This window comes from Camelus ferus, chromosome 2 (assembly GCF_009834535.1).
Source record: "Camelus ferus isolate YT-003-E chromosome 2, BCGSAC_Cfer_1.0, whole genome shotgun sequence".
NCBI lineage: Eukaryota > Metazoa > Chordata > Mammalia > Artiodactyla > Camelidae > Camelus > Camelus ferus.
This window is the reverse complement of record NC_045697.1, coordinates 6,406,199-6,694,556: the sequence shown is the minus strand read 5'-3', so window position 1 is coordinate 6,694,556 and position 288,358 is coordinate 6,406,199. Positions and strand designations below refer to the sequence as shown.

Genomic DNA, 288,358 nt, shown 5'->3' with positions numbered 1-288,358 from the left:
AGTTGTACCAGTGAGGTAAACGTTTCTCCGTGTGTGGGATTTTAAGTAATATCTGCTCTTCTCTGAAGAGTCAGGCTCATCTTGCTTTGGTGGCGATTTTGGTACGGCTGTGGCTTGTTGGTGGATTTTTGCATCACGATGTGCACTAATTTGCAGTGAGTTCTGTGCGTCCCACAAGGGCATCCACAGGTCAGAGGCTGTCTTGAAAGTGAAGCAGTATTTTCTCTGAAGTTGTTTTGTACAGACGCAGTGTCCCAGCTGGGTTGCTCTTGAGTGCAGTGTTGGCCTGGAAGCTCACATTTAGCCTGAGAAGGACTTTGAAATAGAAGCGAGCCTTTGAGAAGACAGCAGTGTGCAGAGAGAGTTGCTAAAATGAACACCTGAGAAAGCGCTGAAGTTATTATGGGCTAAATTCACAGTTGTTTAACCTGATCCCACATCTTTATTAGGACAATCAGAAAGACCTCAGGCTAGTTCTAGCCTTTTTTTTTTTTTTTTTAATGATATTATCTACTAGCAAATATTTTAATCTGGAAGCTATTTAATGGTTATTATGTCATATTTTATAATTTCAAGAGGAAAATGGTTCTTTCTCTGAATTCAAAGTGACCTGATTATCTAATTATCCTTCTGCTAATAAAACACCGCAGCTTCCCACTCCTCCTGAGCCGATACAGACTCAGAAATGTGACTGTTGTTCTTCTTCTAATTCTAGGTATTTAAACCCCATGGAAGAAACAAAACGCTTAGATGATACTTAGAATTATTTCCAATTAATTTTGGATATTTTATGTGCCTTTTTTGACTGGAGGTCACAATATACAGGATAATTCTATTGATGTGCCTAGTGAGTGAGAAAAAATGTGTTTTCTAGGTGATGGATTTATGTTCACTAGTTTATTTTTCATTGATACAGCAAATGAGTTAATAATATCAACATACTTTGAATAGCAAGACCAAAAAAATTGTGTTTGTCTCCTATTCACCGTCATTTAAAGACCTTTATGCTAGCATTTTCCCCTTTTGTCTTTCATTATGGACTTATGATTTTTCAAATTTATTGCATATAAATCAACCTGCATTAATGTTGTTTTGAGGCCCAATTGTCTCTACTCAGCAGAAACCCCCTCAACGTGGGCATTGTGTAACCCTTTGATATGACCCTGCTGTTTGTGCAAACTACCTTGCTTTCCAGCAGAACAGATTCTGCAGGCTTACTTTGTACCTTTCAATCCAAAAGTAGAATCAACCACTTCTACAATGAACCCCGGTGTCTCATAGTGGAAACGTAGCACTAGAAACAAGAACCTAAGGGCTACCGTAAATGGAGAGCGAGGAGAGCATGGAAGGGAGGAAGTTCTCCTTGGCCTGTTTCTTTGCGCAGAGCTGAAAAGGATGTATTCTGAATTTCCTTTGTAAATCTGAATTTTGATTTCGGCATTTCCAATCCAATTTAAATAATACAATTTTCTTACTTAATTTATTTTATTCCAAAATTACACTTCCTTTTACTGTATACTGAACATCTTGATTCCAAATGAAATAAACATTATTGCCTTTTTACTTTACTGAGAATATAAGAAACCATTTTGAAATAGCAGTTCAATATTAATTCAAAGTGTAATTACTAAGTTTAATTGTTTGGTAGTTCTTTTTGTTCATATTGCATTTTGTTATGGATATGCAATAACATTATTTTGTTCTAGAACAACGGTTCTCACACTTTATTATGTATCAGAATTACCTGGGAGATTTGTTGAAAACAAGAGCAATAACAACTTTTAAAAAAAAAAGAGAGAGAAAGATCTGGGTCTGGGCCTTACCCCCTGAATTTCTGATTCCATAAATTTTGGGTGTGCTGAAAATTTGCAGTTTTAATACATTTTCTGATGATGCTGCTACCACTGGTACAGGAACCACACTTTGAAAAATCACCATTATAAAATCAGTTACAATTTCCCACTCTCTAAGGTTGCAAGCAGTCATCTGATTGATGGTGTTAGTTCAGGAACTGCTCTTGGTTCTCCATCTGATTCCACTGGTTGTCACCGGCAAACTCATAGAGTAGAGGCTTCTTAGATTGTCAAAAGCACTAGGAAAGAAGCATCTGGTCTACCTTGAGATGGTTAAAAACACGCAAAACTCCACCAACTCTGTAGTCAAAATTCTGCACAGTATTTTCATTCCATCCTTTGATCCACCTATAATAACTTGATACATACTTATAAGTACAAGATACAGATGTTTGCTTCCTGGTTGAATAAATCAGTCCTGTCTCCTATGATTTAATTTCTGGTAATACTGGAATAGACTTCTTTTCACATGTAACTTTCCCTTGTCATGTATTGCTCAATGAGATTATCCTAATGAGCAGTGTCTTGACACAGTACCAGCCAAAGCTTGACATTTTCCATGGGGGAATCAAGAAGATTCCTAGTCACTTAGGATTCCATGTCACTAGCAAAGAGAAATAAAATAAATAAAAGCTCTTGATGTTTGTCTTGAAATTCTTGTAGATATTTCTTATATCCTCATTTTAGTTGTAGACAAACCTACTCTAGGACACAAGAGTCTCAGATGCTGACTCTTAATGCTGAACAAATTCTAACTTCACAAAGCTAATCAAATGTATTACAAAAAAATGCAGCATATATACCAATAAATTACAATTTAACTTTAAAATATCAGCAATTAGAAACAAGTCACATCTTATAACCTTAAACTCTGATTATAAAGTTCAAATAGATATGTTTCTACAGATTCATATAATTTCTAGGCTTTCTGAGTCCTGGTTTCCTAGAGTCAATTTGTAAGGCAATAATATTTATAATTATAGCATATTTTAACTGAAAAAAATTCATTTCAACTGAAGTCCCATATTTTAGGTCATTTGCCTAAAGTTTTAGCTATTCAGTTTTAGTGCAGAAATCCAAATTCTTCAATAAAATCAAATACATCATGTACTAAAAGCTCTCATTTTTATTTCTGTGTTAACTGCACTTGATAACACAGAATTACACAAAATATAACTTTTTAGGACCAAGGAAAATCGATAAACCTTCTCATTTCATTATTACATTTACTTTTATCATCTTTTCACATTTAAAAAGTACTTAGTACAAAATCCCCAAGTTTGGAATCAGTGTTTTGAAAAATACAGCATTCAGAAGAGACTTTTGTAAAGAAAAAGGAGGTATAATTCTTGCTATTACACAAGATGCTAAGACTCTTGGCTGCAGGACCAAGTGTTTTGTCAGATCCTTGGCCTGTGGCTTGTTTTATCAGCTCCAAATTAAAATTCTACTAGAAAAAAAAGTTTGTTAGTTTATAAAAAGGCTTAATGCTTATAATTTTTAGTTTCAGACATTTACTGTTATCCCACAGCTTTTGCTAAAAATCGTTAGCCACATAATGAAAATATTCAGATACAAATTTATCATATTTCATATGTTTCGCCATCTGCATCTTAATAGTTTTTTGAGGGGAGTATCACTCAAGATTAAGCTATTTCTGGACTTCATTTTTATTGCAACATATTTGGAATATATATTTAAAACTCCAAGCATTTTTTTAAGGTGACGAATTCTCTGATACAAAAAATAATATGGTGGTTTTAAAATATGGTCACAAACATTTTGACACTCTTCCCATCAAACAGTGAGGTAAATGTCCTCTTTCCTTGAATTCAGGCTCTGTATCTTCTCGACCAATAGATGGAAGTGATGCTCTGCAGGTTCTGGGCTCAGACCTTGCAAAACCCACAGCCTCCTTTTCCTGTCTCTATTCCTGCTCTTAAAATCCTGCCACCATTCTGTGAGGACACCCAAGCCACTCCACGGAGGAGCCCACAAGGAAAAAGCTGACGGGCAACAACTTGCCAAGACTTGTGACTCAGTTATCTTAGAAGTGAGACCTCTGGCCCCACTTGGGCCCCCTCAGCTGATGCTCTCTGGAGCCGAGACGTGCTGTCCTCACCACCCAAATTACAAATTTGTGGGCAAAATAAATTGTGGCTGTCATTTCAACTAAATTTTGGGGTAATTTTTTATGCAGCAAAAAATAGCCAGAACCCTGCTGCTTACAATTTTATGATATATAACTGGAAGAGAGTTCTTAGAGTTATACACTTTTACTTACATTCCAGTATCTCCTAAATGCTTCCTGACACAATAAGACATTTTTAAAATTTAATGACTCTTCCTCTCATTAGACCTTTATAATAAATGACTGTAAGCAAGGAAAGTTACTCTACTTTGATCTATTTCCACTTGGAGTTTTCAAAAGTTTAAATCAACAATGAATGAGTTTTTGTGGTGTTGGAACAGATTGTGGTAACATTTACATCAATCTACACTTGTGATAAAATTTCATAAAACTATACACCAAAAACAAAAATTAGAGGAAAAAAAAGTGCGTATGAAAATTTGTAAAAACTGACTAAGGTCTGCACTTGAGTTAATATTATTTTACCAGTGCCAATCTCCTGGTTTTGACAAAGTACTGATTTTTTCAGTATATTAACGTTTGGGACAAACCAGATGAGAGGTGCACAGAAACCCTGTGTTACTTTTGCAATTTCTTGTGAGATTTAAACTGGAAGTAAAAAGTTGTAATAGAAAGTTAAGGTTTGGACAATAGAAAAATTCATTTCAGTAAAACAACTCACCCTGAAAGCATTTGATCCATTTGTTGCGGGGAGAACCACCACCACCAGACCTGGCTTCTAGGATGAGCCCTCTTCAGAGCTCAGAGACGTCAGTGATGATACTGCAAAGAGACAGTTTTACACAGGAGATTCTGTCATCCTCAGAAGAGGAAAACCCAGAGGTGTAGGCACTCGGTACAAGAGTGATTGAAACATACAAGCAAAATGTGAGGGTGGCTGAGATTTATTTGGATGCTCATCTTTCCAATCTCTTGGATTCTTTAGTAGTTACAGTTTTCCCAACCTGTCCTGGTGGATGGATAAAGATCTCAAGTATGGGAGGATTTGTTCTTTATCTCGTGGACTTTTTGCAACTATTCATTAGAGTCTTCTCCAGTTCTCCCACCTCATCCCAGGTTCTTACTGATGCTTAGAAACCTCTCCTGGGCATGTTGTGAGGGAGGCAATGCAGGATTGCATCATTCTTTTCTAAGCCTCATCTTCCTGCAGATACCTTGTCCCCATTTGACAAGAGAATGATTTTTCCAGGTTTTCTCTTTCATGGTTCTGGATCCAACAAGGGAAAGCTATCATTCAGGGCCATCTATGGAGAACTGGTTTCCTCTTTTAGCACATTTTGTGGGTAGAGAAACATTATAGTTCAAAAAAAATTGAGGTGTAAGGGTCCTGAATAACTCAAAAGTTTACAATAATCATTTTGTGAAGGGACCAAAATGGAGCACACACAGAGAGCAATGTTCTTTTTGCACAGGGGAGATAAGGTCAGATAGCAGAAATGAAGTCAGATAGCCAGGCTTAGTCTATGGGTCCTGCATATAAGAGCGAAAATCTTCCTGAGCATTAAGTAGCTCGAGAAGAGAGCTTCACTACTGCATCAATCTAGGTGGCAGCAGAGAGGTAAGAAGATAAAAATCTGAGACGTCAAGGGATCTTAACATTTGCGCCCTTGATTTGCACTTCGCAGCCCTTTTCTGTTATTCTCCAGCCCATGAATCTCCAAATCCTGCTGGGACTACCCCTACTTGGGAACATAAGATGACAACACAGGAATGTCTAAATGTGACATTATCATTGACTAAAACATTCACATGTGAACAGAAGAGCAAGGAGGACACACAAGCCAGAAGGAAGGTGGTAAATTTGTCTCCGTTCTTAGCACTCCAGTTGTCCTCAGATTCGTTTTATTCATGAGTACCCCCTAAGATTCCACATGCCCCGTGCCACCTCCCCAAAACAAATATATTCTAGTAATCAGCAAGAAAAAGACACCCCCAATTTTAAAATGGGCAGCAGTTACAAGTATGCCCTTCCCAAGTGAGACTATCCAAACATACAATAATCTCATGACAAGACGTTCCACATCTTTTTTTTTTTTTTAAGAAATGCATGGTTAAACCGCAATGAGAAACCAGTCAACCAAAATGGCTAAAATCTAAGAAGGCTGGCCATACCAAGTATGATGAGGATGTAAACCGAAATTCTTATAAACTTCTAGTAGGCATTTTAATGGTATAACCAATTTGGAGAATGGTTTCCAGCCATGTCTACTAAAACTAAATCTTGTCTTCACTATGACCCAGCCATTCCTCTCCACAGAAATGGGAGCATATGGTCCATAACATTCACAGCAGCCTTCTTCGATAATATTTCTTAGGCAGAGACAACTCATATATCTGAGAAGAGTAAACTGTGTAAATAATGGTGGTATATTTAAACAGTCCTGAAACACAAGGAAACACACACGCTGTCACTCTTTGCAATGACTTGGCTGGGTCTGAGGAGAAACATCTGTGGAATTCCATTACACAAAGTTCAGCAACAAGCCACCCTGATCTATGGTGTCAACAGTCAGGGTCATGGCTTCTTCTGGGCAGGAGGGGGCTTCTGGAATTCAGGTGTGGTGGACAGTGTGAGGGCTCCCCCCACCGCCCAGATCCTACTTACCATTTCTGTGCAACCATCTCCCCCTCTGTTTCTGCAGGGCTTTCTACGGACAGTAACTGTGGGGCTTCTTGGACAAGTTGTCCTTTTGGAGGCTTTGACCAAAGGCATAGAGAGACAGAGGGGCCTGGGAGTGCATTTTCTGCTCCCATAGGACCATTACCACTGACTGTCACTGGGGGTGAGAAAGTCTGGGCCCCATGACACAGGTGGGACAACGCTGAGGTGCCTCACGCCTGAGTTCCTCTCCCAGGTCAGACTGAAGCTACCTGTGGGGGCCTTTCACTGATGACACCTTCCTCTTCTTCCCTGCCCAGCTCCTCCCACTCCCTGACCTGCCTTTCCTGGGAGCGTGCCCTTAATAATTCACTTGCACACAAATTCTCATCTTGGCTTCTGCTTCAGCGAACCTAACCTGAGTCACCTGGCCATAGCTTTTGTCGAAAAATCTGATTGGAATGCTGGTCACACTGATGTGTTCACTTTAAGATAGTTTACCAAGATGTACAATTATAATTTTTAGTTTTCTCTATGTGTTTTATTCTTCAAAAAGAAAAGTTTAAAAAATATTTCAAACCTTGTGACTAGAAAATACAGAAATGTGTCTTAGAAAATTTTCATATAGTTCTATAGTAATTTAAGCTGAAGAGAATTCATTCCAATATTAGTATAATAAATAAAAACATTGTGAATATTCAAAATTTATTGTAAGTTATAGTATATTAAAATCCACATGATTAAATACCACCATTCATTATAAACCACTTAAAAAATTTTGATGATGTAAAAATACCCAATATATATTTTTTAAAAAATAATCAAATTATACAGCAGTACATAAAGTATAATTCCCATTTGGAAAAATAAAATGTACTTTTAATGCACATCAAGCTATTAGTAGTAGTTATCTCTAAGTGGTAATATTATGTCTATTTTTTTATTCTTCTGAAGTCTTCCCTATATTTGCTCAACTTTCTATAATAAATGTGTAGTCATTTTAACCAGAAATGTTTTTAAAAAATTGTTTCTGCTAAGCAGTGTCCACATCATGGAAAATAAAGTAACCCTTAAAAATGGGTGGATATTCCCCACACCAATCAAGGTGACTACTACCAAAAAAAAAAAAAAAAAAAAAGAAAGAAAAAAGAAAAATAACAAGAGTTGAAGTGTTGGTGATGATGCAGAGAAATTGAAACCCTTGAGTAATGTTGATGGGAATGTAAAATGGTGCAGTCACTGTGGCAAACAACATGGCAATTTATCAAAAAATTAAAAATAGAACTACCGTATGAACCAGCAATCCCTCTTCTGGGTGCACATTCAAAATAGTTGAAAACAAGGTCTCAGAGTGATATTGATATAGCCTGTACGTAAAGGCCCTCTTCCCAACAGCCAAAAGGTAGAAGCAACGCACGTGTCCACTAATGGACAAAAGGATAAATTTGGGAGTTTGAGATTTGCAAAGGTTAACCACCACATACAAAAATAGACTTTCAAAAATTTCTTCCACATAGCACAGGGAACTATATTCAATATCTTGTAATAATCTTTAATGAAAAAGAATATGAAAATTAATATATGTGTATATATATATATATATATATATATACACGACAGGGATGTTATGCTGTACACCAGAAATTGATACATTATAACTGACTATACTTCAACAAAAAAGTGATATACCTATATACAATGTAATATTATTTAGCCTTAAAAAGGAAGGAACTTCCGACACATGCTACAACATGGGTGGACCTCAAGGACATCATGCTAAGTGAAACAAGCCAGTCACAAAAGGACAAATGCTGTACGATTCCACTCATAGAAAGTATCTCGAGTAGTCAAATGCATAAAAACAGAAAGTAGAACGGTGGCTGCCAGACACTGGTTGGGGAGGGGCATGAGGTATTGTTTAATGGGTATAGAGTTTCAGTTTTGCAAGAAAAGTTCTAGAGATTGCTTATGTAACATTGTGAATATACTTTAAAATACTGAGCTGTACACTTAAACTGATTAAGGTGATAAATTCTGTGTTATGTGTACTATGCCACAATTCTTTTTAAAAAAAAAATGGGTGGACATTGCTATTGTCATTTAAAAGATCAGGGAGGTGAAACAGTTCTGGGACTTTCACTTTTAATCCTAGCATCACCTTACAGATGCTCACTTCGCTAATTAGCTCTGCATCATAGGGATGGCCTCCTTTATTCTCACCACTTTATGTGCCAGACAAGTGCTATCAGTAGACAGTTATTCAGTGATGAAACTGGTATACATCTGAGCCATCCAAAGCAGTAGTCACCAGCCACGTGTGGCTATTGAGCACTTGAAATGTGGCTAATGTAACAGAGGATCTGCATTTTTTATTTTACCTAATTATGATTCATTTAAATGTAACTAGTCATGTGCAACCACAAAGCGGCTTCTATATTAACGCTGGTCTAGATTTTTATTTTTTTGTATCCATCTTCCTCCACCACTGCATGAACTTTGCTTGTAATGATTTTGAGAAAACAGAAGAAAAGCTCTCCACTCCCAACAGTTCTTTTTTTCTCTTTTGCCGGATTACAGTTATCCCAGTTGTTAGAACCACATCCCCTAAACAGTAGGCTTTCTCTGCCTTCCCTGCAGAAAGAGCCTCCTCCGTGATCTTCCTTTTCATCTGCTCTGCTGGCAAACATTTGTCATTGTGAAATAGCTGATAAGCACTTTGCTGAGTTTCTGATTGTTACCAGATTACAGTCCTGCAGGGGATCCTCGGTGAAGCACAAGCCCAGACAGTGTGAGTAATTCGGGGGTAACTGCGGCTGCTCAGGTGTAATTAGCTGCTGCTGGGTGCTGTTTCTTTACCTGGGGAAGTCACATTCAGAGAGACGGTGATCCTGATTGTGGAATAAATTCCACACAGAAGGCAGCCGAGCAGCATTTTGAGGAAGTCCTGGAATCAGATGGCTCTGGGCTTACTTCCATTCATGACAAATACTATCTATCACCTTGAACAGGTACAAAGCTGCTCTGGTCCAACTGTATTTTGGGCTTACAGAATGAGGGCAATAATACATTTTAGGTGATTAACCCTGGTGTACAATAATCAATCAGCAGGTGGCAGCTGTTTAAAATGTCTAACTCTGTGTCTCCTGCTTTTCTCTTTGATGCCACATCCTTATCTCTTCATCCCCTTGGCTATAAGAAATAAGATGTTTATAACCCCACCTGCCTCTTAAAGAAAGTGTCCTTGTGAACTTGGTTCTTCATTTTGCTTGGAAAAATAACATGTTGCACAGATAAATCACCAAGTGATTTTATTTAGGTGGAAGGGAGTCACAGTTCTCATTTGCTGTTTTGTTTTGTAGTTTTGGCCTGGAGGTGGGTAGGGGGTGGGAGAGAATGCAAGAGGTGAAAGATAAGCCAGAAAAGCTGGACCCGCATGGAGCAATAATGAGATGGGGGTCGGGGTGCGCCACCCTGGTACAGCCAAGCAATGATTTTGAAGACTAGAAATACCCTTGTGGATTCTGAAGCCATTGGCTGCCAAGTTCCCTGCTTTGATGCCTCTATAAATTCTTTAATAGAATTTGCTTTGCTTATTAGAGACTTTTGCATGAATGGATGCTTGTTAGGAAACTCAATGAGAAGCTCAAGTCTGCATCTATATGATTGTGGGACTGAAACAGAGAGAAGACAGCATACATCTGGGTTGCCCATTCATCTGTTCATTCAACTGGACTTTTAATCAACCAGAATTTATTGAAATGACTTTCTTGAGCATCATTTTATGTGAAATATCACCATACCAAAAGAAAGAATTATAGTGTTTGTCCTAAAGGATCTCATGGTATAAGAAAAAGGACAAGTATCATAACAAGAGACCTGGACGAGATGCTGGAGAACTTCCAATACATCTGCTTCATTTTGCTGTTAAAGAAAGAGGTCTCAAGGCTCAGAGGCTCAGAAAGGCCACATGATTGCCACTGAGTGTCAGAGCCTCAGCTGGGAGCTGTAATTTTGTGATAGTGACCTTCCTGCCACACTGAGAAACCCAAATGTGGTGTCAGAGGAAGGAGAAATGGATCCTGTTATGATCATCTCAACCAAGTGCAATGGCAGGGTGTTACTTGAGCAGACACATCATTGATTCCCAGTATCTCTTTGTCCTCAGCATCAAAAACAACCAAAGGCACTTGTTCTAAGCTAAGCCTCCATTCTCCAGCTTCCTTTGTGCTTAACTGTGTGAGTTTTGTCTGGAGAGAGTGTTGCCCTGTGCAATTGCAGGAGGTCCCACTAAAGGGATGCACTGGAGCCCTCAGCCTCTCTCTGATTCCATCAGAACCCACTCTATAACCAACTAGATCAGCTCACAGATCTCCCTAATGGTCATGTGTTTATTTCCTTGTTTTAATTTTCTATGTCATGTACTTTCTTTTCAGCTTTGGAATCCTGTTCATCCTTGGCATCATAGCACAAGCCTACCTCCTTCAAAAATCTTCCACTGGCATTACCAACCTTCAGTAAGAGGTTTTTTCCTATAAACACATTCCTATAAATACACCTGCTCCTTGTAGCACCTGTCGAGGTAAAGGCCTGGAGCCCATTCACTTGGATGTTTTAGAGCCCACAGCTGCCCCTGGGCCCCTGCATGGAACTCCAGACCTCTGCAGAGCTCAGTCTGTGTGTGTGTGAGTGTGCATATATTGGTGAGATGGAGGAATGTGGGCAGGGAAAATATACATTAGTGCGGATAATAGAAAGTGACCAGGGAAATGCTGTGAAGCACCCCAAATCACCCATTTATAGGAAAACATGTGCCTGGTGTTGGAGGGTGCAAAAGCATATAAGTATATGTGCTGTGAAGCACTAGCTACTTTGTGAAGACAAAAGAAGAAAGAAGATAGGAATATGGGCCCACCTATTTTGTATAAAAAGCCTAAACTAAATTTCTGTGGGGAACTAGAATTATTGACTACACAGGTGTAAGATGAACATGTGTCCAAAACTTTATTTAATTCATTAGTTGATGAAGGAACTGGAAAAAATGTGACAACCTGTTTAGATGATGAGAAGTCCAAGAACCACACATTTACAAGTTGTAACAACGTTGACATGAGCTTGCAAAAACTGGTCTCTCCGCAGGGCAGAATCAACTGCGTTGCACTGGGTACAATTAATTTGCTTTTATCTAGGCTAAATTATTTGCCTGGCTGTCAGTTTTCTGCAAGTTACTTTCTGTCTGTAAAGTTGTGAAGCAGCATAATCAAAGGCGAAAGCTCACAACCTGATGGAATCAGATCATCCCCAGAGGCCCCAAAATGTCATGGAAAGGATATACCTGAATCTCTTTAGTTCATTCCAACATCTTAAATTTCTCACTTCACCACTTATCTGCCCAACAGACCTCAACCTCCTCTCAATCATCTCTAGCCATGGTTTGTCCGTAACATCTCCTCAGACCAGTGGCTCTTGTCTCCCAGGCCTTACACATGCTCTTCCCCCTGCCTTTGAGTCTCTATCCTCTCTCCTGGCCCATCTGCACCTTCCTAACTCTCCTACTCACCTCTTCCCCTTCCCAGCCTCATTTCCACTGTCTCTTTATCAGGTAAGCCTCCTTCCCCTCCTGATTTAGAGAGACTTTCCCCACATTCCTAACTCTACCTGGTGCTGGATGCATGCTCCTTTTATGCCTGTAAGCTCAACAGAGACAGGAGCAGGGTCCCTATTTATTGCCCGGCTGAGTGAAAAAAAAAAAAAAAAGATTGGATTTACTTATTTGTCTTTATTAAAGTATAGTTGATTTACAATGTTGTGTTAGTTTCTGGTGTATAGTATAGTGGTTCAGATACATATATTTATATTCCTTTTCATTATAGGTTATTACAACCTATTGGATATAGTTCCCTGTGCTATATAGTAGGACCTTGTTGTTTATTTACTTTGTATGTAGTAGTTTGTATCTGCTAATCCCAAACTCCCAATTTATCCCTTCCCGTGAATGAATGAATTTAATTCGGCTTCCACAATCTTATGTAAAACAAGGGAAAGGGTCCCTGCCCTGCCCGCTCCAAAGATTGGATGAGTGTCAAAAGAAACTTATTGACAGTGACAAATGAGCTTGACAAATAAAAGAGTTTTATTTTGCTTTTTTATTTAAAGAAAGTTCTTTGGCAATTTCCACCTTTCACAGCCTCCTCTGCTCGTAAAATAAGGTCTCAAACAGTCAATGATAAGAATCATTGTAGAACAAATATTTAGAAGGTGATCTGAAATAAAATTAGTCCACAGGAAAAAGCAGACATTTTCGGCAGCATTCGAAAAGCAAAAGTTAAAATAACAAATACAAACATGAGGTTGGCATATATTTGTGAGCAAGTCTGTCAGTTAATTCAGTAAATATTTGTTTCCTTCTGACACATGCACTGTGTTCTTTTGGAGTACTTAGGGAGGAGCTCAGTAATGAGCTGTTTACTTTATTATAATCTGAAAACAAACCAAGGTACATGCAAAATGCAGCCACATAATTAAGGAAGAGTAAGTTACAGCCCATCACCAGAGCCTCCCATCTACCTGAACTCCAGTCCAGCATCAGGCCTTGCCCAAGACCCTTGAAAGTTATCAATTTACTGCACAGAAGACAGATTTACTGACTCGTTAAAGTGCATTAATTATTCCACAATTTTGAAAGTGAGAACATATGGGAGCTGTTTTCCTTGTGTTTCTGCTTCAAAAACAAAGTACATGAAACTGAAAAGGATTTTCTATCATCTCTGTTGTTTGCAAATGCTATTCAAAGTTCACCAAATTCACCAAAATTAAAAATACTTAATTTCCCCCTGGTCAAAGGCTGTCTGATATTCAGTTCCTCTTCTCATGCCTTTTTATGTCTAGTGTTCTTCCCCTGAGCTGTGACTACTTCTACCAAGATGCACAAGGCTAAATTAAAAGTGAACTATTCTGACCGTTTAATTAGTTGTTGGGTCAGCACAATGTGAGCAGCTGGCAAGATGCTTTAATTTGTCTTCCCAAATCCAGCAGATGCATTGATGCTGTAAGGACAGGCCTCTGAGGACACAGAGCCAGTCTTCAGTGGACACAGAGGGAGAGTCCCAGGCAGGGAGGGGGGGCCTTGAGGGATGAGGAGGGACTGTCTCAGGCTGGAGGACCCGTTCATTTCTGCAGCAGAAACCAATCTCTGGTTTGGGGATGAAAAAAGCTTAAGAGCTGGGGCCCAAAGGCAGCTATTGAATGAGCCTGTCCTCTGTAGATGCACCCAAATCCAAAATAACACTGAGTTACTTGAAAACTGAACCATCCATATGATTCAGCCATCTCATGCCTGATTATATATCTGGGGAAAAATTAAACTCTAATTTGAAATGATGAATGGACCCCAGTGTTCATAGCAGCACTATTTGCAATGGCCAAGACATGGAAACAACCCAAGTGTCCATCCACAGACAACTGGCTTAAAAAGATATGATATATATGTGATATATATATATATATATATATATATATATATATATATATATGATATATATATATGTATATTTCATTGTATGTATATAGATATACACACATATACATACAATGAAATATTAGCCATAAGAAACAATGAAATACTGCCATTTGCAGCTACATGGATGAACCTAGAAATTATCATACTTAGTGAAGTCAGTCAGACAGAGAAGGGCAAATACTATATGATATCATTTATATGTGTAATCTAAAAAAAAATACAAAGGAATCTATATACAGATTTGCAGACACAGAAACCAAACTTACTGTTAACAAAAGGAAGAAGGAAGGAGGGACAAATTAAGAGTATGGGATTAACGGATACAAATTACTGTGCATAAAATAAACAACAAGGATTTATTGTACAGCACAGGGAATTATATTCCATATCTTGTAATAACCAGTAATGGAATATAATCTAAAAAATAACTGAAACATTTGCTGTGCACCTGAAACTAACCTAATATTGTAAATCAATTATATATACTTCAATTTAAAAAAAAAGAAAAGAAAACCAGGTTTCGGGAGCATGGAGATGAGATTATTCAGTAATAGTTTAGTAACAGCTAGATGTCTACCCATTGGTTACCTAATGGTTTTAACCATTACATACTTAAGGGGATTTTTATTCTTTTGCCTTTCTGTATACATGAACTTTGTCCTTACCAGCTTGCACGTGCCTGGAGGCAAAAATGAGAACTGTCCCAGACAGAATGCAGAGAAGGATCAAAGTAACAGGTGGCTTTTGACCTGCAGAAATAGGACGAGGCACGAAGGCAAAGGGCCTGCAAGCCAGGCCATGGTCTTGAGAGAAAGTTTTCCAAATTCTTACTTCTCCTCCTTTGGCCCATGAACTAGCATGTCTAAAGGATCCACTGTGTTCTCCAACAACAGAAGGGAGATCCTCTCTCCTACAGAAGCAGGGGCCGGAAGCCAGCCATTTCATGAAAGGATATGATGGGAGGACTGTTCACAGCTGAATTGTGCCTCCCACCAAAAGATACGCTGAAGTCCTCACCTCCAAGAATGGTCAGCAAACATGACTTTGTGTTGAAATGGTCTCTGCAGATTGAATTAAGTTAAGATGAGGTTATTAGGATGAGCCCTAATCCAGCATGACTGGGGCCCTTCTGAGAAGGCAGCCATGTGAAAACACAGACACAGAAGAAAGCCGTGTGAAGACACCCAGACTCAAGACAGACACACAGACAGGGGGACACTGCGTGGCAACAAAGGCAGAGACTGGAGCGATTCATCTGCAGGCAAGGAATGCCAAGGGCCGCTGACCAACACCAGAAGCTGAAAGAGGCAAGGAAGCACTCTCCCGGCAGGTTTCAGCGGGAGCAGAGCCCCTACTGACACCTTGATTTTGGACTTTGGGTGTCCAGGACTATGAGACGATGCAGTCATGTTGTTTTAATTAACCCATCTTATGGCACCGTTTCAGGGAAGTCCTAGGAAGCTAACACAAGTACAATAGGGAAGGCAAAAGGGAAAACCGGAGGAGAACAAGACCTGGCCATTATCGCCCACTCTGGGCTTCTGACTGAAGGACGTGGGACCATCAGTAAGCCCATGTGACAATAAAGACTGGGGTAAATGTGGGGGGGTCTTCTCAGACGACTTTGGGGGAGGCTACCTCAAGAAAAACCTGCTGGTACAACGTGTCTGGTAGGGGAAACCAAGAGGCTTATCATTCCCAAAGCTTCCCTTGGTGACTTTGTGTCGTTTCCAAGGACGAAGAAATGCTGGAACCAACAGAACTTTATGTTAGAATTTCACATTTGTCTTGAAGTTCCAATTACTGCTCTTATCTCCTTTTCTCGATCTTATAGATTTGTTTTGAATGAGGTGGGAATTCAACTCCTAGTTTTCCAGTGAGGAAACCATTGTACAAGTTAGTGAAACAAAGATTACTTTTCCTGACATCCCAATTTCTGTTAATGGCATGACCATTCATTGAGCCACCCGGCCTTGATACCACACATGCAGCTTAAGTGCTTGCCTCTCTCAATTGCAATGCCGTCACGATCATTCCTCACTGTGTTAAACACCCTATCAGGCCTCCTAAGGCCAACCTCCTGCCTGCTCCATTCATTCAAGAAACAAATAAAAACAATGCTTAGTAAGCAAGAGGTATTTGAGATTTTATAATGTGTGCAGTGACAGTGACATCTGCCTTCACAGAGCTTTACCATCTATTAACAAGTGTAGATAGAAAGTAAGTGCCCAGGTAAACTTCTAACTGAAATTGTCATAAACGCTGTGAAAATAAAGTGCAGGGTTCTGTGAGAGACTGTTAATAAGGGAACTGATTTTGTCTGGGGAATAATAAAATCCTCTGGGGAATAATAAAGAAAGACTTCCCTGAGGACGCGACATTCGCTGCAAGATGCTATGAGTGAGCAGGAGCTACCTGGGTGGAGGTGAGTGGTGGTGAACTAAGAGTTCATGGCAAAAACCTTACATAAAGCCTGAAGGAAGAATGAGCATGGAAGGAACCTGAGAAAGGAAGCAGGATGGCAGTGGAGAGCCTGTGGGGAAGGCTGCAAGAGCAACAGAAAACTATTGTAGAACTTCCGCTGGGCGGTTACGTCCGGTGGGGCCACAGCCTTCAATCACCAGGCTTCGCTGTGACGAGATGGGAAGGGTCTGCACTGGTCCCCGCTACAAGGGGAAGATCCGATCTCCATTCAGTGGTCTCAGCTTGGCTGTGTGTGGGGCCCACCTGAGGACCTGGCCAATATTCTGGAGTTGACTCCTGCCCCCAGAGTCACATGCAATTCATTTGGGCACACTCTGGACATTTCCATTTGTAACACTTCTTCAAGTGGTCCTAACACGTATCAAGACGGAGAACCACTGTGATACCTGGGTGGCCAGCTCCATAAAGGCAAGCCATGAAGGCTTTCATTTTTCCTGTCTCTCTTAATATCCTTTACCCCGATCCCATATATAGAGCAGTGTCTGATGTAATGCTTAATAAGGACAGAGGAGGGAATGAAGGAAGGAAGGAAGGAAGGAAGGAAGGAAGGAAGGAAGGAAGGAAGGAAGGAAGGGAGGAAGGAAGGAAGGAAGGGAGGAGGTAGGGAGGGAGGGAGATGAATGAACATCTTTATAAAGCCTACCACATTGCTGTTATAGTTCTCTCTCTCCCTCTCTTTCTCTCTCTCTCATTTAACCTACCATCCCCTAGGTTTTGGATGTGTTCATGGCTACCCAGCTGAACATTACCTCTCACTGCTTTCTTGGCAGGTTGTGGTGAAAATGTTGACCAATAGAATGTAATAGGAAGTTACATGTGCAAGTCTCAAGTTAAGTCCTCAGAGACAACATGGTTGCATTTCACCTTCCCTTTTCCCCTCCTAGGGCTGGAACACAGACAAAGAGTTTGTGAGCCAGTTTCAACACTGCAGGTGAAAGGAACACACCTTGGGGGGTGAAGCAACAAGATAATGCTACCAAGTGTTTGGCCATACAGAAAAACATTCACATAACAACTAGCTTTCCACTAGACAGAGAAAATAAATGTTACCGTGACTATCATTCAGGAAATAAATATATGAATGTATATCTTATTTTAATAACCAGCTACAAAAAGTAATGTTAGGAAAATAGCAGTGTCAGATATTAATTTAATAGGCATTTCTCTCTAATAGTTTGACATCAATTCTTTGGGAAGCTTATGTATTTGAGGCCAAGTTAACATACAGAATATTATGTTGTTATTATGGGAATCTCATATTCCTTCATGATTGTATATCAAATTGTATTTGATGTCAATTGAGCAAAAGTTGCAAATGGAGTTGCACACTCCACCGATGTTCACTCTACACCTTAAAAGGAGTAAGCTATGGCAAAGCATTTGTTACAACTGTGAGATCCTTGTTTTTCATATGCATTTATACCAGCAACCTAATGCTTTATTTCTCCAAATGTCCATGAACTGCAGGTGACAGATGGATACTGAAAATGCTTTAGCTACTCTAAACAGGAGTTCTGGAGTTATTCTCAGGACACACTTTTTTGTCTTTAAATCAAAAGTATTTAAACTCTTTAAGAACAAAAAAATAATAGAAAAAAATCAGGGTGTGTGAGAAAGAGTGGGTGAACGTTCACACCAGCTGGCTCACTCAAGTCTTCAGTTGTTAAATAAGCTTATGGGAATCCTTTTCATCTCTAAAATGAAAACTGTTCCTGCTGGGTAGAATTAAATGTGTTAATGCACCAAAGCCCGTCGGACCCTTCATGTGTCTGTACCTGCAAACTTCTGATACCTCTGGGTCAACACAGTGGGGGAAAATGCCACACAGCTTCAGTTTCACGAAAGTTGTTTTCAATAGCTCACTTTACATTTCCCCTGGAACACAAATGTGGTTGACAGAATAATGCCATCTTCCTTCAAAGACGTCCATCTTCAAGTCCCCAGAACCTGTGAATATGTTACATTACATGGCGGAAAGGGACCTTACAGGTGTGGTTAGACTAAGGAGCTTCGGTTGAAGAGAGTACACTGGGTTACCCAGGACAAGGACCAGTATAATCACAGGCGTTCTTATAAGAGGAAGGCAGGAGGGTCAGAGTCAGAGAAGGAGATATGACAGTGGAAGCAGACGTTAGAGTGATGCAGGGCTACAAGCCAAGGGATGCTGGAATCTCTAAAAACTGCAAAAAGAAAGTAAGCAGATTCTCCCCTAGAACCTTCAGCAGGAAGGCAGCCCTACTGACACCTGGATTTTAGGCCAGTAAAACCCATTTCCGACTTCCTAACTCTAGAATCCTAAAACAATAAATCTGTGTTGTTTGAAACCATTATAAGTTGATTTGTTAAATTACCAATAGGAAATTATCTTTTTAATGGAAAACCGTTAACCAAGACCCCTAGAGTATACATATCATATGCAAAAATGAACTCACAGTGGATAATAGAGCAAAGTTAGAAGTATAAAATCCCTTCAAAAGTGCAGAACATCTTTGAAGTAGACAAATATTTCATAGACAGGACATGAAAAAGTGAATTGACTGCATCAAAAATGAAAACTTCTGCTCACAAAAAGACATCTCTAGGAAAATTCAGAGAAGGACCCATAAGGACAGAAAATACATCTGATGCATGTAATTGACAAGGGACTTGCATTTATAATACATGAAGAACTCATACAGCTCAATAAAAAGATGAACAACCCAAAGCTTAAAATATGCACAAAAGAACTGAACAAACACTTTGCAAAAGAAAATATACAAATGGCCAACAAGCACATGAAAATATGTTCAACATCATTAGCCCTAAGAGGAATATAAATAAAACAAAGACTCTCAAATGCAAATCAAAGCTACAATGAGGTATAACTCACACCAGTCAGAATGGTCATTATTAAAAAGTCCACAAATGATTAATGCTGGAGAGGTATGAAGAAACAGGAACTCCAACACTGTTGGTGGGAATGTAGTTTGATGCGGCCACTATGGAAAATGTATGGAGATGCCTTTAAAAACTAAAAATAGACTTACCATGTGATCCAATACCACTCTGGAGAGAACTCTAATTCAAAAAGATACATGCACCCCTATGTTCATAGCAGCACAATATTTACAGTAGCCAAGACATGGAAACAACCTAAATGTCCATTGACAGATAACTGGATAAAGAAGTTGTGGTATATTTATAAAATGGAATTCTACTCAGCCATTTGCAGCAACATGGATGGACTTGAAGATAGTCATTCTAAGAGAAGTGAGCCAGAAAGAAAAATACCATATGATATCACTTATATGTGGAATCTAAAAAAAAGACACAAACAAACTTATTTACAAAACAGAAACAGACTCACAGACATAGAAAACAAATGTATGGTTACCAGGGAAAAGGAGTGGGTGGTGGGATAAATTGGAAGTTCGAGATTTGCAGATACTAACTAATATATATATAAGGTAGATAAACAACAAGTTCATACTGTATAGCACAGTGGTCTTTTCAATGTGGTCTTTTTGGTAATAGACATTCTAACAGGTATAAGGTAGATAGATAATTGTAGTTTTGATTTGTATTTCCCTGATGGTTAGTGTTGTTGAGCATCTTTTCACTTGTCTGTTGACCATCTGTATGTCTTCTTTGGAAAAATGTCTACTCAGGTCCTCTGCCCAGTTTTTAATTGAGTTGTTTGTTTTTTTGAAGTTGGGTTATATGCACTCTTTGTATATTTTGGATATTCACCCTTATCAGATATATTATTCCCAAGTATCTTCTTCCACTTAGTAGGTTGCTTTTTCATTTTGTTTATAGTTTCCTTCACTGTGCAAAAGCTTTTTAGTTTACTGTTGTCCCATTTGTTTATTTTTGCTTTTGTTGCCCTTGCCTGAGGAGATATATCTAAAAAAATATTGCTAAGACCAATGTCAAAGAATATACTTCCTATGTTTCCTTCTAGGAGTTTTATGGTTTCAGGTCTCTTACATTTAAGTCTTTAATCTATTTTGAGTTTATTTTTGTATATGGTGTCAGAGAGTAGTCCAGCTTGATTCTTTTGCAAGTAGCTGTCCAGTTTACATGACACCATCTATTGAAGAAGTTGTCTTTTCTCTATTGCACGTCCTTGTCTCCTTTGTTGTAGATTAACTAACCATATAGGAGTGGGTTTTATTCAGAATTTTAATTATTTAAAGTTGATTTAAGTTTTTTTAAGTGACAAAAATTTAAAGCATGAAGGAGGGTGGTGATAAAGTTAAAAGCTTTCTGCCCATGCCTGAGGCAAGAAATTAAGATGTCAGAAAGCCAGAGAACCCTTCAGGACAACAATTGAAGTTCTTCTCAAAAGGCACTGGAATAGGCATGAAGGAGCTCCCATTGGCCAAAGAAAGGGTAATATGAACATCAAAAATAATAATAAATACAATTGATTGAAACTTATTTAATATTTTAAAACTATTCATAGCAAAGAAATTCATAACAAAAGAGAAGGAAGAAAGAGAGGAAATTGAGAGACAGACAGAGAGGGAGAACCTCACTAGACATCGCTGAAGTAACCCACCAACTTCTGTCCTTGAAAACTGATTTAAAAAAGCAAGGAACAGAATTTAGCATCCATCTTGCATTTCCTGTATAAATTGTATGTCACCGACCAAATGGCCCTAGGTGATAAGGACAATTTATTATTTGCAGAAGAATTCCAGATAATAAATATGGAAGGAATCAGAACTTTAAAATCCCTGTTTTAAACCCCATTTGAAGTCACTGGCTTAAGCAGTGACAATCGATGCCTGAACAATTAGTGAAGTATTATTATGGATTATAATTTAATTTATTTGTAAAGACAGTTATAATGGTAAACTGAGCTGTTCTACCAGAACCCACTGATCCGTGTTTGTATCAGTTATAATCAGATAGCAAGACATTGTGCATTTCCTGGGGGGATTCATTACAAAGCACACAGTGAAACCTTCTTGCTCCAAACTTTGAACTTGTGTCTAATCAAGCCCATACCATGAACTTCCATGGTAAACCATGAATGCATCAAATAGAAAAGCAGAAGAGAGACAGAGAGAGTGAAAAGAGGCCCAAAGGTTACTTTAATGAAGGTTCTGCTTCATAGACTTGGGGGTGGGATGTCAGTGTTCCCTACTCACACAGAGTTGGAGATGCTCACCATCAGCTCCAGGGAGGAGCTTCCTTGTCACGTAGCTCAGTGTTCTCAGCAGAGCTCTGTTAATATGTTCAGTAGGACAAGCCTCTATGCTGGGCTTCCTTGTGTGTTGCAAGAGGTTTACTTCCCCTGGATCTCACCCACCGTCAGATGCATCTTCTAATCATTGTGACGACCAGAAACACCCTCTCACGTTTCCATGTGCCCCCAAAGGGGGTGACACTGGCACTGACTGAGAACCAATGAAGCTTGATCCCATTATTTCTTCAGATGATGAGAGTGAGAGCTAGAGAGAGAGAGGGATTCCCAGAAGGTCTTATCGCCCCTTCGTGTCAGAGCTGTACCACATGTAGGATTCTTAGAAAGCTGTTCTTTGCAAACATAAATTACACATGGTATTCTCTTAGAGAGTTATTTACTGTTTAGTCACTGTGCAAAGATTCTGGGTCCCCGTGTCTCACCCCCTCACTTTCTTCCAGTGTTTGCTCAGATGTCCCCTTCTCAGAGAAATCTTTATGACCCTTCTGTTTAAAGTTACAAACACCCTCTTTTATTACCAGTACTCAGTACTCATCTTCCTTCTCTGACTTATTTTTACATAGTGCTTATTACCTTTTAACGCACTACAGAATTTATTGATCGGGGGGGGTGCTATTTAACCTACAGTAGCCAATGGACTCGAGAATAAAGAACTTCAGTCTGTCGTGTTCACTAACGTGTCCTGGTTCCTGGGTCATTGCCTGACACCAGGTGGGCACTCGATACTTGTTGAATAAATAAATGACTGAAGCTATTACTGTAAGTATTCCACACAAGTAATTCTTTTCTTTCCTGTTTGGAGAGAAAAAACAAACCTTAGAATGTAGTTAAGTCACATTATATTTATTAATAAGTATTTCAGAGGAATAACTACAAAACATACAGTGAAACAATTTATGAAAATAAGGCACATTCAGTAAGGAGTTTATGTGTTACATTTTGTAAGAATAAGGTATGTAAGAAATTTGTTTTATTTTCTCAATCAGAAATAATATTTTACTTTCATAGAGGATCAAGTTATGAATTAAGTATTTTTATATGAATTAAGTATTGACAAGCTCAGAGAACAATGCTATGCATTCATATGCTTCTTAATTTTGCAGTAGATTATTAGTCTACATTTTCCTCCTCCCAGCTCACTCAATAGATTAACAAGGTCAACAGCTGTTTGTTTGGTTTTTTTTTTATTAAAGTGGAATTTTGAATTTCAAATAATTTAACTGTTTGTAAAAAAAATACACTAAGTACTTGAGAGAATGTTAATATAGTTTTCCTTTTGGACATACAAAGATAAATTCAATTTGGTACTTGACATTGAACATACTCTTTTCAATTTGTAATGAGAAGACATATGCTTAGGAAACATTGTTAACCACTGAATGTATATGGATTGTTTATACCAGGAGAATGAATATGTGCTTTGCAATCTTAATCATAAGCATTTGATGAAGTAGTTAAATTGATTTCATTATTGTTTTCATCTTTAACTGGATTATTTCTTTTTTTTTTTCCTGTAGTAAACATCCTCACCTAAAAATAGAAAGAGTATAAAGTTTTTGCAACATATTTTCTCTTCACTGGGCTTCAAGATTGTTTCAAACAGTAAATATGATTCTGGTAACTTGCCGTGAAATTCACTGCCATCAATGTTCATTTTCTTATCTATCTTTTTTCCTGTAAATGCAATTATTTTTTTCCTGAAAAGAAGAACGGGTATTGATGCATAAGTTTGCTGCCCTCCTGAATATTTTAATCAGAAGATTCAGTGTTAAAATGAATAAAATTGCACTAAAATTTAATCCATGACTTATAACGGAGTGATGTGAACGTTATCAGTAACATTTTGTTCTTACAATAAGCCTACTTTTTAAAAATACGTTAAATAGATTTTCTATTACATAGGGTGGCTGGCAACTAGCCAAACATTTACTTGAATTGTTATAATGATGTTTTCATACAAAAGATCACCTAATCAACCCAGGAGCACTTGCTGTATTTACCTGAAAGGAAGATGATGTTTTTTTCCCCAAGTAATTTAACTCAAGGACCTAAACGGTTGATATTTTCTGGAAGAAAGGGGCTTCTTTCATACACTAGCATCATATCACAGTGAAGAAAAGTAAGACAGGTTAAATTCTTTTGAGTTTGGGAACCACGGAGTATGTCTCAAGGTCCCAGTTACTGAAATGGCAATGAAGGTATTCTTTGTGCCTGAGGGAATGTGACTGATGAACTTACAGAATTAGGGATGTACAGAAGAGCACAATGGATTTAGAACTGATACATTTAAAAGAGGAACCAGTCATGACAACAAGAGAGCAAGACCAGGACTGGGCTAGATACTGGTCTCAAGGTTGAACCCTCTTTGTATTGGAGTATCCAGCTCTGGTCTCCTGTTTTTTGCAAACCCAGGACTCATTGATTTCGTATCTCTCACTATGGGAACCCCCTAAGAGACTACCTAGAGGAGAATATTAGTGAAATAAATATCTGGGCCAGAAAGCAGTGGGGAAGTAAAAGCAAAGAAGGCACACAGACCCAACAAACACTGCTGGAGAAGGAAACTGACCTTCTAAAGGAGCACAGTCAGAGGTTAGGAGACCCAGTTAAGTCCTCCTGAAGGAATATCAAACAGAAAGGGAAACTGAGAAGATAGAAATGCTATTTTAAGTGTGGAGCAAGTAAAAGCCAGAGAAAGCATTTCTCGAGGAGCACAGGGCAGAGGTATTGGTGCTCTGGGGATCCCCAGGAGCACCGGCTTCAGAAACATCAATAGCTTCATTCAGGGATCTGCGGAGGCTGTTTTGAGTCCCAGCTGGAACAAATGTAGGTCTAAGCAAGCACCTTCCCCAGGAAGCAGGTTTCACAGCCCTGACTGAAAATACGGCAAGTCACAGCCACCAACTTACTGTCAGGACTAGGAATGCCTGCTTAGGAGAGAATAGCAGCCTTGTCACTTAAGAAGCTCAACCTCAGTGTGGGATTTCAGAAACCAGACGCTCAAAGGGAAAACGGGAAATTAGAAGCTTTGAGTAAGTCGAAAGGAAATGAAAGGCATTTCAATCAAACCTGGTGATAGGAGTTGGCACCATGTAAGTTTCTAAACTTTGAAGAATAATTTCCAACATTTATCGGGTGCTTGCTGTGGGCTGATCACTGTTCTGTTTTACATAGATCAGCTCATTTAATTCTCATGACACTCTGATAAAATGAGACCCATTTTTAATTCTTTTTTTTTTTCTTACAGATACAGACATTCAGACCCTGAGAGTAAGCAACTTGCCCAAAGTCACACAGATAGTAAGAGGAGGAGCTGGGATACAGGCCGGTGAGGTCTGGCTCCAGAGAAAACCCTCTTAATCACTGTAGCATCACACAAGGAAGGCATGAGTCTGCAAGGGAGGAGAGAGCTTCCCTGCCCTGCTGTGTCGCATGCATGGTACCAAATTGAGCTCTATCAAGAGAACTCGTCCCCTAAGGCAAATTGCATATTCCAGGAAACCCATGGGCTGACACCTTGGAAGACTGAAAGTGAGATGTTCCCTTCTTGGTGGGGCAGACACTGTGGCTGACCAAGCCTGTGTCCAGTTCCATCATCTCCTTGCCCTCTTTCCATCCACAGGTGGTCATGGGTCGGTCATCATTCCATCCATTGAGATTCAAGTAGAAAAATTCTAGTTGCAAATTCCAAGAGAGTATTCACTTGCCTGACCGAAAGGAAAACTTATTCTGGTGTGCCTTGTCATGCATTGCCCTGTTTTCTTTTTCATTCCTGGAATTCAAGTGTGATGCCCAGAGGGACAGCAGCTATTCAGGGACAATGAGGAGAGACTCTAGCGGAGGATGGCATCATAAGAATAGAGGATCATGAGCCCTGGAGAGGATCACCCAGCATCCTCCCCAGCCCTGGGCTGACTGCCTGGATCTCTCACTCAGGAGACAAATAGACCATAATCACCTAAAAACATAAAATTTAAAAATTTAGATAATTCTTTTGAGCACTTTATGCAGATCTTTCTCTGTTTTATCTCTCAAATCTATCCGAATTTTTAATAACCACAATGTCCAAGGGGGTGAGTCCTTAATTCTGAGTTGCTTCTCAATGGTCTCTGGAATCCTAGCTCCTCCCACTGACACTGAGCAAGTCATTCCCTGAAGCCCACTGAAGGTCTTTCTTCTCTTCCTCTGACAGAGAGTGGTGACTCCAAACACCCCATCCAATCTAGTAACTACTGAAGCACCCTGCCCTTTCCTAATGTGTATGTCACCTTCTGCCTTTCTTACCACTCTAGCTTTAATTTTATCAAGAAAGCATGAGATCTGAGAGAGAAAAAAATTTATGTTTTATGAAGAGTTTGAGAACGTTACATGTTAAACTTTTTATATGAACAGGTTATTTAATTTGTTTTCCCTTGTGCTTTTTGTTTAAATTTTTAAGCTGAAGATAGAAAGGTCACTAAAATTAAGGAAGACATTGAAGGTTATAAAAATATTGCAAATCAGTGATTCTCAAAGTAGGTCCCCAGGATCAGCGCCATCAGCATCCCTTGGGAATGGCTAGAAATGCAAATCCCAACCCCAGATCTGCTGAGTCAGAAACTCTGGGGGTGGGACCAGCAAGCTGTGTTTTGCAAGCCCTCCAGAGGGTTCTGACGCATGTTCAAGTTTGGGAACCACTACTCTGGATTCTAAGCTGTCCAACTAACCCCCTTCCATCCAAGAAACACATTCATATACTGAAATGCAAGCTCTGTGAGAGCAAGGCCCCAGTCATATTTACCTCTTGAGTCCTCAATACTTCATAATGCACCACATACAAAAAGATCCATTGATGAACTGTGCAAGCCAATAAATGAATCAGAGAACAGTGGTGATAGCTTATTTTTAAAGCAAACCCAAGTAAAAGCACCTAATTCATAAGTTTGAATTTGAAATACTATATATGAAATATCAGACATTGTTCTTCATCATAATAGTTCTGTCCTTTTAGTATTTTTGTTTCTACTCTAAGTTATATTTTATATGCAGAAAAGTGTGTAAAATACACAATATAGTATAGCAGAATATAATCTAACATTTTTAAATGAAGTAAACATATAAGTAACTAGCATCCAGATTAAGAAATATAATATTTCCTTGCTTACATAGAAGCTACTATGTCTCACCCGCTCTGCCTCCGCCCTTGAGAAGATCTGTAATAATCACCCCCTCCCTTGTTTTCCCGTCCATGCATGGATCCTTCAAGAAATGCCATTAGGTTGTGCCTGTTTTTGAATTACAGTGAATAGGTCTTTGGGACTCCGTTCTTCCTCTTTGGATGAAATCCATCCATACTGATGCATGTAGCTGCAGTTCATTTTCTCTGCTGTAGTTATATTGTGTCAATGTTCCTTTTTTTTTTGATCCATTCTATTTGGGGCATTTGTATTGTTTGCACATTCCCCAGCTACAGCAGTCATTGTCTCATGACCACACTTGAGCCAAATAGACCCACTTTCCCCTCCCCTGGCCCCACTTAATTATTTTGAAGCAATTCAAGGTCTCATATAATTCCATCCGCAATCTGTAAAGTTCTTTTGAAGAATAGACATTCTTAATTCTAATTGGCCACATTAAGCAATCTTATTTAGGCAGGACTGGCCTTTTAGACTAGTTTAAAAACTTTTTCCTACTACAAGTTTATTAAGCAATGTTTTTATTTTATTTCTATTTTTTAATTTTTTTTACCTTTCATGTATAGATCTTAATCCACCTGAAACTGGTTTCTGTGTAGGAGAGTTAATTACATTTCTTGTTGTATACGGTTACCAAGTTGTCTATAGGACACTGAGGGAAATTCCATCAGTTCACCACTGGCCTGCACTACCATGTCCACCATGTTTAAAGCTTCTGGATCTGCACGGGTCTGGTGTCTGAGCTTTCTGCTGTGGTCAGCTTGTTCATACTACGCAGCCCTTTCACCAATAACTTGTGTCCTCATAAGTCCTTAAGATTTATAATCTGGTAGAGCAGGTATTCCCTTCCTTCTCTTCCTGGAGAACACCTTTGAAATTTCCATGTAATTTTCTAGAATTAGCTCACTATGTTGCAAAGACATTGTGATTTTGGTTAATGTGGCTAGGTTATCTGTACAGTATTGGCTGTGTGAATCCATGTGCATAATACATATCTATTTTTAGGTCTTCTTTGGTATATTTTAATAGAGTTCTGGGTCTCTCTGAAAGACCTGTATAACTTTTTTTGTATTTATTGTTAGGTAATTATATCTTTATGCTATTATAAACTTATAAATTTGACTTCTGTTTGTTGTTAGCATATAGAAAACAATTGATTTTTATATTGATTTTGTATCTAGCAGCTGTGCTGAATTCTTATTAATTCTAATATTGCATTATAATTTCTTTTAATATTTGTAGCCATCTATTGTTGCATAATAAATTGTCCCAAAATCTAGTGGTTGAAAGCAGTAATAATAATTTATTATTGTTCATGCTTTCTATGGATCAGGAATTCATATAGGGTACCATGGAGAGTAATGTCTCCACTCTGCAATGTCCTCAGCTGGACGGCTGGGGACTGGCATCATCTGAAGTCTTGTTCTCTTCCCTGCAATTGCTGCTGACTCGGCTGAGAATTCATCCGAGGCTGTTGGCTGAAACACTCACATGTAGCCTCTCCTCCCAATATGGTGGCTGGATTCCAAAAGCAAGTGTCCTGAGAGGCGGAGAACCATAGCACTATTTCTGCTGGACTCCATTAGTCTGGGCAGTCACAAATCCCCTCCCAGTTTCAAAGAGAGGGAACTCAGAGACCCCCCACTCCCTGGGGGAGTGTCAGTTACATTCTAAACAGTATCATATAAGATACCATTGCTGGGCCGTGTCAGAACTTACAACTTCCCACAACATTGTATGCACAGAGAAATTATCTACAGATAACGACAGTTCTGTTCCCTCTTTTACAATCTTTGTTTAGTTTTTGCCTTGCCGTACTACACCAGCAGGTCACTTTAATACCACGCCAAATAAAGGGATGAGAGGGAGATCCTTGTATTTGTTTCCCTTCATCTCAGAGGGACTCCTTTTAAACACCCCACCATCAAGAATGACTTTTGTTGTAGGTTTTGTTTGGCTGTACATAGCATTGTAACACCCATGTGCCCCAGCAAGGAAGGATTTGCTGCCCAGCTGTAGAGATGTGGTCAGCAGACAGGTTCCAGCTGTCAGCCCTTCAGAGTCTGCTGAGTTGCAGACAACTGTCTCAGCTTGAGGTCATGCCCTACCCGGAGCAGCCTGCCTTGGGAGACCAAGACAATTGCAGGTATGAAGGTCTGGCCATTTTGGCCCAACATGGGCTCCTCTGATGCATGGTACTAGATCCAGAGATCTCCACTGTGTTTTCTGAGGTTCCTTCCTGCTTCAAACCACTTCCCTTCACAGGTGTTGATCCCTAAAACATATCTTGCAGCCCAAACTCCATCTAAGTGCCTGCTTCCAGAAAACCCACCCTGCAGCCCCTGGCACAGGAAGTGGTAGAATAAAGTGGGTAATGAGAGGAGACTTGGAGATGAATGGTCAACCTCTTGGCTGGAATAGGACCCCATCCCTGGTAGTAGGCGGAACACAAGGAGCTTTGGAAGAAGATGGTGACCCAGTTGTTACAACGTTTACCAGAGGTGAATTCTGAAACTATCTTGATGGAAGACAGTGCATTACAGGGAGAGGAGTATCAGGTATTTGAGATGACTGGAGAAAATAGTAGCCATAAATTTAAGGGGACTAGATGATATATCATTTTGCTAGGGCTGACATAACAGAATACCCCAGACTGGGGAGTTTAAACAATAGAGATTTACTTTCTCACAGTTCCAGTAGCTGAGCCCAAGATGAAGGTATCGTCAGGGCTGGCTTCTGTGAGACCACTCTCCTTATCTTGGCTTGGTCTGGGGAGACCTCTTTCCTTGGCCACCTTCTCATTGGCCTTTACATGGCCTTTCCCCTGCGTGTGCATCCCTGGTGCACTTCTTATAAGGACAGCAGTCCTATTGGATCAGGGCCCCACCCTCATGATCTCATTCAACTTTTATTATCCTTCAAATACTGTCACATTGGGAGTTAAGGTACAGCATATGAATTTAGGGGGAATACAATTCAGTCCACAAGAAATAACTATTGCTAAAGCAGCACTGATGCTCTACAAAATGATAATGAATGGCAGCATATAAATCAGTGAAGCTAGAACACTCCCTCACACCATACACAAAAATAAACTCAAAATGGCTTAAAGACTAAAACATAAGACAAGACACAATAAACCTCCTAGAAGAAAACATAGGCAAAATATTACCTCACATACATCTCAGCAATGTTCTCCTAGGGCAGTCTACACAAGCAGTAGAAATAAAAGCAAAAATAAACAAATGGGACCTAATTAAACTTACAAGCTTTTGCACAGCAAAGGAAACTACAAGCAAAACAAAACAACAACCTACAGAATGGGAGAAAATATTTGCAAAAGATGAAATGGACAAGGGCTTGATCTCCAGAATATATAAACAGCTCATGCAACTTAATAAGAAAAAACAAACAATCCAATCCAAAAATGGGCAGAAGTTCTAAACAATCAATTCTCCAATGAAGACATATGAATGACACATGAAATAGGCACATGAAAAAATGCTCAATATCACTAACTATCAGAGAAATGCAAATCAAAACTACAGTGAGGTATCACCTCACACCAATCAGAATGGCTATCATTCAAAAGTCCACAAATGATAAATGCAGGAGAGGGTGTGGAGAAAAACGAACCCTCCTACACTGCTGGTGGGAATGTAGTTTGGTGCAGCTATTGTGGAAAACAGTATAGAGATTCCTCAAAAGACTAAAAATAGACTTACCATATAACCCAGAAATCCCATTCCTGGGCATATATCCAGAGGGAACCCTAATTCAAAAAGACAAGTGCACCCCAGTGTTCATAGCAGCACTATTTACAATAGCTGAGATATGGAAACAACCTAAATGTCCAATGACAGATGACTGGATAAAGAAGAAGTAGTATATTTATACAATGGAATATTACTCAGCCATAAAAACTGATAAAATATTGCCATTTGCAGCAACATGGATGTCCATGGAGAATGTCACTCAAAGTGAAATAAGCCAGAAAAAGAAAGAAACATACCATATGATATCACTCACATGTGAAATCTAAAAAAAAATTAAAAGCCAAATGAACTTACATATAAAACAGACTCACAGACATAGAATATAGACTTGTGATTCCCAGGAAGGAGGAGGGTGGGAAAGGATAAACTGGGAGTTAAAGATTTGCAGATACTGACTGGTATGTGAAATAGATAAACAAGATTATACTGTACAGCACAGAGAAATATATTCAAGATCTTGTAGTAGCTCATGGTGAAAAAGAATATGAAAAAGAATATATGTATGTTCATGTATGACTGAAGAATATGCTGTACACCAGAAATTGACACAACATTGTAAACTGCCTATACCTCAATTAAAAAAAGACAAAGACATTAAAATAAATGTTTGAAATATAAAAAATATATACATATATATATATATATGTTGAATCAGAAAAACACCAGCACTGATGGGAACTTTGAATATTGTCCATCTCTCCTATTAGGAAAAAAAAATTTGACCTCTGTCAGAGAGAAATAAAGTTGGACACTACTTAAACTGGCAAGAATAGATTTTAATCAGTAATACACTATTGCAACAGGAAAAAGAGCCCAGTCTAGTCAAGAAGATTGCTCAGCAGTCTGACTAGAGTCTGGTCAGGAGAGAATCTTTGCTACATCTAAAGATCAAACAAATGATTATAAATCAATAAAAAATGTTTTAAAAAATAAGAATCAAACAACTGGCCCAAAGTCACCCAAGAAAATACGGAGAGTGATTGGACCAGGACCCTAATTTACGGACTGCCACTGGCTGGTAACAATTTACGAGCAGAAAGTATATACTTCCAAAGATCATTTCCCACCCATAGAAAGAGCCCCAAATCTAGAAAGCCAGCTACTTGAGCCGTTCCGGCTAAAATAAAATAATAACATGAATCCTCTGTTCACTCTCTCTGATGAAAGTGACATATGGAGAAGCTTCTTTCTCAGCACACAATCCATAATTCAAACAGAAGCGCTGCCTACTTCCTCATTAGCTAAATTGTATTCATTGCAGAAAGCAGCTTTTGGTAGCAATATCGATCAGCAGGAAGTAAGATGGAAAAAATTAGCACAATTTGAAAACTCCAGTCTCTGGGGTGGAACTTGCCATCTGGGAGAGACTTATTAGGAAAGAAAGAAGGAAGAACTATCCCTGCATTACTTTCCCACTTTTGTGTGTGCAGTCAGTCCTGGTTAATCTGAGCCCACCAACACGGAGTTTGTGTTAACTCAGATGACATTTGTCATCCAGATGTTCCACCCAAGACATTTAACTTGCAACCCTAAAGTTTCTAATGCAAGTTAGGTATGTCGTCCTTCACTTCTTGAATTGCTTTTATATGTGGCCATGTGTGTAATACCTACAATGTACACAGTGAGCAAAATGAGGGCATTTCATTTCTATTTTAATTCTCGCATTTCAGTTGCTTTGATAATTTTATCCTCCTTTCCTCATTTTAAATTAATACCATTTTATATGACAAGAACAATTTCCTTTTTATGGTGTGCTATTTTACTTCAAAAAGCTTCTTTCCACCTAAGTAACAGAGATATATTTTTAAGTAAATTGTTAAGGTAAAAATGCAATAAAATAAGGGTCTGAGGCATGGTACTCTCCTCTGAGAAATTCACAGAAAAATCTTATACAAAACATTTATTATTGAGGAACCATATTATCTTCCCTTTTGTATGTTTCAATAACTGAATAATTAGCACTCTGCAAGTAAACTGAAATGAAATTACACTCTCCTAAATCCATTATCTAAGTTATTTTTAATAATTTCCTGTTTACTTGCAGTTTCAAAATTGTTTATATTTCACTCCACTTTTTTTTTAATCAGTTCACTCCTTCAGATGCAATGTAAATGGATTGACTAAAGATGTAAACTGTTTCAAAGAACAGGAATTGACCCACATAATTGAGTGAGAATTTGAAGGTAATGGGAGAGGGGTTCTGTCATGAGGCAGAGACAATAGTAGGAGGTAAATAGCCTGTAATGATTCATTTCTTCCACTTACACTTCTGTGTTTGCTATAAATTTCCAATTTGTTTGAAGTGGTTTCAAATTAAAGCTAATTATCAACTATCTCTCCATGCTTTTATTGCAGTAAATATATGATAGATATCTCCACGTCGACACACTGTGTTGGGGGGAAACCCAAAGAGAAATAAGAGCTAGGCTCCTGCCATCTGAAGGACTTGTGTGCTACTTGGAGAGGAAAATAGAAAATGGGTACAGAAATAATACATGGTGATCTATTAGTTTCCTGCAGCTGCTATGACAAATGTCCACAAACTGGGTGGCTTAAAATGATAGAAATGCATTCTCTCATGGCTCTGGAGGACAGAAGTCCAAATCAAGCTGTCAGCAGGGCTGTAGTCCCTCCAGGGGCCTTAGGGGAGAATCTCTCCTTGCTTCTTCCAGCTTCTGCTGGTTCCTTGACATCCTTGGTGATCAGTGATTTGTAACTGCTTCAGTCCAGTCTCTGCCTCCATCCTCACAGGGTGCACTTCTGTGTCCTAGTATGTCCTACTCTCTGGTTATAAGGGTACCAATCATTGGATTTAGGGCCCACCCTAATCTAGTGCAAAGGCCCTATTTCCAAATAAGGCCACATTCTGAGGTTCGCAGTAGAGATGAAACCTGGGAGGGGGAACACTAGTTAACCTACTACAGGTGGTAAAAAGCAATGCTGAGAAAGAGAGGTATGATCTGAGTTTGACTGAAAACCCCCAGAAACAGAAAGCAGGGTACCAGGCATCATGGAAAACAGGACTATGCGTTCTTTATCACTGTTCACCCCAAGCTTCTCACTTCTCCTGGGACAAGTGGTAGTCTTTTGAAACTCTGTAAAATGGTAAATGGATGTTTGCCTCTGTAATTTTTATTGAGACCCAAAAGCTGGGACCATCAAGGTGAATTGCTCATATGTTCTATCAGGAGGAGCTAAGTCCGTCTCTGCCAGACTGCAGGAGAGATGGACAAAACAAGTCCTGAGACCCAAAGCTCACCCCCAGCCTAACTGTCCATCTGTACAGCCCAGAGTCATTAAGTAGATTTTTTATTTTTTGGAAAGTTGTTAGTCTAGAAGGATGGACTGAGAATTTTCCTCCTCTGGGGAGGTTGGAACAGGTATGAGAGGAGGCCTTGAGTTCCAGTCCTGACACTGGGCTTCATAAAATGTGGTGAGAACTTTCTGATGAATTGATTCATGCCTCAAATAGAAGGGCACAGGGATGGTGTTGGATACTTACCTCCGTGGGAAAGGCTGGCTGGATCTGCCCCAGCAGCAGACAGGGGACAGAGAAGTGCAGTGGGAACAGCACTTCTCCAACAATGCAGCAAGGTCAGGCTTCCTTTGTGTCTAGGGGATAATGCATAGAGCAGATAGATTAGCGTGGTCTCAAAAGGACCCTCTTCAATAGGTCTGCCTGCAGGAGACAGCAAGAAGCCAGCAGAAAATGACTGGAAGAATCTCATCAGAAGTAGGAATAGAAGCAGAGTCAAGAGCCATCAGAAGAATCAAGAATTACCCTTCTCAGGAAGTAGTGCAGAATGAGGAATCCAGCCGTTGTACTGTAAGATACTCCTCAAACACCCCAGGAGGGAAGGTCAACCTTAAGATATTTGTCATGTCAGAGAGCATTTAACACTTAAGGGAGACCTAAACCTGCACCAGCTACATAAAACTGTACCAAATTTTTCCTCATCCCTCCTCATGTTAGTGGAGGAGTCAGAAACAGCGAATGCAGCCCAGAGGGAAAGTGGAAGCTTTAGCAGTAAAGATAAGCTAAGTTATGCTGTGATCACACACGCATGCACACACATATGCACCTCCTTAACTTAAAACAAAGACTTCTTTCTCACTCATGTTTCGTGTCCATCCCAGAAGCTCTGCTAATTACATCATCCAGAGACACAAGCTGAATACTGCTGGTGTATCCAGGAAGGGAAAATGAAGCATTAACTGATTTTTATAGTTCCATCAAAATGGTACACAGCTCATTGGCTAAAGAAAGTCACATGACCACAGCTAACTTTAAATGGAGGGCCAAGTGTGGTCTTACCATTCTGAGAAGGAAAAAGAGCTGGAATGTCTGTGGGAAGCTCTAAGGAATACCAAAACAAGCAAGGATAACACAACAGGCTGCATCCTCCCTTTCTCGCTGCTGGTTTCAGAGCCTTTTTACTGGACACAGAATAAGGCAGTGGAGCAGACCAAGAGCCCGTATTCAAAGCCAGCTGACCTGTCGTCACAGAACTTCCCAGTCAAGACTAATCTAGTCCAGCTGAACCACAGTCACCCTGCAGAGAGGGCGGCTGAGAATTTTTGCTCACTGCTGAAAGCCATTAAGTTTGGAATGGTTTGTTACAGAGCATTGTTACAAAAATAGCTGACTGATACATACATGAAAGTGGTTTAAAAACTCTTTCCAGACATCACCCAAATTTTGGAAAGGGAGAGATGACACTCCCTCTTGACATGCTTGATGACAGAGGAGGGGAACATTTTTAAAGCGTTGTAGTTACACTGTATCACATTCAGCTCATTCAACAGATCAGTTGTGACTCTTCTCCTTTACCCATTCTGTCATTTTCCCTGCAGGTTTTCTCCATGTAAAACTCCCTGCTAACCTTTGACGACCCAAGTAACATGTTACCTCCTCAGCAAAGAATATTGTGACTTGGCCAGGCCTTGCAGCGATGCCTTCCCACAGCACTTCATTCAAGCCTCCACTTAAGGACTGAAGATTTTATCTACTAGGGTGGATTTGGTGACGTCCTATCTGCTGAGAACTATAGAAGATTTTTTTTCATATATCTACCTCCTCTCCTAGACCACATCCTCCTAATTCACTCATTCCATCATTTACTTAACGTGTATTTATTGACTATTGACTGATGGTACAAGCAGGAACAAGACAAGACAGTGTACTCATTTTCAGACATTTTATGTGCATCACCACATATCTGTTAGGTTGTGTGGCTAAGCACTCTAGGGAAGAAATTCATTGGTGGAGTTTGATTATAAACTCAGCATTGGGCTTTATGTGCGTTTAAGGACAACCCAATGGAAAAAGCCAATGGAGATTAAAATCATAGAGGTTTTTCAGGAAGATCTTAGCTACCATTACACCAGGGATTCATCTGTATGGCAACTATGGATTTGGATAACATAATATATCGAGTATACCTGAGGGAAAAGTTTCCTCAGACATCACAGAAAATACATAAAACACAAAATTTGAATATAAGTACCTGGAGATCAGAAATATTTTTCTGACCACTGTTCTATTCTCAGTCCCTAAAATAGTGCATTATAAGAAAGTACTCAGTAAGTGTTTGTGAAAGTTCAAAGAAATTAATGAGTTTGAGGCCCAGACAGAGAAAGAGAAACATGAAATCAGACCCCTGAGAAGTGTCTGAATCAAGATTTGACCTAACGTCTCTGATTTCAAAGCTTTCACTCTCTCTAATGCATGCCTCTGCCATGTTAAAGGTAAAATGATGACTTAGAGAGAGGCCAAAGGCAAAAATGCAGTGCAGATGCATGTAGCTAATCCAGGTGATGTAAAATCCAGTCCAATCCATGTCTCTTTTGCCAATTTCTCTTGATTGCCCTAAGAGAATCTTTTCTTCTTATGAATCAGACCCTAAAAGAGAAAAGCATACTATTATCACTTGACGAAGAATTAGACCTGTAGTGGAAAAACTGAGCAACTTTTTGTTATTTTCTCAAACACATGCACACCCACACACATTCTACACATACGGGAAACAAAAGAAAGAGGAAATGAAAATGGGAGGAAGGAAGGAAAGAAAGGAGATAGAAAAGGAAAGAAGAGAGACAGATGGAAGGACAGGAAAACAGCAACCTCAATTTCCCTAAAACTCTGTCATTTAAACCTAATTACACCAATAATGAGGCACACTTATTTTAATGGAGATTTTGATTGTACAATTTTTAACAATTAGAATGTAGCAGAGAGCGGTATTATTCAAAAGCTAATTACAAACTGTACTTGTTAAAAAGTCAGAAGAGAAATTCCTGAGCATTGGTCTGCTCTCCTGAAGACCCCCATCTGAGATGTTCTGGATGCAGCAGTGATTAGCTCGAGATCTCTTTTTGCAGGGGACGTCCTGGGTTCACAGAGAATTCAAGGTAGGAATCCACGGTCCAGGACAGAGAAAGGTAAAAATGAAAGAGCCAGGGCTTTGAAATAATACAGAAATAAACTATAAGCACAAATGCCACCCTTTGACTTCCCAGCTGCGCAGAATGGGAGGCTCACTTAACCTCCCCAAATCTCTGTGACATGAAGATGGGGGTGCCTTCCCCAGAGCACTGTTGGGTGGGCTGTCTGTGAGGTATGGACAATCCAAGCACATAGCTGGCATTTAGCGTGTGGAGGGAAGTCACCAGTACAGAAGGGACGTTTGTCATGTGGACATTGTCACAGGGCCTGAGAATGACATCTGTGTTATAAATTGAATTGTGTCCGCCCCAAAAAATTAATGTTGTAAGTCCTAAACCTGGCTACCTGTGAATGAGACCTTATTTAGAAATAGGCTCTTTGCAGATGTAATCATGTTAAGATGTGGTCATTAGGATGCAGCCCAGTGCAGTATGAGTGGTGTCCTTATAAAAAGCTGGCCCTATAAAGACAGAGACACAGGGGGAAGGCCACGTGAAGACAGAGGCAGGGATTGGAATGATGTGCCCACAGGCCAAGGAACTCCAAGGAGCAAAGCAAAAGGACTGCAATGGATTCTTCTAGAGGCTTCAGAGAAAGCACGGCCCTGTGGGGCCCTTAATGTCAGACGTCCAACCTCCAGAACCATGAGGGACTAAAGTTCTGTTACCTAGAGCCACTCAGTGTGTGGTGTGTTGTCAAGGCACCCCTGGGGAATTAAAAGTCTGTAAGGCATTTAGTTAAAGTCAGTCTCCTCCCCTCCCCCCACCCCACCTGTACTATTTCCTATTGTCAGGGCTGATTCCTCTCCTAGGCCTTGGGTTCCAGCCCCAGGAAAGGATTTACTAATGGTATGACCATAAGCACAATGGCAGTGCCTGGACCATGGCTCACCAACAGATGTCCCCATCACTTCTCACCCCCAGTCAGTCTCTTTGAAGTCTGAGTAACCATTTCAAAATGTAAATTACATTATCGATGTGACCTCCACCAAACCCTTGCCAGGCTTCCCCACGTGCTTAAGATAAAGACAAGACACTTCCATGGCCTGTGTGGGCTGGCCTTGCCCTCCAGTCCATCTGGGTCTTGGTCTCTGCTGCTGGGTCTTGGTCCTGCAGCCACACAGAGGGAGCACAGTGCCAGTGAGCGACCGAAGGCCAGGTTCAGACCCTCTCCACATGATGTCCTACTGTCATCATGGCTTTTCCTAGTTAGTGCCCACCTCCACTCAGGTCAGACATCATTCTTTGGGGGGAAATTAGATCAGGCCCTCCCTTGCAAGTTATTATTACCACAAGTGCCTTTTCTTCATGGTATTCACCAATTCTTATTTACATATGTATGTCATCACTATATTAATGATTCTTGAGACCCCCACCATGTTACAAACTCTAAGAAGACAGGAACTGAACTAGTTTTCTCAGCACTGTGTATCTTAGCGTTGTACCTACCATGCAAAAAAAAGCTCAACATATGTTGAGCAGTTAGGCTGATGGATGGGAGATGGATGGATGGTTGGATGGATAGATGGAGGGATGGATGTCTTAACCAAAGCGTAGGATAGGTCTTTGGCTCAAGGAGTTGGAAATTTCCATTACTGAGGACTGGCAAGAACAGGTGCCCTAAATCTAAGCCTGACATCGGCTTGCCCTTGCCCTCTCTTGTTTCCATGGTCATACTGGCTGGGGACTCGCTACAGCATCTTTTGGAATTTCTGTCCTGATTTCTATCTACTTCCCTGGCTTAAGACCCATTGTTCACCTTGACCTTAATGCCCTATACATTCTAATAATCTTCTTGACAGTCATTTAGTGGAATAAATGTAGTTTTAATGCCAGATATATATGAGTCCAAAGCCCAGCTTTCTCAAGTATATGCTATGTGGTTTTGCTTGAGTTATTTGCACTTCTTCAATCCTCACAATAGCTATGAAATTATATATTATTATTCTTTTCATAGATTATGAAAGACTATCTACGCAAAAAAATAAAATAAAATAAAGGAACTCTGTTTCAGAGAACATGATTGCCTTCCCCAAAGTTAAAAAAAAAATGAAATTAAAAAAACTGGGATTTCCAACTAAGTTCAATACTTTTTTTCCCCTTCTTGATTGCAATTCGTATATATATATTTTTTAAATCCAGAATATTTTCCATTGTTTTCCAAGGATTACGGCACTTTCAGGCACATGCACATTTGTTCCTGGTCTGAATTTAAGCTTTTCTTCATGCCTGATGTTCAGTTTAAATCCTCTGCTCCCACCTACTAAGAGGAAAAAAGGGTAAAATAATGAAGAGACCTGGAACAAATGAAAAGAGATGTCATATCACGAGAAATCTTGATTACTCTGCTTGAAATGCTGTGTTATTGCAGAATGTGTGCTGGGAGCTTTGGAGGGAAGTATTCAAAAAATTAGCCAAGGTTAAATAATTCAAGTGTGAATGTACCCGAGCTGAACAGATTATAACATTCAAAGAGAAGTTTTACACAGGATGGAGAAAAATGTTATAAAATTAAAATTAATGAGGATAAGTTTGACATTCTCGCGTTAGCTTGGATCAACATGGATATGAAGAAACTGCACATCCTGCTGGGGAAAGGGAGGTGGAATGTCAGTGTGATGTTGACTGATGCCTTCTCTGCACATGGAGACAATCTCGACCTGCCCTGTGTGCTCTTCATATGAAAACCCACACTTTTCTTGGTTCAAGTTCAACTTTCTCACAGCTCCTCTGTCTCATCCTCCCAGAGCTAGGTCCATTTTTATTTTCCCTTTGGAGTCTTTTTGTTCTGTACTCAGAACCAATCCTGAATTAAGACGGAAGACACATAACCAGGATGATGTATTTGAAAAGGCAGAGATGGAGAGTCAAGTGGACTTGGATTTGGGTTCTGGCTTGGAAGAGCAGTGTGATGCTATATTTTTCAGTCTCAGTTTCCACGTCTTTACCACGATGGTAAGAAGCCTTTGTCACAGACTTGTTTGGAGGCTCGATTGCAGTTTAATGCTTGGGAACAATATGTAACAGAGTTTGACCCTCAGTTGGGGGTCTTGGTTACAAGCAATAGAAGATGACTCTGAATATTGACACAGAGAAAAGTTTTCTTTTTATTTTTGAAAGAATATTGGGCAGCTCACTTGGGGAAAGGCTGGAAAACAAACTCAATATAGATTTCCAGCAATGTTCTAAACCAAGGGTGCTGGAGGAATTGCTGCCTCCCACAGAGAACTAGAGGAGAGGGCTCCTGCTTCTGCCCCAGAAATCCCACCTGGCCAACTCCAGCTTCTCAGGGAACTCAGGAATGTCCTCAGTGGAGGGGAAGCTCAAAAACCTTACATCCCGCCTTGGACAGGTGCTCACACTACTTGCCTCTTTGTGCTGCTCATCTGGTCCTCAGAGCAAAACACACTTGTCCCTTATTCACTTAGTTTCCACCACGACTGAGAAAAAGCACCAGACGAAAGCAGAGCTGAGTGCACTCCCCTCAGACGTTTCTTTCTCTGTGCACAGTCTGTCTCCCCCACCTGCTGCACTGTCAGCTCCATGAGAGTCGAGCCAGTTTCTTTATTACTACGTTATCTGTGCCTAGAAGTAGGACCAGCAAAGGTGCTCAATAAGTATTCGGTGAATGAATAAATAAATACAAGTTGTAAATGGGGCAAATATCCCCTCCTAGGAGTCCTTCCCGGTTAGAGAGTTAAGTAGAGCAAATCTCTGGGAAGTCTTAACCTCCAAGTCCTCATATCTCAGGTATGAGGCAGCGACTGGGAAGGGAAGGGGAAAAATAATGATAAACGCAGCTCTGCCCAAAAATTTAAAAGCATACATGGGCCTGGCTGACAATGTAAAACTGTGTTATCTAGTCCATTAAAATGATGCCAGTGTGTCCCCAAGGTTGTCTCATGAAACCCTCCACCTGCTCACTGCTCATTTCCTGCTCACTGACCCACGTGGCCCAAGGTCTTTCTCTCCTGGAGGAGAGCCCTGGGCAGAGGAAATGAACAGGTGCTGAGGAAACCCGCATCACCCACTCACCCACTGTGATTCCTCAATTTTTTTTTTCCTCACCCTGTTCAGTCTAGAGCCAGGGATCAACAGAAATTTAAGGAAAACTGACAGCATCAGATAAGCATGCGGGTAACTGTGAGCACTTACTGTAAGCAAGGCGGGGTCTAAGTGCTTCACACCTACGGCCTCACTTAACTCTCACAAACCTCTTTGAGGAAGGCACCACTGCTATCCCATTTTACAGATAAGAAGGCTGCAACACAGAAGGGTCCAAACTTCCCGAGATCACACAACTAGTAGGAGGTCGAGCCAGACTCCAAATTCAAGCCATGTGACAAGAGCAGAGGAAAAAGAGATTGATTAAAAAGTAGGCAATGTTTTGCTTTATTCCTTGTATCACCCTTCCGGATGATGCCAGCAAAGATTCATGACACTATCACATCCCCCAGATAAGAACTGGCCGAGAGAGAGAGAGAGAGAAATCAGAGAAGAAGGAGAATTCTTGGAGATTAAAATAAATATTGCCAAATTTTAAAAAATATCTTAGAATAGTTAAAGATTATAATTTAGCAGTGTAAATTGGAAGTTACTGGGTATCAACTGTAAAATGTAACTTGGAAGCACTGATGCTAATATACCCAGACCCACTGGTCCAGCGACTGTTCTGAGAGAGGTGCTTAGTCATGCGCACTGTGCAGACCTTGGGGCGCCGTCCATCACTGCTGGCAGCCCAAGACCCTAGGAGATTCTTAAATGCCCGTTACTAAGCAAATGATGCAAAGTTTGTTCATCTTTATTGTGGAATACTATTAAGAATTTTTTTTAAGGATGGCACAAATATGCATATGATGTGGGAACATATTCATAAACTATTTTGTCTAAGAGCAAATTGCTATAATTCTATTTGGTGAAGGGTGAGGATGCACGTGTAGGTGTGAAGGTATGTGTGTTGGGTGGGTCTGGAAGGCTATTTACAAACAGGATCCTAGAACTGAAAAGTGGCGAGGGCAAGGATGGAGAGGTGAGAAGAAGAGCCAAGCCAGGGAAAGGGCTCTCCCCAGGCTGAGTTTCCACGTTGTGCTGAGTTTGTCTTCAAAGAGCACGTGCGACTTTTCTAATTTGAAAAATAAAAGAAAGGACTTTGCCGAAAGGTGTGCGGAGCTCAGGGATAGGAAATGTGAGCTCCAGTCCAGACTGCCACTCAATGGCTGTGTGGCTTACGTAATTCCACTTTCCCTCTCAGGTCTGAGCTTCAGTTTCCTCATCTGTCAAACAGATGAGCTGACAGCCTGCAGGAGATGGTGGTGGGGTGCGGGGTGGGGGGCTGAGGAGCCAAGCTGGTGGGCAGAGAATCGCACCCACACACAAGGAGAGACCTCAAAACGCGTCCACTGTTTTCTTGTTTCTCGTGTGGACGGCATTCAGGAGGAACGCAACTTCTCTCCTAAAGCAAGCCTGAAGGGTCTTGCAAGGTCTCCTTTCTCTGTGCATGAGCAACATATCGGATTCCTCTTTTTGCCTGATTTCTCTTAAGATCATGTCTGTGTTTTGTGCTGCTTCTGCCTATTTCTGAAAATAACATTCAGCCTTCTCTACCTTGGACTGCACTGTTCTCTGCATCTGGGGAAAACTGAACATTTAACAGCCTGGGTTTTCTTCACACGGCGCCGCAAAGGACAGGGAAAGGCCTGGGAGAGTAAAGGAGGGCATTCACTGCATAGCACTTTAGCCCCACCCCACCTTTAATTTGCATATTTCCGCGTCTCTGTGATAAATAAGCTTTGCTTTCAAACAGAGAGACACAGAACGAGACAACACACACATGAACACACAGGCACAAGCACTCACACTCCAGCGGAAACATCCATCTTTTCATTTCAACCCGGCTTCAGCTGACATTGGTCCGGTCTCCAGGATCCTCAAACTTGGTCCAGGAAAGGTTGGGCCTGAACAGCTTCTGTGAATGAATGACTTTCTTGTGAGTGAGAGCCCAGGGATTTGCCGGAGGCTCCCAGACTTGCAAATCCAACACCCAGACAAAGAGGGACCTGGGCCAACGAAAAGGGCCTGAGCCAGGAGTCAGGACTCGAGTCTCAGACTGAGACAGGACATAAACACCTTCTAAATCCTGGCCAGGCCCCTGACTTCACGTGACAAGCAAGCAACTCAACCCTCTGAGCCTGTGTCTATTTCCTGAGGCTGTGGTAAAGTCTCACCAGTCAGGTGGTTTGAAGCAAAAGAAACTGGTGGCCTCTCAGTTCAGGAGAACAGAAGTCTGAGGTCAAGGTGTCACACGGCTGCTTCCTTCTTGAGGCGCCAGGGGAGGATCTCCCAGGCCTTTCTCCCTGCTCTTGGTGATTGCCTTGAACACACATCACTCCGTTCTGCCTCTGTCTTTATGCGATGTCGTCCCTGTGTGTCTCTGTATCCAAATTTCCCTCTTCTTATAAGGACACTAGTCTTTGGATTAGGACCCACATGACTCCATTATGACCTTATCTTGATGCAATTGCATCAGCAAATTCCCTATTTTCAAATAAGGCCACAGTCACAGGTACCCAGGGGTGATGACTCAAACACATATATTATTTTTTGGAGGGGGGCACAATTCTACCTACCTCAGAGCTCAAGTCCCCACCCCCTAGTTAATGTCACAGTATTTGTTGTGAGGGTAAATTGTTTAAAATCATGACTGTAGAAGCCAATCCACATAAGTATTCATATATAATGATGAATAATGATGATCTTTGTAACTGACATTCTGATTCCAAATCCCCACGATGAAAATGCAGGGGTCTTTTTATCACCCAAAGGTATTTTGAGAGTTTACAATGTGAAAAGCACCACGCTGGAGGCCAGGGGCTCATGGAGAACAGAAGACCCCACAGAAAGAGGGGAAGGAGCTGGCCCAGCCCTGCCCCGCTGGACTCATCCCCATCAGGCTAGTGGCATGAATCCAGGATTCCCCCAGTCCTGGCCCAGATGAGAGGTTCTCTCAGAGCCTGGGGATTGGACCAACTCAGCTCTGTGGTCCTGGCTGGAATCCAGGGGTCCTGGTCTTGGCACCATTTGTGTTCCAAGAATGCAAATTCAGGCTGTCTCTTTCCCTTTCCCAGTTGCAAGACAGTTCTGGAAGAGGTTCAGAAAAGAGCTCAGAAGGGCCCCCACTTTTCTGAGTTGGGGGTTTGGAAGCCTATTTCCAAGTGACTGAGGTGCCAGGTGCAGGGCAGACTTTCTTAACTGGGCACAGACCACAGAGTTATCCTCAGACTCAGCTCCCTTCCCACCTCCCTCACCTCTGCCCTCCCCATCTATCCATCCCCTCAATCTCTTCTCTCCCCAGAACTGGGCTGCGAAATCTTCCCCTGCCGGTGCTTCAGTTTTCATCTCCTTTCCACTGCAGCTGTGCTGTCACTGCCCCTCTGTCCCTCCCCAGGGACCCCCAGGGAGCCAGGTGAGCCCCTCTTCCCATCCGCAGTCAGACAGCCTGACTGGGCTTTCACAGGAGTCACCTGCTCTGTCCTTGGCTGGGAAAACCTCTCCTCCCCAATCCCCTCCAAAATGTTGATGCTGATAGTAAGCTTCACAGACTAACGAAGACAGTGGGCTCAAAGTCCTCGAGACTTTCTGTGTGTCAGGCATTTTGCAACTTTTTGTGACAAAAAAAAAAAAAATGACTAAATAATTTGCTCAAAGCAGGTGGAGAATCCAGGCTCAGCCTCCCCTATCTCACCATTCTGTAGACTCCAGACTGAAGCCCAGCTGGGCGCCCAACAGGGCAGTTTAGGGAAACTTGCACTGCTTCTCTGGATCTAAGTTCTGGTCTGAGGGGACCCCTTGCAGCACCAGTCAGTCACCCTCCACCCCCTCCCCTATTTTACTGAGCTGCAGGAAAAGAATGGAAGAACCACATTCACACAAAGTGTGTAGAACACAGGCAGCATCTGCATTTTCTTTTAATTGAAGTTGTAAAGACACGATTCAGCACCTGAGGGAGTCCCACCTGAGGGTGGCCTCTCACCTGACGCAGACTAGCGCTCTCCACTAGGATATTGTCAAGCTCCTCTCAGTCTGAGATGGGGGTTGCATTTTATTTAATTTTTTAATTATTTTATTTTTAATCAATTTTGAAGGGGAGGTAATTAAGGTTTATCATTTATTTATTTATTCATTTTTATTTCAAGCCATAAAATATCAGGGTTTATTAATTTTTTTAATTGAAGTATAGTCAGTTACAATGTGTCAATTTCTGCTATACAGCACAATGTCCCAGTCATGTATATATATATATACATGTGTTCATTATCATATTCTTTTTCATTAAAGGTTATTATAAAATACTGAATATAGTTCCCTCTGCTATACAGAAGAAAGTTGGTTTTTATTTATTTCTATATATGATGGTTATCATTTGTAAATCTCAAACTCCCAAATTTATCCATACCATATGACATCACTCATATGTGGAATCTTAAAAAAAAAAAAAAAAAAGAGGACACTAATGAACTCATCTGCAAAACAGAAACAGACTTGCAAACATAGTAAACAATCTTAGGTTTATTTGTTTACTTATTTATTTAATGGAATGTACCAGAGATTAAACCCAGGACCCTGTGAATGCTAAGCACGTGCTCTACCACTGAGCTATATCCTCCCCGCAAGTCTTGCATTTTAAATGCTTGGAGCTCTAATGTAGAAATCTTTCCACTGGGTTCTCTATCTGGGTTGGTATCTCTATCTGGTTGGTTATATCTATATCCATGACACCCATTTTACCTACATCCAAATCACACCTGCCCCCAGAAACAGGTGTTCTCAAATGCGGGGTGAGCAGGCATTCACTACTTGCACGACCCTTGTTCCACTGAAACAACTCCCAGAGCCCCCTCGCTCAAAGCCACTGGTCCACCCCCAGCTCAATGACTTTTGCATGAATGTAAATGGATTCTGCTGTCATTAGTGTTCACAAAGCACAGCTCCAAGCTCCAGGGAGCGAGGATGGTATCTCGGAAGCATCAAATGCCTGGGAGAGTTCTAGTCCTGCTGGATTTAAGCAAATAGTGATGCTGGGAAAGTTCCTCAACTTGCTGGCTTTCACTGTTCTCATCTGCAAAACGGGAGTTCATAGCTACCTTAAGAGGCTGTTTCCAGGAATAAATGAGAAGATGGCAGTAAAACAGTGTGTACAGACCCTGGATGATAAGACCTCGACAGACATGATCAATGACAATAGCACAACACTATGCAGCCTCACCCAGGCCAGAAGGCTCTGACTTTGAGCTGCCAGACAGTTGGCTCCCGTATGCATTGAACCTCATTGTACTGCATTCATGGAGGTTTCCACATCAAATGGTGTCCTTATAGAGGAATTTTTCTCCAGCTAGTCATCAAAAAGGAATTTGATCCTGCTAACAGGGGAGCTACCTACAATGACCCCCAATCAGAAGGACCAAGTGGACCAAGGAGAGTACACAACTGTCTTGGCTGCACCCTCAGTACAGCTTCCTTCCTTCTGCAAACCTTAATCCATGCTGCAAAGATTTATCCAAACTGCAAAATTGTGGATAGCTTTTCTTCCCAGATGAAATTGTCATTGGAACACATTGCCTAATAAGGTAAGTGTTACGTGAAAGAGGTGAACACGTGTCGGTAACGACACCTCCATGCTCTGGGAAAACTACAGAGACAGGAAGACTGAAATCCCAGTTTCACAGTTCAGACTGAATGTCCATTGTGAGCCATAGAGTCTCCAGATAGTCCAGATGAACAGAGGAGTTTTTCAAGGAATAAACTCTAGTTCTAAAACGAGAAGACCAGAACTAAAGATCAAGGTTACCCACTAGTAGTTCAATGGCATGGAAATTCACTTCATCTCTGAAACAAGGACCCGCAGTGACGTCCATGGGCCTAACTTGGCACATTAACCTCCATGAGCCTCCTGCTCCGTAGAAACATATTAAAAGTGATCAGTTATGAGTGTGTTGGCCTGAAGACAACTGTATCAATATTGTATGCTGAAACATTTTCTTCGACCTAAAGTTTATTACTTTTCTTCTGATTTTAGAAGAAATGAAAATGTTTTTGTGGGCCCTTCCAAGCGAAAACGGACCCTAGGACCCACTGTGGTAGTGGAAGGGTCAGCTTTGCTCTCCAAACTAAAACTTCTCCTTATAATTAAAAGAGTAGAAGAGTATTAATTCCTGCATCTGAGAATTTTGACGGTGATTAAATGGGATATTGTATGCACGTGACCCAATCCCCAGGTGGGTACCTGCGATATTTAAACTTGAGTCTCAGTGAGTGAAAGTCAGACTGGGCTTGAGTTCAGAGACTTGGAGCAAAGAATGAGCCATGCCTGGGCATCTCTGGAGGGTGGACATGGACAGCCAGAGCACGAAGGTCAGAAAGGGGAGGAGAAAGCCCCCCACGCAGGGCGGCCTTGCTGTTCTCCAGTGGTCCAAGCCCCTGGGCTGGGAGACCAGATGGGGCACACAAATACTATGGCCAGAGCCCCAGCTTCGCCCTGCGAGTGGGACAAGGTTGCAGGAAGGCTTCCTCCGAGCAAAGATACCCTCTATCCATTGCTGCTGTGCAAACTCATTTTTTCTAAAATACTTCCTCCTGTTCTGGTCCTTCACTCATAAATAATTTGTTGTTAGTGTTACTGTAGTGATTTTTTTTTTCCGAAGTAGAGGAAAGGATGAGTTTCACTTCTGAAGTCAACAAAAGTAAGGAGTACACGTTGCCCAGGGAGGGGCAGCATTTTGGAGCTAGAAGTGACCTTGAGATGCAAGGACCCCGGGGAGTTCACAGAAACCTTGGGGAGGGCTTCAGAGTCCAACCAGCCCTCTCTGAACCTCAAGAGTCAGAGGACCACGACTGACATCCAGGAGGCAGGCGAAGTGTCTAGAGCACAGGAGAGGCACATTCAGGGAGGCTTGCCTCTTCTGACAGCGGAGAAACCTCCGTGTTTCAAAGGATGCTCACTTGTGAGAAACACACGCCCACCAGCCGGCTATCTCTGAACAAGGGCGTTTGGAACGCAGTGGCTCCCCCTTGACTTATACAAGAAACTCCTTCCATGAGTCACCATGGGACTCACTACCACCCGAGTCCCTCTTCCAGGTGGGGCTCCTGTCCACTTCAGTTCTCCTTTCCAGCTACGATGTGCCTTCGACACAAGAGCAAGTTTACAGTACTTCTCAGGGGCTCTAAACACAGGCTCACGAACAGAAGGCTGCAGCTATAGCTGTCAGTGGGAAGATGAGAGCCAAACAAGGAAGCAGCCCACAGTGCTCTGTGTAACAACAGAGCTCATTTAAAGCAAGGGCCGTGTGCATCCGCACACTTGAGCCTGGGAGACCTCACCCCAGCACACGCCCACTGCAGCACGCAGACACCAACAGGCCAAGTGTGAAAATAAGAGAGAGGGGGGAAGAATTAATGGAATGGCACATTTTAACAGACCGCCAGCCCAGGAAGGGACCAGGAGGAGAAGCACGTACAGGAGGCTCTTCCTGAGAATGGAAGCTGAAGCCAAGAGAGGGATGATCCACTGTGAGTCACAGATGCAGCCCAGCCTCTCTGAGCATCGTCACCTCCTGTTTTAGGATAGGCTTTGGATATACAAAAAATTATAAGCTAAAAGTCAACATGCTTATAGTTTGTAATTAAAAAAAAATTCATCTTGGTGGTCAAAAAAAGAAACCCAAACAAACAAACAAACAAAAGAAACCTTGATTTAAACCCAGCCATTCCCTCTTACTCACTCTGAGACTTCCGGTGGAATCGTTAACCCCTTGCTGCCTCCGTGCTCTCCTACACAAGACGGAATGAGCATTGTCATCTCCCAGAATTAAGTGGCCATTATTCTTCATAGTTTACGTAAAATCCGTGAAACACAGTAATTAATAATAAACACAACAACAGGAAAATAAACTTAAAAGTAATATGTCCACCATTTAAAGAAGACTTTGGTTTAACATTTTACAAAGGAAGCTGGGCAGCCTTCTGGGTTTCAGGATTTCGTGTGTAAGTTAAAGAAGCAACGTGAGCAGTGCTTAAAAAGCCAGATGGTCTGGGTTCTGACCCCCAGCCCCGCCATTTCCTGTTGATATTGGGAATGTTAACGGACCTCTCTGTGTCTCAGTTTCTCCATTTGCAAATGGTATACATAGGGTTGAAATGGAGCTGTCTGTTAAACACACTAACATAAAACACTCATAAGAGTGCCTGGAATGTTACAGCTATTACACAGCTATTAGCTATTACACTCTTAAAATGATTTATTCCTATCCAATCTGGACTCCAATGGGCCTTATAGAAATACGCATGATCAGGTATTCGGGTAGTCTTTGGAGTTTCTGTCTACAAGAGAGGTGGTTGGGAGTATTACACACTTAATGTCTCCAAGGTAGGGATCTCCATGAGCTAATTTGGTGGAATAACAGTGTTTTTCTTTATTTGCTTATAAGACTTTCTGACTTTGGAATCTGTAAGTAAAACTCATTGCTATGTTGAAATTCTAATGCTCAGTGTGTTGGGATTTGGAGATGATGTCTTTGGGAGGTGCTTAGGCCATGAGGATGGAGTTATCATGAATGGAATTGGAGCCCTTATAAGACACCCAGTCTATGATGCTTTGTTATAACAGCCTCAATGGATGAAGACACTCATAAAGTATTAAGATTCCCAATTACTTAAATATAACCTAATTTTTGTTCAATAAGTTTTAGTAACTGCATTCCATTTGCCAAAGTATCAAGCTAGGTGTTTGTGTAGGGGACACACATAATTCTTGGCTATGTCATTCAGTCACTCATATCTCAAACCTACCCAATTATAGAAAAGTTCATTTAACTTCAAAATAGAGGATTCTTTTTTTCCCAAATGTAGGTAACTTTCAAACATTAAAAAGCTCAGCCTTGATCTGAGCAAAATTTTCAATTTTTTTAGTAAAAGTATTTTTTCAAAGTGAGTTCCAGGTCAACATCCCATCTCTCGTTTTTCAAGAGCTTGCATTGCATGTCTCAAGTGTCAGTGCCCCTTTGCGGCCCTTAAATCAGAGGTGACTTGTACCTCGTCTCAGTCCCCATCATGTTGTAACACCAGTGGACATGTTTCCTGCATGTCCTAAGTCATGTTTTGAACTTGGAGAGAATCTGACTGTTTGCCAGTACATTTCTAGAACTGTATCATACTTATAGAACCTGGTTTTTGATGAGAAAACCTAGTGTTGTTAATCTTCCAAGAGAATATGTTGGATTTTTTTAAGGGCAGGTAATAAGTTGTTGAAATAAATCTCAAAGTTACGATGTTCTTTTTGAGAGTATTCTTAGAGCATTTTTTGGTAAGTGCCCCTCATGAATGAAGGGCTGAATGGCATATATGGAACACAAGACATCAAATAAGGGCACAGCCATCATATAGAACTAAGTTTTAATTTCAGGTTTTTAATTGAATCAAATCACAGCTATCAGGGAGGAAATTAAATTCTCCTAGTGTCTGAAAGGTTAGCCTGTAGCCTGAGCCAATGTGGCATTGCTGGATGAAACAACCTGGGTGGGGACCCTGACTGCACCTCTTCTGTCTGTAACCTTGGGCAGCCTCACTTGACCTCTCTGAGCTACTCATCCTTCGCATATCTGAACTAAGAAAAATACAGTCTCTAAGGAGTGTGATGTGGGCCCTTCAAATGTTAGCCCATCCTCCCCAAAAGAGAACAAATCAAAACAAAACAAAAAAAAAACTTTTCATTCTGCACTTGGCATTTAGGCTAAAAACAATTATTTCCCCCAGTGCTGGCCCCCTCATTGGTGAAGTTGAGTACACAAGCGAATGTGCTCTGGCAAAGCAGAATGTTTTTTCAGCTGAAATGGTGGTGGTTCAATTAACTTAGCAGTTTGCAAAGAAGATTCATTCAAAACACTGAAAAGCAAACATTGGCAAAATGGAAAGTTATTTCCTAGCTTGCTTTGAAGATATTTTAAACACTGAAGCTCAACAGAAAAAGAGATATAAGACAGCTTCTTGGTCCAACCAGAGTAGAAGTAGACTCAGATCGAATTAATTCACATAGAAACTAGGGTGTTTCCCACTTGGATTGTGTGGCTCTATGTTCCTGTTTACCAAGATGCAGGGTTCTGGGTCCAGGCATTCCCTCATGATCACTTATTCTTCTATATAATATTTATCCTATCCCTTTGATTCCGTCATTCCGGAAGGAAGGACGGAGGCAAGCAAGCAGAAGGATACGGAAGGAGTGGTGGGACGGGAGGGGGTCAGGGCGGCCGGGAGTGAGAAGTGCGGCCGACGTGCGGCAGGACATGCTCCGGGGTAATGCACTTTGGAGTATTTGGCGTTCTGGCGGATTACGGCTTCTTTCATTCTTGCGTCTTCTTTCTTTCTTTCTTCTTTCTCTTCTCTTTCTTTTTTCTGGTTTCTTTCTTTCTTTCTTTCTTTCTTTCTTTTCTTTCTTTCTTCCTTCCTTCCTTCCTTCCTTCCTTCCTTTCTTTTAAATGCTTTATTCTAGCCCTTGCCCCCTCTACTAGACCAAGAGCCACCTGAAGGCAGAATATCTTAACTCCAAATCGAAAAGAGTGAATAGCACATGGGCAGGTGGTCAGAAAGAAAGCAGAAATAACAAGCCTACATGTTAGTCAAGGGCTAAAAAATCAGCCATATTGGCTGGGCTGGAGTCAAGACATCAGGTTTTAGTCCTGGCTCCAATGCATTGAAAAGTCACCCATCACCTTTCTGCCCCAGTTTTTCACCTGTGAAATGAGAATTACGTCTCCTAGGTCAGAAACTAGGTATGAGATCAGGTATGCCCTGTTAAGAGTGGAACACCTGAATGTTGCTGGATCTCTTCCTCTTAATAATCATATGATGGACACTGACCGCAAAGGGGGGAGGGGGAGTCAATGACAAAAAAAATATAAAATCAAAGAAACCTCTGTTGAGCATCTACAGGGTATAGGTCCTTCCATGCACCAAGGCAAACTAGCCTGGGGCTCACTCTTTGGTTCCTGCAATGGCCACCCTGGTGCTTGCATGAACCTGGGAGTAAGTGCCTCCTTCCATGCTTCTTGCCACCTGCCTGCTGAGGCTCCTATATCTGTGGTCTCAGGCTGCCCTAACCAATGATTACAAACTGGGTGGTTTACAAAACAAAGTTATTATCCTATCACAGATTTGGAGGCTGGAAATCCAAAACCAAGATGTCACAAGGCCTCGTTCCCTCCAGAGTCTCTGGGTAAGAATGCTCCTTGCTTCTCTCGGCTTCTGGTGTCTCCAGGTGTTCATGGACTGTGGCTGCATCACTCCAATCTCTGCCTCTATCTTTGCACAACTGTCCCCTCTTCTTCCGTGTGTCTGGTTTTAGGACAGTTGTCATTGGATTTAGGGATCACCTGGGTAATCCAGGACCTTTAATGAGATCTGCAAAGATTCTCATCCACTCACAGTCTCTGGGGACTAGGACATGCTCATATATTTTGGGGGGTCACCACTTAACTCAGTTCTCTTTTTCCCCTCTAACCTCCTTCTCACACTTCTTTCCTAAATCCCTTGCTTTGCAACAACAAAAAGTCACCATTATGCATGCTTGCTAAAAGCAGAAACAGGGAGTCCTGTTAAGATAGGGAACATTCTCATTTTGATGGATGAGAATATTGACAAGACCTTATAATTCTCATTTGTGATTATAACACTCATCAAAAGCGTCATTAATTAATTTTAGACTGGAAACTCAGTGAGGACAGGAACTGGCTCCCCTTAGAAGCATTAGCTCTAACACTGGCTCATTGGTGCTCAGAAAATGTCCCTTAAGTATATGGGTGGAGGGGGGTTGGGAAGTTAATATATCCCATTACACAGTTTCTAAGAGCATGGTCTAGGATCTACACTCACCTGTTGGGTTTAGACCAACAAGAGCATCCTAGGATGGAATGGGACTAGAAATCAGAAAAGCCAGATTCTGATCCTGTTGCCAAGTCCCAGTGTTTGCATCTGTAAAATGGGAAACTAATTCCTGTCCTGCCATTCCCCAAGCTCTTTATGATTTCTGGTGAGTGCATCCTAGGTCATTGGTTCTGAGCAGAAATACACAGAGGGCAAGAGGAGGAAATTACAAAAGGTAAGTAAGCCTGTTTGATAGACTTGAGCCAAATTATTTTGCACACTATCCTGACATTCAAATCCTCCTTCCTGCTGTCTTTCATGGGAAAGTCTTCCAGGAGGCACTGGAAAAGAGGAGATGAGGAGCCAGAGCCCCCATGCTCAGGAAGCCAGGCCAGGAGCCCAAGCCATGCTTTTCTCTGCAGCCAGATTCCTCCTCCTGTCTTATTTTCCTGTGGTGTGTGTAATATCAGCTTGCAGTGAGATGTAATTAAAATGTGTGCCATGGAGCGTGAGCATATTTACATTCTAATTACAGGTTAATAGAATGGACCCAGAGAGATTGCTTAATTAATCTTGGAAGAAGATACGTATGTTTAACAATCTTTCAATACAGGAGCTACATTCCCTCCAAGAAGATTGTATTGAAAGGAGGTTAAATTCAGGTAGGGGATTTATTTTTGAGTGAATAGGTACTATCCACATCAAGCTCACCAAAAATTAGGGTCCACCAAATGTATGTTCAACTCCAATTTGTGAGTACTGCTGGTATTGTGAAAGTGCTTAATGTCTCCCACCCTGAATGTAGTTTGGTGCAGCCATTATGGAAAACAGTATGGGGATTCCTAAAAAAACTAAAAATAGACTTACCATGTGATCCAGCAATCCCACTCCTGGGTATATATCCGGAGGGAACTCTAATTCAAAAAGGTACATGCACCCCAATGTTCATAGCAGCACTATATGCAATAGCCAAGACATGGAAGCAACCTAAATGCCCATTAACTGATGCCTGGATAAAGAAATTGTGGTATATGTATACAATGGAATACTACTCAGCCATGAAAAGAATTTTTAAAAATGCCATTTGCAACAACATGAATAGACCTAGAGATCATCATTCTAAGTGAAGTAAGCCAGAAAGAGAAAGAAAAATACCATATGATATCACTCATATGTGGAATCTAAAAAAAAAGAAAACAAAAAAGGACACTATGAACTTATCTACAAAACAGAAACAGACTCCCAGACATAGTAAACAATCTTATGATTACTGGGGAAAGGGAATGGGGAGGGATAAATTTGAGAGTCTGAGATTTGCAAATGTTAGCCACTATATATAAAAATAGATTAAAAAATAAGTTTCTTCCGTATAGCACAGGGAACTATGTTCAATATCTTGTGGTGACTTTTAATAAAAAAGAATATGAAAATGAATGTACGTATGTATAGGCATGACTAAGACATTATGCTCTACACCAGAAACTGACACATTGTAACTGACAGTACTTCAATTTAAAAAAAATCTCCATAATCTCTCCCACCCCAAATACACACATTTTACATTTGAAACATTCATTCAGCACATAATTACTGAGTATATTCAACATATAATCATAGCCAGAAACCAATTATCTGATACGTCAGCATCATCTGAGTCCCTGATGGTGACCCTCCTGATCTACCACAGTCACTTCCTAAATAATGTCTCTTACTCACATTTCTCCCAGTCCTAATCTGAGCACCATACTGTGAGGGCAGTGAACAGTTCAGTCTCATGATAATATCCTTCTGGTTTAACCACACAAGAGGTCCTCACTGCATGCAAAGTGAACTCAAAATCCCTCAATGTGATTTTCTAGATCTGTTGAAAGGTCTTGACCGCAGTTACTTGACCACATCATCTCCCATCTTCTCTCTGCTACTTTCACCTCACAGGTAGGGTGTTTCTCAGACTATGGGTTTATGTGCCACCTGAGTCAGAGTCACTGAGCTGATGAAAAGGTAAATGCTGGCCTCTGGGCCAGACAGGCTAAATCTGAAACCCCTGAAGGTAAATCCCAGAGATGTCTTTCTGTGAAGGATTCCAGGTAATTCTGACGCACTAAAGTAGGAGGACCTGTGCTTGAGGAGTACAGAGCATTCAGCTCAATTCTGAAAGCTCCATTCTGTTTCTCACCTCTATAAACCTGCACTGATTTCCCTGCCAAGATGCCTCTTCCCCTCCTCTCTTATCAGTGAACTCCTCTCACCTTCCAAGTCCCCTCAAATGTCACCTCTTGGGAGGAAAATGTCTACTTCCTTCCATTTAGTGCTTACATGACTCTCCTTCCTTTTGGGCACCTCCCCTCTTTGCTCTCCATTTCCGTTTACAATATCCAGTGTGTTTTATTGAAGAGATTCATTTTCTTCACCATATCTCCAAGTTCTTGCAGAGAAAAAAATTATTTGTCTCAAGATTTTCTGCTTGGAGCACAGGGACTTCTATCTTTGACATTCATAGAGTATCGATGTCCCTTGAAATTAGGACAATGATAATGCGAATGTGACCAAGAACTAGAGAGAGTGTGGTTTGAAATGCAACTCCACCACAATTTTATGGGGAGAAGACTATGTAAGCCTTAGTTTCCCTATAAAATTGGATTAATTTAACTTACTTGTAATAGATTTATTAATTTCTATTTTTTTAACTTTTTAAATATATTGTACTGGAGGTACCAGGGATTGAACCTGGGACCTCGTGCCTGGTAAGCATGTGTTGTACTACTGAGCTATACGCAGCCCCCCAGTAGCTACAATTCTTCATCCTCCAAGTATTCACACCCTTTGCCTGCAACTATGAAGTTCCTCACTAAAGAAGCACAACCTGTCCCCCTACCCTGTGAATCTGGACCAGCCTAGTGATACGCTTTGGCCAATATAACATGAAAAATATAATCCCAATGGAGGCTTGATAAAGCTCTAATACAGATCTGCTTGTGCCCTTGCAGGTCTGCTACTACCGCTAGCACATCCTGGGGCTCACCTGCTGGAGGATGAGAGGCACGTGGAGTAGACTCACTCGAACCAAAGTCTGGCTGGATCAGCCAATAACCAGCTGACCCTCAGACACGAGTGAGCTGGCTATGATCACCAGAACTGCCTTGTTTTCTTTCATCAAACTCCAGCAATAATCATCTCTTACAGTGGCTTTTGTAGCTTTGTGTTTTGCAGCATTATTACTGTCATAGATAACTGAAACATAAAACCACTGGGTTGTTGGAGCGATTAAATGGGCTGCATGTAAACATGTTTAGCTCAGCAGTTGGTATCCTTCAAGCTCTCGATTAATGGTATTGTTGCAATTCTTGACATAGTTCCATGTTGTTTTCCATGAAGGTATCTTTGGGAATTTGGATCACAATTTGTCCCTTTCCTGTTGGTTTGACTCCTTCCTCTTGGCCCATGGCATTAAATAGACCCTCAGTTTCTCATAAATATGGTCAAAGGAGCAGGAGGCTACTTTTAGACACCTCCCTTGGCATCTAGCAGAGCTTTCAAATCAACAGGTTCTGCAGATCACCTACTGTCCTTCATGGGAAGACTCATCGTTAAGTCAATAAATGTGTGTTGAGCCAATGTTATGTTCTGATGTACTGTGGGTATAAAGACATACAAGACAGACAGTTCTTGCTTTCTTAGAGCAAACAGAATTTTGATATACTGGTGACTACACTTAGTCATTCTTTATTTCTTAATTTATTCATTAACTCATTTAATTCATTTAACATTATTAAAGACCCATTGGTACTGGGACTACAATAGGCACATTTCCCATTTTTTCAAAAGAAACTTCAACGAATTCCTGATTTTTATGTAAAACTTCCAGATTTTGAAATATTGAACCAAATTGAAAAAAATAAAACATTAAAGCTTTGTATGGGTCAAGGAAAAAAAAAATCAAGGGCCACTGTTTGAGAAGCTGCTTTGTAACTCTCGTAGTTGAAATCACTGAAATCATCTATGTGCACTTTATCCCCCCTTTCAAATTATGAATCCATGTGAGAGATCAGTGGGTTCATCTTGGTGTCTCCCAGGTGTTCTGCACTGTGCTTTCAAGTCACAAGTGTCTATGAATCTTTATGAAATGGCCGGTGAGACACAGTCTCTGTATTTTAGGAATTACAAAGTAATCACAAAGATAAGACAGATAAGACATGTTCACAAATAACTATTACATGTTAATGCTTATGGTGAAGGTACAAACAACAAACATTGCTGTTTACTGAGTCCCTGCTATGTGCTAGGCTTTGTCTAAGTCTGGAGATATGCTCCTAATTTAATTATCCCAGAAATTCTGCAAAATGTTGAAACCCAGATGTCACTCGCCTAAGTATCCTTAAATGTTCTTGTCTTCTGAGGTCACATGTCCTGAAGTTTCAATAAAATAGCTTATACCTCATTCTCCATAAAGTAGAGAACCCATCGTCTGCCATGAGAGGTCTAGTGACTTCACCTCCTATTCCATTCTAGCTCCAGTTTCCTTCCTCTGCTGGACTGCAGGTCTCATTTCTGTCTCATTTCCTATAGTGGATTTGTTGTCATACAACTCAGATATCCAGACAGCCCCTTTCTCCTTTAGTTCTCCAAAGTGACCACAAAATAAATACTTTTCAGAGATTACTGGAGGTTTGGGATTAACAGGTAAGGATTTTACTGAACACACCATAGAATGATATTCCTAAAATAATAAATATTTGGGCATACTTAGCCACTTTGCCTCGTATAATATTGGGGAAATCTCACTGGCGTCTTCTCATTCTTGATTACTTTCTATCATGTTGCGCAGGGCCCCCTCTCTAAGACAGCCTCAAATATCTTGAGCTCTGCTACTTCTACCACTTTTCCACAACTACTTCCAGCTTCTTTAGCTGCCCTCGGGAACTTCTAATTCCTGTGAAGTTCTTAGCAGAACATAACACTTCTTGTGATGGTTAATTGTATGCGTCAACTTGTCTGGGCTATGGTATCTACTTCTTTGGTCAAGCAGCAGTCTAAATATTGTTATGAAAGTATTTTTAAATGGGATTAACATTTAACTCATTAGATGTTGAGTAAAGCAGATAATCCTTCATGATGTGGGTAGGCTTATTCCAATTAGCTGAAAACCTTAAAGAGAAAAGACTGGTGTCCCCCAATGAGGAAGGATGCCTCCAGACTGCCTTTGGACTCAAGACTGCAGCATCAACTCTTGGTAGAATTTCCAGGCTGCCTCCCTGAAGATTTTAGATTTGCCATATCCATAGCTGAATGAGCCAATTCTTTAAAATAAAATTCATATATATATGAATATGTGTGTGTGTATGTGTGTGTGTAAGAGAATGTGTGTCCTATTATTTCTGTTCTTCTAAGAACCTTAACTATTTTGTCCTTGCTCTTCTATTTTGACATTGCCTTTGGGCAGAGGAAGTCATCAACTTTCACACCCAATTGGATCCATCAAGGCATATTGGTAAATATAGCCAACTAACCCTAAAGACACTTTTCCAGTCCTTAAGAAAGCAGAACAAAGTGTAGGAAGATGGTTGTTGAAGAGCATTTTCCCTCTTGAATACAGTTTCATTTTGCTTTGGTTTGCTGATTTGAAAGTAGAGAAAATGAAAATCAGAGGGACTAGATCATTTCCTTCAAGCTATTCAACAGCCAGCCTGGACTTATGAATTTCAAAGTTCATGTTCCTCCACCCCACATCACTGCCCCAAAAATGTCAGAAGAACTAAGGGGGAAGACTGTTTTGCATCTTGGCTCAGTTAGGAAAAGCTTCACTGAGTGCTGCAAGCACAGGGGCTCTGAAGAGGGGGTTGTCTGTTCCAGGGATGGTGGGTGGGATGATGGCAGGAGGAAAGGCAGGGAGGTAAGGAAGTAAAATGTTTATTCAGGGAAATAGAAAATAAAGATATCTGGCTGGAATATAGAATTCACTCTGGGAATATTAGAATAGTTTGGAAAGCTAGAATGGGCATAGCCAGGGAAGAACTTGAATGCCAGGACAACAACTACGGTGAAAAACTATCACAGGTATTCATAGTATTCACAGTCACAGGCCCCCTAACTCTGGTGTTACCTAGAAGAAAGGAAGCGAATAGCCTTAATTGCACAGAAATCAAGACGATGACAAAGACATAATTCATAATTTGCAACCCCTCTCGCATATTAAACAACCTGCAAAGCGTATCAACTTGAAGGTCGTTTTTAGATCGTGAAAAAGACACTTGGCAAAGTTAAATTGTTTTTCTCTCAAGCTTCCAAAAAACTCTGTGCCGATGTGTTACTGTCTGTCATCATGAAGACGCTACTGATGAGGAACTGTCTAGAAACAGGTGAGATTTCAATGGGCCCTGCTCACCTGAAATTGCTCCCTCCAGCAGGGTGCTACCTGAATTCTCAGAGCTGCCGTTACTTTCCTAAGCTCGAGGCTTTGACCCCTGGGAGATCCTCCTCTGCTTAGAATCCATTTTGTCTTCTCATTCCCCTTAAAAGAAGAGGCAATTGAATCAGACAGTAATCAGGAGATGCAGGGTCTTCCAAGCCACGGGAAAGGCACTGTCTGTCTTCATCCTGACATTTTCCCTCAGCTCTCTCTCCTCGAGCCTGGCCACCATGTCACCCGTCAGCTTCTCATATTTACTGTGCTCGCTCCCCATCACAGCACTGACTTTTCCACAGGTTGATCCCTCTGCCTGAAATGCTCTCCCTCCACTCTTCTTTCCCATTTATTTCCTACTCATCATTCAGATTTGGTGAAAAGGCTGCATTTTACAGGAAACCCCTTCATGGTGGTTGGATGTGGGCAAGCCTCCTAGATTACACTAACATGGCAGCCTGTACAGGGGATTTCTCATCTCTGGCATCCCTCAGGGCCCTCGGCACACCTGTCTCCATCTGACTTCTTACTCTTCCTCCAGATCACTGGACGTGTGACCTGCTACCTGCTACTCCCATCCCCACCAACACCCCACACTGACTATTCTGGCTGCTTCTCCTTTGACTCACTCATTTTAAGCCAATTATATCACACACTATGGTAGACAGATATCTTAGTGAGTTCAAGCAGCTATAACAGAATATCATAGATTGAGTGGCTTATAAACAGCAGAAATCTATTTCTTATAACTCTGGGGGCTGAGTCCAAGATCAATGCACCAGCAGATTTAGTGTCTGGTGAGAGCCCCCTCCTTGGGTCACAGACTCCATCTTTAACCTCTGTCCTTACATGACAGAAGGGAAAAGGAGCTCCCGAGGTTTCTTTGAGGGCACTAATCCCATTCATGAGGACTCCAACCTCATGACCTAATCATCTTCTAAAGACTCCACCTCCAATTACCTTCACCCGGGGGATTGGGTTTCTACATATGAATTTGGGGGGGAGGGGCAACTATTACATAACAATTTTAATAGCAGTGATACCTACAAAGACAGTCTCATCTGAATCTGCAGAACCTTTGAATTTGTTATTTTACAAGACAAAAGGGACTGTACAGACTTATTAAAGATCTGAATCTAGAGAGATAATTCTGGATGTTCTTGGAGGGTACAGTGTAATTGCCCACCATGTGAAGGAGTGAAAAGAGGGAAGCAAATGACCCACAATCAGAAAAAGACACGTGGCAATAGAAGCAGAGCTTGGAGCGATGCACTTTGAAGATGGAGGAGGAGACCATGGGCCAACGAATGTGGGCAGCCTCTGGAATCTGGAAGAGGCAAAGAAGCAGATTCTTCTCTACAGCCTCCAGAGGAACACCCTTTGATTTTAACCCAATGAGGCCAGGCTATACTTCTGACCTCCAGAATAACAAGATAATAATCTTGTGTTGTTTTAAGCCACAAAGTATGTGGTGATTAGTTGCAACAGCAACAGCAAATTGCACACACAGCCTTGCTTCATTGTAATATAACGTCTTTTCCCCATCACAAGGCTACGTCTTCTTAAGAAGAGGCATCCTGCCTTAGCCACTTTTGTATTCTCAGTTCATGTCCCAACTAAACACAGGAGATACACGTTGGGTTTTTTTCTTAAACTAAATAAATGCATAAATAAATGAATCACTCAGTCTACCAAATTTACTCTTAAAGACATTTTTTTGTTGGTTTTGCTTGCTTAACTCTTTAAACATATTGAAAGTTTTCTTAAAATAATAACTTGCTTAGAGAGAAGAGCCAGTCTCATCTGCTGGACAGCTTGATGAATTTTCACAAAGTGCACACATCTGGCTAATCAACCTCCAGCTCAAGAAACAGAACATTAACTTGGCCTCCAGAGACCCTCACATCCCTGCTTCTGCTCAACGCTCACACCCCATTACCTTTCTAGCAGTTTGTACCACAATGTGCTTCTTTTTCAAATAATGCGTTCACATGGTGAAGAACTCAAATGTCCAAAAAATATATACAGTGAAAAGTAAGCTGTTTTGACCTTATTCTATGCTGATTCTCCCCAGAAGCAACCATTGTTAACAACTTATTGTGAATCCTTTCTGAGACAACTTTTGTGTATGTCAGTATATACCCTGTGGCTTTTGAATCACTTTCTGCAGAAGGTTGTCGTTGGGTTAACACTTACCTTTCATTTTTGCTCTAAGTGATTGTGCTAAAGCTATGTATTTTGAGAGCTAACACATGCAGTGTAATTCTCAAGAAAAATGACTTCACCGTAGCAGGGAGGAGACTCACATTGCACTGGCCTAATGTCCACCTCTGGTCCATCCCTCCTGCCAGATTCCCCTGCTCTAACTTACAAAAACAAAAGAAAAAGAGGGGGAAGGGTGGGATCTTAACATGACTGAAAACAACACAGCTCTTGAAGAGAGCACATGAGTAACAGTTACTTGGAGGTGGAATTAGCACCCTGTTGCCAAAATCTGCCTTCTGTTTAAAGGCAGGAAAACGCAGCCGTATGATTCACTGGTGGTGTGTGTGCATTGGGTGTTGGGTTCCAACTGCATGTTGAAGTTGTCTGTTTGCTGGGAAAGGCCAGATGCAAGAGAGAATGCAAGGCCCCCGTCTGGGACTGCAGTCGTGTAAAAGCCATGGCACCACTTCAGCTGACTGTAGCAAATCCAAAGCACAGTAATTCTGTTACCCTAACTGCCTGAGAAGAGTGAGCCTCTTTCATCCTTTATGCTGATTTGGGACCTGCCAAATCACCTTCCCTTAGAACTCACTTCTGTACCCCCAAGAAGGCAGTGGAGGGCTATGGGCAAAGCATAGATCTTCAAGTCAGAACATGTGGGTCCAAACCATCCTCAACCACTTACAAACCTTGTGACCTTGAGAATGTCACTTAGTCTCAGAATTTCATAATGTGTACAGAGAAAGAAAAATAATGCCTTACCTTGTCAGGTAGTTACGTGTATTAAAGGAGATGATGTATGCAAAGCCACCTGGAACCAAAAGAATGCAATTATTAACCTCCAAGGATTTTGCACTGGAATTTTTTTTGGACTACTGGATTGAACTATTTTTTTTTTAATTGGGGTATAGTCAGTTTACAGTGTTGTGTCAATTTCTGGTGTATAGCACAATGTTTCAGTCATACAGGAATATATATATATATGTATATTCATTTTCATATTCTTTTTCACTGTAAGCTACTACAAGATATTGAATATATTTCCCTGTGCTATATACTATAAACTTTTTAATCTATTTTATATATATCAGTCAATATCTGCAAATCTCAAATTCCTAGTTTATCCCTTCTCACCCCCTTCCCCGCTGGCAACCACAAATCTGTATTCTGTGTCTGTGAGTCTGTTTCTGTTTTATATATGAGTTCATTTGTCTTTTTTTTTTTTTTTTAGATTCCACATATGAGTGATATCATACAGTATTTTTCTTTCTTTCTGGCTTAATTGACTTAGAATGAAATTCTCTAGATCCATCCATGTTGCTGCAAATGGCATCATTATTTTATTCTTTTTACGGCTGAGTAGTATTTCATTGTATAAATATACCACAACTTCTTTATCCAGTCATTTGTTGACGGACATTTAGGTTGTTTCCATGCCTTGGCTATTGTAAATAGTATGCTATGAACATTGGTGTTGCACTGGAATTTTTTTTAATTAAAAAAAGAACCCACCTACTTTTTCTATAAACAATCTTTCCTCTTTGCATATACATTATCACCATTACCCCAAGTATTTAGGGAACAGACACGAACTTTGGGATCATCTTCACTCTCTTCTTTCCTTTGATGTCTCTCAATTAATTAACCACCAAATTCCCCCATCCCTCCTTACAATATCTTTCATAGCCTGTTCCTCTATTCCTGCCCCAACTCAAGCATATCCCTTCTTCCATCTAGTGAAGTGCTTCTCAGCCACAGGAAATTTTACCCCAGGGCACAATTGGCCAGAGTCTGGGGACTTTTTTTTTGTTGTCACTACAGAGGAGCTGCTATTGGAGCGTGAAGATGCCGCTAACTATCCTGCAAGGAAAACTGGAGACCCTACAACAAAGCGTTATCTGACCCAATGATCAAAAATGCCAAGGGTGAGATACTCTGATCTAATCTGTCTTTGCATCTACTCTTCTTCCCTGGACCTCTGCCAGACTAATCTTCCTAAAATTTTCTCTTATGCTCTATAACTCATGTTGACTCTATGTTCCCTAGAAGGTCAAAACCAAAATATGTTTACATTTTTATCCAAAGAAAATAAAACTTAATCTAATAGTACTTAACTTTTGAGCAATAAGTATGTGCTAGAAATTGTTCTAAGTACTTAATATACACGAACTCATTTTATCTTCAAAACAATGCTATTAGGATTAAATTCAGGTGTTCATTGGTTCTGGTGTTATAAGAGTCACTCTTTAACTGAGCTTGAGATGTAATAGGCACTCAAATAAGGATTTGTTGAGCGACAATAGTTAATACCAAATGGACCTGCTAATATTTGTTGGGTTTGTTATGTAACAGATACATCTAAGTGTCCCACATATATCACTTCACTTCATCAGCAAAATCAAACATCTCTCTCTGTAACAGGAAGGAAGTCCAAGTGTCCAACTTAGTCATGGTTGGTCAGGTTTTCATATGGCTTAAAACCCATGAAGAGACAGAGATTAAAATAAAATAGGCCATTTTAAAATTCTACAATAGGAGGATTGCTGTGGGGATAAGAACTTTAGATGCATATGCATATTTTGGTGTTTTTCTTCTGTACCTTGACTGAAAAGGAGTATCTGAGGAGTGGTAGTCTTGAATCTTTGAAGAATGTATCTCCTGTTCACTGGAGCACATGTATCTCCAATGTATTAACCACATCACCCTCATTCTGTGGGCTCATCAACATTGTGGACCAGCGTGATGTTCAGCAGAATGTCCAGCATGACCTAGACTCTTCATGCTAAGACAGAAGATGAGATAATTAGTATATACATATAGTATGGTGGTGTATATATATCTCCTCTTTATCTATTCATCTGTTGACAGACACTTATGTTGTTTCCATATCATATCTTGGCTATTGCAAATAATGCTGCTATGAACACTGAGGTGCATATATCTTTTCAAATGAGAGTTTTTATTTTCTTTGTATATATATCCAGGAGTGACACTGTTGGATCATACGATAGTTCTGTTATTAGTTTTCTGAGAAACTCTGGGCACTTTGATGACATTTAAATTGACTAAATAATCTATTTGTTAACAATGAACTTGAACCTTTTTCAGATTCAGTCTCCAGTTAATTAAAAAGCATACCGTTCCTCCCCAAGTGATGAACAATAGTCATCACTATAAGCCTTTGTGGTTTTCAGGGATAATCCAGGTGGTAAAATAAAACAGTAAATTGGGTATCCAAAAAATTCTGACTTCTTATTTCCCTCATTGAATATCCTTGCTACTCACAGAGTGGTCCGTGGACCAGCAGTAGTTGCATCTCCTGGAACCCTGTTAGAAACGCAGAATCTCAAGACCTGCCTCAGACCTACTGAATCAGAATCTGCACTGTAGCAAGATCCCTTCAGGCAGTTCTTACTTTTATTACAGTTTGAGAAGTGCTGCCACATATGACCTTGGGCAATTAGTTAACCCCTCTGAGCCTGATGTGCTTCATCTGTAAAAGAAGGCAATTATAGCTAGAAGACTCCTTAGATCTCTTCAAGTTCTAAAATGCCATGACAAATCTGATTGGAGTTTGATCTTTAAAAGTTAACGCTGTGCCTCCCATAGAAAGTGCATTGAACTTTTGGCCCATCTTATGAATGAACATTCTGCTTCCTGCAAACTTGACTTCCATCTGTAATGGGCAATTAAAGTCATGGTTGAAAGGAGATTTCTGATAGCCTAAATGTAAAAGGCATCCTTATTAATGTGTCAGCTCTGCACCTTAAGGCTAAAGTAACTTGCAGGCATCTCAGGGTAATGTGTAAATGTGCTAGACCAACACTTATCAGAGTTTGAGAAGTGATTCGGGTGAGGCCAGCAAGGACTATTATCAATTTTACCATTTAGTGACTTGACCCTCAACAAAGGACTGATGGCTCCTGGTTAGCCAGAATAATTTATGGCAATATTTCATTTAGATCTGGCCATCAGCATGATAGTGATGATGAAACGAGAAGAAAATATCTGGGGTGAGTAAAAGATGGAAGCTTTAAGATTGAACACCAAGTCATCACCCACCATTTCTCTATGGATCATTTGAAGCCCCAGGCCCTCTTCTAAACTGAAACTTCCCAAATGATTAAAAACCCCAAAGTAATTTAATGGTGGTCTGCACATAGAGTTTCACATAAAAAATTCAAGTCAAAGTTTATCATCAAAAGATGTGTTCACTTTTTGTAACGATCACAAGAATGAAGTTGCAAGGCTAGTGAAAACTACACAGAAATTATTGTTTCAAAAATAATGACAAGATTAATACCAACATGCTAATAGAAATAATTGCAACTAAGCCTTATTATTTCTTAGCCAGTAACTTTTTGTGTACTTCATTCATCCTTAAAACAAAATAATGAAGCAAGGCTATTATTATGCCCATTAAACAGATGAGAAAACTGAAGCTTAGATCAGGAGATGTTCCAAATGTGTTGTAGCGGAAATAGGAACCCAGATAATCTGACCTCAGAACCTCTGTTTCTATACATTGAAAAAGTAATTGCAAACCATCACAGTGGCATGAAAGATTCCAGTCTAGAAGAGATTCATATGTAGTGTTCCATTTATTTTGATATTATTTTGGTAAAGAGGGAGTCAGGATGGGGGAAATGCTGTAAGCAGGAGGAACAGCATATCAGAAGGTAAAACCAAAGGACCACATGGTGCATTGGAGCAGGGAGACAATTAATGCAGATACAGAGGACAGTGACAATGAGATGAGTGATGAGGATGGGGAGGTGGGCAGAGGCCAGAGCCCAGTTTGTGACTTTATCCTCAGGATGATGAAAATCTGTTGAAGAATTTTTAAGCAAGGCAACAGAAAGACCACTCTGGCTAAAATATGGAGACCTGATAGGGAGGAGTCGCAGTTGGAAGGCCAGTTAAGAGATCTTAGACTTCTAGCCCAGGGTTTTTACAATAAACACACTTGGCTTCCTTTTGCTGACTGTGTTACTCAGGGATTTGGTTTAGCAGCACACAAGAGAAAATTCATATAGTGGTGACTTTAAAGAGCTGCCGGTTTATTTATTTATTTTTTTCTTTCATAGCAAGAAATTCAAGAGTAACTGTTTTTGACTTTGGTTTAAAGTCCTTGTGGGTATCTTGCTGTTGTCCTCATGGTCACAAGGCACCCCAACCCCAACCATTATTGCTTTATTCCAGACAAGCAAACACGAAAAGGAAAGGTGAGAAAACAGATGTCTGGCCGGCCAAGTCCACTTTTTAAGGATCTTTCATAAGAGTCCATCCAATGAGCTCTGCTTACATGAAAGTTGTCCCAGATTATCTCATGTGGATCATCCACAGTCACTGGGGAAAATGGAAGATGCAGTTTTTAGCTGGGAACATTGCCACGGAACAAACACCCTTTCATTAATAAGGAAGGAAGGGGAAATGGATATTGGGAAAGCAATTAGCAGCCTCCGCCAAATCTACGTCTACAATAAAACAGTCAGATTAGATGAAGCAAAAAACCACAAACTATAGCAAGAGAAAAGCTCATAACAATGATAATAATTCTAATACTGCTTCTGTTAGCAGAGCATATGTACTTTTCAAAGTACGTTTTGCGAATTCAATTCCCCCGTTTAATATACTTAATAAAACAGTGATGCATAAAGATATGGATGTTTCACCAAGCAGAAATAACCCAAGAAGAGCTGAAAGCATGACAAGTTGGAGTGGCAGAGCAGCAGCTTGTCACTGAGCTTCAGACTGCTTCTTTGCCACAGATTCTTTTCTCTGGGCTTCCATTTAGCATTTGTGACTGGTTATGTCTTCCTGAAGCAGGTGTCCTGCAGGTGGTCACTTAAAGAAGGAACCAAAGGACTAGAGTACAGTGGAAAAGGAGAGACCCGGCTTCAACTCTGGCCTGTGCATTCCACAACTCCGGAAAAATGTGCAAGTTACTTGTCCTTTGAGCTTCAGTTTCCTCTTTTACAAAATCTGGTGACGTGAACCTGCCTTCCAGGTTTCACAAAGTTTCAGGACAATTCCCGGGCCAAGATTGTTTCGTTTTAGAGTTTGTGCATGCTTCCCTTCTTAGGCTACTGCTGTTGATTAGACCCAAGGAAGGATGTTAGGGCAACAAATTAATAGACAGTGAGTGGTAAATTTTGATTTGGCATGGAAGGAAAAAGGTGCTTCTATGACCTAACACTAAAAGGTAGCTGACTTTTGGCATAGAGTGAGGACGTCTGCCCTATATTCCATACACCAGAGGCAGCTGGGAGCACCACATGGTGTTAGACCATGAGGTACCCCGACCCCAGCAGCCTCTTTCGACAGAGAAGCACTGGACTGAGTGCGGGGAGAGACAGAAGGGGGGTGACATCTCTAAAGAGAAGGCCTCTGATTTTTATTCTCCCTTAAAATGGGATGTTTGAAGCATGACCAAAGTCTACTTACCTAAATAGTCTCTTTCCCCTGCAAGGAGCTTTGGGAAATGTGGTTGCCACAGCGACTCACAGCTCCAGAGGAGAAGATCCCCAGGGCTCAGGGACTCGCCTGCGGAAAAGGACGGCTCCTGGATGTGCCTTCTGCTTCCTGCTGTGAGTCCAAAGCACTTTCTCTGAACCGCTGTGGTCTTGCCGCCCCCTCTCACACGCCTGCAGCTTCTGAAACAACATTAACTGGATCCACCCCCTGCTGAGCTTGGTGAAGTTGCTTGCTCGGAATTGCCAGGAGGGGACAGAGGAGATGGTTCATGTATATCTCAGAATGGCTGATGCCTGGCCTGGGCAGACAACCCAAACCAATCACTCACCCAAAGAGAACTTCACAATGTCTCTAAGCTTGGCTCTGAAGACCAAGGCTGATAGAGCAGGGGTCCCTTCTGGAGGATTCCACATTCAGATGGGGGAGGGTCACAGGTAGGAGGAAAGGGAAGGGCCCCCAACTGCCTGAGAATCCTGGGGAGGGTCTCTGCAGAGGTGTTTTGCTTGTTTGAGCGAGTGAGTGAGTGAGTGAGTGAGTGAAAAACAGCAGAATAAGATATCAGATCAGGGAGGGAGAATGCCCAAAGGCATAGAAGAGAGACAGATGTAGCTTGGCACAGTCCAGTGGCTGGAAACGTTTTTGGAACGATATGCTGGGTACCATCATGAATACAGAGCTAAAGGATGTAGCAGTTTATTCTACAGTTAATAAGGAGTCAGTGAAGGATATCAACCACAGGTGGGGTGTATTAAGATATTTATTTAAGCTAATAGTTGAGCAGGGTGTAGAAGGACCTAGAGCAGAGCTCCATGGGAGTGAGGAAGATGGACTTGAGGAAGATGGACTTAAGCAAGTAATGTGAGAGTCCAGGGGACCTGGGAGGGACCAGAGAAGATCCTCTCCTGGGCGGCATGACGAGCATCAGGTGAGGGAAGGAGCCCCATTTTACGGCGTGCAGACGCAGGTGTCACGTTGAGTAACGTTCGAGACAATTCTATTTCCGCTTTACAGATGGGAGGACTGAAGAGAAGACACATCTCACCCTAGGGGCAGAATCAGGACTTCTGGGTCACGGTAACAATTTGTCAACCAAGGGCAACGTGTGGGCTCAAAGTTTGCAAATGAGGCAGGCCTTAGGGTGGAAATCATAGGTTGTCTCTGGAATTCCTGCCAGGTTGATGAGTATGTCCAATGCTTTTTAAAAGAGACCTTTTGCACAGATGAAGAGGAATTTCAAGGTTACATCTGGGGCCATGCATTTAATCTATCTTCGTTTAGGGGAGACTAGGAAGATAGATTTTGAAATGAAGTCCCCGGAAGTCAAGTATCTTTTCTCAGTCTCCCTCCTAAGTCACTCTAGGAATCGCTTCTTGCTTCATCAACTCGTCTGAAGCAGATGTGTTTAGAAAGTATTAGTGATATTTGCTGGAAAATATAATCATTTCTTAATATTTGTATTCACATCTTTGAGCTGTTAGCTTATTTCTGGATATTAATTTAGATCCACTCTTAATTTTAATTAGAAGTAGGATTTAATAGCATTGAGGTTTTTATTTTATTTTATTTTATTTCACTCTTTTTTCTTCTTCTTGTAGGAAAGAATGTTAGCGTCAGCAATCCAGGATTTAAAGTATCTGTATTTATTCTAGGACTTAACAATGAATGGGGATTAATATTTGGGTAGGGAGTATGGGAGTGCATTCACTGTGCCTTTTGAAATTAATTAAAAATGTTTTAAGATTTTTTTAATGGGTTATTTAGTTAAATCACTCTGAAGTAATGAACTAGCATAAGCCAAGCTTTAATGTAAGTCTTAGGCACTTGAGTGTTTTACAGTGTCTGGTTCTGCCCACTTCAATCAATATTTGTTAACTCATTTCTCCCTGTCTCATCTCTTGTTTAGCAGCCAGCATCGTTCTTCTTTTTCTCCCATTGTACATTAGACTGAAGCACTGCTCAGTTCCTTGTACCTTCTCTCACACACCTCACCAGTTCATGTCCAAGTACCTCTTATTCCCTCTGCTTGAACGCCCTTTCCGTGTCCTTGGGCACCTGGAAAATTCCCACCCATTATTCAAAACTTGCTCATCTTCTTCTTAAGCAAAACCTTCAATGAATCTTCTAGACAGAATTTATACATTCCTCCTGTTGTCATTTCTATCCCTCAAACAACTGCATTTGTATTTATTAATGAGCTGCTCCATTTGTGCAGAAATGCCTGTCTCTCTTTCTAGACTATGAGCCATTTCAGGTGTGATTTGCTTCTGTATGTACCCCCGAGCTTAGCATAGCCTTCAAAAAGAGTGCTGACTCAAAAGCTGAACCCAGCTCCCTACCCCACTTCTTCCGGGGGAGTGACGTAACTACACAATGAAAGTTGCCTTTTTTTTTTTTTAACCTGCCAAGTAGATTATACTTTCAATTTGTCAACCGTATGGGCTGAATTCAATCACATGTTGGCAGTTTACTCAATGCAGTTCCTGAACGCCAACTGAAAGAAATGGCAGACAACGCTACTGATTTTATAGTTCAGAATTTACAATTTTCTATTTTAAGGAACTCCATTGACACCAAGAATTGAAATGTAGTAACAATGATATGGTCTGACTAACCTGTGTGAGCAATATAGCTGAATTTTTGCTGCACTGGAAGCTTTCCTACTTTTTGCCGTGAAGGAACAGGAAGAAAAGACTTTGATAAGTGGCAAAGCCCTACTATTTCTTTTCTTGTTTGGTTTCTCGTGGTACCCGGGGACCAACCTGTGATGCACAGCAAGGAAGAAGTATATTTTAGAGACATGCAATGAGGTTGAGAAACCATGGTCTACATGGACTATTTTTTTTTAAAGCTTGAGAATTTAACAAACGTATACCTAAAGCTTACTCCAACTGCAAAATTCCCCAGGGAACTCATAACCATTTTTTTTTTTTGACATCTAGGATTTCATAAACTATACTGTCAAAAATAATTCTCTAGACTCAGAAACATCTGTCTTACTTTCCTTATTTCCCACATCATTTTCTGTTACAGCATCTTGGGTGAAACGTTTGTTTAACATACACCTCCTGCAGCGTTCACATTCCAGTGCTGTCACATGTGAGCTGGGTGATCCTTGGCCAGTAGTTCACCTCTCCCAGCTTTAGTTTCCTCATATAAGAGTAATCTCATCATGCACTAGCTGAATTAGGCACCTTGCACAGTGTCTGCCAGGAAGAGTGTGATTAAGAGTGGTGAGGTCCTGCCTCCTTCCCACCATCCCCTCTTCCTTCCCCCTTGAAAGGAAGTAAAAGTAAACTTCTGTGCTTAAGCTTTCCATTCTGAAGAATGCCAAGTTCTGATTTAGCTTTTAATCCCTCGTGAATTAAGAAACCAGATAGCCAAGTTTATTTCAATTATATAACAGAAAAGAATAAATGGAATTAATGAAAACAAAGACAGAAAATTTCCAGGAATTTACTTAAAATTTTATACCCAGAACAAAACCAGGGATCAGTAGAGTAGTGCTGAAGCCACATTTAACAGGTGTCATCCTATACAAAACAAATATTCACTCAACAAACCTTATTGCTTTGCCTACTGAGTTCTGATCAATGTATTGGATTCTGTGGAATCCCAGATAAATTAAGACAGATGTACCCTCTCCACAATCTAAGAGCTAACAATTTAGTACAAGAACAAAGACACCTAGACTTGTAATCATCCGTCTTCCCACTTCGGTAGTAAAGCAGGCGTCCAGGTGTGGCAGGGAGGAAAACAGAAGTCCGAGCTTCTGTGTTTCTCCGCCCTTTTAGGGAAAAGTGGGTGAGAGTAATTAGAGAATTCTTTGCTGAAAAGCAAGAGACAGAATGGATAATGACCTGAAAGCTACAGAGAGTACTCAACAGGTCCTAGGCTGGGGAGGACCCGGACAGCATGACCAGATTTGTGTTTTGGAAATGTGATATTCAGAAAGCCGACCTTTGAGTTTTTATAAAATCTTCGATGTATAGCTAGTTGTATTGCAATTTTCCATAACTTCATTATACAGTATGTTCTCAGTATCTACAAATATCACGAGTGTAGTGAAAGGTCTCATTTTTCCAAGCCACTGCAGCCCAGCATCAACAAGTACGACTGAGGATGAGGACCTTTTCTGGAGATGAGGACGGAGGTGTCAGAGGGTGATAGGGGACAAACGTCTGTGGGTGACTGAATAGACAGGAAGATGTTATTGCTTCTAGCTTTGAAGTGGAAAAGATTTCAAATCTATTTTCCCCAGTTTTCTATGGCTTGTTTCCAGGAAATAATCTCTTTGTTATGATCATTGTTTTGCATGCCTTCATTCATCTGTTCGTTCATTAGATGGAAGGAAAAGATCATTTACTGAGTGCCTATTAAGTTCCAGGCACAGGGTTGAGGCATTTTCACATGTATCATTTCATTAAATTTTCCCCAGATTCCTCTGAGATAGATGTTGTCTTTTCCACGTTATCGTTAATGAGACCGTGACTCAGAGCTGGAATCCTTTGTCAAAGGTCGCAGGATTGATCAGCCTTGATTCTCAGTCACCATTCCTTCTGATGCTGCCATGTTTATTCAAATGGTTTATTCAAATGGTACCTTGCAGGGCTGTGTAGTGTGACAGCCTGATTACACCTGTATGTGACACCAAAGCCCAGTGAGTTCCATCCAAGATCCTGCTATACCCAAGGGCATCTTCCTACCAGTTTTCAATTGTATTCATTTGCAGCCCTGAAGCATTGCAGAAAGGACTCCGTATACTAGAAAGTCAATAAATTCACAGTAGTAACTCACTTGCTGTAGATATTTGTTTTGTTCTCATAAAAATTAATCTGCGTAGAAAAGCAAAGAATAAAAGTTGTTTTGAGGATTGTTATTTGGGTTTTCAGTCTATAATTCCATCTCATTTACCCAGAATCCTGAGCTGCCCAAAATTCTCTAAGAAAAACAGGGAAAAGCAAATAAAAACGTTAGAGCCTCCCGAATACCTTCTGAAGCACAGGCAAATGATCCTCGAGACCGGCTTAGTTCTTCCCTTTGCCCCTTCAGTCATTTTCTGCTAACTTAGAACCTATTTACTCTTCAAATAGGAAGGATTCTAACACGCCTGATTATGGACTGACCAGCCCACAGCACAGATGAAGCACCAAATTAGGTGATCTGAGAGATGCTGATGCAGGAAACAGGAATTAACAGTGGAGATGGAAGCAGGATGAGAAGAAGGAAGAAAGAAACCAAAAAGCCTACCGTTGGCTCTCTTTCAGGTGAGGGCAGACATCCATCCAGACGTCAAATGGCCCTGGGGGATTCACTCTAGGGGAGGAGTCAGCAAACCAGGCCCACAGGCCACATCCAACCAGCAAGCCTGTTTGTGTGAATGAAGTTATATTGGATCACAAATTAATTTATCACGGCTGTGTCCTCACTGTGATGGTAAAGCTGAGTGGTTGCAAAAGAGACCTTACAGCCCAGAAAGCCAAAACTATTCATTTTATGGCTCATTCCAGAAAAGGCAGGCCTGCTCTAGAATAATCAGCCTTACACGGATTTCCCCCCATCATTAGTTTAAGCTCAGTTCTGCTGGTCACCCCTGGTCTGTAAGTCTCTGGAGCAGCTGCAGTTATCTCATAACCACAGTATTCACATGGTACTCAGAGCATCATCCACTGAGCAAAGATTCCCTAAAATACAAAGTCCTTGGAAAGAGGTTGATTCTTAAAATAGTAATCTTCCTACATGCACCACAATATTCATAGCAGCACTATTTACAACAGTCAAGACATGGAAGATGCTTAAATATCCATTGACAGATGACTGAATAAAGAAGATGTGGTATATATATATATATATATGTGTGTGTATACACACACACACACACACACACACACAATATGGAATACTACTCAGCCATAAAAAAGAATAAAATAATGCCATTTGCAGCAACATGGATAGACCTGAGAGCATCATACTAAGCAAAGTAAGCCAGAAAGAGAAAGAAAAATACCATATGATACCACCTATGTGCGGAATCTTAAGAAGGGGGAGGAGGGGCCACAAATGAACTTATTTACCAAACAGAGACAGACTCACAGACATAGAAAACAAACTTATGGGTACCAGAGGGGAAATGGGGTGGGTAGGGATAAATTTTGGGAGTTAGGGATTTGCAGTACAGACTGCTATATATAAAATAGACAAACAGAAAGGTTGTACTGTACAGCACAGGGAACTATATTCAATACCTTGTAATGGCCTATAATAAAAAGAATATGAAAAGGAATATATGTATGTATAACTGAATTACTATGCTGTACACCAGAAACTAACACAAAATTGTAAATCTACTATACTTCAACAAAAAATAGTAATCTTCCCTTACAGGAAAACTCACTCACATGTTATTAATGGGAGTCTGCCTGGAATATTCTCTTGGCTACCTGTATGGTGGCCATTTCCATTTCATTCGGGGCTCTGCTCAAATACCACTGCTTCAAGGAGCCCCCTGACAGCCCCAGACCCTGGCCTACTTAGCCACGCTCCATCTCCTGATCCCCCTTGCTCTGCTTTATTTTCCTTCAAAGCACTGAGCGCTCCCTCCTGTCCTGTCGTATTGTAGAAGCATCTGTGCATCGTTGGTCCCTCTCACCAGAATCCATGGTCCGTGGGGCAGGGATCTTGTACAAATCGTCACTGACTACAGTCACAGCCCTTGTGACCTTACCCTGCTGGCTTACCCTGCATGTCAAATGACTAAATGAACAGAGTCCAGCAATGGCACCAACAAATGAAATGTTACCTTCATCTCATTAATGCTCAGAAGGCTCAGAAAGAAACAAGAAAGCAGGAAACATGAGATCATTGAGACATGAGCTGTTTCTTTACCTCTGTGACATACCAAGAAGTCTAATGGAATCATGGAAGAAAACATTTATTCTATTCTATGGTGAGAATCTGAGAAAGAGTTTCAAATGCATGGAGTCACACCGGTCTGGGTTCAAATTCCATGTCTGCTTCCTAATATTTGAACTTTTTATTTATAAAATATGTGAATATGTACACATATGTACAACATTCAAATATATATTATATATAATCAACATACATTCACATATTTAATATGTTAAATATATTTCATATAGCCAAATACTTTATTCAAATATTAAATGGACTTGGAATTTGAACCTAAAAATATATTTTTATGCTCATATATGTATTTATATATTCATATATTTTTTATATATATATATATATATATATATATATATATATATATATATATACACATGTATATGTATTCATGATTAGTTACCACGAAGGGTTATTATGAAGGAAGGTGATGTAGGCAAAGTCGCTGAGAGCTTGGTCCTCCACGTGCTTGCTGGTCGGGTTTGCTTCCTCTTCCCTTAGAGAAGTGAGATGTTGCTGTTCAGACCTGCCTTCGTGGTTCTCCACGAAACTCTCAGTTCCTGACTTTTCATTTGGAAAGTAAAAATGAGAACCAAAAGTCATCTTCCGGGGGACCCCCTAGGCTCACTGTCTCCTTTGTTGGGAGAGGGAGTGGGAGGCTGATTCACCTTGGTGGGAATTCCCGAGCTGCTTTGGAAGATGGCTGCAATTTGTGGACTGTTTTCCACAGTCTTGCTGGTTTGTCCCAGCTTGACTTGAGGCGGCCCTGGGAGCAGCTGCCTCATTAAACTAAAGCCCGCTGTCTGCCTTCAAAGGCCAGGGCTGGGCACCTGGGAAGACTGCTGGTCACGCCCTGCACGGGACCAGCACTTGTCATCAGAGGGGACAAGTCTCTAACGCAAGGGCAGGTGCCCATCCCCTGTGCCCAACCCACTGCCAAGTGGTGCAATCACTCTAAAAGTTTTGGGGGAAAAAGATATCTTTCAGCATAAAAGGCAAATTTCATGCTCTAATCAATATAACTGTCAGGTTTTTTTGTTTTGTTTTTGTTTTTGTTTTAATGCCACTGATAAAAGGCATTCAGTGGAAAGGGTGCTCTAGGAGAAGAAAGGAGAAGGGAAGAAATGCTCTCACCTAGACACTACCTCACTGTGGGGAGAGAAACAGAATGAAATAAAATGAAATGAAAGGATTGCTTCTCGATTCTGAGGAAGAGTCACCTGCTCAGCAAACCAGGCGCCCTTCTGAAATGTTAGAACTTCTAATTACGACAAATAAGCTTGGCTTCAGACTAACTTCCACCCCTAAGATTTACAACCTCCAGCTGCTTGGAGATCTTAGTTCTTCAGGGTCCTTCCCACTAAAGTAGTTAATTCTTGTTTGTCTGCAGTGTTGAGGAAATGGGGGATTTCTAGTCTATTAACTAATTCAGGTAAGTAGTGACAAGTACAACCAGACATGGTTTCAAATCCTGAATCTGTTACTTCATGGCTGTGTGAACTTGGACCAAATCTTTGTCTCCCTGAGCTCAATGTTGTCTCCCTGAGCTCAATTTGTAAGATGTGCAAAATATTGTCTAACTTTAAAGGTTGGTTGGGAAACCGAAGTAAGAATCTCTATTTTCAAAGTACCTACAATAGAGTGTCTTGCAGTCACATATCTTATTCTGTAATCTCATGGGAAGGGTATATCTCAGTGGTAGAGTATGTGCTTAGCACACACAAGGTCCTGGGTTCAATCCCCAGTACCTCCATTTAAAAAATAAATAAACCTAATTACTTCCCCCCCAAAACAAAAACAAAAAATAAATAAATTCTGTAATCTCTGGACACCACACTTTAGGATGCATATAGAAAAGTGGCTCCGGACCATAACTTAGAAATCTAAAATAGGAGTGAGACTTAAGGGGACATGAAAACTAACTTCAAGTAAGTGTAGCGCATTAGGTAGGAGATGGTTAAACTTGTGTAGGTGACATGAAGGAGAAAAAAAAAAAAAGGAAGGATTACCAATTATGGGAGACATACTATAGCTTAAAATTGGGCCAATGTGGAATACTAATTAAAAGTGAGTTGAGAAGTCAGAGCTCAGTTCTTTCGTGAGCTGTGTGACCTTGGGAAAGCTGCTTCACTTCCTAGGTCTGTTTTGTTTCTGAAAATGTAACCAGTCATAGTCCTTACGACCAATTTATGACTTAGATAGTAAATGCATAGTGATATAAATCACTCTGTGCCTGGCTCGTAAAAACATAATAAAGTAGAATGTAATGTAAAAAAATAATAATAATGACAGCTGTCACAATTCTCTAACATGCAAAGAGAGTCATCTAAAGGAGTAGTAATAATTCCTGGTCATTGTTGTGAAGCTAATACAGAAGTAAGTGGGCGGAGGGTAGAGCTCAGTGGTAGAGCACATGCTTAACATGCACGAGGTCCTGGGTTCTATCCCCAGTACCTCCATTAAAATAAATAAATGTAAGTAAAATAAGTAAACTTAATTACCCCCAAATTAATTAATCAATTAATTAATTAATTAAATGTAACTATTTTCCAGGGGATTAAAGCAAACCAAGATCATTGTCCTAGAAGATTTTCAAGATCCATTCAGACCTCAGGCATCTTTCATTCCAACGTTACCATTATTGAAAACATGTTTTTTGTCAGTGCTGTTTTGAACTTTGTTGTTGCGGTGCTTTACATATAACTGTATTGAGATATAACTCTCATATCATAAAATTCACCCCATTAAAGTGTGCAGTTCAGTGGGGTTTAGAATACCCACCCATAGAGTTGTGCAACCATCACTAATATCTCATTTTAGAACATCTTCATGACCCCCTAGAAACGTCCACACTCATTAGCAGTCCCTCCCCGTTTCCCCTACCCCTTCTCCCTGACAGCCACCAATCTACCTTTTGTCTCTATGGATTTTCCTAGTCTGGACATTTCTCATAAAAGGATTCATTGATCTTCTGTGACTGGCTTCTTTCACTTAGCATAATATTTTCTGGTTCATCCACGTTGCAGCATGTATCGGTACGTTATTCTTTCTTATGACCGAATAATTCTCCATGAATGAATATATATCACACTTAGTTTATTCAGCTATCAGTTGATGGACATTTGAGTGGTTTCCACTTTTTTGACTATTATGAATAATGCTGCTTATAAACATTTGTATACAAGTTTTTGTGTGAAAATATGTTTTCCTTCCTCTTGGGTATATAACTAGAAATCAAATTTCTAGTCATAGGGTGACTCTGTTTAGTATTTTATTCATATCCTCTAAAAAAAAAAGCTTTTTTGATTTTAGTCATACTAATGGGAGTGAACTGATGATACCCAGGTGAGATTGTGATTTATGTTTTCCTAATGACTAATAATGTTAAGCACTATTTTCATCAGCTTATCAGCCATTTGTGTATCTTCTTTAAAGAAATCGTCTATATGTTTTGGAGAAATGTCTATTCACATTTTTGGCCCATTTTTTGGTTAGGTTATTTGGTTTTGTATTGTTGGATTTTAAGAATTTGTTGTCTATTCTGGATACAAACTTCTTATCAAATACTTTCTACCATTTTGTGGTTGACCCTTCACATTCTTACTGGTATCTTTTGAACAAAACGGCTTTAATTTTGATGAAGTCCAATTTATATACACTTTTTTCTTTTGGTTACTTGTGCATTTGATGCCATCTCTGAGAAAAATTGCCTGACCCAACGTCACGAATATATACTCTAATGTTTTAGTCCAAGAGTTTTATAGTTTTAGGTGATACATTTAGGCCTACAATGCATTTGAGTTAATTTTTTTAGACATGGTGTAAAGAATCCAATTGCATTCTTCTGCATGTGTATATCCAGTTGTCCCAGAAAAGATCTGTTGAAAAAATTATTCTTCCTTCACTGAACTGTCTTATTAAGAATCAACTGGTGATAAATGTAAGGGTTTATTTTTATACTCTTGATTCTATTCTGTTGTTTTAAATACCCATTTTTATGGCAGTGCCCTACTGTCCTGATTACTATAGATTTTCAGTAAGTTTTGAAGTCAAAATATATGAGTTCTCCCCAAAATACTGCTCTTGTTCAGTATAGTTTTGGCTAATCTGGGTTTCTTGCATTTCTATATAGATTTCATGGTCAGTTTACCAGTTTCTTTGAAACGAATCTGCTGGGACTTTGATTGGGAGTTTATTGAATCTGTAGATGAATTTTGGAAGTACTGCCATCTTGACAACATTGTCTTCTGATACAAGAACATAGAATATGTTTCCACTTATTTAGGTCTTTAACTTCTTTCAACAATGCTGTATGATATTACAAATATTTCATATATTTTATTAAGTTTACTCTTAAATATGTTTACATTTTTGACACTCCTATAAATAAAGTCATTTTCTTAATTTCATTTTCAAGTTATTTATTACTAGTATATAGAAATGCAATTGATTTTAGTATATTGGTCTTGTATTGATTTAGGCTTATGGTGGGCAAACCGGTTACCCACGTACCACAGTAAATAGAAAACTGGAATTTCAATCTGATAAATTCACAAGTAAAAGATGCCAAGTTGTGTGTGTGTGTGTGTGTGTGTGTGTGTGTATGTGTTAATCTCCTAAAGGCATGGGTTAGAATTACATTTTAAGCCAGTATTTATCAGAAAAGTATGTTAATTTTGCTTTTCTCTTTGGAAGACATTGCCAGAGGACTTAGAAATCTGAATGATGGGTAGGAGCAGACAGGTGAGAGCAACAGCGTGACGACGGACCCGCAGGCAGGAACACGCTCTGCTCCGCTTGGCACTGCCAGCTCCCCTACAGTTTTATGCCATTTTTACTTTCTTGTAATAAAAGAGCATTGAGCACAGAAGTACTTTTCTTCATCAACGACATGCTAGAACAGTAAGGGAAAAAACCCTAAGTCTTTTTCAATGTATTGTGTTCAGACCCATGTTTTTAGATTGTAGTGAAATCTAAAGAAATCAACAGCATACCATCTGTGCTTCTTATTTCACACAGTCTTGGTATATTCTCCCCCAAACCACTTCTGCTCCTGCTCCCTAGGGACTCTATTCCATTTTCAATTTTAACACCATTCTTGTTTTCAAAATCACTCATGCAGCACACAGAAGTAGAAATGTAGGCTACTTGAGTCAACCTGAAAAAGTAACTATCCAGTGCACCCCCATCCGTAAATGACGGCTGTGACACGCTCACACCTTGTGCACACCTCCCTTGTAGCCTTTCTCCCACGGCGTACAGCTATCGGTTCATATATCCATCCCCACGAACCCTTGGAGGAAAAAGAAAGCATGCTTTTCCGTTGCAGCCTCCCCAGAGCATCTCGCACATTGTCTGGCTCATACTAAATGCTGAGAAAATGTTTTCAAATGAGTGTGCAAGGGAACTGTCTTTTGAGACCCTCCTTTACCCTTCCTGAGTCCCCAAACAGCTTTACAAACACAACTGCTTCAGCATAATTTTTCTAAGCATTTCTTCTGACATTTCTGTTGGGAAATAACTTTACCAAAAGTCAACAGAGTTATTGAGCGCCCGCTGTGTGAAAGACTCTACCATATGTTATGGGGTGTACAGAGAATCGAGCTTTTGATCTAACTGGGGGCACAATTTATTTACCTGATAAAAGTAGGTGCAAACATGAGCCCAGTATGTACTGTGTACGAGGCATGGTACTTTGATGAATGTAACTCATTTAGTCCTTGCAGCAAACTCATGAGATGGGCGCTGACATTGTCCTCTTCAACAGGGGAGGGGGTGACCCACAGGTGGGCTAAGTAGCTTGTACAGGGTCATTCAACTCATCAACAGCTGGGCCAGGATTTGATCCCAGACAATCTGACTTCAGGACATATTCACATAATTCAATGCACTACTCTGCACATACAAGACCACACGTGATCACTGGCAGGGAAAGTTTTGTTTTGCTTTTTTTTTTTTTTTATTTCTCAAGCAATTTAGAGAAGCAGGTGACCCCTTTAGGCTGGGATATTCACTGAAGGACTCAAGGAGATGGAAGATTTGAGCTGGCTGCAGAAAATTAAGCCAAATTTAAAGACAGAAGCAGGGAGGTCTAAACAACAGGAAAGCATGGGTAACACTTTAGAGGTGCGGCCGGGGGGGGTGGTCCTGTCATTCTGAGGTAATAATGATTAACAGGGCTCAATGCACTAGTCTAGGCAATAAAGATTGAATAAGACAAACATCATGCTCTCATGGACCTTATAGAATAAACTCAAAAATAAGCAAAGAATGATTGTCCAGTGGTTAAATGGACTATGAAAAAAATTGTAAAAGAGGATAGAAAGGGGCAAAGGAGGTGTTGCTGTAGTATGCAGTGCTTGAAGGAAACAGCCTCTCTGAGAACTGGGGACATTTCACCAGAAACCCAAAGGAAGAAGAGGAAGGGGTCACATGGAAACATTGGGATGAGGCATTTCCAGGAAGAAGGAACAGAAAATCTAAAGACAAATACGGTAATAATATCACTTTTATGTGGAATCTTAAAAATACAACTAGTGAATATAACAAAAAAGAGGAAAATTCACAGATAAGAAGAACAAACTACTGGTCACCAGTGGGGAGAGGGGGTTGGGACAATAGAAGTGGGGAGAGTGAGAGGCACAAACTATTGGGTGTAAGATAAACTCAAGGATGTATTGTCCAACATGAAGCATAGAGTCAATATCTGTGATAACTGTAAATGGAAAGTAAACTTTAAAATTGCATAATTAAAAAAAAATTTAAGAGACCCTGAGGTAGAGGATTGTTGAGTCTGAGGAAAGTTAGGAGGTCTGCACAGCTGGAGTAGAGCAAATGAAGAGGAGAAATCTGGGAGGTAAGACCCAAAGGGCAGATGAGGCCAGGTTCTACAGTCTCATAGGCCGTCACAAAGGTTCTGAATTTGAAATGCAAAATTCAGAAGACCCATGCCTTGCCTCTGTGAGCCTTCTGGCTGAAGGGCTCCTGGAATCAAAGAGTAAATGGACAGGTAACCAGGCATGTTGGAGCAGCAGTGAGTACTGAAGCTGAAGGAAGTGGATCACAGGTGGTCCTGGTTGCAGTGTTGGCAAACTTGGGCTGTGAGGCTTTGACCTTCTGTCAATCAAAGGGTTGAAAGAGGACACTACACCAAATGCATGATACGCTGCTCATGTTTCCAGTCTCAGATGTCTTCCTGTTCTATGAATAATATGAGCACTGATGATTTTTAGATCTTTTTTAAAGTATATTTGACAAGGTGAGACACAGGAAACCAAAGAAACTCCAAACTAGCAAGAGCATACCCACCACTGATCCTGGGCCGGGTAAGAGGCAGTTCAGGCCATTGTATCATAATGGCGGCAGACATCTTTGAGCATCTCCTGTAAGGCAGGCACTCTGATACATGCCTTCCTCAGATTATCTTCTGACTCCTTCTAAGAACTCAAGCAATCAGGTGGATATGGAACCTGAGATGAGAAGTGAGATAACTTTCCCATGAGAAAGGTAAAGCCTGGGAGTGTTTTCATTAATATTTTATACTCCTTTTTTATATTGCCATACACTAGCATAAATATTTACAGTCATGTTACTCAACCCAGAGTTTATGAACAATTCCTAGAAAGTCCTAAGGAATTGTTTACAATGGATAAACTAATAATTTCTCTGCAAAAACTAGTAATAATATGTTGAACACTGTGTTCAGGTTAGGAGAGAAAGTACAGGAACGTTGGGTCAACTGAGACACAGGAGGAAGCTTGGGAGAATGTGAGAAATGCATTTCTCAGTCCAATTTTGATGACATTGGGCCCCCCAAAAAATGGTCACAAAATCAAATTCAAAGTTTTTAAGATAAGACAAATAGTTTAAATATTTAGTTTCCTTTACAGGATTCTTATGAGCATCCAAATAATCACTCTGAAGGAAATTCTGTGACAATGCCAGCCTCATCCGTCATTTCCCAGGGGCTAAGAATAGCTTGCCCACAACTGGAGAGTCTTAAGCTACACTAACCTCATGGTCACCTCTCTCATCCTGGGGTCTATCTTGTTGCCCAAGTCTGAACTTCATCTGATGACCAGTGTGGCCACTGTGAGAGGAGAAACAGATTCTCCACATTAGCTGTCCCTCAAAACCCCACATTTACCTCCCAAAGAAATCAGGACTTCCTTCTGGCTCAGGATGTTGTGTTCAGTGTTTCGGGCTGGAAATTTTTCCTATCAAATGTGACTACCCCAGAGTTCTCTATAGAAGTCAGATATGAGAGTAATGAGTCCTTCACACTAATCATACAATATATAAGCAGAGGCAGGGTGTCAGAGAACTTCCTCCTGGCAGCATCTTTTATCCGTCAGTTTGATTTCACTTAGCAGAAAAGGCATCAGGGCAAAGGGGCAGCCACCCCTATCTTCCCAACTATGACTAAAGGTGACTCCCACTGATGCCACTCTTCTTATTTGTACAGTGAATGGATTCCTATCACATAAACACTTACTTGTCTTATCAGATATAATTGGCAAAAACATTTTTAATAAGAGTTCAAAGGAAACCAAATCAGTTGTAGGTGACTTTGCAAAATTGAGTGCTGATGAAATTCAACAACAACAAAAAACTGGTTTACTTTCTACATTTTCAGGCACAGAATAGAGAAAGGAACCAACCATTTCAAAATAAGTAAGAAGGACTGTCCTTAGACTTGTCCTAAGAATTAAATAGAAAGGTCATGAAGAATGAAAAAATGATGAGCTAAGAGAACAGCATTGGCCTTCATCATTGCATCATTCCTCCTCTTGGTTCCACCTGTTATCCACCTGTGTATCCATCAGTCTGTCTATCTCACTTTCTGTTGTCTTATCTGTATCCATCGTCCATATATATTTATAAACTCTGCATGTAGGTGTCTATCCAGCTATCTCTCTCCACTCTCATTTTTATTTTTTTTTCTTTATTTTACAGGCATACACTGAATACTTGGGGCATCAATCAGTCCTTCTATTAGAAAGGATATTGTAATCAATAAAATCAATCAATCAATAAAACTGCTGTCAACTTACATCAACGATGGAGAGAGTGTGACAATTGCTTATAGTAACAAGCTAGTGGGATAAAGGCTACAACGAGGTTAGCACAGGTTCTGTGGGGACTCGGAGGGGTGAGGCCTGAAGGAGACTCAGTGAATGGACAGAAATTAAACAGTCAGGAAAGGGAAGAGGAACAGAATGCAGAGAGAACAGAAAGCTCTAAAATACGGAGTTATAAAAGAAAAGTTGGAATATGGTCAGTCTGGAAAGGTGCATGTTGGACCAAATTAAATTTTTGGTTCCACTTTGAAGTTGTTTTCCAACAAGAGTCATGAGTGTAACTGGAACTCTGCCCAGAGCACCTGCAATCCAAACGTAAATACTGCACTGTGGCTTAATTCATTTTCCCAGAAATAGGTGAATGCTGATGTCATGTAAAACATTCAGACTGTCAACACAGACTCGAGTGTATTGTCAGTTTAGATTATAAACATGAATGCTGGGATGTCATCTGACAATATCTGAAAAACAAGTTACTTTTAAGAGAGGAACTGGTTGGGGGAAAAAAGGAAAGATAAAAGAAAACAATGGGAGAAAGCCAGCCCAGCCCCAGATTTATGCATTCTCTATCACTACTTGGAGAGTTTGCTTTTCCATTTAATATGTTGCTTTCTCAGGTGAAAACAACAGAGAATTTCAGTTATTATCCAAGTAGGATTAAGAATTTGGTTTCTATACTGACGTGCAGATATAAACACGCTTTTCTCTTTGAATTCGGTCTTTTAAACACAGCCTATTAAAAGTTGCTTTAATTGGCATTTTGTTAGAAAGTTAATGCAAACTTCCCAAAAATAGCTTGTGAGAGAAGCAGATAAGAACACAAAAGAAAAATACATTCTAATTGCACACATTCTTTTTCTTTCATTCAAGCTTCTTTTCAAAGGCAGTTTTAAAAATAGAGGCTCAATAACTTAGCCTCGGGCAGTCCTGTCTCTCTGGTGGTCTCCATTATTCCTTGAGGGATCTCCTTGGCTCCTGCTTCAATTCTTCTGCTCATATATTATGTAAGGCTTTTTTACTCAGCCAACCCGTACTGTTGATGATACATTGTGTATTTCTCCTTGCTGCACACAATTTCGGTTTGTTTGACCCTTTTCTGTTTATCCCTTTTACGAGAAACTACATTTTCATGTGTGTTCTTTGAAAACTGTTCACAAATCCTATATTGGAGAGGTTTCACTGCAGTCAACTTTGATTCTTTTCACAAACACAAAAGACTCACATTGCCCATCTTTGCTGGATAACAAAGGTGAAATATACACATAGTCCTCACCTCCAAAATGGTCATTGTCTGGTGGGCAAGACAGATGAACAGAAAATTACAATAAAAATCAGTGTATGTGTGAACAAAAAATACAGTGAGCCTCATCAGTAAACAAAGAATGCTGTGGCCATCAAATCATCAGCCATTACCCGCTACCCCCAACAGTGAAAGGTGGGAACACAGGATGCAGACTAGCAGGCAGCCCTGTGTCTGCAGCCACCCCCAACGTTGCCCCCTGAGGGAACTCAGGATGGGAAAGAACAAGATACTGGCCCTACATAACTAGGTGCATATCAAAGGAATGATTTCAATGAGCCCAGACCTTTGCACCTTCCCATACATAGAAATGTGCTAAATTCCTTAACTTGAGCTACCTGATCTTTTTTTAACAATAATCTTTTGATATTCTGACTACCTGGTCTTTGTTACAAAAACTCATATACTGGCTTCTGCCTTGCCACTTTGGCGCAGTCCCTCAGAGCCATCTGAGAGGCTGTCATCTAGCACTAAAGTCCTCAGAAATGTCCACCGAATAAAACATGAATCTCAGCTTTTAGGTTGTGTGTTTTATTTCAGTCAACACGTGAAAACTTGACGATCTCTACAGAGACAAAGAGAGAGGTAAAGAAAGACAGCCCTGGAGAAGGGGAAAGGACCGTCTATCCTTCCTGCCCAAACATGGAAGGTCTCAGATGTCATGAAATGGACTACTGGGCTGGTCCAAGGTCCCTCTAATAGGCCCTGTATTTGCATACTCTTCCTCTACGTACTATCTTTGTATAATACCATATAATTGCCTTTCTCCTGAAGCCACAAAGAAGCCACTGAATATTTAAATTAAAACCTACCTGATTTGGCGTCTCTCTCTCTCTAGCTGGGTTTCTCCTTCTGTTCTGCCTCACACTCTATTTATATGTTTGTGCCCTGCTCCTTCTCAAACCCACACACACCTGCTCTTCTCTCCCTGGAGCAAGTGGCCTGGTAAGACCACCAAGGTGTGACACGGGGCACAAGAGGCCGTCACACACCGTGATCACTGTCATGACTGTCATGGTGACCGTCACACATGCGGAGCACTTGGCAAAGCTGTTTAATGTGTCGTGTGGGCATTTCACCAACACGCCTAAGAAAACCTCCTATCAACTGCACGGAGGTGAGATTATTCTCTCTGCTTTGCAGATGAGGAAGTGGGAGCTCAGAGAATTCCTACGTGTGACCTAGGTCACTCAGCTGGGCCACATTTAAGCCCTTTCTGGTGAGAACTGAAGCATACACAGGGGATGTCAAACTGACACTGGGTTCATCAAAACCAGAGCTCAGAGCCTGGCTCACAAGATTGGTGTGTCTAGAAGTGGTTCTGGAAGTGCCCACATCCCTCCTTCCTGGTTCAATCCTAGAAGGGCTGGCTGTGGGGAGGAGGAAGAGGCAGAGGGCAGGAAGCCAGCAGAAACTGAGAAGACAAGCCTGAGTGCCCTCCCTGCAGCAAGGAGGATGGTCCTGCCGTCTTTGCTCACCACTGCACTGATCTTGTTTGGCATGGGAGGGATGCGCTGCCTCTCACAGGGGAGCCAGCTTTGTTCAAGATCTTGTAGACACTGGAGGGGATTTAGGCCCAGTCCTCTGAAGTGATAAGCCTGTGCCCCTCTGCTCTGCCAAGGCTACAGGCAACACATGAGCTGAAAGTTCTGAGTGTCAACTCAGCTTTGCTCTGGTAGCATCTGACCTTCTGCATGGGCTCTGGAAATAGAGCCTCCTTGTCACCCACAAGCCCAACTGCCCACATGACAGCACAGCACCAGTCCCAAGCCCTCGTCTCTTTCTGTCTCTGTACTCCAAGGTTGATAACTAGATTTCTACCCAACCCCTGGGTCCACGTCCCTATTAATTGCCCTTTACTCTCATTAGCCGCAATTTTTCAAAGACGAAGCCCTAAACTTCCTCTTCCATGGCTTCCTTTCTATCCTCAGGTAGAAGTTTCTGCTAAAACCAGATATGAAGCTTGAGGCCACCTCCCTGATGTAAGACCTAGCTGATGCTCCCTTCTTACCACCTGCTAACTGGTAGGCATGGCCTGTTTTCATGTGTCTCTTATTCTTCCACTCAAGCCTTATTTTATCATCTTACACAGTTTTACCCGGCTACTAACTAAAATATGCACCAGGAAATGACACCCTACAACCTGCTGAATAAAGTCTCAACTTCTTAACATGCAGAGTGTGTCCACGATGATGACGTGAACCCCTGACATCCACCCAGCCTCATCTCTCACCATCTCCTGCTACACATGTGATGACACAGGACCAACCACCAAACAGCTCAGACTTCCCTGAACACACCGTTCTGTTCACCCCACTCCCCATTTACATGTCTTGAGATATTCTTTTCCCTGCTTGGTAAACTTCTATTCAACCTTCAAAACTAGAGCACATGCCACTTCCTCGAAAAGGGTGAAATCTGCCTGTCTCCTTGAGAAAGAGAATGTGTGTCTCTACTATCTACTGACAGTCTGTACAACCCCTGCTCCTTCCATGAATATTTGTCTTTCCATTCACCTGTCCCCAGAGTTCCATGCAGTGGGTACGTTGATAGAAGTGTGAACTGAAATCCATTTGACTGTTTGGTAGCTTATTCCAGGGTATAAAAATGACAGTCCTGGGGGCCCGCATGATTGTCAGACATCCTTAATAGATCGTGGTGCGCTTTCCGACTGAGCTGCCCATTGTCTCAAAACCCTTTGTAAAGTGATGCTCCAGGCATCTACCACTAATCAATATGAAATGGAAGATGAACCTCTGTTGATCAAAAGATTCCATGACCCAGAAGGCAAGCCTCATCCTGGGAGAAGATATTTGAAATGTACATAACAAAAGATCAGCATCCAGATTTTACATAGAATCCTGAAAATTAGGGAAAGAAAAGAAATGGCGCATTCCCTACTTTACTCTAGGAAGGAAGATTCCTGATCTAGGGGAGGGAGAGACAAGTTCCCTGAGCTTAGCCTTTGTGAACATAAGGAAAGAGCACCACGGGGACAGGCAAATGTTTGACGTCAACAGCAGGTGTGAGTCAGGCTTGTGGCCCCTCCTCAGCTCTGCTCACCTGCTTTGTCCCAGAGCCAGCAGACTCCGGGCTCCTGCCAGCAACTGCGTGTCCTTGTGAGTAACTACCAGGGACTTCGACCTGATTTGGTTCCCCTTGACCACTGCACCCATCAGATAGACCAAGATACTTATAGAGCAAGATCCTCACACTGGGGTCCAGAAAGGGAAGAGATTTCCGAACAAGCCCTGACACAAAACATTTTGATGGTGGAGAAAATCCGGTGCTTCTGTTTGTTATGGCAGCTGGGATTTGGCCATAATCTAGAAGACTCAGAGTGAATGCAGCTGCAAGTTGTTTAGCTGTGTCTCTGGCTAAATCTCGGTGCCGTCCATGGTAAGTCCATTAAATTTTCCTTTGGCTAAGCTTCCCTAGACTATGAAAAGAATTGTCAAAAAACTGGCCCCCATGGTAGAGAACTGGAATAAAGAAGAGGGAAAGACTGAGCTGAGGGATGTCAGGAGTCCCTCAGCTGACGGGACAATGCTTTTGCTTTTGCTGTCATGTTCGAAGAGGTGGTAAGTATTGGTTCAAATCCAGAATGGTAGAACTGTAAGATTATTGGTAGACTGATAGCATTGCAGGTGGGAAGATGGTCAGGCTTTGGCGTCAGGCAGCCCAGGTTCAAGCTTTGCAAGTCGTGGAATTGGGGGCAATATCCTTAATCACTCTCAAGTTTCTCTAACTCAATGACAAAACCGGGTGAAGGATGTCTCTCCACATGGTTGTTGTCGGAAGGAAATGAGATAATGCCTGGAGAATCCCACTGTGGTGCAGGCATATGGTGGATGCTCGTTGAGTAGTAGTCTGTCTCCTTTCCTTATTAGCACTCCTGAAAAGAAAAATGAGAAGAGTATGTTTACCTAATGGGATCGTTGTAAAAAGCCATAGACTTAACTTTTAAAATGCACTTTAAGGAAGTAACAGGCAACATGTATTCAGAAATGACTGCTTAAGAGAATGGCACAGATATGGGGTGGACACACAGGAACGTCAGCTCTCTGGGTCCACGGTCTCCTCCATTCATTCTCTGGTAGGTCTGTTAACTTGGCATTAACATAGGGCTAATGTTTTCTGAAAAGTGATAAAAGCATCTCTGGATAAAATATAACAGGCATCAGATAAATAAACCCTATAAATTATGGGACCAGCAAGGGACAGCACCGCACCTGGCACAAAGCAGACACCTTGAATGGATGAGCACATTAATGGGTCTTTGGAAAACACATAGATGCAGAGCAGGGCAGGCAGCAGGTAAAAATAATAATCATAGAAGGTGACATGTTATCATTCATTGATTGGGCTAGGAATTTTGATATACCCACTTCCTCTATACCTAGCCTAGTGGGGGGGGAAATGAATATTCTATTCCTCATTTTATGGATAAGAAAACTGAGGCACTGAGAAGTCCCCTAACTTACCTAGTATCACATAATTAATACAGAATGAGGCAAGAATTTGATTGTCTTCCAAGCAGTTCTTCTTAAGGCTGCCCCCAGCCAAGACTGACTATGGACAGTAAAGCAGAGAAGGTGGGACATTGTCTGGAGTGCAGCGTGGCAGTGGCTTGAAGGGCATGGTGCCCAGGGCGGGTGGGAGGGGTGGTGCTGTGGGACAGGGTGCAGAGGCAGACACGGGGAATGTGCTGGTTTCAGGGCTCCTGTCATGGAAAGGGGCGGGGGTGGGGTGGGTAGAGCAGATGCTGGAGAGGAACCTGGAGATGGAAGCTGTGGCTAAAACCTGGAGGGAGGAACAGGGGGATGTTCACAGAAGACATGGACTTAGCCACAGCCATAAATAAAAGGGAGACCTCTTGCAGATTTTTTTTTCGGCTACTCATCAGTTTTTCTGAATCTTGGGTTGTGCTTCTGAAATCTCTTGCACAAGGAATTTCCTAAAATGAAATGTTGCAGTGTTGACTGCCCTACTCACTCCCACCAAGAGGGGATGCCATAAATAACTCACATTACCCTTTTTAGGATCATGTTGGCAAAAAGATATTAACAGATACAACTGTCTGACACTTCAAGGAAGTGATGTTTCAAAAATAGGAGCCCATGAAGAGGCAGGGATAGAAAGCGAAAACACCTGACTCACTCTGCTTCCGGTGGCTATTTATTTTAAAGATAAGGTCCTTTTTTTTTTTTGCCTAAAGTTGCTGGCATGTTTATATATACATACTTAAAATGTGGGAGATACCATTTCCAGGTTCTTAATTCATCAGTTCTCACCTCTTCTATCAGTCCTCAAAAAACTTCAGTTGTTCTTTGATAGTCTTGGCATTTCAGAGTTGGAAGGGATTTAAAGGGCATATAGTCCCCACTCAGAGCTTGAATTCTTCTCTCTGGGTGTTTATCTAATTTCAGCCAAAACCTTCCAGTGACAATGGCAACCCCCAAAACCCTGCAAACCCACTCCTCCCACAGCTGGTATTCCCCAAGTATAGCTTGTAAACCTGTGGGGGCTACACTTGCTATTAGGATGAGGAGCAAAAATCCTTAGTGATCTCCCCAAGCTCAATCTCACCACAGAGCCTTTGCACATACTGCTACCTCTGTGTACTCCCCATGTTTAGTTAAATTCACTCAAACTTCAGTGCTGTGTTGGATATAGCTTGCATGGACCCACAAGAGTTGACTACTACATTTCCAGGATTGGTTCCTTCTGGTTGTTAAACAGAATTATTATTTTTTAAAATTACATAAACTTATGAATAAATTATATTAAAACAAAGGTAATAAATACTCAAAATTCATCATTTCCTGATTCTTTTACTATACTGCCTAATGTTTATGTCCTTTTTTCCTAGATTTATTGAGATTTAATTGGCATATAACATTGTGTAAGTTTAATGTGCACAACCTGTTGATTTGATACACATATTGTATGTGATTACGACCAGAGTGTTAGCTAGTATCTTCACCATGTCACATAATCACCATTCCTTTTTTGTGATGAGAACATTTAAGATAGGCTCTCTTAGCAATTTTCAGGTATATAATACAGTATCGTTATTATCACCACGCAGTACATTAGATTCCCCAGAACTTAGTCATCTTAAAACTGGAAATTTGTACCCTTTGAACAACATCTCCCCATTTCCTCCACCCCCAGTCCCTGGCAACCACAATTCAACTCTGTTCTTATGAGTTCAGCTTTTTTTAGATTTCACACATAAGTAATATCACACAGTATCTGTGTTCTTAAGGTCATTCTATGTGATAGACATGACCTTAAGAAATGACCTGTATGATGACAGTTACTGCAGTGGTCTTTCCAACTCCACATTCAGATGCATCACATCAAGAACCTGAAAGCAGACATACAGAAATCATTTACACCATGGAAACTGGTGAATGCTACACAACCGGGCTCTTCCTCTCCTCTTCCAGAGAGCCAGTTGTCAGCCCTGCACACCACTGCTTCAAAATCGCCTCCACCCTCACTTCCTGTGGGTGTCTTTCTGGATCTTCAGTCTGGGTCAGATTCTCATGTGATGTGATATCATAAGACTGAATTCCTCTCTGCAAAGTCTTCTCTTTTTGTAATTACACATGAACAGTAAATGACACTCCTAAATATGGAGAATCTACACTTTAGGAGGACAGAATTCTTGCTGGGTTTTGCACACAATTATTGTGCCCTTGGCAACGAAATGCTGTCAAGCTCATGAGAAGTTCTCAGTAAATATCTGTAAACTGAATATCAAACTCAAATATTAGAAACCTTTAACTTGAACTGAAATCTTCAGATCTCTTTAAAAGAGAACAATAATGTATTGTCTTTACTATGTCTGTGAGTCTGTTTCTGTTTTGTAGATGAGTAGAAAGGGGTGGGAAGGGGTAAATTTGGAAGTTTGAGATTTGCAAATGTCAACCACTATATATAAAAATAGATAAAAAACAAATTTCTTCTGTATAGCACAGGGAACTATATTCAATATCTTGTAATAATCTTTAATAAAAACAAATATGAAAACAAATATATGTATTTATATGCATGACTGGGACATTATGCTGTACACCAGAAATTGACACATTGTAACTGACTGTACTTCAATAAAAAATTATAATAATGTATTATCTTAACACATGAATGAGGGTTTCTTTTAGGAAGAAGCTATCTTCTTTTGAAGTAATATTGATAAGCTATTTGAAGTTAAAAAGAATGTCTAGGACTGGGTGTTAGCAGGAGGTGAGACACAAAGGATGTGGCTAACCCCACCCACTCCCCTGTCGGTGCCGCCTTGCCCTAGCATGAGAATAAATGAATGGGTAGCCTCATAGCTCGAGGGCAGAGGACTAGGAGCTGTGAACCATCCAGTAAGAGATCACCTATGGTTGGGTGGCCAGAAAGTGTTTAAGAGAAAAGATGTCTAATACTTTAGCTGAAGCTTTCATTGACATGAGGTAGGTAATGCTAGTCCTCCTATCTAACTATAATCAGACTATGGTGTAAAGTCCACTAGACACACAAAAGCTGTGTGTGTGCACATGAGTGTAAGCTAAAGGAAGGACTATATTTCATTCTCAAGTTGATGCCACAATTGAATCTGCATGTGATGGCAAGATAATTCATAAACTGAAATGATTAAACATATTCAGGGGTCGAGAACTAGAGGTGTTCATAATCGTGTAAGCCCGAGAATTTAGGAAAGTCTCCTTGGCAGTTGTAAGGTTCCAGCTCATGAAGCATGTAAGATGTGGGGTTGTTTATTGTTGTTATTGTTTTTCCTTAGATCTTAAGGTGCTGGAAGACTGGGAAACACTGATTTCAGTGGTGGTCTTGTTTCTAAACCTAGAAAACAGAAAGTATGTCATTTGTGGCTGAAAGTCCCCTTTGAGAAAGGGGAAAGGGGAAAGTTAGAGCCATCCAGACCTGTAACTATATCCAAGGTTAAAAATGTATCACTTCAGTGTGGTATATCTATACAATGGAATACTACTCAGCAATAAAAAAGAATGAAGTTTTGCTATTTGCAGCAACATGGATGGATTTAGAGGGCATTATGCTAAGTGAAATAAGTCAGACAGAGAAAGACAAATAGTGTATGATATCACTTATACATGGAATCTAAAAAAAAAATAACAAACTAGCAGATATAACAAAAAAGAAATAAACTCATAGATGTAGAGGACAAACTAGTGGTTACCAGTGGGGAGAGGGAAGGGGGTAGGGGCAATATAGGGGTAAGGGATTAAGAGGAACAAACTATTATGTATAAAATAAACAACAAGGACATATTGTACAACCCAGAGAATACAACCAATATTTTATAATAACTACAAGTGGAGTATAACCTTGAACAATTGTGAATCACTATATTGTACACCTGTAACATACAACTATATACCTTAATTTAAAAATAAATAAAATTAAAAATTAAAAAATGCATCACTTCAGTTCAAGGCTTTTATACTCATCCATTAATGGAGTATTAATGGAGGATGAATTTTTTTTCTCTTTTTTATTTTAATTCTTTTTCTTTATTTTAGTTTTGATTGACGTGTAGCTGATTTACAATGTTAGTTTCAGGTGTACAGCAAAGCAATTCAGTTGTAAGTATACACACATATACATATATTTTCTTTTTCTTTCTATTTAGATTCTTTTCCACTATATGTTACTATAAGAAATTGAGTATAATCCCTTTTGCTGTACAGTAGGCCCTTATTGTTCATCTATTTTATATATAGTCATGTGAATCTGTTAACCACAAACTCCTAATTTATACCTCCCCTGCCCTTTCCCCTTTGGTAACCATAGTTTGTTTTTATGTCTGTGAGTCTGGTTTTGGTTTGGTATAAATAGAATTTGTATCATTTTTCTTTAGATTACACATATAAGTGATATCTTTCTCTGTCTAATTTATTTCACTTAATATGATAATCTCTAGGTCCATCCATTACAGCAAATGACATTAATTCGTTCTTTTTTATGGCTGAGTAATATTCCATTGTATATATATTCCACATCTTCTTTATCCAGTCATCTGTCAATGGACCTTTAAGTTGCTTCCATGTTTTGGCTATTGTAACTAGTGCCACAATGAGCACTGGGATGCATGTGTCTTTTTGAATTATTGTTTTCTCTGGATATATGCCCAGGAGTGGGATTGCTGGATCATATAGTAAGTTTATTTTTAGTTTTTTAGGAACCTCCATACTGTCTGGAGGCTGAATTTAATGAGGAACAAGAAAAGATGGTTGGACAGGGTTTAAGACATAGTTTAAGATATATTTTGAAGATGGGATCCTCAATGGGACTTGTTAATAGATTGAGGGTGAGTAAAACAGAGGCGTCTCAAATGACTCAGATTTCTGGGTATAATACCTAAGGGGATGGTGGTATTATTTAGCAAAAAACAAAACAAAACAAAACAAAAACAAAAACAAAAAAATCTGCAGGAACACCATGTGCAGAAGGAGAGTCTGCAGTGTGAGTTCTGTGGTGCAGTGATGAGCTCCTGCTAGAGAAAGGATGGCTATAGATGGTGGGTGTGTAAGCTCTCACTTAGGAGCTGGGTGCCCAGAAATACTCACAGCGAGGTGCATGATTAGGGTCACACAGCCACTGCCAGTACATCCACTGGCAGTATCTGTTGGTTTCTGTTCTTCAACTTGTTCTGATCAGCATCCTGTGGTGTACTCAGATAAACTTAGAGGCTTGAGTTATATTATTAAGTGTCTATATTTCAAATCCATTTCTTTTTCAAAAGCTAATGGTAGTAAATATATATATATATATATATATATATATATATATATATATATATATTTTATGTATTGGCTGAGACTGCATGTAAAAAGTATTCCTCTGCCAAATTTCCAACATGCAGCTTTTACAAACTGTTTATCTAATCTTTCCTACTTGCAAGAACCAGATGTTAAACATTGAATGAAACATGGTCAAGCAGCTATCATGGAGGAAAGTGGGCAGAGGAGGCAGGTAATTATATTTAAATTACCTTTTTTTCAAAATTTTTAGCACTGTTCTTATAATTCAAGGTTCAAAGAACATGAAAAGCAAACCAGGAAAATAAAATTCAGATGTGACCTCAAAGTGCTTACATCATCTAAAAGCTACAGAGACCCCTGTGCCCCAAGTTACAAAGTGCCAAATGGGACAGTTAGACAAATTCAGAAGAGTGATAAATCATTCTCAGTTGGCAATGATCCAAAAATTTGAGTATGCAATACTAACAGCCATCATAATATGTAACATGCATATCAGTTGAGATTTGTGTCCAAAAAAATGTCTCCACAGAACAATTATTTGCTTTATAAAGTGATCAAACTTGGATATATTTAGCATGCAATAAATAGGGGATAATACCACATATATATGCTGAAATTACGAGAGAGGCTACATCACAGAACAAGGACCACTGAGTAGATGATAAATCTGCAGCAGTTGGTTGGTAAAAGTGCCTGTCTATCAAGATGGAGCCTAGACATCTTGCTTTAGGCATTAAGCCAGGTTATTTCTCAATACTAAGGTCAACTGTACAAATGTATTTACATCACACACACAGAGTAAGATAAAATATTGCTCCACTGATGTTTCTTCCCCTCAACACAAGACCTAATTCAAAACCCATGGCATATATGCATTCTTCTAAATACAATTTGACAAATACTGGTTTGGAGGAGACAAAAGAGAGGTTTTATGCCGGAGATGGATCAGGGTTTCTCAACGTCATCACTACTGACATCGAGGCCTGGATAACTCTGCTGCGTGGGCTCTCCTGTGCCTTTTGGGACGTTTAGCAGCAGCCTTGCCCCAAATTACCAGATGCCAGGAGCATCTAGACTGAGAACCACGTCTAACGCAACACGGGGGAAGGACCTTAGCAGTGCTGTGCTCATTGCTGGTCAGCTTTCCCATTTTGTCTATTTGCTTGTGCAGAATCTCAGGTGCAGATACTGAGTGAACCCCACTCCCCAGATCTTAGTACATTATCAGCATTCGTTTAGACAAGGATCAAAGCTTCCTTCTTTCCTTCCTTTTATCCCTCATTCCTTCTCACATCTCGCTTCTCATGTGGAGGAAGCTCATCAGAATGAGGGTCACGCTCATCAAATATTTTTGTGCACATGCATACTTTTAATTTAAATAAATTCCATTGAACAGTAAACCTTATTCCCTTTCTTACTCTATGACCTAAGACTGCGTTTTAGTATCTGTCTGTACCTCTACTTCATAACCTCTTGGAGGACTTGCTAAAATATTGCGGGGTCACCCTCAGATTTTCGGACTCATTGGAATAGGGGTGGGACCATTCATTTGCATTTCTAATAGGTTCCCAGGTGATGTTTATGCTTCTGGTCCTGGCACCACAGTTGGAGAACCACTTCCCAAGTTCACTTCTTCTAGATGCTGCCTAGCATCTCATTATTTGCATCCTCAGTATGTAACTCATTCATTCCCCTCGTGATGGCTGTCTCCAACTCTCTGCGCCCACAAACAGTGCTGCAGTTGGCGTCATCCTTGTGCCAGGGTGTGACTTTCCCCAGACCCATCCCCAGGAGCGGCATTGCTGGCTCATAGGCTGCATACGTGTTTTATTTTAATGAGTACTGCCTGATCACATTCCGGAATGGCTGAGCCCGGCTGTATTCCCACCTACTGTCCCTAAATAGCTTTACCCCCACTTAACAGAGAAGGGACTATGAATCAGGAAGTTAATGAAACTCTCCCCACCGGCCCCACCATTAACATAGCAAGTGAGTGAAGAGTCTTGGTGAAAACCCTGATCTGACTCCACCCTGATGATCATTTACAAGACACTCTTACAGCGGTTTTGAGTTCCACCACAGAATTTTCCACAACTGTCAAGCCATGAAGTGTGCTTATTTCGACTTCCTGGGCCCCACAGCCTTAAGCTGGCAGATGGGCAGTCACACTGAGAATTTTATCAGTTAAAAGAGCAAAGGCACCAAATACTGATGAGCTCTCCACAGCCCAGTCAAATTCCAGTTTTTTTAATTGGCTGAGAATGAATCTCTGTGAGATACTCCCCCTCGTGTTCGTGCCAGCCTCAGACCTCTGCCTTGGCTTTCACAGACGGGGGCGGCTGGGACCGTGCTGCCTAAGGGAAGAGCTCCAGACCTGACATGCTGCTCATAGACACATATTGCTTGTGACTTAAAGAAGTTACCTTTTCCTCTTCTGCGTCTGTTAAAGTTGGTAAAGCACCTTCATGGCAAGGGTCCCATTTGATCTTTATCTACCAGGCCAGGTAATGCCAGGAAAGCACTGTCATACCCAAGTGGGGAAGCATAAAAATCCCAATAGGTGATTCTAGGTCTCATGGTTTGTAAGAGGTGGAGCTGAAATTCTGACATGGGCAATTCATTTCTACTCCACCTCACTCTGATCTTTATCTCACTCTGGGCTTTGATTTTCTCCTGCATAAAATCAGGAGGTTGAAGGAGTTGCTGGTGTCTAATCTTTAATGATTTTACATTAGAAATCTTAGTTACACCATATATGGGTAAAATCGTGCACCCCGTCCGATTCACGTGTTGAATTTCTAACCACCAGTATCCCAGAATGTGATCTCATTTGGAAATATGGTTGCTGTGGATGCAATGAGTTAGGAGGAGATCGTACTGGGGTAGAGTGTGCACACATGGGATGATAATGCAGAAGCCAAGGATTGCCTGCAACCCCCAGGAGCTAGGAGAGAGGCCTTCTCTTTCATTCCTCAGTAGGAACCAACCCTGCCAACCCCTTGATCTCAGGCTTCTGGTCTCCATCACTGTGGGACAATACGTTTCTATTGTTCTAAGCCATCCAGTTTCCCTTTAGCTGGGGAGTGGGGGTCATGGGGAAGTGAGGGTAGAGCTTTCTGTGTCTACAGCTGGGAGCCATCTGGATGGAGGGCGTCACTTCTCATTACCAAGGAGCAGGAACAGGTGTCTTTGAAGATGCTGCCAAGTCAGAGGCTAGGGATGGGACGACATCTTCTCATTTCAGACATCCACTCACTTTGACCTTAAAGTCGCACTGCACCCAGTAAAGCTTAGGTTCCCAGGCAAGTTGGTTCACATACCAAAAAGTGACATAGACGTGTGAGTCCCTCACCTGGTGTAAAGCCACAGAGATGGATATTCTGGTAAAGTGGAGATCATGTGCCAGGGTGAAGGTGTTAGTTACAATTAAAAATCCTTCATCCCATGGACTACAATTAGTCTCCTCTGGCTTAAGCAGTTCTTCACCAAAAGGATCCGTTTGCTATGTCCAAGGTGTATAGGAATTGGAGGAGAGTCATGCTCCTGTCTAGTCGCCTTGGCTCTTCTAATTCACAAAGGAAATAGGCTATGAGCTCAATAGACAGACAGCCAAGGATACACCCACTTGTGCCCTGTCACTTCCACCTCTCCCCCAGATCCCACACACGTGCCTCTCCCCTTAACCCCTTTCTCTGTAAGTGTCCTGTCCTCATATGTGTCCTCATCTCCACCCTCTTCCCCAGGCTCCAGCAGTCCCTGGCCTTGGAAATAATATGCATCTGTTCTCCCACCAGCATCCTCTTATGTCTTAGAATTTTTCATTTTCAAACAATTACATTTGAATGGTCTTTCTCTTATCCCCATGAGGAAGCCTCCTCTAAGGGAAAGCATGGGTTCTGGGCATGAGGTCTGATGGGTCACCAAGAAAAGGGGAGGCTCCCTTCCCACACAGGAGCTGAGGGCTTAGGGAAGAAAGAATGGGTACCTTGAGCCCTGGGCTGCATCTGCTTCTGCCTGGGAGGGTCTCGAAGAAAACCCGTCTCTTCCTCACTGGGGCTATTTCCTCCACATCTGATTTATTCTTTTATTCAGCTGATATCACTGAACAGTATACAACAGTGAACAAAACAGATAAAGTTCCCTGTTGTAGTAATGTTTATGTTCTAATGGGAGAAAAAGAAAATAAACTATGGATATAATAACCAAGTGAGGCTTATACAGAAGGTGATTTGAGCTATAAGAACAAGGAAAGGTAGAGAAGGAAGAGGAGGAATGGAATTCTGAAGCTGGAGAGCACATGATGTAGCATTAAGTAGGATGGCAGGATGGGCCTCTCCCAAAGGTGACATTTGAGCAAAGACTTGAAGGATGAGGCAAGGGAGCTACCCATGCAGATACGCAGCAGAAGAGAATCTTGGGCAGATGGAATAGCAGGTGCAAAGGTTGAAGATGGGACCATGGTTGGCGTGTTTAGGGAGAAGCCAAGAGGCCAGTGTGGATGGAGCAAAGTAAGCAAGAAAGTGATATCTAGATGACCTACACGACCTACATGTATATAAACCTTTACACAGTGTTCTTCCTAATAACAAGTGATTATTCTGAGAGTACCCCTCAACATCATGTATTCTTGCCTGAAACATCTCAGGAAGTATCCTACTCTGTAATTTCTGGGAAAACTTGTGTATCCATCCACACACAAGAATAACCAAAACCACACCGCCTTCTCTCCTCTCTCCCTCCCTCCCTCCCTGGCCCCTGGGGTATCCTCAGACCTCTCCAGAGAAGACTAGAATTTCAGAGAAGATAGATTAATGTGATATAACTGGAAGAGAGACAAGAAGTCCTGCAATTTAAGGATTTCCAAACAAGCTGTTTCAGCAAACATTTATTATCTACTATATACCAGTAAGTAATATACTGAATTGCAGACATGATTATTTTTTGTAACACTATTATTGCTGTGCAAGAGTCCAAACACTGGGAATACTGAAATGAACAAGAAACAGCCCCTGCCTCGAGCGAAAAAGGAAGTGCACAGAAATGCAAAAGAGACTTCCCATAATATAATAAGAACTAGCATTTCCTAGCCCTGCACACATTCCAGGCAGTTTTCTGAATATTTTCTATGTGTTATTTCTCTTAACCTCTTATCAGTCCTGAGATACGTTCATATTTGCATCAATAAAGTCATAAGGAGAAAGAGAGTCTGAGAGGTTAACAAGCTTCCCTGAGTTAAAACAATCAGTAAATGGGAAAAGTGGAATTCAATCTCCATAATCTCTAACCATTTGACCCCTGAGCCTCCTAATACAGTCTCCTGGCACATGATTAGAACTTTAACAACACACATACTTTAGTGCTGCTGGAATAGAGAGGCACTGCCATTCACTCTCCCTCTGTGGAGTAACCAGAAAGTCACCAAAAGCTGCAGGACAGTGGGGCTTTGGGTTTACACGTGGGAAAAGAACACTCCTGTGGAGGAAACACATGCAGAGAAAATGGAAAACACAAGGAGCCCAGCTGAACTAGCAGGAATTGGGGCAAAAGGAAGGTCAGAGCCACGTTGTGAGATCCTAGTGAATCCTGTTTAGGAGCTTGGGTTTTTTACCAGGGATAAGCAAAATCTATCTTGATAAATGGATGATTTTATTCATTCTTTGACACGGAATTGGTGAATTACTCACATTTCTCACTCTATGTCTCCCTTATCTTATTTCCCAGACTGTCAGAGGCTAATAATTTGGCACTCAGCTCAAAAAAAAAAATAAACAAACAAACAAAAAAAAAAAAAAACGCTTCTTAGGTAGTCAATAAGCAGTTATAAAATTAGTGACATATATATTCATATTTTTATGCCAAGCCATAGGGCAGGCCTTCGAGATAGAGTGGGCACTTATCAATGTTGGTTCATTGGTTGTTTGATTGTTTGATTGGCTGGGTGGTTGGTTGAGTTGGTAGTGAACTTGGTTGATGACATATGTAAAAAAATTACTGTGAGTTCCCTGAATTCAGAGGTCATGTCATGCCCATTCTTCCACTTCCCTGGTGATTAGTACCATGTCTCATATAGAGTTGGTCTCAATAATTACTGTTTAAATGAAGGGTGAGATGAACAAGGAAATAAAAATGGTTATAAACAAATGCATGGATGAGCATATAAATGTCTTCATTATTGTAGCTATGTAAGTCTTGTAATTGGGTAAACTGATTCCTACATTTTTTCTCTCAAAAATTATTTTGGCTACTCTAATTCCTTTGTCTTCTCCTACAAACCTGAGGATAATCTTACCTATAAATACAAAAAAATCTTGTTGAGATCTTGATAGTAATTGTGTTACACCCAGCTATCAAGTTGAAGAGAACTGAGGTCTTCACCTCTTTGAGTTTTCCAATCCATGAACAAGGTAGGTATCTATTTAATTGTCTTTTTTTAAGTAAACATTTGTGGTTTTTAACATACAAATTCTGTACATGCTTTCTTAAATTTACGCCTAAGCTTTCTTTTATTTTTCATAATGATTGTAAAGGGTATTTTAATTTTGTTGTCTATGTGTCATTGCTCATATATTACATACAATTAATTTTTTTAATGTTTATCTTTTATGCTGAGACCCTGCTGAAGTTAGTTCTTATTTCTACGAGGTTTTTGGTAGATTCTTCAGATTTTCTATATAAACAATCTTATCATCTACACATGGGGACAGTTTTATTTTTTCCTCTCTCATCTGGATGACTTTCATTTCCTTTTCTTGCCTTCTGAACTGGCTAGAAATTCCAGCACTATGTTGAATATGAGTAGTGAAAGCTGATATGCTTGCTCTGTTCCTGATTCTGAGGAGAAAACATTCATTCTTTAACTGTCAAATACACTGTTAGCTGTGGGGTTTTTGTAGGTGCTCTTTATCAAGTTGGGATTTACCCCTCTATTCCTATTTTTCAGAGGGATTTCATACAGTGTAAGTGTTGAATTTTGTCAAATGCCTTTTCTGCATCAACTGATAGGATCATGTTTTTTTCTCTAGCCTGTTAATACAGTGGATTGTGTGGTTGATTTTTAAATATTGAATCAGCATTGTAACCCCAAGACAAAGTAAACTCCAATCTGTCATGACATACAATTCAGTTTAGATATTGCTGAATTCCATTTGCTAATATTTTATTAAGGATTTTTGCATTTATATTCACAAGGGATATTTGTCTGTAGATTTTGTTTTGTTTTGTTTTGTACTGTCTTTGTCTAGTTTTGGTATCGAGGTCATACTAGGGTCATAAAATAAATTAGAAAGTTTTTCACCTCTTCTATTTTTGGAAGAGATTGTGTGGAATTGATGTTAATTGGTCTTTAATTTATGATGGGGTTCAGAGGAACCATCTGGGCCTAGAGATTTCTCTTTTTTAGAATAATTACAAATTAAATTTCCTTACAAGTTACAAGGCAGTTCAAATGATCTATTTCATATTGTGTGAGTAGTGGTATTTTGGATTTTTTGAGAAATTGATCTATTTTATCTTGGTTGTCAAATCCACGTGTCAAATAATATTCTTTTATTACCATTTTTACATCTTCAGAGTCTGTAGTGCATTCTCTCTCTCCTTCCCAATACTGGTAATTTATATCTTCTTTCTCTCTGTTTTTTTGTTTGTTTGTTTGTTTGTTAGTCTTTCTAGAAGTTTATAAACTTTACTGATCTTTTAAAAGAAACAGTTCCTTATTTTATTCATTTTCTCTAATGTTTTTTGGTTTTAATTTCATTGATTTCTGCTCTTATTATTTTCTTTCTTCTGCTTCCTTTGGGTTCATTTTGTTCTTTTGAGTTTGTTTGTTTGTTTCTTAATGCAGGAACTTAGATTATTGATCTGAGATTTTTCTTTATTTATAATATATGCAGTTAGTGCTGTAAATTTTCCTTTTGGCATTTTTTTTAGCCATGCCCTACAAATGTCTATATATTTTACTGTTATTTTCATTCAGCTCAATGTATTTTTTTTATCTACCTCCAGATCTCCTCTTTGACCCATGAATTATTTAGAAGTGTGTTATTTAGCTTTCAAGAATTTGGAGATTTTCCTGTTGTCTTTGTTGGCCATTTCCAGTTAATTCCACATTGGTCAGAGATTTCATACGTTATGATTTAAATTATTTTAAATTTGTTTTGGTTTGTTTCATGGCAGGATATGGTCTATTTTGATACATGTTTCATGGCACTTTAAAAGAATGTGTACTCTGTGATTGTTGGGCTTTTTATAAATTGCTAATTAGATCTTCTTAATTGATGGTGCTGTCAGGTTCTTCCATACCCCTGATGGTTTTCTGTCTGGTTGTTCTATTAATTGTTGAGAGAAGAGTATTGAAGTTTCCAAGTATAACTGAGGATTTGCCTATTTCTCCTTTCAATTTTTTCAATTTTTGGTTCACATATTTTTCAGCTCTGTTTTTTTGGTGCATACATAGATAGAATTGCTATGTTTTCTTGGTGGGCAGGATTTTTTTTTTTTAATCATATAATGCTCTTTCCTTTGATTAACATTGCAAATTAATTAAAATTAAAAGATTACCATCTTTATCCATCATTTTACTCATTATATTTGAAATGAGTTTCTTTTAGACAGCATGTAGTTGAGCCATGTTTTTTAATCCACTCTGCCAATATCTGTCCAGATTATATGTAAATCTGACTATTTACATTTAATGAATTATTTATATGTTAGGATTTAAAGCTGTCATTTTATTTTTGCCTTCTATTTGTTCTTTCTGTTTGCATTTCTGTCTTCTTTTTCCTATCTTCCTGTGGGTTTTTTTAGAATTACATTTTGATTTATCTATAGTATATTTGAGCATCTACGTTGAATAGCTTTTTAAACAATTGCTTTAGGTATTAACGTTATACATACAAAACTGATAGTTTATTGGATTTGTCCTTTTACCAATTCAAGTAAAATGTCAAAACCTTACCTTACTTTACAACCCTCTACCCTTCCTATTTTAATTGTCTTACGTACTTCCTGCACATGTATTTGAAACCACACAGTGTTATAATTTTTGCTTCAGCAATCAAATATAATTGATTTAGAGCAGGAGGAAAGTACATGCTGCTTATCCATAAGCTTACTGTGTTCTTTTGCTCTTCTGATGTTCCAAATTTTCTTCTTTCAGCATTTCCTTTCTGTTTAGAGAGCTTCCTTTAGCCACATTCAGGGTAGGTATGCTGGTGACAAATTCTCTCAGTTTTTCTTCATCTAAAATTGTATTGATCTCCCCTTCATTCCTGAAGTAAGGTAATATGTAATTTCTCTCCTGCTACTTTCAGGATATTTTAGTTGCCTTTAGTTTCCAGAAGTTTGACACTAATGAGTCTTGGTGTGGATTTCTTTGGTTTATCCTGTTTGGAATTTATTCAGCTTCTTGAATATATAGATTTATGGTTTTTATAAAATTGGGAAGTTGTCAGTAATCATTTCTTTGACATTTTTTTCAACCCTACCCTTTTTCATCTCTTTTTCTGGGACTCCCATATCACACGTGTTGGATCTTTTGTTACACCCACAGGCCTCTGAGGCTCCCTTCGAGGGACTGGGGCAGGGGGCAGTGCAGGGATGTTCGTCTATTTTTGGTCCATGTTTTTCAGATCGGGTAATTTCACTGCTCTACTTCTAGTTCACTGATTCTTTCCTCCTTCCCTTCCATTCTGCTATTGAGTCCTTCCATCCATTTTTTTATTACTGTTATTGTGTTTTTACTTTTTTACTTGGTTCTTCTTTATGTCTTCTATTTCTTTGCTAAGACTTTGCATTTCTTTGCTTAGATTCTCATTTTTTAAAATGTGTTTCCATCATGTTCTTAATTACTCATTGAAGCATTTTTGTGATGGCTCTTTAAAATCTTTGTCAAATGATTCTAATATCTTTGTTCATCTGGCTGTTGGCAACTACTGACTGTCTTTTTCTCATAAACCAGAGCATTCTGACTCTTGGCATAATAAGTGATTTTTAATTAAAACTTTATATTTTTGGTATTAAGAATCTAGATCTTATTTCAAACTTATGTTGTAACTGGCCTCCTCTGACACCACTCTGAGAAGAGAAGGGAAGGTGATGCATCCTTAATCCCAGGAGTAGTGTGGAGGTAGAAAGTTAGATACCCCCCGTGGACTCATGGTACCCAAGGAAGGGTGCCCCTTGTTATTGCTGGAAGGAGGGGAGACCTCCTCCCCACCAGGGCTCACTCAGACCTCCTTGTTTGGGGGGTTGAAGTGTCTCATTATGACCCCCCATCAGTTCTCCTGTGACACCACCCCAGCGTGTGTGTAGGGGGAATAAATCATTACTGCCCAATCAGTTTGGAAGCCCAGTTACTCCACATGGTCTCCACAGGCACTGTGATGGAGAGGGTCTCATTACTGCCTGGCAGGGGTGAAAATTCCAGCTTCCTACTTGGCCTCCTCTGACACCACTCCAGCAGAGGGATCGGGGCACCTGGGAGGGTGGAAGTCTAGGCTCCTCACTCAGCCTTAGCTGGTGTTGGTGGGCCAGATTTTTCTATGGTGTTTGGCTGTAACAAAGTAGTATGTTCTAGAAGTTTTTTCTGTCTTGCTAGTATACCATTTTCTTAATCCTCAGGGTAGAGAGGGTAGGCTTTTGCTAAAGTTTTTTTTTTTCTGTCACTACTATTATTTTTTATGTGTGCCTGTTGGCATTTCTGAGTAGTTGGCTTCTTCAGCTCCAAGTTTGAGATATGTGAAGCAGAAAGCAAACTCAGGGAATACATTATCTTGTTTTTCTTTGGATGTAGAGGTCCCTAGCCAGTTTGTCATCTTCCCCACCATGTTTCATAATTTTCTTATGTGTTTCTTAAAGTAGTACCTAGGGTGTTTAGTTCCACTTAGTGGAAAGAATAGGTCAAAGTACATCTGCTCCATCTTCCCAGAAGCAGAAGTCTTGCGGTGTTTCTCAGTGTTCTCCCATGAAATACAAAACTGATTATATACGTGTCTTCAACCGAGATATTTATGTATTTTTATTAACCTATTTACTTATCTTCATCAGAATTCTAAACCTAAAAGCCCCCCTCTCTGCAAAAAAAGGGGGGTTGGAATAAAAGAGGAGAAAAACCAAGTTACAGAATTTTTCCTGAGCTGGTGACTACTAATGTTGCCACTTATAAAGAAGAAAACTCTTGAGAATTAATTCAGATAGAAACTGCTTATTTTTTAATATTGCTGAACCCTCGATTCTATGGCACTCACTCAGAAATCTCAATTTTAAAAATAATCTTGCATGCTCAACTTTTGGTTAGCTATCATTAAAAACTTCCCTACCTTTTTACACAGTAGAGACTCAGAGACTCAGGAAAATAATTCATCTCTTCTTGATGACTCAGGTCCTAATTCAAGCTGCTAGGAAAGCCTTGCTTTCTGTCTGCCAGGCAACTGCAAACTCTTAATGCACTTTTCTGTAGGAGCCATTCCTGTATCCCTAATTCCTGCTCCTAAAGTTCTAGGGATTGCAAATGAGATAACCATGCCTGATAGAGTTGTGGGTAGACTAAAAGTCAGATGCTTTGGCTAAGGACGCAGGTTCTCACCTACTACACAACAAGCAAGGAATTTGACTCATGATAGGTCTCATAATAATTTTAGTGTCCCTGAAGAAATGTAAACTTTAATTCAATATTCTTGATTATACTCTGGGTGGCTGAGATTGCCAAACAAGCAGAAGTTAAAAAAGAGAAGAAGAAAAAGAAAAAGAAGGAGGGAGGGAAGGAAGGAAGGAGGAAAGGAAGGAAGGAAGGAAGGGAGGGAGGAGGGAAGGAAGGAAGGAAAGGAGAAAGGAAGCAAGGAAGAGAAACTGTTATTTGGACAATGGTGGGTATGCTGTTATCCTGTTGGAAATAAATTTGTGGAGTGCTGTTATGAATCAGATAGAACACTGGATCCATTATAGATACTATTATTTTGAATATGTCCTACTTTAGCTGGCAAGTTAAGTGAATTAATTGCCTGAGGTTACACACCTTGCAGGCAAAGTAGCTGGATTAAATCCAGTTCTGCTCTTACCCCGTCCATGATGATGGTGTTGGGGTGGGAGTCACAGGTCTAGTTAAGCACACAGACGATAAAGCCCATGCTAAATATAGCACAGCTATCTAAAAGAGTGCTTCTCAAACTCCAGTGGGCACAGGGATTCCAATTCAGTAGGTCTAAGAACAGGGCTTGTGGTCTGTCACCATTCCGGGTGCCATGTTGATTCTGAGCTCACATGACTCCACGCCAGCTCCTCCTTGCTCATGGCACTCATTCTGTCTCTGGAAAACAATCCTCACACCTCTTTTTCACAGAGAAATTGTGGAGTGCAGGATATCCAACACAGCCAACAGTGCCCCACTCCACCGACTTCACCCATGTGCAGCTGATCAGTTTATCTCCAACTCTTTAGATTTGTCAGAGGAGACTCAGATTCCAGAACACGGTGACCACTCCTCCCTCATGTCCCTCTGCAGGGGACTTTGCAAAATTCTCTGAATGGTCCTACTGAGGACCACCCTTCACTGGGCTTATGGTGAGAAGCAGGCACCTCCTCTCCTCCCTGAGGTGGAAGGGTCTCACAATACAGCAATATACTTTCAAAAATGCATATTTAAAAAAGTTCTCCGCACTCCACTCTGCTACCCTGTTCATATCCTGGACAAGAGTAAGACATTGAACTAGCTTTTTGATCATCTACTTTGAGCTTTCTGCATATGATCTAGCACCTCTTTTGGAATGAGATAGCCACTGTCTCCTGGTGCCTCAGCCAACATTCTGTTAAATATGCTCATAGACCTCCAGAATCCCCAAGAATATTTCTGAAATTCCTTCCAACTTCAAATCTTCTTTTCATGTGGCAGATCACAGGACTAGTTTGGAACACTTCTTATAAATACTTCAATAGAATTCTGGCATTGGGCAGGACTTTAGAAATAATCTATTTCAATCCCTTCCTTTAGTGGAAGAGATGATCTGGGGCCCAGAATATTAATTGGTAAGCAAAGTCACCCAGGTTCTGGGTGGGGGAACCGGAACAAGGCCAGTTGCCCTGACTGGCAGACACTGCCATTAGAAAGCCAGGAGAGAGACAGAGTCTTCAATAGTTGAAATTGAAAAGAAGAAGGATAATGAAAATATCTTCCCTCTTTTAAGTGGAACTAACCCAGGCTATCAAAACAAAAGGCTTGGTGCAAAAAAATGAGCATTGTGAATTTCCAAAATGCTCTGTTCCAGTGTTTTCTGAGATATTTTGTTTTATGGATTAATGTATACTTTTTATATCTCCAAATTATTTGGCACTATTCTTTGGGAAAGGATGTTCTGTGACCCACCAATATTAGTCTAGAAGGGCTTCTGTGAGATTAAAAACCAAAGTTAGAGAGAACTTGTTTTGCTAAGAGAAACCAGTGATTCTTACACATGTTGCACGCCAGGTCCCACGTGGCGTTAAAGATACTCCCGAGCCCAAAGCCCATAATGTTGGTGCCACAAATCAGTTAAGGGCATGGATGCTTTAGTGTTCCAGACCACCAGCTCACACCTTTAGAGAGAGATGGGTATGTGGGCTACAAATTCTCAATCTGTTATACTGGTCTAGAGATTTTCCTCTTTGTTGAGGGGTTGGAACCCTCACACCTTGACCTGGAATCCACTCATGAGAGCAAATCAGACCCTTGGGCTATAAATATCACTCATCTTATTCTAATGGTCAAAGACCTCAGAACAGAAGCCTTCTTCCAGCATCTGGTTTCACATTCAAAGCAAATGGGGTGTCCTACCCACCTCTTCAGTGATGCTTTCTCATCGTATCTTCCACCTGGCTTTCATCAAGTGGGTGATACGTTTGTAATTGCTCCTCTTATTAATAAGACAGGCCCTGAGTTTGAGGAGATGACAATGTAAAGGGAGACACAGACATAACCAAGGCCAGCAGTACACCCCTCTGGCAGTAACTACCCAAAGTGTCTGGGAGACACTGAGGACGTTTGGGAGAGAGCCAAGCACTCTGCCTTTGGGGTTGAACATATTACAGATGTTCCCAAAGATGCAGCGACATCGCTTCCTCAATCCAGAACCTTCCTCTCCAAAGCAACTGCTTCCTCAGCCATAAAATGGGGACAAGGGCAGCACCTGACTCAAGGATTTGTTGTGAAGATGAAATGAGTTAATACTTTCAGATTAGCTGGAATAGGGTCCATCACATCAGCAGTGCCTGACAAACATTAGCTCTTTTTATTAGAAAGGAAATGTGCCAATAAATAAACAGAGAGGAGGATGGCATCTTTCCATTTCTCTATGATTGTTTCTTAGCCCACTTCTTTTGCCTCTACTTTCATTTTGTGACCAGCTTCATTTTTGCTCCCTTACTGGAATTAGTGTCCTTATAAGAAGAGGAAGAAACCAAAGTGCTCTCTCTCTGCCACGTGAGCACATGTGCCCTGTATACAAGCTAAGAAGAGGGCCCTCACCAAGAACTGAGTTGGATGGCACCCTTGATCTTAGACTTCCAGCCTCCAGAACTATGAGAAGTAAATGTCTATTGTTTAAGCCACCCAGTTTGGGGCATTTTGTTATAGCGGCTGAAGCTGACTAAGACTGGGTCACTTGGCAGTGTTCCAAAAGAGCTAAGAAAAATATGTAAAGGTTTCTTGAGGCCTGAGCTTGAAACAGGCAGCGCATCATTTCTGCCACATTCTATTGGCCAGACCCAGTCACAGTGCAGCCCAGACTCAAGACGGGGAAAGTCCATTCCACCTGTTGATAGGAAGAGCTAGGAAATCACCTTGCAAGGGCCCAGCTACAGGGAGGGATGAGAGTTATGGCCTTTTTTTTTTTTTTTTTTTTTTTGCTGTCAATATACCTATGTCACCAAACTTAAACAACAGAAAATAGGAGTTTTAGAGTCAAAAAGATCCAAGTTTGAAATTAGCTGTGAAAATTAGCTTGGGAAAATGACTACTTCCTCAAGACTCCTTTTGCTTGTTTCCCCCCCTACACAATAGGGGTTGTAATCACACCAACCTCGTTGTCAGTTTGAATGGTTAAACAAGAAAACTTCCTGCGGGTGTGGTGCCAGGACGTATTTGTAATAGGCACTCAACAAACATTAGCTTTATAAATATCCTATGTAAAGTCCCTTCTAGTAAAAACAAAACAAAAAAAAATGTCTCTCAAGTGTTATATGTTGCAAATGGAAACACAGAGTCAGTATAAGTGTCAAATTCAAAACACCTGACTTCTGTCTGGTACACACCACTCGCCAGGATTAATGGAATCTTATTAATACGAAGCATACTCACTAAAACAATTAAGTGAGTACCGTTGCTTAAGCAGAGTATCCTAATGCTGTTTTGTATGTTCATCCAAATTGGTTCATTAAGCCAGGCTTTTCAACAGACCTTATAGAAAAACCCTGGAGAGACAGCCTTATAACATAATCATAGGAGTAGACACCCTGGCATGCTGGCAGCCTCTCTTCCTTTACAAACTGTCCTCTTTCTGTGATGCTGTAAAGGCTATAAATGTCCACTCTTTAATCTCTTTCAACAGACTTAAAATATCCTTAAATATCCTGCAAAGACAATATGCTGGCTCATTCACTCCAAATCTTTCTGTACGTGGCCACCAGCACAATCACCCCAAAATGAAAACTTAACCACATCACATGCAACCTTCCCTGGGCTCTCAGTGATCTGCTGGAGAGAAGGCAATCGGAGCCCTTCAAGGTCTGGCCTCTGCCCTCCTCTACTGCTCCACAGCGCCCCCTCTGCCCCGCCGTGAGCTCACTGTATGCGGCACACGCTCTCCACACACGCTAGTTAAGAGCATGGCTACATCTGAATTCTAGCTCTGCTGCTGATTAACATGTGACTTTGGACAAGTTACTTTTTTTTTTCTTTTTGCATTTAGGTCCCTCATCTATAGAATAAGGGAAAGCACAGTGTCTAAAACAAAGAGATGAGAAGATTAAAGAATTAATAGCTATGAAACTTTAAGAATAATGTCTGGAAGCAATATATATTATGCTAGCTATCTGACTATTTCCCAATATGATAGTCATGAAATGATGCAGAAACGTATTTCTGCTTCCAGATGTAAAATCCCAGTGGACAGAAAGATGAAACAGCAGCAGAAAGTGGCACAGACACACACAGGATTTGAGCCTGGGGCTCTCCGACATCAGCGCTGAATACTGTCCAGTAAGCCAGGTTTCCTCCTGCTACCTCTTCTCTCGTCAGAGGGAACCACCTACTCTTCTCTGGAAGAGCTAAGTCGTCTTCAACTTCTGTCCCATTACCTGGAAACCCTGCACCCCATCTTGGTCCAACGAAGATCCACTTTGCCTTCAGCAATTAGCACAAGTATCATTTCCTTCCTGACCAACTTCTAACCATTTCCATACTGGTTTAAATGACTCCCTTGGTTCAAACACACCTTGCACTTTCCCCCATCCTGACCCGTGTTGCACTGTATCGCCATCAGTCTCCACCTCTGCACTGTGAGATGCTTAAGGGTGGCAAGCAGTTCTTATTTACTCTCGTGTCCTCTAAATGAATGAATAATAAATGTGCCTTAGTTGTGTCCTAAGGAAGCCCGGGGCATTAGAAGGGGTAGCTCAGAGACCTCACATACAGAAAGGAGGTGCATGGTGCTTTGGCCTGGTCAGCGGTCAGCTGGGTAACCTGGGCTCCACTTTCTTTATCTGGACAAAAGCAATCATCAAACCCATCCTACAAACATTTAAAGACTCAGAGGAGGGATCAAATAAGGAAAAGTGAATGGGACAGCACCCAAGAGAAATTGTATTCCATCAAGTCTTCCATCCACTAGAGTTCAGCTCCTCCTCCCTAAATTGCTCATCCAGTCCCCCATGGACTCAAGTCCAAGGACAAATCTGATTTAGAAAGCCCTGCTTTCTGACCCTAGAAATATTTCTTTAGATCATGTGTATATGCCTGACCTTCATGTTCATCTGAATGAGTTTACTGGGAGTTCCCTCCCTTCTACGTGGGACTAAAGGATCTCAAATCCCATTTAAGGCTGAATTTAAGAAAAATAAGGAAGCCAGCAAGGACCAGGTCTGTTTTGATTTATCTATACTGAAGACCCACTGTGTGCCAGGCATTTTACCAAAGAGTTTATATAATCATGACATTTATTTTTCTGAGTTCAGAGCTCTGAGCATCAGAGAGTTAACCCTTCCCCAAGTCCACTGCCAAGAAGCAGCGTATTTGGAACATTGGGCACAAGGAGGCTCCACCCTCTGGGTGCAGAAGCTCCACCTGCACCAGCTTCCCTGGGCAGAAATGTCGTATCCAGGATACAGGCGTGGGTAGGCTGTCCTAGAAGCTCCAGCCTGCCCATCCCACCCTGGGAGAAGAGGGCGGCAAGCCTGGACCTCCTCCAGCATATGGTTGATCAAAGAGGGAGGAGGGAAGGCGACTGAAGGCAGCACCATCCCCAGGGCCTCAGGGTAGGCAGCTGCCATCAGCCAGTAAGAAAAAAAAGTCCATTTTTAAAATGGTATAAGAAAAATTAAACTTGCAGTCCCACCATTTCGTATGAAAGAAATCAAGAGTGAAAATAAAAACGGTTCCAAGTTATTTTATTCTGAATTTATTTTTAATGCCAATGACAACAAAATAGCTCTTTTACGTGAGTCATTTTACAAAACAGAAAGCATGATTTCCTGAAATGGCATTTTACAGAAGCTGAGAGGAAACTGCTATTTGACACGAGAAAAATGGAATTCAACTAACTGTTCACTCGGGCCTCCCTCTCCCTCTCCGTCTCTTTCTCTCCCTCTCCCTCCCTGGCAGGGTCTCCTCTCTCTTCTCTAGCTAGCTCCTTGCTCTTCCTGCAAATCTCATTTAAGCTGTCACTTTCCCAGAGAGGTCTTTTCTAGTTGCCCCCCTCATTTTAGATGAGCTCCTCCATTACACACTCCCAGAGAGTACGTACCATTTCTTCATTGCACTTTCCAAAAATGTGTTCTTTACTCTGTATGTGTTCATGTGCCGGCTGCTTGGGACGTGACGAAGGGTAGACCCAGACATGACCCTGCCTTCCTCAGAGCTTACGGTTTAATAGGGTGAGCTAGAAATTGTCTGTGTCTCTTTCAATCAATTATACTGAGAAATGCAGAATTCCAGAAAACAAATGTCCTTAAGGTAAGAATCATGAGAGCACATAGCAGGGAACTGTGCTTACACATTGAACAAACACCTAAACACACGTCTCTCTCCTACCAGACGTGGTTTTGTTTACTGCATATTTGTCCCCCGTCCACTGACCCAATGTTGGGTACATATTAGGTGCTCAGTAAATGATTATTGAAACACTCAATGAAATGGGAAGTAGCCCACTTCTGACACGTGGGCTAGTGGTGTAGTTAATGCCTGTGGCTGTGGGTTCAAAGCTGAACCCGGCGGGTCTAAAAGACAAATATTTGCTCTATTATCACCAACAATCCTGCAAAGCCAGCTCTCATGCTTGACGTGGATTCCAAATCCAATGAATTATTCTCCATCTTTAACTTCACTGTTCTCCGGACTGGGTTGGGTCCTGTTGGCACCACCTCCTGGAAGAAATGTACTTGATGTGACGTGAGCTTCTGCTAAAGTTCTTCTCCGTCTCTGGGTGGTCCTTTCAGCCTTATCTGATCCCTTCCTAGGATGCTGGTCCTGCTCAGGCTCCTCTCTCTGTTCTCCTGCCCAACGGCAACAGGTATCAAGTGAGAAGAAAAGATCAGCTGCCCTCTAGATGGGTGTTCATTTATTTATTTAGCTTAATAAGCATTTGACCAGCAATGACTAAGTTCCGGGCACTCTTTCAGGTGCTTTATAAATAATAATTCATTGAGAGCTACTAACTTACAATGTAAGATTAAGACCTGGCTGGTAGCAGAACTCCAACAATCCTCCAGTACCTCCATCGTTGAGAAATAGCCGATACTCTGTATCACTATTCTGTAGACACAGCTGTAAATGCCCCAGTCACCGCTTCTGCCCAGATTGCTGCTGCCTCTCAGCCAGCATCCAGCATCCTCCCCATCCAGATGTGATCCCTGCTGTATCCGTAGTGTGCAGGTATCAACCCAGGCAGCGCTCCCAAGTATCTCCAGCCCCAAATATCTCAAATAGGGCTATCTCCTCCTCCCTGCTCCATCTTACATGTTCCTGGAGACCCATCCAACCAAGCCACGGTCTTCAATTTCCTCATCAGTAAAACAGAGATGATAGTAACCTACCTCACAGAGTCACTGCGAAGACCAAATGAGCTAATATAATGTGAAGCCCTTATTACAGTGGCCCATGGCAAGTATTGTGCAAATTTTTATTATGATCAATTCCCACATATCCTCAGGCTCATTCCCAAACCCTTATTCACATCTCTATTTGCTCATTCACCAAACAACGTGTCTGCTTATCTTCAGTCTCTTGCCTCACAGCAAATTCCTTGAAAGCAGAGACTGAGTTTTATTTGTCCTTCTAACATTTAACACAGAACCTGGCAAGAACCAAGGGTTTAGTAAAGGTCTGTGGTAGTAGCAAATATTACCTGTTTTCATCTGTGTCCTCAACTTGGTATAGAGGGTCTGGGACACACCTTTACTGTAGGACATTCTATCACACTGGTTAGGAGGCAGGAAGGGGAGGGAATGTTTCCAAGGGGAGAATTTTGGCTTATGTCCCTAGGCAATAGGTGCAACCAATCCTGAAATAGATAATGTCTGCTTGCTCTGTCTGCAGCACGATTTTAAGCATTTTCTTGTCAAAGTACTGAAAAAGAAATCGAGCAAATATATCTTACTCGTGGCCAGGAAAGTGGGATGGTGGCAGCCTCGTGGATATCTTTATAAAAGAAATGGAAGAAGTGATTAAGGGCTTAAAATAATTTTGACTAGGCAAGGGTTAAAGCTGGCAGAACATTTTACAGGCGCAAAAAGTGATCACCACTTTTCATCAAGATGAAATCACTACAACTGCTGAAGTGTTTTAAGCAGTAAAACAGTTAAATGACAATTTCTAAATACACAGTCTCTGTGTAAATATATCATTGTATATGTTCTGCTATAGTATTTGCATATTCCTATTTGCCATCAAAACTGTGTTTCTTTTATTTTACGAAAGACATAGAGATTGTTGTAGGTAATTTTCCCTACCCATGTTCATTGCCTTACCAGCTCATGTAACAACCCAAATTCCTTTGAAAGCCAACTCCACGGAATAGCCATGAAGCACATGGCTTGGAGTCAGGAGGTCTGAGCTCCAGCATGACCACTGTGTTCAAGCTGCTTGATTAGCCACTCACTTCTCTTCTTTAAGTCTTGAGCTTCTTTTTTGGTGAAATTAAAAACAACACCTACATCACAAATTGGGTTCTGAAGTTTGAATGAAATAATGAATGTTAAATGTTTGGAGACTGTGACTGAAGACTGTGAATGCATAATAGGAGCCCACTTAAGATAATTCCAGGGTCTCTATAAAGTCACCTTGGACATTTATTTGACTTTGGAGTTAGACAGGCTTGGATTCCTTTTCTGGCTCCATATACTAGATATCTTTTTTAATAACAATGACCTTTTGTTTCCTGTGGAATAATTATATCAATCTCATAGCACTGAATGCATAATTAGTGTTAAACGCATTACGTAGATTATCTCATTTAATCCTCATTGCAATTCTGCTTTCTTTATCCCCCAGATCCACCCCTTCATCTCTATCTCATGCTGTAAATCCTGTAAGTAGATTTTTTTCCCATTGCCAAACCTGTTTCTTCTCTAATTCTCATTGAAATACAAATACTTTATACATAAGTGTATTAGCCAGGTGATTCTACAAGGATAGATGATAGATGGGTAGATAGATGGATGATACATACATACATACATACATACATACATACATACATAGATTATAAGGAATTGGCTCATAAAATTATAGAGGCTAAAAAGTCCCAAGATCTCCTGTCAGCAACAGGGATACTCAAGAGAGTCAATGTATAGTTCCAGACTGGGTCCAAAGGCCTGAGACCCAGGAGAGAGTATGGTTTAAGTTCCAGTTTGAAAGCTGGTGGGCTCAAGACTCAAGAAAAGCCAATGTTTTAGTCCAAGTCCGCAGGTGGGAAAGCCCAGTGTGCCAGCCCAAGCAGTCAGGCAGAAAGAGTCCCCTCGTCATCAGCCTTTCCATCCTATCCAGGTCATTAATGATTCAAGAAGGGCTGCCCACTTTGAGAAAAGCAATCTGCTTTACCCATCTGAGTTAACATTCATTCCATTGTTGTTTAGCTCAGAGAAGGGTTTTCCTTCTGAGTAAAAATCTGTCTCTTTTAGCTTTTACCTCTTCAGCCCTATTTATAGCACAGAAATCAACACAAAACCATCAACACTTCCATAAACACGTGTCCTGTTCCTGTCTTCTCGGCCCAGTTTGATGATCATGATGATGAAGATGATGATGGCCCTTAACTACGATTTCTTAAATCCCTATAACATGTCATGACCCTTCCGTAATTAGCCTCATTTCATTCACACAACCTACAAAAGCTGAACCAAATTGTCTGTTGTCCAAATGAGTCGCCCAAAATTTAGACGTGGGAGTAGTTTGCTCAATGTCCCCAAGATAGTGGAAGGCAAGTTGGGTTTTGAAATCATGTCTATGTGACTCTCTAGTCCATTCTCCACCTACCACATTAGGTAGCTTTGCCCAAAAGTAGCCAACAAAAAGGAAATCAAAAGTAAATTTATGTTGTACCCACCCAGGGGTCCTGCTAACTACACCAAGGATGTGCTGGAGTAAGAGGGGCCCTTGAACTTAGAGAGTGAATCATTCAGGGGGAAAGAGGTAGTAATTATATTCTCCCTCCCAATTTTATTCACTGTTGTAATTTTGTTTTCACTGTACTTATAAACACCACCAGTAGCTTCTTTTGCTTACCAAGAGACGATCAGCTGAAATTTCTTGGCTGCCCCAAGGCTAATTCTGCAGGGAACCTTCCTAATTAAGTCAGCTGTGCAGACTTTCATATGATTGTCTTAGTTCTCAAGAAGTCTACCTGTTCAAGCATCATGTCCCCAGACTGCAGATGTTCGATGAACTGTGCAATACTCAGCCACTCCTCACGGGTAACACTGAGGTGAGAGCAGGCATGGGGCCAGTGGCAGTAGGATGGCTGCCCTGAAACTCTGTGGCAGCCTTTGGTGATGCCAGGTATTTAACTGGCTTTTCTTGAGTGGGATTTACTTAAGATTTCTCTTGTAATCCCGTGCATCTATAATCATCGACCTGTGGCAGGAAGTGTATTACAGGCTGAGGGATGGCAGGTAGGTCTGCAAGTCATAGCTAGGGATTCCTCAGTTGTTCCAGACAAACAAGATGCCAAGGGTTGGTCACATATCCTGCTCGTTCCTTCGGTTTATCCTAAACAAGAGCACTGGTTCTCAGACTGTAATGTGAGTAAGAATCACAGGAGAACTTGTTTATGATGCACAGCCCTATACCTGAAGCCCAGAGATTCTAAATTATAGGTCTTGGGTAGAGCTTTGGAATCTGCATTCTAACATGTTTCAGTGATACAGAGAAAACACTGTGAAACCAACCATAGAGGGGACCTGTATTAAACTGGTTCCCCAGAAAAAAGAGCTTAAGGCATTAATGGTTGACTACTTTATTAGAGAATTTGATCCTAGGGAAGCTGGAATGAGGGCAAAAGGGGATATGACAGGCTGGGAGAGAGTGCCAATAGGATGCGATGACACCAGGCTGGCTAAGCACTTCATGTCATGCCCAAGGAATTATTCCATCTCACTCTCTCATGATATTATCTTCCTGGTGGCCTCACAAGCCACTGTGTTCTGGACAGTTCCTTTGGGTAATGGAGAGGAAGAGCATATCTGCCAGCTTAAGTTTCCCAATGTCAAAGATAAAGCCCAAAGGGTTCTAACTCCCCTGTGTGTTCAGTTGTTCCACATGGGCCCAGGTGAGTCCTGCAGCATCTCACGCTCGAGCAGCAGCTGAGGGGCTCAGTGCTGGAGGTGAGAGGTTCCAGGTGTGGCTGTGAGGCTGGGTGCTGGCAGCCTCTAGAGGCAGAGATGGAGTAGACGCAGCAGAGACAGCTAAGGAAGCTCATGTAGAAGGCCACTGCAGCCAGATCTGGCTCTGAACTAATGGCCAAGAGGACCTGATTGGCACTTCCAAGCCATCTGACACAGACTCCAGGGCCAAACCTCCTCACCCCACCTACTTGGAGAAGAAATCTAATTGTGGACAAGAACAAAATGGGGTTGAAGGCAAACCATGGGGACTACACTCTCCATGGACTGAAACATGAAACTCTGAGCTGGAAACTCCTCTCTGCTCCCTTCCCCGCATGCACCTCTATTTTGGACAAGATTGACTAGAGAACCACATGCCTGGAAAGCTGATCTGGACCAGGCTGAGGGGAGAAGGAAACAAGCCTCAGGGAAGTTACCTGGGGGTAAGGAGTTTGTTCTCCCTTCACATCTCTCACCTCTGCTGTGGTAAGATCCAGAAGATCCCTGCAGGGCCAGGATGAGCATAAGGAGAAGCAGGTATAGAGCAGGCCGTGGAGTTTAGTCTAGTCTTGGAGGAAGGGTGGAGCCAAGGAAGGGCTTCAGAGTTGTCCCAGTGTGAGATAGGTCAAGCCCAGACCCAGCCACTGTCTGGTTTTCTAACACTTAAACTCTCAGAGTTCCAATCTCCTTCTTTTAAAATAGAGAGTAAAGTCTGTCCTGAGAAGTGGTGGGAGTGTTCACCTAGGATAATACATGCAGAATAAGTGGGACGGCACAGGTGCTCAGCTGGTGTGAGAGCCTTCATTCCTTACCTTCTGCCCCAAGGTGTAGTCTGAAGGCCTACACCTCACAGGACAGAAATTCAGTAGAATTGGGGAATCTTGTATGAGTCAGCAAAAAAGGGGGTGCTTTTGACTGTGCTTATGCCACTGGTGTTTATGCCGCTCAAAAGGCTGACATGGCAGTTGTTGGGTCCTGGGGGATGATTCAGGGATGGGCCCTGAAAATGGTTCCTTCTCCCCTATCACAACCAATAGCAAGACAACCAATGTCAAGCCAGGGCAGCCTTTGCATTGAAAGGCCTGGAATATTTGAAGGCATGACCTCAGGTGCTATTTAAACAGAGATTACAGCTGCTGTTCATAGGATCTCTACCACCAGGGCTGCAAGATGGTTTAAAGCTATGGTCTCCCTTTCTACAACACACAGCAAACGTCTATCATATTTGCCTTCCTAAAAAACCTCAGATCATTTATTTAAAATGGCATTATAAAAATACTGTTTTGATGAGGGAAAAAAATGTGTTTGGAACTAGAGAATTATGGGCTTGCATTAGGAAAATTGTTTTTCTACAGGAATTTCCAAAACAATGGTGTTTCAAGGTTATTCATATATGCTTCCATGTCAGTTTCCTAGGTCTGCCATAACAGTACCACAAATCATGCAGTTTATGACCACAGACACATGTTTTCTTACAGTTCTGGAGGCTAGATGTCCTAAATCAAGGTGTCAGCTGGGCCATGCTTCCTCCAAAGCCTCTAGGGGAGGTCCCTTCCTTGCCTCTTCCAGCTTCTGGTAGCCCAGGCATTCCCTGGCTCATGGCAGTGGAACCTCAACCTCTACCTCCATCTTCATGTGACCACCTTCTCCCTGTGTCTCTGTGTCTTCACAGGCTGCTCTCCTTTCTGTGTGTCTCTCCTCTTCATTTAAGCACATCAGAAGAAAGCAAATTCATGGTTACCGGGGGGTAAAGGGGTGGGAAGAGATAAATTGGGAGTCTGAGATTTGCAGATACTAACCACTATATATAAAATAAATAAACAACAAGTTTCTACTGTATAGCACAGGCAACTACATTCAATATCTTTTAGTAACCTACAATGAAAAAGACTATGAAAACGAATGTATGTCTATGCATGACTGAAACATTATGCTGTACACCAGAAATTGACACATTGTAATTGACTGTACTTCAATTGAAAAAAAAAAAAGAACATACTCAATCCATAATGGGCAATCCCTCAGTACAGGAGCCATGCTTTCATCTAAGACCTGGTATTAATGACACGAAGCCTTAATATTCAAATTGTTTGGCATAAATTGAGAAATCTAGGTAACCCCTTATTAACCCGTTCCATCTGCTCATCTGTAAAGTTTAGTGAGTGTTGTTCCAGGTGCTGGGAACAGAGCATGAACAACACAGATCAAGTCCAGGCTTCAAGCAGCTTGTATCACTCCTTCATTAATATTCACTGAGCACCTACTATATGTTTGGGGATGTTCTACATGGCAGATTTCAAAAGGGACAACAGTCCACCTTCCTGAAGCATGCATTTTAAGAACTTTTCCCCCTCCTTCTTCTCTCCTTGAAGTGCCTTAGAATTCTTCTCTCCACATTTTGCATTGTTCTAACCTTCCTCTTAGGAAGTTATGGACCACTCAAATTTTATATGTTGAAATCCTACTCTCAATGTGATAGTACCTGTCAGTGGGGCTTTGAGGGGTGGTAATTATGATTACATGAGGTCGTGAACCCTCATAAATGGAGTAACACCTTTATAAGAGAGCTTGCTTCCTCCCTCTGCCCTCCATCCTGTGAGGATGCAATGAGAATTTGGTGGTCTGCAAACTTAGAGAGGAAAGTAATTCTGGTTTGCTTCTCTTTCCTCCTAGAAAATATTTAAAAGAAAGAGAGAATTAACGGAATGAAAAGTTTAAGATGTGGTATATCTATACAATGGAATACTACCCAGCCATAAAAAGAATAAAATAATGCCATTTGCAACAACATGGATGGACCTGGAGATCATCATTCTAAGTGAAGTAAGCCAGAAAGAGAAAGGAAAATGCCATATGATATCACTTATATGTGGAACCTAAAAAAAAAAAAAAAAAAAAAAAAAAAAAAGACCAAAATGAATTCATTTACAAAATAGAAACAGACTCACAGACATAGAAAACAAATTTATGGTTACTAGAGGGTAAGGGGGTGGGAAGGGATAAACTGAGAGTTCGAAATGTGCACCTCCTGGGGAGTGACGGAAATGTTAGCTATCTTGATTGTGGTGGTAGTTTCATGCATGTATACATCTACCAAAATTCATCAAATTGTACATCTGAAATATGTGTTTACTGTACAGGAATCATAGCACAACAAAGATGTTTTTTTAAAAAAGAGAGAGAGAAAATATGGGAAAAAAAAAAAAGCTTAATGTGTTCCTACTTAAAAGCCAAAGCCCAATTCCACTTCGGGTGCTGAGTTTGGCTTCCTTCCTCTCCTCTGCTGCTCTGAGCCCTGCCTCGTCCCACCATCCCCTCTACACACTGTTCATCACCGGGGTTAAGCGAAGCCTATCAAGGACTCCTCAGCGGTGTTTGTACTGTTTTCATTTTTCTTCATCTGATTCTCTCTTTGAGACTCAAATTCAGCCGATGTGAAGACAGATGGCATGAGGCCCCTTTGCCCTGCCAGCTTAGCCACCCTGGCCAGGATTCAGGCCCTGTGTGGAGAGGGAGTGATTTTGCCAGCATGGGCTAAAAATACTACTGTGTTTTTAACCTCCGGGGAAAGTGTTTGGCAAACAGCCTATAGCAGATCCGTGTGTGTGCGTGGATGATGTCATAGTCCTGGCCAGATTTGTCTAAACAAGGCTCTGCTCAAGAAAAATGGCTAGCTAGAGCCACCACTGAAATGTAAAATTAGGAGACATAGCTATGCTGGTCTGGAAAGAGAACTGGCTAAGAGATTAGAACTTGGGCCACTGTCGGTTCTTCCTCCAAATCACCATAGTGGTTGGTCACTTCACCTCAAAATGACTCCACTTCCTTATTGCAAAATGAGAGATTCAGTCTATAGCCAATTTAGTTCAACTATCGCTGGGTGATGTAGTTCTTGGTATTGTAATGGACTCCAAGATGGCAGACAACTATAACCACCCTCCAGAAATGGATACTTTGTTATGACATGTATAGCCCCAAACCTCATCCCTTCCTTGGGAACCTCTCGTGAGGCTCCCTCTGCTCAGAAATCTCTTCTCTCCTGAGCCGCACTTGGCTGGATTCTTTCTACCACTCAGGCCTCAGCTGCAATGTCACCTCTGCAACCTCAACCCCAGACCACCTTATATAAGGAAACCCCATCCTATGCATCCTAGGCCACTCTCTGTCCTCTTATCCTGTCTCATTCCTTCATTACGCTGTGCTTTCTCTTACATTTTTTTCTTTCTTTATTTTTATTTTAATTTTATTTTTTTTAATTGAAGTACGGTCAGTTGCAATGTGTCAGTTTCTGGTGTACAGCACAATGCCCTAATCATGCATGTACATGCATATGTTCATTTTACATATTTCTTTATCACTGACATTTCACCTGTCCCGTGGCCCTGGCAGAACAAAGCCACTAATGTCCTTAAGCTGTCGTGGTGCCAGTGCTGAGAAGGGACACCTGGAGACAAGTGCATCTATCACCAGTATGGTGAGAACTTGGTAATTCTGAGACTCTGTTTTGTTTTGTTTTTTTCCAAATGGGTAATGGCAATAATGACACCAACGTAGAGGCGGCATTGTGGTGATTAACTTATGCATTTATGCCAAGTGCCTAGAACAACGTCCAGTATATCTGGATGTCTTAATTTTTACAGTTAGCACCATGAGGCCCTCCTGGGAAAAAGTAATGTGAGCTACACAATCTAATCGTATTTAGTGGGTAATCAGTCATTGATAAACCACCTATCATTTCTGTGACTAAAGAGGTTAGAGGAGAATCACTATGCTGCACACCAGGCATTAACACAACATTGTAAATCAACTATACTTCAATTAAAAAAAATAAGAGTAAATAAAATTTTAAAACAGAATTAGAGGAGTCCAAGAAACTGAGCAGAGACATTCAGGGGAAAGCTCTTCCTGCATTTACTTACCTCCTTCACCTCTGCGATTTCCAAAGGTCTGGGGCACGGGTGCAGCAAAACTAGGGCAGGAGATAAATCCAAAGGAGAGGAGATGTTACATTCAGCAGAGCCCTTCACCTGTGAGCTGTGAGATATTACACTGAGTCCTGGATTTCCCTGTGTTGGGGACTGCCTTCCTGTGGGGTGTGTCAGGGTGGTTGGGCCAGGAAGCAGGGAACACCTGAAGATTCCTTCTGGAAAGAATATATTTCTATGGGAACAGCCCTACCAGCTTTCACTCACTGAATATGGCCAGATGTGTTTATGTGTCGAGATTTTCCCCAGTGCTTCTTAGCAGCCATGAAAATTACCCAATGGGCAGCACAGACCCAGGTGAAACGGAGCACGTCTGAATTCCAGCAGAGGACGTGACTTAACGTTCAGCCGAGGTTCTTCCAAAAAATGCCAGAGTGATGCCAAAGGGAGAACACAGCTCCATGGAGGGCTCATAGGTGTGCCCTGAAGGAGCCAGGATATGAGATGAGAAAGGAAAGGTAATTAACGTGAGGTGAGCCCCTCCTGGGGGCTCACAGTCAGACTGCCCGAGGCACCCACATAAACAGGTGCTAAACAATAATTAATCAGAAATGCCGGTGCTAATTAACCCAGGGATCCACCCAGGAGCTCCTGCATAATTGGTAAAAAATATACAGAGATTTTGATCAATTGCAGGAGACAGTACCTTCAACTAGGAGTTTATAAAATAAATAACACTTCTACCCTGAGGGTGCTGGACAGTCTCTTGTGTCTTGGGGGGGTATCTGTATATGTAAGCTGCACGGTGCGATCCCAGACTTGACACCACCCCGAAACCAGCTGTGTGACAGCAGTCTGAACTTGGCAGTCACCACTGGCTGAAAGGAAGAAACCAAACACCACATGGTATTGGGATGTTTACCCAGGACCTGCAAATTTTTTATCACCTAAATTTGTTTTATTCAAAAAAGTTGGAAAGAAAATTGGGGGGTGAGCAAGAATAACAGGAAACTGATACGGTTAGGTCAGGCTTTGCCATCTCTCCTCTTTTTATTTTTCTCCTCCAACACATTGTCTCGGCCTTAGAGAGGAAGTCAATTAAGAATTAAATCTGTTTCTGCATAAAATGGTTATTCATAAGAAGTCAGTTTCTGCAAAGGAAACTGGGTGATGGGTACTTCTTAAGACGTCTCTGTAATATTTTGGCAATTTCTTGTGAGTCTATAATTATTCCAAGATAAAAAGTTTAAAAATAAGAGCTTTTTTAAAGTATAAATAAAAACTTCAGTTTCTCTTCACATGCCTTCAATTCACAAAAGTTGAAAAAAGTATTTAAATATCTGCCTGAATGTGTTCCAGGTCATTGATGTGTTTTCCTATCGGTCTGTGTTTGTGTGATAATTTTATGATTTCATGCACTGAAAAATGCTGTGGGGCTAATCATGTCACACTCCTCTTTAAAGGTGAGAAAAGAAAGAATCCGTTAAATTAGATAACTTGCTGAAATCCATTCAATGAGTGGAGCCAAGAGGGCTCTGAGCTAAGCCAGCGTAACTCTGAAGCCTGACAGTCTTGTAGGTCTGTCTCCCAGCAGGGCCTGTGAGAGCCAGGAAAGTCTTCCTTTCGCTCCGTCTCAGGTACCATGGACCTACTTGAACATGAAGGGGCTTTAAAATTCCTGCTTTTCAGGGAGAAGGTATAGCTCAAGCGGTATAAAGTATATGCTTAGCATGCGTGAGGTCCTGGGTTCAATCCCCAGCAGCTCTTCTAAAAATAAGTAAGTGTAATTACCTCCCCCACCCACTCCAAAATAAAGTAATTAAGTAATACAATAATACATTGTTTTCTTAATTCCTGCTTTTTGGTTCTTTTGGTTTGTTGGGTTTTTTTTTTTTTTTCTCCTGTAATTCTTCCATGCGATCTACCCAAGGTCGTCATACCCTGAGTGGACTTCCCAGAAAGTAAAAACTCACCTTCTCGAGCATTGGCATAGGAAAGTCCTATTCAGACTCACAGGCAATCTGCATGCATCCCGCATCTTTTATTCACACACATGGGGGATCATGTACCCACCAGTTAGTGTCTGGTGACCCCATGACATGCTTTAGTGGCCCTGTGGGAGGCTCCAGGGAAGATCAAGGCAGCTGGGCATTTAGACATACATTCCTTTTGACCTTGACTCTTCTCCCCGACACCAGCTTTACTCCCTGTCCCTCCCTTCCCTCCTCTTCCTCCCGACTTCCACTCTTCCTTCCTGCGGTCCTTCCTTTCCTCTCCCCTCATCTTCCCCCCTTTTTTGGTCTAGCAAATTCCAGCTCATCTTAAAGGTTTCAGCTTTAATATCACTCCGCCTTCCAAGGGAAGTCTTTTCTGACTCCCCAGACTAGAATATATTTGCCTCTTGTGCACTTTTGGGTCCTCTTTGTTTCTGTCTCTGATCATTATTTCTCATTCAGTGTCTCTCTACCCTATTAGATTTTAAACTCCAAGAAGGTAGGGACAAGATTTTTTCTTTTTCACCTGTTTCCAGCCCAATACCTGGCAAATAGCAGGTAGGGAAGTGGATAACTGTTGCTAAATGAATGAATGTCTGATCAGGTCCTATTCATTGCATTGATCACAGGTTGTAGTTTTATAGATACTTGTAAACTCCATTCATTGACTTTCTCCTCCTCTGGGCTGTGAGCTTCATGAAGATGACGATTAGGTTGTCTTCCACCTAGTTGTATTTTTAGTGCTTAATAGAGTGCTTGGTACATGATAAGATATTCAACAGATAGTGAATGGATGGATGAGCAAATGAATGAATAAATGATATTTCAGGAAAAGCTATAAATACTACCTACCCTATTAACCACATTCTCACTATACCAAACTGCCTTCAATTCTTCTTTGGTAAAAAGCAGGGATCTTTGTAGCATCAGACTTAGGTTCCCATAGCAGTCCAGCCACTAACTAGATGCAAACATAGGTATTAGATTATTGGCCTTTGAAGACCACAATAACCTCCTTCCCTGTTTCTCCCACTTGAGTGATCTTTTCCCACATTCGTTCGGATTTGGCCATGTGATTTGCTCTGGCGAACAGGGCCATAGCAAACGGTGCAAGCAGAGTCTTGGAAAAGGCTTGAGCATTGGGACGTTCCCTTTCTTGCTGCAGTTAGAGCCCTGAACCCATCATGTGGATGAGCCTGAGCTAGCCGACTGGATGAGAAGCCACATGGAGAACTGAGGTACCCGGCTGACTTCCTGCCCATTGACAGAAACATGAATGTGACAACCCCACATCATCCAGCTGCCTACCAACCCCCTTGCAGAGACCAGATGATCAGGTCCTGTTATAGGTTGAATTGTGTCCCCAAAATGCATATATTAAAGTCCTAACCTCCAGTGCCTCTAAATATGACCTTCCTTGGAGACAAGTTCTTTAAAGACATAATCAAGTTAAAATGAGATTCTTAGGATGGGCCCTAATCTGATGTGACTGGTGGGCTTAAAAGAAGGATAAACATGGACACAGACACAAGAGAATGTCATATAAAGATGAAGACTGCCAGGTGTCCTTCCCTCACTGCCATCAGAAGGAACCACTCTGCCAACACCTTGATTCAGACTTCTAGCCTCCAAAACTAGGAAACAATTCACTTCTGCTGCTTTAGCCACCCACTCTGTGGAAGTCTGTATTATAGCAGCCCCAGAAAACTAACTCGGGTCCAGACCAAAAGAGCTGACCAACTGACCCACACAACAGGGAGCTCAATCAGACTGTTATTGTTTGAAGCCCCTCATGCAGCAAAAACTAGTTGATCAAGTGGATAAATGAATCTCTCTAGGCTCTAGTTTTCACAATTACAAAAGGAGTTTAAACCCATTTTCCTCCCATGATTATCAAAATTTGTAGACACTGACAGGCATAGGCAGAATAGATAAACAAGATTATACTGTATAGCACAGGGAAATATATACAGGATCTTGTCCTGCTCAGCACAGGAACTGACGTATAAATACTATTTGATGAGGGCTTACTTTCTGTGTTACCTTGGGAGTGTATGGTGAGTCAAAACCAGAGTTCTTAACCCAAGAAAATAAAAACTTCTTCCTTTGAATTATTTTAACTGATGCTGTATATAGGGCATCAGTTTATACAAATCTACAGTATCTAATGGAGAGCACTAAGAGAACAGCAGACACTTAACAATGACTTGCTGGCAGTTTAAATGGACCAGGGTTCAGGCGGAGCAAAATTAAAATATTGAAATCTTGAAAATAAAATTATTGAAATACCTCTAAAACATAAATAGATTACCCCTCAATTGTAGGGGTAATGGAAACTAGTTGAGAAATGAGCTCCCACTAACCCAAGATCACATAGCTGATGTTCAATACAAGCAAGAAGAAGAGACAGGTGTTTCTCATTCCAGATCCCAAGCCCCCTCTGTAGCACTTGAAGGCCTGGGTCTATGTGCCTTGAACGGCCTCAGGAAGCCACTGGCACTATCAAGTCACAAGATAATCGCTGTTCGTGTGCATCGGAAACAAGACTAACAAAACCCAAATGCACTGTTCTAGCGCATTCTGGTAATATCGAGGTGCCGCATAAGGACACTGTGTGTCTTTAAGGACACCCTTTGGGTTGGGAGACCTCAGCCTCCCACAGCTTCATTTATTGCACTTGAACTCAAGAAGAGGAAGTCCCACCTGCACACAGATCACAACACCCAAGGGCTGTGGCCACATTTCACAGGAAACCAGACCTAAAACGGACTGAGGCAGAGTTTCTGCGAAAGGACACTACTTAACATTGAGAATAACTCTACACTCAGCCAATTGAACGGATTGCCAGCTCCTGAAGTTCCTCGTGATGCTAGCACGGAGCCCCCCACCAAGGGACATCTCAGCACAAGGCTGTTTGTGCTCCCCACGCTGCTCAGGTAAACCACGTAGGCCAGCCTGGTCTAAGTGGTCATCTCTGTGTCATAAAGGATCATTGGGAAAGAGCTGACCACCAAGAATAAAAGGTTTTTCTAACATGGAATGCAGGGCCTTCTATAAAGCATCAAACAGGCAGAAAGCAAGCCAGTTCTCTTAATCAGCTTTTAAAAATCCCTTTATTCTGCTGGAAGAAGGAATCATGATACTAACCGATAAAAAAATGAAAAGATTAAATTGAAACAATTGTCTCTTCCTGGAGCTTGGGGCCCTCGACTGTGGGCTACTAAAATCTAGAGGCCAGAAAAGTTGTGGGCTTTCTTGGCTGAATTTTATCAAGATAGCCTTGATTCAAAGTAGGCGTTAAGTCCTAGAGCTTCTGTGAGTATACGTATATTTTTTTAACTTTCTAACTTGAAATGGTTTTCTTTCTGTCTTGGTGTGGAGAAGGGTGTGAACTTTGCATTCATGCTGACCATCCTCCCTCTGTAGAGGTGAGGAGTCCAAAATGGGGGAGCGAAGTTAGGGTAAAATGCCCACCTTCTGGGGGTACCAGGAGGCATCTCTTCCAGATGCCTCTTCTTCTTAGAGAGAACAAAGAATAAACTAGAGCAAGGCAGAAAAGAGAACGGGTGTCCCCAAATGTCTATACTTTAAAAGACCAATGCAGCTGGATTCCATCAGCGCTGGTTTTATTACTCTGTACCAACGTTACTTACCTACTTATCTCTCCCTGTTGTGGCATGGCCCCTCAAGGAAGCTGTTCCTTTGGATTCTCAAGGGCCACCCAAGTCACAGGGAATAGGCATTTCAAAAACCAGGAAGCCAATAGTAGGTCAGGCTAATTGGAGGTCAGTTACGAAATGACAAAGCTTCAGAAATCCTCTGAGAAACTAAAGATAAAATATGCCTTAGAGAAGCAAGAAGGGCAACTGGTGTTTATTTAACTCTGTTTCTTGCCAACCCATCTCTATGCATTAACTCATTTAATCCTTACATCCAACCTTGAAAGTCAAGTATCATTTTCCCTGGTTTACCAATGAAGAACTTGAGTGGCCCAAGTAAACGCTCAGGGTGGTCCAGGCACTGATATCAGTAACAGAATTCAAAACTACACTGATTTGCACCTGATTCTAACTGATGTGAATGGTGGCCGCTGTTCCTTTGCAGCTTCATAGAGCTCATCTTTTGTCTGTTCATGGAGTGCCCTCTTAAAGGTGATATTTCTCTTTCTTTTCTCCAAGGCGCCCTCTCAGATGACTCTATAAACAAGACCATCCTAAAACCAAAGGTCATGTGGTTTTCTGTACTATCTGGCTCCCTCTTGCTTAACGCCTGAACCCATCTCCAGCTCACTTTGCCATGAGTCAGATGCTGTCTTGGAAAGACTGTAGAATTTAAAATCTAACTCAGTCGCTCAGGATCCCAACTCTGCAGCTTGAACAGATATGTTACTTTATTCCTTCTAATCCTCAATTCCTGCATCTTTACAAAGGAGCAAGAGCACATCACTTGTATTGACAACTTTTTAGCCTCAATAATATAATATTTATATTCAATGACATAAAGTGTATAGTTACTACCTAGCATGTACTCAGCAAATGTTGGCTCTTTCTCCATTACTTTCCTTTCCTCATCCGACATCAGCTCTGGCATTATTCCTAAAACATGATCATAATCAGCATGGAATTGATTCATACAGATAAATTATGATGATTTCACTTTAATAATCTCATTAGAGGATAGTCACATACCACAGTTACATGGCCTTGCACGACATACAGAGCTTTTGAGCACATTGTCTATTTAACGATCTCAACAACTTAATGAAGTAGGCAGGGTAGTAGTAGATATTAAAACTGAGGCTCAGGTAGTTGATGAGGATGGACGGTATGGTGATAGGGAGAGGAGGCTTTGAGGTCTGTCAAAGCTGAATGTGAATGGGGCGTGTGACTTAATTATGTGTTTGGGGGTAAGTGGCTTAACTTCTCTGACCTTAGGTTAGCTGTCACTGGTGTTTTGTAGTTCAAAACTGGGTGGATTAATACACATTATGGGTTGCTAAGTGATGAAAAAGAGCATCTTTGGAGTGTCTGACACAGGAGATGTGCAGGAAACGGATAAACGGCAGTCATGGAGTGTTGACACCAAGGTCACAGGGAGCAGCAGAGTTAAATCTAGAAGTATCCTTTTATGAATACCGCCACATCCAGCAGTTAGATTCACCGTTGCAGGCAACTGCCAAGGTCCAACAGGCCCTAGGCTCTGGACAGTGGCTCCAGGCCATGCCTACCCGTCCTAGCATGAGAAAGACAGAATGTTCAGAAGGGTTAAATTATTAAACAGAAATGAGTAGTTGAGCCTAAGTTAGATTTAAAATTTTTAACAGATTGAATAAAATTTTCAATGATTTTGGAAAGTTATCAAGAAGGCTGAGAAACATCAGGTTATACAGGTTAGCTATGAAAAACAGAATCGTGGGAAACAGCATCATAGAAAGTTTTGTGATTTTTTTTTGCTTCTGTTACATCTGCAGACAGAATACTTTGGGAATCAGCACCATGCTTCTTCATCTTAATTTTAATCATGACTTCCAAACAGCAATGACCAGTAGATTGCCATTTGAGTGCCTGCTATGTGCTGTATAATGAATACTCATTGTTTCTCACTTTTTTAGTAGATACACTTATTCTTATTCCAAAAAGAGGATACCGAGGTTCAGAGATTCCATACAGTGTCCATTTCACACCAGAAAGCGGAAGCAGGTCTACTGAAATCCCAAGCTCCTGCTCTTTGCACTCCATTCCATCAGAGCCCGGCTGGATGTGCTCAGGGTCATGATCACAGTATCGTTTTCCTTCAGACTAACCAACAGCATTTTAGAAGTCCCAGATATGCCATAAGCAACAGTAAAAATATGCATGTGAGTTTGTTTTTCATATTTCATTGGTGATGCTAACTGAAACACTGTTTCCCAAGCACTTATGTGTGGTAATTAGAATGCCACCTTGTTTACATGGCTTTGTGCATAGCTGTTTGCATATTAATGAGCCAAGTATGAGCCAAAAGATCTGGGTACCACATGGAAATTCAATACCCATGCATTTGAGGGCATAGTCCTTAATTGTGGTGTCTTCTCTGTTGTATTTAGCATGAGATAAATACGAAAGTTGGCTAGTAACCCCAGCCCAGCTTCTGAGAGGACTGAGCATTTGTGGTGTCCTTAGGGACCCACACTGAGTCATCAGCTTTGCAGATTCAGAAGACTTATTTTATCCAAGGCACTCAGAGTTGATGGGACTTAAGGGCATTGCCAGACTCTGGTATTCGGGGCCCTACCTCCATCCATCTTCTGTGACTTTGTTCAAGTGTTAAAAGTGTACTCAAGTTGTAAGTTCCCTCTCAGGAGGCAAATCTACACAGGATATCAAATGACTGTCAGGAGGTGGCTTGGTTAGCACAAAGTCAGAGCTGGGTCATTGTAATAGCTGGGTTTGCTAAGCTATTGATGATCTGCTATCTCAACAGGCACCTGGGAGCCAGGCTGCCCTACAACTGCTTATGAATATTCATAGAGCAGGTCACCCTTACTCTTGGGCAAATCTAGGGATCTCCTGACCACTCCATCTCTATGGGCCTTCCCAGAGAACACGTCCACACAGTCCTTATCCCAAACTCCTACTTCTGTTGCCAAGCTCTCTCTGTTAAACCACCCCACCCAGTCTCTGAGAAATAGATAGCCTGGGTTTGAATTCAGACTGTTACTTCCTAGCAGGTTAATTTTAGACAAGTTATTTAACTTCTCAGAACCTTAGATTATCATTTATAAACTGGAATTGCAAGACCTACCTTTTGCATTTGTGTTGAGAAATGAGATACAATATGTAAAAGTTACATGTTATATAGTGTCTAGCAATAATTAAGTGCAAAGTAAATGCTAATGGCTATATTATCATTTTTAGCAGTTATCATGAGTTTACATTCAAATAAACCATCTTTAGATTCTTTTGGGGAGGGTGTCACTTTTTAAGAATTTTGGCCTATAAAGAAGTCTTATTTTGAGTTGATTTCTACAGAAAGTTAATCTCCTCATTTTTGCATTTATTTCAATCAGTCATCTATCAAAGCTTTAGTAGTATCTTCCAACTCCTCAAATGCACTGATCCTCTGAAAATACAAAGATTTCATGAAAAATGATAGAAGTTCCTTTGGAATACTTTCCTTGCCAATTTCATATCCTCTGTGCCGTTCATGGTGCTGAAACTTAGAAGTTGCTCAATACTTGCCTGTTGAACTAGACTTGCAAAAGTTCAGAATTTACAAAATGCTTTCACTTCCATGGTCTCATTTGGTTTCCAGAATCTTCCTCTGAGCAAAGGAGCATGAGTGCTTATATCCTCATTTTTCAGATTAGAGATAGTGAGGGTCAACTTGCACAATTCACAGTACAATTCAGTGTACCTGGGCTTAAAGACCTGCCTCACATCTTGCTAGGAAAGTGATCCTGAATAAAAGAAGGGACAAAGAAAGCATTAATTATATAAAGGAAGTTCAATTTAGGAGTTAAATTCTAAATGCTCTTGAAGTTACAAATTAAGTGATGATCTCATCTGAATCCATACTGTGCATTTGTTCGCTAGACAGATTTGGCCAAAGAAGGACTCTCACTGAACAAAACGACAGAATTGTTCAATATTGAAAAATCTGGGTCACTTGGATTGTTGCCTTACCATGGAATCTAAATTAAATGGAATGTCCTACATAGGGTTCTAGCATTCAGTAAGTGGTACCACCAATATCATTGTAATTGTCATCTTTATTATTATTATTATTATTATTATTATTATTATTATTATTATTATTATTATTATTATTAATTACATCACTCTTAGTCCAGTCTTGGTTAGACTACCTGACTTTTCATGCCTTTTCTTTTTTTTTTCTTCCCTTTTTTTTTTTTAATTGAAGTAAAATTTGACTCATAAAGTTGTATTGGTTTCTGGTGTACAACATAGTGATTCAGTGATATATATAAATATATACATATTCTTTTTCATATTCTTTTTCATTACAGGTTACTACAAGCCTTTGAATATGGTTCTCTGTATACATTTTACTGTATAGATCTCTGACAGATCTATACAGTAAAATGTTGTTGTTTATTCTGTGCATAGTAGTGCTTTGTATGTGCGAATCCCAAGCTCCCAATTTATCCCTCCCTCCCACCCCTTTCATGCCTCTTCTTTGGATTTTAAGTTTCCCTCAGACTTCTTTGAGGTCCTTCTTATGGTGAAACTGGTCCTCAGATAATGACTAGCATACAGCAGGTGCTTAGTAATGACTGCTTAAAGAATGACAATGCTTTCACCATTGGGCTTGAGTTGTTCAGGGGAGGTAGGCTGTCCTGTATGTTGTGATTGACAGACAAATAGATTCATTCCTGAATCTCAGTTTATTTTCTTATATCTTTCTTTTTCCTAAAATTTGCCTTCAGTACTGCCCCAATGTATTAATCAATCAATGGAGAATCCATCACAGTTGGGAATCTTCAGATTAACCTCAGCCTGGCGGTACCTGCCCATAATCGGTGTGCTTCTAGCATCATTTATGAGAGCCAAATGAAAACAGGAACAAGGTGAACACGTGAACTTTCAAAAAAAAAAATCTAATTAGACTCTTAATCATCTATATTTTATTTACAGTCTCATTTTATCTGAACAGTAAAATAACTTTAATGATAAGAGAGCAGAAAAAGGAAGGGAGGAGGAAATTAAGCAAGAAGGAAGGGAGGACAGAGAGAAGAAAGGAATATGAGAAAACAAGATGAGTGAATGAGGAAAAGGAAGAGCTATTTACTACTGAATGGGGGGAAAAGAAAAAATTCATACCACTGAAGGAAGGGAATCTTTTTTTCAAAAGAGAAAAGGAGATGGCTTTTGACAACAAAAAGCTCCAGGAGTAATAAATTCCTAAATGATAGATTGCATCAGCTCATTAAGGGTGTTTTCAAAACCATTTAAAATAAAAAACGGATGCATATGTACGTGGCCTAGAGATACATAAGGGAAGTTACTTGTTACCAAGACAGTTGGTAAAAATCTTTTGCCAGTTAACAAAATATGTCCATACTTAAATATCAGAAAAAATAGGAAAGCAATCTCCCATATTCCTCAAAAAAAAAATCTATAATAACAATCCATTTGACTTCAAATGCCTCCATTCACTGGAAATCCAATAAAATTAAATGTTATATTTAATTAAATTTAGCTGATTGCCCTGACCAGGAGATAGAATTAGAAATCCAATCAGCATATATCTTTCTCTAAATATGAGCATCTCTAAAATGAAACTTTCTCATTTGTGATATGAAGATAGAAAAAAATTACATATCATTGTGACCAAAATTAATAAATATCTTCATCTGAGAAATCTTGGTTTCAACAAGCTTGCTCAAAACCCATGCATGCGTTCACAGACACACGCACACACACACACGCACACACACACACACACACACACGCACACACACACACTTCCTGGCTGTCTTCCCCAAATATGTCATGTCACTCCCTCCCTTGACCCCAGATGACATCCACCATTTTAGATATGTTGGGTGCTACTGTGTAAAGAATTAGATGCATGTTGTATGTATTTTATATTCAGTTCTTTTCTTGTTTTCCTGTTTTAATGAGAAAAAGCATCAACCCTTAATTTAGACCCTCTCCTTCAGCCTTGACCTAGTTTGAGCTGCATGGCTACATCTTCGCTTTATGACAGATTCTAATATTCTTTTCAACAATTCTTAGTTTGCTTCCGGTCATTTCCTGTATCTATTTAGGTACGTCGTCATTATTAGAATGATGTTTCTTAAATTTTGCAATAAAACAGAGGCTAGCAGTTTCATAAGTTTTATCTTCAAGGAATAAAGAAGAAATGCTTGGGAGCAAAACAAAAAATTTCCTTACTGTAAAAGCATTGTTTTCCCTTCATGAAATATTAATTTCAGATCAGGTTGAAATGCAGCAGAAATATTTATGATAAAAATGTCTCTTTGCAAGCTCATTTTGGCATCAGTGAATTCCCAGTGGAGAACAAGAGTTCTCCAGGAATAACAAGGAAATGGGATTTGTTGTTTTACATGTTTCCAATTGTTTAAACTGCTTATGATACCAGAAGGGTATTAATTATTCTTGGATTAAGATCCTCACCAAAATTCATTCTATTTATATAAAACAAGTCTTTCCTTCCTAACACATTCACTAAGACCTCAGGTGTGTTCCAAGTTCAGAAGCAGCCATTCTGGGTTTAATGCACAAATGTAATGTCTATTCTTTGGAAGTCTTACAAATGCTCCCAATCTGCAGAATCCCATTCCCTTTATTTCGGTGTTCTGAAACATGGGTGTGCTTTAACCAACAAGTCCATTACCTTTACAAAATGCTTTTCAACCTGCAAAGTGAGCTAATCAAATATCGTCATCTCCAAAATGGTGGGGTTATTTGGCCAAAATGGACAATTAGGGCAGGGACCCCTTTACCCTCAGGACCCCAGTCACGCTGTGCGCCTATCTTTGACATCGTCCTCTTTATACCTTGAGGGGGATAAATAAGCTTCATAGGGAAGCAGCAGAGCATAGCGTAGTATTTCTCAAGTTGGGGTTCCTTTTGGACCCCCAAGGAGCCCCAGACGCTTAGGGGTCTCCACATCTCACAGAAACTCTATTATTGAAATGAAAGTATGGATTTCTAAGCCAAAATAAATTAATCACAACCCTATTCCAGCCCTTTTGCCTAGGCTTTGGAGCCCAGTGGACAGTCAGGCAATTCTAGCCTTCAGCTTGGCATTTACAATTAGATCTGCACTGGTGTCTAATTTTTAATGCAGTCAGTATTTTCCCTTGTTGGAGAAATAAACAGGTGTCATGAAAACAGGTGGCCTCTTCCTGTGACTCCCCAAGGGCCCAGGGTCTCTTCCTGCCCAGTCCCTCCCTGACTGGGGGACCGTGCAGGCAGGGTGCAGTTGGCACCCCCACGGCACGGCCAGCTCTGGACAGATTAGTACCGTTTGCACCGAGCGCCCCACTGTGACTGACAGATGGCACCTAAAAGTCACTTCTCTTTGGCAGCCAAAACCATGCTTAGGCTTTATTTCTGTGGCTAACTTGGAAGAGAAATGATAGAAATGCCTTGGTTCCTATAGAAAATGAATGTGCCAAACACAGTGAGATGTGGCCACGGCTGGGGCACCCCAGGGTCTCAGGTCCCTGAGTGAAGGCAGGAAAAGCAAGGGTCTGATGATGCTCCTTTATCTCAGACGGTGTCTAGATCCTAAAGCTTCCCGGAGGAAGAACTGCAGGCCTGGGGATGCTCCTCAGCCTGGAAGTCCCTCCTCCCTTCGGTTATCAGACCCCAAGTCAGGATCAGGGTTCCTTCTAAGGAAAACTGTAGAGGAGCTGGGAGGAAACCCTTCTCCGTGGATTCCCTCGGTGTGCCTTCCCACTGGGCGTGCCTTCCTCTGAATTCCACGAACACCTCATGTTCCTCTATTATTTGGAGATACATATTTAATCTCACTCCTTTGCAATTATTTACAGCGCCATGGAGAAAACAGACGAGTGCTATGAGGTCAGAGCCTTGCTCTGTGGTCTCTCACACCTCGTGTCTGGACCACGCCCTGCACACAGCAGACCCTCAATAAATGCGGAACAAATTCTACCTTGTACTGCAGCTGTGGGAACCCAGCTTTTACTTACTTGTTGCTTACAGACAAGATCTCTTTTTTAAAAATATTCATTTCTTATTCAGGTGAAATGCACCTAACATAAAATTAATCATTTTAAAGAGAACAATTCAGTGGCATTTAGGACATTTCCAGCATCGTGTAACCACCACCTCCATCTCATCCCCGAACGTGGTACAGACAAGGTCTGACAGAGGAACTGCTGTTCGGTGGCCTTGCTCACTCTCACTGAGGTCATAAACATTGGGATGCGGTAGCTTTCTTTTAAACATTTCATCGAGAATTAACTCAGAAGTAACTATTAACGTATGGAGGATTCTTGGTGAGCAGTGGTGGTTCCTCTCTTTCCATTTCAGATGAGCTTAGAACAGCAAGGAGAATGGAAATGTGATTATTTGTTACTTTCCATAACAGAGAATTGTCAGCGAGGGGTGGGTGATGGGCAGACGTTAATGAGTGGGTTAACATTCATACATCCACTTCCTCTGCTCACTGTCCATTAAAATTCCTGGGACATCTGAAAAATGTCAGTCCCTGGGCTCTAGCTCAGAAGAACTGACTCAAAAATTGGGGGGCATCAGTATTATTTTTTTACATTTTTTTATTGAGTTATAGTCATTTTACAATGTTGTGTCAAATTCCAGTGTAGAGCACAATTTTTCAGGTATACATGAACATATATATATTCATTGGCACATTTTTTTCTCTGTGAGCTACCATAAGATCTTGTGTATATTTCCCTGTGCTAGACAGTATAATCTTGTTTATCTAGTCTACAATTTTTAAATCCCGTCTATCCCTTCCCACCCCCCGCCCCCTTGGCAACCACAAGTTTGTATTCTATGTCTATGAGTCTGTTTCTGTTTTGTATTTATGTTCTTTTTTTTTTTTTTCAGATTCCACATATGAGCGATGTCATATGGTATTTTTCTTTCTCTTTCTGGCTTATTTCACTTAGAATGACATTCTCCAGGGACACCCATGTTGCTGCAAATGGCATTATGTTGTCGGTTTTTATGGCTGAATAGTATTCCATTGTATAAATATACCACTTCTTCTTTATCCAGTCATCTGTTGATGGACATTTAGGCTGTCTCTGTGTCTTGGCTATTGTAAATAGTGCTGCTATGAACATTGGGGTACAAGTGTCTTTTTGAAGTAGGGTTCCTTCTGGATATATGCCCAGGGGCAGGATAACTGGGTCATATGGTAAGTCTATTCCTAGTCTTTTGAGGAATCTCCATACTGTTTTCCACAGAGGCTGCACCAAACTGCATTCCCACCAGAAGTGCAGGAGGGTTCCCTTTTCTCCATAGCCTCTCCAGCATTTGTCATTTGTGGATTTTTGAATGATGGCTATTCTGACTGGTGTGAGGTGATACCTCATTATAGTTTTGATTTGCATTTCTCTGATAATTAGTGACATTGAGCATTTTTTCATGTGCCTATTGATCATTTGTATTTCTTTCTTGGAGAATTGCTTGTTTATGTCTTCTGCCCATTTTTGGATTGGGTTGTTTGTTTTTTTCTTATTATGTCATATGAGCTGCTTATATATTCTGGAGATCAAGCCTTTGTCGGTTTCATTTGCAAAAATTTTCTCCCATTCCATAGGTTGTCTTTTTGTTTTACTTATGGTTTCCTTTGCTGTGCAGAAGCTTGTAAGTTTCATTAGGTCCCATTTGTTTATTCTTGCTTTTATTTCTATTGCTTGAGTAGACTGCCGTAGGAGAACATTTCTGAGAGGTATGGGAGATAATGTTTTGCCTTTATTTTCTTCAAGGAGTTTTATTGTATCTTGTCTTCTGTTTAAGTCTTTGATCCATTTTGAGTCTATTTTTGTGTATGGTGTAAGGGAGTGTTCTAACTTCATTGATTTACATGCTGCTGTCCAGTTTTCCCAACACCATTTGCTGAAGAGGCTGTCTTTATTCCATTGTATATTCTTGCCTCCTTTGTTGAAGATTAGTTGACCAAAAGTTTGTGGATTCATTTCTGGGCTCTCTAGTCTGTTCCATTGGTCCATATGTCTGTTTTGTACCAATACCATGCTGTCTTGATGACTGTAGCTCTATAGTAGTGTCTGAAGTCTGGGAGAGTTATTCCTCCAGCCTCTTTCTTTCTCTTCAGTAATGCTTTGGCAATTTTAGGTCTTTTGTGGTTCCATATAAATTTTATTATGATTTGTTCTAGTTCTGTGAAATATGTCCTGGGTAATTTGATAGGGATTGCATTAGGGCATCAGTATTATTTTAAAGTTTCCCAGGTCTCTCTGAAGGGCAAACAGGTATGAGAATACATGCTTACTTCATCTGGTGGCCATCAACTGTAGGTGAATAAGCACTTCTCATTTCTGGAGACTAAAACCCAAAGGTGATATATGGCCTTGAATTAATCTTAAAGTTCAAGTTAATATTAATGGGCCATTTCTCCATATCTGAGACCCATATGTTCTCAAGTAATCCTCACAAGAGCCCTACAGATAGCTGTGGTGTGACCCCCATTTTACAGATAATCAAACTGAGGCTGGGAGCAGGTGTCCCAACACATGACTAGAACGTTTCAAGGCCAATGGTTTGCAATACCAGCTGGTAGAGAAGGTTACTTAACATGTGTGGATGTCAATTTGGTTTTATATAAAGTAAGGATGATAATGCAGATCGTATGGGCTTATTACAGTGGATGCGGGGGATACATAAGAGGCATTCAGTGTTCATTCATATTTTTTTTGAAAATATACACATCAGAAAGGGAAGGGCCTTGTCTTTTCTATAATACGTTACCTTCATAAAATCTACGGACGTGAAATTCTGTCTGACTCACCACATCTCTTTCTCACCACATCCTTTACAAAATGACTAAGATCTGATAAGACCATGGTGCTCTCAGATGGGGCTTAGACATTCTGAGTAGAGCAAAGAGCAATTCGCCTTGTGGAGTGCCGTCCAATCTGTCATGTGGATGACACCACAGGGCTGACTCATCCTCTGATGTGGGTCACTAAGACCCCAAATTTTGCTTCTCAAATGCCAGAAGAGTTGGACTGTCTTCATGACATTTTAAAATTCTTTTTTGTACAATAAATTGCTCACATCTCTCAAAAGCTGCTAGTAAAATATCTCTTTGGAATTTGTATTAAGATGTTAAAATACAAACCTAATTTGATGGTACAGATCAAATAATTTGCAAAGGTTTAAGTATAAAGCAAAAGCTAAGAATTCCTTCCCCAGCCTCTTCCCTGTCCATCCCTGCTGCCCTGTGTTCACACTTTGTCAGAGTCTTTCTGCAATTTTGCTCTGCCAGAAGCTCTATTAGAGAAGACAATAAAATGTGAGAAATGGAATAGCAGGCTTCCAACTTTTTAAAACCATTTTTTTTGTCACCAAATATGGATGGATTGTAGTTTTTCAAATGAAACTTTTTTTGTGGAATCTTTGAGCTGGAAGAAACCTATGGAGCCCAACCTGTTCATTATTCGGGAGAAAAAATTGAGGCTCGGAACCTCCCAATGCCTTGTTCAAGGCTACCCCTTGAACAATTCAGGGCTGGAAAGCAGCTTCCCTGGCCACCTCCCTAGGCCTCTGATCCAAGGCAATAAGCCTTGGAGGAAAGTGTCCTGTACTTTGTGATTCCTTAACTCTGAGTGTAAGCACCAGCCAAGAGCCAGACACATGGGGAGCCTTCCATAAAGATCAACTTATGTTTTCTCATTTCAACACTGCTTCAGTACTGCTGGTCAACACACTCAAAGGAATGAAATAACTATATAAGCAAGATATTTAAATTGTGAATGCTCCTAAAGTGGGGAAGGGGTTATAAATTTGACCTGTGTTACTCTAATTGAGTAATTTAATTCCTCTAAATAGTAATATCCAAAAATCAGTGTCAATAACCCTAGATACCCAAATATATAACATGACCAATGTTAAAGCAACTTGCAAACTGTACTTTGTTATACAAGTAATTGCATACCCATATTTCCATAAAGCTTATAGTTTATAAGATTTTTTCAGATGCATCAGCTTATTTCACACGTAATTGTGGAAAAGGAAGATATGGACTTACCATTTATAAATGAGGAGAGACCACATGCTCAGAAGAGGTCACACACTACTTAATGATAGCAGCGGAGCTGAATAGAGTCCCTCAACTTCCAGTCCAGGACTCTTCCAGTATTAGATGTCCATGATTTGTATTATGTTGATAAAGATTCAAGTCTTCTTCCCGCCACCATGGATGACGAGACAGCTTCCAAAGTGGCCATGCATGAGCTAGATACCCCACGTTCCATCCAGAGAGAACTGTCTATGCATGAGTACTTAATAGTTACCTCCCTTTCACCTGCTGTCATTCATTGACCTAGATGTACAAGGTGAGGGGAGTGGCTGTGGGGTAATACAGAGGGTATCTGAGGACCTGAAGCTTAGTCCTAGTTCTTTAATAACTTTCCTTCAATTACTGGTCCAAGATCACACAGCTCATATCCAAATCTCATCCTTTGTCATGTGCAGTCCTTGACAATCAACCCAGTGGTCCTTCCCAAGCCCGTTGCCACATGCTATCAACATCCAAGCTGCTGGCTTCCATGGTCCCACCAAGCTGTGCAAAGCCTCTGTGTCACACTATGTATTCTAACCTCACACTTTTGCAAATGGCATCCCATTTGCCCAGAGCACCTTCCTTAATTCTAAGCCAGGAAGATGCTGACTTATTCTGCAATCTCCAGCTCAACTATTATCTCCTTTATGAAGATTCCACTGGCTGTCCAAGGCAGAGTTAGGATTTTGTTTTTTTGTTTGTTTGATCTGTATCTGTTTGATACAGAATCTATCTCATGCTGAGTCTCAGGCATGCCTGGAGGCAGGGAATGTTTCTTATTAGTTAGTTTCAGCAAATCATGATCAGATAGATGAACGGATGAATGGATGGACACAGGGATGGCAGAATGATCTAGGAGTAGTAACTGGCTAGGAAACAGAATGTTTGAGTCCTATGAGCCTGGGCTCTTATTGCAGATGGGTGATCTTGGGCGCATAATTTAACCTCCTGGAGCCTCATTCCTTTTAACAGTGAGATCCACTCTCAAGCCTACTACTCTCAGCTGGGAGCCCCAGGGGGCTGATGGATAGAAACCATGCCAATGGCTCCTCTCACTTGGCTTCCTGTTGAGTTCGGCTGATGGGAGACAGCAACAAAAGAGATTCGGGGTAGGAGGGGTCTGAGATGCAGATTTTTATTCCACCTGCCGCAGCTCCCTCCCTGTGGGTCCCTCAACTGGAAGCCACAGTTCTTTTTCCACCATCCTCGACTCTGAGTCTCTGTGACCACTGGCTCCCCCGACTCCTCCAGGCCCAGGCATGGTAACAGCCCCTCCAAGGTCTTTCACTATCCTTTGTGGATTTCCTACACCCTGCCCACATCCTTTAAATGTTCTCTTTATTAAACTGTTCTCAAATTACCCAATTTGAGGGTGCCATCTGTTTCTTGCTGGAACCCCAACTGATCTCGTGGGTAATATCCTTTACACCTCCCAGCATCTCTGTGTAGATTGAATGCAATCATTGATGTAAAGCCCTATTGAATACCCCCAGGGTCTCTGCTGCTAATTTATATGGTTAATGGGGCTAATGATCTCTCCTATGTGGATGAATACAAGCCGCAAATAAATTGTTGCATCCTGCGTGAACCGGTTTATAAATATAATTTCCAATAAACATTTCATGACAAAATCACACTTGGAAAAGAAAAGCGTCGCTTCTCCTGCACGCACGTGGGCTCCCCGGAGCAGAGCCTGGGCTAACGCGCCCTGGGTGCCCGGGGGAGCGCACAATTGCACTCCAGGAAAAACAAGCTCGGGAGAGGTTCGCTCAGTTCCCCGGGGCAGATGGGATGGATGCTGACAGAAAGAGGACAGCATGTCAGAGACGAAGCCCCCTCCCCCACCCGCTCCTGAAATAAACCAATTATCTACCTGGATTGATTCCCCTGCTGTCTTTTCCTCTAAGCTGGCACCTGTATCCCATTTTAACAGGAAGTGGCAGGAACATGTTCCCCAGAATTAAAACATGGTGTGTAAGGCCCAATAATGAGCTTGCTTTTGTTTCCGCAGGCTGAGTTGAAGATCCCTCTCATTTGCCCGGTGCCAAGAACGATGAACAGGCAGTAAGTACCGCAACGTCGCTGTGAGCACGAGTCCCCTGGCTCCTAGTCGGGATGGGAGTCAGGTCCTGGAGTAGCGCTGAGGAGGGATGCCAGTGCGTCCCCACGCGGATGTGTGAGTGCTCAGTGAGCACCTGCCCCATTAACAGCGAATTTTTTTGCGGGCAGGCCCCTTGTTGTCCCCCAGAGCAGATTCATGGATGCAGGGGGGTCGTGGGAGCAGGGTGCAGGGACTAGAGACACTCAGCACCAGAATGCCAGGAGGGCATCCGAAACCACCCATCACTTCACACCCACGTGTAACATGAGAAGGAAAAGGCCAGCAGTTTGCACCCTCATTCCCACCGCAGAGAACCCGGAATCCCACCTTCTCTTTGTGGAGCACCTGGGGTGGGTGATGTGGTCGGTTGGGGATATCCAAATGTGTATCTGAATCAGTAGAAAGTTCGTCCCATACCTAATGTCTATGAATATAATAAAAAAGGTAGCAGGCCTCCAAGTTGTAAGAAAACAAAAGACCTTTAAATTGAGAAAGTTAGTGTACTAATTTTAGAATCAGTCTACGTATCTATTTATTTGCTTTATTTTGCCAATTGGAAAGGCAGTATGGTTCTTCTCTGTGTGAAATGAGCAGTCGTTGTGTGAAAACGAACATGAGATTCAGACTCAGGCAGGCCTGGTGTAAATACCTTGCCTTGTCTGGTCACTGTACAGCTGTACATTATTCAGGAAGTTACCTGACCCCTGGAGATTTGAGAAGTTACTTACAACCCTCCTCCGGAAAGTAGGATCTGACCTGGAGAGGAGGAGTGCCTGGCTCCTGGGTGGATCCCTGGTCCTAGAGGGAGGCTGATGGACAGCCCAGGGTAACCAGGTGATGTCTGGGCCGCACAGGCAGCCGCTAGGCACATGGTTGGTGCCCAGGGTGGCACAAAGGCAGCAGCCCCAGCTTCAGACCCATATCCCTCTTTGGTGACAAAGTGGGGTTACTCTGACAATCTCAGCAATATTTGCTGTGAGTTTCCCTTTGGCTTTGTAGTCAAGAATCCCTACCCTTCAGCCCTTGCTTCTGTTTCTCTCCATGGTGGCATCCTGTGCCGAGGGTCTCCTTCGTAAAGAGGAGTGGCATCTCCCTCTCATGACTCGGGGTAGCTTTGTTTTTCAGCCACACAGTGAGCTCTTGGCAATTGCTTCTGATCAAGCTTTCCAAAGAGCACTTTTTGAATTTAGCTTTAGAGTCACATCAGATGTGAAGATGCCAATACATAGACCAGAAAACAGACCAAATCGTCATAAATTCATAAACATTAGTTTTCTCCTGTAAGGTTGCTGAATCTGAATCTGTACTTTTATAAGATCCCCAGTTGATTTATAGTCACATTAAAGTTTGAGAAGCATCTGACTGAAGAACAATGGTTCCCAGAGCCATTTCCGTCCTGGCAGCCTGCACAGGTAGCTCTGATATTTATCAAGATGTGACTCAGAGAAGTCAGTCACGAATTGGATGTTGCATGAGCACAATAAATTGGAAATTTGCTTCGCTCCACCTACACATGTACATGCACACATAGCTAACTACACACACACATACACACACAGGGTTTTGTTCTGCTATGCCTGGGGGAGCACCCCTTCCTCTATGAAAAGCATTAAACCAGTTAATTCAAGGCAGTAGATTTTAAACCTGGCTGATCAGTAGAATAATCAAGGAAGCTTTAAACAAACAGCAGCTTCAGTGACCTTCCCCCGACCAAAGAAATCAGAATACCTGGACCGTGGGATGTTCTTTTTTTTTCATTTTTCAGTTTTATTAGGTAGAATTGTTACAATTTGACCACACATATAGAATATATTTCATGTAAATACATGTACACAATATACTGTACATATTTTTAAATTTACGTATATGTACTGTTCACTGTTTCTAAGTGCTTAGAGCTTTAGCTTTTTAAACTTACATAGTTATCAAAGGAATAAAGCCAACCACAAAATAAGAATGAATTCAAAAAGATACATACACCCCACTATTAATGGCATTATTTATAATTGCCAAGATATGGAAGCATCATAGGTGAACATCAACAGATGAATGGATAAAGAAGATGCAGCTTATATATGCAATGGAATACAACTCACCCATAAGAAAGAAGGATATTTTGCCATTTGCAGCCCTTCATTCCAGTGGGATGTTCTTTTAACGCTCAACTGAGTCTAGTCTGTAGCACAGCTTTCAAAATGCGGTGTAACACATCTCCCAATTCTATAATCTGGAATTCTGATTTTATAACGTGGAATCTTTAATGGTCTTTGTAACTACAGCTAATTTCTTACTCTCTCCATTTGGGCACTTTTACAAAGAAGGAATGAATAAACACAAATAAAAGGATGATATAGAAATAGATTATATATTTATACACATGCACACACATATAGATGTATATGTATATACACACACACATACACACGAGTAAGTACGCATACGTGCATTTCCCTTTAAGTGTATCAGCTGGGTCAAAAGCATTTACTGACTAGTACACACTTTGCTGGGCACTGAGCCTGGCACCTCCCTTACAAAGATGAACAGGATCTAGTCCCTGCCCTCAAAAAGCATTAGCCGTAAGTTAAGAAAATCATTTTCGTATTACGTAGGAAGTGATGGGAAGACTCCACAATGCTATGGCGTCCCGATGTCCTGATTCTAAATTGCCTCTGAAATCAGCAGGCTAGTCTACATGAACTGTCTCAGCATCAAAACTTGCCCTCTGTCCATTACGCCCTCAGGGCTGGACACCGGAGTCTCAGATTTGGCTTCCAGTATCTCTTCATCATTCTGGACAGAACAGATTAGATCCCTGGTTCTGCGGTTCTGAGTGTTTGGGGAGAGACGAGGTCGCTAGAGTGATTGCTTCCCGGCCCTTCCAGTAAGCAAACGCCCTCTCTGGCCAGGCTCCTGTGGGAACTCTGGGGAAGATGCTCTCATACATCCCGGACAGGGGGCTGATGGGAGAGCCAGTGCCCTCAAGGCGTCCACTTTGAAATATGCTAAAGAGTTCTAACAGTAAACTAGCTTTGTTTATCCTGAAAATGACTCCTAGGCCTCACAGAAATTTTAGAAAATATACAGAAGTACCAAGAAGAAAATGAAAATCCCCAATTATGCCAGTGGCCAGAAATAACCACTCTTTTGTTACAGATTTCATTTTCTATATCTTTGTGTGATATTCTGACATTTCAGGAAGCCTACTTTTAAAACTTGTACTGCTTTCAGTTATTCGTAATGCTTTGTATTATGACCCTTGGCCCACATGAGTAAATCTTTTTTAAAAATCAGGGTGTTATTAAGAGTAATGCTTAAAAAAGGTTCACTATCCCTTATCCATCATTCCAAAGCCGATAGGCTTCAGGATACTGAAAACTTCTCCATAACTAATTTGATGACAAAATGCAACCTCCAGTAAGGTGAAGTGCCGTATGTTCTTTGTTTGACCCACTTGGTATGAATATCCGTGTGTCACTGTAGGAACAGGAACGTGTTTAATGAACGGGTGCTACTTCAGAGCTTACTGGGGATATTACATAGGATTCAACACAGGCACAATATTACTTTCCTAAAATCCAAAATATCCTGAACCCCTAGCCCTAAGGAATTTGGAGAACAAATGGTGGATCTATATTTTATCTGGTGATTTTTCTCTTGACCTTGATGTTGGATGTTTCAGTTGTTACCTATAAAGTTTTACGAGGCAGTTTTATTGCCAAGATTTAACGTAATACTTTACACCCTAGGAGTGTTAGAATAGGCTGTGTCCCCTGGTTCCTAGCATGCGGTGCTATGTCGCATGTAACACAATTATTCTGTGATAGTCTAGTATTACATAGGAACGCAAGTTTAATCAAATTCTTTGACAATAACCTAGTGTTTCTTTTCTTGCTTCGGGGAACTTGTCTTTCACGTCTATTTTGGAAACAGTTTTGATGGTAGATAAAAATTAGAGTTTGTCTCAAAAAGAGAGAATCTTAGAGGTTTGGAATTCAAGCTTCCACACATGGCTGTAACCCCATTAGCAACAGCTCTGTGAGATAGAATTGAGGCTCTTTTGTTTTTTCCAGCGTGCACATGTAGCTTTTATTAGGCAATGTATGCTGTGGTTAAAACCAATTACCAAGGCTAATTTCAGCTTCGGGTCACCCAAGATCGTTTTAACCCCAAAACTTCTCTTCCCGTTTTGGCTCTGGATTTATGTTTTCAGATGATTGGACTCTGTAGATAAATGTACAGAAGTGACTGATCATTGTTCTCACGTGAAGGCTTCTTCATTACTTTATAAGTGTACAGTGTTTTTTAGTATATTTATGGAACCGGGCAACCATCACCCACATCAATTTTAGTATTTTTATATTCCCTATATATTGCAGATACAAGTTCCTTACCAGATGTCTGAACATTTTCATCAACCCCAAAAGAAACCCCTTACCATTTAGAGACTTCCTGAATAGTCTTAGGATAAAGGGCTCACTACCTTCTGAGACAGTAAGTTTAAAAAGTATAAGAAAGTGCCTCTTTGTATTGACATCATTGAAGCCAGCTTCAAGTAAATGTCAATCATTAATCAATAAGCAAAATAATAATACTTTCCTAATACTTTTCCACTTGAATTCAGTGCCTAGTTATGAGAATGAAAGGGCAGAAAGAATAAAAAGTCCTACAGGCGAGTCGTGCCTACAGGCCAAGAACTCTGTTAGTCATTTGACACCATCTGCGCCATGCTGTCGGCTACTCAGCACTGAAACCCCCTTCCCATGTCACCACATGAGAATCCCTCACTTTGGGATAATAGCCTCCCCAGTTCAGAGTCAGTTAAAGCCACATCCCTTTGACTCCAAAATCTGTGATCTTTGTGCCATACTGAACTGCTTCACAACAACTAGGAAAACCATCCTTGGATGTAGCCCATCAGGGACACATTCCCAAACTGAATGACTGTTTTGCTTATGAGGGGCATATTTTCCCTTTGAAAACTTGCCTGATAAAATTCATTCAATCACTGGGTGGTGATGGATACCCAAAGGGCCCAGTTCAATATCTGGTGCACAGGAAATGCCCAACAAATATTTCCCTCTATATGGATGCATGATAAAACTCCTTGTCAATTCCAGGTCATTATTTTCCATCATGATATATGTGAGACCCCCTGCCTTTGACCTCAGGAAGCAACTGCATTTTGATTTGCAGGAATTAATAAGTGTAAATCCCACTGAATTTGGGGGAAAGGAGAAGCAGCAATGTTGGCATCCTGAGATTAGAGTCTTGCACCCAACAGAGTAGTCAGTGTGGCTGCCTTCTCAGGAGTAATTAGGAACCAACTCTCAAGCCAACCAGTGTCGCCCACTGGTGCTATCAAAGTCACGTGGCTGAGATTCGGTGTCGTGGTTGGCCGGCAATTAAAATGTTGCAAGCTGTGAGAGGTCATAGGAGCGAGTTGGCCAGAGGTTGCAGACATGGCCAGAGACACCACTGCAGGAGCAGCAGGTGTGGCTGACCCTGAGACTCGTGAAGCTGGGTGGTGATGGGGGAGTGGAGGACTTTAAGATAGCCTTACGTCTTTCATAATGGCAGGATTGTCAGTTGGAGATGAACTAGCTGATTTAACTCACCTACCACCACTTGGGAAACTTCCAGCTGAACAAACTTAGTCTCCTGCTAACTAGCCACAAGGTTGGACTTTTCATAGATATAGACTTTAAAAACACCACAAAATAAAGAAGGTTGTGACTTATTTAACATCTGCATTTATTGTTATCATTCGAGTAATGTATATTTATTGTAGAAAACTTTTAAATACAAAAAAAAAATAGGAATAAAGAAAAAATACACTAATCAGTCCACTGAAAAAGAGTTAGCACTGTTGGGTATTTGCTTTTTGGCTTCCTTATACAACTATTCATTCTATTTTGTTTTTTAATTTTAATATACCATAAATATTTTCCAATGTTACTAAAGTCATTTTTACAGCTATGCAATCTTTCATCATTTTTTATATTCTTCCACTGCTGGAAATTAACACCCTCCATGAACTAATTTGACAAACTCTATGACTCTAACCATGTCCGAATGTTAAGATTTGGACATCTGTTGTTACCTGGCAATGAGCAAACCCAGCCATCCCAGGGAGTGTTATCAGCCAAGCCAGTGTTTGGAGAAGCTGACCCCCAATGACAGTTTATAATGATCACAAAGTATTAGATTATGTAAATGTGCAGAGAAATTGAAAACAAGACCCGGCGTTTGTGGTTGAGTCCTTCATGAGGGCCAAACTACCAGTCGATTGCATGTTCCACTTTATACATACCTGACACTTTCCCCACAAATAAGGTATAGGAAGGAAAGTCAACTTCATGCAAACCTTTGATCATATCCAAATACACTCGATAACCAAAAAGGTGAAAAGTTTTCCAGAAGTTTTGAATAAATTTGACTTGAGGCCAATATCAGCACATCCTGGAAAATGAACCCAATAGAAAGGAAAAAAAGGTATTTCCTGAGAGCCTGGCTGCCTGGAATTTCAGAATTTCTGGAGAAGAGAGACCAGATCACAAACAAGAGCAGAGAAGTTTTATCACAGGCTAAATATCCAGTAGGAAAGTATGAGTTTCTCCTGCTTGGTTCTCCATTCTCGACTTCAATTCTTCCCCTATTATTATTTTGGAGAGGGGATGTAAAATTTAAAACTGAAGGTATATATTTTAGAAGCTTAAAAATACTTCTGTTGAGTTAACCCAAGAAAGGCAATATTAGACTCAAACATTTATTTAGCTCCCATGTTGAGGTGGACAAATGCTTCAGTGTGTAATACAGTGGGCCCTGTGCTGACTTAATGGGACTCAGCTCTGACGCTGACCAGCTGTGCCATTTTAGACAGCCTCTCTGAGCCTCATTTTCTTTTCTATCAAATAGAAATAGAAATAGTAATTATCTAAAAGGGTTGTTGAGAAGGTTAAGTGATTCAATGTGTGCAGTGTGTTTAGCACCGTGTCTGGCACGTGGGGAACATTTGGTAGATGTTGTAGCTGATGGTACTTCCTAAACGTGACCACAGTATCTCCCATCCCACCTGCTCTAGTGCCATGTGACCTGCACACTCCCCATTCAGAGGTGAGTCTATTTCTCCACCTGCTTTACCTTGTGTGAGCCTGTGGCTGTGTTGACCAATGGGATATGACAGAAGGGACACTGTGCCAAGTCTGGGCAGAGGCTTTAACAGCCAGGCAGCTCTGCTTTCTATCTGCTTCCATCAGTCATATGCTATGACCACCATGCTGTGAGGCACTCTGGTCATGTGGAGAAACCCTGGGGAGACAGATCTCATGGAGAGACATGGAGTCTGAGGGGCACTGGGCACCAGGCATCAGGCACCAGGCACTTAAGAGACTTAAGAGTCAGGAAGTCATCTTGGGCATTCAGCTCAGTCTAGCTTTGAGATAAACATCTGAATACAACAGCATGGAGGATCTAAGAGGAACCCAACCAGCTGAGAACCAGGAGAGATCAAAACAAATCATTGTTTCTAAGCCACTGCCTTTAGACTTGCATGTTATGCAGCAAGACGGCCCTAAAACAGATACTGTCTGCTATTTTTATAATCATCACAGTCATCACCTCATGTAAGACCCTTTGCCGTTAGATATTCAGCATTCAGCTTAGGGATTTGTAGGATTTGATATCCTACCTTGAAGAACATCCAGTCTAGGTGAGAATGACAATCAACAACTCATAGTGGGCAAGGAGAATGCTAATAAGGGTTTTTTGTTGTTGTTCCAAGTGTGTGCAAAGTGCTAAGGGGACACAGAGGAGTGACTGGTGACTCCGTTAGGGAGCAAATCTTGGGGATGAGCATGGTGGTGTTAGAAGAGACACCCTCACAGAGGAGATGACAGTTGAGCTGAGCTTGGGGAACGATGAGATATTGCACAGTAGTAAATGGAGGAGAGTAGGGGTAGACTTTCTTAAGTAATTACTGCAGCTGGAAAAGCTCCATCAGGACTTAATACAAAGGACAACATTAAAATAGCTGACAATTTGAATTTTGTTACTTAAAAACTGAATCTAAGTAATTGGAGGAATAATTTCTCAGCAATTTATGATGGGTGGTGGAATTCTATTTCCCGTATCTCTTTATCAATGGCAAAAAGAAGGAGCATCAATCTATAACCACAAGGAAGATAAAGGCCTGAGTTTGGGTTACATGATTTAAAATCCTGTGTTGCTGAAATGAATTTTTTGCTGCCCTGCCATGTTGCCTTTTGGATAGGCTGAAATTAGAGGCATTTGTGCTGCCCTTTGTTGTCTGTTTAAACAAAACTTCTTTGGGTAATGAAAATTCTACACCCGGGTCAGTTTCTGTGGACTTTTCTAAGGATTCTATCAGCAAAGATCCAAGAAATTTTATGAGGAAGAAATAAGTCTTTTTCTGCCATGTCAGCAAGTTTTCATCTTCTTCCTTTATTTTCTGCAATTGCTTTAAATATTCAATAGAAACAAAAGAATAGTTATAAAATATGCATAAGGTACACAGAACAATAAAACATTTAGACACATGCACTCATTCTCAGTTTTTTTAAATTGCTCTTATTTTTGCAATTTCCATTCACATTTCTATGATCGCAACTCCTCACCCCCCACAGGGAACAACTGTCCTGAATTTTGGGTTAATCATTCACTCACTTTTATTTTTAATTTTACAACATATGGTTGTATCATTAAAAATAATCCATTTGGTTTTGCTTTATTTTGAACTTTAGGCCAAAACCAAATCATACTACAGAGTCTATTTTGCACCCAGACTACCTGGTTTTTGACACCCGGGTCCATTGTGAGACCTTGAGCCAGTTAGTAAAGTGTGTCTGTTTCCTCAACTGCAAAATGAAAATAGTAAGAGTGCTTCCTTCCTAGTGGGCTTGTGAAGATTAAATGAGCTGATTGTTTAAGACATTTGTATATAAATGGAACATAAGGCAGGCTCTATACATATTAGCTATTATCATTCTACAATCTGTTTTATGACTGCCCCAATTTACATTTCAAAGATAATCCATGCTATTGTAGTAGCCACAGTTCCTTCAATTTCATGGCTGTATAAGCTTTCCTTAAGTGCATATAATGCTATTTATTTATCACTGTTCAGGCAACAGATGCTTGGATTGTTTTCCAGATTTTGTTTACATCAGGGCTGCTAAGAACATTCTAGTTTGTGTCTTGGACCATGTATTCAAGAGTGTCTGTGTATAAAGGCATATTCTTAGGATTGAAGTTTCCGGAGCACAGAGTATGCACAGCTCCAGTTTTATCAGATGATGCCACAGCTTCCAAAGTCAGCAGGCCATTTTACATTCCTGCAAATGTGCGTAAGTGGCCCATTTTCCTCACCACCTCGTCAAACCTCCATCCTGGCCGTTTTAATGTCTACCATACTGGTGTGGAGTGGGGGGTTAATCTACCTTTTGTTGACTGTGGTTGTGGTTGAGCATCTTTTCAGATATTTACTAGCCATTCGGTTTTCTCATCTACACACAGAGATAGTTAAAATCTTTCATTCACTTTTCTGTCAGTTTTTGCCTTTTTCATGTTGATTTGTATGAGTTATTTATTCTGGATCCTTTTCCCAGTTTGCGACTTGAGTTTTCATTCTCTTTTGATGTTGTCTTTTGGTGACAGTAATTTTAAAGCAATTGAGCATAACAAACTCTTCTTTCTGGTTTGTCGATTTTGGGTATTGCTTAAAGAAACTTTCCTTACCCTGAGATCATTAAGATAGTTTCCTATACTGAATTCTAACCATCATAAAACTTGTCTTTTACTTTTAGGCCTTTAATCAGCCTGGAATTGATTAACTTGTGGGTGGAATCAAGTTGGGGAGGATCATTTTTTTCATACAGGTAATTTATTTAGCATCATGTGTGAAAAAGCCCATCCCTTCTACACTGATCCACAATGACAGCTCTGGCATGGCCAAGCTTTCTTACAGAGGTGGATCTTTTTCTGGGCATCCTCTACTGTGCCGTGATTAATGTGTCCACACCAGATCAATTACACAAGTCCTAATTAGTATAACTTTGTAGTAATTCATGGTATCTGGGAATTAACAACCCCCAGTTTTTACTTTATCAACAAATTGCCTCTTGAATGTTTACTCTTTAATAGACACATTAAAATCAGCTTATCAATATGTATACACACCCACACAACCTTTTGGGATTTTGATTGGAATTACTCTGAATCTATAGATAATTTTGAAGAGAAATGGCATCTTTATGAAACTGAATTTTCCTGTTCATGAACATATTACATATCCCCAGAGACAGAGAGATAGAGACAGAGAAAACTTCTTCAACATAATTTCATAGTGTTTTATAATTTTCTCCCCCAAAGGACTAGACTTTAACATCTTTTGAGAGATTTGTTTCTAGGCATTTTATGTATTTTAATGGTATTATAAATGTTAAGATACTACCCCAGTTTTATGTTTAGATGTTTGTAGCTGGTATGTATGTTTTTAGAGATGATGTCTGCAGCAGGCTTGCAAAATGTTTAATCAGTTCTAATAACTATCAGTTCATTCTTTTGACTTTGCTATGTCAATGATAATGTCCTCTGTAAGTAATCTAATTTTGTAGCTTTCTTTCCATTTTTCATACTTTTTTTTCTGCCTGATGGTACTGGTTAGGACCTTCAAAACAATGATAAACTAAGGGGTGATAGTGAACACACTTGTTCTTAATGGGAATGTTTTCAATAGTGGAGCACAAAATATAAGCCTTGTTTTCAGATATTGGTAGGTTTTGAATATCAGGTCAAAGACTCTAGGTTGCCAAGAGTCTTTTTTGTTTTAATTATAAAGAAGAATTCAATTTAATCAATATTTTTCTGTATTTATTGAGATGATTATATATTTTCCCTTCCCTTACTGTTAATGTAATGATTTAAATTAATAGACTTTCTAATGGTAAACAAAACTTTAATTTCTGAGATAAATACAACTTGGACATGACATGTTAATTTTTAGTATATTGGTGCAATGAATCAGTAATGCATATTAGTGAGAATGCCTTATAATTTTTCTCTCTTTCTGTCCTTGCTGGATATTGGCTCAGACTTGTGCCAGCTTTGTCCAATGAGTTAGAGGGTATTTCCTGATCTTGTATTCTCAGTGGGTAATAAATTGTCCCTTTATCAATAAGACTATCTTACATTGGTATTTCCTTGGGGAAGATTTTCAACTATTGATTCAATATCATTGTTGGTTCTAGAAAGATGCTCAGTTTTACTACTTTCTCATGAGTAATTTTTGATGTTACGTATTTTTCTATGTATTTGTTTATTCAATGATATTTTCTTATTGTTTTAACCTCTGTTGTGCCTATAGTCTCCTTTTCCATTCCTAATTTTGTCTGTTGATGACTCCCCTTTCCTTCTTGATCAAGTTTGCCCAAGGTTATCAATGTCATTAGCCCTCTCCATTACAATTTTATGTTCTATTTTAGTAACTTCTGCTTTTAGCTTCCTTATTTCCTTCTGTCTATGTTCTTGACATTATACCTGTTATTTCACTGATCTACTAAGTTAGGTGCTTTGGTAATTAAATTTTAGCTTTTCTCTTTTTCTAACATAGATATTTCAGCTATGTATTTTTACATTATTTTTCAGATTTAAATATTTTTATTTTCATTATCATTTATTCTTTGACTTGTGACTTGATATTTCCAAGTAGAGTTGGAGTTTTTAATTTCCGTTTGTCACTAATATCTAGCCTAATTATACTGTGGTCATAGAAAATAGTCTATATGATATTATTTTGTAAAAATTTTTGAGAACTTGCTTTATGTTCAAATAAAGGGCAATTTTTTTGCAGTGTTCCATGCATGCTTGAAAAGAAAGTGTGCACCATCGTAACTGAATGCAATGTTTCAAAAATAACTGTAAGAACAATCTCCTTAATTATATTATTTAAATCTTTATTTGAATAGATCTTTTGTATTTTTATCATATCAGTTACAAAACTGGATATTAAAAATATTTAATAGGGTGATGTATTTGTTTTTTTTCCTGATAGTTATTGCAAATGTGTATGTTATTAGGAACATAGAATTTTCATATTGTTATACTTCCTGATGAATTAATTATTTTGTCACTATGTAGTGACCCTCTTAGGAAAAACTGATTTTTTTCTAAAAAGCTTATTTTGTCTGGTATTAATATAGCCAAGACAGATTTCTTTTAGTTATTATTTTAATAGTACATCTTTTACATTATTTTATACCAAAATTTTCATGCCCTTATGTTTTAGGCACATCCCTTATAAAAGATGCAAAAAGTGTATGACTGGATTGGGAATCATTTACCCAGTAAAATAAAACAATCTTTCAATGAAGAATTTACTAATTCACAATTATTATAATTACTGAACTACCTAAATTTATTTCTATACTATTGTGTGCTTTCTATTTACTTATCCTTTTCTATTTCTTCCTTTTTACTCTTTTTGATTTTCTACTTTCCTTCTTTGGGTTTGATGTGCGTGTGTGTGTGTGTACATGTGTGTGTACAGTTTTTTTCTCACTCCATTATACTGCTACCAGTTTACTGGTTATGTCTTCTAATTCTATTTTTTTTGTAATTTCCTTAGATATTTTAATACATAATTAAATTATCAACATCTAAGTTTTTTAACCCTCTTCTAGAATAACACAGGCACTTTTCAATTCCTTATTTGTGATCACCCGCTCACAATGTGTGTGCTACTGCAGTCGCGTGTTTTAATTCTGTTACTTATCAATCCCTTAAGACTTAGTCATTGTGTTAAACAGTCAGTGCTTTAAAATAGTTACCCAAATAGTTAACATAATCTTTGACCATCTTTTGTTTTTATATTTCAAAACTTTTAGTGAAGATCACTTCCTTTCAGTATGAAGAACACAAATTGGAGTTTTCTTTAGTGTCAAGGCCCATTATAAGAAAATGAAAATGCCTTTATTTTTCCCTCATTCTGTTTTTTTAAAGGAAAATGGCATTTTGTTTATTTTTTTAACATTTTATTGAGTTATAGTCATTTTACAATGTTGTGTCAATTTCCAGTGTAGAGCACAATTTTTCAGTTACACATGAACGTACATATACTCATTGTCACATTTTTTTTTTCGCTGTGAGCTACCACAAGATCTTGTAGATATTTCCCTGTGCTGTAAAGTATAATCTTCTTCATCTATTCTTTATTTATTTCCCTCATTCTTAAGATGGTGTCTTCATTGGACATATAATTCCAGGTTAACAGTTATTTTCTCTCTGAACCATAAAGTTATTTTTCTGACCTTTGGATTTTGTGGTGTAAGGATATGACACCTGGCATTACTGCAGCCACCTTGTGACCATGATATTTTTTCATAATGGGTTTTTTCATTAATTTTTTAATTGCATTAAAACCATGTTCACCTTGACTACTGTGTTTTTTTGGCACTTTCTTAAATTGTGTTCCTAAGGTGAATGCTTCACCTGCCTCCCCCTGGTCTCCATCCTGAGCTTTGACTGCATTCTAGGCTGCAGGGAGTAGACCCAAAGCTGGGCTCTGCCTCTTACTAGCAGGGAGGAACCTTGCTATGCCTCAGTGTCCTCATCTGTAAAGTGGAAATACTAAGAGCACCTATCATTGGATTGTGAGGTTCGCCTGAGTTAGCATATGGAATGTGGTAGAAGAAGGCCAGTCACCTGGAAAGTACTGTATTAAGTTACAATGAGGCCACAGAATAAATGTGAGCCATTGTCATCCTGAGACTGCCAGCTGCTCTTTTGTCCCCGCTTCTCACCAAAGCAACGACCAAGACAAGCCTGGTGCATGAAGCAAAGCTGGTGCCTGAAGATTTAGGAGTAAGATGGAATAGAAAGGTCATACTCTACACCACGCCTGACGTAAATCTCATGATAGACGTCCATTCCCCAGGGCCACTTTTCCCCACGGCTTCACCTCACATAGCTCAGCTCATAACATCCCCCTGACTCCTCCCTCTGCCCTCCGCTGTGTCTCCTTCCCACCCTCTTGTTCCTGTGTTGCCCAAATTCACGTCTATATCATGCAGAACGTGTTGACCTCCTCCAGTCCCTTCTTCCTGTATTGGGAAACCTGAAGCCTGTGTGTTAGACTAAGAATGTGTAGATGATGACCTTCCACATGAGGAGGTAGAGGCCCCCCACATAAGGTATGCAGGGAGCTCCCTCAGCATCCAAGCTCCACTCTGGGGAAGTGAGAACCCCAGTGCCTCCTGATTGACGGCGCAGTGTCAATACACACTCACACAAAGCAAGGAGAGTCACTAGACTTATTTCCCAGATCAGGAAAGAGCAGGAGATGGAAAGCAGGGGAGCCTGTGCCTGGTACTTACAAGGTGGTTGGGGCAGATGGAGACCATGAACTTTCCACAGGCGCAGCTTTAAGCAGTTATTTTAAAAGATGCCCTGGGCACAGCAAAGCAGAAACTTGTGGCAGGAATCTGAAGCTCAGGCCCCTCTCTAAATGTCCAGACTGTGGGTGTGAGCAGGTTGTCATACTGTAAAATGCCAAAGCAGCAACTCAAACGGCTGTTTTCTCAGCACATAAACCCGGCTTCAGGCCTGCTGGATGTAGCCCTTTTTTTAATTTTGAAGTTTTTGAATGCACAAAAGGAACATTCCAGAAACAGAACAGGTATTGACTTACGAACAACGCAGCACTGTAAAGAAGTCCCCTCCCCACTTAGTAAATAGGAATGTAGTGTGAATCGACGTGGAAGGAGGTGAACACAGGATTAAATGCAAACCTCAAAGTTGTGTTGAGCTTGAGGTTGTCACTGACGTTGACAACAGGAAAAAAAAAAAAAAAAGAGGGAGTGGGTATTTCCATGCACCATGATCTAGGGAACCACAGTTACAAACAAGAGCATCAAAGAACTGAGGAACCGCAAGACATCTGGTATGGTTGATGCTCAGAGACACCAAGGTGGAACTTTCCTCTGGGACATCTGGACCTTCCTTTGGCACCCTGAGAGTTTACAGTTTTGCAGTTACTGTGGAATGTGACCACCTAATTTTGAAAGCTCGTTGGGGGCATGTTAGAAAGTGGAGGAATTCTGAGGTTGCAGGGACACTGGTGTAGCCACCCCCACCTTCACCCTGACAGTCCTCTACTAGCCTATCCCTGCACGTGAAAGTGTATCTTTTCCTAGTGTGCTGTCTTTTGTTCCGTCAGCCTCTATCTGGGTGGTAGCAGGAGATTCTGAGATGGTAGCAACAGGTAAGAGAAAGGAAATAAGTCATTATTGGGCAACCGTGAAAAGCTGTTTTCTTGCTTCTGGAAGACAGGCACCATCAGGACAAGGATGACTTCTCTCTGGGTCACTGCTATATCCTCAGTATGCAGCCCAGACCCTGGACAGACAGAGGAGCCTTTTGATGAGCATTTGTTGTTGGGGTTATTGCTGGATCAATTGACTGAAAGATGAAGGGAACCTAAAGATAGAATCTCATGCCCATGATGTCATGTGAGCTCCTCCCTCCGCAGCTATTCCAGGGAGGAGAAAACATAAAGAGGCATTTACCTCCTTCCAGGAAGAGCCATTCTTCTCCAGGCGACATGAGTTAGAAATATGATCAGCAAAGAAAACCATGAGGCAAGGATCACATAACAGCCAAAATCCTGAAAATTTACATCCTAGAGTAAAACCACCCAGTTTTAACTATCGTGTCTATCAGTCTGCCTTCCCTTGTGGGGCCACGTAACCTGTATTGTGCTCGGCAGATCTATCAGCTACCCATCAATGTGGATTTGCCAGCTACATACTAAAATTAAATTGTTAAAGTGTGGCTTACACTTTGAGGCACTTCACATTGTAAATGTCCCTCAGTGTCCACTGTTTTCCTTCATCTTCCCAGAAGCTCTATGAGAGTGTCAAGGCACGTGTACGTATTCCCATTTCACAGTTAAGACAACAGATAGTTTTAAAAGTTAGGTGACTTTCCCAGAGCCGTTCAAAATATTAAATGACAGTACAGTCCCATGAGTTATGTTGCATTTTTTGCTTTATTTAGTTTTTTCCTTTCTATTAAATAGATGGGAAAACTGAAGCTCAAAAATTCCATGACTCACCCCAGGCTCCTACAAGTCCCATTGGTGGCAGTAGCAGGACTCACATTAGCAAAGTCAGATGACCTGGTTTTTCCTTCTAATATCCATGTTGCCTATCTTCTCCTTCCTCATTCTTGCCTCCCTGCCTCTGTCCAAGTAGCTCCCTCTGCCTGGAATGACCTCCCCTCCCCGAACTGGTCCACCTTGAGGATGTAAATCCAATGACTCTCTGGCAAAAATGTCTCCCTTATTCCTTCAGACCTCAGTGAATATCTTCTCTGTACCTGTTCATCCTGACTTTGCATTTTGTTCACTTTGCCTCTGCATCTCAATCGGAAGCTCCCTGAAGGCAAGTGCAATGTCTTGGCCACCTCTGCATATCACAGAGCAACTGTGGGCCATGTGTCAGGTACAGGGCAGGACGCACTGAACATGAAGCCGGAATGCACATGGCAGGTAATCTGAGAACGGAAAGGGCTGTATGTGTCGGACTTGTTTATTTATTTTTACTTTTATTTATACATTGCCTTTTTTCCCCCAAATTTGACTCTAAAAAATGTTTTTCACGTATTAGTGTGGTCAAATAGTTATATTCCTGAGAGCAACAAATTAATGGGTGATGTATTTGAAGGATGCACTCTTGTCATTCACTCCTTCATTCATGTACTCATTCATTCCAACGAAGAAGTCTGACAGTTGTCCACAAGCATTACTGCCAGCAGCTGGGGGCAAAAGTCCCTCAGTCCTGCAGGCTGGTTGGGGGAGCACCCCACAGTGTCCACTGCAGAGTCCTGGCGTGGCTTGGACTCTATCCAAGTGCAGCGGGGGTCCAGTGGGGTGAGAATGGTATCTGCAGTTTACCTTTCACCCCCGGTAAACTCCTGCTTTCTGCCGAAGCCACGCTGAGCTCTTGGTGCAGATTCAGATTTAATCAACGACCCAGACCATGGGAGCCATGTGTCTGTTTCTGCCTCCCCTGAGTCTTCTGCTCCAACCAGCATAACTTCGTAAGGCCATTGCAACTAGCCAGGTCCCCCACACCAGCCCTCCACTCCACGGGGGCTGTGCAACCCACTCATGAGCCCTGCCACATGCTCCCCCCAACCACTGTCCCTCAGGAGGCCAATTCCTCTCTCCTTAGAAGTCTAAATCAGGCTTCAAAGCACAGTCTTATTCCCCTATAGCTTTAAGATTCTCAGGGCAAAAATCATACATTCTAATCTAAGTCGTGATTTTTTTTTCAAATGAAAAATAGCCCCGCAGTGCTCAGAGGCGGGGGTGCAGGCAAGCTTCCAGAGGCAGCTGCCTTGAGCCTCTCTGAGCTGTGGCTCCACTTCCAGCCGTAACAAAGGTCTGCCTCTGAAGCTGGAGGCGCAGGCTCCCAGGCGAGCGCTTCCTGCTGGCTTCAAGCATCTGCCTTTCATCTGCCTCTAAGTAGGTTCCACGTTGCTGTTTATAGTTCCTGCTACAAGGACAGTTCGTGGGCCGGGAGGCAGAAGCCTGCAGTGCTTGGGAGAAAGCAAAAGCATGACGATGGAAGAGGAAGAACAATAGTAGGAGCTCTGACTTGCACGGCTCTGTGTAGTCCGCATCCGAAGTCCCCGATAAGAGCTAATGCCCCAGCAATAGGATCCCTATTTTATTAAGGGGGTGGAAGTGAAGAACGTCTATGCAGCTTGTTTAAAGTTGCACAGCAGTTTGCATTAGAGGAAGAATTGTGGTACATGAGGGATGTGGGTGTGCCTATGTTGCAGAGAGAGCAAAGAATGAGAGAGAGAGAGACAGAGAGGAGGCAGAGAGAGAGACCTTTAAGACCTCTTCCAAAAATTTTAGTCCAGCTCCAGCATTGCCCTGGATAACCTCCTTGGCAGAAGCTTCAGAAACCAAAAGCTCACTCATCGCCTTTCAAGTTTAGACTATAGCATTGTTGACTCTAATGACTGAAGAAAAAGAATTCATTGAGCTGAAAATAGAAGGTTGTGTGGTGTAGTGAAACAGAATCCAGGCTCTAGATTTGCAAATATTAACTACTATATATAAAAATAGATTTTTAAAAAACAATTTTTTCTGTGTAGCACAAGAAACTACATTCAATATCTTATAATAACCTTTAATGAAAAAGAATATGAAAATGAATGTGTGCATATATATGCATGACTGGGACATTGTGCTGTACACCAGAAATTGGCACGTTGTAACTGACTGTACTTCAATTAGAAAAAAAAAAAAAAGAAAGAGCGAATCCAGGCTTTAAATATTGGGCAATTCTGGGATTGAGGTCTAAAATATTGCACTTTGTATGTGACAGAAGAATTTAACATCACTGCAGCCTTGAATATCTCACCCATGGAGTGATAATGATGTCCTCCCTGAGAAAAGACACGTAAATCTCCTGCAGTGACACCATCCAGAACTTTCTGCAATGATGGAAATGTTCTAAATCAGAACTCCCCAAGATGGTAGCCATTTGCTACATGTGGATATTGAAAACTTCAAATGTGACTACTGCCACTGAGAAACTAAATGTCTTAATTGACTTTAAGTAGCCCCATGATCATGCATAAACCTATGGCCTCATTTGTTCCCCACGACAACTTTGTGAGCTGTGTGATGCAGAAAGTCTTTTCTTGTTTTATTGATGAGGAAATTGAGTCTCAAAGGAGATCCTGCTAAAATCTCACGTGGGCATCTCATGCCATCAGCAGGCTCCTAAGCTCAGGAGCTATAAGGAGCCCCCACCCACCCAGCCCAGCTGGCACACACAAGCCCTGAGGCCAGTCAGGCACAGCCTGAGCAGAGAAAGTGTTTTGCACAACGAGCCACGCAACTGACAAAGTATTATTCGTTGTGTCAGTGCTAAGGCATTCTGTCTAAACAATTTCCCATCACCAATAGGAGAGGGCTATCTGGGTGAAAGGCTCTGAGTCATTCAATCAGTTTCACACGGCCTCACTCAGCAGTACAAGAAAGGGCTTACAATTTGATGTTAGACTGTGCTTTGCATTAGCCAGAAATGTCTCCAACTCACCCGATCAAGTGTATTCTTAGAATGCCTTCAACACACTGGCTTTTGACCTTGATATACACTGGCATTTCTGTGTCCCTGACACCCGACAAATTCGTATGTTGAAGTCCTAACCCATAGCACCTCAGAATGTCACCATATTTGGGGATAAAGTGGTATTTAAGGTAAAATGGGGTCATTAGAGTGGATCTTAATCCAATATGGCTGGTATCCCTATAAAAAGGGGAAATATGGACACAGATGTACCGAGGAATACCAGTCCAAGCAAACTTACACAGATACCCTTTGGTATCATGGGGGATTGGTTCCAGGACCCTCACAGATACCAAAATTCATGGATGCTCACATCCCTTATATAAAATGGTGTCCTGTTTGCCAATAATATGCACATATCCTCATGTATACTTTATTTAATCTCTGGATTACTTATAATAACTAATAGAATGTAGAGGCTATGTGAGTAGCTGTAAATACAATGTAAACGCTGTGTAAATAATTGCTGGTGCACAGCAAATCCAAGGGTTTTTTTTTCTTTATGGAACATTCTGGAGTTTTTGTTCCCCAAACATGTTCAATCCATGGTTGGCTGAATCCACGGATGCAGAAGCTGCAGATGCAGAGGGCTGGTTGCATTTATTTGCTCTGTCATCCCAGGTGATTCTAGAAAGCGGCACAGGTGAGAAATCCCAGCTTTAACTCACCAAGGAACAGCAGTCATCACACTTATGTCAACAGCAAGGATGACAATAATAAATTAAAGCATGGTAAGTTTTTCAAATTAATACATCACTTTCACAAACATGTTCACAATGTGGTTATGAGAATTAACCATTCTTCCTAATTTATAGACTGAGCAACTGAAAACTCCGAATCTACAATTAATAAAGACAGGTCATGCACACTAGTTCCTGGGCTACTCAATCTTGAGCAAATCCTCTTCATCTTATTACCTGCTTTTCACCCAAACCATCCTTGAGCAGGGTGAGCATGTGTCCCAGTTTGCTCAAGACATTCCAAGTCCTCGGTGGTTTCCCAGAGTAATTGTGAACAGTGCTTTCACTCTCAAAAGCATCTGGGTTTATGTAACTTATCACACGGTCAACTTACAGATAAGCCACATTTGTCAGTAAAGGTTTTCCTGCTGTGGTTACAAATTCCCACAAGAGCTGTCGATAAGGTAGGGGAATGTCTTCGTGCAATCCGTATCTCACAGACACATGTATTGGGTAAATCACAGGTTGGATAATGGGTTGGATGACAGGGCACACTCAAGTGCCCAATTCAGGAGACCAGGACCCCGATTTCACCTGCTTCTGGCTTGCAGTGGGGGCTTAGGTAGAATGAAGGAGTTAAGCTGACAGCCCTAAGGTCACTCCATCTTTAAATCTCTGGTTAATTTGATGAGTGCTGAATATGTTTAAGGGAGTGTGGATGGGATAATAAATGAAGAACGATCAGTGTGTTCCAGGGTCTTTTGGGGAGGTAGGACATATGTGTACTAGTGATGATTTGCCCCAGAACATCTGAAATTTACATCTGTTGGTTTTTTATAGTAGCAAACAAGCCTCAGAAAGGTCAGCTGCTTCCCACATAAAGGTTTATCATTTTGTTCCCATGAGGTGTGTTGTGAGGCCAGCAGTCCCCAGAGCAGATCCCTTCCAGGCAGTGATTCAGGGATTCAGCCTCACATCTTGCAGCTGCACCACCTGGAGCAGGTGTCTGAGACAGGGGGAGAGGGAGCTGGGCAGCGGTGACGTACTTCCTTTCTGCTCACACCCCATTGTCCAGAACTAGTTGTGTGGCCCTGCCTAGCACCTGGGTTCCCTGATAAACCCCTCCCTTTGGAATTCAGTCCCAATCTAACATTTCCACCTCATGGCCTACGAGCTCCAACTGTCATGAGAGGACAGCTGTCCTCATGCCTTGGCACGCTGCTGTCCCCTCCTGCCATGGTGTCCCCCCCACCCCACCCAACAACACGCAGGCCCCAAGGTCCACTTGGGTGATGTCTGCTTGCATCAGTTTCCTAGGGCTGCTATGACAAATTACACAAGTTTCGATAGCTTAAAGCAACAGAAATTCATTCTCTAACAGTCCTGGAGATTAGAATTGTGAAATCAAGGTTGTCTGCAGGATGATGCCCTCTCTCCTGGCTTGGTGGTTGTCAGCAATTCCTTAACTGGGACCTGCCTCACTCCAGTCTCTGCTTCCACATGATGTGACCACTTTCCCTCTGGGTCCACGTCTTCGCATGGTGTTCTCTCTGTGTATCTGACTCTGAGCCTTTTTTTTTTTTCCTGTTCTTGTAAGGACACAAGTCACATTGGATTAAGAGCCCACTCTATTCCAGGATGAATTCAACTCACATCTTAACATCTACAAAGTCCCTCTTTCCAAATAAGGTCACTTTTGCAGGTACCAGGGGTTGAAACGTCAACATATTTCTTTGGAGGACACGATTCAACCCATATAACTGCTTGAGAAGCCTCCCCAGCTGTCCTGGAGCAGAACTGCTCCCTTCCCTTCCACCTCTGGGTTCTCACAGATCACATGCCACATACTGTGAGGGTGGAGCCCGTTGCATTGTGGGAGTTACTGGTTTGCACACCTCTCCTGCCCACTTTGTGGACAGGGATGATGTCCCGTGTACCCTTGACATCTGTCTGGCAGCATCTCTCATGATGCCAGATGTCATCTAGCCTCGTCTAGATGAAAAAACACGGGCTTTGGAGACAGGTGTTCCTTCGAGTTCCAACCCTGCCACCTCCTAGCCATGTGACTTAGAAGAAGATATTTAGCCTATAAGATTTTCATTTTTTTTTTCATTTTTAAGTTGGGAATAAAAACCCAAACAAGCCCAACTTAAGCTGCAAAAAGGAATTCATTCTTCCCCAAAGAATACCCAGCCCAACTGTGCATTTTACCCAAGTTCCTGCCAGTGCTTATAGTCACTGGTCCTTCCTTGTCTCTGATGACTTTCACTAATCTGAATGAACCTGAAGGGAAAAGTCAAATTGCTCTCCCGAGCTCTGCACAGGAAGGAAGCTGAAGAGCTTCAGAAGGCTGAGCAGTGACAGGTATTTCAAAAAACCCAAGTTTGACTGGGAACGCTGGGAGCAGGGAGGCACGTCTGAGAAGCAGGAGGACAACTGAACGCACTGAAAGCAATTAGCGCTCAAAATGCACCGCCTCTCGGAGAGCAGCAGAGGCCCACCAGGCAGAATCGGGGCTGCGGTGTCATTTTCTCTTCTGTTAGATCAAATGTGGAAAGGTAGAAAGCGTGAAGCTTGAGTTGCAGAGGAAACGACAGGCAAATGCCGTAAATAGAACTAATTAACTTCAGCTTCATTCTCAGGTTACAAAAGGGCCGAGTGCACAGAGCAAGCCGGCAAGGGAGCAGTGGGGGCCCTGCGCCTGCCTACTGACCCAGGGATAACGTGTACGATTCCTCCCAAAATGACTGCCCAGGTGTCTCCTTTTATACCCAGAGCTTCCTGTGGGACACTTTTTTGAAATAAATATTCATTCTCCCTCCTTAGTCTTTCTTCCGTGTCTCCTCTTTTCTCAAAATCTTTCCCTGAAATCCCCACTGGCTTCTGTCCCCCTTCTCTGAGCTCTGGAACTTTCAAGAAGCTAATGTTGGCCAAAGAGAGGGAATGTCACATAAGGATTCGGGGCAGGGTTCGTGGTGAGACCGTCAGTCTGGACTCAGAGCCCTCCCTGTGTGATCTTAGAAGGTAACTGAACCACCCTGGGTGAAATAGAAGTCCTTATTCTAACCTCAGTGGTTGTCCTTACTATTATGGGACTAGGTGAACACAGCCCATGGCCATCATCTTTATGTGGCAGAGCGCCCAGCACTGTTTAACCTGCCCCCTCTCACCCAGGCTCACAGGGCTAACACAGGAAGTCACTGAAATATTGCGTGTGAAGGAGCATAACGATGTCCAGCGCTTCTTATGTTGCCGGTCCGATTACAATGAGGTCTGCTTCCTGCATGTATGTCTTTCAGCCCAATTTCATTCCTACTGTTCAGTACAGTGTGAAACAGTTATAAAAGCTTAGAGGAGAAGGATGACCGAATGCTTGGCCTTCGGAGAACTTGCAGACACCCAGGCCGGCACCCCGGCCAAGGGGAGAGGGCATTAGTTCTAGAGTCTGGTCTTCCTGGATCAGGGATGACATCTCCATCCAACTGCTTCTCTCACTTCCCTCACCTGAAAACTGGGACCACAGTCGAACTTCCCATCTAGGGAAGGAGAATTAAAGGAGAGAATGTGGATGGACTGTTAGCATAACACCTGCACCCCGTGAGTGCTGAGTGAACTCCAGCTCTCATCTGATCCTCTGAGAAAGCTACAACCCACTAACAAGGACGATGCGAACGGTCACCATGATTAGTTGACAGCACAAATGACGATGCTCTCAACCCGAGATACTGACCATGCCTCAACTTAAGAACGTCTAACTCAGCTTTAATTCTATAAACAAAAAGAAGCTCCAGATCTAAAATGCTTCCCTGTGTTTGCTTATCTGGACCTATGTTTGAGGTATTTTTAAATTATTTAGTTCATGATATGCAATAAATGCAACAGTAGTGAGAGCACTGACAGAGGTGGAAACAAAGATGGAGAATTTTTATGTGAAAAGTGAATAAAAATGAGTGGTGTCGTCTGGTTTAGGTACCACGACTCTTTCAATAGTAGGAATATTCTGGAAGACAAACAGTGAATCTGTTGTTTGAAAAGTGTGGCCAGTGTGCAGAACAGCATGAATCAGAAGAAGAGGAGAGTGGCTGCCAGACCCCGAGCTAGACCGGGCCCAGGGCAGGATGCCCGGCACACAGAGAGCCACTCCACACCCTCGTGGCGTCACAATGTGGTGGAAGAAGCAAAGGTTCCACAAACAGCCACACAGAGGTCAGATATGCTAACTGAAAGTTGTTATGTTGTGACACGTATGAAATGCTAGGCAGATTGCCTGGACAAAATAGAAGTCCCCCACCCTTTAAGGGTTAAGGATGTCATGGGCATACTTCATGGACCAGGAGCCCAGCAAGCATGATGGTGGGTGTGGAGGAGGTCAGATAGACGTGGACAGAGGAGGTGGTGTGGAGGGAAAAATCTCCAAGAATGGTGATGGCTCGGTCTGGGGGTACCAGGTGGTCGAGGATGGTTCTGGGACTCTTCCATGCACAACTGGTGAGAGAAGGGGCCACTTGCGGAACCGAGGGAGCCTGCAGAGATGGAGGTCGGAAGGACAGGAGTTTACATTTTGAACATTTTAATTTTTAGATGCTTGTGAGGCATTTAATTGTAGGCACCTGGTGGCCACCCCATCAAAGGGCTGCCCAAGCCATCAACCACTGTTCAATATCACAACTTAGTCTGTGAATCAAGTGCCACGCATATCAAGCCCTTGATTCATAAAAAGAGGCTAGGAGTTCAAACAAAAAGACCTTAGAAGCAGACACACGAATTTTTATTTCATTGTCATTAGCTGTGTGACATAGAAGGACAATTGGGAAAATCCTTTTGTGACTTGAGCTGCACTAAAATGTAGAAATAATTCCTGTGTCTCCAAGAGACTTGGAGAATGAAGAGAGATAGAAAATGTTTCATTGGCTGACACGATAGTTTCCCTTTTCCCTTTTCCATTTCGCTTTCTCTCCTCTCTTGCCCTCTTACTTGGTGATGGGGCTGGAGTATATTACTAGACATAGAATTAAAGATCACTGAAATTGTTATATAATGAAAAAGAATGTGAAAACAAATATATATATGCAAAAATATATATATTATGCTGTACACCAGAAATGGATACATTGTAACTGACTATACTTCAATTAAAAAAAAAGAAAGTTAAGAATTTCATTAAAAGTCAAAAAAAAAGGAAAGAAAACTTACTTGCCTTACCCCAAGTTCCTAACTATTTCAGATAGAGATAGATAGACAGACAGACAGGTAGATAGATAGATAAAAAGACGGTAGATAGATAGATAGACAGACAGACAGACATAGCTGTACAGATCTATAAAGCTAGGTTAGGTACACATATCAATACAGATACACCAAGTCTTCTCAACTTACTTTCCGACAACACAATGATCTGAAAAATGTCTAGCTCCCTGTAATTGTGATCCGTCCTCTCCAGCCATTTCATTTTCTTTCTCTTCCTCGGAGCATCTGAGGCAGAGGCAGTATCTATCCTATCACCTTCCCCTCCTGTCTCTGGTCTCCAGCCTTCTGCCCTATCCACTGCTGCCCATCCTAGAGCAGAATACAATTAAATGACTTCCTGCAGATGGCAGCTGGCGCTGGGCCTTTCTGAGAGAGGATGTGTACCTTAGACACCTTGGAAACGCTTTTCAATCAATATGCTCTGGGCAGGGGTCACAGAGGGTACTTACATCCTTTAGAATTCTGCAGGAGCTGACCTCATCACGTTGACCCAGAGCTGACTAGACGCCAGGAGGAGCAGGAGGGACCGAGGAGGTCAGAAGGGAAGGCTTTCATTGCGTTGCAATGGGACGTGAAAGCGGACCGGGAAACGCTGATTCCCTAAAGTGGCCCTGGCATTTGGCAGGACTGGTGTGAAATGGAAGAAGGGGGAGGGCAGCGTCTTTTATGTTTCTCCTCAACACTTTTTGTGAATACCTTCATTACAGCCCTTGTTCGTTTCCTTATCCGTTTATTCAGCGAATGTGCATGGAGATAAGTGTGCGTGGGGGTTAACCACCCTCAATTCTGCTGACCTGTATTAGGGGGCTGCCTACTACAGCATGCATAGGACAATAGTGCCTGCCTGACTTGTGGTAGGTGCCCCATAAACAATGATTTATTGGTGTAATTACTGAAGAGGTGTATGAATTTATGGATGGATGAATAGATAAATGGATGAATGAATGAATGAAAAGAAATGATACTCAGCCCAGCCTATGAAATGGTGTGAAAGGAGCATAGGAATGAGTTATATTAGAGGAAAGAAAGATGAAATTTCCCACCCCGCTGTGTTGCTAGAGTTAATTGTATTGGCTCCTCCCTTCCTAGCCTTCACAGTCTATTTGGAGAGAGAACGTCTCCGTTATCTCTGAACCCACAAGGCATAGCACAGGGCTCAGCCTTGAGAGGAAAGCAGGGACATAAACGGCTGAGCACACGCAGGTTGGAATCCCGGCTCAGCCACGTGCTACCTGGGAGCCCATCGGCCCGTCCTTGGGGATCTGGGATCTTCATTTTCTCCTCCATATAATAAAGGTCATGAGAGTGTCCCTCAGCTTATCTCACAGGATGGTGACAGAGTCCTAAAGGGGACAAACGGGTGTCACAATCAGTTGTCATCCATCAAGACAGCCTTGTTCAAGACACATCAGCATCTCAGGTGCAAAATGACAGACAGGAGACCCAGTTCCACTCAGCTGTACAGTGTTGAGTCAGCGTCCACATGGTGAAGAATTTTCTCAGAAAATAACGTGATGCCCAGAGTGGGACCCCAGTGAGGCTGTTCTCTGGTCCACCCCTTAAATACTGTCCATCCTTGGTTATTTCTGGCTCCCGCAGCTCTCGGAGGTCCTCAAACACCATGCCTGGACCAGGGCTGGCTGGCAGCATCAGGAGCACCAGGCAGGGCTTTTTTTTTTAATTTTCAAAATTTGTATGAAATATTCTTAAAGGTTTAAAAACAATAGGTTATTGGACATCCCTCACGGAGGTTCTAATTCCTTAAATCTTGAGAGAGACTGTGACTGTCTATCTATAAAGGACCCCCAAGTGAGCAGCCATGGGGGGGACCACTGTCCTCTCACACCCTGCGGCCTTACACCCTGTGCTGTACCTCTGGGAAGACGTTCCCTGGGGGTGGGGGCGGGGAGCGCCTCACACGTACATGTGCAAACGCCCTGCGCTTGGCTGAAACCCTAAAGCTTTGGTTGAGGTCTTTTCTAGGTGTGTGCATCCCCTCTCCCAACCTGGAAAGATGTTAGGGTCTCCTCACTCCTGCTTGGCCAGAACCCTCTTCCGGTTCCTGGGACGGGTGAACCATTAGGAGGCTTCCCAAGCAAACACTTAATTGCCTTGGCTCTCAGTTGCTGGTATATTTTGGGAAGGTGAGACCCTCCTCATTCCTCTTCCTTAAAACACCAAGCCTGATCAGCTTTAGTTATAATTCCTAGTTTTTGACGAAGCCTGTGAGGGATGCCGGCACTGCTGTCCTCACTGAAGGTGAAGAGACAGAGGCCAATGCCTACAGTTCGTCCCAGGCAGCGAGGAGCTGAGCCATCTCCAGGGGCCTCCAAGGCCCCTCTGCCCCTCTGCTCCATGCTGCAGTGCCCTGGGTCTTTCTCGGGGCCGTCATACCCTGGTGAGCAGTGGAGAAACAGACCGTGCCTTTTAGGAAATGGACATCAGTTCAGAGAGGAAAAGAGAGTAAATGACGTCAGAGGCAGATGTCTGCCAGCTGCAGCAAGTCCAGGGATGACTCGTGAGAGGCTGTGTCGATGTCCTCTGAGCAAGCGTCTAACCTTGGGTAGAAATCTGAAGGACAACTGGGAAAGTAAACAGAGTGAAGACAAATAAACAAATAAATAAACTTCCCATCTGAGGAAACCACATGGAGAAAGACCTTGAATTTAAAGGGATAATGACCTTTTTGAGGAAATGAGAGGTCAGTGTGGCCTGAGTTAAGGAGGAAGATTGGGGTAAACCTGAGAAGGCTGTCAAAAGCCAAGCCATGTGGGCCATGTGGTCTTTGCTCTGAGAAAGAGGAGACACTGAAAGTTTCAGGCCTGTGATGGGCATAAACAGATACCTTCTAAAATATCTGTATCTGGAAGTATCTGAAAACAGATAGAGGAGGACAAGAAAGAGGAGGCATGGGACGACCAGCGAAGAGGCTGCTCTCCAAGTGAGAGACGTCGGGCTGCTTAAATCTACCTCCTTGTCTGCTAAACCCTGTCCCGAACCTCAGTTTCCATAGGAGCAGAGCCTGCAACAGGGATTGGTGAGAGATTGACTTAGGAGGGAGTGCTGGCAGGAGCACACCACCAGGGAGCAGGGTAACCAGGAGGGGCCAGAAGAGTTGAGGGAGGCCTAGCCTGACCCCGCCCATGGGAACCTCCCCGGTATGAGCATCACTGAGGTTGTCCATCCCACACAGAGACAAGGAGCTGGATCAGTCACTGGCTCCGGATGCCCGTGGAGATGAGAGTGGGGAATGCAACTCTCAGGCATCCCCAGGCCAGGGGGCTCTTGTCTGTCAAAGGAAAAGGGTGTTCCGGAAAAGGGTGCAAGTCTTAGCTGTTACTGGTTACCCCCACTGGCAGGAGAAGGGGTCCGCTGGCCCAGTAAAGGAGATGCACTGGGGGTACCAGTGGTATCTGCTTTGCCTCCAACTGTGGCCCCAAGTGCTCATATGGTTCAGATAAAGAAATCAGTGTCATACTATATGTTAGCAAACTATGTAGATGTTATTAAATAGGCAACTAGACAGAAGTTTACATGAACAATAACTTTTCCTCCAAAAGCCAGAGCAGAGGGAGGAGGAGCCAGGCTAGCAGAGAAGGGGTCTCATTTCTTCCAGGCTCTGAAGTCCTGGGACACCGGGTACACACAGGGCTTTGGCCAATGGCTGGGAGGGGGAGGAAAAAGGTTAAGCCCTCAGAAGAGGAAGGCAGTGTTGTCCCGGACACGCCTCTGACGTCTCTGCAGCAGTAGGTGAGATGTTCACCCAGCCTCTCATAGTAAATCGGAAACTATGAGAGCTGGGGTCGAGGGCTAGTCCTAAGGAAGGAATTTGGCAGAAAGTTCTTCCTGTGGTGCAGGGGAGGAAACTGAGGCACAGAGAGGTCAAACAGCCTGCTCAAAGAACACACAGGTAATGAGTGTCAGGACCAGGACACTTACTAAAGCCCACACCATGAACTAGGGAAATTGTTAAAAGCCGTATTCAGAAATGTTATGCAGCCAACCAGTATGATTTCATGGAAGTATATTTAATGATGCACCTATGTTTTACCAAAAAAAAAAAAAATGATCATTCATTCGTGTGTGTGCCACGAACCAGCTTATGTCTGGATTTGTGTTGCATGATTGTTGTTTCTTGTTTTGCCTTATAGCTATTTTCTCCATTTTTTACAACGTCCATGAATTATTCTTGTAATTTAAATGTTACAGAAATAACTTAAAAATCATATTTAAAAGGAAAAAGGGAAGGAAGGGGAAGAGGGAGGAGCTGGCCCTCCAGCTGTTGAGAGAGGAGCAGAGGAACCGTGTGTGAGTCAATTCAAGGCCCTTCAGGACAGTCAGAGGACGTGAAGGGGGCCTGGTGCCCATCCCCGAGGTGAGAAGAGAGGTGAGAAGGTGAATGAGAAACAGAAAGGTGGGGCAGGACCTGTTGTCCAAAATCTATACCTCTTGGAGATAAAAAATATTAATGAGACCATTGCCCTCAGAGAAGTCCTCATTCCGCAGATGTAGAAACTGAGACCTGGGACTCAGAGGGAACGTCCCCCAGACTCGCAGGAACGAGGCAGAGCTGGCCCTGAAGGGCCGATCACTGCACAGTGCAAGAAGCATGAGCTCTGGGCAGAAAGACCCAGGTGTGAAGCCAGAGCTGCTACCCACCAGCCAGGTAGGTTCAGACAGGTCAAGGACATGCCCCAAATTCAGTCGCTACGGTTGGAAGATGAGGAGAATCCTTCCTATGCCCAAAGGTTAGATTAGATGAGCAGCTGGAATGAACGTGCCTGGACCAGAGCAGGTCACAAGTGCTGGCTTCCTGTCCTGGCTTCTCTGCTCCCCGAGATGAGAACTCACCCCCCTGCGCCCTGTCAGCGGGTGGAAGTTTACACGGTAACAGACCTGGTGCAGAGTCAGGAGAAGGAGGACGCTTGATGTGGGTGCCTCTTTCCATGTCTTTGTCCCTCCCTGTGTCCCTCTGTTTCTCACTGTGTCTGTCTCTGTGTCTCTCTGTCTCTGTATCTGCCTCTCTCTCTTTTGCACAAGCACAAGTGCATGCACGTGTACAGACACACACACACACCCTTAGTAAAATAAATGCCTCTCTCTTCATTTCCAAAGTTCACACATGATCTCATCGGGTCTAAAGGAAACAGTCAATTGGAAAGAGAGAGCTGAGCCCAGAAGAGCCAGGCTCCATGAAAAGGCAGTGAGAAAAGCAAACACAGCTTGTGAAAATGACCTCCCGGGGGTGTCAACCTCCCACGTCTGCCTCCACTCTCTCCTTAACGAACAGAACGCCCCACTCCACGGAGGGGACGACAGCTCTGCTTTCAGTCACGTTGGTTAACGTCTCCCTGCAACAGCAATGCTCAAATCCTGCCAGACATCCGCAGAGCCTGCTAGGCTGGCCCGCTGAAAAGTCTTGGGTGGTTTTACAACTCCAGACACAGGAAGCTCCATGTCAAAGCCCCGGCGAGTGTAACGCCTTTGTGTCTCGGTGTGCCTAGGGCTTTGGGGATGAAAGGCCCATTTACATTCCCAATATCGTGATGGTTATTATTCTACTGCCCAGTAAAACCCCTGCAATTTGTTCCAAGGTAAAGACATAGCTTGCTAAGTGTGACCCTTAACATATCCCCATCCCCCTCTTCACTTGTCCACCTTTTTACCCAATGAAATAGGTCCTGATACAACACCAGATTTAGAGGCAAGAAACCAGAGGTTTAGAAGTGTGTGCCAACCTTTGCTAAGTCCGCACAACTAGGAGGTTAGGGGCTGACATTTGAACTAGGCAGCCAGACCCCAGAACTCTTACACTGACCATCCTATTACATTGCCCAGAGGCCCTGACAAGATGCTAACAAACATTTGTTGAAAGAAGAAATGACAAAGCTTTATTAAAGGAACCTTCTAGAAGGGGGCTGCTTCTCTGATTTTGCACGCTCTGAATCTTGGAGCTCATAGTCCATTAACCCTCTTCAACCAGGCATCTATTTCGAGATACTCATTGACGGATTTGTTGTCAGGAGCTCATTAAGTCAATCAATGGATTAATTGAGTTAAGGAGGATCCATTCTTCAGCATGAGAAATGTATACAGTATAGATTTTTAAAAATAGTATTTTAATAACTTTACTGGGTATAACTTACATAATAAAAGCCATTGACTCCTACACTTAAAAATAGGTGAATTTCGTAGTATAGATGTATTGTGTCTCCGTCCGAGGTTCCCTCTACCACAACACGACAAGGGGCTTTGATACCAAACTCACGCTCTTTCTCAGCAGAGAACTGGGGCAGATGCAGCCAGAGCGGAGACATCCTTGCTGTTGCGTGAAGGCCCCTTTCTGTCCCACATCCTCTAGACCGAGGGCCATAAAGAGACCCTCTTCCACTGGGTCCGGGCCCACATGCCTGGGTGACAGTTAACCTTGCTGTGTTGCAACAGTCACATCTCCTCACAAAGCTCTCAGAGGACAAGTGGGACCCAAGAATGAGCAAAATGACACGTGTCTGAAGAGAACGTGGAGCTTGAAATCAGGCCACCCAAACTGGCTTTCCAACCCCACCCCTTTTAAAGCTGCATGGCCGCCAGCCTCAGTCTCCCCAACAGTGGAATGGAAGTAACACCCACAGGCTGCTAAGGCCCTGAGTAGCTCCGTGGTATTTATCAAAGGCGTCGAGCTCAAAGACAGTTAAGCATTTTCTACTCCTTGAAATCTTCCAAGGCCTGGAATTTAAGGACTCAAATCTCCAAACAAAACCTCTTTTTTTCCCTAGTCTCTAAGCAGCCATTGTTCCCAAACCACTTGCTTTTATGACCCGGACTGCAAATACCAAGTCCTGTTTTGCCCAGATGGGAACCATTCAACGGCACACATTTCTCGGCATTGCAATCACAGGAATACCTGGGCTGAGTGGCCCCGCGCTGATCCGCGGTGAAAACTGGCGGCGTGTTCAGTTACCCTTAGAGTTATTCACCTCTTCCCCACGGAGCCCCAGCATCTAATCATGGAACAATAGGCTCCAGGTGGGAAATTGTTCGCTGTGCACAAAGGAAGTTCATGGAGAAGCCACAGGCTCCAGGCCCGGGGTGCAAAGCGAGTTGTCCTTTATTTTTCAATCCGTGCAGCATCCTTCTCTTGGCATTTTGTTCTTAACACCTTCCTGAGAGGACAGAATAGCAGTGGCTCTGACATGGGTGTAGGGAATCTGAGGATAGAATGAACTCAAGGGCTAGAGATCCCCCTGGCGAACACGTGTGGGTCTTAGCTGGGTGTGGTTCACTGCAGACACAGCCCACATTTCTGGCAGTAACTCTATGTCCTTGTCTCAAGGACCCCAAAATGGAAAGACCCCAATGAGATCTAGCCTTCTCTTATGGAGTTGAACAACTCCGTAAGACTTACATAACTTACATAAAGTTATAGACTCCATCCATTCCCTATTGCACAAACATTTAATAAATACCAGTCATCTGCCAGTAACTGAGCTTGGGGCTCAGAATTAGAAGCCGGTGGAGATAGGCTCCCTGCCCTCAAGAATCTCCCTGTCTCAGATAGATTGCTGCTCTTCTGCCTTCTCCAGGAAGATCTTTTTGCTCTCTCTCAACGGACAGTCAGACAAGCAAGCTGGTAGTTACAACCTTGGTAAACATTATGAGAGAACTAAGCACAGAGATCATGAGACCCAGGAGAGAGGCCACCTAGCAGGGAAGGTCGGCAAGATGGACTAAAGGAGGCAGAATTGGACCTCAGTTTAGAAAGAAGATTAAGAATTAACTGGCTGTGGAGGAGGGGGAGCCTTACAGCCTGGGCAGGGGAGACTCTCTGGGTATGAGATGCAACGTCCCATGGGTGGAGGGCATGCTGCCTTTATGGGAAATGAGAGAGACAGACCCTGAGGTCAGAGAGACCCCCACTGAGCAGCTCCAGATAGAATCAATGACAATTCTGTGACAGTGAATCAGTGTCTGAGTGAGGTGACTTTATGATGCCTGGGTTTCTGGCATCAGTGTTAACATGGATGCTCTGGGTACTAAAACCCCACTGAAAAGGATAAAGCAGTCAGTCCCTGTCCCCCCACAAAAAAACATGCAGAAACTCCTAGTAGGATGCACCCCCCGAAGAATGGAAGTCACTCTGGCTTGTGTGGGCTGGGTGTGCAACTTTCCATTTCTGGACTTCAAGTGTCTCATTTTCACAGTGAGGCACTGTGAGGTCCAAGAGGGGCGGGGGTGGCTGTAAGAAGATGGATGCGTGCTTAGTTCCCTTCCCGCTACACACAGAGTTTCCCACTTGGCCATGAAGACCAAGGGGGAAGGAGTGTCCAGGCTGCAGATGTCCCCCCATTCTTGTGTGAAAGAAAACCAGGTCTGTTATTTAGGTACCTTCTTTCCTTACCACTTAGAATCCATCAGTGAAAATTAGGACAGGACATTGTAGAAAGAATCCTGGGCTTTGAGGCGAACATGGGTAAGTTTGGCTGGCAACTGCCATGCATCACTATGGGGCAGGGTGTGGCACAACCGTTGGCCTCAGTTTCTTCATCTGAAAAATGGGGACAACCACAGCAGTCCACAGAAAGAATTACCTGAGACTCTATACGTAAAGCACGCAGCTTTCCTTATTTGCTTGTGCTTTGAATTTTTGTGGGGTACTTTTTTTTCAGTATCATAGAGATCTGTTCCAGCCCATTTATAAGGCTGAGTGTCCTCTTTCCTTTCATTTTTCCTTTCTTTTCTTTTCTTATTATAGCCCCACCCCCACCCCCACCCCACATACACACACTCATCTGTGTTTCCTGCAGAAATGAAGCCAATTCTAATAACTAATCAGCGAGGTCCCTGTCGCACAGAGAGCAGCCAGGGTGCTCTGAGAAGGACGGTAGCCTGTAACATTTAATTTTATTCCAACAAGATGTCGACCGCATCATTATCACCCCCACTCAGCCCCAGAGTCTCCCTCTGTCTCCATCCATGCCCAGCCCTGGTGTGCTGGCAGCAGTGCGAGGAGTCTGACCGGCTGGAAAACCCAAAGCCTCTAAAACCAGAGCAGATTCATTTTGCTAATAGGTGTTACTACGCTTAACTCCAATGCGGAGTGAAAAGGCAGGGCAGTTGCCTTCAGAGATAGCTGGGTGTTGTCAGAATGGATTACAGCGCCTGGTCCACGGTGCGCGCCGACCTGCAGGTACAGGTAGGGAGACCTAATCCACCACGGAGCTCCAGCGGCGGGGAGGGGTGGTGCCGAGCGGGCACCCACTCACTGCTTTTCTGTGGATGAGGACAGAGCCTGGACACTCGCTGATGGAGGATCAAAGTTAAGGATGCTGGCAATATGTCATTTTCTCCTAAACCTTTTATTTTTATTTAAATTTATTTTTAAATTATTTTTTAATTTTTTTAATTTAAATTTATTTTTGAAATTTTTAATATTTATTTTTTAAATTGATTTTTTAAACTTTAAAGTCGTTATGCAATATTTTACCTATCACATAATTCACCCGTTTCAAGTACACAATTGAACGATTGGCTTTTAGTAAATTTACCTAGATGTATAACCATCAACATGTAACAGTTTTAGAAAATTTCCATCATCCCCAAAAGATTCTTACCCCATTTACTATTCGTCTTAGACTCCCGACCCCCACCCGCTGCCCCAGGCAACCTCTAATCTACTTCCTGTCTCTATAGTTTTGCCTTTTCTGGACATTTCATGTGAATGGAATCAGACAACATGTCGTCTCCTGTGTCTGGCTTCTTTCCCTTAACATGTATTTGAGATTTACCTAAGTTGTAGTATGTGTAATAGTTCATCATTTCTATTGCTAAACAGTATTCCATTGCATGAACAGACCCCGTTTTGTCTACCCATTTGCTAATTGATGGATGTTTAGGGGTTTTTTGCCCATTTTTTGGCTTTTAGGAAAATTTTTTTTCCATTTTTGGCACTTGTTTGCAAGTTTTGGGTGGATATGTGTCTTCGGTAAATACCCAAGTGTGAAATTGCTGGGTTGTATGGGAAATTCATATTTAAATGGCTAAGAAACTGTCATGAGAACCCATTTCCTCTTTCCTTCACGAAGAAAAGGCTGTGATTCTAACACAAGAAACATAGCCTTGCTCATCCTTTTTCACTGCCCACACCTCTCCTCACAGCCCAAGATTAAAAACAAAAAGAAAAGCTATTTTTCTCTCTCCTGATTGGATACATACAGGAAGAGATATGGAGGGTTTGAACCACAAAGTGAGGCTGCCAGAGAAGCATAAAATCTGTTTTCTCACTCCCTTTTTTTTTTCTAGATACATGGCGCAGGGGGAAACACACACACACACACACACACACACACACACACACACACACACACACATTAGAAGCTATTGGGAACTCAAACCTGACGCTTCAAAAGTTTGGCTTGGCTCCTGAATCACTAGTCACAGTCTTCATTTTTATGCCCTGAGCAAACATTAGCTGTTAATCAATTAGAGTTTTGGGGTCCCCACCAAGTACCTAGCACAGAAAAAGACGAAAGTAGGAAAGTACCTTCCAGTGAGCACCCTCTCCCCATGAGCAGGTTGTGGTCCCACCCACGGGAATCCCATAGTTACTTGTAATCACGTTGTAGTTTGTAAGGGAATTTTGGGGTCTTTTCTCCTTTTTGCTCCTACATCGGCTGACAAATAATTTTTCGAGAGGAAGAAAAGACAAGAGTATTTGAACTGAGATCTGGCCCTGAGTTTACAGCTCCTCCAAGTATAAGCCGTAGATGCGGGGGAGTTGACCCTGAAGATTAGCAAAACGAGGACTGATGCCATCAGCATATTAGGGAGGGGTAAGGAGGCCATCAGTGTATGAGGAGGGTATAGTTCAAGTGGTAGAGTGCATGCTTAGCAAGCACAAGGTCCTGGGTTCGGTCCCCAGTACATCCTCCAAAAATAAGCAAGCCTAATTTAACTCCCCCTCTGCCAAAATAAATTAACTGAAGTGTATTAGGGAGGGGATAAGGAGACCCACTGATTTCCACCCACTTTGGGCCGGGGGAGGGGAGCAGGGCTGCATCATTCTGTGGGACTGTGTTCCTTTTCTGTTCCTACACTTGAAAGCAGAATAGAGTTAACTTTTCCGGGGTACCCAGCTTCACATCCCATCTGCCAAGGCATTATTACTGTTCCCACTTCAGAGATGAGAAGCATGTGGCTCAGAGCAGTAAAATCAGTGCCTCAGGCTGAAGCCCAGGATCTAATTACAGATGTTTCTGGCACCTAAACTGAGCTCATTCTGCCTCAGGATACTGTAAATGGCAGTGGTTCAGGGGGTTAGCCAGTAATGGGCTGGTAAATTTTAGTAAATGTTTGTCATATAGCTCCCTGGAGATGAAGGAAAGGTATGCTTAGATAGGTACACAAGTTTGTCATGAATTTTACTGATCTAAAGATGTGTGGCATACCATTCAGATAATAATGAAATATCCAGTATTCTTTATAAAAAAATTTCAGGTACCCAACTGATTCTCACAGAATGATTTCACTGATTTTTGCTGAACTCGTGTCCCTAGCCAACCTCTGGTTGCAGTTGACAAGGGTTCAGTTCATTTGAGTTCAGCAGATGGATATTTTCCTTTCTATCGATGAGTAAAATAGAACTGAAACCACAAAGGCATGTGCCAGAACTTCACTGGTCCATCAGTGATGTAAGCAGCTTCTCTGCTGAGTCAGAAATTAGTTTTGAAGGCTGGAAAATAGCACCTCAGGTTTCGTGCTATTCACAACGGTACAACTACAGACATGACTCGTTCTTGTATTGAATCATAGTCGATTTACAATGGTGTGTCAATTTCTGGTGTATAGCATAACGTTTCAGTCACACACATATGTACACATACTTGTTTTCATGTTCTTTTCCATTACAGGTTACTACAAGATATTGAATATAGTTTCCTGTGCTGTACAGAATAAACTTGTTGTTTATCTATTTTATATATAGTTGTTAGTATTTGCTAGTCTCGAACTCCCGACTTACCCCTTCCCTCCCCATTTTCCCCCTGGTAACCATACGTTTGTTTTCTATTTCTGTGAGTCTGTTTCTGTTTTGCAAATAAGTTCATTTCTGTCTTTTTTTTAAGATTCCACATATGAGTGATATCATGTGGTATTTTTCTTTCTCTTTCTGGCTTACTTCACTTAGGGTGACGCTCTCCAGGTCCATCCGTGTTGCTGCAAATGGCATTATTTTTATTCTTTTTTACAGCTCAGTAATATTCCATTTGTGTGTGTGTGTGTGTGTGTGTGTGTGTGTGTGTATAGATGCATATACATATATAATGTGTATATATATGTATATACATATATAATATATATATGTGTGTGTGTGTGTATATGTATATACAGCATCTTTATCTAGTCATCTGTCAATGGACATTTAGGTTGTTTCCAAGACATGACTCACTTTTAAATTAAATCTGCTTTATTAATATTTCTTCTATCACTTTCTTAAGTTAGTCTATCGACAAAGCAATAAATCAAATCCTGATCTGTAGCATGTGCCAATATCTGTGGTATAAGTGCTCCCACTGTGGCCAAAGTCAGCACTGATGTGAGGTCATGAAATGCACAGCAGCATTTTCCCATCAAACAGATACAGCAGACAAAAACAGCACCAAGATCTTAGGTAACAGCAAAATGTAGTAAAACAGTTCAGAAGTGATGCATTTTGAGTATGTATTAACTTTGTTTTAATATCTGTATTCAATTGTAATTTTATTTAAATTTTTCAAAAGACTGTGTTTAACTACTGGCTCTCAGAATGCCTGACATTTTAACCATCAGCTCTGCTGAGTAGTCTGAGCCGAGCCCAGCACACCACTGTTAACCCCGGGAAGCCCTGCCCCCACCCCATGCAGGTCTGAGGTTGAAGGCCCCTGTCATAGGTCATTGCTGCTTTCTAGTTAAAAGACTTGGGACTTTCTCTGAACGCTGACAGTTACCACTTGACCTTGGGCAAGTGGCCCTCAAGACTCATCCCTTTGTTGTAAAGTGGGGATGGTCATACCTTTATCGTAGCATCACTATGAAGGTTGATAAAGTGACCAGCACCATCATGAGACAGTACACCTGCTCAGTAACCAGGAGTTCGCACGCTAGTCTGCCCCATCATACATCCCAGGGTCCCATACCTGGAGCAGGTGCGTGGAGAGCAGCACTGGCTTCCATTCACGCTTCTGAGTTCTGTCATTACTGCACCCAGAGCTAACAGTGACCACAGGACCGCTCTGATTAGAGACTGCACACACGTAACATACAATAGTAAGTAACAAGGCTTTTCAAGGATTAACTCATTGGATTCTCATGACAGTTCTATGAAGGAAGTGTTTTATTGGCTTCCTTTTGCAGATGGGGAAAATCAGGTCACTTATCCAAGGTCACATTATACCTATACCACTTGAAGTGCACGCAGATCCCACTGGCCTCTTGTCACAATGCAGATTCTGGTTCTGTAGGGCTGGGGTGGGGCCTGGGAGTTTGCATTTCTAGCCAGCCAATAGTCCAGGGACCACACTCCGACTAGGGAGGAGCTGGATGGCTTGGCTGAAAAGCAGGCATTGCCACTTAGCCTATTCCAAAGCGCACACTCTTATCTCCCACAATGTGCAACCTTCTGAATGAAAAGAGTTCTGTGCCAAGTCGGGGTCTACTGATGGGGACTCCCGGGCGCACAGCAGTATCAGAAATGCCTGCAGAGCAGGGAAGATGACTCAGCTCCAGGACTCTACGTGAACAAGCTCACATACCCCAGGCACCTTCATAATGATAACGTTTACCCTTATTTTAGCCACTCATCAGAGTGCTACATACCATCCATCCAGGATGTCTGGTACCCCACAAAAAGCCCCTATCACCAGGCCCCTGCCAACATCTCACCCAGGCATCTGCTGGGGAGAAAATTTAATCACTGAATCCATTGAAGTTAGAGCCAAAAGAACCTTAGTATTCAACTCATCTGAATTCTTACTCTGCAGCTGGAGAAGTTGAGGTCCAAAGATGCCAAACACATCATGAGGCAGAGGCCAGGTTAGGACCGCTAGCCTGGCCCTGTCATTCTCCAGCCCGTGTGGCAGTCGCCAGCCAGTGAGGACGGCCTGGGCATCCCAGGCATTCTGCTCAGCCCCCTGGCTCTCTGCTGCCTCTGGATTCCTAAGCACAGCTTGGTCTGGGCTCCAGTGGGGCCGAACATCTCCAGCAGCCTGTGATATCAGACCAAGCCAAGTATTCGAATAAACAAGGCAAGACAGAACAGAGGAAAACATGAAATGCTGGAAAACTTGCTTTTCTGTGGTTTCCAGGGGAACCAGCATTAAGGAGAGGTTAAGCCTGTGGGCAGAGTTGGGGGAGGTGATACAGGAGACCACTCCAGAGTTTCAGCCGTTGTTACTCGGATAATAACAACTCCCCTGGCCCCACCCGCTGCCATCCCAGAGACCCCAGGTCCAGCTGGCACCTGCCCATGCTACTGCAGTAGCAGTCCCAAAATGTCCCCTGCTCTTACCTTATTCACCCATGATGTAAGTATTCTCCACATAGCAGTCAGGGAAACCCTTCAGAAACACTGCGCATTACTGTGTTCCTCTGTCAGAGGCCCTGCCGTGGCTTCACGATGATTTGGAGCCTAAGTCTAAGCTTCCTGATGTCTGCAGCCCTCCCTCCATCCACCCTCACTCCCCCAAAAGCCCTTGGATGAGTGTTCCCGATCTATCCCCACACTCACTCCTGTTCAGCCATGCCTACCTCCTCACCTTGACCCAGCTGCTCAGCCCTACCTCTGCTTTCAGGCTTTCGCCCCTGAGTCTGGATGCTCTTCCTGCAGACACCCCAGAGCTGACACCCACGATGGCTTCTCCCTGCTCACACCTTCTCCGTGAGGCCCACCTTTACCACCCCACGGAAACAGTAACACCTGTCCACGCATCTTTCTGTCTATCATGATTTTTGGCTTTCCCTCCCCCAAGGATAGAGACACCTGTCTGTTTTGTTCCATGGGAGGTAGGAATCTTTATTTTGTTCACTGATGTATTCCAACACCAAGAACAGTCCCTGTCCTATCCTGGGCACTAAGAGAAAAAAAAAATGTGTTGTTGAATTAACTTTGAGAAAGATTTCCAGCCCAAACATTTACTGAGCACCTAGTATATTCAAGCACAAAGCATTTTGCATGCATTGTCTCATTTAATTCTCACAATGTTCTCAAAACATAGCAAAATCTAAACACCCCCCACCCCATGCCAAGTGATGCCATTGAAGAGTCCCTGGGAAGCACGGATATGAGGATGTGTTATAATGACTAGATTCAACCCTGGCTTTCCCACTCTGATTATCTTTTGATAAGTGCTTTGAAAACCACCGTCACCAGGCAATATGTTAAGCTAGTCCTGCTGTGGCTCAGAGCTTATCAAGGTGGGAAAGCAACGGGGTACAAAGGACAGGCATGTAAGCTCCGGGGTCAGCCTGGAATCCTGGTCTCGCCCCATTTCCATGAAACCTGGCATGACGCAGTAGAAAGAAGTGGCCTTTGAGTCAGACAGGCCTGGTACTGAACCCCAGCCTGGGCACTTACTGCTGTGTGGCCACAGGCAATATGTTTGGTGTCTCTGGGTTTCTTTTTCCCCATCTGAAAAGTGTAAGATATCAACAGGAAGAAGTGAGAAAAACGACACACTAAGTTGTATTTTAGGTCAATTTGTCCACTATCCCTGATTTCAAGCTCCTGCTTCATCAGGACCATGATGTTGGACGGACCTGGTGTTGAAGCTCTGCTCTGTCACATCACTCCAGCCTGTGTTGAGCCCTTCCTGTGGGCGGGGCTTCGTACTAAGAGCTGGAAACACAGATGCCCAGTGATGCTCTCTTTTCACTGAGAGATGCGCGCAGGCTCCTCATCACTCAGTTGCTGATAGGATAAAACAAGGTGTGTCCGGGTAAGAGAGCTTGCACTAGGTGTTAGTCTGTGGACTTCTGGGAAGTTGGGAATGATATCGATGCTGTTTGCTCTGCATACAGACAGGATTGGAGGGACCAGGCTCACAGGGGGGCAGGCCACGGATGGTTGCCATGAGGGTGCAAAGTGGAGGCTGTAGAGAGAGAACCGTGGAGAGAAGGTCAGGGACCAGACCATGGAAGTCCCTTTCCTTCATGTGTGCCATATTCCGAACATGGACTATAACTTGCAGGCAGTGGAAACCCCAGATTTTAGAACACGGACCCAGCTGCAATTATGGCGGAAGGATTGAGGGAGATGCGAGGTGGCGTGGATTGAAGGGGAGAGATTGCTGAGAAGATGCTGCAGGTTGCAGAGCAGAGAGGTGGATTCAAGCCCGGGAGCTGGCACCTTCGGGGACCTTCCCTTTTCTCTTCTCATTTCCCTTCCCTGCCTTGATTTCCCTTCCTTTCTTTGGACTTTCTGGAGTCAGGAAGTGTTGGCCCAGGAGACAGGGGGAAAGGATACTGATCTTGGGGGCCCTCATTCTCTGCACTCTAAGCACGAGGTCCCTCCCTGTCGCTCCCCAGACCACAGAAGAAGGCCCATCAAGTCCGTTTTACTCTTGGGTTTTTATGGAGTGTGTACCAACCAGGCACAAATCAGGTTATTGTTCTGAGAGTTTTTAAAAGGTAAACATATTGCTTTTTTTATGTTGTTTTCGATCACGCATCCAGAATCTTTCAGGCATGACCATCTATAAATTTTAAATTCCACTATGAATACATCTAAGGACCTATGAAAAGGGTAATTCACTGTTTTTATTATATTCGCTCGTTACATACATCGATGGCCTATTAGGAGCTACATCCCCTGACAGTCAAGACAGACGGGGAAGAAAAGGAGAAAGCATTTGAAAAGGTGATATGGAAGGCTTCTATTTTTTGGTTCATTTGTTTCCTTTTGCTGAATCAAAATTTAAACAACAACAAAAAAGAAAGAAAGAAAAAAGACTTCATGGGGTTTCTTGAAACTTGAACATAAAAGGATTCAGGATTACTGTCTTGTTTTCTAAATTAGGTTATCTTTCTTTTGTCTTTCTGTCCTCAAGAAGATTAAAAAGAAAAAAGGAATTTATTTTGAAGGCAGACAAAGAGCCTTAATTAGAAGACAAGCACTGGGGAAGCCAGGGCCAAGTGACAGGGACCTCAGGCATCACACCTGGAGCCGGGAGCTGGGCCAGGGCCCCCCCCTCCCCCGTCAGCACCTGGTCAGGGCGGGCAAGTCACCTCGCGTACCTGGTGCAGGCTCTCTCATCAGTTAAATTAACAGGTTCAAGCAGAGGATGCCCATCTTTCCGTGAAGCCCCGTGCTCTGGGACTCTTTGAGGCTACAACTCTGGGAAAGCAAAGAGCTTAAAGTCAGACACCCCCACCCTCCCACTCTGCACCTGCAACCCAGAGGCAGAGCTGTCTGCGCTAGAGTGTTCCGGGCCCATTTTCTGCCTTGATAAACGAGAATCAGTAATTCCCTGGAGAGACACCGGCCTCTGTACCTGGATCTTCTCAGGCACAAATACATCCTCTGCTCCGAGTCTGCATGAGGGGAATACAGGAATTCAGAGTTTTGATGGGAGGTGCACGCACCGATGATGACCACGCAGGTGGCAATTCCTAAAAATGGAAGCCTGATTCATCTCATCCGAGAACGCAGAGCCTCTCTCTGAGTCCAGGGAATCAGGAGGAGGAATCACAGCCCAGGCGGAGCCCAGGGGCCCGAAGGAGTCCAGAGGGAGCTGGCCAGGGCTACGTCCTAGCCAGGCACAAATCCACAGGCAGTTCACCATCAGAAGGAAACAAGGCAGAGCCAGGCGGACTGTCCTGAAATCAGGTAGCCATTCAAATCAGAAGTAAACAAAGACAGGAAGCCGTGGGGAGAAAGAAAAGGCAGAGGAGGTGAGCATCCTGCTCAGTAGCTTGGTTCCCGCTCACAGGCTGCCAGCTTCACGAGGCTAAGACCTTTTGTGTCTTGTCGCCCGTGTCCCCAGGCATAAGACAACATCCAGCACATAGCAGCTACTCAATAAACATTTGACCTGAGGATGGCCCCAGAGTCCACTGCCCAATTTCAATTCAGTTCAGGAAAGGACTTGAGTTTGAGAGGATTTTCTTCCCCAGACCATGAGGCAGAGCCTTATAGGAGCTGTCAAAGAGGATACAGGAGGATGGGGTGGGGGCTTAGGAAACATGGCTGCCTTCCACCAAGATAGAGAGTGAGCACCGTTCTAGCTCACAGAGGGACATAGGACATCTACCTAGACATGTTTGGGAAAGATGATTGGAAAAGATGGCATCTGTGCCAGGCTCAGAAGAGCAGAGGGTTTGATGATGTGGAGGATGTGGAAAGAGAAGAAGAAAAGAGAAGCGGATCACAGGCAGAGGAAACCACACGGACAAAGAGAATTTCGATGTGCTGTGTTTCAGCCAAGCAAGAAGTTCGGTTTGCCTGGAATATAGGTTTGTAAAACAAAATTGAAGAGTTGAAATGATGGCAGACACAAAATTGCAGGGGATCTTTGAGTAGAAAGAGACTGATGTCCAGGAGACCAGTTAAGGAGCTCTTGGGATCCAGGTGGAAGATCGAGGGGGCTCCAGTGAGCACAGGACCCTGAAGTTAATTCATCTTCCTGCCACCAAGTCCTCAAAGCCTGTTACTTAGATACACCCTTCCTTATAATGTGGCTTTTAGGACTTTGCCACAAGACTTTCAGCTGCTTTTGAATCAAGACTCTTATTCCCCTCTTTTTAATGCAGTGACAGGAAAGTGTTCAGGATACACTCAGTAATGATGTCTCGTGGAAAACGCCAACCTGTCGCACCCTCTAATTTTACAGATGGTAGAACCATAACCAGGGTCCAGAGTGGTTAAGTAACGTGGTTGAGATAACATAATGAGGCAGTGAAATAGTTAGGGCTTGAACCCTAGCTCTAACCCAAAAGTCACAGGACCAAACTTGCCTTCCACGCTAGCTGGCTGTCACCAGAATTATTGTCCAGGGTTGTGGCTATAAATGGGAGATACTGGACAAGACAGACGGGAGGCTCTGAGCAACGGCCCCAGCACTGAAGCTGCTTGGGAATATAAGTCTGTCTTGCATCTGGTCCATTTCCCTCTCTTTCTGCTACACATGCCCTATGTACTCAGGCAGGGCAGGACCATCTCCAGATGCGGTGTGCTGTGGCCTCCCTGTGTGTCCAGACACAAGGCTGAATCCCCTTCCCTGAGCAAGGCTGGAAACCCTGCCTTATCACCAGCATTTGCTCTCCAGCAAAGGTGGCTTCCTGTGAGATATCTCAGCGTGGATTTACTGCAACAACCCAGATCGGCGATTAGACCACATCCCAGTAGACAGCAGCGCACACTGTCTTCACGGACAGCTCAGATTCCACCCTGGCTCAGGCAACAAGCAGGGAGAGGGTGTCCCACCGTGGGGGCCACGGCCACCTGACAGGACCATCTCACATGTCCCTGCGCTTAAGTCTCCTCAGCAGAAACTGACTCAAACCTTGCTCAGTTCTAGACCTTCAGGACAAAAGGTCTTCTGTGTGTACATCTTTCCCCGTTCCTCACAGAGTGGAATATCTGTTTTCCGTGGCATCTGTTCAATAAAGGAACAGGTTCTACACCAAAATTTCTCTGACTTCCATGACTGGGGTCCTAAGTCCTTGCAAAGTAGGAGAACATGATAGTCAGATGTGCAGGGTTGTTGTGAGGATTAAATTAGAGGTATTTGAGTTGAGGTTCTCCAGAAAAACAGACCAAAAGAATACATATATGTATTTATATATATACGTATAAATATATATATGAATATATATTCATATATATGGAGAGAGACCTATTTTAATGAACTGGGTCACACGATTGTGGGAGCTGACAAGTCTGAAAACTACAGGGCAGGGGAGCAGGCTAGAGATTTAGGGAAGTGTTGATGCTGCAGTCTTGAATCCAAATTCCATGAGACAGTGGGCTGGAACCTGAGGCAGGGTTTCTATGTTGTTGTCTTAAGGCAGAATTCCTTCTTCTTCAAGAAGGAAAACCTAGGTATTTGCGTTTAAGGTCTTCAACTGATTGGGTGAGGCCCACCCACATTGTGGGGTCATCTGCTTCACTCCAAGTCTACTGATTTAAATGCTAATCGCCTCTAAGAAATACCATCTCCGCCACATTTAGACTAGTTTTTGACCAAACAACTGGGCACCATAGCCTGGACAAGTTGACCCAGAAAATTGGTCATCACAGAGGCACGAGTCAGTGAGAGACAGCAATTAAAACATCTCATTGTGATCCATTTGTTAATGAGTGGATGTTCCTTTCAAGTTCCTCTAGGAAGGTCACTGGCTCAAGTCTTCATGTACCAGTCAATCAATCTAAAAACGCAAGATAGGAGGGAATGAATGATGAGGCTTCGTGAGCTTGAGAAAATGTGCCCTTGTGAATGTCTTCAAATTCAAACTTAAAAAAAAAAAAAAAAAACTCTATGGCAAGAAGGCTGTGCATGTCCTTCACGTTTTCTGGGTTCAGCAGAGCAAGCACATAAAAGTAGCCATCATCCAGGCAATGGCGTGTCCAAAACCCAAGGACCTGGGCTTTTCTCAGATGCTCAGGGAGCATGTTAAACATCTCCTAGGCTTAGAGGAAGCTAAATAACACAACTTCAAGGAAGTTTGCATATACCACCCAGACAGCTGAAGGACCGAATGGAATGAACAAATCAGTTATCAAGCACTCGGAGCAGTTATCTGTGACAACCAATGTGGTGACCCTTTTAGGGAAGCTAGAAGTACAGCATCCTGCTGTAAAAAAATGATTATAACGGCCCCTCACATGCAAGAGCAAAGAGTTGGAGAACAAGTTTGTTGTCTATTTTCCAGGCTCTTCTGGAATTGTCTGCAAAACTTTTGAAAATTGGCCCGACATTTTCAGGAGTCGTGGAAGGTTATAAAACAGGCTGCAGAAAGACTAGCTGATGTGGTTTGTAGGTTTGCCAAACACCTTCTGGATGTTACTCAAGTGTCATCTCTACTCACACACAATGAGTGAGCAAAATGCATGGCAGACAGACACTCCAATGGCCCCCAGTACCTCTTTGCCTGGTACCCATGCTCCTCCCTGTGTAATCCACGCCCTCTTCCTTGCAAGCGAGATCTGTGACTGCTTCTAAACAGTCGGACATGGCACAATTGGCAATATGTCATTTCTGTAATTGCATTACATAAGATTACCACTTTCCCCTTGTCTTCGTGGTTTGCTTGCTTTGATAAAGCAAGCGGCCATATTAGGGAGGCCCATGTGGCAAGGAACTGAGGACATCCTCCACCCAACACACAGCAGGGAGTGAGGCTCTCAGTCCAACAGGCCATAAGAAATTAGCCTCTGACGGCAATCGCACGTGCTCAGAACCAGATCCTTCCCCAGTTAAGCTTCAGATGAGCCCTCAGCTCTGGCTGACACTCTGATCTCAACACAGATCATAAAATGGAGGCTCCAGCAAAGTCATGCCTGGATTCCTGACCCACAAAAACTGAGATGATAATGCACACTTTTGGCCTGGGTGAAGTACTTTAATTATCAGCTGTCCTTCTCATTGCTACTGGTTGTCTATCTCTGGTATTCTTTGATTATTTTGAGTAGAATTGGGTACTAGATAACAGAGACTGATCACTAACATGCACTCAATATGTGAGGGAGTTATTGTAACTCTGCCCTTCCTTGTCTGAAAATGGGTATGATGAGATAGATTGACCACTTATTCAGCTGGCAGAACCTGGTTCAAATCCAGATCAAGTACCAGTGAGCGCTCTGAACCTTTGCGTCCACACCACATTACACTGCGCGGAGACTAGCATCTCTCTGACTTGCCCATCCACTCCTTCTGAGGGGACAACCTGCCCTCAGGGCCATCCTGCCCTTGGCCCCATCCTTCCTTCCCACCTCTGTCCATTCTCTCTCATTCTCTCCTACTGAAAACTACAGCCAAGACCTATTTTGACTTTGGGCCCTCAGACTCTCTAAAGAGTTGGAGTCCAATACTAGACTTTGTGAGTCTGCCCCTCTCAACCTTCTTCGGGAATTAGTTGAGTGGAGTTGCCTCACCTGGGGCCGCCCACATCCACTGACTGGTCCACCCAGGAGTACAGAGGATGCCTTGCACCCACCACAACATGGGACAGTCTGGAAGGCCATCCTGTCAATCTCAGAGCACAGCCCAACTCCTCCCCCTGCCCAATCCAGCTTCCTTCTCTTCCCTCCACAGAGGCTGATTCCAGAAGCTCACCCTAATGTACTTCCTGCACCCTTTTCTCCCTCTCAGAGTGTTTCTCTAGGAACCTAACATGTAGCAGTTCCTTAGCAGACAGAGCATGAGCTGAACATGCGGTAAATGAATTCAACAGGGCTGAGGGCAGACTAGGACTGGCTCATAAGTTTGTTGGGAGGATCTGATGGACTAATATGTGTGAAACGGCAAAGACCAGTAAGTTGTGAATCTTATCTAAGTTTCAAGCTGTTGTTACGATCATTATAGCTATAATGCTATACACCACATTATTATTATGCACGATCTTGGAGTCAGCAATCCAGCTGCACAAGTCCTTGAGAGAGAGTTATGGCTTAGGAGCAATTTGTAGGATTTCTCAGAAGTCGGCAGTTGCCCTAAGAGTGTGTAGAAAGAGCAGCTTCTGGAAAAAGCTGAACTTGATCTGTAAATTTATTAAAAGAAGCGTAGTTTCATGATGAAATGGTAATTCCTTATCCGTGCGGGTCAGACTGTACCCGCCATATTGGATGTACCTGGGAGCACAGGTAAAGGTGAGAAGTTGGAGGAAAATGACCAGAGTAGATCGGAGCAGGCATCTTTCACTCTCAAAGTAATTTGCCCCACCTCACTCCCCACTTCCCAGCTCACTGCGTCCTCTGTCTGCCAAGTACTTGCATGTCCTCATTTACCACCCTGCAGAAGTCTCCCTTGACTACCCCTCACTTAAAGGTTCAACCCACTTCTTCCCTTTTCCTTCTAGACCATATGTTTTTCTCTATCATTACACCTGTTGTATTGCCCTGTTTGGGATCTGGGTCTGATTCATTTTCTGTAACTTGGGACAAGTTAGATGTTCTGTGAGTTAGTTTCCCAGGGGTATCATAACCAATGTCCGTAAATCAGGTGGCATAAAACAATAGAAATTTATTCTTCCACAGTTCCGGATCCCAGAAGTTTGAGGTCAATTCAGAAGGCTGTGCTTTCTCTGAAGGCTCTAGAGAAGAACCCTTCCCTGCCTCTTTCAGCTTTGGGGGACCCCAGATGTTTCTTGGCTTCTGACCGCATCACTCCAGTCTCTGCCTCCATCTTCACATGGGACTTCACATGCCCTTCTCTTCCACATCTTCTCCTCCTGTCTTCTCTTCTAAGAACACCTGTCCTTGGACACAGGGTCCACTGTAATCCAGGATGATCTCAGCTCATGATCTTACTTTAATGGTACCTCTTCCCAAATAATTCACAGTTTCTAGACAGGCATATCTTTTTGTAGGTGTGTCTACCATACACTGTTCACAACAATTAGTACCTGTTGATTCAACCACACAGAACTGGCTTTTGTTGGACCTGCCTAAAAAGTAGTGAGGATCTGGAGAGGGCAGACTCAGAGAACAGATGAGATAAGGATGGAGCAGGTGTACAGAGCAATGTCACAGAGATGCAGAGAGTTTAAGGAGGGTACCACAGTGACCCCGCTGGTGTGGGAGTGCCCACATCCTCTTCCTGACGGGGTCACTCATTCTACCCATCGCTGCGGCCCCTTGTAAAATAAAGCTCTTACATTAAAAAGAAAAATGTAAGTAATTGGGTTACTTTAAACTCAGGTTTTGTTTAAGCCCAGTGGAAATGCAAAGAGAGATTTGGAATTACGTGTGAGATGTTAATTACTTACATCTGACTGGGTGGTTGTTTCTATGAATGAATGCACTTAATTAATTTTTTCCCCCAGCTCCTTGCTATTTCCTGACTATAATCTATTTTCTTTCATCACAGGGGCAATAGAAAAACCACAAAAGAAGGATCCAGTGATTTGAAATTCCAGAACGTTGCTCTGCCGAAAAATAGGTTAGAATATTTACTTGTTTATTAATAGAGGAGTAAAATTTTTGATTCTGGGGCAAATAAACTGACCAGCACGCACACATGCAACGTTAATGTGGCAGAATTATATTGCTGTCAGTGACCTTAGAAGTTACACGGAGACCAAGGTCCAGAACAAGAAGGGCCTCGCTGGGGGTCGAGCATGCATGTGACGCAGGCACAGGTTTTTAAGGAGCCCCCGGGCGTCCACAGCGTTTCAGGCCAGGGCTATTTCCACCACCCACCCAGGCCTCTAAACAGCCCAAGAGATATTCACCAAGGGAGAAGCTTCCATTCTTCAGGTGCTCAACGATTTGACTGAGGAATCATGGATGGATCAAGCCACAGGTTCACCACCAGGTCTGAGAAGTGAGGAGCCTAGAGGGAGCCATGTGCGCATTTGGTTTCTTTTGTCCTTCAATTGAGCAAAACAGTTCTTGAGCAATTATGGCATTATTTCGCACGCAGGCTCCTGAACAGGCAGAGACAAGAGGCAAAGTCTTAACTCCAAGGGGTGCACAGTCATGACTTAAAGCTCAGGAGGAGGACTGACTTGACAAAATGATTGACAAGAGACCAATCCTGAAGTCAGATCCAGCTCTGCCATTGACTGAAGTCTCATCCTGAGCAACAGCCTGCTGTTCAGAGGGATGTGGGCCTCCCTGTGTCCAGCCAGACCACCTCGCCAAGCCCTGCATCCGGAGGTACCCAAGGATCTCTGCGTGTTGCACCAATCCTTGCCTCCCAGTGAACTTCAACTCAAGCCAATCGCCAGACATCCGTTCAGTTCCTACTGCGTGCCAGGCACAAGAAGCTTTCCCGGCATTCTAAGATGTGCTTGAATAAATATTTTCCCTGAGCAGAGCAAGTGAGTGCCTGCAAAACAGAATATTTGAAATATTTTCAAGACTACATTAAGCAAAGGAAAATTTGTGGCTGTTCTCAGACTTATTCAATGTTTACATTAAATAGATTTGAATAATGCATTTTAAGTCAGTTTTTCTTATTTCTTGACAATAGCAAGAGATGGGAGATGGAAGGGTTAGAAGTCTTCCTTCAAATGGAGATGGTTGCAGCAATTACATACATCAAAGTAATATTTACAGTTACATTTGGGGAAAAAAAACAGAGAGAGAGAGAGCGGTGTTTTTTTCTGAAGCAAATTATTTCAGGATGTGTCACAGTGTGCTCAAGATATATTAAAAAGAGCAACAGACGATGTTTCTGCAACCTGTTCCAAACCATTTATAAACTCAAATTAAAAAGGAAGAAAACTCCCAGATACATGCAAATCTCTGTACTACTGCATATTTTATAATGGAAGTATTATATGAATATAAATTTGTTTCTGAGGTCTATAAATCAAATCAAAATGTCTGAAAACAACATATCTGACCTACTATCTTACTTTAATAACTATTACACCAATATATTCATTCTGCACACAAATTATAATTATCAGGGTCTGATGATGATGGAGAAGGGAGGGTGTCACTGCTGGGTGTTGCTGCAGAACAGAACGAGTCTGCTGGGGCTGGATTGAAATCTCCGGCTGAGTGACCTTGTCTAGACAAGCCCATTTTCATTTCAGTGCCTCGTGGATTTTAGAAATGGTATTTGAAAAAATTCAGAAGAGGTGGTCTTGCCCACCACTGACCCCCCAAACCTAAAGCAGTTCCTATGTTTGGGTAATGAACGCATGACCTCTGTAGCATGCCTGACACGTAGTAGGTTCTCAATAAATCGCAAAGGCTGGGGAGAGCTCAGTGGTAGAGCATGTGCTTAGCATGCATGACATCCTGGGTTCAATCCCTAGTACCTGCATTAAACTAAATAAATAAACTTAATTACCTACCCCCCCAAAAAAACCAAAAAATTTTAAAATAAATACAAAATAAAGAAAAAAAATTTTTAAGGTTATCGGTCACTGAGTGCCCACCACAGGCTAGGAGCTATTTTAAGAGCTTAATACATGTATCTCCCTGGATTCTAGCCATCACGCTCTTACTAGTTCGCCTTTTCCAGGAGAGAACAGTGCAGACTAGAGACGGTAAATAACTTCCCCGAGGCTGACTCGCTGGTTGTGGTTCACAGTAAACGGTGGGCATCATTATTATTACGAGGCTATAAAACAACGCTGCCACTCCATGCCGCTGCCCTCAGTACTGCCACCCGGTGGGTGTAGGGACAGGCTCAGCAGAGCCATCCACCCCCGCCCACCCCCAAACTCAAACTCACACGGACCTCCTGGTAACATACAAAGTAAAACAGGAAGCTAAGTGCTGGGGCTTCACCCAGGTGCGACAGCCCGGGAGACGATCAAGAGAAAGACAGGATGGCCGCACACCTGTTAACCACACCCCACCTACAGCACTGAGATGAGTGTTTCCTAGAACGTCCCATGGAACTTATCTGGCTGAATCCCCAGGGCCCACTTCTATTCCGTGCCATGTCCCCATGAGGCCAGCAACAGGAGATCACTGACTGAGGTTTTCCAACCAAGTCCAAACTGAAATCAGTAGTTGAACGCCTGACAAGCGCCAGACGCCACGAGAAGAACACGGGCATCCGACTCACAGCAATTCTCCGAAGTAGGTGCTGTTGTTCTCATCTGAGCGATGAGCAAAGGGAGCCTGAGAGACGACGTGTTTTGGTCACAGAGCCGGGAACTAGTAATGGCTGGATTTGGATTCAGTTTGACGTCAAATCAAGCGCCATTTCTGGGTCTAAGTTATCACACGTGAATGTTGTTCTCTCTTCCTATGAGTCACGAATCTGCTCAAGACTCTCCACTGTGAAGATGGGGCGTATGCGTCAAACTTCGGCGAGGAGGGTCCACATCCACGATGGGGGAGCCTCACGGCAGCGACTCTTAGACGTGGTCGCTGGGCCAGCGTCAGCATCGCCTGGCAGCTACCGTGAAATGCAGGTTCCCGGGCCCCACCTGCTGACTCAGAAACTCGGGTGTTGGAGTCCAAGCTCCTGGGTCTAAACAAGCCCTCCCAATGACTGTGATGCCCATTCAGCTCTGAGAGCCTCGGCATTCAGCCTCCTTACCAAGAGGCAAGCTTTGGAGCCGAAGTGAGAGCCTCTGTGCTCAACGCTCACTCAGCCCCTACTGTCCACGTAAACGGGCTGGGGGAGGAAGAAATAAGATAGGGACTGATGGGTGCAAGAGAGTAGGAGGGAGGTGGGAGAGAATGCTATCCCCACCTGGGAGAGACCACTATGCGGGGGACCAGGAGAATCAAAATGAAGAAGACAGAGCTCCTGCCGTCAAGATGTTCAGTCCATGGTGGAGACAAACACAGAAAGGCAGGTGGAACCGATCATAAGATACCATGCACATGCGGTGACAGAAGCAGAGCACGGAGGAGACCAAAAGCCAGGTGGCTGAGGGCTTTCCCAAGTCCACCTACAAGCCACTCGCAGAGCCAGGGTTCTGAGCCACGTCTTCCCGCTCCAAGTGCCAGCCTCTGTTTCCTTTCCCGTTCCTGGCGGGGCCTTTCCTAACGCTTTCCACATTCAGACCCTTCCCAATTCCTCACCTCATCGACTATCGATTTTTCCCTTCTTCCACTAACAGCTGCAGCACTGGTTAACTCCAGGGGACAAGGTGCAGGTGGCTGTGATTTCTCCGGGCCCAGAAGGCCGGTCCTCCAGGAGACGGCCACACTGTTCTATTCGGTGCACTAGGAGGCCCCCTGCCGAGCCTCCTGGCCAGGCACACCCGAGTCTCAGGAGACGGGATGGGCGGCTAGAGCTGCTGGTCGGCTCTTAACTTCTCTGGTTTTGCTCCCCGGCCCCACCTGTTCTCCAGCTGCCCTGGGCACCTGTGGCACTGAGAGAGCCGTAAGAATCACTTCTGCTCCCTCTGGCCCCCCTCACTGTGCAGGAAAGTGTCTTCCCAAAAGATCTCACTAGCTGAGAGCTGTACGGAGGGTCCAAAGTGCTCTCAGAGGGTGCATGGAATAGAGTGGTGTCCCGCCAGCCCTCCAGGGTTGTCTACAAGGAGCTCCTACATAGCAGACGCTCAATAAACATGGCTGAGGGAGGGGGAGGGAGAAGGGCGGGGAGGAGGGAGAATAAAGTCAGGACCCAGGAGGATGCTCCAGGATGCGGCTGGCTTGTACTACTCCCAGTGCCTGGCATAGACGAGATCCTGAAATAGATGAGGAAAGAAACTTTTAACAGAAGGAGAAGGACGGAAGAAAGAAGAGAGAGAAGACAGAGCAAGCAGGGGAGGGACAGAGAGCGTGGAGCGGACTGTGGGCTCGGGCGTTGCTCCGCCCCCTGGAGCTAAACCAGGCACGACAAGGCATCCTGCTCCGATATGTTCACTGTCTGCCGTCCAACCCAGCAAACCGCCCGATAGTTTTGTTTTCACCCTTCAATACAGTCCTCCTAGCTTATCTTTCAGCTTCCCACTCTCTGAGCTCTCAGCTGCATCCCTAAACCTTAGCTCCCACTGCTTCCTGATGCAAACCCTCCACCTCCCTCTGAGAGGGGGAGAGAAGCAGGGGGGTCCTGCCACCAGACTGGCTGGGTGTAAAACATGACACCATCCACTCCCCACCGCCCCGTGAGGCCAACCTGGGCCTCAGTCAATCCATCTGCAAAATGAGAGGGCCAGTTTGTGGTCCCGTTAGGCACAAACACCCCACAAGAGCCCTCAAATTGAAATGAAGACACTGTCCGACAAGAATTGCTAGGAAGTTTGGCTGAAACGGTTTATGCGAAGTACACAGTTCCCAACACGGTGCAGACAGATGTTCAAAGAGCGGGAAGGAGGGAGTGCCTTTAGGAACTTCATGTCTATCTTCATCTCTTTCTAGTCTATATGAAATATGAGTTCAGTAACTCTTAAAAACATCAGTCATCTTCCAAAACTTAGAGAATTTTATTCTCGTCTTTGCATTTCAGGGGCAGGGCTTAAAGTGAGGTGTGGTGCTGAGCCAGTTCATCTTGGCGGTTTGGGAGAGGGGAGGGCTGGCAGGGTGAAATCACCCTCTTTCCCAAGGGTTTTGCTGTCTCATTCTGGACCAGCTGCAGGTGCCTGGGGAGACCCAGAGGGGACCACACACACCACACTCGAGGGGGCGATGAGGAACTGGTCTCCACGCCAGGAGCCTGACCCTGGAGACAGGACCAAATCCCGTCTCTATGGGACCAGAATAGCACACTATCCAAACTTTGTTCCCATGGATAAAAGAGCGCAAATGCACCCTGCCGACTTCATCACGCCCAGGTCTCCCAGGTAGCAAGGGTGGGGGGAGTTTAATTTAATACCCTTTAAAAATTAAAACTGATTACACCTTTTAAATGATTAAGAAGGATTAAAAATTCAAAATAATTCAGCAATTAAAAATCTTCATTTGTAATGAGCCTGAAATATTAAAAACCACAAACCGCTGGAGGTTAGCTTTGTTCATTTCATAGCCCATGAGCAACCCTGCCCACAATGTGGACACCTGCCCGTCCGGGCAGAAGTGGGGAGAGAGACTGCTTCCCTCAGGCCAGATGTGGAAGGGAGCAGGGGGGTGCGGAGGGCAGAGGGGCGGCTGCCAAGCCACACACCATCCAGCTGCGGCCCATTCGCACGCGGCTGCCTTACTGATGCTGTTGACGAAAGGAAGCCAGGGAGCATCCTTGTAATTCCCTGGCAAGAGGCAGCTTGCTAACACATGGGCCTTGCTTGAGCGCAGAGAGAACACATCAAATCTCCAGGAAGTTTGCTAGCAGCATCTTTCATTAATCACCCTGGGCTGTCAAGCTGCAAAGAGGGTTAATGCAGGAGCCTTTTTGGAGATCTTGTCAGCTGCCGGTGTCCAGACGCTGTCCGCGCTCCAGCCAGACATAACTGTGGAGTCCAGGACGTCTCCCCAGGCCCCTCCTTCCAGCCTCCCTCTTCTCCCTCCCCCCGTTTCGGGCTCAGCTGGAATAACAACATTGTTCCCTGCTCTGCTGCTGCTTCCTCTGCTAATTCATCTGGCTTGCACTGACGCACGGAGAGCCCTGGGGTGCAGAGTCCCCGAGGACATGACATAAATGAGCACCATCGCTTTGGGGCCCCGTCAGATGAACCACCTTCAGACAGCCTCACGATTGGCCTTACAATCGGGAGGGAGCTTCCAGATGCAGGCAACTCGCATCTGCTGGTAAATAATAAGGCCAATCCCAGTTCTGCCAACCGCTTGCCGTTCCCCTTTAGAAACATCGCTTCTCCCTTCTAAGCTTTAGTTGCATCTGCAAAGTGGGGAAAGTCCACCGGCTAGAACCGAGACTTGCTCAGTGCCTGAAGGAGCGTTTTCCCCTTTAGCTCCATTCTCTCCAGCTGTCAAAAGACCCCAGTCCTGCCTCCAAGAGTCCGAAACTTGGAACCACAAACTGGACAACATGATCTCCGATGCACTTTCGAGCATTAATGGTCTTTGATTCTAAGAATCAGGGGAGGCCAAGGTCAGAATGAGGACAAAATCCTAATCTGAGACCTGAAGTTCCTCCTAGGACCCCGGGGAGAGTATGCCTCGTATTCAAATTCCTGGGGCTCAGGACTGCGTCCTGCCCTCAGTGATGTGCTGCCTTTTGTCCCCAGCCTGGCCCGCCTCTTACATCACGCTCCCTGTACAGTCGCAGAAACATATCATCTCCACTTCACCTGTCATGAGTTGCAAGTCTAGGGAACATTTTGAGGCTTTAATCAGAGACCAAGATGTCGGGGACGAGGCCACGTGTTGAAAGTGTCAAGAGAGAGCTCCCAGGCCCCGATAAACAATCGGCTCCCCCCTGGCTGATCTGTTGATTTCTGCAGAATCTCAGGAAACTTGAAAGCATGCCAGGAGCCAACCACAAAGCATCCAAGACAGCAGCTGCACAGTCCCTCCATGACACGCCACTGCCTACAGGCAAGGGCCAGGGGAGGCGACAAGACTCTGGGGGGCCCACAGGCTGCTGCCCATTCCCTGGCTTTCTGTGGGATGGGGCACGTTGTGAATCCCCCATTTCCTCGTCTATAAACTTGGGACAGTAATAGTTACCCAACAAATTCATTCTGAGCATTAACCTGTGAGCAGAGAGCCACGGGCTGAGCTGGAATCCGGACCCACGGGCTGTGGTCTCCTGGTAACTTAACACCTCCCAGCTTAACTCTTCTGTGCCCAGTGTCCCCGCCGCCAACGAGGGCTCATAAATATTTACAGCCCGCGTGTGTTGCGATGCTCAATTAATCGCTCCTGTGACGCACTTTGAGAGCCTCGGAGGATAAGTGCGCTGCGAGGGCCGGGGATTAAAGGCACAAACAAGTAAGCTCACAGCAGCCACGGGCTTTGGAGCTTCCTGCCGCCCAGGGCTTTTCATATCATTGCCCAAAATCTGGGGAAAAGATGCTTTCAAAACACACTGTCCAAGGGTGACTGTGGTGGCCAGGAAGAGACCCTGTTGGTCTTTTCAGATAACTTACCAGCAAAGAAATGCAAATGGCCCAAAATCATTTGAAAATGGTAATAATAATAATTCCATCTCACTGGTCATCAAGGAAGTGAAACAGACAAAATAAGGCATCAAGTACCAAGCAGGAAAATTTGTTTTAAATGGTTGTGAATTTAAATATATATTCTTTTTCATGTTCTTTATCGTTATAGGTTATTACAACATATTGAATGTAGTTCTCCGTGCTGTACAGTAGGACCTTGTTGTTCATCTATTTTCTATATAGTAGTGTGTGTCTGCTAGTCCCAACGTCCTAAATATCCCCTCCCCCTTTCCTTCCTGGTAACCAATAAGTTTGTTTTCTATGTCTGTGAGTCAGTTTCCGTTTTGTAAGTCAAGTATACTTCAATTTTTTTTTTTCCAATGGTAGTAAGATACGGTGAGATGGTCCCTTCTCACTGTGTGGGTAAGAATGTAAATTGACACAGCCCATCTTGAAGGCACCTGAGGATACTCAACAAGGGGCTTAGAAGACCCTCATTATCAGACACTTTCACTGCCCTTGATGGAGTCTCTCCATGGAAATACTCAGCCATCAGACTAAAACTGCAAGCAGGGAGACACACTGCAACATTATTTGCAATAGTAAAAATGACCTAATTTCTTCCTCCAAACATCACACAGCCAAAAAATACCCTGTTTTTGAATAACAGTTCAAGATACACAATGCATTTTTTAACATCAGGATCCTATACATCCTTTCGTATTATTTTCAGATGTCTATACATTGAAATGTATACACACACCCTCACACACATACACACACGTGTGCATGAGACTCAGCAAAACATCATCTGTGGTGTTGACTGTTATTTCCTTCTCCATGCATTTTTCTATTTTTTATATTCTCTGTAGGGAAATGTCCTTTTAGGTCTAGAACAGCACAAACAGAAAGCAACTGTTCCCTAAGCTGATCCCTGAAATGTCTTTGATGATCACCCACTCCTTCGGGGAGGATGCTGAATTGCATGCAGCTGGCACTTAACCTTGGTTCTCTTTTCTGCCCTAGGTCATGGCCCCGAATCAGTAGTGCTACAGGTGAGTCAGCCCCCACGGCCCCACCTCGCCCCCACTGGGACCTAAGCAGCAGGGATGTCAGCATGAACCTCTTTTTCTTCTTTTCATTCTTTTCTGTTTTTCCTTGGGTAGAACTACTGGCCTGTTCAAAGTGACATTAGTTACTTACAGTCTTTCCCTCTGGTTGCTCCCAGGGTGTAAGTCTGCAATATTTGCAGACGTCAGATGTCTGGCTCTCCCTTTATTAGCTGTGCAACTTTGGATGAAGCAAAGACCCCTGTGGGCCCAAGTTTCTCCATCTGTGAAATGGGTAGAAGTCTGCCTGAGGGCCCGTATTGTGGCTGCTCACTCGGGTTTGTCCCACTCCACTTGACACATGGGTTCCCCCCAAAATACGTGTGGAGGGAGGGAATGGGGCAGAAACCTCATTTTAGGCTTCTCTTGCATCTTTTCAGAGCCTAGTTCCTGTTACCAAACACTTAGTAGGACCCCACGAACTTTTGAATAAAGTAGATAGCATCCATTTTGCAGCATTGTTATATCAAGGAAAGTCCCATAGAATTTCTTAGAAATCTGGTGACTAGGAATGAGGACCAGAATGAGACATAAAAAAATGAGAAATAGACAAGAGGAAGCATGCAAAGGAGTGATTGGTTCACAGGGAGTGATGTCATCAGCAAATGAATCCGAAAGGTTCATTATAGCGCAGGTTGGAGCGTGTAACCAGCACCCAGCGCGCCCTGCAGAGCAGTGAGAAGGAGAAAGGCAAAATCAACATTTCAAGTATGAATATAAATAAGAAATGAGCAACCAGCTCTAATTCCTCTTGCAGAACGTGTTTTTCTGAAGCTTCTCAGTCAGGTCCTAAGAAAGGCTGCATTCTCTCCAGGTAGATGCTTCCAAATTGCTGTGAGTCTTTGGAGTCAAAAACTACCCCTCTCCCCTTGCTGGCCACCTCTCACCCCTTCCAACCACCCACTTAAAAGAGTCTTGCAGGGACTGTAGAAAATTCTCAAGGGGGTGGTGCTGGGAAATGAGGTTGTTAATCTGATGCAGTGGCTGATGAATTATAATCGTGACCTGTACCTCTCTCCCTCCCGGCTTGTTCTCCACCTGCTGACAGGTAGGGTGCTATTTCATCAACAGCACTGCAAGACACAAGCGGGGAAAAAAAACAAATCAAAACCATTAAAAAAAAAAAAAAAAGTCGATTGAGATAAAGCCGCCCACAGGCATTCAAATCTACACCCCGACAAAAACACTTAGCCACAAACATTTCACCCCTTACACACCCTGCCGCGGTCTATTAAACTATAATAAAACTGATACAATTAAGGAAGCACGTGATGACTTATAGGAGACTGTTCATCATGTTGATACGTATAACATTCTCAGATACTTTAAAACTGTTTGCAATTTTCTACCATGGGAGTCATTGAAAATATGGTGGGGCACCCTTACGAGAGAATACTACGGAGCCATTAAATATACTGCTGTGACGCACACGGATGGATACGTCGTAGCCTGCTATTATATGAACGCGCAGGCAAGAAAACAGTGTGCACGCACTGTGATCGTGTATACATAGAGTGTATCACACGTGTGTGTTAGTGATTTTGTGCTAATCAAGTATTTATAGTGGGTGTGTTGGTGTGGGGACATTACAGTGATTTTTATTCTCCTCTTTTTTGCTTATCTGTATCTGATTTTTCTACAGCAGCATATATTTTTGTATACTGAAAGCAATCTGTCAAAAAAAAAAAATCTCTAGACCTCGAGAAGACAGACACATATTCAAACTTGGACAATCTGTCAATGCCAACATCTTCTGTGAAGTTGATCCATAGAGAACAGTGTCATGTTTTTCCGTAAAATAAACTCAGGAGTTTTTCTCCTTCCACTGAATACAGAATGAAATTGGAGAGGACAGCCCTGCTTAGAAAGTGAGTCCTTCTGTCTTAAGTTATCATACACAGTAAAAACCCTGATGAAGGTATATATTGGTTGATCCAATTAAATAGATAAGAAATTTCATTTTGTCCAGGAACCCTTGTTTTGTTTTGTTCTGTGTTTTCTAAAGAAATCAATCTTAAAGGTTGGTTTTTCCCACTTTTTTTAGTGTTAAACATCCTATTGTTTAATCTATTAATTAATTAAAGAGTTTTTTTAATTGAAGTGTAGTCGATTTACAGTGTTAGTTTCAGGTGTACAGCAAAGCAATTCAGTGGTTTTTCCCACTTTTAAAAGAAAAATTAATAAGAATTTTAGGACCAGAGGGAGGAAAGGCAGGTATGGAATACGTGAGCATCCAGTGCCTCCTGCTGACCGTTTCTGGACAGTGCAATACCTGTATGAACTTAGCAGAGGCTGGTTCTCCCCAAGAAGCTGGAGAAACAGGTGGACAGAAACAAATTGAAAAGTGAACAGCTAAACTGCAGGAAAAGCTGTTCACCCAGTTCTGGTAAGCACAAGCCAGGATTTCAAATCGTCCAAGGTTGATAAGCCCCAAAGATGTATCATCGTCTTCAAAATTCAGCGTGTGTCAGAGCAGTTAAGAATGCACAGACTCAAGCCCACGCCAGGTTTTGCTTTGGCACACCTGCTGTGAGGCCAGAGGACCCTTACCTTTAACAAAATCATTCTAATTCAGGTAGTTCTGGGACAGTCTTTTGAGAATCACTGGCTGAAGCAAAAAATATACAGATAGATAAATGAAAACTATCAAGACTGTCCCCACCAAGAGACAGCTGTCAGATCCCTGGGAAACAACTTTCTCAGAATATTTCATTTGAATTTCTGGAGATCACATGAGAAATGGGAGAGGAGGCCCCTGCCTTACATATCACCATTCAATCATTTATTCATTCATCCATCCATCCTTTTAACCAGCTGTGGTGGTTTCTTAATGGGACAGATTCTATAACCAGCTTTGGGCACAGGTTTTAAAAAAAGGAAATGAAAATGAAAGGTTCTGGGAACTCAGCTAGTTTGAGATTCTAATACTGTGCTTTACAGGTGAGGAAACTAAGAATCAGAAAAGGGAAGGAGGCAAGAGGGAGCACCAAGCCCAAGTGCACTCAGCAAGGGGGCAGATCAGGCGCGACTTGGAGTCCTGCTGCTGGTTCCCAGGGCTGGGTGTTTCCCCTGCACCCCTCCCTCTAGCTCACAGGCCACTGCCCATTCGCTGTCACCTACAGACACTGGGTTGCAGGAGTGAGCAGAAGCCTGGAGTCTCACCTCTGCCTCGGGGAGGCAGGCACGCCGTCTGTAACCATGTGGCACACTCGTCCGCACGCGGTGCTCCCACGCGCTGTGGGGAAGCTGAATGAGGTGTACTAATCAGGGAGGACTCACACCTAGGACGCGTAAACCACAGATGTTAATGGCTGACTGAAATGAAGGTTTATTTCTTGCTCATCACAATCCAATGTAAAGTGAAGGAGGTCTTTTCCCAAGCACTCACTGGGGATCCACTCTCCTTCTACTCAGTGCCTGAGGGTCTTGGGGTCCGCTCTCTCTGCCCAGAGCCTGGGGCATGAATGAGAGGTGGAGTGGAATCCATCACACCCGCCTCTTCGCAGCGGCCACAGCACCAGGCCATGGCCACCCAGTGTAAGGGGCGCTGGGAACTGTGTGCCCACCGACCACCCCCTGGAAGAGGGAACGGGGTTTCGTGAGCGCACAGCATTCTCTCTGCCATCCCAGGTGCCTGAGGTAGTGACGACCGGGGCTGGAGAGGTGCTGCTTAATTTTTACCTGAGATTGGTAGTCAGGGACGGTCCCTGAAGGGAGATGACATTTAAAGGACAATATGATGGATGAAAAGGATCCAGGCCTGGAGAGAGCTGAGGCGAGAACGTTCTGGACTGAGGGACAGAGCACGTAAAGGCACCGAGTGGGAGGAGCTTGGGGTACTGGATGGACTTAAAAAGAGGCTGATGTGTCTAGAGTTCAGAGAAGGAAGACACTGGAAAGAGATGAGATTAGAGATAGGCCAAGGCCAGGCTGTGCTGGGTGGTGCTGGCCTCTGCGAGCCACAGCAGGGAATCTGGACCACGTTTCATGGGCCATAAGTGACACGAACTGATCTGCACTTTTAAAACTATGCTTTTAAAATGAAATTTCCAATAACAGAGAGAGGTAATGAGGGTGGTGTACGTACACAACAAAGAAGTGATCAGAGGCTGCCTGTTTTTATCTGTGTCACTGTGAGTGAGACAGAAAACAACTGCTCCAACAGTTCCCTGTGTTATGGTGGTCTGGCATGGTGAGAAAGGAAGCCCTGGGAGGCTCTCCAAGGACACTGAGCATTTTGGAAAACAAAGTGGAGGAGACAGGGCCTCCCGGTGGAATCAACACAAGGCAAGACCCAGGAGTGGCATGTAGCATATTTGGGGACTCCGGGAGAGTCCCAGACGGCAATGCCAGTTGAAGAGACCCCACAGCTCTCCAGGAGGATGTGGGCATAATGACCATGTTCAATGAGGCCAATTTCCTAAAATGAAATTATTTGGCCCCTGACTCAGACAGTGGAGCTGCTTTCCGAATCCCCAATAATTCCGTGCTCATTTGTTCCTGCCAGACAAGCTGGTCTTTAATGGGCAACTTTATTAATTTAATTCATGGGCATGTACAAACTGCTACTGCAAAGGGCTGGAAACCTGTGGGTTTCTCTGCCAGGGATCTCAGGAGGGTGTAACCGTGCTGGGACAGGACAGTGTTATTAGTGCCCCAGGGTACTGGTAGCTGCTAGTCCTACCAAAAGGATGGATGGAAACTGGTGGCAGGTGCAGACAGGATTCTGCTCCTCCAGGCTCATTATCTCAAGGAGATTAGGCTCTGGCGAGTTAACACATCCCCCGTGCACCAGTCCTAAACAAATTCCAGAGAACCGTGTTTCCACTGAGCCAGACTTCCATTAATTTACACATTACACCCTACAAAAGACTTGGGCATGCTGGCACAAATTCACAGCTATTAATTTTGTATTTTGATCCGGTAAGAGAATTCAAGGTGAAAGGACAAAAGTTTAAGAACATGATGAAGCCAGACCAAGAAGCACAAATGCATTCATGTCACGGTCCTCTACGCTACTTGGACTCAGACCAGAAATTTGCCTTGAGAGTCTTAGCAGCCAAAGGAGGAAGGGAAATATGATCTCTTATAGGGTTGATATTTTATGTTAAATCAAAGCAAACTAATTGCTAAGAAGAGTGCAGCTTCTTGTCCTGAGACCTACTAGAAACGTCTCATGTATATGCTAATAAGGAAAATGTAATTAGAATATTTTCTGCCTACAATGTTCCTAAATTCAGACTAACAGCATGAAACTATGCTGCATTTTAGGAAAAATAAGTCTATGAGGAAGCAAAAACCCTGCAGATCATGTGAGCAATTCTTTGGTGATTTTGCATAATCCCAGGGTATAAAGTAAAACATAAAACACTGAGTGTGCTAGATGACCTTTAGGCAACTTTTCATGAAACAAGTCCAAATGAGGGAGCTGAGTGTTGAGAAATCTCGGCTGCACAATACGAATTCAATACATGCCTATCGAGAACTCATTTGATTATTTACAAAACAGAAACGAACTCACAGACATAGGAAACAAACTTACGGTTATGGGGGCAGGGTGGGGGTGGGGGAAATGATAAATTGGGAGTTTGAGATTTGCAGATACAAACTACTATATATAAAATAGATGAACAACATGTTTCCACTGCATAGCACGGGAAACTGTAGTCAATATTTTGTAGTAACCTATAATGAAAAAGTATATGGAAAGGAATACATGTAGGTCCATGTATAACTGAAACATTATGCTCTACACCAGAAGTTGACGCAACATTGTAAACTGATTGTAGTTGAATAAAAAAAGAATGCAAATAAATAAATAAATAAATAAATAAATAAATAAATAAATAAAAGAAATAGCATAGCTAACTAAATCCTTTTATACCTTAAATGATGAAAATTTAAAAATCACTGAGTTTTCCTCTTCAATTAAAAAGAAAGAACTCATTTGGTCAATATTAGGCCCTGCACCTGGTGTCAGGGACAGATGAACTAATAGATAAGGCTCTTACATGGGTAGAATGTAAACACATGGAATCTGTTCAGGGAGACCCTGATGGACATGTGTGCCGCAGGGGGTGAGCGGAGGGGAAGACACATCTGGTCTTTGGCTGAGATGCTACTAAGTCATCGCTTTGGGTACAACTGACGTGGGGGCAGGGTTCCTCCTAACACTGTTTCTCTCTGAGTGAGAAGGCTAGGCTGCCGTGGAAAGAGCCAGCCTTCTTGGGTGGGGTCTGATTTTCTTTCCTCCTTTTCCACTGCCCCAGTTATGCAAAAGCAGCAGAGAGGATAAGTATGGAAATGTGCACTTGATTTTGAGCGATTACAGTCAAGAAGAATTAATTGAAATGAGCACAAGACTTCTGGAGGACAAGGGCCCAGTCTTTCCAATGCTTTGCAGTAATACTTTGGTCTATTTCTCTTGGCAGGCCAGTACCAGACTATTAATGAGCCTCTTCTTGATGGAGTAAGTCGGCTGCTTTCCTTACCTATTTTGTCAGTCTTTGATATTTACAAAGTAAGTGGCTTTTTTAAGGTACTTGGTGAATTAAAAAAATGAACTTTCCCAAAAGGCAGAATTTCCTGGCAGAGAAAACTGCATTTCAATTCTTGGGTATAAAACTATATTCCTATAATATATGTAAATCACACCATCATGCCGTATGCCTTAAGCTTACACAGTGATGTATGTCAATTATTTCTCAGTAAAGCTGGATAAATAAATAATAAACAAATAATAAGGCATCAATATAGAGAAAGGCAAAAAAACAACTAGGTTTTAATCCCTCATATAAAATGGAGATAAAAATTAGTTCACAGTAGCCATTGTGAAGATTGAGTAAGGTGAAAACACCAACACATGGTGCTCGCAAGTGTGTGATGAAAATAGTTCTTCTTAACATTCAAGGTGAAATTTTAAATTGCAAAAACCTCTTTGAAAAGCAATTTCATAATAGTAACTAAAGAATTTTCTCAAGCCCTATTAATTCTATGGTTGGAAATTTAAATTAAAGAATTAACCTAAAAGTTGGATGAGTGTTTAAACACATTAATTTGTATTTCACAATAATGTATTTTAAATGGCAACATATTTGGATTATTAAATATTAAATCATAGAAAAAATCATTGATTATGATATATTTATATTATGAAACCATTAAAATATTTGCAAAGAATTATAGTGATAAAAGAAAATTTTAAATTTATAACATGAAATCAGGTACCTGACAGTGGATAGATACTAGGTAGGTTAACAGATAAACAGATAGATGTAACTCATTATATGTAAAATGAAACTCTGTCGCTTTCTCTTTCTGGAACGAAATAAACCAAAATATTTATATTGGGCCCTGGGGGCAAGATTCTCAGGGACTGGTGGAGAGTCTCCTCAGAGTTTTTGTTATTGTGGTGTATCGTGTTGATTGATTTGCAGATTGAACTGTTCTTGCATCCCTGAAGTAAATCCCACTTAATCATGGTGTATGATCCTTTTGGTGTATTGTTGTATTTGATTTGTTCATTTTTGCTGAGGACTTTTGTATCTATGTTCATCAGTGATTTTGGGCCTGTAACTTTCTTAAAAACTGTTGTCCTTGTCTGGTTTTGGTATCTGGGTGATGTTGGCCCTGTAAAAGCTTCCTTTCCCATCAGTTTTTGGGAGAGTTTGAGAAGGATGGGTATTAAATCTCCTTTGAAAGTGTGGTCGAATTCACCTGTGAAGCCATCTGGTCCTGGACCTTTGTTGTTTGAGAAGTTTTTAACTATTCTTTCAATCTCCTTACTAGGGATCAGCCTATTCAGATATTCTATTTCTTCACGATCACTCTTGGAAAATTATTAATTCTAAGAATTCATCCATTTCTTCTTAGTTATCCAATTTGTTTGCATACAGCTATTCATAGCAGTCTCTTACAATCTTTTGTATTTCTGTGGTAATCATTGTAACGTCTCCTGTTTTATTTCTTATTTTATTTATTTGAGCCTTCTCTCTTTTTTCTTAGTGAGTCAAGCTAAAGCCTTGTCCATTTTGCTTACCTTTTCAAAGAATCACATCTTAGTTTCTCTGATCTTTTCTATTACCATTTTAGTCTTTGTTTAATTGATTTCTGCTCTGATTTTTAGTATTTCCTTCCTTCTGCTGACTTTGAGCTTTGTTTTTTCTTCTTTTCTACTTCTATTATGTGTAAGGTTACATTGTTTACTCAAGATTTTTCTTATTTCTTGAGGCGGGCCCACTGCTTCCCTCTCGGTACCATTTTCGCTGCATCCCATAGATTTGGTAGATCATATTTTCCTTTATATTTTTCCTCATGTATTTTTTTTAAATTTCTCCTCTGACATTTTTCATCAACCCAATAGTTGTTCAATAGCATGTATCCATAGTGTAATTTTTCCAACTTTCTTCTTGTAGTTGTTTTCTGGTTTCATACCCCTGTGGTAGGAAAAATGCTTTATATTATTTCAGTCTTCTTAAATTCATTCACACTAGTTCTGTTTCCCAGCATATGGCCTGTCCTTGAGAATGTTCCATGTGCACTTTAAAAGAACATGTATTCTGCTGCTTTTGAATGGAAGGAGCTAGATAGGTAGATAGATAGATAGATAGATAGATAGATAGATAGATAGATAGATAGATAGATATTCCATTGGTAATGTTTAATTTAAAGCCAGTTTTTCCTTATCAGCTTTCTGTCTGGGTGATCTGTTCACTGAAGTAACTGGGGTGTTAAAGCCCCCAGCTATTATTGCGTTGCTGTCAACTTCTTCCTTTGGGAAGAATTCCTCCTGTTAGTAATTGCTGTTTATGTTTTGGTGCTCCCGTGTTAGGGGCATATATCTTAATACATATCATGTCTTCTTGATGGACTGGCCCCTTTATCATTGTATGATGTCCACCTTTGTCTCTTGTTAATTATCTGTATTGCAGTCTGTATTAGTTACCTGTCGTCCGACACAAGCATGGCTACACCTGCTTTCTTTTGGCTGCTATTTGCTTGAGTATCACGTTCCATCTTTTCACATTGAGTCTGTGTGTGTCTTTAGAACTAAGGTGAGTCTCCTGGGGGCTGTGTGTAACTGGGTCTTATTTTTAATAGATCTAGCCACTTTGTGTCTTTTGATCGGTGAATTCCATCCACTTACATTTAGGGTGATGATTGATATATGAGGGCTTAGTACAGGCCATTTTATCCTTTTTGTCTGGTAATTTATATCTCCATTGTTTATTTTTTCTTGCGTTTCTGTCTGCCATTTTAGTTTGGTGGTTTTCTGTCATTTTTTTTCTCAGCTTCCTCTATTTTTGTTTCACGCCTTTGCTCTAGATTTTTGTTTTGTGGTTACTGTGAGGTTTGTGTCAAATGTCTGGTAGATAAAGTAGTCTTTTTTCTGCTGATAGCATCTTACATTCATTTGTCCATACAGGTTCCATCTTTTTCTTCTCCCTCTTTTATGTTTTTGTTGTCATAAATTAGCCCTTTTTATGTTGTGACTTCATTACCAAATTAAAGTAGCTATAGTTATTGTTAATGTTTTTCCACCTCTACTTTTATGGTATAATTAAGTGTTTAACAACATATTCTGATAGAGTTGCATTGTGATATATAGAGTTGCAATTTTCTGATTCTATTTGTCTATTTATCATGTTAGTTTCGTGTACTTTCACTGTTTTGTTTCAGGTGGAGGAGCTCCTTTCAACATTTCTTGTAAGGCAGGTGTACTGGTGTAGAACTCCCTTAGGTTTTGTTTGTCTGGGAGAGCCTTTATTTCTCCTTCATACCTGAAAGATAACATTGCTGGATAGAGTATTCTCGGCTGACAGTTTTTATCTTTCACTATTTTGAGTATGTCATTCCGCTCTTTCCTGGCCCGTAGCGTTTCTGCTGAGAAAGCTGCTGACAGCCTAATGGGAGTACCTTTGTAGGTTACTGTCTTTTTTTCTCTGACTGCCTTTAAATTTCTCTTTACCACTGACTTTTGACAGTTTTACTACAATGTGTCTTGGAGAAGGTCTTTCTGCGTTAAGATAATTAGGTGCTCTACTAGCTTCATGGACCTGTGTATTCAGTCCCTTCCCCCAGATTTGGGAAGTTCTCAGCTATTATTTATTTAAGTAAGCTCTCGACTCCCTTCTGCCTCTCTTCTTCTGGAATACCCACCATTCTTATGTTGCTTTTTCTAGTAGAATCAGATAGATCTCACAGAGTTTCTTCACTTTTTAAAAAATCTCAGTTTTCTCTCCTCTTTTAACTAAATCATTTTTAAACTTCTATCTTTGAGCTCACGAATTTCATGTGGTCTCCTCTATTTCCAGTGCTTTCTATGCAGTCTTTAACTCATTTATTGAGTTCTTCAGCTCCAGAATTTCTGTTTAGTTTTCTTTTTTTTAGAGTTTCAGTCTCTTTGGTAAAGTTTTCCTTCTGTTCATTGGTTTTATCCCTGAGTTCACTGAGTTGCTTTCTGAGTTTTCTTGTAGCTCATTGAGTTTCTTCATGACAACTATTTTGAATTCTCTATCTGTTAGGTCTCACTCAGCTGTGACTTTCAGCTTTGTTTCTGGATAATTGTCATATTCTTTTTCTATTTTGTGTTACCATGGTTTTTCATGGTGCTTGATGAGTTGTTCCTCTACTGGTGCATTTGAAGTAGTAAGCACCTTCCTTGTTTAGGTAAATCTGTATTTACTTAGACTCTAACAGTTCCACAGATTGGTAATCAGAGGCCTTTTTGTTTTTCAATAGTTGCCACTGTAGCACAAGTTTTTGTTCCTTCTTACCTGAACTGCCTCTGGGTATATTCGAGAACTGGCACTTTCCACCATCCACTGCCTCTACCAGTGTTGTCACTGGGGCCTTACTGCTGCCAGCGTCACTGCCACCACTTGCATCTTTGTATCCAGGGTCGCTTGGGTCACGGGCACCGCCTCCCTAGCAAGAGGTGGGGAGCCGGGGTCTCAGGCACGGCCGCCCTGGGCAGGGGGTGCACGTGCCACAGGTGCCGCTGCGGCTGGGGGACTAGGGCTGTGGGCCCTGCTGCTGCTGTTCAGCTCCGTGTGTCCGCAGGTGCCACTGTGGCCGGAAAACCAGTCCTGTGCGCTGCTTCTGCTGCCGCCACTGGGTTTTTTGGGGTGGCAGGTGCAGTCACCATGGCCAGGTGGGCCCCACCTCTACTGTCCTGCCCCCTCTGTGTGTTCCAATCTGCTCACCTTTAGTTGTACAAACATGTAGATCTCTCTGGGGTTCTGGTCTGTCGGGCAAAGGAAACTTTGCTGAGCCATGGATGTTTTACTAGTTGTATATTGAAGGGGAAATTCAAGTGTCCCACACCACTGTGATGCTGACGTCATTCTGGGGTCATTGTTCACATTCTACCTACCACAAGGATTTAACCGCCCCAGACCCCAGACCCTTAAATCTTTAACTCCTGGCTGAGAGAGTTTGTATCACTCCCTTAGCCATCACTGTAATCTTTGTCATTATTGTACCTTCCCTTGACTCACTCAAATGTCCCCTCCTTAGGAAAGGAACTTTGCTGCAGCCCTGGATGGAGCAAAAGGCCACACGGATGACGACTATGAAGACCCCGAGCTTCGTGTGGCAGAGGCGTGGCAATCAATGAAAATTTTACCAGCCAGGCCCATAAAGGAATCTGAATATGCAGGTAACATCTGGGGCCTGAAATCTGAAAATGCACATCCACGCTGTGATTCTGTGCAGTACCTAAGGGTGCAGATTCCGAATTAAACAGCTCAGGGTTAAAATCCTGCCTCCATAGCTTATTATCTGTGTAACCTTGAGCTGGCATCTAAGAATAATGTCCTTTATCTCAAAATAGGGTTCATAATAACAGAACTTACCCCCGCAGAGTTCTTTTGAAGATTACATGTAGGACGCATGTTGAGTTTGCACCGGAGGACTTGGCACCAAGTCAGGGCTCTGTAACTACTGGCTGTTACTATCGTGATGCTCCTCTTGAGTCCCAGAAATGACTGATGAGCATGGCAGAAGATGGGTAGTCAGGGGTGGGGGCAACGTCCCCGTTAAGATGGGGTTTGCATAGAGGAGAGGAGAAGGAAAGGGAAGACCTTTGAATATGGCTGATTCGTTTTGCCAGTGGCCAGCATATGAGCAGCAGTAAGGCATGGCAGCAAAGCCAGACTTTTCAAGAGAAGGGAGACCTTATCACACACCCACCTTTGCCTCTTTCTAACTGGGGTGCCGTAGGCTTCCGCAGGCTCTCTGAACCTTAGTAAAGCACACCACTGTAAAGGAAAAGAGGAAGCATTTGTGATTTCTGAGTGCCTGACCTACTGAAATGAATCTATAGAAGTTCTTTGGGGAGAGTTACCTTGTAAATAATAATGATATTCCTTTGTTCATTGACTCACAAGCATTTACTGAGTATCTACTGTGTGCCAGTTATCATGTTAGGATTGATCAAGTGACACAAAGATAAACAAAGCATAATCCACGTCCTCAGGCAGGTCACAGTCTAGTGGCAGAAACAAGCATAAACAGATAACTGTGACACAATATGTTAAGGGTATAATATAGAAAGGGGTGCCGGGGTGGTGTGCAGGTGGGTGGGACCAGGATGATTTTCAAAGGGCATGACACAGCCCATGCCTTGAAGGATGAGCAGATTTCCCCAAGTGATAAGAGAATGAAGAATGTTCAGGTCCAGACTTTGGCTTTGACGCCCATGGACCCAAAGGAGTGATGTCTCCTCTTTGAGCCTCAGTCTCTTCCTCTCTTACGTGGAAGTAGAATTCCTTGCCTCATACCTACATTGTGATGATTCAGTGAATTTGTAGTTCTGTGAGTATTTTGTAAATCGTGAGTCCATGTAACGTATGACTTTAAATTCTTTTTCTCTTCTCACAGACACACGCTTTTTCAAGGATGTGATGGACACGCCCCTTTCCTTAGATGCCAAGACCTCTATCCCCACAGACGGGCAAACCTGGAACAAGTGGATGAGGCTGGAAGAAGTGAGTAACCGAACAGGTGTAGGGCACTTCCTGGCACCCAGGAGTTTCCCATCTGTCCTTCCCGAGGCGTACTGTTAGGTGATGAGCAGGTCAAGCTCAGTGAGGTGCAGGGGGTCACTGGTGGCATCATGGTCCTGTAGAATGAGCCCCTAGATGGAAGGAAAACTAATATTTGTTGAAGACTTTCTGTGAGCCAGGCACCAGGCTAAGGAGTTTCACCTGCATCTCATCTAATGCTCATCTTGTTTTCCAGAAGCAGAGTTTAGACTCTAATCTTTTGAATAATAACATATCATTTTGCCCAGATTTTAGGACCGATGATTCCAACTGCTACTTGTGTGGTGATTCATATAGTCAGCCCTCCATATCTGCCAGTTCCCCATCTGCAGATTCAACCACACAAGAATTTGAAAAAAAAAAAAAACATTTCCAGAAATTTCGAAAACGCAAAACTTGAATTTTCTGTATGCCAGCAACTATTTAGTATTTACAACTATTTACATAGCATTTACATTGTATTAGGTGTTATAAGTAATCTAGAGATGATTCAAAGTGCAGCTGGCCCTTGAACAACCCCAGGGTTCGGGGCCCGACCCTCTGGGCAGCTGAAAATCTGCACACAACTTTACATCACCCCTCCACATGTGCCATTCCACAGTCCATAGATTCAATTCAACTGAGGATTGTGTAGTACCATCATATGTACTTAGTGAAAAAAAATCTCGTTATAAATGGACCCACCCAGTTCAAACCCGTGTTGTTGAATGGTCAACTGCATACAGGAGGACATGTGTAGGTTATTTGCAAATACTATGTCATTTCATATAAAAGACTTGAGCATCCATGGATGTTGGTATTCACAAGATTTTGGTATCCCCTACCGATACCAAGGGACAACTGTAAGTCACACAACCTCTCTGAGCCTCTTTGTAAACCCATATACAAAACACGAATAAAAGTCCCTGCCATGCCTACTTGAAAAAGCTGTTTGGAGACCACAAAAGATAATCTTATAAAGCTATCTTGTAAATGAAAATGCTCTAAACAGATATAGGATTTTGTTTTTAATAATACTTTTGCTAATCGTTAATTTTCTTAATGCAGAAATGCATAAAATGCAAATTAATCGCCCCTGGGGTGGCAGGACTATCAGTTATAAATAACACTTTGGTGCATTTCATATTGATGTTTTCTGTGCAGATACACTTCACGGAAGGGAGTCCTTTCTTTTAACATTACGTTCTGGTCATAAAACTATTTCCCATATGATAAGCAAGCATTAATAAGCATGATCTTCATAGATATAGCTTTCCCCATTGTAAGATTTTTAATTATTTTATGTAACAATTTAGTGAAAACATTTGAAAGGCTTTGGGTACATGCAGTAAAATTTCTTTCTGAAAAATCATTTCAATTTACCCTCCTGGAAGCCTTACATTGGAATTTCCACCTCACAGAATTCTCACCAAAACTGGCTATTACTTTTTTAATCATAATTTTTTTAAAAAGGGATTTCACTGTTCTTGTTTTAAAACTTGTATCACATTTATTAGTGAGTGTGAACATGCTTTTGAATATTTATAGCACATTCTTCCTTGTGCATTAGCTGTTCACATTGTTTACCTATTTAACTCCAGGGCTTCTGTTAAATATTGACAAGAAGAGAAAAACAACAATTTTTACCAAGCAATGCCATTCACACAGAACACAGCCGATAGAGATTGGGAGACCAAGATGAGGCATGAAATATTGAACATTTCCTCATAGACACCCAGCTAAACACTTTAACCATTCAGTCAACAAATTCATTCAAGAAATACGAGTTGGACTATATATATAAATAGATTTGAAAAAAGAAATATCTTCTGTATGGCACAGGGAACTATCTTCAATATCTTGTAACAATCTTTAATGAAAAAGAATATGAAAATGAATATATGTATGTATATGCATGACTGGGACACTGTGCTGTACACCAGAAACTGACACCTTGTAACTGACTGCACTTCAATTAAAAAAAGAGAGAGAGTCCTTACAGGAGCCAGTTCCCATGTCGACTCTGTAGGCTGGTTACAACTGTCTTAAACCACCAAACCATTACCCAGCTTGTCATTTATTGGGCACTTGTTATATACAAAGTATTCTGCTCAACCATGAGGACTAAAGACTGAGCCAGGGCCCACAGTCTAACAGAGGAGGTGGTGGCCTGAATTGGCAGTTTCAATGATGTCAGACAAGATGCTAAGACAAAGGTAACACAAGTTACAGAGAGCAGGGAGCTGTGTCTCTGAGCCTAGACAGAGACTTTTGAGAAGTCTTCTGGAAGAAGCAATACAAAGCAGTCTTTGACACCAATAACACATTGCTTTATAATCAGTGGCTCTCATCCAGGACCATTTTGCCCCCGAGCATTCATTTGGCAATGCCTGGAGACATTTTTGGTCAGGACTGGGGGAGTGCTACTGACATCTACTGGGTGGAGGGCAGGGATGCCACTAGGAATACTGCAAAAGCACAGGGCAGCCCCCACAACAGCAAAGGATTATACAGCCCCAACTCTCAACGGTGCTAAGATTGAAAAACTTGCCTTTTAATTGAACCTGTATTACAGTATGTTGTGAACTCAGACCTGCATGCATGTTGGATTCTCCCTTTAGCATCCAAGCTCTTATTCCTCTTTGGTCCCTCATAATCTAGCATTGATGCAGGTATACAGTAGGCACTAATAAATATATGTTTGATAGAGGGAGAGAGTAGCCCTTGGGAGGGGCGGGAAATATTCCTAGGCTGGGGATCCTATACTCATGCCATCAGAGGGCACCTCCCTCTGGGGAAGAGGCACTGCGAAGAAACTCTCATGCAAAAGATCCAAATGGGGCTAATACCCAAAGACACAAAATGGAATTTGGCCACCAAAGGGGAAAAAAGCAAGAACACTAAGGAAGTCCTGCCCTGACACCCTCATCATGCAGGGTCCTCCAGAGACAGAGACAATCAAGAACCTCTCCTTTTCCAGGCCAGCAATAGGGAGCTGGGCAAGGGCATTGAGAGAGGCTGCCTCTGTGGGGCAGGTGCACAAGGAAGCTGAAAGGTGAGGATGCAACAGAAACTTTGTAAAAACCCTCCAGCACACCAGCCTCTACAGGGTCACCCTGGAGGAACTGGAAGCTGATGGTGTGATGAAGAAAGCCAGAGCAACAACAAAATCCAAGAGTGGACTCAACTCTTGACTAGATTGACCCGCAGAAGAGCCACGCCCTTTCCAGGCATAAATACAGTGGTTCAGTATTCCACAGAGGAAAAGAAGTGGACGTTGAACATCAGGGCATAAGCGGTAACAAGGGATTTAGTGGCCCTTCCTCTCCACCCACCTAGGCCAGCTCAACTTGGTGCCAATAAAGAGCAGCACAAAGACTCTGCATTAGTCAGGGCTCTCTAAAAACAGAGGTGATGACAGACAGATGGATGGATGGGTAGATAGATAGATAGACAGACAGACAGATAGATAGATAAGATAGATATGATGGAGACATATAGAGATATGTGAAGATAGACATACATAGATATACATATAAATAGTGATCATCTCCATCTCAGTCCCATCATCAGCCATCTGAAAGCTGGAGACCCAGGAAAGGCAACCGTGTGAGTTCCAGCCTGAGTCCAGAGGCCTGAGAACCAAGAGAACCAGCGATGTAAATGTCAGTCCATCGAGGGCAGGATAAGACCAACATCCCTGGTCAACAGTCAGGCAGAGAGATCAGATCTCCTCTCCTCTGCCTTTTGATTCTATTCAGACCCTCAATGGACTGAGTGGTGCCCACTCACACTGGGGAGGGCAATACGCTTTGCTCAGTCTGTTCCTTCAAATTCTCATCTCAGCTAGAATCACTTTCACACACACACACCCAGAAATAATGTTGAACCAAATAGCTGGACACCCTGTGACCTTGTCAGTCTGACACATAAAATTAACCATCATGGACCCCAAGACTGACCTAGGCGTAAAGGCTTTCAAAGGCATAGAGCATCATTACAACGTCTCCATCATCTTCTTCACCCTCATGTGGAACGATCAAACAGCCCACCCTTAATAGTCCAGCAGTGCCTTTAATACAATGAGTAATGACAGGGGATGGTTATTCAGCTTGCACAGTGTCATTTCCTGTTCCAGGCACACTGCGTGTCTTACTGCGTGTGTCACCTCCCGCCCTCATGAGGTCTCAGTACTTTTGTTCCCTGCATTTCACAGATGAGGAGACAGAGGCTCAGAAGGTTAAGTGACCACGTTCTCATAGCTGGAATGTGGTGGAGGTGCAGTCCCCACACGGGCATCCCACGAGGCCACACTCTGATCTGCCTGCTTGTTCGCTTTATGCCCTTGATCATATATGTTGATCTTCACAATAAGTCAAAGCGATGAATTGACTAAGTATTTTCCCTGTTAAAAAGATGAAAAGTGTAAGGCTCACAATACAGTAAATGCCTTTCCAAAGTTTCACAGCAATAAGAAGCAGGAGTGGATCTCAAACCAAATTTTTTTAACATTTTTTATTGATTTATAATCATTTTACAATGTTGTGTCAAATTCCAGTGTAGAGCACAATTTTTCAGTTATACATGAACATATGTATATTCATTGTCACATTTTTTTTTCTCTGTGAGCTACCAGAAGATCTTGTGTATATTTCCCTGTGCTATACAGTATAATCTTGTTTATCTATCAAACCAAATATTTTTATGCCACATTCCACCTGAACACTCATCACTGGCCCAGCGGTACATGGATTTACACAAATTAACACATGTTTTCTGAGGGCAATCTCTAAGAATGATGAGCCCAGCGACTCAGGCCTTTATCCCTGGGACTCTAACTGTACTGAGTGGGGTCACGAGATGGTATAGTCCCGATTTAAGAGGTAATGCTGCCATATTGTCTTCTGCAGGCAGAACAACCCATCTCCAAGGACATCAGAAGCCAGCACGCCAAAGGTAAAGTCAAACCACAAAGTCTGCAGTATCAGTGTATTCGTATATTCCAAGATCCTCTTGCCTTTTTGCTTGTGGTCACAAATTTTCTTCAAGGTTATTAATTGAATTAACCTTCATGAAACAACTAATGTTAGAAAGACTCTCTCACATCTGATGCCCTTTTATCACCTTACCTGACTGATGGAGAAGTTGAGTGTGAAAAGTCATATTCCATATTGTGCAATTCTGGGAAAGTGTTTTGAAACATACCGGTTGCATCAAATATAAAACTAAGTTACTTCTGTAAACATACCCCTGGTAAAATTGCAAGACAGAAATTTAATTTTTTTTAACATTTTTTATTGATTTATAATCATTTTACAATGTTGTTTCAAATTCCAGTGTTCAGCACAATTTTTCAGTTATTCATGGACATATACACACTCATTGTCACATTTTTTTCTCTGTGAGTTATCATAACATTTTGTGTATATTTCCCGAAATTTAATTTTAAAATTCTGATTAATTAATATGAAAATAGATTTTTAAAGCTTAAGGCAAAGCAACTCAATTTGGAGATGAAGAGACAAGTAAGAAGCTGAAAGGAAATAATCGATTTCAGTAGCGCTGGAAGCACACGTGGAGGAGAGACAAAGAAATTTAATTGGATTGTACACATTATAGCTTCTCTCATCACGTTCCCCCAGTGCCCCATCTCCTCTACAGTGTCCAGTTAGAAAAGATGACAGTCCCATGACTTACATTTCCCAATAACTGAAATATACCGAATTCATCATCTGTGTCTGATACTGTATTCTACAACGTATCAGTAATGTCACGTTTTCTTTAATGGAAAGTGTAATAGTTAGGGTCCTAACAGGGAACAGATGGCATACCCAAATTAGGCCACCAAATAAAGAGGTTCATGTACAAAGGAACTATTTAGTAAGGAGTGTGAGGTGTAGGGGAAAAACAACGGATGGTGTTGTAGTGCTGTCACCACCCCAAGACCCAAAGGGATCAGGGGACAGCTAAGGAGAACCAGGAGGAACACACCACCTTGAGAGGAGCGATGACCACTGGTTGAGGGGCACCACCAGCCCAAGAGGACCTCACAGGGTGGGAGTCAACACGCCAACTTCACTCTCCAGCCTTCCTCGACTCTCCTGCTGGGACTTCCCAATGGCTGAATCCAACTAGAAACCACAAGGCAGGGCAGCCCGCATGTGCTGGTTGGTCCCCCAGGCTCGAGAGTGGGGTGGAGCAGGGTGGACAAGGTGGAGGGCAGACCTGGAGGGGCAAAGAGAAGATTCCCACAAAGGGAAACATGGTGGAAGGAGCAAAGAGAGCAGCCAAAGCCCGGGCTCAGCCACTCCCTGGCTGTGTGCCTTAAGTAAGGCAGCTCTCCTCTCCTCCTCTGTAAGTGTGAAGTGGGCAGGGTTATGACCACGCAGGTCAGCTGAGTCAGCAGAGGCAGGAAACAGTAGCTGTTCCCTGGCCCATCTCTCCTCTCCATCCTGCACAACCTGACAGGTCCCTGTCTAACTTCCCCGTCCACCACCCTAAGCCCCTCAACATAGGGGAGCTTTCATATCAGCGCTTCGTAGCCCTTATGCATGGCAGGACCTTGTACGTACACAGCACTTGATTCAGAGCCCTTCTCCATTAACTGATGTATTTTCAGTCCTTCGAGAACCACGTGAATTATGCAGAGGAAGGACTTTCACACCTCTTGACAGAGAAAAGGACCAGAAGCACAGAGAGATCCCAGATCAGACCATAATCATTCACATAGAAATGTTCTAGGTCATAACAGAACCTTCATGGGCATTTATTGAGAAATGAGTCCTGGGGAGAAAGTGGACAAGAAGTGGGTTTCACAGTCTCTCTTTTTTATAGACATCCTCCTTCAGTTCTTTGGTTGCAGAATCTTCTTTGACCCCCGTTCTGCATATAAGAATATGACTGTTTGACTATCAAGATGGTTCTAATCCCAATTCCAACTTGTGAGGGGCTTGCCCTCCACCATCAAGCAATTCTCTAGACACCAGCGGGGTGTCCTATAATCCAACCCAATTCTGACACTATCTACCCAGAGGTAGCATCAGATCCCACAGCTTAAGGGCTCAGCCCTACAAGACCACCACCCCAGATGCCATCCCAAACCCAGATTGTCACCTGTGCTTCTGACAGACTGGCTCTAGATTGGAGGTTCCAACCACCCCCTCCTTAGGTATGATTAATTTGTTAGGGTGGCTCACAGAACTCAGAGAAACATTGTACTTACTAAATGACCAGCTTAGTATAAAAGGATATAACTCAGAAACAGCCAGAGGCAAGAGAAAGATAAGGCAAGGTATGGGGAGAGGGCACAGGGCCTCCACACTCCCTGAATCTTCATGTGCTCACCAACCCAGAAGCCCTCCAAACTCCAAACTTTCAGGTTCTTATGGAGGCTTCAGGACATAGGCATGGCTGATTAAATCATTGACCATTGGTGGTTGAGCACAATCTCAAGCCACTCTCCACTCCCTGGGGTGTGGGGGTGTGGGTAGATGTGGGGGCCTGTAAGTTCCAACCCTCTAATCACATGGTTGGCTCCACTGGCGGCCAGCCCCCATTCTTAGGTAGGGTCCAAAAGTCGCTTCCTTGACGTTACAAGCATAGCTCTCATCATCTGGGAAATTCCAAGGGATTGAAGAGCTTGGACCAGACTCTAAAGACCAAATATATATTTCTTATTATAAATCACAATATCACAACTATTTATTGTATTTATTGTATTTCTCTACATGTATTTATCTACACTTTGCCTCAGCTCACAAATATTTGGAGTAGTTAACAAAAACTTGCATGGTAGACTAGAAGAACTTTTTTTTTAATCATAACAAACATCTAGATAGACTGTGAGACTAAGGTAAAGATAAAATTCAGGATCCTCAGGCACACATCAGTACATTCTATTAAAATGAAGCTACTGGTTTGCTTCTGAGCTTCCCAGTAGTCTAAGCAAAAAGGGGATCATGCTTTTTTATGTGAAATTAGCTGCTCAAAACAAAACAAAAAGCAGTTCCTCAGGAAGTGCCACAAGAATGTATCTTTCAGAGTTAAGTGAGTCAATTTTGTAGGCGATGTTGGCTGATATATGGGTATCATGGTGACAAAATACGACTGTTTTTCAAAAGTCAACCCCAGTGTCAACTGAAGTCATAACTGCAGAGAGGACCTCAGTGAGAGTGAGGCTCACAGAAGTTGAGCTTGTAGGTGGTGTGCAAAACTTCTTCAATAAGAGTAATTTTCTTTACGTCTTCTTCTCCTACACTTCCATAATTGATGGTTCTCCATTACCACCCAGAACTCTAAGGCACTGAACCAAGAAGGAGACTGAAAGAGGGGAAGGTAATATGAATACCCCCGTTTTTTTGGATCAGGCATCTTGCTGGAAAATGCTTGAATGATTTATGTGTTTATTACAAAATTCTGTATTTTTGATGCAAACTCATTCTCAGATAATTTATTCATTCTCACAAAATGACATAGAAAAAAAACATATTGGATGGTTCAGTCATGGCAGAATTTTATGATGATATTTTTCATCCAGTTGAGCAGTTACAGATTTATGTTAATGTACATTTCATATTATTTTTCTTGGAATCATATTCTGACATTATCCGGAAACTGTCAGAGTTTGAGAACTTATCTTCCCTGAATATTGTTGTTTTTTTTTTTTCATTCCTAAAAATGGGTAAAAGTGGAAGTACTTATAAGATGTAAGTTGTTTGGGATGAACCATTAGCATTAGCCACAGATCCAGAAGAAATCATCTCTTTTCAGATAAGGATAGCTGCAATAGTCAAAAATGGTGTGGCTCAGCATCCTAATGCTGAGAATAAAGGAGGCTAAAATGAGTTTGTCTTTGCCTTACATGTGAACCAAGCACAAACTCTAAACCAATATCCTCTAGGGTGAAAAGTACACCATATACAAGAATGAATTTATAACGAAATACAATAAACCAGCCAAGAAAAGAAAGAGGGAATTATGCCTAGGTGGTTGAACATGTGTCTCTGGAAACACGAGCTTGCTTGAAAAGAAGCAAAAGAGAATTCCACATAATGCCATCAAAAGGCCTTTCTACTAGTTTGCTTTTAGCCGAATTTAGATGTCAAAGAAATTAGAATCAGAGATGAGCTTAGAGTTAATCTGGTTGAGTACCCTCATTTTATGCAAAGAATCCTAGCAAGAGAAGTAGCTCGCTCAAGGTCACAGAGCAAGCAGTCAGAGCCTAGACCAGAATCCAGTGTTTTGTCAACTGCAGCAATGTTTTCAAGATTTTCATACATTTGCAAGTATCTAAAGCTTTTTCTGCAAACTCCGCCTCCTGTTCCCTAATTTCCCACCCATCCAAACTGTACAATGTTTAGCGCAAAGAAACATGAATTGATGGATGATATTGCCCCCTAGTGGCAGAATACAGCAACACAAAACTTTGCAAAAATGGAATTTGGCATCCTATAGATTATATCCTTAACAAAAATAAAACCTTTAGTCCACAGACCTAGAAATAATTAGAAGTAAATTTAAAATTACTCTCCTACCATTTTGGATTTAAATTTATTTCAATCACTGTCTCAAAATCAATAGAGGCATTGGTACAACATTCAGTTCAAAGCTAATGTTGTCAACTTTGGAAAATCTCTCATTAATGACACTACGGGACAGTATTTTGTCTCACCACCATTCAGAGAAAAGGAAAGGCATTTGACAACTCTTTAATGTCCCTAGTACACTTTCCCATAGAGCAATATCAAGTAGCCACAAATAGAAGAATTAAAAAAGGCAGCTGCAACACTGTAATGATAACTACCAGAGTAGAAGGTTCAGTTTATTCAAATCATTTTGTGCCAGGGGATGGAGTCACATAAGACCTTAGACCATGAGTTGGGTCTATACTAACTGTTGGGGGAACTCAAAAAAGTGCATACGTATCAATTCTGCCTCAGAGGAAGAATTGTGTGTCCTAAGAAGGATTCACAGAGCAAAGGACATTGGACTGAGGTGTAAAACAGGGGAGGTTAAACATTATTTTTGATGCACAGGAGCAACTTTAACGTGGTTGCATGAATGTTGGGCTTGGGAACCAGGAGCCCTGGGTTCTAATCCCAGTGCTACCGCTTTCCAAATTGAAATCTGCAAGGAACGTAACCTCTCCAAATGTAAGTTTCCATGTCTATAAAACAGAGGAAATGCACCTACATCATAAGACACTTGTCCATTTTAAAGGTGATAACCAGCCGAATCCTAGAGCACAGTTACTGATCCATGACGGACCCTGGACAAAAGGATGTTGAACTGAACTGGTGATTTTCAGGATTCTTTCCTCCCTCTTTCACCCCCTGCCATCCTGCCTACACTGGGAAGTCGCCCTGCCTCTCCGTGTAGGCTGAAGGCACCTCATGCTCCATCTAGTTCGGTGTTAAGCATACACAGTAGACCTGCTGCCCGTGATTATCAACCACAAAGACCAAAGTTTAGTAAATGTTGTTTTCCCTGCAGCAAACACGTGGCACTGTGCTGAGTGCATAGTGGCTGCACAGTAAACACTCAATTATGCTAAAATTTAGCCCATTTGATTAAAATCATATTAGATAAGCATTGCCAGGGGTCTTAGAACCCCCTGGAGACAAACCTGTGACCCTCGGCCACACCTTCCCATTAGGCGGAGCATGCAAGGGGCAAGTCCAGAAGCCTGGTTGCTTCTGGCCCCATCTCTGTCGCTGCTCCTGAATTTAGGCAAATGATACTCCCCCGCTGGCCCTTAGTCTCCCACCTGTAGAAATGTGGTAGGACCCAGTGGTCTCTCACATGCTGTGAATCCATGGATATGGTTCATAAACACAAAGCCACCCAGTCCACTGCCCTCATCATCACCCCTGAAGTCTTGGTCCTTCACGCCACCCTGCCTGCCCACCTCTCCTGCACTCCCTGGGACACCCAGGTCAGCAGAAAAGACGGCTCCCCGGGCATGTTCTGGAAAGATGCCGCTGTCCCACACCCATCACTAAAGCCCATCCTGTAACTGTCCCAGTGCCTGTTCCTAAGAAATTGCACTTTCAGATATTATTTGAGGAATTGTTAAAACAAGCAGGTCCTCTCCCACACCCTTGGCTTTGCCTAACTTTATCCCTCCCCTACTCAAGCCAAAGAATACTTCCAGCAATTTATTGCTGTAATTAATTTCTGAAAGTTTCAGCAGACGTGGAGAGGTTTCCCAAACAGTCCTTGTCAAATCGGCACTAGCCCTTTGGATGATAAGTTGCTTCTTTGGACTCTTGTGCAATTAATCATCAGGACATGGAATCCTAATGGTTCGCTTTCATATACCATAAAACTCTTAGACGTAACAAGTACTGTGACTGAGGCCAAGTTTTATCCAATTTTGTCCAGAGTCTGTTTCTCTAATTACAGAACATTATACTGATGGCCTGTTTCTGAACGTGCTGATTGTCATGCTCATTTATAGATAAAAGATACTGCATATATTTAACACAAATTGAATAGTAGCTGATGGAAAAGCATGTATTACTTTATTTAATACTAACCATCCAAGGAACTACACTTCATTATCTGCATTTTACAAACATGGAAACAAGCCCAGAACATTTAAATAATTTTCCCAAGATTACTCAGTGATAGAGGTAGGGTTAGAAGCCACCTAGAACTTAAATGACTTCAAAGATCTCATTTGTGACCACTCTATTGTGTCACTGTCCCTTCTATCAAGAAACAAATTTGTGGACCTACATGTCTTCTTTTCCAACCATTCAAATCACCAATGAGGATACCAGAGCTCAGAGAGGCCAAACAACTTGTATTAAGTCACACAGCACATTAGTAGTAGCCCCCAAACCAGATCACAAGCACTGGCAAATATTTGACCTCTAAATCTCTGGAAAAAAATGTATGGGAACAAAGTTGGAGAACAGATGCTACCCAGCTTCAAGACTTTCTATAAAGCTACAATAATCAGCACAGCGCGGTAGTGGTGAAAGACTAACAAATAGATCCGTGGAACAGAACAGAAGACCCAGAGACAGACCCCCATGTAGTCAACTAACCTTTGGCAAAGAAGCAAAGGTGATAACAGTGGAGTAAAGATAGCCTTTTCAACAAATGACGTTGGCACAACTGGACATCCACCTACAAAAAAAATACATGTAGATACAGACTTTCCACCCTTTGCAAAAATTAACTCAAAATGAATCATAGACCCAAATGAAAAGGCAAAACTATAAAAGTCATAGAAGATTACGTAGAAAACCTAGATAACCCTGGGTATGGTGGTGCCTTCTTAGCTACAACAACAAAGGCATGATCGATGGAAAAATACATAATTGAGAAGCCAACTTGATTAAAATGAAAGACTTTGGCTCTGCAAATGACAATATTAAGAGAATAAGAAGACAAGCCACAGACTGAGAGAGACTATTTGTGAAAGACACATCTGGTGGAAGGCTATTCTCCAAATATACGAAGAACTCTGAAAATTAAACAGTAAGAAAACAAGCCACCCAATGGGGAAAAAAAAGCATCAAAGACCTCAACAGACACCTCACCAAAGAAGATGTACAGATGGCAAATAAGCCTATGAAGAGATGTTCCACATCATAAGTCATCAGGGAAATGCAAACTGAACAGTAATGAGATACCACTACACATCTATTAGAATGGCCCAAATCAAAACACAGACAACACCAAACACTGGTGAGGATGTGGAGAGACAGGAACTCTCATTCACTGCTGGTGGGGATGCAAAATAGTACGGCCACTTTGGAAGACAGTTTGTCAGTTTCTTGCAAAACTAAACATAGTCTTACCATGTGATCCAGCAACCACATTCCTTGCTATTTACAAAAGGACTTGAAATTTTATGTCACAGAAAAACCTGCACACAGACATTATGGCAGCTTTATTCAGAATTGCCAAAACTTGGAAGAAACCAAGATGTCCTTCAGTGGCAGAATGGATCCATAAACTACAGTCCATACAGACAGTGGAATATTACTCAGTGCTAAAAAGAAATGCACTATCAAAACATGAAAATGCGTGGGGAAAACTTAAATGCATATTACTAAGCAAAAGAAGCTGATCTGAAAAGGCTACATTCTGTATGTTTCCAACTATATGACATCCTGGAAAAGGCAAAACTATGGAGGCAGTAAAAAGTTCAGTGATTGCCAAGGGTGTTATCTGAGGGAAGAGAGGACTATGTAGAGCACAGAGGATTTTTAGTGAAAACACTCTGTATGATGTTACAATGGTGGATTCAGGTCATTACACATTTGTCCAAACCCACAGAATGTACACCACCAAGAGTGAGCCCTTAGGTAAACTACGGACTCTGGGTGATTATGATGTGTCAGTGTAGTTTCATCCTTGGTGAAAAACGCAACATTCTGGTAAGGGATGTTGATAAAAAGGAGGAGGCTCTGCATGTGTGGGGCCAGAGAATAAATGGGAAATCTCTGTACCTTCCTTTCAATTCTGTTGTGAAGTTAAAACTGCTTTAAAAATTAGTCTTTATTTAAAAAAAGAAAGTAATTTACCCACCACAGACATATTAAAGAAAATATTGGATCTCAAAAAAGTATGCATACACAGTTATAAATTTTACTGGTAAAAAGACGTGTAGCACACGATTTTAAAATAATAGAATATACAACAGTCTTAATCGTCAGCTTCATACAGCCAACTGATTTTCACAGTGTTTTTGCTGATTTTTTTCCGCAAACTTTTGTATCTGTAGCCTAATGATGGGGACAATGGAGATAATGACATGAACAACTTCTTAGCTGAGACAGATGATGGTTTTCCAATACCGGAAGTACACTCCCTCAGCCTGCCTTTTCACGGTGTAGCGGCAGAGGCCACAGATCAACACCCTTATAAACTGAACGTGCTTTGTCAACATTGTCTCCATCTTTTTTTTTTTTTTTTTTTGCGTCTAGACAGCAGTAAAACAATAAATCAAACCCTGATTTGCAGCTTTTGCCAGTTTCCATGGTATAAATACTCCCCCTGTGGCAGAGTCCAAGCTACCAACATGATCATTGAACAAAGAGTTGGAAAGAGATACCATTTTCCAGTATTTCCACCATAGACACCACAGAGGTAAATAACTTCAAGAGCATATTTAAATGTGATGGAGGAGTTAGGAAGCCGTGAGTTCTGAGCATGTGTTACCTTTGTTTTTGATACAAGTGTACATTTACACAATTTATTTTTTAGTAATGGCTGTGTTTAACACCTGTATTGCCAAGTCCTGAAAATGTAACAGTCAGTTCCTGGAAGCTGGTACCGGCCCCTCAACCCCAACCCGGAAACACCACCACAAACAGGTCTCACCTTCCTTCTTCTCCAGGAAGCTTTGCTTTAATGTCACAGAACCCTTTGAGGTTGACAACTTCCTCATAAACTCACCCTGACAAGTTATGGAAGTAATAGTCAAACCAGGTCCAACAGATTCTACAGCCAGGCTTTTTCACCTGACTCCGTTTATCTCCCAAGAAGCAATGCGTTTTGCAGCGAAAGTGAAATCTATCTTGTCTCCGACGGAAGAGCGACATGAGGACAGAGGCTGGGCAGGTGGTGCTAATGACACATGCGGCCACCAGATGGCGAGCACGCCCGCCTCCTCCTGGTGAAAGCTGCTGCGTTGAATTTCAAGATGAGCAAGACCTCAAAGAACAGCTGCCTGGGTCTTAGGTGACGGCGAACGTTTCACAGCATTCGGGGATGTTTGCGTCGCCCATCACGGGGGTAGACTGCCGTTTCCCCCTAACTGTCCATGAGACAATATTACCAGTAACAGTGGGTGTGCCTTAATGCCTGAAGTGCATTGACACGTTTACTACACACAGGAATTCCCATGAAGCGTGAGTAACCATTTCTTAGTTTCCCAGATGAGAAAACTCAGCCGTTCCTCCATCCAGTTGTTTATGTCATCGATACTTAATTGAGCACCTGCCGTGATCCTTCTGTAGTAAGTAGCAGAATCAAAACTCAATCAAACTTAAGGAACTCAGCTCCAAATCTCCTCTTCCATTATTCTATTCTCCCAAATGTCTGAGTTGTTGTTACTTTATGAAATGAACTCTATTTCCTCAAAAAAAAAAAAAAGCTGTTTGCATTTAATCTGGATTACAATCAAAGCTACATGACAGTAATGATGAGTTACTTCTCCTGCGCGTCTAGTTTCTCTCACTTGTGGAGTTCTCACCCTGAAGTTCATGTCTACCTCTTAGTTTGTGGGGGTTTCAGTTACCTCAGCAACGAACAAGGGAAGCACACCGGCATAGACTGCTGCTGGTAGGCATATGTGATAAGGCTGGAGCCCTCGGGATTCGTGCTGCTGCTGATAATATCATACAGAATTTTTTTTTAATGAGGGGGACTACTAACTGATGGCAGGGAAATCCTTATAATGAAGGCACAGGACACATGGACAGTGTATCAAAAGATGCACACGGTTAAAGCAAAGTTCTCACCAGAGCCTGTGAGACCCTGTGTGATCTGGGCACCCCCAACCCCACCACCTCTCAGATAGTGGCGCCCCCTGGTGCTCATCTGGCCTCAGGGCCTTTGCACTTGCTGTTCTATCAGGGGTATTCTTGCCCAGGTATTCTCATGGTGTGCTCCCTCAATTTCTTCAGGCCTCTGTTCTCACCACTTGTCCACCAAGGGGGCTTCTAGGGTCTGCCTAAAACATAGTAGTCCCCCCCCCCATCTTTCACTCAGCCCACTTCAGTCTCCTTTGTAGCACTTGTCAGCACCGGCCATCACATACTCTTGTTTCCTTATTTTCTGTCTCCTGCCTCTGGAATGTACGTTTACCTGGGAATAGCACCTTATTTTTAGTATTATATTCCCCAATACCTACATCAATAAATATGTTAAAAATGAATCCATGCCCGACATACATTCTAGGCTCCATAATAAGTCAGTGAGAGAAAGGAAGATAAATGTCCTTTTCTAATGTCGACAGTCACTGAAGCCAATGGGATAGATGTCTCTGAAACAATCAGTGGAGCGTTCCTACTGAATTCCAGGTGCTTAATCTTTTTATTGAATTTTTTTCCAGTGAATTGAATTGATCCCCAGCAGATATGGTGGTACCTGTGAGAAAAGACCGCTTGGACACCCGACACTTAGCTTCACAGGGAAAGTCATCGGCATAAGCAATAAGACAGTTCCCCAGGGAACCCTGAGACAAAGCCAATACCCAATAAAATGAGGGGAAGTTAGTTTTTAGTTTTCTAATTTCGTGCCTTAAGAAAGCAGCCTGTGGCATGAGTTTTTCAGTCACATCATTGAACTAGCCGAAGATCTAACTACTAACTAGACCGCTGCTGTTGCTTGAAATACATCTGGGGTCATAGTATGTGTTTTCACTGATGCCGGGAACATCTACGATTCCCGTCTGCCACCCGTGTTTGATTCATGCACAGAAGTCTACCCTGTTTAACAAGTGTTTTCCAAAACAGAAACAAAACAGGGAGAATGGTAATTCTGTTCAATGAAGTGGTTATTTTAGACCTAAAAGATCCCTTAAAATCATCCAGAACAGTATGTGTTTTGTTATATTGTTTTTGGACAGCTGGATCTTTCCCCAAAAGAAATCTTAAGAGGAGATCACAAAACTAAAGCATTTAGCATGGTGCTGGGTATCTAATAAGATCTCAACAAATATGAATTGCCATTAGCAACAAGACGATTCAAACAGGAGTGGTTTCCACTTTAAACACGTGTAGAAATAGCTTGATGACATTTTCTATAAACTCACTGCTGTTCCTTCTTATATTTTAGGAGACAAATCCACAAAGGGAAACAAGGTAAGAAGAAGCATTAAAATGCATTTGTACCCACTCTTTACTTTAGAAGCATAGCAACGTGGACAGTGTGACGTCTTGGATGTCACTTGAAAAATAAATCCCAGAAGGTTGGTTGGAATTTGTCATTTCTATTTGTAAACCCCAAAACCGTCAACCACGAGCTCTGCTCAAAGAACAATCAGTGTAATTTCTGATTCTCTTTCCTTTTGCAGAAGCCGGTGCCACCTCCTCGGTAAGACACTTGAAATAGAATTTTGTCTTGCTATATACTTAAATGATTACTTCAAGAATTTGAAAAAGAGAAACATAAACATCTGACAGGAAAAAACTCCTATGAGCTGGTCAATGAATAAGATGAAACAAGCCTCATTCATCCATTTAATAGTTCGTTCATCCACAGTCATCTGTCCAGTGGACCTTCACTCATCAGTCCTTAAGGAACACCTTGCTCCCCTGTTCCTTCCTGTTTCTCTCCTTTCTCTCAGTGCAGAATCTCTCCCTCCTTTTAACACAGAAACCTGCCAGAGAGTATTGGCCCTGGGAAATGCCTTCCAGGGACTTAACCATAGAAGTATAGATTTATATAAGTACATATGTGTATAGATCATACATATGCAAATCAGATGTTATACATGTAATAAACACATATGTAAATATATAATATGTGTGTTATATATAAATTTATATATATAAATACATTTATATGTAACATATATGTATAAATACATATTTATATATAAGGCATATACATGTAACAAATACATATATAAATGCATGACATATGTAAATTTATATATGTATATATAAATGCAATTATATATAATACATATATACATATAAGTACATATTTATATATAATACACATATAAATACATATAAGACATATAATACAGATATAAATCAGATATAATACATGTAATAAACACATGTATAAATGTATAATGCATATATAATAATATATAAATTTATATATGTATAAACACACAAATATATTTATATGTAACACATACACATATAAATACATATTTATATATAATACAGATATTTATATATGGTATATATATACATGCAAATACTATTACACATATTACACGTATATCAAGCAACAGACTTGATTGCTCGGCTCTGAGCGAGTCAGCCTCTCCACTGTTCTGCTTGGACCCCGTGAGCACGCCCGTCCCAGCGCTTACGCCTGGCTGGGGTCTTCGCACCACTCCTCCCTCTGCCCCCCGAGAGGGAAGCATCTTGAGTCAAGCACCGTGTCTCTTTTCCCCTTTCTGCCCCGTCGGCACCCACCACCACCCACACTTTGTGGAGGGGTGAGGTGGTGGGTGAATATATGAGTGAGTGAGGCATTCATTGACTTTCTGGCATTGTCCTATTTCTTTGGGGAGATTAAAAAGCTCGTGTCTTCCAGTCTGGGGCAAATGAAAAGCTATAATCATATTTTCACCCCAAGCCTCCTAAAGCTCCAGCAGACGGCATGTGGATACACCTGTGACACCCTGGAGGAAGTTACGTCCCACTCTAGATGACAGAACCAGCCCCGAGAGCAAGGCGCAGGGACGGGGACGAGGCTGGTCGGAGGAATGACCATTCTGACACCCGAGGCTCCTTGTAAAGCACTGAGCCCCCAGAAGGGATGTTTCCAACCCAGAGCTGGGGGCGTGTAGATTCGGGCAGGGCGGTGTGAGTTCTGGGTCTGAGGGGCCACCAGCATGACAAACCTCAGGTTCCCCCTGTGACTTTCCACACAGGCCACCCATCACTCTTCCAAAGAAGTACCAGCCGCTGTCCCCCGAGCCGGCGAGCAGCAGGCCACCCTTCCCGCAGAAGCACACCTTTCCCGAAGCCCAGGGAGGGCCCAGGTGAGGGCTGGCTGTCACTGGTGGTGAGATGACCAGGGGACTGGGGGGGCAGGGGGAGGGCGGCAAGGACAAGCAGTCACCTCTCTGAACGGGTCCCCTAATGTGGTGGGGAGCCACCTGCACCCTGGAGGGAAATCGTCCCAGGCACCTGTAGTCTGACTCCTTAACAGAAAACACACCTTCTTTGTAATGAAATAAGTTATTGGAAGAGTGGCTCCCATGTGACATAAATTAGTTATTAAAGAAAATATTAAATGCCAGGACTGAAAGGAAGGTCAGACTGTTTGAGGACCAACTCAGCCCCCCGTTTCCTATCTCCAGGATAGAGAAAGGTATAACCACGCGTGAAAACCCATTCATCAAAAATGCAATTTTTTTTGACAAATAAATATGAAAAAGCCAACCCTCTGGTATTAACTGCTGATGACAGAGCCCCACTCCGAGCGTGTGAGGCAGTGGGCAGCCAACTTCGATCACAAAATGTGACAAATACAAATGGGTATGTATCTTCTTTTCCCTAGAGAGTTTAAAGTTCGAAAATTACCTTATTTATACCTCAGAACAGAGATTGGCATTTCCCTCGTTTCTGCACAGAAGGAGTGGTGCCGTCTCATCATAGCTGGTCAGCTGCGTGGGGTCGGCCGGTGGGGCCCAAGGCATTGCTGAGTTAGTAACCATTTCTCATGGACACAAAATTCAAAATTTTGAGCTTCGATGGAAAATCCATTCACCCCAGGTTCTGATAGAGTATGTAAAAAGTCTAAAATGCCTCTTCCCTTTTCATCCTTTATAGCCCGACACAAACATGCGTCTTCCCTGCAGAATCCCCTCCTGCCCTCCCTCCCTCCTCTGTCCTCTTCTCGACTGGCCGTGGCTTCAGAGAAGGGCCGAGAGTTCTCAAGTCTTAGTCCAAACTGCCCGGCCTGAAAGGCAGGGGCTCCTTCTCCTAACTGGCAGAGGTGGGCAGTGGTCTCAACTGGCGGCGACCTTGCCTCCAAGGAAGGCAGCAGTGTCTGGGGACATTTCTGTGGTGACCACATCGGTGGTGGGGATGCTACTGGCGTCTAGTGGGCAGAGGCAGGAATGCTGCTGAACATCCCACGGTGCCCAGGACGGCCGCACAGCGAGGAGCTACAGACCAAGAGGTCAGTGGTGCAGAGGTCGGGAGACTCTGCCTTAGGGCAAGTGACTCACTTCTCGAAGCCCGAGGTTTTCCTCGGAGGTAAAGCGAGGATGATAATAACGCTTACCACGTCCCCCATGGGCTAATGTGAGAACTAAGTAAGATGATGTCTGTCACGTGCCTATCGGTGCCTGCCCAGCACATACTTCTAACCAGCATCAGTTGCATTTACTACCTTGAGCCATTTTCTCTTGGTGCCTTTGCTATGTTTGGACCCAAGTCTGTCCCTTCCACCCCAAAAGGAGGGACTGGCTCACTTCTGCATGCTGCTTTCTCAGCACAGTGACGGACCCACAGTGGATGTTTGATAAATATTCATTTCCACCTGCAGTTTCTCAAGGGTCCTCCCCAGACTAGGAGTCACTGGACTTGCTCTGTTCTGATCTCTCTTTTCAAAGCGAGACTGAGAAGCAACAAACGCAGTGGAATGTCATCAGAACGGGAAATGGGACACCGCACCGTCCCTAAAACTCCTGGTCAAATAGTCCGATATGTCAAGAGCTGGTCAGAACTCAGAGAAGGAGACAGGAAATCGGATGAATAACCGTCCAAAAGTGGTGTTTAGGGCAGAGAAGAGAAGGGTTCGCATTTTCCTTCTGTTTCTTTCCCCGGGAAAGAAGAGGACACTGGGACCCAGCAGAACGGGGTTTGGATCCCAGCTGCGTCACTTCTGGCTGTTGGTCCTGCTTTCCTTGTTGGTAGAAAGCAAGTGACGTCCGCTGAGACGGAAGTGCGGCGAGGAGCTCCGCGGTGTTTCTAAAGCGCGGGGGTGATAGCTGTCGCTGGGAGGAAGAAAGACAAACACTGACGCGTCATCTCCCGTCTGTGCTCCACAGAATCAGGCACCCATGTCCCTATTTTTTCTTGAAATAGAAGCTCTATATTCTAGTGCAATGTTTCTCATCTGGGCTTTACATTAAAATAATTAGGTAAATTTTTTGTAAGTACTATTCCCCAGCATGTGTTTGATTTCCCTTGGAGGTGAGACCCAGGCAACACTGTTTTTCAAAGCTCCTGGATGAGTTTGATGTACCTCCAGGATAAAAGCGCCCAGAGGGAGCCAGGTTCTAGGGATGTTTCTGCCACTCGAGTTTCAAAGGTGCTTGGGCCTTACCCATCTGTGTCCAAGCTCCTGATGTCAAGAATAAGGCTCCCCTGGTCTCCAGATGCCCCCTCGGCTGCTGTCTCCATGACACCAGCCTACTGTCAGCAGTGTCAGTGGCGCTGGAATCATTCGACGTGTGCGTCCTGTGTCTCTGGGGTAGTTAGACTTGACAGCTGTGTGCTCACCCTTAGATGTCATGAGAGCCCCCCTGGTTCTGTTCACCACACGCACCTCCAGAGGTCAGTCACCTTCCTTCCCACTGAGTCCGCCCAGCAGCCCCGTAACGTAGGATTTCTAAGGCTTGGAAGGGCCAAGTGCCCAGGCCAGTGGGTGCACATAGTAGGTGCTTGGTAAGAATCACTTCCCTACCCACTGGGCACAAGAGGTCACGAGGACTCAGAGAAGCTAGGTGACCTGGTCCGAGTTACAGGGTCGGTGTGTGATGGCTGAGGGAGCAAAAACGGGCAGAGACCAGTCACCGGGGACGCCACCAGGAAGGAGAGAGCTTTGCTGGAGGAAGAGAGCTTCCGAATCCATTTTCAGTTGGCCCCATCTGGGTAGTCAGATGGCCGTGACTAATGACCGCAGGTGACCAACCATGTGAGGCTGTCGCAAGGTTCACTTTCTCTGAAAACAGAAGGAACACCAAGAGCCGAGCTTTCTTGGCGGGGGGGAAATAGTGCCCGCTGCCTTCCTGACAGCTGCTCCCTGGGCACCCCCGGGGATGAATCGCCCTCCCCAGGGAGGCTGTGATTTACGTCTGGCAATCCACCTGACCGCTGCCGCCCTCACCACCGCTGTGCTCAGCCTGGGTGGCGGTGGTGGTCCCCACCGTTGTGTTTCAGCCCCCATCGGTCTCTGACAGCTCTGCCCTTCTCCATTTGAAAGCTAAGTCTTGGCTTCCCAAAACAATTGCCGAATTGAAGCACTTCAGTTAAGGGAAATGTCATGCAGATCATTAATTGACAGCTGAAAACTCAGAACACTGAGGTTTGGGGAATGTTGGTTGGACCTTCTCAACCACTAATGATCATTACTATGATTTTTACAGCAGCCATGGACTTAGTCTGTTTTGCTTAACTTGTTTTTTTTTTTTTTTAACTTGAATAAATGCATATAAGAGGGAAACGTCATTACTGTAAGTAACTGCATCTAAGTTTCAGACCAAAGCTTTCAACCTGGGGAATGTTTTCTCCGTGAAAGGGAAAGAGAAGTCAATGTTGGAGCGATGTTTAGGATATACTAAGCGCCACGTGGAAACTCTCCTTGACATCAAGAGACAAAGTAATAATAATAATTTCCAACTACGCATCCATTACAATTTTAATATCATGGTACGCGCACCAAATAAATATGCCCCTGAGACACCATGAGAGTTACAGACGCCTGCTGAGTCCTAGCTCTGCTCAGCCCACTTCGGAGACTTTTGGGTGCGTGAACTCATTAAGTCTCACAACAGCCCTGTGCAGAAAGCAATGCTGTAGTCCCCAGTTTTCTGATGAGGACACAGAAGTGCAGAGCGGTCACTGAGCCACAAAATTTCCTTTAAGTTTCAGCCAACTCAGTGGCCCAAGGTGCGGAGTTCAGACAAAATATACTTTAAGTAAAGGATGCGATGTTTTTCAAACAAAACACCGAACTGTGGTTTTCCCTTTTCAAACAGCAGTGCAGCCACGGCATCAGTTCAAGCCATCTTGGTGGCAACTCTGTGTATTCTGATGACTTGGGAAGTGGAAAAAAAGTCTTTATACGTCTCGAGAAACCATAAAAAGAGAGAAAGTAGGAATTACCAAGAAGATGCGCAGATTCACATTTTTGAACAGAAACTATTGATTTTAAAGTGTGAACTTTATTATCAGCGTAGGTTTGCAAGACGTCGCCTTTGGGGGATGCTGGGTGAAGGGCACATGAAATCTCTCTGTATTATTTCCTACCACTGCAAGAGACCTGCAATTATCCCAGAATAAAAAGTTTAAGTTAAGAGAGAGCATGACTGTTAGAAGTGTTCTGCTGACGTGAGGTGGCACTTTATTCCAGGGAGCTTTTGCATGTATTATTTCATGGGAACCTTAATCATCCCTCCTCGTACCTGTCTGCATTTACCCATTTTACAGGTGGGAAAATGGAGCTTCAGAGAGGAAATTTCACTTGTTGAGTGTGATGGAGCTCATACAAGACAAAAAGAAGATTTAAATCCAATTTATGTAAAGCTTAACCAAAAACTAAGGGAGGCTCAGAAAGGGCTGTTTTCATAGTAAAAAGTGTTAACCTCAGACACACACTGAGCACCTGTCATGCGCAGGAAGGGTGCAGGAAAACTTATTCTACGGAGTCAATGACCATGCTTTATGTGTTGGCATCTCCAGCTGCAGGTCACGGGAAAATTTCTGAGTGGGAAGAGGTTCTCCGGGAGGCCACGTGGTGCTCCCGGGAGGACTTCCCACCCTGCTCTGCAATTTGGTCACTTTGTGCAGGTCTCTCTGTCTTCACAAATCTCATTGAAGACACCCCCTGAGGCCTGAGGCCTTCATCTTCCACGTGAGGTCTTGTGGGGGTCTCGTCACCAGGGGCATCTCAGTGTCCAAGGACGGTGGTTGTGTTCAGACAGGACTTCTGACAATTTACTTGGGTTCTCACTTAAAAATCCAAGTTTTTAAAGTTACCAATTCCAAAGCCTAACTTTCCCGAAGCCTCAAATTTCCATCTATAAAGCGTATTGTTCAATACATAAATGGAGTGACTTTTATCTAAACAGGAAGACAATCACTCTGTCACATTAGACAGGCTAAGACCATGAGATATTTAGGAACTCAGTTAAAGCTCCTTAAATATTTGAAACACCTTTATTCACTTAATGTAATTGACTTGTAAGCCCTTCTAATGCTGACAGGTAGGTTTAACCCTAACAAGAAAAACTTCAACATCTAATTTTTATAAAGCTAATAAAGTAAATGTATATATATAGAAAAATTCAAGTTCTCTTAGACAGTTCAAACTGTTTACAAATGGAGTTGAACATAGCTTGATTCTTACAACTTAATCACAAGTCTAAAATCAATTACACATTCAAAAAATAAATAAATAAAATTAATCAACTACACATTTTAAATTAAAGCCACATGGCCAATCTGTATTCCTAAGATGCCAGAGTTTCTTAAATATTGAAAACACTGAAATTAGCCTCAATTTAACCCCCAAAGAGTGAATACTATGGGTATCTGCTCTACTTTATTACTTCTAACCATACCTCTTCATCCTTCACTTGTCCCATTAAAAGGGGAAGGCAGGGTGCAGATGTACCATCTCAGATGGGCTGAAGAAACCAGTTTAAAAATGTGGGACCCTGGTACACTTGCTTCTTGCTTGGAGATCTGTGGCCAGGAATAGAGCGTCTGAGCACTGTATGCCTCTGGGATCATCTTACCCAATACAGACAAACCTTCCTAACTCTAGATCAGCAGCCTTCAACTGGGATTGGTGTTGCAGCCATAAGAACGCCGGTCTTTTCCCCGACAGACCTAGGTAGAGAGATGTACACTGTTGCCCCCACTCCCTCATAGCCTCCTCATCTGGCTTTGCCCACATCTGCCAATAGCGCCCGTTGGGCACCCAACATTATCCTTTTTACCTCTAGCAATCCTCACAACAACCCTCTAAGATGAATACCTCTGTGGCCACTTTGTAGATGAGACCAATTGAGGTTTAGGGAGGCTAATTGACTCAGCTGTCAGTATGAAAGGAAGCTTGGCATTTCTTCTGAGACCCATCCAATGGCCACTGTATCAGTTCCAGGTTGAATTCCTTCCCTGCCCTTCAGTGCCGTGTTTTTTCCGTCTTAGATCTCCTTTCATTACCAGCATCTTTCCTCTCACACATGCCTCCCTGGGGTCCCGCTGTACCAGAACTTCATATTTTAAAATACTTTATATTTCCACAAAGCAAAAAAAAAAAAATTAAGAGCTTTAAAATCAAGGAAATATAGCAGGTCTGAATGTGCTAATGAAACCTGAGGTGGAAAACCAAACGTCAGGAGAAATGTTATTTAAATTCCCCAAAAATGAAAAGCAAGTTTATTCATGTCTTTTCTTTCACCACCTTTTATATTGGCTCATAACTTCTTCTTTTGCTTGGAAAATTATGAGAAAAATGACCTGGCTTTAATTTTATAAAACAGTGGTAAATATCACACTGGTCTATGGGCTATTCATTTGACAGGTGAAATGTAATCAAGGGTTTTTAAGGACTCAGAATGATTTTGTCTTGATCACTATGACCTGTATTTTATGTAACACCATTTTTCTTTTCCTTGCAGACAGATAAGCTTAAAGGACTTGAGTGAGGTAAGTAACAATTCTGTCCTAAGAAACAAAGAAGGGAATTTTTGTACAGTTGCGATAGGCAAGATCCTTAATTATCGTAATAATTGTGCTCGATATGTATTAATACCCCTATTTTAAAGGGGATAAAAACTAAAGCAAAACAAGGTAAGCTTGAGACTTTAAACCAAATTCGTATTTTGCCACCATAGTCAGTGCTTATCGGTAAAGTGATGAGGAGAGATGGCCATGACCCATGGAAGACTGATGGCTCACAGTCTCCAGCATCACGGAAACAAATGTGGGAAATCGTCCTATAGCGTGCCACTTGTTTTTCACAAGGAAGACGGGTCTGCAAGGTGGAAGAAATATGAGATACAGAGTCACAGAGACCCTGGGTTAGAATCCCTCTCTGCCACCAACTACTTTCGTGAACTCAGGCGAACCCTCCCACCCCGACCCCACCCCAGTTCTGTTCTGATTTCCTCTCTAAAAAAATAGAGATGGGTGCACTCAGCTTTGCAAAGTTGTTGTGACAAAGGCAGAGTCACTCAAAGCCAGCACGTACACAACCAGGTGACAGCAGAGGCTCAGTAAGTGGCACGAAAGTCGTGTAAGACAGGAGCCACCTCAGAGTCCCTTTGGGTGTTTACTTCCTTAAGCCCCCAAAGAAGTTCCTAGAGCAGATGGTGGGTCCTCACCTCACTCCCACTGGCCTCCTGAGGGGTTTGGTTTTTGTCTTGTATTTGACCTCTGCTTGTACATCTAGACTGTGGGGGTGGATCTCTTTTCCTTCCTTCTTTATTCTCTTTCTTTGCTCCTCTTTCTTTCTCTTTCTCTCTTTCTCTCTCTCTTTCTTTTTCTCTCTCTCTTTCTTTCTTTTTTTTAAACATTTTTTAATTGATTTATAATCATTTTACAATGTTATATCAGATTCCAGTGTAGAGCACAATTTTTCAGTTATACATGAACATATATATATATTTATTGTCACATTTTTTTCTCTGTGACCTACCATAAGATCTTGTATATATTTCCCTGTGCTATACAGTATAATCTTGTTTATCTATTCTACAGTTTTGAAATCCCAGTCTATCTCTTCCCACCCCCTGCCCCCTTGGCAACCACAAGTTTATATTCTATGTCTGTGAGTCTATTTCTGTTTTGTATTTATGCCTTTGTTTGTTCTTTTTTTAGATTCCACGTATGAGCAATCTCATATGGTATTTTTCTTTCTCTTTCTGGCTTACTTTACTTAAAATGACATTCTCCAGGAGCATCCATGTTGCTGCAAATGGCGTTATGTTGTCGGTTTTTATGGCTTAGTAGTATTCCATTGTATAAATATACCACTTCTTCTTTATCCAGTCATCTGTTGATGGACATTTAGGCTGTTTCCATGTCTTGGCTATTGTAAATAATGCTGCTATGAACATTGGGGTGCAGGTGTCATCCTGAAGTAGGGTTCCTTCTGGATACAAGCCCAGGAGCCAGATTCCTGGGTCATACAGTATCTTTCTTTCTTTCTTCCTTCCTCCCTCCCTCCTTCCCTTTCTTTCTTCCTCCCTTTCTTCTTTCTTTTTTCTTTCTTCCTCTCGTCTTTCCTTCCTCCCTCCTTACCTCCATCCTTCTCTTTCTTTCTTTTTTTCTTTCTTTCCTTCTTTCCTTCTTTTTGGAGTTACGAGAATGTTAAAATTAAAAGACACATTCCTAGCTTGTCCTCCAAACAAGAGATTTATTACCTCCAATCTGTAAGACCGTCATGTCAAGGAGGAAAACACGTGACTGCTGAATGGGAGGCTCCATTCAAGACTTCACCCAGCTCATTCTCTTCTGGGCATTGTTGGACTTCCCAGTGCCACCAGGAAGGAGAAAGCCAGTGGAGGGGGCGTCCTCTGCTGCTAGGGGAATCCACACACCTAAAGGGGCTCCACCCCTTTCTTCCTGCAGGTCAGGTTTATGTAGCCTAAGCAGGCTGCCACTCAAGATGACCTACATCCATAAGTCATTGGTCCGTCTCAAAGGACAATAGGCCCCCCAGTCACAAACAAGCAAGAAGGAAATGGGGGCAGCCAGCCTTAGACAGCAGGCACCATGCAGGACTGTTTGTTTTTCTGGCGACTTTGGTTGGCATTCTGCTAGAAGTTGATATCCTCTAAAGTACAGCAAGGCCTAGTGGAAAAACAAATTCTTCCTCCTTATCGTTTGCCAAGACACTTCCTCATTGTTTGTTTGGCCGAGAGTCAAGGTCACTCCCCAGTCCAAAAGCCCATCTCATGGGACACATGCCATGCTTGTGTAAATGTTAAGGGCTCGCTCACATTGCATCTTGGGGACCAGAACCCATTCCAACAAAAACGATGCCCCAACTCGAATTCACATAGCACTTTATAGTTTTCAAAGAAAGTAGAAACTTATTGCCCCCTTTAATTCTCAAACAAACAAACAAAAACCCGAAGAGAAAAAGAAGCCTCAGAAAAGTGGTAAGACTTACCCAGAGCTCTCACAGCAGCTGAAGACAGGGCCACCACTGAAAGCCCGAAGTCCCAGTCTATTCCCCATCCTGCTGACTCTGCCCTGCAAAACACAGAGACACCCCTGAGGACAAACAGTGGAAAAAAAGAAGAACGAAGGCAGGAAGGAAGGAAAGGATGGAGGGAGGGACGGTGGGAAGTAATAAAGACGGCCTTAGTATTTAACTTGAATATGTTCATTTTCTAACAAAAAAAGTTAAAGAAATGAGGGAGATTTCACTCCACTTTTCTAATTGCATTTGATTTTAAATTCAGAGCCCTCAAGCAAAACTTGGCTGGGTCTCAATTAAATCAAACAACCGCTCCCCCAGACAGATGGCTTCTCAGCTGTATTTACAGCAAGGCGTTCCCCCTCCTTTGACAAGCCTGAGAACCACAGCCACAACTGATGGGGCACTTTGAACTGCTAGGTTCAAAGTCCTGAGGAAAACTCAGTGGGGGGGACTTTCAAACCACTTATGAGAAGGGATTCATTCATTACCCTTTTCACTTAGCCTATGGACTTGCCTTGATTTGCTGTCCACGATGAAATGTACGTCCTCTTTCCAGAATCCTGGGGGATGCCAAATCCTTTGAAACAAAAGGGCTTGTCTGTTGGCTAGCCTCAGACTGAGACGGACGATGCCTCTCTGAGCTATTTGTTAATAAAGGTTTTTTGTCTGCGAAGCCAGAGTGAGTCTGGAGACCTGGGCTCCAGGACCAGCTCAGCCACAAGATAACTGTGGGAACCTGGGTGAGCGGCCCCACCTCTGTGGCCCTCCTCTGCAAACCACTGGCTGTAACTTTTCATGGACCTCAGACAACTTTGAAAATTAGATGAAAGGTATAATGAACCTTCCTCACCCCCCCAAAAAAATGTACGTATTTATAAAGGGAAAAAAAATATTTGGCTTTTAATTTCAGAAATGTCATAGACCCCACTAGGCCATCCAAGGACCTCTTCCTATCCTGCAAGTTAAGAAGCCCTTGTCCAAATGATACCCATGGACCTCCTGAGCAGACGCAATGCATGAAACGGACTTTGGAAAATTATTTGCAGTTAAGAAAATACTTCAGCAAATACTGTCCTTCTTGCAAGGCGTTTCGATTCTTCAAGAGCATAACAGGGCTCAAGGATGCAAGGCTCATGTGCACATAGACTTTCATGATGAAAAATGATCAGGAATTCTACCAGTTAAGGAAAGAAAGAGAATGGAAATGTTTGGGAAGATAAAATGGCTCCACTTAAAAAGAATAATGTGAACGTTTTCATGTTAATTTTTTAAAATAAAAATTCTAGAACAGGTATAAAGAAAATTAACTGTAGCTCTCATCACTTAAACACAACCTTTATTAATATTTTATCATATGTTCAACATCTTTTTTCAACATACACACATACACACACACACACACACGCACATACTTTTGCTTGTAAATGTGTCATGAGCCCAGTTTTTACCCTGAATTTCTTATGTGACTTTGAGACATAGTATCATCTTATCCCACACTCTACATAAGTACCTGCAATGCATTTATAGTATTACAGTAAGTAAGTCCAGCTCCAAAATGACTTAGCAATGCGCTTAGGTTGTGAAGATTGTCCCCAGCGTTTTGACATTATAAGTGATGATGTACTGAACATCTTTGCATGTGGAACGTGACCTAGATTTCAGGCTGTTGTCTTAGAAAAAGAATCTCATCAACTGAATCATTGGGGTAAGATTAAGAGTGTTTCTAAGGCCCCTGGTTAGCTATGGTCAAACTGGTTTCCCAAAGAGTCAAAGCAATTTATAGTCCCATCTGCAGACTGTGTATTTGCCTGTTATATCACATAAAGAGCATAAAATTTTGATTTTTGCTTAGTCTTTTGGAGAATTATTTGTAGATTTTTTTAAATCTGTACTAATAAAAATATTGCCCAAACTCTACTAACCAATTGCTCCAAAAACACACACACTATTAAGTCAAATTCTCTGTCACTAAAAGTCACTCAGCATTATCTGTTTTTGATTCAATACAGGTCCTCGGAACAGAAAAAGGTGAACTGTTTACATTTGCTTTCTTCTCCTAATATGAAGTTAAATTCTATTCCCGCGTTTACAGCATTAGTCATTTTTTAAAGGATTACTTGTTTCAGGGCCTGGGATGTATAGGCGTGTGTGTTTGTGTATGTGTGTGTGTGCATGCACACATGATGACGTGATCCAGATGGATTCAGGAACTCAGAGTCTGTTCAAGAGTCCTGTGGTCTAAACAGGGTGATTTAAATTGGGGGTAGGCTAGAGATCTTTCTTCAGCCACAAGGAGACACACTGTCTGTCACCCCTTGCCACTTTGGAAGGACATTGCTGGCCCCCTGCTCCAGAGAAGCTCTTGGTCTCTCCATCTTTGATGTCACCCATGCACACACACGTAAGCCCTCACGCATGCACGCATGCACACGTGTGTGCACACTGCTGGTGCCATTGTTGTGGAAACATGCGATCCAACACTCACTTGCTAGCTGGCAGGATGCTAATCTGGTCATATCTTCATGCTCACCTGCTCTCCCTCTGTGAGTCTCAAGTCTGCTCTTCTTTTTATTGAGAAAGTTAGACTTCATTGGGGGCCTAACCTGGGCTTGTGGCTTCCCAAGGGTTTCTGGTGGAGTAAGGGTCTGGTGGCAACTCTCAACAATTTTAAAACCCAAAGGAAACTGTGCCCTTTTCCACAATAAATCTCAACTTCCTAACTGAATGTTCAGAAGTTGTTGCCTCAGGCTTCAGTGACTATCAATGCCACGATGTGACATTGTTCAGCTCAGAGGGGTGGTTGTTGATGACTTGAAATGACCTGAAGGATGTGAAATTAGTGGTCTAGTCACTGACTCCAATCCCATTTCAGGTAATCACAGTCCTTCCATCACAGCTGTCTGGTTTGTGATCAGCCTTGGACAGAGCACAGAGTAACAACCAAAATTAAGATGAGTTCGTGTTGAAGCTTCCTTAACTTTATTACTTACAACTGTAACTGGGAGAGTGTTTTATGGGATTTCATATCATAGTATTATTATGTGCCCTTGGTAATTCTGGATGGCTGGTTAAGATCTGTCCATGATGAAAAGGAAATACAAAGTGGTAACACCAATGACATATGTAATTACTAAGTAAGTCCGGTTCGTATGGTTGGCAAAACTTTTCAAAACTTGGAGGTCAGGAGGGAAGAACTGAGAAAATGCATGCCTGGTGGGAACCAGGTGAGAACCTCTGCTCTACATCAGAACCCTGGGCACTCTCCCGCCCTCTCACAGGAGAGATCGGAGGGTTCCGGTGTGCATGGGCCAGTGTCAGGAGTCCCCATACCCTGCATTGCTCAGAATAGTTCTTAAGTTCAACATTTGTTTATGCTTCTATATAAGTTTTCATTTGAATGCAGAATCCAGCTTCAGTCTACTTCTACTTTCAGCCCTTCCAAAACCAAGTGCCTTCCAAGGTAACATTCTGTATTTTGGGAAGCTCGATGATGAGTTCTAGATTTAGTATTTTTGATAACCTTGTTGAATATTCAGCATTCAAAACAATTTTTATAGTCTCAGGGAGGGGCCATTCCCTGGAGCCAGGGTCCTTGTAGAACATGTGGGTTACAGTTTCTACTGACCAACAGACCACTCTTAATAATCAGAGATTTCTTGGAGGAGATTATAGCAGTTCCAAGAGACCTCTAATGGCCCCCAATTGTTTCTCTTTTGCAACCTGATCAAATTATGTGATGCCTTTACACAGTTCCTCACCACCAGATGAAGCCTGAATCATCTCATCTGTCACAAAATCAAAGTACTCCAGAGATTCCTCTTGCCGTTGCCAGGTAAGGAGCCAGGAATCCCTTGTTGGGTCCCAGCTTGGGGGGCAGGCCACGTGTTGTCTGGAATAATGACTCACCAAGGCTTCCTGAGAAAAAGAGCATCTTTTGCCTTTGGTAACGAAGCCCAGTGACGAGGCCCCAGGGAGACCTGTGAATCACGGTTGTTGTTGACGATAATAGCATTGCTATTGCTACACTTTATAAGTGATTGATTGCATGTTAGGGACATTTGGGAGATTTAAAGACTTGAATATTAACTAGATAGGATCAACTGGAATGGAGGCAAATCAACCTGGGAAGAAAAGTTGGCGTTTCTAACGAGTCTCAGCTTATGATCACATGGAAGCCGACAGTGACTTTTGAATAGCATTTTATGAATGGCCAGGGGTTGAAAACGCCATTATCTGATGAAATACTTGCCTGATCAGGTTATTGTGACAAGTGTCATCCCAACAGAAGAGTCAAGGAAGCTAATAAGGCTCAGGCTGGTGATTCATTGGCCAAGGTCATGTGAATTAGGGGTGGCTTCCTTAAAACAACATGCAGAGCCTCCAAAATCAGTGCCATAAAACCCTCATGACCCCAGCCTGGCCAGTGTCTCCAGCCTCAGTTCATGCCACTCTCCCACTTCCCAGTCTCCATTGCCCCCCTCCCCCACCACCACCACAGGACATTTGCAAGTGTTATTCCTCTGCCTATAACACTTCCCCTCCCCCATTTCCCTCTCTCTACCCTCTCCCTAATTGGAAAACTCCTCTTTATCCATCAGACCTCAGCTTAAAGACACCCTGAATCCAGGAGATAGTTCCAACCCATCCCCCAGAGGGAATCAAGGAGGCCCAGAGAGGCTGAGTCCCTGCCCATTGAAATCAGTCCAACTCCACTTTTCAATAGTCCATAGCATTCATCCTGACTTGATTCTAAAAATGCAGCCCATGAATCTTGACTTTCCTTGGCGCCTGCCCTACAGTTTAGATGCTCTTTTATTTGTTTAGTAAGTATTACTGGGCATATACTCTGTTAGTGGTGGAATAGAATTGCGGTTAGGAGGGACCCCCAGGAGTCAGATTGGGTTCCTCACTAGCAAACCATGTGACCTTGGGCAGCACCGCTTATCTTGTGTGTGAAGTTGAGTGCAGAGCTAGGCCTGTTCCAAGTGCCCGCTAACCGTCACTCTCATTGCCATCGGCAGGCCCCGCGCATCGGGGTAGGGCCTCCAGCCCCTGTGCCCTTTCCTACCCTCACTTTCTTGTCCTGTTTCACTCCTCCAGTGACACTGTTCTCACTCTTTGGTCTGAGTATTAGGGCTGTGGCTTTGTAACTCTAATCAGGCTGTTTTCTGTGTAAGGCCCAATCTGACACAAAAAACCCTTGCCCATACAAGAAACACTCTTTCTTAATGAAGTTTGCTGAAAGGGGAAAAAAAATCATCACACTGTAGTGAGAGGATAATGAGCTTTCAGTTGGACACACATGTGTAGTACTTGTTGTTCAACGTGATTTGGCTTCTACTGTTTGTTTGTTTAATTTAATGAACAAAGTCTCCTGAATTTTCTTCCTCTCTTAAATGTTGCTTCTTCCAGGTCCCCTTTTCGTACTTTTCCCCAAACTGACCTCTAAATGTTGGTATTCCTCAGAGCCTTCCAAGGTCCTTTTTTCTATCAGTAAGAGTGTAAGCAATCCATCCATCTTCACAGTGACAAATGTCAACTCTATACTGATAATTACTAAACTTCTATCTTCTGCCCTAACTGCCCTTTTTAACTCTGGACCCATGTATTGAATTATCCACTGGGCAGTTTTCCTTAAAGAGGGGACAGGCATCTCATATACATAATGTTCAAGTTGAACTCTCCATCTCTACTTTCATTCCCAAACCAGCACTTCCCTCCTACAAACTTTCTCACCTCAGTACATACTCTCTTTTCCATCTTCACTCTTCCCATCCAATCCATTTCCAACTCCCAAAATTCTACCTCAAAACATGTCTCAAATCTATTCATTTCTACTCATTTCTCCAGTTCCTGACATAGACCACCCGCCATCAACCCTTGTTTGAACTACTACAGTCAGCTTCTAATGATACTGAACGTCTCCATACCCTACTTTCCACCCACAGGGAACTACTTTCTGACCTTTTGCAGAATAAGCCATGCTTTCTTGCCTCTGAGACTTTGCACCTGCTCTTCCCTCTGCGTGGAACACACCCTTACACCTCACCCTTCTCCTATTCACCTTTCAGAAGTCACCTTGGCTAGGGTATCTCCTAGGAGGACTTTTTTTTTTAAGGATGAAGAGATGGCTTTTTAATTTTTAATTTATTTTTTAAACCCTTTTATTGTGGTATGGTTCCTTCCAGGAAGACTTTTCTGAGAACCAAACCAACTTTCTCTGAATCAAGCGACCTTCTTCTGCTGCCACAGGATCTATCATGATATTTATCCCACATTGTGATTATGGTCCAGTCATGTCTTCCCTCCATAAATGAAGTGCTTCAGGGCAGAGGCCATGTCCTATTCATGTGATATTTCCCCAAACAGACTATGTACTTAATAAGTGCTCAGTACATGTTTGCAAAGCGAAAGAATCATCATTTCTATTTGTCCTTGAGACCGAGAATATCCTCGGGGGAATTTCCTATTCTCTCGACATTTTCTAAAAATGCCCCCAAAATTAGGGAAGCAAAATTTTGCTATCCATGATTTTTTCCCAGACATTTAACAAAAAACTGTACACTGACTCCTAGAAAAAGGATCTTAGTTTTAACAGAATTGAAGGCTTAGATGTCAGTAGAAGTCTGACCAGTGATGGCAACACAGCGTGGTGGTTTAATGATCTAATAGTATTTTTTTCTACAAAGCAAGTCATAAGACCCCAGGCTACCATGTAGATAACAAAAACCAGCTATATACTCAGTTGATTTCATCGGTGCTGGAAAAGGGCTAGATTGCATTGAATTAACCCAGAGGCTTGATTCAGTCATAACACAGAGCACGCTCCATGTAATTAGATTTAACTGTAGTAGCCCCTAGAGTTTATAATGACGACGCTGACCACAGTACAAAGTGAACCAGAAAATCAGAGCAGTGTTGCACAAAGCTGAACAGTAAGTAAAGTGCTAACTTAAGACGTTGGTAAGCAGTCTTGGTAACATCGTTATTGTTATGCATAAAAATGCATACTGTGTTATTGTCTTATATTATATTTTTACAATTCCTCTTTCTTTATGGATTCCCTTATAATAATCCACATAGGTTTCTTTGCACCTAGCTCATAATTTTAAAAGGAATAAAATATACTCTGTATTCGTCTTCCTTGCTGTGGCTGACTCTCCTTCAATCGGTAAACAATTACTACAGCGTAGGAGCCCAGTCAGTCACGTGGCATTTTCTACAGTGACTGTACCTATGAGGCAGGTCTACACCTATGGCCTCATTAAAGTAATATGGGAAGAACTTAGATGGGTCAATTTGTTCCATATTTGATGTTTGACTGTCTTGAGAAAGGAATGAACCAGCCTTCTGTCACTTTACAAAAGAGAGGGTTCTTCTGGCTCATCCAATAACATATGAAGTGCTCTGTCAATGTGACGGGGGCCATGAGCACTACCTGGCAATGGGAAATACTAACATTCTTTCAACTGTAACATTTCCTTCAGCTCCTCATTCATGACGCGCAACCACAGCTTACAAAACAGAGGTAAGAACCCTTTTCGGAAGAATTCTAAAATAAGCAGGTAAGTCATCACACTACGATGTACCTGCACTGTGGCTTAGCTTGTGTGAGCCTCGGAGGCGCTGAGCTGATGTGTATATATGTATATTTGGCTTGTTTTCATTGGTAGATAACACTGCATCGTGTTAATAGAACATACATTTTATCCATAATTAAATATGATCACTTAAGTGGTTTCCAGTTTCTTTCTCTTATGAATATTAGTTTGTTAAGAACAAGATTGTAGCTGTCTTCCCACGCATATAAGATGCTCATGTTTCCCAAGTATGTAATATAAGTGCTCTTGCTAAGAGTGAACACCCAGATCTTAGAATATTCCTCTCTTCATTTGCACTAGATGCATTTTCCAAAGTAGACACATCACTTCATTTCACCAACAGCTTATGAGGCCCCAAGGTTCCCCATCCTCTCCAACAGTTGTTTTTGACAAATGTTTAGCTATTACCAATCCACTGAGTATAAAATAGATTCAGCTTAAGAAAAGTCTATGATGGGATTTCAAAATAGGCAGATACCAACCAGCATATGTAGAACAGATAAACAAGATTGTATTGTGTAGCACAGGGAAATATATACAAGATCTTGTGGTAGCTCACAGCGGAAAAAAAAGTGACAATGAATGTAGATATGTTCATGTATAACTGAAAAATTGTGCTCTACACTAGAATTTGACACAACATTCTAAAATGCCTATAACTCAATAAAAAATGTTAAAAAAAAAAAAAAGAAATACATAGGCTTAAAACTATAAAAAAAAAAAAGTCTGCGAAATGGAGAAAATAAAACTAGTCTCTCTTACTAATTGACTGTGAAGATAAAAATCAGAAGGCTACCAGGTCCATGGAGATACCTGAAGCAGCATGTAAGTGTAGTGATCTACTACTGTGGATGGTGGATTTTGATATTGTTAGTATTATTCTGCCCAAACTGCCCAGATTTGTCATGTTCTTTTGTCTTTCTCTCTTCACTCCCTATGCCATGGAGATTGTGTGTTCAGATCTAATGCTTTATTAATCTCTCTCTGCTGAACCACCAGAGAGGGCGTAGGGCTGCAGGAAGCAGACCACGTGGGTTTCAGTGGAAAGGCCGGGGGGCTCTGCTGACCTCGCCCAGCTCTGCGTCTCTCCACGTAGGGTCAGCTTGAGCAAGGGGATTCTTGGAGCGTCACCATCCCCCATTCATAAAATTCAAATGATAATGTTAACTCACAGGGTTCATATCCCCTTCCCCAAAATACAAAAAAAATCTTAGGATGCTTTTGTTCTGATGACACAGATTCTGCGCTGTTTGGACGTAGTGATCTTTTACTGATAATATAGAATTTGAAAAGCAGAGATGTCTTTAGCGTCATTCCTATTCTTAGTCATAAATTGGTGCACAAAATTAACTTACTACAATGAATGTAATTTAAACTTTAAGTAGTCAAACACTTTTCTGCAACAAACATTTTGATACATGTCATTCTCTATAACACTCTTAGGTTCACCATTAAAAGCCACAATCCTTGCGACCACTAAAACACACTTCCAATGTTTTAGGAAAACTCTTAGCTCTTCCTAGTAAACCTAGAGAGAAATGTGGTATTTGGATGACAAAAAGCAGAATAAATACACATATAACTTAAGTGTTATGGTAACTGGCTTATAAATATTTGCTAATGTTTTATTAGTATTTTGCCTCAAAAATATAGTGTGTGAAAAGTATCCTGTTCTTTCAAAGTTCTTGTGAAACTGCTGACAAGACCTATAAGTTTTGTTATGTTTGCTAGACTGAATTAAGACAAAATAACTTATAATTCTGCCTTTATGTTAATCAACGCTTGTCCATTTTATATGTTATTATTGTCCAGTATTTTATTTTGATATTGTTTTTATATCCTCAAGGCTTTATAACTTTTTTTAACATTTTTTATTGATTTATAATCATTTTACAATTTTGTGTCAAATTCCAGTGTTCAGCACAATTTTTCAGTTATTCATGGACATATACACACTCATTGTCACATTTTTTTCTCTGTGAGTTATCATAACATTTTGTGTATATTTCCCTGTGCTATACAGTGTAGTCTATTCTACAATTTTGAAGGCTTTATAACTTTTACACAGTTAATCCTTGCTTAAAATTACTAACATATTTGTGAGTATCTTTGTTTAGTGTTCCTTCTAACCTCACTCCTTCCTTGTGGCCCTAATTTCTTGAAATTCATCTTTTATTAATATTTATGGGAATGACACAATGGAAATATGTTCTTTTTATTGAAGTATATAGAGAAAGTGCCACATCAAAACTTGACAAGTAGTAGTGGCTTAGAGCTTAGGCACCATATGAAATCAAAACCTTTTCAGTGAATTTTTTGTATCCTGTTACTTACGATCACTTGATCTATCTCGTCTTTTAAAGAATCTTTTACTCAGGCACAGTTTTGTAACACGATACATTAGTCCCTTGAGAAACAGCGATTCATAGACCTGCGCAGATCTTTCCCATGTTGACTTATTATATAATAGTTTTTAAAATCACGTTTGCAAGTAACACCTCGGATCTCATCAGAAAAGGCGAACTGTGGATATGCGGTTACGTCACAGTGGCACATATAAGTATTTCCAAATTCCAGTGTGCACTTGAGAAGTCTAATTTTAAAACTGGCAACAAATACCATCAGTTATTTTCCATGCAGTGACAGGCCCACACTGTTCATTTTTAATAAAGTATCTGCCAAGTGCCCAACTCTGAATAACCAGAGTTTGTCTGCCAGTCATTCTTTCAGGTTAAAAAAGAGATGTTCCAGAAAAACAAAAAGTTATTCTTTAACATTTTTTTTTTTTAAAAAAAGGTGTGTCCTGAGTTGGGAACAAGCTTGGCTTGTTTCAAAAACTGAGCAGAGTTCTTTGCAGCCAGAACAGAGTGGACAGTGGAGGGGGCAGATGGAAAAATAAGAAGAGAAGGATTATCCAGGGCCTTATTGACAGACTTTAAAATATTTGGATTTTCTTTCGAGTGTAAAGGAAATCGTGGAAGGCTTTGTCCCCAGGGGGGTAGCAAAGCCAGAATTACATTTTTTAAAGATTACTCTGGATGCCCAGAGAGATGGGAACAAAAGCTGAAGCTAGAGGACAGTCCAGAGGAGACTGCTGTCCAGGGTGAGATGCTGGTGGTGAAGACCAAGAGGCCGCCACAGACGCAGGAGAGAGTGATGCGTCCTGGCCCCTCACTCCAGGCAGGCAATCTGAGACAATAGCACATCATATTTCAATGTGAATTTACTTCCCCCAGATCATAGAGAAAGCACGCAGTCCTGCCCTCCTCAGAGATGCCCATTTCCAGCCAGCCACGGCCCTCAGGAACACTTCCCACACTATAAAAACGCAAGCTGGAAGAAACCTTTCCGTGCGAGGTCTGATGAAAAGGTAAAAACAGATACTTCTCTGCAATATTTTTCTAGATTTTCTGGATTTGCAACCTTTTTTTTTTTTACCCTCCAATATTTTCTGGAATTTAGATTCTAAAGAAAGCTTTACTGAACAACGCCTAAGAGGCGGTCGTTTTGATTGGCTTTGATTCCCCCTGCCCCTTTCTGGCCATATATTATTGGATTTTAATATTTTTTAAGTATTTTGCTGTATGATATTTTATATTGCCATTTCACTGGCTTCTTTAACTTATATATTTCCAGATTCCCAAAGTGCTTTTTTTTTAATTCATCCAAAAAAAAAAATAGAGATATTTAGGACTGGTTTATATTTATTGGCTATTCAGTCGTCTTTCAGGATTAATGAGGATTTACATATTGCAACTGTTTTTCCAACAAAATATTCACATGTCATATGCTCATTACACTTGAACAGTCTGACAAGCATGTGTGGAGCACTTACTGTATATCGGACAGGGTGCTAGAAGTTATGGTCTCTGCCCCAGAGGAGGCGTAAAGAGGGGAGAGACGCAGACAGATAATAGATCTATTCTTGCTTGTCCTTCATCTACTTCCTGGTCCCTTTCTAAAATATTCTCCATCCTGACAATCAGTTCTTTTCAGACCATGTTGCACTTACGTTTGCCTACATGGGAGGATAAAATTTTCTTTGCCTCTTCTGTGTGTCTTCCTCCATCACCTTTCGACATTACTTATTAGTGTCTTTGACTATAAGGCACAGAAGGACACGCTTCCTCTGGGTCTCCATTCCATGGCCTCACGTGCTCAGGGGCCTGCAGCAGAGCCTACAGGAGGTTTTAAGCAGAAGCAGGACGTGTGGGATATTTCTGGTCAGTTTCTCGTACCCCCTGCGCTATCCTAAAGGTCCCTTGTTGTTCTTATATTTGTGTTATTTAATTTGACCTTAATTCCAAAAGAAGTCGCACACTCTCAAGTAAGACCTTGGGAAGTCTTTGCACATAATTCTTTGATTGCCCCTCCTTCTGCACCTGGCTCCCCTCCCCTCCGTCATCTCCTTCGTAAGCACTGGAATCCCCGGGTCCTAACCACACGCCTACACAAAATCAAGCCCCTCCAAAAGCCTGGATTCCTGGGCGTGGGTGAGGTTTACACTAACTCAGGATTTCCCTGATTTCAACTATTTGAATTCACCTTCGTGTTCTGTGGCATATCCATGCACTATCAATAATAATGTTATATGCATCAATATTCTTAGTTAACTCCTTTTTCATTTTGTGTGGCTGCCTACACAGAAAACCAGCATTCACATACCGTAGATAGAAAGCAACCTTAAAACTAACTGTAGCCTTCCCCTTCTAGGGATACACCTGAAAGAAATGAAAGGAAGGACTCGAACAGACATTCGCACACTCTTGTCCATAGCAGCACTATTTACAACAGCCAAGCGGCGGAAACGACCCCAATGTCCATCAGCGGATAAACGGAGACACAAAACGTAGTAACACAGCTCTAAAAAGAAATGCAATTCTGACACGTAGAAGAACCTTAAAAACATTATGCTCAGTGAAATAAGCCCGAGGCAAAAGGGCGAATATATGGTTTTACTTACATGAGAGTCGACTAGGTCAATTCACAGAGACAGAAAGCAGAGTGGTGGTGACCAGGGGCTGGAGGCGGAGGTAGTGGGAGTCGGTGTTCGCTGTGTATGGAGTTTCCGTTTGGGATGATGGAAGCATCCTGCAGCTGGATAGGTAGGGGTGACGGCTCCAAAGCAAAGCAGCATGCCCAACGCCACTGCCTTGTACGTTTGAAAATGGTTAAATGGTAAATCTTCTGGTGTGTGTATCTCACCACATTTTTTAAAAGTCTCGCTGTAGCACCAACAAAACAAGGCTAATAACTTGTAGCAGGACGCCATCACTCATGAGGGGATCTCAGTGCGAGGGCTGCCCCTCTGCCACAGGAGCGGGGGGAATGCCCGGGAGGTGGTAAGGGCAGACTAGCACCCAAATGAAGCAGTCCTCTTGAGTTATTCAAAGGGCTAGAAAGAGAACCATGAGGGGACGATTCCTGCCCCCAGGTAATTCCGAGTCATTTATGCCAGCCAGCACCCATGACCACACCTGGAGGACCACGGGGCTATTAAATCTTTAAGTGTCTTCCAGCTTGAACAAGTGAATAAAATCAGAGGAGATGAAACGCACCGTGACTGCGCCTTGTCAAAGCCCCAGACGGGCCAAGAGGCTCCCCAGAAGCAGCAGACCACTCTGAGCAGAGAGAGCTCACTCTTTGGCAGGGAGGTGGGGCTCTGGGGCATCCTTTGTTTCTGGAGCCTGTTTCCAGGCTTTACTGGGATGGAGCAGAGCCAGTCCTGCCTCTGGACCTTCCCTGGGGGTAGGGACTAGGTAAAGGTATTCACTCCGAAGGACGCCTCAAATAAGAGATGACTTTGATCCTGAACTTAATGGAGGAGAATAGCAGAGTCAGGTAGGAGGAGAGAATGAGGAGCAGGGGGGATTCCAGGAAGCGGGGCTCCTCATGCCAAGTCCTGACTCTGTGCGTCCAGACAACAGCAAACAGCGTGCTATGCCCGTGTCCTCAGACTGGGCGCAGGGAGCGGGAAGGGAGGCTGGAGAGGTAGGGTGAAGCTAGCTCATCCCTTCCCAGGGGTGCTCACACATGCTTGGTGTATCCAGCGCTGGGAGGACCAGGGACTCACACTGAGAGAACAAAGCCCTGATGCTGCCTCCCTGGTTCTTGCCAACCACGGGACCGAAGTTGGCTTCCTGAGCCTCCACTGTCCTGGCAATGCCTGCATCACAAGGTTGTTGCAGATGTGGACTGGGATAATAAATGAGGAAGGGCCTTGGAGATGTTGGATCCACCCAGGGGATGAATCAATATTACTATCCTTGAAACTTGGTAAAGGAATTGCAGATCCATGGTGCATCTCTCTGACTTCCCTTCCTTCCTCTCTGTCATGGTAGATTTTACAAACAAAAGAAATAAATGAGTGTAAATAAAGTAGATGGCAGACAGACTAGGGTTCAAATCCCAGTCCTACCACATGTGACTTTAGGCAACTGCTGTAAAGATGCTCTCAGTCTGCACCTGTCATCCCCTCCCCTGCTGTTTTTATGATGACTATGGGCTCTCATAGGCTTCATAAACAATGAACACCCCACCTCAGGAAGCTTCAGCAGGTACAGATTCAGAAAGCATTAATAGATATGTTTATGATCCATTCTGAGTGTGGAGCCAAAGCACCTTTCTCAGGAGATGGAGTGACATTTCTGGTTCCTTTCAATGGCAGACTGACTTTGTCATGCCAGTTTCATGATTCCTAAGCTGCTGCTACTTTTTCTGTGTTCATCTCGAGATTCAGGGACGGAAATTTTGTACTGCATAGCTGCTATAAGTCCAGCTGTGATTTGGCACTGATGGAACAAAAGTAAATTTTAATTAATTAATCATTAATCCTTCCTTCCCTTTGAGCCTAAAATATTCATCACTTAACCTGTCCTGCAGGATGTCCAGCACAATGAATGGTACATTGGAGAATACAGTCGTCAGGCGGTGGAAGAGGCATTGATGAAGGAGAACAAGGTAATGGCTTCAACAGGGACCATCCCACTGTTTCTGTAGCCATCCTAGGGTTTTCTGCCCATAGATCGTGGGACATGGCAAGCAGTGTGACAAGTACTGGTTCCTGCCTCACCCTATACTTCTCAGTGCTGGGGAGGTTGTAATTGAAAGGGCGCTTTCAAATAGAGTTTTAGGTTTGCGACTTGGTTGTATCACTTATCAGCTGTGGGACTTTTTCAAGTTCTTAAGCATCTTTAAGTGCAGGTCTCTTTATTTGTCAAATGAAAATAGTAAAGTCAACTCTAAGGAACTATCTTGGAGATCAAATGTGGAAGCTGGGGTAGAAATGGGGGTTGCAGTGGAAGACGACTTCCCTCTCTTTCTTCAAGTTTCATCTCCTTCCTGCAGATCTGCCTGAAGTATAGCTGGGTCTTTATGGTTCACTTCTACAGGAATGGAGCAGGGCACGTGAATGCTGTAACAGTCAGAATGTGATAGGTTATGCTGTAGTAACAAACAACCCCAAGATTTCAGCTACTTAGCATAACAGAGCTTTATTTTTTGCTTGAGCTCTCTGTTCAAGGCAGGTTTGGGTGGGTGGACCTGGACTGCTGGAGGCTCCATCTCCATGTGTGCTCACACCATACACGGGCTGTCAACACAGCCTCTCAAATGTACCTGGCTGTATCTCTGCTCACATTTCATCAGCCAGAGTAAATCACAGGACCAGACCTAACTTCAACGAGGGTAGAAAAGTACAAAGCTACCATGTGACCAGAAAAAAGAGAAGACCTGGAATATTGGTGATCGGGTCAAATGACTACTATAACCATCATCATAAATAGAAAACAGTTACTAAGCAACTACTCTACTGTATGCAAAGTACTATACTGGATTGTCTAGACATGATAGAAAGGCTCTCAAGATCAATGCATCATCAAAACCTGTCCTCAACTAACCAATACAATGGTCATTGTTGAATGAGGAGATAAAACAAAGTCAGTTAATTAGTGGACGAGTGTATGAATAGTAGGCCCCCAATGAATTTTAATAAAAACCTAGCTCTCAGAATTGATATTATAAAATTAAATAAAATAAACTATATGTAAGCTGCTATACTAAACAGAATAATGTTCCTTCTACCATGATATGCCCACGTTCTAAACCCCAAGACCTGTGGCTGTGTCACCTTATATGGAAAAGGAGTTTGCAAATGTGATTAAGTTAGGGATCTTGAGCTAGAGGGATTATTCTGGATTATCTGAAAGGGTTTAATGTAATCATAAGTGTCCTTATAAGAGGGATGCAGGAGTGTCAGAGTCACAGAGAGAGGGCCACAAGTCAAGCGCTGGTGGTGGCTTCTGGAAGCTGGGAAAGGCAGGGAAAGGCATTCTCCCCTAGAATCTCTAGAAGGAACACAGTCCTGCTGAACCTTGATTTTAGCCCCTTGAGACCCATGTCAGACTTCAACCCACCGAACTATAAGACAATAAAATTTGTGTTTTAGGCCACTGAGCTCATGGGAATTTGTTATAGCAACAGTAGGAAATTAACACCGTTGCTAACAAAGTTATCTTGAACATATTCGGAATTAATGAAACCATCTCATTCTCTGGATGAGGAAACCGAAGCTACATCAAGGTTTCAGTCCCAAGGCGGAGAAAGAGGCAGAACCTGAACTCAATGTCAGCACTCACAGAACCACAGCTGCCTCTAGCAGACAGTATCGTTCTTTATGTTCTAGAAGGGGAGTCACAGGTGGCTGGGTGGCACCTTGCCTCGAGGACCCTCCCTCCCCGCTCCCCTGGGAATCCCACCCACAGCTGCCCTCCGCTGGGTTGAATGGTGGGGCAGTGGTGCCGACTCCAGCCCTGCCTCTTGTCCTTGGCTAACCAGCCATCATCCTCCCTGAGACTACTTCCCAGGGGAAAAAACCCTCTTAGAAGACAGGCTTCCAGGAGGCTGTGCTGCTGGTGCTGGAAGGGCAGCGTACCTGTCACGCGATGTCCTCTCGGCAACGTTAGGCACTCGATGCTCCCTTGCCTCCCATTCTGTGTGCCGTTCTCTGCCTTCTCCCAGAAAAGCCCTGAGAAAACAGTATCTTGCTGAATGACTTCATATTTTCCTATTTTGTTTGCCTCAGTTTGTTTTGTCAAAACCTGTTTCCCATTTATGTCAGATAATTCATTGCAGGACTGCCCAGATTCATTGTGACCAAATCGTCGCAAAGTTTAAGATGATAAATCCCAAAACTGGCCACATGTCTTGGCCGCCTCTCACTTTCTGATCTTTGGCAGCATTCTGGGCTTGAGTCTTTTGTGGGGTTTTTTTGGTTTTGTTTTTTTTTTTGAAGTGTAGTCGGTTACAATGTGTTAATTTCTGGTGCACAGTACAATGTCCCGGTCATGCATATACATACATACATTCGTTTTCATATCCTTTTTCATTAAAGTTTATTACAAGATATTGAATATAGTTCCCTGTGCTATACAGAAGAAACTTTTTTTAAATCTATTTTTATATATAGTGGCTAACATTTGCAGATCTCAAACTCCCAAATTTATCCCTTCCCACTCTTTCCTTGGTTTGTTTCTGTTTTGTAGAAGATTGTTTACTACGTCTGCAAGTCTGTTTCTGTTTTGTAGAAGAGTTCATAGTGTCCTGGCGTGAGTCTTAAAGCTTTAATTACAGTGAATGTTTTAGGCAAAGCAGGTTTCAGAAAATTCCTCAGTCCCACTTTATGTACTTAGAGTCGGAATACTGAGAGCAAGAATTTGGACTTGACCTTTAGGGATTCCATTGACTAGCTGCGATGTGTTAGGGGTTCCACTTAGACAACTAGACCCCAATTTCCTCACCTGTAAAGTGGGCATAAAGCACCTCCTCAAACTTTATGTAAAGATCAAATGAGGTAACGTGTGTAAAGAGCTTGGCATCGTGAGGGCAGTCCTCAACAAACCTTAGCTGCCAGCGTCGTCATAGCATCGCCATGGTTTTATAGTATTATTTATAAATGCAATATATTTGTAGTGTTATTATAGAGTGCCATAACCATTATTATGTATTTATATATAGTATCTATAAATACTTGTCATAGGTAATGTAATTTATATAAACATAGAGGTAATAAATAGAGGAGACAATAATATATAACAATTAGTTATTATGAATATAAATTATCACATATAACACCCATCTATACAAAGAATAGATAGCACATACTACACACACCTAATTAGATCTATTTTTTTAACTAATATTTTATTTTACTTACAGTGTTGCATTAGTTTAGGTGTATAGCAAAGTGATTCAGTTTTACATATATATATATTCTTTTTTCAGATTCTTTCCCATTATATGTTATTACAAGATACTGAACATAGTTCCCTGTGCTATACAGTAGGGCCTTGTTGTTTATCTATTTTTTATATAGTTGTGTGTATCTGTTTTTTAGATCTATTCTTTATGTGTTACTTATAACCAGCTGTAGAAGAATCTGTGCAATTACAGTTACAGATTTTTCAGTATTTTTCATCATACAAATGACATGACGTAACCACAGAACTACGCCACGTGTGTGTGTTTATGTTCAGGAGAACTGCTCCACTTCTTAGCCTTTTACAACCAGACCTTCATCCTGAGCTACCCCACAGGGTATGCCTTATTATTTGATGTTATAGTTAGAGTCTACCTATTTGCAGCCCCCAGATCATTTCACACTGTTGACCTTCTTTTGGAAAACTTGGCTGTCCACCCCTCAGCTTCTGTGATGCTGAAGCTTCTGGATTCCCATACCTCTGAGATGTCTCCTTCGACTCCTTCCCTCTCCCCTTCCCTGCTCTGCATTCCCTGCACCTCGCCCCAGGCTGCATTTTCTTCTCCCTTGTAAGTTTTGATACCAATGACTTTGAAGCCCCACATCTCTTTGGGGGATCCTAGTCCTATATTGACATCTCCCCACGCAGAGGACCAATTTATAACGCTCAAAGCTTCTCCTGCTCAAAGCCTGCAGTGGCTCCCAGTATCTCTAGAACGATAACCTGAGCATCCACAGAACAGGAAATATGTGACTACTGGCTGGTGAAGGGAAGCACACCCAGGGAGGGGAGGAGAGAGCTACTCCATGCAAAAGCTGGGAGCCCAAAAGCAAGATGGTGCCTTTGAGAAATGGTGGCTTGACTGGCGCCACCATCCAGGGGCTGGAGACTGAAGGAGTGATGAGAGATAAACCACAGGAGAGGCTGGTGCATTTCTCCATGGACCAAGTTTGTAGGCATGATGCTGAAGACAGGACGGGATGTCAGAGGATTTGCAAGAAGGGGGTGCACTTCTCAGAAAGTAACAAGACCCCTTATACACACTAACCCTTGATAAATACTTACTGAATTAAAATGTATAAAGATCTGGTTTGCCAAAAACTAAAGCCGTTTGGGAGCCTCACACACAAGCTTCACTGCCGCCCAGGGTGGGAGGGCGGGACGCTGGGATGCCTGCAAAGATCATTGTTCTTCTTTTTGCTTCAGGATGGCACTTTCTTGGTCCGAGACTGTTCCACAAAATCCAGGGCAGAACCCTACGTGTTGGTGGTGTTTTACGGGAACAAAGTCTACAACGTGAAAATCCGCTTCCTGGAGAGGAATCAGCAGTTTGCCCTGGGGACGGGACTCAGAGGAGACGAGGTGGGTCTAACTGCGTGGCTTCCCTTTTCCAGGCCAACGACAACAATAAGAGGAGACTTGGGGGGTGCGTGGCCAGGTCGCCTCCATAGCCCAGGACTCCCCGGGGCTGGAGGAAGGAACGCCGCCCTGGAGGTGGAGAATGTAATCGAATCCTTCCAGCCCCTTCCACAAGCATCCCCACCCACGTCTTACACTTCAGCTCACTGGACCTGCAGCCAGTCCGGACCCTTCCATGCACCCTCTATCCTGCTTTGCCCGTTCTGTAAGGCACATCTAAATCCTGCCTGCCGTGAAGCATCCGCAGAACCCCCTGTTAAGGCCACACTCCTTCCCCACCGCAGCACTGAAGTCCCTCTGCCGCCACTTCTGATGACACCTGTTAGCACTGGGAATCAGTAGGTGTGCGTCCCCACAGCGCATGCGAGCTCAGTCACAGCATGTCCGTCCTCAGGACACGTCTGCTGATAGGCAGCTGGCTGCAAGCATGAGTCAACTAAATCACTCACTAATAACTCTATAAATAAATCAAAGAGACTGGGGGAAGGAGATGGATTGCCATTGAGCTGATGCCAGGCCTGGTCTATCTGCATTATCTTAGTTTAACCCTCAACAACTCTTCGATAGAATGGTCATTCCTATCATAGACGTAGGGAAACTGAGACTTAGAGAATTCAGTAAATGGCTAGAGACGCACAGGGAGTGAGAGGGCAAGGCGAGGCTGCTCTCTTAAGTCTTCTAGGAAGGCAGGGAGGAAGGAGGAAGGAAGGAAGGAAGGAAGGAAGGAAGGAAGGAAGGAAGGAAGGAAGGAAGGAAGGAAGGGAGGAAGGAAGGAAGGAGGGAGGGGCAGGGTACAAATTCTGTCTCCATTTACTAAGCATGTGAGCCCAGGCCAGTCACTTACCTTCTCTGGGCTTGAGTTTCTCCAAGTGTAAATATTCTCTTCAAGCCTGGATTTCAATAATTCAGTGATTCTCATTTAGCATCTCCAGCCCTCAGCTGTGTCCACTGGTATTTATCATGGGCTGAATTGTGTCCCCCCTCAAATTCCTATGTGAAAATTCCAGCCCCTACACCTCGGAGCGTGACTATACTTGGAGACAGGGTTTTTAATGAGGTACCTACAGTGAAATGAGGTCATGCGGGTGGACTCTGATCCAGTATGACTGGTGTCCTTCCGAGAAGAGGAGATCAGGACACAGACACACACAGATGTGAAGTCACAGGGAGAAATGGCCGTCTACACGCCAGGGAGAGAGGCCTCAGGAAGAAACCAACCCTGCCGACACCTTGATCTTGGGCTCCTGGCCTCCAAACTGTGAGAAAGTGAATTTCTGTCATTGAAGCCCCCTCCCGCCTCCACCTGTCGGTGATGCTTTTTATGGAGCCCCCAGAAAACTGGTACGGTGTGAAACCAGAACTTCTACAAAACATCTATTGTTCTTCAGTAGATATCCAGACAAGGCACATTGCCAGGGCTGCCAAAATGCTCCAGGTAGGCACGTGCGTGAGGATGCCCACTCAACCCCAGCGTCTGACCCAGAGCCCTTTCCTGAGAACCACGTGTGGCTGGAGAGTGTGGTCAGCACCAGCCAGGGTACCATGCGGTCCGTTCACCCACCTTTGCTACAACCTCAGAAAGGTTTGGCATAAATGAGAACATGAGCGAACAAATAGATTAACACATAAACCTGCCAATTGTAGCCACACTAAGAAAGGGTGACAGCAAAACTAAAAAGAGAAGTGGCCGATTGTTCCTTTTGTGATAAGGATTGGTGACTTAAGGGATGTAAAACACTCAGAACACTGCCTGGAACACCTCGATCAGCGTGAGTGGTTATTTTTTCATTATTCAGACGGCGTCATGGTAATGATTAGGGCAGAGTTCCCCGCAGACCCAGATACCTGTGGTTAATGGAATTTCCAGCTCCGTTTCCCTTTATCCTTCTGAATCTTCCTCCAGCTCATAGAATTCTTGTTTTTTTCAAAAAGCTTTACATGACTTCTAAGTGCTCGGGATGAAGGATTCTTTTCCTTAGAGAATTCAGTAAATGGAAACCACAAGCCCTGGTACGCGCTGTTTAATTTGCTCTCTCATTTGGTCCTTGAAAACACACTGGAGAGAACCTGTTACTGAACCCTTTTATCAGCGAGGAAACCGAGATCTAAAGAGGTTGCAGCTTGTTTCCCATCCAGCCACACTTTGGTCTGCTCATAAAAGAGGAAAGAGCGGTCTGTGATACCTTCCTAACAGCGTTCCATGGGCTGTCAGCCGGTTCGCTGTCAGCCTCAGCAGGTAAACAGCTGTCCCCATGACAGCCCGTGGATAGACCCTCCGCCTCCAGGTGAGCTGCTCTAATTACTGTCACCAACGACCCCTTAAGAATTCACATGCCTATTTTAAGAGGACCCTTTTCATGTTGTGACAGAATTTTCTCCTCTTGTGCATCCCTCAGGCAAGTTTCCTTTCCATATATCGATTTAACACGTACATACATTTATTACGCACAGGCACTTTTCTGTGCAGTTGACAATGATCAATTAACTTGACCGATTTAATCCTCGTAGCAACCCTGTGAGGCAGATGCTCCAGTAAACAGCCGGTGACACTGAGGCACAGAAATGCAAAGTAAATCGCCCACAATCACAGCCAGTAGGTGGCAAAGCTGGGGTTCAGTACAGTCTGCAGAAATACTGACTTTCTCATACAGTCTGAGATAAAATCGTGACCAAATGTGAACGACCCCTAGCCCACTTGAAAGCAGCCCAGAACTGTGGTTGAAAACTAGTTAACACTTACATGGAGCTTACCGTGCGCCAGGCGCTGGGTGAAAAATCACAACGAACAGGGGCTTCTTCCTGCCCCTCCTCTGAGCGACCGTGCCCTGGTGTGAGAGGGGACGATCCAGTGTTGCTCTCAGTTCCCTCGCACCTTCCACAGTTCCAGCCCTTTACTTTGCTGCGGAAGAATCTCCCAACTTTAAAAAATATTTTTTTAAAAGATAGAACTTGATACAGCAAGGCTCTGCCAAGTGCAAGCCAGCTACTGACCGCTGCCTCTGGTGCTTGAATAAAGAACTCGCATCTTAGTCTGACTCTGCAGGGGAAATGCAATGAGACACAGGGTTTTCAAAGATAACTTTGATCTCGGGTGGCTTTTTGGCTGTCTTGCAAACTTGAGAACTTAACCACACATGCAATGCAGTGACACCTATTCCAAGGCAGTTGTTTTGCGTGGAAGATGAGATGATGTGAATAGAGTGCCAGACCGGTGGCGGCAGGTGCTTACTAAGTATCAGTTTCCATCTTAAATGATTCCCTAATGCCCTTTCCCTGGGCCTGTGTGCCCTGGACATGAATGAGGAAAAGCTCGCACGGGGCCACGAGAGTTGCAGGAGAAGCCTGGACGGGGCCCCAGGGGAGGCACAGCACGCGGCCACCTCTCACAAACACAGAAGGCAAGCAAATCCACCTGTCCCTGCAAAGAATGATCCTGGGAAGGTCCAGTTTGCTGCACGTTGTAAATCTAGGTCATTCTGTTCGCCATGGGCTAGAACTGAATTTAGATGTAGAGAGCCTTCAGTGTGTTAGCTTCCTGTGGCTGCTTGTAACAAAGTACCACAAACTTGGCAGGTTAAAACCACCACCATGTATTCTTTTGAAGTTCTGTAGGCTTGAAATCTGACATCAAGGTCTTGGCAGAGCCACCTTCTTCTGCAGGCTCTGGGGGAAGACCCTCCCTGCCTCTTTCAGCTTCTGGTGGCTGCCAGCAGTCCAGCTTGTCTTCCTTGGCTTGTGGCCACATCACTCTGCTTTCTACCTCCGAGGTCATGCTGCCTCCTGCTCTTCTCTGAGTGAATCTCCCTCTGTTTCTTCTGTCTTATGAGGATGCCTGTGATTGCCTCAAGGGATAGCCTAGGAAAAGCCCCTCTCTCAAAACCCTCCTCTCAAGACCCTAAACTTAATCCCAACTTCTGTTGTGTAAAGCAGTATTCACTCTTTGGTTTAGAAGGTAATATTCACAGATTCCAGGAACTAGGACACATCGTATCTTTTAGGCGCTACCATTCAGCCCATATCTCTCATTTGCTAGGTTTTTGGCCAAGCATTAATTTTATACCTACATTATGCTGGATTTAATGTTCCATCCTGGGGGCACCGAGCAGAGTCAGGCAGAGTCCCTGCCACCCAGGGAACCCCTTGTTCGCCTCTGCCCCTCTGCGCCTGCACATAGCAGGGGCGCGGCTGGGAATATTTAGCGCCTGGTGGAACACTGGACCCCGACCAGCCAGAGAAGCACCTGCCGGTTAATAACCTGCACAGCGCCACCTGCTGCCAAGTTCTAGCAATCACATGTGTCCCCGTTTCTGTGAAGGCTCGTAGAAGGGAGCAATTTCAATCAGACCTCTCCTTGTCCTGCAAATATTTGTGGTAAGTTGCTGAAAATTAAGTTAAACATTGACTTGATAAATTAAACTTTAAAGACTAGGAGACAGGCAAGTAACCAAAGAGTTTATTTCTCACTTCTCTATCTGCTTCTCTCTTCCCCCCTCTCTGCATCTCTCTCTTTTTCTGTATTTTCTTCTTTCACTCCCATGTGGGTACCCAAACAGACTTGGTTATCTTTCTGGTGGTGAAACATTGCCTACAGTTGGTATTTAGAGCAATCACAAAAGGTTTAAACAAATTTTAAGATCTAATATTAGGATAGCATTCGCTATCCTCCTGAGAAAAATTAATATAAAAATAAGAGCTTAACACTATTTACAGTAGCCAAGACATGGAAGCAACCTAAATGTCCATCAACAGATGACTGGATAAAGAAGTTGTGAGATAGATAGATAGATAGATAGATAGATAGATAGATAGATACAGTGAAATGTAACTCAGCCATAAAAAGAATGAAATAATGCCATTTGTAGCAACATGGTTTGGCCTAGAGATTATTATACTAAGTGAAGTAATACAGACAGAGGACAAATACCATATGATATCACTTATATGTGAAATCTAAAAAAAAAATAACACAAATGAACTTGTTTACAAAACAGAAACAGGCTCACAGACATGGAAAACAAACTTACCAAAGGGGAAAGAGTGGGGAGGAATAAATTAGGAGTTTGGGATTAGCATATACAAACTACTGTATATAAAACAGATAAACAACAAGGGAACTGCATTCAGTGCTCGTAATAAGCTATAATGGAAAATAATCTGAAAAAGAATATGTAAATATAAAACTGAATCACTATGCTGTGCACCAGAAACTAACACAACATTGTAAATCAACTATACTTCCATTTAAAAGGGGGGGAGGGAAGGAAGGAGCCTAATTATAATCTTTTTAAAAATTATCTTTAGGGTAATACATCAGTTGTTGGCCTATCACGAGAAGTCAATAATAAGAAATGACAGAATGACTTACTGCTTCTGCCTTGCTTTCTTCGCGCTACTTGTTAAAACCACGATTTCTTATAAAACACCATCCATGTAGGAGATAATAAAACAATTAGTATTGAATTCATTACTTTGGGACCTTCCTAAAGAAACCAGGGGTAAGAACACAAAGCAAGCATTTTCCCTCTGAAGATTAGTCCCAGGAAGGAGGACTTCCTCTGGGCCACGGGGGGCCACCCGTTTTGTAGAAGAGTCCTGCATGGCAAGTTTCCTTCCGTAAATCACTTTCTGTTTTGTCAAGTCTAAGGAAAGAGAAAAAAGCTCTGTCTTTCATTTATGATTGGAAATGAAACACAGAAATGTCCTTCCTTCCTAAAGGCTTACAAGCAGAGTCTGTGGACCTCTCTGGTGATTTCCTGGCTCCTTCATCATGTTCTTGGCAAACTTGGAAGGGAGGAGGTCATGGCAATGACTGACATTTACTGAGCACTCACTGTATACAAAGCTCTTTTCTAAATGCTGCGTAAGTGTCAACTCAGTTAATCCTCACAGTGGCCTCAGAGGTAGGTCCTAGTATTACCACCACTGTTCATAGATAAACTGAGACAGAGAGTGTAAGAAGCCTGCCCCGGGATGCACAGCTAGTGGTGGGAGAGCCCCACCCAGAACGCAGCATTGGGGCTTCGCAGCCTTTCACTTACGGAACAACCGCTGTCCCTGTTGGACAACTGGGAAGCCAGCTTACCTGAGCATCAGGTGGGGGCCGGCATCGGTTGTGCACCCACTGGGTACCAGATAGGGTATTTCATTGAAAGGTCTGCCACAGATCCGGTAACGGATTCAGAGGGGCAAGTCACCTACAGGTTTAATTGGAACGCTTTTCGTGCAAAAAGACAACCCCCCACTCAAGGGGCTTAGGGGGAAAGGGGGAGTTTTGTTGACTCAGTGCCCAGGAAGAACAGGGTGGAGGAATCCAGGGACCAGTTGATGTCAGGGGAGGCCCCCAGGGAGGCCTGGCAAGGGTCTCGAGCCCCGAGTTGATTATTTCCACAGCACATTGTCCCTAAATGATATTATCTACTTGCATAGGGGATTATTTTCTGTCTGCTCCCACCTGAATGCAATGCACCACTCTCCCTGAGGACAGGGACCTTGGCGATCTCGTTCCCTGTCGAATATCCTGCAAAACTCCCGTGCTGGGATGTGCTGGGCAGAGGGAGAGTGCACAAAACTAAAGAGAAGCCGAGTCATCCCAGCGCGGCTCCTCCCTTCAAGCTGCATCATCCGCTCACAGGCCATAGGCAACGTTGCATTAAGGAAAGGACTGATGTGCGTCCAGAAAAAAACCAGACTGCACTCCTGGTCCTGCCCGTGGGCTCTGAACAGGGCAGACCCCACATCTGAGCTGCAGGTCCCTGGGCCCTTCGGGGAACATCATTCCCCGCATCCTGCTTGCCTCACCATGAATGTGCTGAGTTAGAAAAGGCAGGTTGTGCAAAGTCTTCCCAATTATCTCCCAACAGCCCCTTTCAGGAGCTCAGCCAAACCCGGCCAATCAGAATTGCTGCCTGTGCCCACGTGCTCTCAGCATCTGTCTTTACACCTGCATCTTCCTCTGCTTTCTTCGGTATCTTTAAGCCCAACTTGCCCACTTATCTAGACTCGCCCCCAGGGTGCAGCCCATTTCAAGTCTGTCTCTTCCACAAAGCACTTCCTGATCACCCCCCACACTGGACACCATCTTCCTTTCCATTCAGTCACCACAGCGCTTTGTCTGTTCGTCTCCGGAAACATAAAAGTGTCATGATCTGCGCCACCTCGTGATTTCACAGGAAGGCCAGGGAAGGAAGCTTTATCACTTGGCTAAGAACTGCCGGCAGCCTGCGGTCATCAGCATCCCTTCTGATTACCTAGAATTCGCTAGGACAAGAAGGGTTTCCAGGAGGGAGAGATCACTGCAGGCCTTTCCCACCAGTTTACAAGGTGAAGGTCAAGCCTTGAGCTTCTACTCTTTGGTTTGTCAGAGTTGGGGGCAAGGTAAGGGTGGCAGCAGGGATTCTCTGTGGCTGAGGAGCTGGACCGGTGTGACCTGATGCTGGTGAACACTCCGTGGGTGGGAAGCTTCAAGAACTGCGGGGGTGGGCTCTTGGTGGTCTTCGTTATCTTACCAATCTTATCACTGACCCTTCAAGAGCTTCTTTGCCACATCCTTCTTTAAAAAGAAAAAATCAGTTTCTAATACACCTTTACAATCCCAAAAAATGTTAAATGAGTTAAACTCTTCCCTAAATAAAATGAAGCACCTTAGGCTGTCCTTTAACCTACAGACACAGAGATACCTAAATTTTCATTAGCTTTCTCTTCTGTGTTTCAGAAGTTTGATTCGGTGGAAGACATCATCGAACACTACAAGTATTTTCCTATTATACTGATTGACGGGAAAGATAAAACCGGGACCCACAGGGAACAGTGTTACCTGACTCAGCCACTCCCCCTCAACAGACACTTCTCACCTTAGTAGCCTGGTCTTTGTTTCATCTTCAGTTTAGTGGATCCAATGTCTCTATCATTTTTTCATTTATTTCAAAAGATTATTTTCTGTGGCTTCAAGGGATTACTTCTTTGACTTTACAAAAAAGAAAAACATTCTGTCATGGAAACTGGAAAATCAATCATGGTTTTGAAGGCTCTAACCCCAGGAGAAATATTTATAAGACTCAAAAATAAAAACTAGCTTTTGAAAAATATCTTCTAAAGAAAAAAACACGTTCGTGTTACAGATAAGCAGCAACGGCTACAAGAAACTATTGCTTAAATGTTTGCACCGAGCACACGACAGGTCCAGGGGAAGGTCCCAAATCCATGGTCTTTTTAGGACCTAGTGTTGCCTTTATTCCAGAACTGTTTGGACTTGTGAGTTGACAGTGTTTTCATGGTCCCTTATACTAAAGATGTTGGTGAATGTTAGCCTGATTTTATTTGTAATTCTGGAAATTCAGTTCTAGGGAAGAATGTGATACGGAAAAGCAGATCACTTGTGAATATCAGTTGAGGAGAGAAATCAGAAAATCAGAAATGCTTTTACTGTGGTGTGAAATGGCATGAGGACCATCTCCAGCCCGCTCTGTCTACAGTCGCTTTAGGCCGAGTGGAATTAGCAAATTCATAGTAAAGGAGTAAGCTTAAGTCTGAGCGAAAGCATAATTTTTTTAAAATTCTAGTTGTAGACTTCGATTCAAAAGAAAAGAATTGCCCTCAGATTAGTGCTAGTATTCGCAGGAACGTTGCACATGTCATGATATTGTTCCCTCTTGAAGCTAAGAGGATTACATTTTATTCCTGTTTTATAACACAGATGAGGAAACAAAGGCTCAAAGACATTACTGACCTTACTCAGTACAAGAAGAGAGCCCAGATTTTTATCCACTTTGCCTAGTTTCGTCCAAGCAAACCTTCCCAGGTACATTCTCTGCCCTACAGAATCTTATCATCAAGTTGAAAAGCTAAGTTTAAAAGAGAGAGAGAGAGAAACAACTTGAAAATGCAGATTTACTCATGCTAAAATACAGAAATAAATAAACTCTTGTAGTGGGATAAGTTGGTTTTTTTTAGAACAGGTGGGGGTTCTGATTGAAATTAATAGTACATACACAGTGACTTCAGATGTTTCCAAAGCCTACAGGTGACATGTATGGAAGGTTTATGTAACTGTAGCTTTAGCACAGAAACAAAAACAAAGAAAGAAATTAGAAGGCAAGAGATATCAGCGAAAACAATGCAGATGATACCCAGATTCTCTCCTGTTTAAAGGAGCTCTTAGCACCTACCACCCAGCTTGGGCGCAGGCTGGTTCCTTCACGAGGTCGCTGTGAAGTGGTGCCTCTGAGTGAGGTTGGGAGCATCTGATGAAGAATCAAGTTGGGACTCTTAATACCCAACGGAGCCTAGCTTAGAGCACACCTGTGCGGGTAAACACAGGAACCAAGAGACAGGAGTGTCTAAACTGGAGCGTGGCTAACTGAGAAGCAGATAGCTCAGAGCTGAAGGCAGCATGGTGGCTGGTCACTCTCAGCTGGACTTCGGCAAATCAAGGCCAGCACGGAAACAGACTCTGCAGAGAGGACACGGGCTCGTCTGCAGGGAGAATCTGACCATGACCCTAAAAAGCTACTGAAGGATTACGGATAACTCAGATTCACTTCCTCCCTGGAGCCGTGCCGTTAAGTGCTGTGTTCTCAAGAAGTCAACCTTGCTGCTGCTAAAGGAGGTGGAAATCAGGAGGCGGTGAGCATTTTATGAGCTTTTTAAAAATGCTTTACCACCTCTTGTTCGTAAATGTGTGAGATGATGCTAAAAGGAAAAAGAAGTCGAGCTCCACTATCTTGAGTAAAATGCCCACAAGCTTATACATGTGGAAATCTCTGGAAAGAAGACGGGGTGGCTTTAGGGGACTGGGATTTGAGGGACCACGTTAGTCGCGTCTTCTGGAACTCAGATGCCAGGACAGGAGTTAGAAGTGCTAACATTGACTGGAGGCAACGCCTAAGAAAGACAAAGGCAAGAAGAAGCAGGGGGAGGCAGGGAGAGCCTTCCGGCTGCGATGTAGGTGTGGCGTCTGTGAGAGGAAGAGGGAAGGAGAAAGGGAAGAGCAGGAAAAGCATCAGACTAAGCTGCGGCTCTGGGAGTCCTGGCCAGCCCAGTGGTAAGATCCAGAGCAAAGACCACTCACAGAAGAAAGAGCCCCCTGTTGTGCAGAAATGGCCAGGTCCTAGGGCACCACCATGCTAAGTCATTGCCAGAGGCTGCCCAGGCACACGTGACCTTCACGTGCTCTGGGGGATATGGAAGGGACCACAGAGGAAGGCTGTCAGCTTACATGTCGATCAGCAAGTTCTTTGAAGGGAGATCCAGGTGGCCCACCTCTGTGCCTGCCACAGTGACTTGCTGGTTTTCGGTGTTGATTGTAACAAAGACATTTTGCTTGTAAGAGATGACGAAAGAGTAAGAGTGTTTAAATTTCAGTTGTTCTTGACTCTTACAACAGTTCTGTAAAGAAGGCGGGGCAGGTATTCTTAAGGCGTTTTGTAATTGTGGAAACTATGCCTCCCTGACATACTTGCGGCGGGAACCAAGGTCTTCATACGCAGTTCTCCTACTCAGCGTCTAGATCCGTAATTGAAAGTTCAGTGATTTGGGCTTGGCCTGCCCAGATTCCAAAGGGCTTTAGTCCTTTTTCAGCTATTATTTCATTGTTAGTTGAAAATAGTCACTTGATACGTAGCCTCAATACAGTAACGGAATTTTAGCTTTTTCTGATTATAGCATTCTATTCATTCAAGGTACTTCTTTTTGACTACATGATCCATTCTGAATCAATTTATATCTCCCTCATATTTAATAATATCTTATTATAAGCACTTGTTTGTATATTGCATATGTATTCATTACTAGGCATTGGAATAATAGATGTTGGGATAATAGCAGTGAATTAAGCGGGAGAAACAGACAACAAATAACTGTACAATAAGTAAGATAATCTACATTGGTTCCTCATCCCTTTGCTGTGTTCCCTCAACACTTACCGCTGAGTGCTTGTGAGTGGGGCCAACATTAGATATTTTGACAAAGCTCAGTTGAATTGGCTTTAAAAAATTTTTGAACCAGAAAATTAAAAATTTTCCCAAATTCACTTAATGGAAAACCACCTCTCTTGGGGCATGGGGGGATGATGTGGTGTGGTTTGCTTAAGTACCCACATCATAGCTGAAATCAATTAAATCTTCTGTTCAAATTACTGCAGAGAAATCAAATTTCAGCCCATTGTCAAATGTAGTGCATTGCCATGTGTGTGTACGCAGACACACTTTTGTGTAAGGACATCTATATAATACATGATTAGCATTATATTTGTGTATCTACTTTTTACCCTGAGTATTATTGTTCTAGTGAAGTGCATTAACTTTTTTTAAACATTCCATGCTATACTAATTTAAATGAAAGCCAACATGTAATTAAATGTCATAATATTTCTGAGTATTAAAGTAAATTGAAAATATGGTTTAATTTTGTTTGATTCATGCACTATTGTCTCTAAAGCCCCTTTGAAATCATATTTGGGGTAAATTTATAACAAAATTTCTGGAACAATTTTTGACAGATGACATAAGACACTAGCACATGCTAGATTTGGGGGATAAAGACGAAAAAGACCTAATCCCTGTGATAGAGGGCTAAGAACCGGGCTGGCAAGATCCACATATAATTAAAATTATGCAATGCAGAATAACAGATTTGGCAGTTCTCTCCTGGCACCACCACTGTGTTGGTAGGCAGATGTGGATGTGTTGGGGGAGGGTGTAGTCAGGGAAGCTGCCCAGGGCAGATGTCCAGGCAGGGAATTGAAGGACGGCCCTACACAGCAAGTCTTAGAATTACAAAACCGTTGTCAGTCTATTTCTGAGCACGCTTATCTTTAGGGAATTCTAGGTCATTCTTGTCACCAGCGAAGCAGTGACCACCTGTTGAACGGATGAGTGAACACGGCAGAGGCAGCTTCCCTGGGGAAAGGACAGGTGATTAAGTAGTTCTGGGGAAGTTTCAACTCTTATTCAGAACACTGTAGCATAGGTGCCTGACAATTAGCTTTTTGACTGTAATGTAAGTGCCTGATGTTAAGCTTCTGATGGCTGAGGCATCCACTTCAAAGACATCCATCTGGGGGTGGGGGGACACCTAGCCATCTACACAACTAGATAAAGAGCCAGACTGCCCGCTACCCATGAGCTTCCCTTTTTGAAAAGCTCTGGTTGACCTAGATAACTGACTGTTAGACTGACTGCTTGCTTTTCTCTTCCTGTGCTTTAACTCCTGCCCTTCAGTTTTAATTTCGCCAATAAAGAATGAACCCTCAAAACCCCAAAGCACCCAACCATCAACCCCAATAAGGCAAAGAGAGCCACACATTCTCTGTCGCTGTCTACCTGGGACCTCACTAAGTACCCTCCAGGATGTGTGAGTAATGAACCTTGTTTTTTCAATGTCACCTGATAGTTATTACTGAGGTGTCTCTCATAATAAGAACCACAAGGGCTGGTCCAGCATCTACATTGGCTTCACCTGGGGAGATGTCTGTGTGGCTCGCCACAGGTAGCCCAGATGAGTGCCCTCAGCCATCACTGCCAATAGCATCACTATTGATAGGCTGAGACCAACCTAAAACAAACACGAAACAGTGCCTCACTTTGAAAAGCAATTTCACAATGTTTAGTAAAATGTATGTACCCACTGCAGTAAGACTTCTAACTAAAATATGGCTAAATAGGAACTTACCTTTGATCCTTCTGGAAACTCCACTATAATGACAAAAAAGGAATTGAAAAGGCAAGAACATAGGATAAAGGAAATAGAAAGAAGAAAATATGATAGAAGAAGAAGAATGTCAAAATTTCAGATGAGGTAAATTAAATGGAAAAATAGTAACTGAGTTAACAAAATAGAAAAAACAAAAATGCAAGCTTGCTCAGAGGAAATTCAGCAAAAAAAACAAGCTGGTTCCCATCACAAAAGTCTGTAAAATCTCAAAAATTGGGGTCACTAGTTATCCTTAAATACTGGTAAAGGGACTGTGGTGAAAAGGGGATTCACTGATGGTCATTACAAGTTATAATCAACATCTCTCTCTCCCTCCCTTTCCCTGGTGGCCATCCAAAGACTATTGCTACAGAAAATATTTACAATATGGAAAACAAATGCAAGATACTGCTGAGAGTGTGCTGTGCTAAAACACAGGGTTTAAATGAAAGTTTCATTCCAAATTTTTAGAATTCCAGCCCCTCTTAAAAACTTGGTTCCTGGGAGATAGAATCATAACCCTAAACCAAGAGAGCAGAGCAATTCTGCCACAAATAGTGGCATGTGCTGGTCCCCAACAGAAGAGGCTGATCCTCACTGTGTCATGCTCCAGTAAGGTCCCACCCATAAACATACAAGTTCCAACTAGCATTTTTGTGCCTCACTTTTCCATATGAAGAGTCGAGACCTTGGAGAAGAGTATCTAATATGAAACACATTGGAAAAAAAAAAGTATAAACCAGAAGAAAAATTATTCAAAGGAAAGCTATAATGTGGGATGCTGAAGAAAACTAAAAGAGAAATAGTTAATATGATCAGAGAGATAAGACATGAGTCCACAAAATATGAATAGAATGCTATTTAAATAAATAAATATTCAGAAGTAAAAACTGAGAGTACTAATAGAAAAAAATAGACAAAATCACAATGATAGTTGGAAATTTTAATACACATCTCTCAGAAATGGACAAAATAAGCAAGCAAAGATGAATGAAACCAAAGAAAATTTTAACAACACCAACAGCTGAGTAGACCTAATTGTCATTTACAGAGTAGTTCACAAAACAGCTATAGAATACACATTTTTTTCTTCTAGTTCACATAGAACATTCACCAAGAAGGAACACCTTCTGGGACCTAAAACAAGTTTCAATAAACTTCAAAGAACTAGAATAATATAGAATAAATAAATTTATTTAAAAATAAATTTCCCATATAGAAAAAGAGGAAGAAGGAGGAGGAGAAGAAGAAAAAGAAGAGGAAGAGGGAGAAGAAGAAGAATGAGGAGGAGGAAGAGGAGGAGGAGGAGGGGAGGAGGAGGAGAGGAAGGGGAAGAGGAAGGGGAAGAAGAAGAAGGAGAAGAAGGAGAAGGAGAAGAAGAAGGTGAAGGCGAAGAAGGGGAAGGAGAAGAAGAGGAGGAGGAGGAAGAAGAGGAGGAGGAAGAAGAGGAGGAGGAAGAGGAAGAAGAGGAAGATGAGGAAGAAGAAGAAGAGGAGGAGGAGAAGAAGAAGAAGCAGCAACAGCAACAAAAATATAGAAATATTTCAGAATGAATGGTAATAAAACACAACATACCAAAATTTGAGGAATATAACCACTCTTTAAATAAAATTATTTAATGTAAGCATTTATAGCTTAAAAGCCTTAAATGTTTATATTAGAAAAGGTCCATAATCAATCCTCCTCAAACTCTTCCAAAGAATTGAAGAGAGGAACATACTCTCAAACTCATCTATGAGGCTTGCATTGCACCGATATCAAAATCAAAGACATAACAAGAAAAAACAAAACAGTACAGGCCAATAACCTTGATGAATATTGATGTAATAATCTTCAACAAAATACTACCAAACTGAACTCAACAGCACTTTAAGAGCACTTAAGATTACACACTATTGAGCAAGTGGAATTCATACTTGGAATGCAAGGGTTGTTCAACATATGAAAATCATTAAATGTAATAGACCACATCATACCAGAATAAAGGACAAAACCCACATGATCATCTCAACTGATGCAGAAAAGCTTGATAAAATTCAACACCCTTTCATGATATTAAAAAAAAAAACATTCAATATATTAGGAATGGAAGAAAAATGCTTCAACATACTAAAATCCATATAAAAAAGCCCACAGCTAAGATCATACTCAATTGTGAAAGATGGAAAAGTTTTCCTCTAAGATCAAGAGCAAAGCAAGATTACCCACCTTTGCCACCATTATTCAACATAGTACTGGAAGTCCTAGGCAGGGCACCATCTAAACTGGAAAGGAAGAAGTATATTATCTCTGTTCTCAGATGGCCTGCTCTTATATCTAAATAACCCTAAACATTCCACAGGGGGAAAAAAACCTGTTGAAACTAATAAATGATTTCAGCAAAGTTGCAGGATACAAAATCAACACTCAAAAATCAGTTGTGTTTCTATACACTTACAATGAAAAGCTTGAAAGAGAAATTAGGAAAATAACCACATTTACAATAGTACCAAAAATAATAAAATATTTAAGAAAAAAAACTTAACCAAATGGGGTCAGGGGAGCTTGGTGAAAGACTTGTACACTGAGAACTACAAAATACTATTGCTAAAAGAAATCAAAGAAGATACAAATAAATGGAAAGACATCTTGCGTTTATGGATTGGATGACTTATTATTGTTAAAATTCCCATACTGCCCAAAGTGATCTACAGATTCAAAGCAATTCCTTTCAAAATCCCAATGGCATATTTTTGCAGAAATTTTTAAAAATCCTAAAATTCATAAGGAATCTCAAGGGATCCCAAACAGTCAAAACAATCTTGAAAAAGAATGAAGTTGGAGTCCCCACACTTCCTGATTTCAAAACATACTACAAAATAACAGAAACTAAGACAATGTGGTACCAGCATAAAGACAGACATATAGACCAATGGAACAGAACTGAGAGCCCATAAATGCAGCCTGGCATAGAAAACCAAGTGATCTTCGACAAGGGTACTAAAACTATACACTGGGGAAAGGACAGTCTTTTCAACAAATGATGTCTGGAAAACTGGATATTCACATGCAAATGAATGAAGTTAGACCCTTATCTTAAACCATATACAAAAATTAACTCAAAATAGGTTACAGAACTAAACATAAGGTCTAAAACTATAAAATTCCTGGAAGAAAACATAAGATAAAAGCTTCAGGACATTGGATTTGGCAATGATTTCTCTGGATATGACACCATAAGGAGCAAAAAATTTCAGATGTGACTGCATCAAACTTAAAAACTTCTGTGCAACGAAGGAAAGAGTGGAGGGGCAACCTGCATAATGGGAGAAAACATCTGCAAACCACACATATCTGATAAGGAGTAAATACCCATAGAAATACAAAGAAATCTTATAACCCAACCACAACAAACAAATAATCTGATTTTTTTAAATGGGTAAAGGACTTGAATAGACATTTCTCCAAAGAATAAATACAAATTGTCAACAAGCACATGAAAACATCACTAAGTGTAAACATCACTAATCATCAGAGAGATACAAATCAAAATCTCACAGCCATTAGTAGACTCACTAAAAAATAAAAATAAAAAAGGGAAAAAAACAGAAATAACAAGTGCTGGCAAGGATGAGGAGAAACTGGAACTCTGTGCACTGTTTGTGGGAATGTAAAATGGTTTTGCTGATGTGGAAAACAATATAGAAGCTGCTCAAAAAATTAAAAATAGAATTACCATATGATCCGCAATCCCATTTGCTGGTATATATACAAAATAATTGAAAAAAGGATCTTGAAGAGATATTTGCACATCTATATTCATTGCAGCATTATTCACAATAGTCATGAGGTGGAAGCAACCTAAATGTCCATCAAGGAATGAATAAATAAATTAATGTGGTATATCCATACAATGGAACATTACTCAGCTTTAAAAAGGAATGAAATTCTGTCATACATGAATGAACCTTCAGAACTTATGCTACGTGAAATAAGCCAGTCATAAAAACACAAATAATGCATGATACCACTTGTATGAGGTATCTAAAGTAGTCAAACGCATAGAAACAGAAAGCAGCATGTGGTTACCAAAAGCTGAGGGGAAGAAGGAAATGGGGAGTTGTTGCTTAATGAGTATATAGTTTCAGTTTTGCAAGATGAAAAAATTATAGAGATCTGTTGCACAAAACTGTGCAAATAGTTAACATCACTGTACTGTGTACTTAAAAGTGGTTGTTGGTACATTTTATGTTATGTGAATTTACACAATTTTATTTATTTTGTTTTGTGTTTAGTTTTTTCTGTTTTTTTCTAATGGAGGTACTGGCTAAGCATGCTAGCATGAGCTCTACCACTGAGCTATAAGCCTCCCCAATACCAAAATTTTCAATAAATGAAAAAAGCAATAGACAAAATATGTGTGTGTATGTGTGTAAACATATATAAAGGTATCTTATGACCAAGTAGGATTTACCCTAGAAATACAATGTTGGTTTAACATTTGAAAATCAATGCAATTTGCCACATTAACAAATTAAATGAGAAAATTATTTGATCATCTCAACAAATGCACAGAAGTATTTGAAAATAATTCACCAATAATTAATAATAAAACTACTAGCAAGTTAGAAATAGAAAATTTACTCATTTTGATTAACAGGATCTACCAAAAAAAAAAAACAAAACCAAACCCTTCAGCTAACATGATATTTAATCTGAAATGTGAAACACTGAAAAGGAAAGGATTAAGTGGCATCTTTAATCCATTCTTCCCTGTTACTTGGGAGAAACCCCTGGAAAAGATAGAAGACAGGTTACCTGATTCAACTTCCTTATAAACATGAAACAATAAGCCTGCTGATAAAGAATCTAATGGCATTTGCTGGCAGGAGAATCCTTACCTATAGAATACATTTTGAAGGATGGATAGGCTTGTTTGTTATAAATAACCTAGAGCCTATGGATTTACGGAGTACTGCTCCCTGGAAAATGCCATATAACTATCTAAGTATAAAACAGAGATGTTCCATGACTTACATGGTTCACTTATGTACAATAATGTGAACTTCACTCATTACTTTAAAAAGCACAAGAAAAAAATCTGATGTGGCAAGGAGAAAGGACCTGGAGAGCTCTGTCAATGGTTCTGAACCTGTTCATGATTTATCCATGTAATTAGACTACTATCTTTTAAATTATAAGTAAAGCTTAATACTGGTTAACATTTCTAATCTGTGTGTGTCTGCTTTGATAATATGATGTTTGTGTTATCTCAAATATATCGACATTAAAATCAGGAATAGGCAGGAATAGGCAAAGATGTTTGCTCTCAACACTTCTATTTATCATTGTACTAGAAGTTCTAGCTAGTGCCATAAGGCAAGAAAAAAATAACAAATAAAAGACAAGTAGATAAAAAAGGAGGAAGTAAAACTGTCTTTATTCAAAGATGATCTGCTTCTGTGTGTTAAAAAAATTCTAAGAAATCTATAAAACAAATGATTAGAATAATAAATTTAGCAAAGCCAAAGGACAGAAGGTCAATATACAAAAAGTAATTATATTTCTATATCTCAGAAACTACTGATTGGAAAATAATTTTAATTCCATTTTGAATAGCATTAATGTATTTGAGAATAAACTAAATAAAAATGTGTAGTATCTCACCACTAAAACTAAAACAATTGCCAAAAGAATTTAAAGAAGAGCTAAATAAATGGAGAAAGGTACCATATTCATAGACTAGAAGACTATATTGTTGACATGTCACTTCTCCCCATATTTATCTAAAAATCAGGCTTCTGTAGAAATAAAAAGGTGATTCTAAAATTCATATGAAATTGCACAGAATGTTAAGTCTAACTAAAATAATCTTGAAAAAGAAGAACAAAGCTGAAGGACTTACACACCTTGATTTCAAGACATTATATTAAAGCCACAGTAACTAAAGCAGTATGGTATCAACAGGAATAAAAATCAGTCGATCAATGGAAGTAGGTCCAGATCCATAAACAGTCCCACATATGTGGTCAACTAATTTTTGGCAAAAATACCAAAGTTATTCAGTAGAGGAAGGTTAGTTTGTTCTGTAGTGGTGCTGAAAAAACTAGGCATCCAAACGGATGAAAAAGAAATGAACTCAATCTCACACCATATAAAACAAACAAAAACATAGATATGGATTATAGATATAAATGTGAAAGCTAAAACTATAAAACTGCTAGAAGAAAACAGGCACATACTTTTGACTTTGGGTAGGCGATGATTTCTTTGTTGTGACAGCAAAAGCAAACAGCCATAAAGGAAAAATCTTGATAAACTGGATCCCATTAAAAAAAAAATAAGTTGGATTTTATCAAAATTAAAACTTTCTGTTCTTCAGAACAGACTATTAAAAAAATAAAAGTCAATCCTCAAGTTGGGAGAAAATATTATACATACAGTTGGTATATAGTTCATATCTAAAAAATATAAAGAACTTGCACAAAGCCATTATAAACAGACTTGAATAAACACTTCACAAAATAAGATACATAAATGGCCAATAAACATATGAACAGATGCTTCACATTATTAGTCATTAAAGAAATGAGACCAGTTGAGTATGGTTGTCTCTGGAGAGTCAAAATTAGAAAAAGTTGATGAGGAGGAAGGAAGATGGCTCTTATTTTTCATCATAATTTTTTAGTACTATTTGACTTTCCAAAACTAAGGATGTATGTGTGTAACTTTTTAAAACAAATATTAATTTTTTTAAATGAGCATGTGCTAAGAAGCCAATGTGTCAGTCTGGTCCTTACAGAAAACAGAATTTATCCCAAATGTTCAAACCAAGAGCTTTTCATGAAGAGAGTAATTAGAGAGGAATAGACAGGGTGAAGGAAACAATGGATGGTGAGATACCCAGAAACCAGCAGCAGTGGGAATCTGTCATCTTGCTTAGGGCTGATTGGATGAGGAGAGGAAATAGAGGTGGTGGAGCCATCAGAGCTGGAACAGGGGAGGAGGAGCTTCCCAGATGGAGCTGCAGTCATGGAGGGACAGGGGCCACTGCCATACGTATGACACTGATATAAAGAGAAAGTGAAGCGAAAATATCTAGCCGCCTCTTGGCTGTCCTCTAATGTCCTGCCAGTGCTTCTCATTGGCTAAACCTAGTGAGAAGGCAGTAGGTAGCGCTGTCCACAGGGATCAGCATCTCAGGACAGAGCAGTCAAATAAGGATGGAGAATGGGCTGGAGGAAGCCAGTGGAGGATAACCAGCAAATCAGCAATTCCACGTTTTAGATACCCATTGGAGAAACTCTTGCACACTTGTGATGAGACATGCACAAAAAGACTTGCAGAAAGATGTTCCTTTTAGCGTTGTCTGTATTAGCAAATCATCATGTCCCCCTGGCAGAAAACTACACAGCTACGAAGAGGAAAAGGCTAGATTCTATATTTCAATGTAAATAGGTCTCAGAAACAAATATACAACACTATCTCAGTAAATTTTGAGAGTACATAAAGCAATACCGTCTATTGTTCATGGGTACATATAAAATATAGAAAGTATGAAGCATAGATTATATGTGTAGACATTACATATAGGATATGTATGAAAGGGAATGAGACTGGAAAGAGGAAAAAAACAATAATGAACTACATTTCAAGAACCCTCATATGTGCCAAATACAGTTTGAAGCACTTCAGATGTATTGTTTTCTTAAATCTTCTCAGCAAGCCTGTCAGTTAGTGGCCATTATAATCCCTAATTTTTAGAAGATGACTATGAAGCACAGAAAGACCAGCTACCTTCCAAGGTTCCTCATTCACCCTTTCCTTTATTCAGAAAGTGTTTACTGAGTTTCATGCTATGCCAGGCACTATTCCAGGCACTAAGATGACAGCAGAAACAAAACCACACTCTCCTCCAGCTACCTTCTAAGGGTGGGAGAAAGACAACAGACATAAATGATAAACCTAGAAATTATACATTATAAAGTCTGTTAGGGGAAATTCAGGGTCATGGAGAAATGAATTAGGGGAGGGGAGAGGAAGTGCTGGACTGTCGGCAGTTTTAAATAGGGCATCAGGGAAGGCTTTGCTAGAAGGTAACATTAGCTAGAACTGTGAAGAAGATGAAGACGTGGATTTGTGGGGCAAGAGCAGTCCAGGCAGAGGGAACAGCTGGTGTTAGGGCCCGAGCAGGCACGTGCCAAGCAAGTTCATGGAATAGCCAAGAGACCTGTCTGTCTGTCTGTCCCTCCCTCTCGCACTGTGCACACACAAACTTTTGTCCCACCAAGCATCCCAAGTGCCTGTAACAGTGCCCAGCACATAGTAGGCGTTCAATATACATTTGAGGAATGAATGACTGACTAGCTGAGATGGAGACTAATAGGAGTGAAGTCAGAGAAGCTTTAAGAGCCGGATCATGTAGAATTTGGAGCCACTTTAAAGACTGGCTTTGACTTTGAAGGGGATGAGCAGCCCCTGGAGAGATTCGAACACGACCCAACTTAAGTCTTAAAAGGATGACTCTGGCTGCTGAGCTGAGAACAGACTGAAGGAGATCAGGGAAAAAGTAAGGGAAGCCACTGAAATCATCCAAGCACGGGGTGCTGCTCTCTTGGACCGGGATGCAGCTACAGAGGGGAGATACGATCTCTGTTTTGAAGAGAGCCAGGAAGAGAGGAGCTCGGAAAGATGTCCTGAAAGACGGAGCTCAGATTCAATCCAGGGAGTCTGAGTCCAGAGCCATCCCAGCTGCTTAAACCAAGCAGTTTGCTGAGAAATGAAGGAGCTGAAGGCAACCCACTGGGCCTTGTAGTGTAAACTGAAGAGTAAGCTCTGTTCTCTGGCACTTCTGGCCATGGCAGCCGATAAGGAGCTTCTGTGTGAACTGGGAGGCGCCCTTCAGCAGATCCCTTTGTGAAATGCACCAGTTAGAGGTCAGACACTGCTGGATTTCACCTCCCTGCCCTCCCTGTTGCCCCAGCAGTTCCTTTGCCTCAACCCTGCACCAAGCGCGTCCTGATGGTTACTTCCTGGGACTGCTGGGCCACCATGATGGTGATGCACCAGTCACTGAAGAAGTCGCTTGATCAAATCAGTCCAATTCTATACCCCTCAGGACCAGCATAAAAGGAAAAAAGTTACATTTCATATGGAGGATAAATGTTAAAGAATAGCTAAGAAAACGCTACTGGAGAAAAATAGTGGGGAGGAGGGGAGGCAATCTTCCTTTACCAGATTTTTTTTTAAACATAAAGCCACTGTAACCAAAACATACTGGGAGTTCACAAATAGGAAACTTAAGATGTGATAAAGGGAAACACAAGTCAGTGGGGAAAGGGTGGTTTGTTTAAACAAAAATTGTTGGAACAATTGCCCGTCAAACCGGGAAGGAAAGGTAGATCCTTCCTTTGACCTACATGAAAAATAAATAATTTCCATGATGATTGATAAAAATATATAAAAGGTAAAAACATACAAAAATAACTAGAAGAAAACCTATGAAAACATTTGCATGGCATTTGTGGCAGCGGTGTGTGTTGTGGGGAGGGGGGCTTCTTAAGCAAGACAGGAAAGGCAAAGAAAAAGGGAAATGAAGAAACAGTTGACTATGTAAACGTTTAAAACACGACCAAAAAGACAATAAGCAAAGTCAGAAAACAAAGCATAGACTGTGAAAAATCTTTAAAGCACATACATCAAGTAAATTGTTCCTGTGTATATATACTATATAAGTAACTCCTGTAACTTGACAATAGGACACATAGTCCAACTGAAAAACAGACAAAGGACACAAATAGTCGTTTTATAAAAGGGGAAATCCTGATGCTCAAAGACACATGAAAAGAAGCTCAGCTTCACAAAGATCAAGGAAACGCCAGTTAAAGTAACAAAGAGTTAACTTTTTGCCAACAGGTGGCAGAAAGTTCAGAAGAATGTCACACCCAGCGCTAGTTGGGGGGGGGGGGCGGACAGGTAGGAGGCGCAATCCAGAGGTTCTACAGATTGTTATTAACAATGGGCACTGGAATTACTGCCACTTTTTGAAAATTATTTTGGCAAACTCTGTTAAAATTAAAAATATACATATCCTACTAACCAAATCTAGTTCTGGAAATTCATCCTATAGAATTAAATTCTACAGAATTAAAAGTATATTTACCAAAGCAAGATATATAAAAGGTATTTATTGAAACATTGTCTGCCAAGTAACAAAACAAAAAGAAATTAAAATTCATTAATAAAAGGGTGGTTGAGGTAACTGGAGTGTATCCAGGCTGTGGAATATTATGCAACTATTTAAAAGAACGCTTTAGTGTTGCATCAGGTTTCCTATTCGGATATTTATTATGGGTTGTAAGCAATAAAAGCACCTTGCCGAGAAATGGGGAATACAATTATTCTATGTTTATTAAAACAACTACATCCATAACATGTATGTGGCTTTTTTTTTAATATATTATGGTTATATAATAATGCACTAGGTTATTAAAATCTGTTAGAGGTGGGATGGGGACATGTTTGAGAAAAGACAGATGATTTTGAGACAGATGAAGGCAGAAGAGAATGTACAACATAAAAAACACCTATAATGAAAAAGGATATGAAAAAGAATATATATATATATATACACGTATGTAACAGAATCACTATGCTGTATACAAGAAACTAACACAACATTGTAAATCAACTATGCTTCAATAAAAAACAAACTGGCACTGTGTAAGAGAAAGAGTAGACTAGAAAATCCTGTTAATATAACAGCAAATGTATAAAATTAATATGCATGTGAACAAGGCTAGAAGGTAAATGGGAAAATGGGAACATTATCTTGATTGGTTACAAAAAAGAAGAATCGATGTCATTCTTTGATACCAAGTCTCATGAGGCTTCCTCCTAAAATGGTGTTATCTATTTTGTCAACAGTCAATACCTCTTTGCAATTTCTCACGATATTTGCAAGCAATCACCATTATTCACCAAGTCTTTTTTTCCAAATCTATACACAATGTAAATCCCCCATCTTATCTTCTCTTAAAAAAAAATATCTGGAACCTAAAGTGTTAGTTCTTCCCCTCCCTCTCTTTTGGCAACATACTTAGCATTTTTAAAGAGTAGTTATTATGAATCTGGAGAAATTCAACTTCAGTTTGAAACTAAAGTTAAAAAAAATTATCCAAATTTCTTATAGCAAAATAACCACATTTAAAATACTAGCTAAAATTGAAGTCTGGATGTAGAAAAATAAATATTCATATTTAGTAATAACATAATAAAAATAAAATAACCTATTATGTATCAACAGTTTTATCATCTTATTTAATCCATAAATATGCAATGTCATCTTATTTACTCTCCACAGATATCAGGAGGTACCTGTGAGGCAGATTTTATTATTTCCAACCCAGAATTTATGATTTTGGCTCCTCTGTACTCATGGCCAAGTGTGAACAATTAAGAAAGCTCTGTCCTTATAAATACTGTCCCCATCTGGGTAGATCCCCTAGACTTATGGGTAGAAAGTTCAATGGAAATTTACTGACCCTGAGACCAGGGTTTATGGCATATATTTTGGAGGTTCAAATCCAAAGATAAAGTCCATCCTATGTGACCAAAGAAGAGCTCTGGCAGCTGCTTCTGGAATCCCCAGCATCTCTGCGTTTGCTTCCTCCTGCTCCCCCACAACCTTTACCTTTAATAAGGCTCTGCATGAAGATACCCTGTGAGGTCTCATGAGTCCTTTCAATTATCCAACACTGCAGCAGTGACTCACACTGAAAAGTGAGCTATTAGCCAACTAACTTGTGTGGAATCCAACCATGCCCCATTCTCACACAGTCACTGAACAATGGTTGTCAGAGTGGTCAGGAATCCACCCTTCTACATGCCGTTATGTTCTTCAAGGGGTGGGTCCAGCCTCAGGTTCAAAGAATGGATCCTGCTGAGGACCAGCTACAGAATTCACAGAGTCCGGTGCAAAATAAAAATGGGGTCTCGTTATTCAAAAGTTATGAAAAATTTCGAAATGGTGACAGCAGAGCATTAAACCAAGTGTAAGACCCTTCTGAACACGGGATCCTATGTGACTGCACAGGTCATTGGCACATGAAGCCAGCTCTGGTCCTGATCGAAGTACAACCAGGAATGCCATTCTGTTTGAAGACATGAATGGGAATCTTCCAGGAAGCTTCTAGAAGTTTTTTTCTCACTACCAAGAGCTACACACACGGGTGGAGTCCTGCTCTTTTCCCTTGGATCTTGTGCTGTCTGCAGGAGGTGACAGGGCCGCTGCATTAGCTGGAGGACAACACTGCTAGATCAAAGATGGCAGCCAGTAGAGACGGAAAGACCCACTTTGATGGCGGTCTAACGTCTGTGGCTCCCCTTCCCCTGGACCTCAGGACAGATGAGATCATACATTTCCTTGGTGATTAAACCAGCTTGGAGTTTTCTGTTCACTGGAGGTGAAGCCAGCCATCTCAATGGAATGGAAGGCATTCTAAAGTAGCTACTATTACTCCTTCATTTTAGATATGGGAAAACAAAAAGCCAGAGAAGCCACCCTGCTCTCGGTCCTAAAGCAAATACATGACAGGGCCCGGACTTAGTCCCAGCTCTGCCTTGCCGTACACCTAGTTTTATATCGATGGTGTCACTAGACGTGTGCTATGCAGCAGCCCTCCTCTAAAGACAGGTGCTTTTCAACTTCCAACATTTTCCCTGACAAAGGTATTGGCCACGTTCAATACATTTATTATCTTATGGTCTGGAAACCCAAAGTCCAAAATGACCTCAAGTCAGGTGTCGGCAGGGCTGATGCCTTCTGAAAGGCTCCAGGAGAGAATCTATTCCTCGCGTCTTCCGGCTTCCAAAGGCTGCTGGTATTCCGTGACTCACGCCCCGCGTTACTTAGCCTTTTCCCCCGTTTCCTTCGTCACATTGCCTTCTCTCTGACTCTGACTCCTTCTACACCCCTCTCACAGAAACCCATGTGATTACCCCATCCCTACCCAGGGAATAAAGGCTAATATCCCCATCTTGACATCCTTAACTTGATCACGTCTGCAAAGTCCCTTCTGCTACATAAAGTTCCAGGAGTTAGAACAGGGCCCCTTTGGAGGGCCATTAGTCAGCCTACCATGCCAATATAATCCTCTTTTTAAACTTCTAGTCAGACAGCATCATGAAATCATAGAGCTGGAATTTTAAGTTCTCTCGCTGCTGGAAATTCCCAACTGAGTATCTCATGGGCATACAAACTATTTCTAAAATGGAACTTGCCCTTCTTCTAACCATCAGGCTCGTCTTGTTGCCACTCTGGTATGTGCTATCTCAGCAAATGGTGCAAAAAGTCTATACATTTGTACAAGGCAGAAACAGGAGGCATCCTGGATTCTTTCCTCTGCCTCACGCTCCGTTCCTTCCCCTGTTTCCAGGTAGACTCCCAAGTACTGCTAACACATAACCTCAAAAATTGTCTACAAGCTGCTTCGTCCCTGCCACTGTCAAGTTTATACCCTCGTTATCTCTTCTACCTGGGGTCCCTGTCTCTATTTTCTCTCCATTCCAATACATCTTCTAAAGATCTGTAAAAGAGTATTTCTTACAGCACTGTTAAAGCACCAAAATGTTGGAAATAGCTTAAATGTCTGAAAATAGAGGATCACATTTATAGTATAGTCATAGAGTGGAATCCTATACAGCACTGAAATGGATAAGCTAGAGATATGTGCATCAAAACTGATCACAAAAACATGATATTGAGCTAAAGATAGGTGACAGAATAGGTACGTTACGAATATATATATACAGATACATATACGTAACACATATACATATGTGTGTATAAAAAACACATGTGAGACAGTACTCTGTATTATTTAGGGATTATACATATGTAGGAAAGGTATGTAAACATTTATCAAAATGATGAGCACAAAATTCAGGATGAGGGTGACACTAGCAAAATGGTGGAAGAGAAAGCTCTGGACCCTCCCTCCTCCAACCGAAATGTCAATTCAACAAAATACAGATCAGTTCCCTTTGTGAGAAATCCATGACTCAGAATGATACTTTTCTCCAGGGAAGGATGGGGACAACGGGTATAGAAGGACAGAGGTGGCTTCGGGAGCACCTGCAATGTTTACATTTTGTTCTGTAGGCGGAACATACCTGAACTAAATACAGTACAGACATTAGGATTCTCTAAAGCTGGGTAGAGAGTAAGTGGAGGCTTGGTAAATACTCTGACAATATCTTGAAATACCCCATAATCTAAAAGCAGGTAGAAAGCCCCAAGAAGAAAGAAATTCACCTTCTGGCTTTTAAGAGTCTCCCAGCATAAATAACAGCTCCCACCCAAACAACCGAAAGTCGTTAGGCCCCGCCATGTCTTTTTCTTATCTGTTTATAATAAATGGAAGACAGTCAAAGACAATCAAAGATCACTGGACGTTTGAGGAAAACCTCTCATTGAAAGCAAGAAAATAAAATGAACTCCAACAAAAGAAACTCTAAAACAAAATTCTAAGTAGTATAATTATCAGAGAGATCAGAGCATACACTGCATTCATAAAATTCTGGAGAAAATAATTATATATATTATACATATAATTATATATATTATAAATTATATATA

At 42.0% G+C, this 288,358-nt stretch overlaps 1 protein-coding gene and 1 long non-coding RNA gene across 2 annotated transcripts; both read left to right on the top strand.

Annotated features, from left to right (window-relative positions):
• Window positions 1–88,609: 88,609 nt before the first annotated feature.
• On the top strand, window positions 88,610–272,428 carry CLNK (cytokine dependent hematopoietic cell linker). Its single transcript, XM_032493962.1, has 19 exons — window positions 88,610–88,868; window positions 143,029–143,081; window positions 192,262–192,333; window positions 200,846–200,874; window positions 207,360–207,397; window positions 212,446–212,587; window positions 213,811–213,917; window positions 218,864–218,909; window positions 230,754–230,779; window positions 230,992–231,011; window positions 232,537–232,647; window positions 239,248–239,275; window positions 243,788–243,806; window positions 245,529–245,610; window positions 249,266–249,306; window positions 252,616–252,749; window positions 256,262–256,339; window positions 260,842–260,997; window positions 268,766–272,428. Exons 1-19 carry the CDS (start codon window positions 88,866–88,868, stop codon window positions 268,907–268,909), a joined length of 1,329 nt encoding a protein of 442 aa, XP_032349853.1. The 5' UTR covers window positions 88,610–88,865; the 3' UTR covers window positions 268,910–272,428.
• LOC116667954 lies at window positions 170,256–179,472 on the top strand. The gene is made up of 3 exons (XR_004324957.1): window positions 170,256–170,266; window positions 172,004–172,010; window positions 179,062–179,472. It is a non-coding gene; the product is annotated as an uncharacterized LOC116667954 (long non-coding RNA).
• Window positions 272,429–288,358: the final 15,930 nt, after the last annotated feature.

Coding starts and splice junctions, on each gene's coding strand:
- CLNK (XM_032493962.1), top strand. Junction 230,780..230,991: donor AATCCACAAAGGGAAACAAG/GTAAGAAGAAGC, acceptor TTCCTTTTGCAG/AAGCCGGTGCCACCTCCTCG. Junction 231,012..232,536: donor AAGCCGGTGCCACCTCCTCG/GTAAGACACTTG, acceptor CTTTCCACACAG/GCCACCCATCACTCTTCCAA.